The 288,358-nt window shown below is 38.3% G+C and overlaps 10 protein-coding genes across 33 annotated transcripts in view; 5 read left to right on the top strand and 5 right to left on the bottom strand.

Moving 5' to 3' along the window:
- The first annotated feature begins 12,895 nt into the window (after positions 1-12,895).
- On the top strand, positions 12,896-18,951 carry LOC134740990 (transcription factor glial cells missing 2-like). Its single transcript, XM_063673706.1, has 4 exons — positions 12,896-13,311; positions 17,060-17,376; positions 17,570-17,914; positions 18,149-18,951. Exons 1-4 carry the CDS (start codon positions 13,301-13,303, stop codon positions 18,820-18,822), a joined length of 1,347 nt encoding a protein of 448 aa, XP_063529776.1. The 5' UTR covers positions 12,896-13,300; the 3' UTR covers positions 18,823-18,951.
- Positions 18,952-19,016: 65 nt separating this feature from the next.
- On the bottom strand, positions 19,017-55,119 carry LOC134741025 (RB1-inducible coiled-coil protein 1). The gene is made up of 23 exons (XM_063673754.1): positions 54,902-55,119; positions 52,018-52,169; positions 50,874-51,064; positions 50,143-50,387; positions 48,788-48,915; positions 45,730-45,941; positions 43,493-43,704; positions 41,982-42,164; positions 40,775-40,947; positions 39,974-40,160; positions 39,562-39,845; positions 37,543-37,599; positions 37,320-37,449; positions 35,392-35,924; positions 34,780-35,014; positions 34,158-34,328; positions 33,233-33,351; positions 32,301-32,454; positions 31,355-31,492; positions 30,152-30,263; positions 26,982-27,062; positions 23,863-24,070; positions 19,017-23,447 (listed from the first exon to the last, which is right to left on the bottom strand). Exons 2-23 carry the CDS (start codon positions 52,083-52,085, stop codon positions 23,303-23,305), a joined length of 3,966 nt encoding a protein of 1,321 aa, XP_063529824.1. The 5' UTR covers positions 52,086-52,169; positions 54,902-55,119; the 3' UTR covers positions 19,017-23,302.
- An 8,192-nt stretch (positions 55,120-63,311) lies between these two features.
- On the bottom strand, positions 63,312-65,271 carry LOC134740559 (glucose-6-phosphate 1-dehydrogenase). The gene has a single exon (XM_063673076.1). The coding sequence runs from the start codon at positions 65,061-65,063 to the stop codon at positions 63,579-63,581; it is 1,485 nt and encodes a 494-aa protein (XP_063529146.1). The 5' UTR covers positions 65,064-65,271; the 3' UTR covers positions 63,312-63,578.
- A 1,531-nt stretch (positions 65,272-66,802) lies between these two features.
- LOC134740987 (protein ultraspiracle homolog) lies at positions 66,803-126,190 on the top strand. 6 transcript variants are annotated; one of them, XM_063673697.1, is made up of 10 exons: positions 70,760-70,892; positions 77,478-77,775; positions 92,528-92,732; positions 109,728-109,962; positions 114,651-114,789; positions 118,559-118,701; positions 121,993-122,068; positions 122,896-123,045; positions 123,829-123,878; positions 125,120-126,190. In XM_063673697.1, the coding sequence occupies exons 2-10, from the start codon at positions 77,568-77,570 to the stop codon at positions 125,339-125,341; spliced, it is 1,428 nt and encodes a 475-aa protein (XP_063529767.1). In that variant the 5' UTR covers positions 70,760-70,892; positions 77,478-77,567; the 3' UTR covers positions 125,342-126,190. The 6 variants fall into 6 exon arrangements, with proteins under 6 accessions (XP_063529772.1, XP_063529767.1, XP_063529771.1 ...); XM_063673701.1 differs by having other exon boundaries at positions 70,761-70,892; positions 109,728-109,953; XM_063673700.1 differs by having other exon boundaries at positions 70,766-70,892; positions 77,537-77,775.
- A 1,907-nt stretch (positions 126,191-128,097) lies between these two features.
- LOC134740957 (uncharacterized protein C05D11.1-like) lies at positions 128,098-142,725 on the bottom strand. Its single transcript, XM_063673632.1, has 18 exons — positions 142,511-142,725; positions 141,964-142,309; positions 141,002-141,104; positions 139,847-139,969; positions 139,331-139,444; positions 138,438-138,590; positions 137,696-137,965; positions 137,104-137,246; positions 136,479-136,587; positions 135,108-135,281; positions 134,224-134,460; positions 133,666-133,785; positions 133,134-133,420; positions 132,354-132,528; positions 131,468-131,611; positions 130,687-130,844; positions 129,313-129,465; positions 128,098-128,664 (listed from the first exon to the last, which is right to left on the bottom strand). Exons 1-18 carry the CDS (start codon positions 142,647-142,649, stop codon positions 128,607-128,609), a joined length of 3,006 nt encoding a protein of 1,001 aa, XP_063529702.1. The 5' UTR covers positions 142,650-142,725; the 3' UTR covers positions 128,098-128,606.
- A 5,583-nt stretch (positions 142,726-148,308) lies between these two features.
- LOC134740560 (long-chain fatty acid transport protein 4-like) lies at positions 148,309-174,429 on the top strand. The gene is made up of 14 exons (XM_063673077.1): positions 148,309-148,501; positions 160,620-160,783; positions 163,114-163,364; positions 163,655-163,805; positions 164,390-164,627; positions 168,691-168,940; positions 169,408-169,609; positions 169,937-170,047; positions 170,319-170,400; positions 170,529-170,659; positions 170,996-171,146; positions 171,593-171,750; positions 171,847-172,000; positions 173,888-174,429. The coding sequence occupies exons 2-14, from the start codon at positions 160,718-160,720 to the stop codon at positions 174,043-174,045; spliced, it is 2,103 nt and encodes a 700-aa protein (XP_063529147.1). The 5' UTR covers positions 148,309-148,501; positions 160,620-160,717; the 3' UTR covers positions 174,046-174,429.
- Positions 174,430-179,651: 5,222 nt separating this feature from the next.
- LOC134740973 (long-chain fatty acid transport protein 4-like) lies at positions 179,652-206,211 on the top strand. Its single transcript, XM_063673659.1, has 12 exons — positions 179,652-180,396; positions 181,042-181,192; positions 184,122-184,359; positions 184,690-184,942; positions 186,258-186,459; positions 190,739-190,849; positions 191,171-191,252; positions 191,660-191,790; positions 192,520-192,670; positions 194,306-194,463; positions 195,646-195,799; positions 204,668-206,211. Exons 1-12 carry the CDS (start codon positions 180,233-180,235, stop codon positions 204,826-204,828), a joined length of 1,956 nt encoding a protein of 651 aa, XP_063529729.1. The 5' UTR covers positions 179,652-180,232; the 3' UTR covers positions 204,829-206,211.
- A 3,895-nt stretch (positions 206,212-210,106) lies between these two features.
- On the top strand, positions 210,107-251,273 carry LOC134740974 (long-chain fatty acid transport protein 4-like). Its single transcript, XM_063673660.1, has 12 exons — positions 210,107-210,462; positions 232,372-232,525; positions 235,975-236,215; positions 237,056-237,275; positions 238,340-238,541; positions 239,483-239,616; positions 241,419-241,477; positions 242,628-242,771; positions 243,003-243,076; positions 243,324-243,551; positions 246,757-246,910; positions 247,709-251,273. Exons 1-12 carry the CDS (start codon positions 210,287-210,289, stop codon positions 247,858-247,860), a joined length of 1,938 nt encoding a protein of 645 aa, XP_063529730.1. The 5' UTR covers positions 210,107-210,286; the 3' UTR covers positions 247,861-251,273.
- Positions 251,274-252,963: 1,690 nt separating this feature from the next.
- LOC134740976 (golgin subfamily A member 1-like) lies at positions 252,964-271,498 on the bottom strand. 4 transcript variants are annotated; one of them, XR_010127838.1, is made up of 15 exons: positions 271,345-271,498; positions 270,935-271,072; positions 270,533-270,583; positions 269,946-270,117; positions 265,880-266,037; positions 265,373-265,535; positions 264,719-264,870; positions 263,678-263,824; positions 263,104-263,181; positions 258,896-259,119; positions 258,394-258,550; positions 257,833-257,988; positions 257,320-257,432; positions 254,948-255,775; positions 252,964-254,282 (listed from the first exon to the last, which is right to left on the bottom strand). XR_010127838.1 is itself a non-coding variant. In XM_063673665.1 (14 exons), the coding sequence occupies exons 2-14, from the start codon at positions 271,049-271,051 to the stop codon at positions 255,589-255,591; spliced, it is 1,875 nt and encodes a 624-aa protein (XP_063529735.1). In that variant the 5' UTR covers positions 271,052-271,072; positions 271,345-271,498; the 3' UTR covers positions 252,964-255,588. The 4 variants fall into 4 exon arrangements, 3 of the variants coding, with proteins under 3 accessions (XP_063529735.1, XP_063529736.1, XP_063529738.1); XM_063673665.1 differs by having other exon boundaries at positions 252,964-255,775; XM_063673666.1 differs by lacking the exon at positions 263,104-263,181 and having other exon boundaries at positions 252,964-255,775.
- Positions 271,499-278,516: 7,018 nt separating this feature from the next.
- The window catches only part of LOC134740986 (protein muscleblind), a 496,603-nt gene continuing 486,761 nt past the window's right edge, over positions 278,517-288,358 (bottom strand). For 7 of the 16 annotated variants that reach the window (XM_063673685.1, XM_063673684.1, XM_063673687.1 and 4 more), the window contains 3 exons: positions 287,790-287,999; positions 287,178-287,219; positions 285,182-287,067 (listed from right to left, as the gene is read on the bottom strand). In XM_063673685.1, the coding sequence (XP_063529755.1) occupies positions 286,450-287,067; positions 287,178-287,219; positions 287,790-287,999 (870 nt within the window). In that variant the 3' untranslated portion in view covers positions 285,182-286,449. Of the gene's footprint in view, positions 281,247-282,217; positions 282,303-285,181; positions 287,068-287,177; positions 287,220-287,417; positions 287,508-287,789; positions 288,000-288,358 lie in introns of those variants that run through there. The other 9 variants (XR_010127843.1, XR_010127840.1, XM_063673694.1 and 6 more) reach the window with 7 other exon arrangements.

The raw sequence follows: 288,358 nt of genomic DNA on the forward strand, positions 1-288,358 counted from the left end.
TGTTACTACGAGTATAATTTATATACGCATTATCCATAGCTGTTAATTCAAGAGCCATTATTAACATTCGTTAAAAGCGCATTAGAATTTTGTTTATAAATAAATAATCAGTTACAGGGAGGATGAGGACAATACGTGCGCGCACGCGTCCGAGCGGTGACAATGAAGAGGCTAGGTAAATGGACGTTCCCGATTACAATAGGTACCATGTTGGACACCAGCACGACAATAGTCACCGCGTTAACTGACCACGGGAGACATGGATCGATCATTGATCAGGAAGAATACATCGCTAATTTTAAATAAAGTTTGTATTATAAGTAATATGTTTTTTTTTACATTTTATAGTGTTGAGATTGCAACATCAATGGACAGGAACCGTTAATATTACTAAAAATTACTTATGCATGCTTTCATTGTTCGTTTAATACGACTGGCCAAACATGTAAATAGATGCGCGGTTTTAGTTAACTACATTCAAAAAAAAACCGTAATTATTTCTTTCACGATGAGCACAGTATTTTTTTTCAATAAAGTTTTTAGCTGGGTTTTCTAAATTTTTTTTTAATGGCAGTATGGAGAATGCTGTCGATTATGAGTAGAATGAGCCCAAGAATGTCCAGATTTGAAAGAATCAGGTTTTCAATATTTATTTTAGAAAACGCCCAGCTACATTATTACTTTGTAACATAGCTATATGGTTCACTTTTCATTCACACAAAATAAAAGTCTAAAACCGAAGTGAGAGATGATTTGTGAAACATAACCGCTAAAATACGCAATAACCATAACCGTACATCTCTCAAGTACAAATATTGTTCTAATAACAATAAACATAAAGTGAATCCTGCGCAGCTCAACAGCTCAACCCTTTCCCACCGCTCTAATTTTACTAATGCGTTCGGCAAAGGGAGGGTTACGGGAGGGGTCGAATTATTGAGTAAACGCATTAAAATATTTAACCTCTGCTTACAAATTAGGTTAAATAGTATTGACACAGGTAAATATTGTAGCAGCGTTTGTTCACATTTTGTTAACGGTCTCAGCTGTGTTTAGGTATCCTCTTAAAATCTAGTGACTATATAATTTTGATTTAAACTCCACATAATTATTTATTACTTGATACTGCACATAATCGTGAAAGGAATTTGTGTTTTTGTGATTTAGCGAATTAATAAATTTTCAAGACATCTGAGTATTTACACTAAATAGTTACCTATTCAGGCAATAACTTGTGACCTTACAACAACGTGCAACGAAGCTAGGCCGGCTCAAATCCTAATTTAATTCCAAGTCTACTGGTTTTTTTTTTCTCTTACATAAAAATGGTACACATGATACAGATGAGATGAGGACTTACAACCACGTATCTTAAACGCTGAAAAAAGTTCTAACACACGAAATAAAATGCATTTTGTACGGGCCAGCCCGTGGAATGCTTCAACTATCTTTTTACGATACAGCACGCGCGCTGTTCTCATCCATCGCTAAAGATCCTTTCACATGCGCCCACTACAATCGGAGCTAATTGCGCATAATGAGCCACCAACAAACGCAATATGTTTTTTCGCCATTATTTATGTTTCGAACGCCCCGACGTTTGGCCACCCTTCATCGAGGATTCAAATAAAATTTAATGGTCTGCCGGTTCCATTTGAGTCTAGCTTTATTCCATTGCGAATATCCGATTTCCGGATATTGTATGTGAAATGTTAAATCATCAACCGCATTTTTGGATATATCCGATAATGATGTTTACGATTTATCTGCGAATACGCGAGGGACGGTTTAACTGTTTTAAAAGGTTATCGTCAGTGAAATTGTGGCTTGTTGCTGTTTGATACTTTATTAGATGTTCGCTAAAAATATGCTACGTATGATTTTTATATTTCGACTGGCGGTAAAGGTCGACCTCGTGGAGATAAATATAAGTGAAGATAATGGAAATCGTATTAGCTAAAACGAATGCCTTCGCCATTATTTGGTATTATCTAGGTAGGTAGAAGGTCGCCAAGCGGACTCCAAACTCCTTCAAGAGGAAACGGGCGGGGAACATAAAACTAGTTTAGAATTATACTTACCCAATTATGTTTATTGGCTTATTTGTATTTTTAGGTATATAAGTATTTATTTCAACCCACTAATAATGTGATGTGTTCAACATGTATTACTGCCATTAGGAATTAGTAAGTAAAGCTTACTATCTACGACGACCTGTAACATTAATCTGCTAATACAAAAGAATAAAATCATAAAACAGTTTCCCACGCTCTGCGCACTATTAGCGTCAATTAATTAATAGCAACCAATCAAGGTGTTCCCACGTCGTGATACCTCGCAATCACGCAACATCTCCATTCCTTTATTAGATTACTGGGCCCCGGGACTACCCCGTTGTTTCCAGGGGTGCGCGTGAGCGGCTGACCGCTGCTATTAGCCACATGATACATCTGCTTGTGGTAAAAGGCGTTATGAGCACATTAAACAATGTTGGTAGCTAGTGCAAGCTCTATATCGTCACTCAGAAGTAAGTACTTAATTAAGTTTATTCCCATTATAGCGGACCAACACCAGAGCACTAATTAATTTCTCTTCTAAGATGTTGGAAAGGTTTTTTTAAATATTTTTCAGTAAGTTTTAAGATTTGTGATAAAGCAATAACTTACAGTATGTAGAGATAAACTTTACACTTTGCATAAAGCTTACCTACCTCCTATTCATTTTTACTACAAAACAAGCAAACATAATAAAAATATCTACTTGTACCTAATTTGTTTGCATGCATTCCTAAATCAAATAATAAATATAAATTATACGCTATTACAATATTCTTCATAGCGAAGACCAATTTGTATAAAATAACTATAAATCAATGATGCCCAAAGAAATGTAGACACATAAATGCGGAAATGTCGCTCGTGCCTATGTTTATGCAAAATGCGTCTTTTGTGTGAGATTTAAATGAAGCTACAAATTAGAAGGGTGAAAGAGGCACACACAAATAATTCACATGTAAATATGTCCCTATACGAATAGTTAGACTGAGAGTATGAGAAGACTTATAGCGTACAATTGACTAAGATTAGTGCACAACTTTGGTACCTACTTAACTAATCCCAGTACTTATCAATAACTACGCAATACGTGAGTAGCTAACTATAGGGTTTAAAAAGGGAATCAAAAGCGGTACAAATGCTACGATCGAGTGTCAAGCTGCCCCGCCGCGCTTTCGAAAAGACATTCAACTGTTTGCAATAAATTTAATTTTTCAATGTCACTTACCTATAAGGCCTTGGATTACTTCGCCAGTACTAATTATTTTTCTACCCACAAGAAAAGCTTTTAACGCCAAAAAACACCTATTCGAAGCAAAGATATACCAAAACATCAGAAAGCGATTTTTCAAGACCTACGTCTGGATCGAGTATAGCGTTATATGGTAGCGAGACGTGGACATTAAACCCATCGTGATAGAGACAGATTAAGCACTTTTGAAATGTGGACATGGAGAAGAATGGAAGGTATAATCTGAAAGGAGAGGAACGCGAATACAGAAGTATTGGATTTGGTAGGTTGAAACAGAAGGGGAAACATGTTGGGGCACTTAATTGATACGGCACGATACTTGCATAAAGTTACTTAGTTACGTATAATAAATAGAAGGAAGAATAAAATAAAATAAATAAAAGAGAGGCAGAGGAAGACCGAAACGTGCGTTTTTGGACCAAGCCAAAGAGAAAATCAACGTAGTAGCTCAAAACAGTGGCAGAGAGAAGAACGGAATGGCGGTTACTCCACCGACAAGAACCAGGCTGATTATGATGATGAAGAAAAGCTTACCTACAGTAGAGAAGAGGTTTGTACTATTTGACTTCAGGGTTACGTACTTGTAAGGTTTTTATTATACCTAGAACCTGCTGATAAACATACAGTCAGACCGATTGCCACCCATCGGGGACGGCGCTCCTAACATTGCCATGCTAAGGTATTGCCGATTTCTGTAAAGATGAGAGTCCCACTTTTTTAATATGTACTTATGCTATTTGAACCTTACATACAACAAAGATGCATACAAATTGGTAGTGAAAGGGCCAGTACCTAATCTTCAAAATTACTAATTTTCTTCTTAATATAATGTACAAAGTAACTACCAAAAACAGTTGTCAATAGTCACGTGCTGCATTTTAAGTAACGGCGGTAGGCACACGCGCCCGCATGAGATAACGGGCGACGATAAATTAGCCAGCCTTTCACAACTGAGCTATTTCTAATGACAGTTTTCACCTTGCGACTTTATGGAATCGATAATCATCGACGTTTTTTCCCCGTGATACGTTGGAAGAACCTTTGACTCATGTATGTCAACCGTCAGCCTCTACGCACGTGTTTCCGATTTAATGGGGTGCGTTACTCACATCGTGAAATTATATAGTTTTCCCAGAAGTGTTTCGTAGGCATCGTATAAATAAGATTGCAAAATATACTGTTTTTTAGGGTTCCGTACCCAAAGGGTGAAAACGGGACCCTATTACTAAGACTCCACTGTCCGTCTGTCTGTCACCAGGCTGTATCTCATGAACCGTGATAGCTAGACAGTTGAAATTTTCACAGATATTTCTGTTGCTGCTATAACAACAAATACTAAAAAGTACGGAACCCTCAGTGGGCGAGTCCGACTCGCACTTGTCCGGTTTTTATTTTTAATAAAACTTGATTACATAATGCAGGAAAGTACCTACGAGGTATTCTCAACTTGCCAACTATTGAAGGCCCACATACGTACATAATAATATATTAACGCAAACGGAATAACAAAAAACCGGACAAGTGCGAGTTGGACTCGCCCACCGAGGGTTCCGTACTTTTTAGTATTTGTTGTTATAGCGGCAACAGAAATACATCATCTGTGAAAATTTCAACTGTCAAGCTATCACGGTTCATGAGATACAGCCTGGTGACAGACAGACGGGCCGACGGACAGCGGAGTCTCATTAGTAATAGGGTCCCTTTTTACCCTTTGGGTACGGAACCCTAAAAAAGAATAACAGAAATTATTTTGCGAACAAATCTGAATCAGTTAATTTCAGTTTTTTTTTTTTTTACATAATAGTAAATCGAACGTAAACTTCAAAAGCTGTAACGGTTTTGTACAAAAGCACACAAAATTGACTCTACAATCCGTTCACACCTAAATAAGTGATCCAATTTACTCAATACTCAATGACAAATTTATAAACTGCTGACTCCAAAATCAATTAACCAGCCATCTGGGCAAGCTGATCCGTACAATATTCGTTAGGTATTACAATGGTTGCGTATGGCATTAGTCGCGCCCGCGCCGGGTCTCATTGTGAGCTCGTGAGATTTGGGCAGGCTGAGGTCAATCATAGGCGTGTTTGTTGCCGTGACAGTTGGAGATGCGCGGGGGCGTAGTGTTTGCGCACTGCCTAGATTGAGGGCAGTAGCACAATGTCTATGAATATCTACTTTTTGAGATGCTATTACGATATTAGTAAGGACGCATAGAGAGTAAGTTCAAAAAACTAGAAAACTATTAGACTAAGTATTTAGTCTAATAGCACTAAGGTTTCTTGCCAAAGTCGATATTTAAACCTTCTTTTTAGAATCTTTATTATGGTCTTAACTCCGTGTTTGCTGAGTGGTATTTTAATAATCAAGACACATAGCGAGTAAAGGTAAAACTATAGGTAAGTAGGCTGTAGTTCCGCACCTACCTAAGTCGTTGAACGTCAAATAAGTGACGAGAGACATTCAAAACATTCATTCAGCGATCTTTAAGATTAATTCTACCTACCTAAAACCTAATGACCCCAATTACTACTGTTTGCGAATTCCTTCCACACACGATACTACTCAAGAGAGTCAAGAGCCAGCCATCCCACGGGTTTGAGCACTACACAAAGTTGCGCTACTGTTTTAAACACATGTACTACTCCCGTTCGATTCGGGCGGGATAGTTGTTTGATTAGCTCTCTTTCATGTTCGTTGGAACGCGTTTGTGTGCGGATTTGTTTAATTTGATCCTTTGTTTGAGCGGTTGTGTACTCCTAAAGGCTCCCGGGGATGAATGGAGATGGGTATGGAGATTCGGTATCGGACGTGAAGGGTTATCTGCATTGTCAGCGGCAGATAAACCTGTACTATTGTATGTGATTGGACATGATAGCGCTGGATAGCTCTGATAAGAATGCTTCTGTAATTGAGCACGGATTATCCAGTCAATCCAGACAACGAGGAGGTGGGTAAGAATAAATATTAAAAAGTAAAAAGCTCATGCTATCTTAAATATATAAAAAATTAGAGATAATACGAATATATTCGTCCACTATTCGGTATTGGGCCTATCGGCCACTCTCACGGTTCAATATTCGGCCAAATATTGCGTAGGTACTATTCGTCCGAATACCGAATACCTACTTATTTACTTAGTTATGAACTATTTATTATCTTTTATGGTTTGCAAACAATTTTATTTCAAATCATATTTATGTTTGGATAACGACGATCCCTACAATCAGTGGCTAGGCTTCGCCCACGGCCTCGCACTTATGGTGGCCTCGCAAAGCCAACCTTTTTATTGGCTACCTTGGGAAAACACATTGCAGATGTGGTTTTCTTTTTGCCCACGACTAGATTGGTTCACGCTACGCCAATAACTACAATGAAGGTGTCAAATTTATGACTAGTTTTCTAAGATATTTAGAGATATAGATAAATTAGATAAATACATTTATCTTTTACTTAAAAAGAAAGAAAGTAAAAGATAAATGTATACCTAATTTATCTACTTATATTCTTTTATGTTTTAACGTTAGTACGTTAAAACATAAAATAAGATTATCACTTAAAGGAAGTGTAGCCAAAGAGGTGCCACAGTCGGGTGACTGTGGCAGTGAATAACTAGAAACTGGACTGGTGACTTGGCTTTGTGGTTGCTTATCTTTGTCAAGTAACCAAAGTTTAGGAGAGGACATTTTAGCGTTATACCTACTAAATAGTTTGTTTATCTAACTACAGCCAATCCTGGCGCAGGTAATTTTAATTAGGTACACCTTATGACTGAAAACTGATTTAACTTCTTAGTGGTCGCAGATAACACTAAACATGGAATCCGACTATTCGTTTACCGTGGAAAAATACATCTATATATTATCGTTTCTTTATATAAAAAATACCTATACAGGGTGAAATTTTAACCACCAGCCAAAAAAAAGAATGAAAATAAAATAAAAAATTGGCTGTTTCATACATTCCGGTCGATGTGATGCCGCTAATTTCTATGGGACAGCCAAATTTTATTTTCGCGATTTTGGCATTGGTTCCATAATAAAAGTTGTCCAGTATGGTCTATAAAGTCACTACGGAGAGTATGACTGGTGGTTAGAATTTCACCCTGTATAGAAACATATCTAAGCGTTTGTTGGACGGTCTATTATGTCACAATAGGGTATTAATCCGCCGTATTTGCTAATCTGTTATTTGTTTGATTGTGTCAGAAATGTTATTTATCAAATGAGTCAAATAACGAAGACACAAAAGCAGATCATCCAGTTCAGTACACGTGCCTATTTGATATTATCTGTTATATGTTCAGAATATAATCAGAATAGAGTAACCACATCGACAGTCGGGATTAGAGTTAGACCAAGAAAAGTCTGCAACGACTTTGATAGCACACGCAGTGCAAATGTTATTTATACGTCATAATTTCATAGAAGTATGACTTTTAAAATAACACTTGCACTGCGTGTGCTATCAAAATCGTTGCAGACTTTTCTGTGTCTAACTCTATCGAGTATTCAAATATTCATTCTTCATTCAAATAGTAGGAGTAACGTCTTAATTCAAAAACGGGATACTTGTCAATTTGGCGAATTGGCGACTTCCGCGGGGCGGCCTGAGGGTCGCAAATTGGTGGGACTCTGCTTTTATTTGGGCGTCAATTGGTAATAAAGGAGGGGACTTCCACTCTGCGGCCCACTACTCATACTGGGTACTTTAGATAGGTACTTGAGACATCCCTCGCGTAACTATTTTTATAAACTTTGGCGATGATGGTAGTTTATGTTTTATCTGTCTTACAAATAAGTACATAAGTCGAAATGACAGATTAAGACAACCGATTAATAGCTAATAGACCACCACGTTTATGAATAACGCCATTATCCGTTCTTGAATAAATGGGAATAATAAATAGGTATGAAATATATTGAAACTACAGCTCCCTCCAGAAAGTTCAGTGCAGTTCCTTGCAGTGAAAAGAAGTGTCAAAAAATGTTCCAGTTTGTATTTGTTTATTTACCCTGCCGAACGCGGTAAACCTTGTAACCAGCTCATCCAGGCTCAGCGTATAATCCTGTGTGCGAAGATGCCGACTCGCCCTAATCTCTTCACTGCAAAAGTCTACCGACTGAACGAAGCAGGATTATCTAAAACAACACACCAGCTAACAAAGTACAAACGGGTTTAGAAAATGCGAATTCTTCTACTGATTCGATTCGATTCGATTCTTGAACTTCGAATTAAATTCGGAAATATGTTTTTGATAATTAAAAAAAAAGTTTTTAAGATTATATATAGAAGATTATTTTATTATTATTATTTTAAGTTAGTCTAAGATTTTGCATGCCATATTGTGGTAGACCATACATGCATGTAACACTTAATAGCTACACTATGTACCTATAACATCCCAATGACATGTAACCATAACAACTGTGTATGTTCAAGCGAAATAAATAAATTGAATTGAATAGAGGTGTGATTATATTTTTCCTGTAATATTAATGATAATGTTATTATTATGTAAAAAAATTCAAAAAACTTCGCTGGTAAACTTCGGAGATAATGGGGGGGAATGGTATTTTATTCACATTTTCCTTCATAAGTCAAATTTTTTTCACTATGAAATACAAATAAAAAATTGTTTTGTAATGTTCAATTTGAGCTCTTTCAAATGATATCCCACTCAACTTAGTAACTAGACTTTGACTTTTTGCCCCCTCTTTAAATTGGGCATTTTTCATAATTAATAAAAAAAATACACTTCCAATTCGACATTGTGTTACAGGTTAGCGCTGCTCATAACTGTTCCAAATTTCAAATCGATAGCTTCAGTAGTTTTCGAGATATTTAGCAATGTGACAGACAGACAGACGGACAGTCGCCATAAAGGTTCCTTTTGTACCTTTTTGGTAGGGAACCCTAAAAAGAAGAAACTTAAATAGTGATTTGACAGCTTTCGAATTTTGATATTGTAAGGCAACGTTTTTGAAATAAATTAAAATCGACAAAATTTTATCAAAATGGACACTTGGCGCGCATGGTATTTCCCGTTCTTTCTTGCGAAATGTGACAGTGATAGCGGCAAACCCATGGAACGGCCTTAAACGGATTAAAACATAGCTTACGGTAATTAGTTACAACACTGAATCCTAGAACGCAATGACGCTAGCAGTCTCAGTTGTTTACTTTTACATGCTATCCTAATCTAGCTCTACCTACCAAATATTTAGCAAATTTCATACATTTTATTCAGATGCCTTGTTTTCCCTAAATAAAGAACGCTAGCAAATATGTTACTTATGTAATTGCATCAAAATCATTAAATCAGCCCAATCAAGGGATTTTAAATGCTGTACTTTGTACCTACTTGTTAGTTCAAGGCATACAATCTGGCGGCTCTTGTTACGTAACTCATCTCAGCCATAATGTATTTTTTAGTGTCAAGATGTATTTTTATAATAGGTATGTATGCGTTTTAAAGTACCTATTTATTTATGGGCCAGTATTTGCCTAAAATAAAGATTTTCATTAATTCATAAGTGTAACAAACGTACATATACATGTATTCTTATACCGACATACAGTCATACACAGGCTAGGAGGATATAACGGAGCCACCAGTCTGTAGTCTGTAATTTACTGTACAAAAAAGTCTGCGAATTTTTGCGGGGGAGGGGAACGTCAAATGTATACGTAACGTCAAAATGATGATGATGATGACCCTTCCGGCCGAATTCGACCATGGTGACCACTTCGACTCCTAGTAACTAACTAACTAGTAACTGTTACAGTTAGCACGGCGCTCGTGCGCCCGAATATAGCTGACGTAGCCGATCTTCGAGGCGAACCCCCGCGCACATTGAGAGCACGTGAGGACACCAGCCACATAGTGGTAATGAATGGAAGCAGGCTGGCGTGCTTTCAGCTCGTCGCGTTTAGCGTCGAGGTCAACTTTGCGTTGCTCCTCGAAATCGCGGACTTTGTTCTGCACCAGCCTGCGCCACTCAGGACGCTGTACTGCCAAACCTTCCCACTGAGAGGGCTCGATGTTGCATCTTTTCATGTGTCGTTTCTGAACATCTTTGTATCGGAGGAGTTGTCCGCCAGGTTTCCGCTTACCTTCCTCTAGTTCAGAAAAAAAGATGCGCTTCGCCACTCTCTCCTCCGCCATACGTGATACGTGACCGCACCACTGAAGCTGTCGACGCATTAGGTAAGCCTCTATTCCACCGACCTTGGCTCGTCGCAGAACTTCGGTATTTCGCACTCGGTCAGACCATCTGATGTTCATGATCTTACTCCTATATATTACTCTAGATCATTTAATCCGGGAAACGAAGATGCCGCTCCCTCTCCTAAAAGTCTACCGGCCCTAATAGGTACCTACTAAGCTGGATAATCTCACTAATAAACAAACTACGGAATCCTTCGCCTTCAAACAAAGCCCTAAAAATCCCATTAAACAAAACTGATTAAAAATAACCACCGGCGACAAAGACATCATTTTCAAATCGACATTTTTAATCCAAATATTCAAACAAAGCATCGGACTAAATCTGAAACAATGATTTAATCTGCGGCGAAAATGATAAGTAACCAGTCTTTTACTGCTACTGGTACAAATTTTGCAAATACACAATGAAAATGGGTTGCGGATTAAGCAGTTTGGACTAGAATTTACCAGAAATTGTGGGAAATGGGATTATATTTGATTTATGGTTTGTTTCGCCGTCAAAGATCCCGTTCGAAAGAAAAACACCGATGTTTAAGATTAACTCGTAAAGACAGGTTTAGTTTACACAAAAAAGCTCCGATCACAGTAGTTGCAACCATCAAAGACAGTTTGGATTGGTATATCTACCGTTTAACTGAGGCGGTTGGTAAGAATTTATTAAGGTCACTTAAGGACTGGTATAATCAGCTGGACAACCAGTCCGTAAGTTAATAACTTCTTAGCTTGGCTGCATAAAGCCGAGTATAAAAATTAGGTACCTAATATCTAAATTAGCTTTAATTAACTACCTTCTGCTAATATCGCCGCACAACATCTTTACCAAATGCCCTAGCTACCAACGGTACACCTACCTACACATAAATATTTAACATTTATATTATGTAGGTACCGGTTTACCTATGTATCTACCGCAGTGCAGCTTTAGGTACCATTAAGCGGCCTTTCTTGACAATTACAGCGAATAAAATTTAGGATTCCGTACCCAAAGGGTAAAAACGGGACCCTATCTAAAACTCAGCTATCCGTCTGTGTGTCCGTCTGTCTGTCACCAGGCTGTACCTATCTCATGAACCGTGATAGCTAGACAGTTGAAATTTTTACAGATGATGTATTTCTGTTGCTCCTATAACAACAAATACTAAAAACAGAATAAACTAAATATTGAAGTGGGGCTCCCATACAACAAGCGTGATTTTTTTGCCATTTTTTGCGCAATGGAACCCGTCGTGCGCGAGTCCGACTCGCACTTGGCCGGTTTTTTCGATTTTCCCACCGGAAGTGCAGCTGGTGATTGCACATAGCGCTATGTATGAACAGGGGTGCGCAATGCGGGCGAGCGTTAAACCGGCGTGCGCGCATTCTAAACGCTGTTCTCATTCTCCAAGCGCGAGACCTTACAAATGCTCTGCCGAAAAATGGCAGACGGAAAAGCACAGAAACTCTTGATACATAAGTACTTACTTGTCATAATCTACGCGACGCATGACATATCCCTGACACGTTGTGTATACGTGGGCTCAGCTTATCCCTGCCTTAGAGGTAAAACAACAGGTAAATACCTAACTCGGTAAATAATCTAGTAGCTCATGCATGAAAAAAAAATGGTCCATAAGCAGAAGGATCTGTATTATGTAATTCCTAAACGGTTACTCATTTAATATGATAATAATTTCACTGCATCTCGCTCGCTGGTGCTTACCTATGCATAAAATGAAAGTATATTATAGCTAAGGATAATTATAGCCTTATTAAAATGTTAAAGGTTCGAACTTCGAAATAAAATGTTGTAATGTTTATGAGGGACCTATTACAAGACTAATACATTTTTAACTTAACTTGACGGTCATCATATTATTTCTTAAGACGTAAGTAAAATTTAACATAGTTTACCCTTTTGATGGGTAGGATCTACCAAATAAAAAGAAAAATAATAAAATAAATTAAATATATTTTATTATTTTTCTACCTACCTACCTATCTTTTTCAAAATTCCAAGGCCTCTAATACCTAGCTTCTCTTCTTAGGAGCTTGTTTTCCGTGGAAGGGAAAGTACCTACTCATCAATAGAAGAAACGAAAACAAAAACTCCCCAAAGCTTCGGATGCCCCGTAACCAAGAGGTTTTAGGTCTCGTTACATTAAGATGTAGGTAACTAAAATTAATTTCGATCCTTAATAGGTAAAGTCGCTTAATGCAAGATGTAGTAGGAAGAACTGAAAACACCAATTATAAAAATAGGTTACAATAACAAAAATTAAACCTGAAACTACAAATACATCATAAATAACAAATTCAATACTCGTATCCTTAAAATTCATGTTTACTTCAGACACCCAACTAGGTAAGGCTCTCATTCTCGGCCTTCCCCGAATCCAATAAACATTCATTCCACATAACATTGCATGGCTGAAATTTCCCAAACTTTTTTTTCCTGAAAAATAAACACGTTAAAGTCCACACTACGCTATTGGCGACCGCGGAGCGTTGTGATTGGCCAGTAGGCGGCGTTAAATTAATAGGGCTTCGTGATTGGTCGGTTGGCTTGCCAGTCGTCGGTCGGTGGTGGGGTGAAGCAACCCTCTGTTTATTTTTCTGAATCGTGTTTAGTGAGCTGCAAGCTTTCAAGGTGTGTGTAGGTTGATAAACAAATGCGTTCAAAATATTGATAAGCTATACAAACTTCAGTGTTGTGAGTGTACGTGTCAAGATTACGGTTGGAAAAGGACAATTGTGAATAGTGGTTTTGATTGCCCTACGGAGATGGTGATTCTGTAAGTACCTTTTATTATTTTTTATAATATAACTGCACTATTATTAATGAAGTATAGATAAGTTTCGATCAGTCACAATTTGTACCTACATATTTTATACGCCTACCCTAACACCATTTGTTCACACTTACTTAAAAACCATTTAATTTTGTTCAGAATCGATTAGGTTTTTCATGTAGGGTTTAAAAAAAAATAGGAACCATATCTACCTACGAGTATGTACTGCACTAGAGTAGTATCAGAATAATAGCTAACTAGGTAGGTTATTAGGTACTTAATGGCCTATCTCTACAAATTTTACAAAATTTGTGGGGCATAGGTACCTACCATGAGAACTTATTAGAAAATTATCCGATAAGAAATTGTACCACCACCAATAGATTTTTAGGTCTATATTTTGTATAGAATTTTCCTTTTCACATGACCCATTCGAAATAGGGCTTTTTCTTCCCTGCTAGGAGGGATCAAAGTGGCACTTTTCTTCGCTGCTAGGAGGGAATCAATGTGACAGTTTTTTGTTCTAGGACACGATTTTATTTATTTTCTGAAAAAATATTTTTTTAGCTAAAATAATATTTTGGAACATACCTAATATTTTCCTCATAGATGATGTGAAAAGCAGTATGTGTCACGTGGTAGCAAAATTATTTCCACCTAGGGCGTTGACACTTGAATCCTTCAGTACGCTCAGGATCCTATTTTTCGCTACGCTCGAGTTTCAATTGTAGAACCCTTCGCTTTGTTCAGGATTCAAGGTACGGACTTTTTGGAACAGGTCAGATACCTATTCCACCACTACCTATATATAGTGTGGAAAAAAATATGGGCCCTGGAGGGAAAGTGTCTTAAAACCTTAAGTTAGCTCATTTTACTTAAAGGAAACAAAATTTTATTTAAAAAAAAATAAAAAAGTGCATTTAAAGATTTTTTTAATTCGCTTGTCTCGCCCGGGAATCGAAGTGACTAAAAATTCCAAAAAATAAACACTATTTTATTCTACTAGTCGATATAGTTAATGTTAATGATAACATTTCTCCAAGAAACATTAGATCTTACACTGTCGTGAAAAATATCCATGAAATCGAATATTTAGTACAGGAATATTTTTAGACAAGCGAAATTGAAAAAAAAAACTGAATGCAGTTTTGTTTCTTTTTTAAAATAAAAAAATGTTTCCTTTAAGTAAAATGAGCTAACTTAACCCATTACCGCCCACATCCACTTTTTGGAACCCACAATTTTTTTAATGCTGCTAGGTAGAGTTACAGTAGAAAATCTAATCTAACTCTTTAACCCAGGTGTACCCAAGTGGGTACAATGGGCGGTAATGGGTTAAGGTATTAAGGCACTTTCCCTCCATAAGGTTCTTTGGAGCAAAAGGTAGCTTTTATTTTTCTGTTTCTGTACGACCAAAATTTAATTATATGGTTTCTTAGCCAAAAAATCACAAATCTAGAACCTCGCATGAGTCGCATGGTTAGGTACCTTACCGACTTGATGGTATTAAATATAGACACGTCCCAAAAATATGTACACTCTATCTTAATGTATGGGCAAAGACTTCGTGTAACATACATATTCTTGGCACTTTGTCACACATATATAATACCTTAAAAGTTTAGTTACTTATTTGATTCGTTACATTAGGCTAGGTACCCTAATGAAACGAATCAAATAAGTAACTAGACATCGCAGATAGGTACCGAATTTTAAATTTAATTTAATTTAATAATTTTTATACCCAGTTAAAAACTTTCAACCCCGTTTTCGGCCCTTAGGCTGAAGTTTTATGTAGGTACTTAAGTAGTGGAGCTCTACAAATTTGAAGAATACTTATATTATACGTATACCTACAACATCAGCGAAACTACTGGACTACGAACCTACTTGATTATAAAATCGAGTCTGGAAAGGGACAAAATCGGGTCTACGAGTAATAAAAAACGGCATGAACGGCAAAAAAATTTTTGATCACGCAAATGAAAAGGGTTAAGGAGAGTAGGTAATCATTTTACCGTCTTGTAGATATTAATTGGGTTCAAAATGCTGACTAATCAGATAAAGCTGCTATAGCTTTATTTGACGTTCATAAGCGCATTGTAATTTGCCTACTTGAAAAATAAACTAGATATCTTTAAAGTAAAAAACTTGAGTCCTAGAATATAGGTAAAGATAAATAAAAAAATCCTGTGTATTCAAGAAATTAAGGGTTAGAAGCAGCAAAACTTACCTATATTTATCCTATTTATAGTTCTTATTTTTTCACAATTTGTGTGACATTTTTAATTGGTATCTCATTACTTTATCGACTGACATGCTTTTGGTAGCTTGAGTTACCACCCGTCACCCTTATTACCGAGGCAATAGGGTTGAATGTCAAGCAACGACAGTCACAATATTGTGCAGCGTGTGACTGTACTTACCTACAGTTGACCGTAACATGCAGTCACAGTAGGGTGGGTTGTGGAAGGTGCCGGGGCCGTCAATTGGTCCTAATTGAACTTATTGAGACCCGGGAGCACCCACTGTGTTTATTCTGTAATAAACAAGATTTTTTTATAAAATGCTGTAGATCAATTTACAAAGAGAAATTAAGGATGCATTTACATTTAGTTTATAGTACATATTGCATTAAACACCTATAGGTATAACCAGTTCGAGCAGGCAATTAGTTGTTTTTCTTGATTTCACCGAAACGTTTATTCACCATGGTACTAGTGTACTAGTAATACCTAAATAGTATTTAACCTGAAGAAATCCTACACGCACATTCAAAGATGTTATTATAATTTTTGGGCACTCGTTTTTCTAATGTGTTTAACGCTAGCATTTTTATCAAGTCATATTTTTTTATACTCAAATATCTAATTGTAGGTATTGTCATGTTTTCAAATAACAAAATTTGTTTTTTTTAACGCAGGCTTCGTCAAGTGAAACTTGATTTAGATGAGTCAGAATCGTCCAGGCTTTTAATTTAGTATTTTGACGTGGCATTTTTTTTAAATAAGTGCCCTTAAATAATGTAAAAGATAATCAAGCAAAGCGTCTGCGATTTCCCTCCCTAGCCTTTCTTGCGCGTATTAGTGTTGAATCATGTCTATTTACCTTATATCAGACTTGGAATCATACGAAGTTGTTGAGCCAATTAAGGACCCCTTCAGACGACGTTACAGCAATTGCCTCAATAGCATTCGCCGAGGGGAGCTTTCCCTGCGATTTGAACAGAGACTTGAAGGAAATCTAAACAAATAGTCCTGATGCATGTTAAAGGATATTATGTATTTTATAGCAACATGGAGTATTATTCAAAGCAGGGATTATCGGAATATTTTTGTGAGGTGTGAATTATAGAATATACTTAGATAGATAGAAATTAGGTAGGGTTAAGAGCTATTAATACGATTTTAATCTGATTTGGGTCCAGTCCAGTCTAGACTCAAATAAGTATTCTAGGGTCTAAGTATTGAACTAATTTCATGGTTAGGTGTGTGGTAAGAATAGCTATAGTTAGGTACACTTTAAGTGCCTAATAAAACTATCTAAGTAATAAAAACCGGGGACCATATCAGTACTTAGGTAATAATATTTGCCGAGTCGCAAAAACAAAGTTGTTCAGTTATAGGCAATAACCTATGTAGGTACCTAATTAGGTACACCTATTAATTAAAGCGTGTGCAAACTTACTGTAGTAGGTATTTTAATTTAAGGACACTTTGAAAACTTTCCTACAACCGGATGATATTTCCAGCGGCCGATCGGAGATGTCAGACGGAGCAACCACCGAGTGGGACATCAACGACGCTGTCGTGCCCCGCGTGTCCTCGTTTGATGGCTTCAGCGAGTGGTGCGACGGCCACGTGCGCCGCGTCTACCCGCCCGGCTGCGAGGAGGCCCGTCGCCACGCGAGCGGCTGGGCTATGAGGAACACGAATAACCACAACGTGCATATACTGAAGAAAAGCTGTCTCGGTGTTTTGGTTTGCTCGGCGAGGTGTCGACTGCCAGATGGATCGAGGGTGCATCTCAGGCCTGCGATATGTGACAAGGCGCGGAAAAAACAACAAGGTACAATATTTTGTAGTACCTATTCAATATTTCCTTAGTAGCGTATTTACGGATTACAATAATAGTTGCAATAATAGTTAATTATATTAATTAATCGAGAAAACGAAGATCTAATAAAGATTTATCATTTTTAATGCCATCATACATCCAAAGTTTGTTCAAATAATTAATCATATTTTTTCTTTGTCAATAGGTAAACCATGCCCAAACAGACTATGCAACGGCGGCCGACTAGAAGTGCAACCCTGCCGCGGTCACTGCGGCTACCCCGTCACCCACTTCTGGAGGCACACAGAGCACGCCATCTTCTTCCAAGCGAAGGGAGCGCACGACCATCCACGGCCCGAGGCCAAGGGGGCCAGCGAAGTCAGGAGGTCACTAGGAGCAGGCAGGAGAGTGAGAGGACTAGCGTTACTCCTGGCGAGAGAGACGGCAATCTCTGATAAAATACTGACGATGAAGCCTGATAAACAAATGATACAGAAAGTTAGCAATCCTCCTCCGCAACCACCGCCGCTCATTCCTGACAACCAAAGAAGTAAGTATACCTACAGCTTTGGTATAATTTTATTAACTGTCAACATTATTAAACTGACTGATTAAACCGTAATTGAGCTCCATTTTTACAAGAAGCCCCATTCCCATTCTTGTTACAAAATAAAATTCAGCCACTCCCAAAACTACACTCTTTCTCTCACTTTATAAGAAACATGCACTTTTCAGATAAATGTCCTAAGTACAAGAGTTTACTAAAGTTTGCGTTTCTTTACAGCACTAGCATGCACTTGCGGCCCGTTCGAGTGCTCATGCCGGTGGCGGACAGAATCGACACCAGAGATGTACGCCCCCAACGCCTGGTCGCCAGCGGAGCCCCACTACACCAACTACGTGCCTCCCGCGCCGCCCGCGCCCTTTCCGCAGCCCTACGACCCGACAGCCCTACCGGCTGACGACATCTTCCACCCCGAAGAAATCTTCCAGCTAGATCACCCCATCCGAATGGACTTCCCCATGGAAGAAAACACGCTAGGCTCCCCACCAACGTTTGCGGAACTAAACAATGAAAACTCCAGGCCCGAAGACGCCTACTGGCTCGAATGGCAACGAGCGGCCGGTGGTTCAGAATCTAGCGAAACACCCTCGCCGGAACTATTCGGCTACCAACAGACCGATTATTGCGAACAAACATATCCTCCCCAAGCCTACTACCCTGAAGACGCGCAATATTACCCTACAGAAAGCACGAGAACCTCCCCTGTCATGGACATGCAAGACCAGCGGTACTACAGGTATGGGGAGGATTGCACGCAGAACAGCGCGGAGGTGCAGACGTGGAATTACACAGACTGTGCGTTCGCGTCCAACGATCTCTCAGAATGCAAACAATACTTCGACGCACAACATCAGCAAGCTGTCAATGCGTTTAGTGCCCTCTCGTACAATTAATGGTTAAGTTAAGTTTAGTTTTAGGGTATAAATATAGTGTACAAATGTAAATAAAGTTACTTTATGATTGATTTCCTGTTTGAATACTTTTAATGAATTTGAGATACTGAATCAGTACAAATTATTTTTTTAAAGCACTTGATGGCTGTAACAATTTGTTTTGTTTATGATCTATTAAAGTAAATAAAACACAATTTGTACAAAAACTTCTATTTATTGTATATAAAAATTACATTTAAAATTGTCAATTTTACATTTGTATTATTCTCTAACGATAAAATTGGTCACTACAAAATAGTCCATAAAGCGATCACACGATAAGATTTATTATGCAATTGCAGTCGCAAAACGTTCCCGAAAACATTCCACGCGACGATGACGCAACGAAAGAACTGTGACCTGCCATCGCCCGGCCAACCCGTGAACCCTCCCTGTTAATTATTCATTTGTGTCCAGCACAAACAAAACACGATTTGGCTGTTACCAACTCTAACTTAACTCTATTTAAACCGCTCGATTTCGATCCAATAATAATGATACCTCATGAACGACTATGTACAAAAACAATGTGATTAAAATACTTTACCTCCTAATACATGAAACTCGTCAACGTGGGTTTAACAACAATGATCACATGTAACCAACGCCATACGGCAGTTTGGTTCGCAGGGGAGACTTCGGCGCACTCTATGTCTATGTTTCAGTACTCTCACATACAGTGCGCGTTCCAAAGTCCAGTAAAACAAAGTTAACAATCCGAGATTTTTCGTATCTTGCTTTCTGGAGCCGAATATGCGATAAGTTCAACTAATACAAAACGTACTTGCAAGTAGCTTAACATTGCCGATTAAAATGAGATTAACAGCGATTCAGGGACGAATCACGCTGTCCCTTTCTAATGTATGGCACTATCCCTTTCGGCTATTTAGGGTTGTCAAAATTCAAATCATTATCTTATCTGTGGTCGTGCACGCAAAGGGACGTCAAGTTGTGCCAACCCTAATAATGGCTCGGAGCGATGCTGAGCCGAACGGAGCTTTGGAGAATGCCCGAAAGGAGGAGTTGCCCCACTGGCGATATTAGACCTAAAATTATAATACGAAATTTACATTGAATACTCAAGTGAAGTGCTGTATTAGTTGAACAGCGCGAGGGACCGAGGAGAGCACAGCACATACTATCACAGCAGTCGGCTATAGCCGATGGTTGTCTCCGGCCCAGCGACCAGCCCACCAGGCACCCCGGGCCAGAGACACAGGCTGTCATTTCCCTTTCTTACCGAGCATATCGTAGCCAAACCAATATGTGTATATGTGACACAGACTTCAGACTATGAAGCGTCTAAGAAGACTCCTCACACTTGTGGTATTTTAGGAACATTAACCAGGGTGAATAGGAATGACGGGGTGAATAAGGATAAAAACCGTAAATGTATCAACCCCACACAAATTGTATCATGCAAAATCTATTATTTTTAATCGTTTTGTAATTCAGTTTATGCGGGTAGTTTGTAGGAAATTAGCCTCATGCATGAAGTTTATATTTGAACGAAATATGTTTTATTCGGATCTTTGTTACCGTTATATCATGTTACAAATGCATTTCCGTTTTTAAATTACCATTTAATTACTTAAAATTATAAATAAAAAGTACAAAAATTTGCCCGCGAAAAGCTAGTGAGCGAAACGCCCGAAACGCCACGTGACGTCACGCGTTCGACAGATTAGTGTTATTAGTAGCAAACGTCAGTTGGACCGCCCAACGTGTGACGTCATCACGCTCTGTCGAATTCGCGTCAAAAATTATGAGCGTTTCAACCGCTCAAAAATTATCAACATTTTAAATATTTTTTTAATAAAATAATGTTAAGGTTTACAAAAGTATTTTTATCATTTCCGGTGTTCCAACGATATAAATTATGAATCCAAAAATAAAAATAAATTCATGCATGGAGCTAATTATGAGGTAAATGTCATTCCCGGTTGTTATTCCTATATATTCACCCTACCATTCCTATTCACCCTTGTTAACGGTAGTTTTACTACTCAGTTGCTTCCTACACTATTACTTACTCTAAAACATCCCATGTCGCACTCAACTGTATGTAATTTATATGTTAGGTGACTTAGAGTCATTTTACATGGTTCTTCTCATAGGTGATCTACAACTGTATATAATTAGAGACCACATTTATTCTAGAGTACACGCGGCAATACGCTCAATAAAAGGAGGGAACGACAGCCCTGTAGCCCCCAGCGGGCGCCACTTACAATAAGGCCACAAACAAATTTAACACGAAGCATCCTTATTATACGACACGACATCTAAGATCTGCGCTTCGATTCGAACTACCATATTATTATTTAGAACCGCTAAAACAATTGGACGCAAGTGCCTGTGCCTCGTTCAGTATGTCTCGGTAGATACTTCGACAAACATCTAAATCTATTTCAATTAAACTATTACTAGGGTGTCGGAACTTATTTAGTAGTCAAGGAGTTCAAGTTGCAGCGAGATCGAGTGTTCTAAGCTTTTTCATTGCGAAAGCCTAACACTTGTAAGTGGAATTCCTAAAGGTAAGGTAAACCTTCTAAATAATCACTATGACTTAGGTATCAATAGTAATAGCCTTATAAAGAGGAGAATGTTAAGGGTGAATATGGCTAAGACCTTTAGTTTATAACAGTATTTAGACACATATCTAATATTGCATAGTCTAGAGTCTATCAAAGTTAAGATCGAAACGAGATGATACCATGTTTCAATTTTGTGCAATAATACATTGTCACTACAGTATGTTTAGACCAAGAACTGTACCAATCTTGGTCAAATTATGACTGGATTTTCAGATTTGAACCCCTATTTTAAATTCAGAAATAGTTTTCCGTTTTTAGCCCAGCTCTTAGTCTAATGACCATAGAGTTAAAACCTAGTCCAATACAAACATAAGCTAAACACTTAAATTTGTCATCATATAAAACCTATAAATTTAAATGAAACTAAAATATAACACAACATAGATATAAAAATAAACAAATATATTTAAGCGTTACAAATAATAATCGCAGAATAAAATAATTCGTGTAAAGCTATTAAGGTGACTAATTAATAAAATTTGTACTACTGAGATGTAATCCATTTTACAAAGATAGAACAATAATTCGAGCAGAAAGCTGCCAGTCGTAAAATAAAAATTACATTTTAAACCCAACATCGGTCATAATTTGTAGTGTCTAGTTACTACAGTATTTGTATGACGTTAAATACTTTAGTGACACCTAAATGTCCGTATCAGTTGAAGCCTTAAAGCTTTATTGGTATCATATATAAGTATGAACATATGTACGTACCTACGCAACGCTTCGCCTCAGTTAGGTTATCATTAAGCTTTATAATTGAATTTGAAAGAGTTCAAAAAACATTCTCAATGTAATTATACATTTGTTACAACATAAGAGTTAACATTCGGGAAAAATTTAGAAGAGCTTAATGCTCCGTGTGGCCTTGGAAGACATCAAATAGGTGGACATCATCGTAACTTTGCAAATCATCAATCTAAATACCAACCTTGGGACTTAATACTATTTGTGATATGTTCCAACACATTGTGAGAACTTGTTTTTTCATTGAAGGAAGCTATTGTTTTAGAGTTAAAAAGGCAACTTATTAACTAATATTACTAATATAAGTCAATCATATCATCTTATGTAAATAAAACAACACTTGAGGAGATCAGCATTGTGATGTACAAGAAGATTTATTTTAGGTCCCAAAGCTGATTTGGCAATTTTTCTCATCTCTAAACATTGCAGCATTGGTGTGTAATATTTCAAGTGTAAAAACACGTATTATTGCTGCTGACAGTACAATCAATCAAACAATACACTCCATATTAGATTTGTAAGTATAGCTATAATTTAGTTCTCTCTCTTCCTTACATGGTTGGTATAAGAAGACATTTTTATTTTTCCCTCTGACAACATCTTAATTTTAGTTTTTGTCGGGTAATTCTTGCTGCACTAGCTAGTATCGCACTGTACTTGCACCGCCAAACATTACATCAAATTTATAGAGCAACAATAGACGTTTACATTCATTTGGCAGTGCAAGGCACAGGTGGACCTGCACCACAAGAAATAATCAATTAACTTTATGAAATTACATATTTTTTACCACTTTTATCACCGTTTCCAAGCTTTTAATCCCAAAATCCTTCAAGGTTCACTTCCACACACTGCCGCGAGGTTGAATCATCGCAAGAAGGTATCATTTCGGGCCCGACGTCAAACCACTCACTACAGCACTTCACAAGTCACAATGCGACCCGCGGCTACGGTTACCGCCGACAAGCTCGAGCGCATCCGATCCCGACACTCGACCGCTTCACTCGTGACTCACGGGGCCCAGCAGCAGCCAGGGCTCGGTCGCCGCACTAGGGCTGGTGGCGCGCGACAGGCGGGCGGGCTGGTGCGGCGCGGCGTCAGGGCGCGGCCTCCTCGGCCAGCTCCTCGTGCGGCCCGGGCCCGCCGCGCGCCACCACGGACCCCGCGCCCACCGCCAGCTCCAGCGGCTCCGTCCCCCCGCACCCCCCCGCCACGCGCCCCACGCTGCACTCCATGTCCGTGCTGTGCATTGTCAACACACATCGTAAGAACATCACCACAAACTCTAATTTTCGGCTTGTAAATTTTATTGGAATTGTTTTTATTTAGAATTCGGAATGCTTATGTAACTGTCGAGGTAAGAAATTTATTTAAGAAAGTAAGTTATAAAAATATATCGAAGAGATGGACCTGCGTCTTACCGTTAGCGACTGTTTAGTGATAGGCGATAGAAGGAGCCATAAAAATTAGTCCTCATACAGTATAGTCAGTTCAGCAATTTCCTCAAATGAAGGATAGGTAAAAAGTAATTTCAATCAATATGTTGATGCGGGAGAATTAATCAAGAGTTTATCTACAAGTGAATGTAATCATAAGAGTAACATTATCAAATTCTTATACATATTCTAACAACATCTTTTATAACATAAAAACTCACAGAGCGCTAGCAGTTGAAGCCTGCATCCTCGCAGTGTGCCACTGGTCGTTGGCCTCGATGGAGTCCAGCTGGTCCTCGCCGGGCGCCGTGTTCTCGCTGGTGGACACGGGAGACTCCAGGTTGATGAGCGTGGCCGTGGCGACCTCTTTGCTGGCTTCGTCGGTGTTCGAGCTTGTTGATTGGCTCGTGTCGACCGACTTTGACATGTCTGTGGAACGGGACAGTAACGTATACTGCATATCAAATGTTTGGAGTCGCTACGCGTCTTACTAGAGTCAAATAAACTTTAACGTTATTTATAGTATGTCCTATTCTTTCCTTCCATAAAATGTAATTTCTGTATTGGCGGTTCTAATTCTTTTGAATCTAGTAAAATGCGCGCGCTCTGAGGTTTGATGTAATCTTGCATTAGATCTTTTAGTAAATTATTTACAACAGTATTTATGTTTGTCTTAGATTAGTGGATGAGGATGTATTATTTAATTTTATTTATTTAGAAACAAACAGTCTCGTATTGTTACATTACTTACATTAGATACAATTGTAATTACTAATATTGTAGACTTACAGTTTCCTTAATAAATTATGTAAACCTAAACACTAGAGCATTAAAATATGAAAATACACGAATTATCGATATGAATCGTTAGTAACATGAACGGTGTGTTAATAAACAGTGCCAGAAAACTTGCAGTTATGTAAAAACAATATGTAAAAATATTATTAAGGCTGTTGAATACATTTTAAAGATAATCGTTTAAAGTTAAATAGAGTTTTATGGAAAATATCTATATTTAGAAATTTTTCGTCGTAGAGCCTGCACACTCCTAATAAAACAATTTTTTGCATATGAAGTATGACTACGGGGGATATGAAAGAGGGTTTTTTTTCTACAAACTCGCTCACAACGCCGGCGTACTCTAAAAGAAAGCGAGTGTATTAACGAAGCGACATCGATGACGTTATTAATAATTTCAGGATCAAGACATCAATACGTTCGCGACGAGAACTTAACCAAGTAGTATTTTGACAAACTTTCTCTGTAATTTGTCTATTTTATCACTGTGAATTTTGTAAAATGGATTCCAAACGGCGCTAGCAAATTCTAACCTACTACGGACATAACTGTTAAATAAAACTTCATAAGTTGACAATCTACTAAAAGGCTTTCCTACTCGTAATATTAATCCCAATTGCTTAAAAGACTTAGCTAATATGTTATCTATGTGTGGTACGAAGGTAAGTTCTGAGTCCATAATTACGCCGAGGTCACGGATATGGTTAAGACGAGTCGTCTCGCAAAGTGTGTACTTAAAGTTAATAGATGTTCGCTTCCTACTAAAACTGATAATAAAGGATTTATCTGAATTTAAAAATAAGTTATTTGGGGTACACAAAGCCTGAAAATGATTTAGGTCATTCTGCAAGACAGTAGAATCTTCGATATTTTTGATAGCTCTGAATATTTTTGTGTCATCGGCGTATAATAGCATGTCTGAATTTTGTATACAATCTGTGATATTATTGATGTAGAACTCAAATAACAAAGGTCCTAAATGTGATCCCTGCGGTACCCCGGAAGTTATAGGTCTGTAATAAGGTCTGTGTCCCTGCACAGCAACCGCTTGTGAATGATTCTCAACATACGATTTTATCCAGCGGAATAGGTCGCCGTGTATACCGAAATGCCAGAGCTTCAAAAGTAAGCGTTCATGACAAACCTTATCAAATGCCTTTGGCAAAATCAGTATACACTGCGTCCACCTGTTAGTTGTTATCTAACGCGTCCAATATGGTTTCTGTATAAAATAAGAGACTCGAGTCAACACTACGTCCGCTGAGAAAACCATGTTGATTTTGAATGATATGTCGACGCAATGCAGAAGAAAATTGATCAGTGACTATTTCTTTCTCAAGGATCTTACCGAATTAAGACAATTTCGAAATCGGGCGATAGTTTTCTATATTGGCGCTAAGCTCGCTTTATGGTATCGGTGTAATTAGTGCACGTTTCCATTCAGAATATGGTACGCACCCCTCCCTTATGGACTTTTCGAAAAGTAAACTGATAGGTATTGCTAAGCTAGAAGAGCAATTTTTAATTAAAATAGGAGGAATACCATCAGGACCAGAATATTTTATTAATATTAATGCGCTTAAGATACTTGGAGACAATGTTTTGAGATATGAAAATGGTGTCTATGTCGAAAACAGTGTCATTTACAGGAGCAAGATTATTTAGGTCTACAGAACTATCGCTGGGTATTCCAAACACGGAGTGGAAACGTTTATTAAATAGATCACATATCTTTTCACCATTAGAGGCTGTTATTCCCTAATAACGCATAACCTGTGGAAGGCCAGAACTCTTAGCGAGAACTGATTTTATGTATTCCAGAAAAAATTAGGGTGAGTGTTGATTTTAGCTTCAGTATGGCTAAATATAATTTCTGTAACATATACCTATATGCAATGTAGAGATTCTCTTTCTTAACAATTTTTATGTATTATTATATGACATAGAAATATAATAATAAGCAGAAAACTAAACGGGATAACTATAAAATTACAAATCATCTAGCTGGGTAATTTTAGTTGCTACAAATATTTCAAAGTGAAATGTTGTTACGTTCCATATTAAGCAAACAGAATAGGTACGTCACGCCGAAGTCAAATATATGTTTACACTTTTGCACATTATTCCTTAGTAATAAGGCGAAAAATGTAGGCGTCGACTGTCCATTGCAATTTTCGGAGTGGCTACGTAAAGTACCCGACACATTTACAGCTTCTTTAGCTTTGAATTAATTCTGCCTAGGGCCTTGGAGATAAAATGACAGACAATATCAATAAGGAGGTACTATCCACATGGGTACATTTGGAATGAAGTTTAATATATATGTATGTCATAATAAAATTGAAAGTATGTTCTTAGACACCTGTTTAGTACCTCAGGCTCATAGTATAGAAAAGGTATATCAAGGTCATTCATTCTACACATATTTTTGGCAATAATAGCCCATGATTTTATACCTAACCTTATACCTTCCTCCATAACCTAACCTAACCACTATCAAAGACAAACAAAGCCAGGTGAAGGATGAAACAAAAGCAAAGACCTGGTGCATGCATGTAGGTAAACCATTTCTTGAGCGGGCGATTCTCACCAAACACCGGCAGAGCGCTGCGATGCATTACATCTGCAAGGCAATGCGTGTGTGCAGTGTTAGGCGGTCTTCACATTGGAAGCAAATCCACACGCCGCTCCAATGTGCAAGCGGGACATCGCTATTGTATTTACGCGTTACGTGCATAGCGCTGTCTCGCTCACACACAGGAGCGACGTGCGGATCCACAACAGTGTGGTAACCGCGTTAGACAGAGGTCAGTCGCGACAAACATTTTTGTCACTTCTTTGGCAAAAAAAGTTGACAACAACTGGGCCCTATTTCACAAAATTACAATTTTGCAAATCAAAAGTGCCAACACTGTTCACAAGTCATAAGCCTGTCTTCTTTGGTCATGGTCAAGCGTATGTAAATTGCACCAATGTTGCCGGTTTTGTCTTTGTATATTGTAGATTAATAAAATAGGGCCCTGCTAAGCAGGATTTAAGCTATAAAAACAACACAGGGACTAGCACAAGTATGTAAAAGCATATAAATTCTACATAGTAAATAGTGACCTTATGGCACATATATACTTGAGAACTACCAAGTTAACTGTGCAAATGACTATGATAGGCCCGTGTCACTACGTTACGTTACGAGTATGTGCGTTGGAAAACTGAACACATATTAATCTGTAAAAGTAGTCAAATGACGCTGAAAATTCTATATGTACAACTTACTTAAAACTTTTTAATTTTATCTTTCTAAGCTGCTTTGAATAGTCACCACAACATATTATATTTATAAAAAATATGAGCAATTATTTAGATATATTACAGGGTCCTGTATGGGTATTCAGCGTGATCGTAATTTCCATGAGGATGGCGGTGTCGTTATTGGTCTACCGTCGCAGCAGGGCGGCGGCGCGACGCGGGCAGCATGTGGTCTCAATATCCTAACCCTCCCCTAAATGCTCCGTGTTCGTGTTGTCCATTAGGCCATGTGAGTATAATGTCGTACCTGGCTACCTGTGGTTTGTGCCTGTGGGCAGCAGGGCGGAGGCGGTAACGCGCGGCAAGTTGTCTCAATATCCTATTCCTTCCCTAAATGCATGATCGTACTTTTCATGTAGGTCCACGAGTATGGCGGCGTACCTGACTCGTGTTTATGGTAGTTTCCACGTGCTCCGTGGAGTATGGCGGTGTGGCTTGTGCCTGTGGTCGCAGCAGGGCGGCGGCGGCGGCGCGGGCCGCAGCGGCCGCACCCGCACGCGGTAGAAGCGCGACGCGCGCGGCATATAGTCTCGATATCCTCTATTCCTTCCCTAAACTCCCTGGAGTATGGCGGTGTGGTACCTGGCTTGTGCCTGTGGTCGCAGCAGGGCGGCGGCGGCGGCGCGGGCCGCAGCGGCCGCACCCGCACGCGGTAGAAGCGCGACGCGCGCGGCATATAGTCTCGATATCCTCTATTCCTTCCCTAAACTCCCTGGAGTATGGCGGTGTGGTACCTGGCTTGTGCCTGTGGTCGCAGCAGGGCGGCGGCGGCGGCGCGGGCCGCAGCGGCCGCACCCGCACGCGGTAGAAGCGCGACGCGCGCGGCATATAGTCTCGATATCCTCTATTCCTTCCCTAAACTCCCTGGAGTATGGCGGTGTGGTACCTGGCTTGTGCCTGTGGTCGCAGCAGGGCGGCGGCGGCGGCGCGGGCCGCAGCGGCCGCACCCGCACGCGGTAGAAGCGCGACGCGCGCGGCATATAGTCTCGATATCCTCTATTCCTTCCCTAAACTCCCTGGAGTATGGCGGTGTGGTACCTGGCTTGTGCCTGTGGTCGCAGCAGGGCGGCGGCGGCGGCGCGGGCCGCAGCGGCCGCACCCGCACGCGGTAGAAGCGCGACGCGCGCGGCATATAGTCTCGATATCCTCTATTCCTTCCCTAAACTCCCTGGAGTATGGCGGTGTGGTACCTGGCTTGTGCCTGTGGTCGCAGCAGGGCGGCGGCGGCGGCGCGGGCCGCAGCGGCCGCACCCGCACGCGGTAGAAGCGCGACGCGCGCGGCATATAGTCTCGATATCCTCTATTCCTTCCCTAAACTCCCTGGAGTATGGCGGTGTGGTACCTGGCTTGTGCCTGTGGTCGCAGCAGGGCGGCGGCGGCGGCGCGGGCCGCAGCGGCCGCACCCGCACGCGGTAGAAGCGCGACGCGCGCGGCATATAGTCTCGATATCCTCTATTCCTTCCCTAAACTCCCTGGAGTATGGCGGTGTGGTACCTGGCTTGTGCCTGTGGTCGCAGCAGGGCGGCGGCGGCGGCGCGGGCCGCAGCGGCCGCACCCGCACGCGGTAGAAGCGCGACGCGCGCGGCATATAGTCTCGATATCCTCTATTCCTTCCCTAAACTCCCTGGAGTATGGCGGTGTGGTACCTGGCTTGTGCCTGTGGTCGCAGCAGGGCGGCGGCGGCGGCGCGGGCCGCAGCGGCCGCACCCGCACGCGGTAGAAGCGCGACGCGCGCGGCATATAGTCTCGATATCCTCTATTCCTTCCCTAAACTCCCTGGAGTATGGCGGTGTGGTACCTGGCTTGTGCCTGTGGTCGCAGCAGGGCGGCGGCGGCGGCGCGGGCCGCAGCGGCCGCACCCGCACGCGGTAGAAGCGCGACGCGCGCGGCATATAGTCTCGATATCCTCTATTCCTTCCCTAAACTCCCTGGAGTATGGCGGTGTGGTACCTGGCTTGTGCCTGTGGTCGCAGCAGGGCGGCGGCGGCGGCGCGGGCCGCAGCGGCCGCACCCGCACGCGGTAGAAGCGCGACGCGCGCGGCATATAGTCTCGATATCCTCTATTCCTTCCCTAAACTCCCTGGAGTATGGCGGTGTGGTACCTGGCTTGTGCCTGTGGTCGCAGCAGGGCGGCGGCGGCGGCGCGGGCCGCAGCGGCCGCACCCGCACGCGGTAGAAGCGCGACGCGCGCGGCATATAGTCTCGATATCCTCTATTCCTTCCCTAAACTCCCTGGAGTATGGCGGTGTGGTACCTGGCTTGTGCCTGTGGTCGCAGCAGGGCGGCGGCGGCGGCGCGGGCCGCAGCGGCCGCACCCGCACGCGGTAGAAGCGCGACGCGCGCGGCATATAGTCTCGATATCCTCTATTCCTTCCCTAAACTCCCTGGAGTATGGCGGTGTGGTACCTGGCTTGTGCCTGTGGTCGCAGCAGGGCGGCGGCGGCGGCGCGGGCCGCAGCGGCCGCACCCGCACGCGGTAGAAGCGCGACGCGCGCGGCATGTGGTACCGGTTCCCGCTCTGTAACAAATAATTACATTATAATTTAAACTTTATCACTGAGATCAGTGGTCAACAAAATGAATATTACGATTGCGTACAGACCAAATCCATCTTTTTATATTTTCCATATTAATTTACACACAAATTTACAAATGGCAAAAAACGGAACCCTTATGGATTCGTCATTTTCATTTCTTATAATAAATAGCTGTAATATATTTTAGAAGTGTAATAACATTTGATTCCCCACACGCGTATTTGGGTACAATTTGCGTTGTCACAACTAAGCGGGAGCCCTTTTCATGACATCGTTAAGCGGGAGAAATACGCCTGCGTCATTAAGGAGAATTACTGCAATGTAATGCCGCCAGAGAGCAGTACTATCACATATTGCATACAGTAACTTGTACATACTATGCCTTAAACAGTTTTTTGAGAAATTTTCACGATGACCATCGATAAATGCAAGTAAAGAATGAATGGTAACTCCGTACATCAGTTTTCTTACCAAAACGCGAGTTATTTCGTAGTCGACATCTAGCGTTAAGTAGTGGATTTATCAGTACCGCTCCTTGCCACCAGATATCACAAGTGTCGCTATTGACGAAAAATGTACTGCTAAAACAATTTACAACTAATATTACAAGCAGGAGGAGTTGAAAATAGAGTTCCGGTTAATCCGGTTATAATATTAGCTGAAAATTGTTGAGCATTAGACTTTTCGCTCGTCGCGACATCTAGTGTCAACTAGCAGTACTGATAAATTCCACTACTTGATGCAAGATGTCGACTATGAAATAACTTTTGATAAGAAAACTCATGTATGGAGTTACCACACTTCCTTTACTTATATTTCTCTATGCTATGACATTGATGCATCAAGGCGGTTTGTTTACAGTGGCCCACCGCGAAACTCGAAAATCTAAATTTCGTTATCTGCCTCTTTATCGCTCGAATGTGCGAGTGATAGAGAGGCAGAATAACGATATTTCGATTTTCGTGCTTCGCGGTAGGGCCCTCAGTATGTGATAGTGGCGCCCCCTACGCAGAGTTTTACGTAATATCCCCTATTCCATTTGCTAATTTAAGTACTTAATCTATGATATTACCTTTTTAGCGTAGCAATACTCCTTGGACTCGACGACGGCCACGGCGTAGAGACGGCGATCTGACTCGTGCTTCACTTGTATGCTGAGGTCGAGGGCTGGGAGACAGTCGCTGTGCACGAAGTACATTATTGACGCTTCCTGTAATCATCACATATTTTAATAACTTTGCCTATGCTGTAACAGTGTTAATTCTTGTACTAGCCCAGGGCTTTCAAACTTTTTGACCTCGAGTCCACGTCCAGGTCTTCAGCTCCGCCACTTCCTCTTTTCTGGGACGGCTTTTACTCTATTGTATTTTTTCCGTGGGTCCAAATAAAGGGCTCGCAGGCCGTAGTTTGAAGACCCCTATGCCAGACCATCAAATAAGTCAAACTCAATTGGCGTACAGGACCACCTTCTTTTGTTTTGCAGAAGAAATGACAGGGTCACTTACAAAAGCTTACTGCGGCAGTTATTTTTACAGTTAGGTTTTATATTTGTCTCATTTAATTAATTAATCTCCGTTACCCATACTACGCTCCATATCTCGCATAAAAGACCTAATGTGCATCGTCAGATTTTAGGTATAGCAAAAAGGATATAATAGGATAGAGCGGTACTGTCATAGTACATTTTGTAACCACAGTAAATACTGCCATCTATCGACACACGATTAAAACTAAAAATAAAAATATCAAAAAATGTTAAATAACAAGCGAAACCGTCAACGCCACCTATGCGAGAGTAGGCCAAGGTAGTGGCGCCACCTGATCAAGAATCAAATTCTCTTGATTTTCGAGGCACGTTTTTTCCTTAGACTGTATCCTACTATTACGGAGTTATATCTATCTTTGGGTATAGAAATGGCAAACGCAACCTAAACTTTAAATATTATACCTAGTTTAATCTCACATCAGACGCGTTTTGGTTTGACGTGTATGTATGTATGTATGTATGTATGTAGTACCTGCATGACGGTGTAGTTGTAGTGGTCGGGGTCCCACATGACGAGCACGGTGTGTCCGGGCAGGCAGGAGGACAGGCTCAGCGTGCCGGCCGACAGACCGAACGGCGTGTGACAGCGCCCGCGCTTCTTGCCCTCGCGTGCCGGCGACGACGACCTGACAATCATTATCATTATTATAAGTCAAACGCCCAGGAAAATCCAGGTAAGAAAGCCTTTTTTTTTTGACGCAGGGGTAAATGCATTTACGCATCTCACCCCCGAGCTGGGGAAGCCCATTGGGGGGTGGTATGTGGGACTCGCTCCTCCCGTAACTTCCTCTGCTAGCCAGAGGAAGAGGAGGAGAATACCCACTAACATCCCCTGCGGCGTTTCCGTCTATGCTGTTGAGGGAGGTGCAATGGGGTCGCGAGCATGTAAGAAAGCCTACGCCCCGCCCCAACCCTTATTGATCTCCTGGTATCAAATAATTTTTATCTAGTAGCCAATATTACTATCTCATTTGATCACTAGAAAACCGGCCAAGTGCGAGTCGGACACCGGAGGGTTCCGTACTTTTTAGTATTTGTTGTTATAGCAGCAACAGAAATACATTATCTGTGAAAATTTCAACTGTCTACTTACCACGGCTCATGAGATACAGCCTGGTGACAGACAGACAGACGGACAGCGGAGTCTTAGTAATAGGGTCCCGTTTTTACCCTTTGGGTACGGAACCCTAATAAGCAGAAAAAAGCACATCATGTGCATTCTCCTTTTGCCGACGTGTAACTAAATGTGGTCAGTGTCGTTACGTCAAGGTCTTGACGAAATTATTTTTAAGTTTTTGGGATGATAAATAAATTAAACTGTTACATATTCCCGTCGCCTGTCACCCGAAGAGTTCGATTTGTAATTACAAAAGCTTAAACTACAAAATGTAATAGTCGACTTACCTTCCTTCGCTGTCTTCCTCCTTAGCTTTGTCTGCTTCTTCGAATTTCTTTTCGAGTTCCTTTTTCAGATCTTTAACTTGCTGCTGTAGCAGAGCCTTCTCGTTTTCAAGCGTCGCCAACTGAAAATATAAATTAACTTAGTCATATTTATTTTATCTCACTAAGCGCCACTTGCACCATCCCACTAACCCAGGGTTAACCGGTTAAACCGTTAACCTAGTGTCAAATTGTACTGGTAACCATGGTAAGTCCAGGTTTAACCAGTTAACCCCGGGTTAGTGGGATGGTGCAAATAGCCCTAAGCGGGTTAAACATGTAAATCGTGCTCACGTAATGATGGCATAAGCCTCTAGGTACATCTAGATAAGATAAAGATACAGATTCAAGTAGGCATATTACAATGCGCTTATGAACGTCAAATAAAGCTACCCCGGCTCTAACCCTACACATCTGCCTCGAGAAGATTTAAATCACCCCTCAATTGGAGGAGGGTATCCCAATATGGGATCGGCAAGAAACTCGGTGGGACATATCTTTTAAAAACATTACATCTTATTTATAATTAACATACATTACGAGTAAATAAGAAAAAATACAATTTAAATTACTATAGAATTCATGCAATTACATACAGTAGGTACCTACTTTACTTTATAGAAATTTGATTTAAAAATATATATGTACAATCATACAAATAACCTTTTCACAATTTCCAACTGAGCTTAAAATAATAATTACTTATGTGATAAAGAAGAAAATACAATCAAAGCCAAACGAGGGCATATCAAGTAGCGTGTTGGTAAAGTCTCCGTACTCAAAATGTCATTTGATATTTACCAGATGGTCTTTGACAAAGTAAAACATCGTGAAAAATCGGATCGCAACCGGAAAAGCGTTAAAATGTGGAGTAGGGACGGAAACATACTTGTGATCGCAGCAGCGGGTCGCAGTCGTTGGTCTCGGGGTCTGTGAGCTGTCGGATGGTGTCCCGGTACTTGGAGCACTCGCGCGACAGTAGATGTTCCCGCTCGCGTAGTTCGTCGAGCTGGCGATCCTTTTCGGAGAGGAGACGCCGGGTCACGTCGTTTATCGTTATCTGAAAACAGTTGAATCTTTACTAATGTTGGTCGTTATGACTGTACACTCGGTCGTTTAGCCAATAACATTGTATAAAACCATAGATACAAATTGTTTCACGTCATCGGTGTCCCAACAAACGAGTAACATGTATTTTTTATTTACATTTTTTTTTTTATTCATATGGAATAGTCTAATTATCTCATTTGTTTGGAATAAGAAAAACATAATTGTAAATTTTATTCATCCTTCCATTCTTGCTAGCTGCTTTAACCACCACCGTTTCCTAATTTTAATTATAATCTAGTCGTCATTAATAACAAGTGATGTATGAGCCCAATAAAAACAATAAAAATGCAGTATGGATTTCTAGTTAATTTACACATATTAATTAAATCAGTTCAGGTAATGTGGTGTGTCTCTTTTGTTTTTATAAAAATCCCTATCTAAATAAAAATCCTTATTCTAACCTGTTTCTCTGCTTCATACTTCGCCTTGAGCGCATTGATCTCCTCAGTAAACTTCTGTTGTAACTCGGCTGTCACCTTGGCTATCGCCTCTTCCTTCTCCACTTCGGCATTTTCTTTCGTCTGCATAACTATAGCATTGTGACTCGTTATCTCTATCACGTCCGACCGCTCGATCTTTTCGAGGCTGGACTCTGATGGCGACCGGTCCATATTTGTTAGGGCTACGAGACGATATCTGTACAAAAAAAAAACTATTTATACAGGCGCTGATCCGTAAACAATTTAATTGAAACATTTTAAATGATGTAGTTCATCTCGAGGCAAATGATCTGGTAGTCAATGCCCCCCTCAGAGTAAACACTCAGTTACTCAGTACACGTCTACTCTGATATTGGCGATCTGCCTAGCGTGCCACACGAATGCAACGACAACAGTTGAAACGGTCGCAGGAGTGAAAATCGAGGCAAGATTATTAGATACCATTTCGATAAGATTGAAAAAAATTTGATAAATTGGTCGCATACATATCTTAATGACTTTCACAGAGGAGTATTATCAACTAAAGTTTGGATCCTACCATAAATTAAATTATAAATATTGAGTGGTCTTTACCTTGAGCGCAGCGACTCGATCTCCGCTTTATATTCCAAGTGCATTTTCTCCTGCGCCTCTTTCAACTCTTTCTGTTTCTGAACATCAGCCTCTTCTAGCTTCTTCTCAAACAACTTAATCTCCTCTCTAGTTTTTTCTAATAATTCTTTTGTACTGTTGTGCTCTGTTTCTAACCTTTCAATGTCACTTTGGTGAAGTGTTTTTAATTCTTCCTTTTCTTTCTTTAAAGTTTCTATGACGTCATCTTTACCATTGAGGGCTGCCTTCATATCGCTAAGTTCTAACTCATGGTCCACAGTCAGGCGTTGCGTTTGTTCACGGAATTTTAAAGCATTATCTTCACTCTCTTTCTGCCACGCTTCTAAAATTTCTATATATTTTCCTTTTATAAACTTCTTCTGTTCGTCAATTTCTTGTTTAAATCTAGCTAGTTCTTCTCGAATTAAGACAATATTAACTCTACATATGCCATATAATTTCAAGAGGAAGTCTTGGAGCCTTTCCATATTTATTTTGTGAGTATCCATATTATCCTACAATAAAAAGGGACAACATTATTGTATTCTATAACTATAAATAGCCTGTTGAGGAACAAAATAGCATGATCCATGTTGTAGCATTTTTAGATGATAGTAGGTATGATTATAATAGAAGTGACATGGGGATAATTGATCCTATGGGCAGCTTGACACTATGCTATGTACATATAAATTTACCATTAGAACAAAATTAGCAAATCTAACGCTACTACACTTCGTTTTTTAGCATTAGAAAGAAGTCCACAGAAGTAAGCATTTAATTTTTATCAGGCTCTTTAATTGTTAATAATGTTGGAATTATCTAATGTGGCATGGTCTATACTCTTTTAATTTACATCAAAAAATTTACCGCAATAAGTGCCTGGTTTGGAACCTCAAGCTTACTTCTACGAAGTTCTTTCTAATGCTAAAAAACGAAGTATAGAACAGAGTAACGTTTATAATTGCTATTTTACTTTTATTGGCGATTACTTGCTTTATATTTTTAGAGGACCAAGTCTCTCCCAGAATCAATTGTCCCTAGTCTCCCCAACGTGATGAGGTACAAGCAAAATCATAAAAGAGCGCTACGGCATAGCTGGTACGGGGCCGGTGAGACAGGAGCAACAAAAACAACTATATTGTCTCTAGTAAGACCTCTCTACATCATAACCTTGAACTTGCTGAGAACTTTGACCTTTTAGTTTATCGATAATTAATCGGGCATGACTTGCCAATCTTGCTCGCAAAAAGTCTAATTCGGCAAAGCAGATGTGAATATAAAGACTGCAAGACTCCATAGAAAGTTGCGTTCTTCAAAACAAAAATAAAAAACACTCGAGCGAACTCTATGTGGTACTTTTGTGAGATGGGACTCCGCTCCTATTTTAATGCTATCTAGTGAATATCTAGGCGATCTACTAGGTGGCGTTATTTATATAAGTGGCACTCAAAATCCCAGACCCATACACAATTTATGAGACTGAAAAGGAACGCAACTTTGTATAAAGAAAATCTTTATATTTCACTCATCTCTAGCCTTAACTTTAGATGCATGAAGTGTCAATACTCATACTAAAACAGTCAAAGCGACAACCAACTTTATATTCACTTTATATTAAGAATTTATATCGTAATAACTAAGTCCTAATTTTAAGGGAAGTTGGTTGGCACTTGTCTTATTTCAGTATCAATATTGATTCTTCATTCATGTAAAGCTTGCCACGTCCTTATATAAAGAATGCGTAAAAAACCAGAGAGCTCCCACCAGAACGATGTTTACGGGCTTAGATTGACCTGTCGTTCGTCCCGACCCCATTCCAAGCTGGACGGTAGCGACTCCTCGATGTAAAACTCCGAGTTCTCGAACTCGTTTCGCTCGTCCGCCTCGAGTATAACGGGAAGGCGCACCTCAGTGACCGTGGACACGGCCATGGTGTCCGGAACGCATATGGTCGATGTGTCCACTCTCTGTTTCTGTGATGTACTCTGTCGGCTGAGACGCTCAAAGTCGCCTACGTCTGTCTCTGATTCAAAGTCCCTGTGTAGAAGCGGATAGAAGTTTAGTTTAATGACGCACATAAAATGCAATACTTAACTGATTGGAGAATTTATTTCTATAGGCATTACTTACTTCTCAAAATCTACTTGGACATCAATATCTCTTTCCTGGTGATCTGAAGAACTTATCCTGAAAGTTAAAAAAAAAAGTATAAATACATAATAATTGATAAATCCTCCTTCCATTTGCTAGGTGCTCCCATATTCTCCGAGGGTGTCAGCTCGGTACTACAACTTAAAAGGCAGGCACTCTCGGGGGTACGCGAGCATTTGGCCCATCTGGCTGCCCATGTCTCCCTCATTTTGTTGCGGAACTGTTTCGCGTTGCCCCGCATGGTGTACACTTTACGCACGTCCCCCACTTGGCTTTTTGAACAGGATATGCTTTCTCTGGACGACACGCTCAGGGTTGCGTTGGAATCGCTGCTGAATGTGAGTCTGAACGAAACTCAGTGGCGTCAGGCTTCCTTACCGGTTCGATACGGCGGTCTTGGTGTTCGGCGAGTACAGGACATCGGTTTGGTGGCCTTTTTAGCGTCGGCGCATGGTTCGGCGGGTCTCGTTGCTCGCATTCTGGGAGTCCAGGGTAGCGATGTGTGCGTGCCATTCGTTTCCGAGGCTTTGGCGAAATGGGCCACATTATGCCCTACCGGTGAACGTCCTGATAGCGTGGTGGTGCAGAGAGCATGGGATGACATCCTTTGCGAGCTTGCGCGTGCAAGTTTGGAGAGTGGGGCTTCGGGGACCGACTTGGCGCGCCTCAAGGCGGGTACCATGCCTGAGTCGGGAGCGTGGTTGCATGCTTTGCCGTCTCCGCACCTGGGCACACTGTTGGACAACGACTCTCTGAGAATTGCAGTGGCCCTAAGGTTGGGATGCAAAGTGTGCAACGCGCACCGATGCATTTGTGGTATGATGGTTGAGGAGAATGGTCACCACGGGCTGAGTTGCCAGAGGTGCGCCGGTCGTTTCCCGAGACACCACTCTTTAAATGAAATTGTGCGGCGGGCAATGGTGTCGGCCAATATCCCGTGCATATTGGAACCACCAGGCTTGTCACGGTCAGACGGTAAAAGACCCGACGGGCTCACCTTAGTTCCCTGGCGGAGGGGGCGGTGTCTTTTATGGGATGCAACATGTGTTAGCACATTTGCTGCGTCCCATCTAAGACACACGGTAAAAGCGGCAGGTTCAGCGGCAGAAATTGCCGCCATAAATAAGCATGCCAAATACTCCGGGTTACAGGGGGCGTACGATTTTGTGCCCGTTGCTGTCGAAACAGCCGGACCATGGTGCAGCGAGGCGTCCGAATTGTTCAGAGAACTGGGTCGGCGGCTGAGAGAGAGGGGGAGCGATCCCCGATCTGGGTCTTGGCTTGTCCAACAAGTCTCCATTGCCATACAGCGCGGCAACGCTGCGAGTGTGATGGGGACTTTTGGACCAGGCATGCCACGGAACGGGTCTTAGGTTAGTTGATAGTTTTAAATTTGGGTTTATAATAATTATTTATTTAACTTATATGACGAATATAACAAAAAGAAAAAAGTATAACACACATACAACACATCACACATAGTAGAGTAGTGAACATAATAATTAGATTAATTAGACTTATCTCATTTTTTTTACTTTGTTGAATACACTACATCCATAAATATACAGAAAATTTGCTTTGTTTTATGTCATACTGTCTGAAATGAGAATCATGAATGACAATTTAATTGCTTTCAAAGCAAGCAAAATCCGAATAACACAGGACCGAATAACATTTATAACCGAAATACATATTGATATAGATCAGCTATATTTAGTTACGATATTCGAACTTAAACTATCGTGAGACATATTTCAAAATATTTAGATCAGAACGGTTTCACTCACTTGTATATTTAGTCGCTTTTGGCGACATGTTTCGGATTCTTTGGGAATCCTTCCTCAGGCACAAGAATCCGAAACATGTCGCCAAAAGCGACTAAAAATACAAGTGAGTGAAACCGTTCTGATCTAAATATTTAGTTACGATATGATATTTATTTACGATACCTACGTTAACAAACCCAAAAAATTTCTTAAACAGCAGGCGTCTACGTACCTCTGCTGAAAGAACTTAACAGTCGTCTCCATATCGTAATTCGGCACATCTTTAGCCAACTGCGGGAACGCCGTCGCTATAAGCTCCACATCCTCATCCGTGACCTGCGGTAGCCGCGCGTCGAACGCCGGCGGCGACTGCGTGGCGAAGGCCGGCGGTAGCTCCGTCATGCCCGGGAATAAGCTTTTGAGGAAGTGCCCTTCGAACAGGCAGTTGAAGTCTTGCCGCCGTATGATCTCTTCTTCATGGATTTTTATTAGTTTCGCCGCTAAGTCTGTTGCCCACTGAAATGAATAGTCACGTTGCACTGACATGATTACATATTTGCTTTGCTCTTTGATGGAAAATTACTTCGTTAAATTTGTGAGGGTTTGGTATTTCCGGCGTTAGTCTTGTTCTAACAGTAAAGTACCTTCAAATGCGCCTGCGAGAACATCCTCCGCCTCGCGACCTCGTGCACGGCGCGGACGTAGACAACAGGCGCGCGGTGCAGTTGCGCCACGATGTCGAAGTACCGCGCCAGACGGTTGAAGCACTGGAAGCTGAGCATGGCGTGCGCGTCCTGCACCGACATCGAGTTCTCGATCATTAGGACTGCCCTGGAAGAAAAGTAGCATTTAACAAGCGAGTTTCTTTAGGCAGTTAAGCGATTGTAGCTGCTCGACTAGCTATAGTTACCGCAATACTAACTGGCGACTGAGATCATAATGCTATCTGCTTTACCCTTGTTGGTCTTAACAAGGGTAAAGCAGATAGCACCAAGAATGGAAGAGATGGAATTATGACCTCAGTCGCCAGTTGGTATTGCGGCTACTATAGGGTGTTCGCGTATGTTCAAAAACAAAGCGAATGATATGTATTTCACTGACAAAAGACTACAATAGAATGGTCCAAAAACAGTTTTTATTTTTGGTCACTACTTGCCTAATTTGTTCTGTGTTATGGTTTTTAAACTATAGCGCTCTCTCTAGCTAAGGTGGCACTCCATAAGTGTTCCAGGCCAGTTGCACCAACCACAATTTTGACATGTATGGAACGACAGCTTTCGCTGCCATATTTGACGTTGATTGTGCAAAACCTACCCTTTAACTATCGTTCAACTGAATTACATGTGAGTTTCTCATAAAACTATTCCTCCATAATAATCTGTAGAATCAGTATTAGCTGGTTTATCACTCAGGTGACCATAGTAAAAATCATAATATCTACTTACTTTAATCTCGCCTTCAATATATGCGACAGTTCATCTTTTGACTTGGATATTCGTCGTCTAATATCAACTAAAGTCTGGTGTCCCTTGAGCAGTTTTTCGAGTTGGCACCAATGTGACTGCACCAGTGTTGGCAATACTGACGGGTCGCATGCGGCGTTCAATCGCTCTCGGTACTGAAATAAAAACATAGTTATTTAGATTTCACACAGACAAACGATAGTGCAGGTAATGCACATCATAGTTACAAATTGGGGCCTTTTAATACCTACAACTTATTTTGGTTGCCCGAAAAAATTTAAATCTAGCTAGAGGATTAGGGAATGCTCCCGGTACTGAGTTTGTATGGCGAGAACCGGGAATTCCCTGTTCCGGTACTGTATTTGTATAGAACTCCCTATAGTAGACCGATTAGCGTAAGGGAGAAAGTTCAAAAATGAAATCTTTATAAATTGTCCTGAATTTTGGTTGGATTCTATTTCTAACTTTTAATCCCAGAAACGTTTTAGACTAGGCGGGCCACGCGAAAATTTCGTCAGTCATCGTCTCCCGGTTGATACTTCGTCACATGATGCTACTCGTATTATGAATTAAAAAAATAGTCAGCCGGTTTTATCGCGATGGAAAGTCCGTGAGCTGGTCACGTGAACATGTATACATTTTTTTTTCAGTCATCGCCTCCCGATTGTCAGTCAGCCAATTTTATCGCGGTGGAAAGACAGTCAGCCTGTAGCATGAACATGTATAAAATACGCACCTTCCCATTTTGTGTCCGTAAAATATGCGTGGAAACGCAGGCGTTTATTAAAACGCCTGATGAAACGCTACATTTCATGATTTTGATACCACTATCATAACGAGGTACGGTACGTATTTTTTTTAACATGTTTATGCGACCAGCTGACGGTCTTTCCACCGCGATACAACCGGCTGACAAGTTTTTTTGTACCAAATTACATCTAAAAACTCATCTGACAAAGTATCAAACGGGAGGGGATGACAATTTTTTTTATGTGTTTCGATGGCTCCCATTCCTCAACCCTCCAACGGAGCGGCAGGTCCACTATCGACGTAAAACTATTGTCTCTGGTCTCTGCATTTGAATTCGCTTCGCTGAGCAGCTAGTCTAAGCGATACAAAGGGTCCTCTATGCCTTGCAGTTGAAACCTCGACTATCACTATATCAATGAGAGCTATTTTAGCAAGTCACCTGTATTAGCGAAGCTGCCTGGTCGTGCTGGTCGCGCTCGAGTTTCTTCACTTCGCTGAGCAGCTGATCTAGACGGTACAGACGGTCCTCGATGCCTTTGATCTGCTTTAGGCCGTGCACATTGGCGTATTCTAGCACGTTGCATAGCTCCTCTTCCAATTCTTTGAGAGGCTCTGCGTCAATCTAGAAAAATGGCAATTTTTTTTAAAAACAATATGAAACGAAACTGGAAACAGCAATTTGATTGATGAGTTTCGAAACGAACAATGTCAGTAAGATCGATAGTTAATATTCATATAAACGAACCTTTTCTATTATTCAACACTTAAAAATAGGAAAGTAATTATGTCTGACCTTTTCACAGCTGAACTGCTGAAACTAATTTGATGAAATTTGGCAGGTAGAATATATTATTCATATTAGGAATACAATTCCTTGGGGGAAGGGAGGGCAAATAATACAATCTCACACAGTTAAGTATAAGCCCAAATACAAAATTATTAGGCTATGAATTAATTAGGTAGCTCAACAATTCGAGATTTAGGTATTATTTTACCAAATACTACGCAGTTTGTTTACGAATCCATCGTACATATTATCTTCACATAGTTTAATTATTGGTCACTATCAGACCATTTTAACAATCACTCCATTCAATGTCCGAAGTCAGTCTGTAGGTTGGATTAAATAAGAATAGTAACCTATAAACCCACTTTGATAAGTCCTTAATAGCTTTGCTGATAAATGTGGTTCTTAGAGTGACCTGTAGGTACTGCTTAATTTACTCATAGCACTGCTCATGGTAACTGCTTACCATCAGGCGGGCCGTATGCTTGATTGCCACCGACGTGGTATAAAAAAAACATAGATAGAGATAAGCAAAGTATTCTGGCAAATAAAATAATTCTGATTCTGTAGAAGCCCCTGATGGCCGCTATGTTATGTAACTAAAGAACGTGCCATTTAAATTATCTGGGCCTTTTTAATTATTTAAGGTTGTAGAAAACACTTTTTTACTCCCATTAGGATCGAATGAGTTCGTGATTATGTGTAGAGATAACATTAAAAAATCCAAATAAAAAAAATGCTGTGTATAATTTAAATTAAATGGCCAGCTGTCAAATATCTTACCAATGTCAATCCTTTTTGGCCGTAGTTTAAAATGTCTTGTACTCGTATGTAACGAAGCCTTGTTGCCCTGAGCCAATATCCAGTGTAGTAACGTAGGTTCCTCCTTGATTTCATAAGCGTGCGTTTTGAACGTGACTCCTTCGTCGGACACCTCGATCGGCTCGGCAGAACTAAATTAAATGACAAATATCTTACCAGTGCCAATCCTTTTTGGCAGTAATCTAAAATGTCATGTAACGAAGCCTTGTTGCCCTGAGCCAATATCCAGTGTAGTAACGTAGGTTCCTCCTTGATTTCATAAGCGTGCGTTTTGAACGTGACTCCTTCGTCGGACGCCTCGATCGGCTCGGCGGAACTAAATTAAATGACAAATATCTTACCAGTGCCAATCCTTTTTGGCAGTAATCTAAAATGTCATGTAACGAAGCCTTGTTGCCCTGAGCCAATATCCAGTGTAGTAAGGTAGGTTCCTCCTTGTTTTCATAAGAGTGGGCTTTGAACGTGACCCCTTCGTCGGACTCCTCGATGGGCTCGGCGGGCGCTGGCGCATGCTCGGCGCCTTTGCTTGTTGATGCGTCTTTATGGCCGAACACTGGAAATTGATAGTGCTTGGAATCTGCTTTCAAAGTAAATGAAATTGATTCCGGATTTGATCATCGATAAATGCATGTGTCTGTCTGTGGTCTTATAAACTGAAGGAGTTACGTATTAAGGAAAAAGCGACGAAACTCTCTACAGTGACCGATCGGATTCGAACCGGCTTCTTCAGTTTTCGCGTCTAACGCCCTAACCTCTAGGCCACCCTATCCTTTAACTATGGTCTTGATGATTCTTAGTACGCACTGATAGACCAGTCGTAAACTCAAACAATATGAGTAAAGTTTCGTCTCAGTCTTAACTTAACTAAATTTTGACGCTAAAATCTACCTGGCATATAATATTGTCGACATAATTACTAAAAGAACTTCGGCATTTATACAACATCAAATTATAACTTGTAAACTCGCGTCACTCGTGATGGAGTTAACATTATGGAAATAGGTTTGTTTATAAAGTACTCGGGCAATTATCGCAATCGCACTCGAGAGCGTGTGCGGTGAGCATGATCCTCACGGGAAAGCTACACGTTAACGTGTAATAAAATTAAAGTGAACATTTATTGTAATTTGTAATACGTGTAATTCTTGTGTTTAACGACACTAAACTATAATTAGTGTTCACAAGTCCAAGTTTCTCGACTGCCAAGACGAGTCGCAGCGGGAAACATAAATAAACTGTAATTTCTTATCTCAATTTTATTGTGAGTATAATTTTGTCGCCGATTACGTGCAGGTATAAGTACTACAGGTACAAAATTAAATTAATTTCTCGCCTCTCAAGGAAAAGCAATTTGACGGATTTCGATCGCTGGGATAGGTAGTTTTTGCTAACACATGCCTTGTATCACTTTAAGTCAAATACATATATATCACAATTTTGTTTTTGAGGACAGGAAAACGACAAATACCTATAATTGGTCTTGATCAAACATTTAATGTGTTTCAAATACAATTTGCTACTGGTGTCAAACTCTAAGAACAAATTAAATTACTTTCTTATGAAAATATTTTAATTATATATTTTTATTTCGTTTATTTCGTTTGGTGCCAAAATATTTAAATTGATGAAATAAAATAAATAAATGTGATTTTAATATTTATTTATTGGAACGAGCGCGAAAAAGAAATCGGATATAACATGCTACCAAGCGGTGTGAAGTTTAAATCGATCAAATTGATGTGATCATAAGGATATTTATTTATTTGCATATACTAGGGTTTCTGAAGTGGGGTCCACGGACCCCTTAGGGATCCGTAGCATGTTTATCAGGGGTCCGCAGTAGGTCAGTTACCTACTGTAAACATACTTATTAGGAAATCTTGTAGTAAACTTTACGAGACCTAAGTGTAATGAAACTTTACTTTAATTAAAATATAAATAAGGGTTTTTATTATTTGCTTAAAATATTTTATGACCGGGGTCTGTGGAATTGTTAGAATGGTCTGTGCCTGCAAAAAGTTTAAGAAACCCTGGCATACACTGACGTCACCCGTCTCGTCTCCCCAATCTCTCGTGAGATCGGTGCGGTGATCTCACAAATAGGTTTTTGTGTTGAATCATCTCATGTAAATACTCGTAAAAGAGTGTTGACCCGAGTCACATAAACCTCTATGCAAAGTACACAATTATTGTTGTTTCTCTTTATTCATTCGACTTATTACACTAGGGCTTCTATAATATGACTATAACAGTAAACTGCAAAAACAATCCGAAATATAAACACGTCATGAAAATCCTAACCTATGGTGCCGTCAGTAATGGGGCAGGGCCTTGTTCTTATTAAAAGATTATTTGTGAAAATAGAAAATGACTCAAGAACATACATTAACATACCTACTTTTTAATAAGTACATATTATTGGCTATCTGTTACTTAAAGTTTCAAGTAATTGGCACATATACGATACGCCCCATCTGTAAGTACGTCATAAAGAGAATTTTATACATAGTCCATAAACCTATAAAAGTTCCTCGGGTATGGCGAAATAAAATTGTTACTCGTGCGTAAAAATGCTTACCATCTTCCTCTTCCGATAATTTGAACGCCTCTACTCCAAAGTCTTGATTCGTCTTCTCCGACCCATCTAAGGGCTGACTTATCCTATAATATTGACCTTCGAAGTCTGTCTCCTCAAACACGTCGAAGGCCGAGAACCGGTGCGCCTCCGCGTTCAGTTGGAGAGCCGGCAGAATTGGAATCTTGCCTAAAGATTCTAACACTTCGTTGAGACTGAAAGTAAAATGATTGAGCCAATTTGTGACTTACGAAACAATTGCATAATTTTAACGCGGGAGACTATTTGGTGCCATTTGTTTTTGATGTGTTCGTAAATTTCATACTGATCTTAGATATGATAATACGCGGGATTTACAAGGCCAAACTTATTTTTCTACTTTCATTGTTTGTTATTCAATCAACAAAATCTCGTCATTAGAAAAAAATTGATCACAACAAGTCATTTAAACGGTTTAAGATCTTGCAAGAAATATTCGATACATGCTAACTACAGAGTACAATGAATTCAGTCGCTCGATCAAATACCGCAATGTAACGAAAAATGCATGCAATTTCTTAACCATCTAAATGGGTCTTTCTTATTAAAATAGCTACCTAGGCCGCTTTGATATATCTGATGGCGACTACTATGGCTACGCATCAATCGAGATTTAATGAGGTGTCGAACGGAATTAAACACGCAACGTGAACCTCTACCAACAGCTACATGGAAGTAATTGTGATACGCACAAACGGTGCAATTTTCATACTGATTTAAAGTTCAAATGCGTGAATAAAAAAGTTTAATAGATCTGTCCGAGGCACACTTCAGAATTAACAAACAAAGAGACGACGTCGGTCACGTAGGCGATAGCGTTGACGTCAGTTTCTTTAAAAGGCCTTATAAATAATACATAGTGCCTCGGATCGAAATTAAATAGATATTTATTTGTGACGTTCTCAAGCAAAAGGTACGACATTGTCGCTTACCATAAGGATGAATTTGCTCGTATCTTTATACGAATAACCTGTCAGAGCGTCCTTATGGCAAGCGTACAAATGTGGTACCTTTTGCTTGAGAACGTCTCATCTATAGACGTTGGCATACAGACTCCACACGAGATTTATGCGATTTACGGTAATGACTCGGCCATCGGTTTATAGAGCGAAGTACAGCAGCGGCCAAAAGTCATCATTTTCCTAGTTGTTAGTTTCAAATATTTCATTGTAGAGTGTCATTAAACATTGAATTGAACACAATTATTATAAATGTCTAAATTTAAAATGTCTTAGCACCGAACTTTTACCGGCACCAAGCTATGCTTAATTTAAAAAATTAGCTCGTTCTTATAAGATTTTACATTTTTATTATTTTACTACAAAAACACAAGGAAAAAATCCTTGAATAAAAACTAGGCTATATTTTTACCTTAGGAGACCCCCCGGCTTTGTGCTATCGCCCCAAAATCCCTCTATATAAAAAAATGTTTATAATTTAAAAAAAAACAGACTATGTAAGACTTTTTACCGCTACTATAAGCTTGCGTGACGCTGCTACTATTAGACATCACTAAGTCTATTTCATGACAGACATATCGTATTAGCCTCGATTGTGTAGAAACTAAACACTAGAGTTGATAAACATAATTTTCTAAAGCAGACCGAGTGGATTTAAAATGAACGTTTTACTTAGGCTCCATTACTCAAATGAAAGTTAGCGTCATATACCGACACAATTTTAGTACTAGACAATCTAGACGTCGTAGGTAAATGTTGTAACTTTTCATTGAAGCGTTTTACGTTTGAAAGTTAGTATGGAATCGGTATAAAACAGTTTCTAAGGATATGGCTAAATTAAATTGTACTAAATTAGTACTTCATTTTAATTATAGGCAATTTAATTATGGCTGAAATCGGTCGATTCCGTTATCAGAATGATTGCTACCAAGGACAATTGTCCTTGATTGCTACGTTAAATAAATGTGCCATTTTCAACCAAAAGGGTATGTATTGTCGCTTGTCAGTAAGGTGTTATTTCAATCAACCTTATCATCAAGCGACAATGTGGTACCTTTTGGTTGAAAACGTCACAAATGTTATCTCCGCTCATTACAGAAGTTAGCTAGAAAATGCTATGGTAAAGAAACTAATAAAGAATATATTTACAGTAAACATATAGTTCATGTCCAGCTATGGGCGATCATTAAATATGCATCAGTTTTTCTGCAAGTCTACATTATGAGTGTTACTCATCGTTTTTTTGTTCTATTTGCCAAACACAAAGCAGCGTCGAATTAAATATTAATGAGTGGTTTACACGTCCGTGTGGCCGTGGCGGGTTCTCAACAGAAATAGGTCAACTTATTACATTTGTACGAAGAAAATGCACCATAGATAAAAAACTTCGAAACTTATCAAAGGGAAATCCACAAGGTCAGGCGACACGTGATTACAGCTAAGTCTGTACTAGACTAATTACATATTCAATCAATAGAATAACACCAAAAAAGTTTTAGGAAACCAACAGTGATAAGATCCATTTCCGAATTAGATAACGCTTTTTAAAGCTTATCACTTTCGTAATAATGGCCGCTGATTATATCACACTTGTATAAGGTCAATGTCGAAAACTATTCAGCTATTAAATTAAGGCCATCCTATAAGTACTCAGCCATGGTAACGCTAACGACATATAGGCGCGAAACTTCGCAAATTCATATCTCCTTTTTACTTTGTTTTGTAATTTGAACTTTAACTAGAATCCCATAGAGTTGTTTTTTAGTTATACGTTTGGGTAGGGGAAGAGTATATGAGAATGGACGTAGGAAACGATGTGTTAATGGTGCAATTTACTAAGGTGATTCACGTCTTTCTTAAATGGTTACAAACACACTACGTAGACGAAAAGGATAAAGGATTTGCAAACTGTGTTGTTATAGGATTAAAAACCAGAGTTAACCGATTAAGTAGATAAAAATATCATTGACTACAATAATATTCGCACGTGTGATATCTTTGTATGATAATCAGTTCAGTCCGTCCATTGTAGATCTATTAGATAATAGTAATGCTAAACTTACGCAGTCAATTGTTCGTGGTACTCGTCTTTTTTTAAGCGATGTTTTCTGAATGATTCTTTGAAATTTCTAGATCTCTCGCAGAATTCGTTGAATATGTCTTCTAAATTCGCCACAACCGCCGACCAACCCTGTATGAAAAGCAATAATTGTATACCTATATTAGATCCATAAAAAATTATGAAGTGCAAAAAACAGACTTCACAAGTTCACATCCAGGCACCAACTCAAATAATTAATTCTAGTCTGATAAAGATATATAAAGGTGTCACAAAACGAAACCAATCTCGATCAACGTATACAAATACTAATACCTACAGGTACCAATGATATGATATGAGTCATCAATCAACACCTGTACTATTAGTATTGAGACATGTCCGATATAAAAATAAATACCAAAGGCCATATTCGTATAAGGTACAACTATGTATGTACACACTCTGTAAATATTCTCTGTGCTTCAGTCTCTCATAGAACACATTGATCACGGCTCAGCGGTAGTTCACAGGGAAGTACACGATGCATTGTCTACGTATGGTGGCCGCAGAAATCTGCTGCCCCTTACGTCCTGGCCACGAGATTGCGCGACTGGCTTCGGCTAAGGCGACAATCATAGGTTGGAGCGAGACACAGCGATCGGACCTTTCGTTCCCACCCTATGGTTTTCGCCTTAGCCGAAGCCAGTCGCGCAATGTCGTGGCCAGGAGGACGTTATACCATCGTCGACGCAGATAACTGATTATTCGTAAACCTTATTGCAATCATATAAAGTGTACCTTTGATCAGTTAAATGTATTACTGTCAGTAACAATATTTTATACAATTTTGATCCTTGTGTTGAGCAATCAAGGTCGTTATTTAAATGTGTTTGAAATTACGAACAGAAGTAGAATATTGTTAAAATGGCTATTATAACTAAAATTTAAATGTGCAGGAGAGGAAATAAAATTAAAAACACGTGATAACGCAAGGACACCTAAGTCATTTCATAAGTGTTTATTTTTATCATTTAGAGACGAAATACTAAAAACCCGTGATAACAACAACAACTTGACATACACAACGCGTTATAGACTTGGTAGCAAGTGGTTTTGAATTCGCTTCCTTTCCTTTGAAATAGTAGATTAACACACACTAGCACGTGCCACGTGCCACGTCCACGTTGCTAAAATAAAATGAATGAATAAACTGCGCCATAGACGACTTTAGAATAACTACATAAAATCAAAGAGTACTTTGAATTATCTATGGTTTTAAGACACGGACCGGCCTAACTCATTGAGTTTAATGTTTTATTTTTTTTCCCAATCAGATGTGGAAGCTACTAATCATACTCGTATATACAAGTATCTTACCTGATGCTGCAAATGCTGTTCATGCACCAACTGATCGCAGCTCTTGGAAACATCGTGGGCGAGATCACTGAACTGCTGCGCAAGCGTCGCGCACTTTATCACAGTGTTGACGGTCGGCTGAAGTGAACAACACATGTCAACGTTCGCTTTCAGCTCCGCTAGGGATTTCCCCTCCACTCCGCTTCGGGTGTCACTCCGGAACTCGCCTGAACTTAGCTCCACTATTGGACTAAGGTCGCTGTACACTACGAAAGACAATGGCAAAAATATATTGAGTGACCCTTGTAGAAAGACATGATTAGTTTCGAGCCCTTTACAGCGCTCGTGGTCAACGGGAGGCTTGCAAACGAAACGATAGAAACGTCGGGAAGTCGGGATGTATGTTGCATTATACGCGATATAATAGGGTCAATTTAACTATCGCGGTAACGGAAGATAATATCATATGTGGCAAATTATTAACCCATATACATATAACGGGTCTTTTTCGATTATCTGCTTTGAAAATTTGCTTCTACTTTACCATAAGTTACCCGCGTATGTTACTCTTGTGAGTAAAACTTGCCTGTTTAAACCCAGTCCTAACATGAAGAGGTCACGAAGTGACAAAGCTTGTAATTAAAGAAAATATTCATCATAGATAAACAAAACGAAAATTAACCCCACTACCCTATGTAAGCCTTCCTCATGCATTTATTATGCACATAAAGTAAAAAGTTTAAAAGACTTACTGGATTGCTTCAAATGGCTCTCCTTCTCCGATGGTTTGCTAAACATGTATATGGGATTTGTGTCTGTGCCGGCACTGTATGAAGACACCATGTGGTCGGACTGCAGCACCTCCCCCCCACTTACGAGGAGAACAAGGGAGCTTGCCGCTATTTTTGTCTTTCTTTCAATCGCTGCTTTTAAACTTGACACACTGAAAGAAAGTATCATCTTAAAATATAAATACTGTTTATGCTGAGCTGTGAGTTGTAGACCAAGCGAAGCTTAGACCCATCAATATGACTTTTTTTTTAAAACAGAATCAACAAAAAATTCCATATAAGTGATATAAGATCACAAAATGATGTAAATTACAAAATAATCAACTGAGAAATGCAACCTGTAGAGGAGAACAGCCGTCTAGACAGCCAAAGAGACATACAAAATCATTTATGCCTAAGCTGAAACAGGGATGCTTAGCTTGCACATTGCACTTGCTTTGTCAAAAAAAATGTATGTACCTCGCATACCAGTATAATAAATAGCACCAACAAGATGCACAAAAATGGATAAAGGCTCGGCCAAACACAAGCACGACGCAGCGCCGCGGTCGCACGGCGCGACCGCCGCCCATGCTAACAGGTTAGCGACGTCAAACAGACTTTACAGACTGCGTCCCGCCGGCATCGCGCCCCGCTTCTGTCGCGCCCCGCGCCGCGCGGCCCCTTGCGTCCACGCGTTGCGGACGCGCGCGAACGCGGCGCGGACGCGGCGCTGCGTCACGCCTTGTGTTTGGCCGAGCCTAACCTTAAGATGTTAACTATCAATACTATCATATTTTTTCAATTACAATAAGCATCTATAATATAATGCAAAATGAAGAAGAAGAAATAAATATATTGACTTCTTCTTCTTGTTCGTGTAAAGGGATCAAACTTTTTAAAACTAAATTTTTGTCTGCCAATGCTTTGCCACTATTTGCTTTGTCAAATATTTTGACTAGTAAAAACTAAGGATTCTTTTTTATCATAAGAGGGAAACACGCAGACTAATCTCCTGATGGTAACAGATTACCGTCGCTCAAGAACATCCGCAACACCAGCGGGGTTGTAAGTGCGTTGCCGGCCTTCAAGATAGGAGTATCTAATGTAACTAACTACAACTTACCTCTGCAGCGTGAGATTCATGTCATATGTGGTCATCTGACCAGCATCCACATGGAAAACATACAACATTTTGGCAGTTTAATATTGCTTCCAACTAAAATCAGTTCTGTGTAATCACCTCCTTACTGCTTACATTTGCAATGTATCCTCACACTGCAACAAAAAAAAAATTAAACATTACTTGTTGTTGTTCTTATTATTAGGTAAAGTATGCTTTTGTCTCAAGATAAAATATGTGTATGTCTCCTGTCAGTGATTGAAATTAGAAAACACCATAAAAAATATGAAAGGTATTTTTAATTTATTAACTTCACCAACAAATCGCCAAAAATATTTATTTATTTATAGTCTTGCCTCAGGTGCCGCCCCTTAGAGCTCTTGCCCTCTGACGTCCAGTTTTTTGCGGGATACGGTTTTCTGCAGGATTCCGTTTTTGTAGTATACATGCTAATATAGTAACGTTGACACGAGCATTCTGTTTGCGGGATACTGCACTCATACTACAGAAAACTGGATCCTGCAGAAAACCGTACCCGCAAATAACTGGACATCAGTGGGAAAGCGGCCTTACCTAAACTAATATAAATATATATTCGTTTTCCATTATTATTGTACTCCTCAATAAGCTAACAACTAGCATTAACCTCTTGTCTGTGTATGATAAGGATTGTAACCGAATTTTTAGTCATCTTTTTAATTTTTTTAATTTTCGCTCTATCTATGCACAACCGAGATTTGAACCCATGATATTTGACCATGTGTAGTAGTCAATGTTAATGTCAATGTAAGGAAGACTGTCACATTGCACATTAACATATGTTGCTTTTGCTGTACTCCCTTTTTGGCGAAAATTGTATTGCCGAATTTCACTTAGCAACCAACTTTTCGCCAAAGTTTCATTTGACAAACCAATTGTTACCAAATAATTATTTCGCAACCATTTCATTTCCCAACCCCATAGTTGGGAAATGAAAATGACGTACTAGGTTGGGTTAGGTTAGGTTGGATTATGTAAAGTTGCGAAATGAAATTCGGCCAAATGAAACTGGCGAAAAGTTGGTTGCCAAGTGAAATTCTGCAATACAATTTTCGGCGAAAAGTAGGTAAACCGCTGCTTTTACATTGAAGGTACAAGCAAGCAAGGAAATATGGATAGGGACTTTTTAAAGAAAAAGTTGTGTGTGTAAAGTTTTCAATCTGCATGGGAACGATAGCTCAAACCTTCTGATACAATAAGACGAAACCTGTGTCCAGCAGAAGAATCTATGACTGACAGTAGCTATGCGTTGAGCATGGCAAGGCCATAGAAAAAGACCTTTAAATGATTGTGACACTTCCAACCAAAAGGTACCACATCATCGCTTGTCAATAAGGTTGATTTCAAATTGAAGCTATACAAAAATAACAACTGACAATAAGTACCCTTCTGATTGAGAATGGCACAATTGATCCCTATTTCCAATTTAAACTGTTGTGAGACATACTAACATTAAATAATCACGGCCATCGTGAATGTTGCTCGCACTGTTAGTGCTTGAGAAAGGAGACCTAGGCCCTCCGAAACATGTCACACAAGTGACTAAAAAGAAGTGAGTCTAAACCATAAAATTATTTAATGATTTCTATTTATTATCCAAAACCAAACAATAAGAAACTATAGTGTTTTATAGAGTGGCCTAGCACTAGCAGACATCACCATGGGAAAGAAGTAAAAGAAAAAGTTGAATGACTGATAAGATATACTTGTTTTAGTTAAGTATCTATAATTAATTAAATAATCAAAGATTAGGTGAGGCTTATCTTAATTTGGTCCTCATGTTACTTATATTTAGTGTAAAGCAAAATAAAGCTTAAATCTAAAAGTAAACAAACAATTATTTATCATAACAACTAAATCTTTCTTGGTTAGAGCTAACCAATGTGTCTGTATGACTCACTGTTTTTAAAAATATGTGTAAACAAATGTATATGTTTTTATTTCACCTATATCATTCTAATTCCTGTAATATTAAGTTAAAAGGTACTTTAGTACCTATACCAGTGGGGCGGCACTCCTCCTTTCGGGCATTCTCGGCTCCGTTCGGCTCAGCATTGCTCCGAGCAATTATTAGGCTTGACACAACTTGAGGTCCCTTTGACAACCACAGATAAGATAATGACTTGAATTTTGACAACCCTAAATAGCCGAAAGGGATAGTGCCTTACATTAGAAAGGGACAGCATGATTTGTCCCTGAATCACTGACAAACTTGGGGTATTCTTTGCGTATACAAACAGGTTATAAATTCATTTCCTCATATAATTGCGGTATTAATATGTCCATTACACACAAAAATTATGGTTGATCCTGACAGTACATATAGTAAACACATCGGTTTCAAAACAGGTAATAAATTCATGAGAATTAGATATAATAGTTTGTAAATGAACTCACTCCTGTCATGATCTCCTTACCAAAGTACCTATTTTATCTCTAACATGAAATCAATGCGTGCACGATATCTGCGCGCAAATTTACCTTAAATAGTCCTCTTTATCTTATTGACCCCAAACATCAAAATAGTTTAATGCCAGCATAACTATCAACAATAAATACTGCCGCTAAAAGCAGTGGGATGAAAAGTGGAAACAGATTATTTAAACAGACGCGCGCTATTATAATCCGCCTAAATAAAGACCATGTGCAAAATAAATAACACCTATGTTAGTACTCACCTAAAATAAACAACGTCATTAATGTTATGATAATATTAACCATTGATTCCATTTAATACTAATAATTCCAACCAAAAACAAAAGCTAAATACATATATAATAAATCAAAGTGCGATTACTCCACATTGTAATATTTTTTTGCGTTTGAACAACAAAGATTCTGTACTTACACAAACACATAATCGCAATCGACCATCCAGCTTTCAGTAGGCACTGTTAGTGTTACATTGTTTGATTTATGATACATATAGAACCATTTTGCACTGTAATCCAGTAATATTAAGTAAAAGCCAGTCAATTACACTAAAATAAAACGCACTGACTACAGTTGAAGCTCTTGAGGTCAACAGCAAAGCAACCACCATTGCTCGATAATCGCAAATATCGCAATAATCAAAAACTCAGCTGACAGTTTCGGTGCTGCCACACTTAACTTCCAATCACTACCAAAATAATGTCCTGTTACTGTTATAGTTTGTCAAAGGACTGTCTCATTTCAAACATACACAGAGAGATTCATACTATCTTTGTCGTATACTAGTAATAGCACCCAAAAGAAAAGGATGAGTATAGTTTTTTTGTTCTTATTTACTGACAATTTGGTTTCATTTTATTTCATTCATTTTATTTATTCATAAACAATACCATTGTGTTTGAATGTTACCTTATCCCAACCTTCCAACTATATATAGCTTGTCAAAAGACTGTCTCATTACAAACATAGACAGAGAGAATCATACTATCTTTGTCTTACTCTAGTACTAGCACCCAAAAGAAAAGGATGAGTATAATTTTTTTTGTTCTTATTTACTGACAATTTGGTATGACCAACTATAGAGCGAAATAAAATACAAGAAATTAAATTTATTGAAACTAAAAAAATTCCATTGTATGTATGTATGTATGTATGTATGTATGTAAACACTTTATTGTACATAAGACAGATTACAAACACAATAAAAGAACATAAATATATACAATGTACAAAGGCGGACTTATCCCTATAAGGGATCTCTTCCAGTCAACCTTTGAGCAATTGAGAATGAAACAATAAACAGATCAAGATAGACAAACGAACACTATGAACAGAAAGTAAATTATGGTTCAATTATTACAAACGTAAATAATTAAAACCTGTAATCTAGAATATAAAATAAACATATATATACAATACATATCCATATAAACACAAATATATACCCATAAATACATATATATATATATTATCACAACTAAATAAATAATCTTAGAACTCAACTAAGTACAACACAAGTCATCAGAAAGCCACAACTTATGTAATTTTCCCTTGAGTGATGCTACCGACTGGGACTGTCCATTGTTGCCATGTTTAAGCATTTTACGTCAAAAATGTGACAGTTACGTAGGAAGTGACGCCCTCATTTTTTTTCTACAATTTCTTGTCGGACTATACAGTGTGGAAAGAATGAATGGGGCATGGAGGGAAAATGCCTTAAAACCTTTAGTTAGCTCATTTTGCTTTAAGGAAACATTTAAAGACTTAGGAACGTTTTAAAGGGAACTGCATAAGTATGTCTGAAGTCCCATATACAAGATACAAGACATTTATTGGTAAAAGTTAATGTTTTACAGGTCAGTAAAATAGGTAGGTACATAATAGGTACAACATTTCTAGAGTAAGTATTTATGTCACTTAAACTTAATTATTATTAAATAAAACATATTTTAAGCAAAGCAGGTTCGTAAACAGTAGACAATAGGGTCGCATATGGCTTAACAGGTCGTCATTTTAATTTATAAGGTATAAATTTGCTTATACATATTAATTAGGAGATAAATTACTTAGGGTTATTACACGTTTCAACAAATTCGTCGACGCTGTAGCATGCTAAGTCAGTTAACATTGTTTTAAGATTTCGGTCAAACTTTTTATCCGTTTTAGCTAATTTTATTTCCTCAGGTAGCAAGTTATACAATTTTAGGCCTAAGATCCCAAGTGATTTTCGGGCCTTTGCAAGCCTGCACCGCGGGACGATTACTTCTACGGGCCTGGGAATGGGTAGCGTATTGATCCACGTTTGCCCTAACGTACTTACATGCGGTTAATATGTAAACACTCGGAAGAGTGAGAATCTTATGGTGTTTAAATAAACTTTTTGCGGGATGATCATATGGCTTTCCGCTAATGATACGAACAGCACGTTTTTGTAATTTGAAAGGCCTTTCGCGATATTAGTATATGCTATTACAAAGTTACCTTTGCATTTCCAACAAATAGTAGGTAAAGGTCTAAGATGTACGATGTGAGTATAAAGATGTGTATAGTACGAGTATGGTATGGCTATGAATATGGAAAGAATATGAATATGCGGGTATGGTGTGGGATGGGGACTTGGGTATGAGTATTGGATGAATACAAGTATAGCTTGGTATGGCCATGAGTATTGTACAGGGGCCCGTTTCTCAAAAGCTTGTAACTTGTAATACAAGCGGATGTCACTTTTTGACAGCTTTTGTTAGAAAGGGACTTCCACTTGTATTACAAGCTACAAGCTTTTGAGAAACGGGCCCCAGGTATGAGTATGAGTATAGTGTGGGACGGGTATGAGTATAAACTTTCAGAAAAGTGGTAGCTGACGTACAAGAAGTAGTACCCGAAAAGAAGGACTGCCTACAAAAAGAGATGAGATCCCATCAAAAACATTACAGGGGGTAAACTGAAATAAATGTCATATACTAAGAAAAAATTACCAAGGCCTCCAGTGCCCCAGGCTGGAATAAAACCAGCGTCCTCTGCTATCGCGGCAGGGGCCTGTGCCATTCGGCCACTGTATGTTTATATAGTAGTGTTTCTACTTAAAATAAAAACAAATTAAAGTATTTTCTGTAAATAATTTAATTTGTTCTAATACTTCTAACAGTATTACAGGGGGTGTTAAAACAGCATCAATATTAGATATCTTTAATTTTTAATTCAATTCAAATTCAAATATAATTTATTTCGGAAACAATGTCCATAGTTGTTAGTAACAAAAGTTTACTTAGAGCTAGTATTAGTAGGCACCTTAAATTAACCTAGCGAGCAATGCAAAAGGTTCCAGTGCTTCTGGAAGCGCCCCTCACATCGCTCTGCAATGGTGTTCAGTATGCTGTTTGGGCTGCCCCGCAACCTCTTCACTAAGGATGCCACTCTTTTGCGCAAAATAGCTGTGGCAGGGTTATTTAGTCAATAAATAGCTGTCACACAGTCCCTACGTGTGTTTGACTCAGTCCTCCCGGTTTACCGTTATAACAAGCTGCAAACCTGTCCGTGTGTGCATCGGTAAACATCTGCGATGCACTACAAAAACGCGGCAGCCCCAACAGCACCCTGAAACCATTGTTATACTGGACTCTAAGGGCCCTGAGAGCCTTTTGCGTGTAGTTAACCCACAGGCTGCAGGTGTAAAAGGTCTGACAATATGCTTTAAAAAGCATAATTTTAACATTATCAGAACACTTTGCAAACCTGCGAGCTACCATATTGCATCTGACTGCCAGGGCCCTACGCTCCCGTTCTATGTCCGGGTCATCACGCATGGACTCGGAGACCCAGTGTCCGAGGTATTTAAAACGCGTGACTTGCTTTAAAGGATCGCCATTCAGCTTCACCTGTGGAACTGAGTATGTCTTGCTACCTGCCTTGAACAGGAGCAGTTCGCTTTTTGTGACGTTGTACCTCAGACCATGGGCCTCCGCGTACCTCTCACATATGCGCAGAAGTTTGTTGAGGGCGCTGACAGATGGGGCCAGCAGTACCATATCATCTGCGTAGCTGATGTTGTTGACCATTTTTCCGTCAATTGAGCATCCGACCATGGCACTACTGAGCTTAATATGTACATATAATGACTTGGCAATCGCACATAATGCTTTACTCGTACCGTACTGTGATTAGCGCTAGCGTTATGTTCAATTAGAATTATTTTTAATAGTTGACGATGACGTTTTTTTAGCAGTTTTAGACTCCGAAAAAACGTCGAGATTGAAGATCTTGTGGCTGCACCCAACATTATAGGCGAGACAAAAGCTCACCGTCTCCGCTGGTTCGGCCACGTTTTGAGAATGGAGGAGGATCGCGGCGTTAAAAGGGCGTACTTGGGACGCCAGGTGGGGCGGAGGCCGGTCGGACGTCCCAGGTATCGCTGGGGCGATGCTGTTGGAGTAGATTTGAGCGCTCTCCATGCCGATAACTGGCGGGAGATGGCACAGGATCGAGACGACTGGCGTATACTCGTGTCGGAGGCCAAGACTCATTTTGGGTCGCTGCGCCATTAAGTAAGTAAGTAAGTTGACGATGATCCTTATGTCATTATGCAGCCGTGCGATAGCCAAGTCATTATACGTATTAAAAACTTAAAGATATCTAATATTGATGCGATTTTAACACCCCCTGGCACTAACTAAAATAACCGACTTGGTATCATATTACATCTCTAAACTTTTTTGTAGTAGAAGTATTGCGTTGCGAGACGGGCATCTGTTTACATGTAATGTTTTTAATGGGATTAGATAGATAGGTCACCCATATAAAATTTGAATGACAAAGTGGGTTTGCATGAGTATAAAATAGTTCTTTGGTTTTAGTAAATTATTGACACCAAAGGAACTACCATTAGTAGTTTTTTTTCTATTTATGGCAATAATTAAACCACGGAGCGTTTAGTTTTGCATTGTTTTGCATGGTAAAAATAATAATTAAAAATACACTGCTCTGACTGAAATTTAAAATTCTTTACTTTACTTTTTATTTAAAGTAACTGTTTACTAATTAGTTTAAATAGGAAACAACATTTGCCGATGGCCGTTTACTTTTTTGGAGCGTAGATTCCGCTTCCGGATAGAGAAAGCGCCATTTCCAAATGCAAGATGCCCATCATAGACATAGTATAGTATTTATAGACATGAAACCGAGCGACCAGGGGTAAGAGAAAGACATATTCATCTATTGACAGGTTAATGAATGGCAGCATAACCCTTTTTCTCTTTCACTCTTATAAATTTCGGTATTTCGCCATCGCCTCCTACCTATGCTGCCATAACCCGACCATGAAAAAAAACCCGGTCGGTGATAAGGTGCAATATTTTCTCTTTCCTCTTATAGGAATCGCAATAAGACTATCTTTCTCTATCAAAGAGTGTCAGGCCCTTGATCTTGATGCCCATGAATCTAGCTAAGAGATATCGCTTTCTCGCTCTTACTTATGGATACGTCGCACAATGACCTTGGTGCGGTGCGACGGTGTGTGAAGGCCTTAACGGCCTAACTTTTTCTAAAGGGCCCTCCACACTCATGCGCGAATCGCGGCGCGAAGCCGCGAACGCGAGTGTGGAGCCTAGTTCGCTGATTAGCGATTCGCGCACGAGCTTACCGCTCTACCTGGCTCTACCACACTTATTCTGAAAGCTACCACAACTTTCTCCCACCCTGAACTCAACACATTCTCAGTCAAGTTTATAATAAAATTATGAGGATTCTATAGTTTTTCAAAGGACTGTCTCATTTCAATCATAGACAGAGAGAATCAACTATGTGTGTGTAAAGCCTGACCAGTAATACTAATATATGATCACGCGCCATGTTCCGGAATTTCACGAACTATTTTTTTCATACTATACTGAACTGTCACCTGTGTCACCCTATACATGAGAGTTGGCCTGCAGGTTTGCACGTGGTAGTAAAGAAGTAAAGTTAATATTGTTCAAAGCTTTTGTCAAACTTTCTACACGTGCGGTCTGTGGGCTAGCTTTACGCAGAGGGCGTACGGCGCTCTGCGTGTTCAATACAATGATGCATTTAGGATGCTGTTCAGGTTGCCGCGGTATTGTAGTGCCTCAGGGATGTTTGCTGAGGCTCAAACAGACTGTCACTCCTCAATCGCAGGCCGCAGCCGAAACAGCACGAACAGCATCCTAAGTACGCTGGCGCAGCGTTGGGACTCGCCCCTAGTCAAGCGGTACACGCACCTGTTGCTGCTCCGCCACGAAACTTATAAATGTAATGTTCTGTTATGTAATGTTTTTTTCTGTTTGTTTTGTCTAATTAATTGTAATACTAACTCTAGATTAAGTTATTGTATGACCTAACCCTATGGACGTCAAGTTCGAAATAAAGAATTTCAATATACATGAGAATAACAGCGCCCTCTTGACAATGATCATAAATTACTGAGTAGGCTTTACTAGCACCCAAAAGAAAAGGATGAGTATAGTTTTTTTTGTTCTTATTTACTGACAAATGAGGGCTATCGTTTTTAGCTCACCAATTGGCGCCTCTGTTGATGGTGGTCCAAAAAACTAAAGAAAAGCTGTCAGTCATTGAAGTGACAAGTGACATTTCGAACTTTACGAAGACACCCATCTACACTAGTGCCCCTAGCGGCGAATTCATACGCGTTAGCCCTCATTGGAAGCTTAACCTTCTGGACGCCAATGACGTATATATATGGGCACCGCAGGTCCAACGCCAAAGACGGTTTAATCGGTCACAGACCACAGAGCAACATAGACCGTGCATGTGCATAAAGTTCAATTTCAGTTTTGACACTTCGCTGACGTGGCGTCCGAGTGACAGCTTTTGTGTTTGACACGGCGTCGAAAAGGTTAAACTTGACATTTACACTTCGCGCCAATAAACAAGGGGCCTGACTTTCGGTTCGAGCGCCATCTTGATAGTTAGCATCGTGATTAATTATTATTAATAATAATAATAATATATTTATTGCTTTCACATTGGTAAAATTACAGATGTTCTTTATCGATAATGTATCACAACATGACACCCTGTAAGGGTATTGCAATTTTATCTATCTACTCTAAACTTTTTTTTTTGCTTGTTTTTTGCTCATGAATATTGTTTAAAGTGTAATATCGATAGCTTATTATACAGTAAACTAATGTGGTAGTATGCAGTGAATGGAGAATTAATTTTGAAGCGCGTTTAACCACCATCTTGGAGTCAACGGCCGGAAGTCCACGTGCTTCTTGTAAAGTCTAGCTATCGATTTACAAGAGCTAACAAATCACCGTACACTGTCTTGTACAACCGTACAATTTTTGTCGTTTTTAAACCTCTTAATACCTTGATACTGGCGAAATAGTCCCACTGGGCTGAAGCCATAATTTTAAAAGAAGAAGAACAAGGGGCTCCTGTACTGCCCCCTACAAATCCTACAATGAACTTTAGTATGCTCCCCATAAGGTTTTATGTACATACCATTCAATTTCCATTACATTATTTGTAATTAATGTATTTATTTATCAATTAATCTCTTTACATAATAGGGTAAAAAGAAGATACTTAATGTTAACCAGGCTAAGCAATGCAGGCTATAAGACGGAGAAGGTACTAAAAAATACAACAAATTGCTACCATTGCATGATAACATCATATATATCAAAAAGCTAAATAATGTAAATAAAAACAAGACTTTTCTGATAAGTACAGTTTATTACAAAACAGTGTAACCTGTATATTTCTTGTAAAGATTCAAAAAACTTCAGACCTTTCCCACTAGCAGCTATTTTACATAAAATAGGTAGAGCATCATAAATAGATATACAATTGTACAAATTCTTAACATTTTACTGGATTAATAAACTTAATAAATAGTAGTACTAACTACTAACACAATATTTTTTTCCAAAAATACCTATACATAAAAATTATGCGGTTTGTACAGTCACCATCAGATATATCGGAGCGGCCGAGGTGCGCAAACATATCTGAATACGCCTCTATTGTCAAGGCGCTAGAGTGAGTGTTCAGATACTTGTGAGCATGTTGGCTGCCCCGATATATCTGATGGCGACTGTACCTCTAAAATATCTATAATCATAATGAATATGCACATTTAGAGTGAGCATTCAGAGTTATTATTAAAAGTATTTAATTATCTGCAGTAATTTGAATTGATATAAAACCCAAGCATGTTCAAGAGTGATAAAATCGACCAGGTGGAAACGACGAGTTATGAGTATGATAACTGATAACATACTGATAAGATAATCACGTGACGGTCACGAATGAAAGCAGGGGGCCTACACTTTCGTACGAATTTACAAGTGCGACAGGCAACACGTCAAATGTGGTTCGCGGTAGGCCCTCAGATATACAAGGTGAAATGGCATTCGACCTCTTGAATGCATTTTTAAATGTTTCAGTATGCATGTACAAAACAATGTTACTAGGTACAATCACAGTAAAAAAATCTCGTTTGTTGTATGGGAGCCCCACTTAAACATTTATTTTATTCTGTTTTTAGTATTTGTTGTAGAAATCCATAATCTGTGAAAATTTCAACTGTCTAGCTATCACGGTTCATGAGATACAGCCTGGTGACAGACAGAAAGCGGAGTCTTAGTAATAGGGTCCCGTTTTTACCCTTTGAGTACGGAACCCTAAAAACCAAATGGCAACAAATGTTTTATAAACATGTTTACCTACTTATTTTAACTTTTATTCCTGAGTGAGAGCATCACAGTATTCACAGTAAATAAACTACTTCTTTGATAAAACTACTTGACTTGTATAATATCAGTTTGTTAAGGAACTTGATTAGGTTGCAAATAAATTAATGAAAGGCACTTATTTTATTCGTATACAATGAATAATGTTTAAATATATACAAAGGAATGTCAAATTGTGATGTAGTAAAGAATGACAGAAGAAACTTATTTAACCTTAAAATGACCTCTGAGATAAGTATGATTGGAATGTTTAAAATTATTTACTTAGCCAAAATCATTTGGTAATGTGGTTGGATGAAGAAATAATAAGCTTTAAAAATAGTACCACCACCCAAAAGGTATCAACAATTTTTGAGCAATTTAAGAGTGTATTGGTTTTTGCCACTTGTAGGAGCCGGAATACTTGAAGTTGTACTGAGACAGCTTGGCATCTGCTTCAGGAGGTCCCCTGGAGCCATACACATATGGTACAGGCTTCACCCGCTGCTCTTCCAGATGTTTTAAGATAGGCGTAAAAATACGCCAAGCCTCCTTAAGTTCATCATTTCTTACAAAGTGCATTTGAGTCCCTGTGAATACATCCAGGATCAAACGCTCATATGCATCAGGGACATCTGTTTCCCTGTAACGAGCGCTATAAGTCAAATCAAGCTCGGTTTCCACCAATTCAAATTTCATTCCAGGTGATTTTCCCATCATTTTAAGATACAGTGCTTCTCCAGGCTGGACTCTTATGACCAACTCGTTTCTTTTGGTGGCACCATCGAAAATGTCTCCAGGAACATCCTTGAACTGTATCCTCACTTCAGCTTTCCTCTCATTCAGCGCCTTGCCTGAACGTAGTATGAATGGAACACCTTGCCACCGAGCATTGTTGATCCAAAGTCCAATCATTGCATATGTTGGTGTTATAGAATCTTTGGGCACTGTTGGGTCATCCAGGTAGCCCAAAGTTTCCTCTCCCTTTCCATCAGGGTTGCCAACATACTGCCCCACTAAAATATCTTCCATAGTAATGGGTTTAATGTGTCTAAGCACCTTTACTTTTTCATTTCTGATATCATCTGGGTTTATTGTTACAGGTTTCTCCATAGCAACAAGGGAAAGTATCTGAAGAAGATGGTTCTGCATTACATCCCTAACAATGCCAAAGTCATCAAAGTAGCCACCTCTGCCTTCAGTGCCAAAAGGCTCCTTAAATGATATTAAAATGGAAGCAATGTTTTCCCTGTTCCATGAAGGAGTGAATATCTGGTTTGCAAACCTAGTAGTCATCAGGTTCTGGACCATTTCCTTACCCAAGTAGTGGTCAATTCTGTATATCTGCTCTTCTTTAAACAAGCCAGCCACATGTTCACTTAATTTATTAGAAGACACATCATCTCGACCAAATGGTTTCTCAATGATAACCCTGGTGTAGCCTTTGATGGAAATACAAGCATTTCTTATGTTAACAGTAACATCTTCAAATACTGTTGGTGGAACCGCCAGATAAAATATCCTGTTGGCAACTAGTCCCTTTTCATGCTTCGTTATTTGCTGGTTGAGCAATTCATAGTCAACTCGTCTATCGTAGGATCCCGCTAAGTACTCGTTAGCTTCCCAGAACTGTTCGTACTTTTTTTCTTCACCGGCCCGCACTTTCACATACTTCTTACATTTTTCTCTTACCTCGGCAACTGATTGTTTGGTGCGAGCATAACCAACAAACTTTGTATTTTCCGGCAGAAGATTGTCTCGGTAGAGATACCAAATTGTAGGATATATTTTCTTTTTCGCTAAGTCTCCTGAAGCTCCTAGGAGTATGAATGTATGAGGATAGCGAAAATCCGTTTTGTTCTCCATTGTAGACGTCCGTGACCTCCGGCGAAATCGGCAAATTAAAACTAACTGAACAATTTCAACCGTGTACCGTGGCACACTATTATTGACAATGACACTATCACGATGATACGAGTTTTTTCTTTAGAATATCTTTAACACCACACAACAAAACGCTTTAAAATCAGTGCCAAAGTTTGTGCTCGAAACTTTATAAAGTATGTTAAAAATGTTTTCATTTACCAAAAAATTACCTTTACGTAAATGGATTAAGTAGAGATATTTTCATTGGATAAGATCTAAAAATGCATGTCTTGTTTATTTTATTAGCCAATCAAGTATAAGTATCGTGACAGTCGTGACAGAGGGGGAACATAGAACACTGATTGATATGACTGTCAATGACATTTATTTGACATTGAATTTTTTTTTGCTATATTTTTTTCATATAGTTGGTCAAACCAAATTGGCAGTAAATAAGAACAAAAAAAACTATACTAATCCTTTTCTTTTGGGTGCTAATACTAGTATAAGCTCGCTCCAGACTACGCGGCGCGAAGCCGCGAACGCGAGTGTTTAGTCGATTTCGTTGATTAGCGAACTATAGTTTGGCAAAGGGCTGTCTCATTTCAAACAGACAGAGAGAATCTCACTAACTTTGTCTTACACTAGTACTAGCGCCCAAAAGAAAGGGATGAGTAAAATTTTTCTGGTTGTTACTGACTGACAAATTGGTTTGACCAACTATAGACTCCACACTCACGTTCGCGGCTTCGCGCCGCCATTCGCGCACGAGTGTGGAGGCACCTTTTGACACTGATCATGAATCTAGTATAACTGGATCGGTCATGAGGGGTGGGGGAAAATGACCGAACGGGATAGTCTTATGTATCTTTTAGTAAGAGTAGCAGAGAAAGCGCTGTTATTGTTTGTCCTTGTCATAGTTTCACTTTTCCACCGCTGCCACCAGCCACCACCGAGGTTGTGGCAAACAAATAAGTACGTGACATGTCATGTTTGTTCGTTGCTTGTTTAATTATTGTTGTTTTGTATGAAATTGTGCTTTCTCTTATGAAATATAGTGATGGTTAGCGTTTTTAATGCTTGAACTTTGATAAAATAATGGTGAATTGTTCTGTAATCGGCTGTAATAGTCGCTCTGAGCAAAAATATGAGATCATAACCTTTCACACGTAAGTACGGTATTTTACACCTTCCTCTTAACGCAATATGTGAAGGTCCCTCCACACTCATGCGCGAATCACGGCGCGAAGCCGCGAACGCGAATGTGGAGTCGATTTCGCTGAATAGCGAACTAGACTCCACACTCGCGTTCGCGGCTACGCGCCGTGATTCGCGCATGAGTGTGGAGGGCTCTTGAGAATAATATCGTAAAATTATGTTACACTCGAAGCAATATAGAATCAAACTATTTCAATAAAAATATCACAATTTTTTACGCAAATTAGCAAAACATTATTTGTAAAATTATCCGCCCAAATCACGTAGGTAGGTAGGAGTCTGAGGTCAGCTATTATTAAACTTCATATTTTTATATCAAAGAGTGTGCCAGGCCCTTGCTACTCGGTTGCTACCAAAGAGTAGTATAATACTCTGCAAGTCTCGTGTAGTTTTGTCGAGAGTGTGGAGTAAGCTTTAAATATACTTGAATAGAATATAATTTCTGAACGAAACTTTCGTGACGTGACGGACGCTCGTAGGTAGTTTGTTACACTACTTAGTAATCTGTGCCCTTTGGTTTGTTATGTCAATTGTTCTCTTGTGTACGGAAATAATAGAATTTAGTAATGAAATCGTGATGATTTATTATTAATTAGACTAGAATCAACCTCTAAGGTTAAGAATAAGTTTTATGTGTAATACATTTCATCGAATAATCATAGGCGTGAGTGTTACAAGCGAGTATAATTTCTTCTATAGGTATATTTAGTTCAACGACCTTGTTACTGACAGGTTCAGTCAGTTCATCTTTGCGACTGAACCGATACATGAAAGTGGTGATATAGACGATAAATAAATTAGTTCTGTGCATAGGAAGATGGAGCCCTCGAGAGACCCAGGCAAGTACATACTAATACCTAACATACAGCAGTAAACTTCTATTCATAGATATTAAAAACATTGCTTTTTGCTTTGTTAACTCTTCAATGAGCCATTTGTATCAGTTAATGCGCTATCGTTAGGATTTATCTGCTGTACTATTTGTTTACGTCCTAAAAGAGCATCCAATCAGAGTAATGACTACTATGTATTACTGATTCATACAATGTAATCATTCATCCTGTGTTAGAGGAATGTATCCCTGTTAATACTTTTGTGAAACTGTCCCTGTTCCTGATGACATTTTAATTGAAATATCACTTACAATCCCTTATTTTAATCTGTACATATCAGCTGCAAAAGCCAAATACATGATGAGGTATAATACTGTCTTTGGAAATTAGAAATGTTTTCTATAAAACATGAATAGTATTCACTTCAAAAATGGTTGTTCAAGCAAAAGTAGTCCAGCCTAGGTATTGTAGAGTGTAGACAAGTGGCAGACAGGACACAAATAGCTTGCAACATGACCTAGACAACAAGTTTTTCTGTGGAGCAGTTTGTTTACCATGTGTAGGTGTATAGAAACTCTATTGTAGCAACAGTACAAATAGATATAATATTTTGCTTACATATGTGTTATTCTACAGGGTTTAATGTGTTATTTATTCTACAGGGAGAACAGGGAGTTTTCACAATAGTTCTGGATCTGAGTATCCCAATTCATTAGGTTTTTTTTGTATGTATAGTTGTGCATTGGAAAGATGAACTGTTTTATTCCACTGCATAGCTGTGTCCTGTAGACTCACAGAGGTTAAGCTGACATACATGAATTTGTTATATCCCGGGCTTCACATACTTATATAGTCGGTCAAACAACTTTGTCAGTTGAAAAGGCACAACATTCAAATTTTCTATGGGATCTAACCCTTCGCGTCTACATTTTTTCAAATGGCTTGACAGACTATATATAATTTGTTTTTGATTCTTGGTACAGAAAAAAAGTGTATATTCCTAAAGAGGCATAAATTTTGTGTGGGAACAAAAACCATTTTTTTTTTCATGAAGAAAACAGTAGAGTAGGTACTATTAAGTACATACAGCATCAATAGTAGCGGATGAGACTATGCATCATAAGTATCTACCATTCCCTGAAAGCTTTATAAAGGGAGAATTGTTTCTATAGACAAGGAAGACAATTTGAGTGTGGTTGATACTTTTGAATGCAAACTTTAAAGATAATATACCTATTAGAGGTTGGCAGATACTTTTGATGCATTGTTTCATATGTTACTATGGATGCTGACTGTACATGTACACCTGTACCTTGGTGCTGGGACATATATAGACTAGCATTAACACTTTCTGACAGACATTAATAACCTAAACTGCTTAAGAGGATTCACTTGTTAAAATTTAGAAATTATCATTATCATTTACACAACAACATTATTAGTGCTACTTTACATATACTTACACAATGTCTTATTCTTCCATAATTATATTTGTCAATAAGCCCTAAATAAATTAATGGCATAAACTAAATCCAATCAACCTTGTACAATGTACAAAACTTTCAGGTCATGTTTTTTAAATTTGCAAGGTTCCTTTGATTCATGCTGTACGGTGTCAATAGATATTTGCCTCCTAATAAAAAAAACCGGCCAAGTGCGAGTCGGACTCGCGCACGACGGTTTCCGTACCATTACACAAAAAACCGGCCAAGTGCGAGTCGGACTCGCGCACGACGGTTTCCGTACCATTACGCAAAAAACCGGCCAAGTGCAAGTCGGACTCGCGCACGACGGTTTCCGTACCATTACGCAAAAAACCGGCCAAGTGCGAGTCGGACTCACGCACGAAGGTATCCGTACCGTTACGCAAAAAACGGCAAAAAATCACGTTTGTTGTATGGGAGCCCCCCTTAAATATTTGTTTTATTTTTTTGTGACTAAGTGACTCTATCACTTATGGTTTGACTTTAAATTAAATTAAATTTAAACATATCATTCATAGTCGTTTATTTATAAACAAAGCATCATCCACCAATCAATTGAAAGCCATCAGAAATCTCATATTTACTGCCAGTGTGTGGATCCTTTATTTAGGCTTGACTATAGTTGTTTAAGAGTTCATTCCTCATTCCTTACTCCTAAGTTATCAAGTAGCATCATCCATCATGTATTTATACTTATTTCTAATATTGCTCAAAAACAAAATAGATCAATGAACAATATTAATATCATCTAACATTGTACGTCTCTGAGGTGTTTAGTAAACGTATTCAGTAAATTCAAGGCCGCACAGAGTTGTACAACAATGCATGAAAATCAGTTAAGACCATTTCTTCAGATACCCAGCTGAGCTGATTTATCGCCCTTTTACTACCAGTTAAAACCTTGAACATCTCCTAGATGGCGCGCATTAATGCTGTCATGACCAACTAGATGGCGTTAATAGTACCATTTACTCTTGACGCCAAACTGGTTGGTGGATCCACTTTTTAAACCCATTACGCAAACAAAAGGGTGTTAACTGTTTACTCTGTCTGCAAAGTAAATCACAAATAGTTTTGATTCTGAAAAAAGTGAAAGTGGCTTGGTCGAGGGTGTGACTATTCATGTTCATGAAACCTTATCTGTTGCGTTTCAGTATGTATATAAATGAAAGAAAGAAAGAAAATACATTTATTTAACGCCACAACAGATTACATATATGAAAAAAAAAGGAAACATACAGACAAAAAACATTGGATGCTAAAATAAATTAATTTAATTAATTTAAATGGGGGTTGTTACAAGTATTAATGTGTCATTTATGAAAGGAGATTTTTATACATATTTATGATGTTCTTTTAACGGAACAGGAACGTCTGAAACGTCAACAATATAAGACGTGACGAACTATAAAGAGCTACCTACTCTTCTAAAGGGCTAACTCAAAGATTTAACTTGTTCATATTAAAAATAACTCCCAATCCCAAGCTACTTGTCCCAATAAATTGAACTTTTATTAATGAAATTAAGTTGGGATCAGCAAGGCAATAGTCGTTTTCATTTCATGTTAAGGGGTCACATATCACATACCTACATATCATTGTACCTACTACCGTACGACATAGATCAGACCCTGCATAAATGGCTAACGAAAACGATCAACACCAGCTCCTCTTTCTACTCTTGATAGTAGAGTCGTGTATAGACAGATTATTTGCTCCTTGTAGCTCCTGCTGCTAACTGTACCTAAAAAGGTTTAAATATATTATCAATTCATCATTGTACCTTACCTACTAGGCACTAGCACACTAGGTATATTGTAACAGGCATTTTGATTTAGGCTGAGACTCCGTCAAATAGGTACCTTACCTGGACTCGACGTATCTTGCGCTTAGTCTCATCGGTATACCTAGTTATTTTCATATTATGATGAGCCGTGAATGCCGTGATTCCATCAAATGATCAAATCATACCGAAGGATGCAGTCAAAGGACGAGCACGTGTGTTGCGATGCAAGTGGTCGCGCGCGGGCGAGGGGTGCGCAGTCGTGTGCAGTGGACCACTCGACGTCGCACAAGGTCAAGGAGAATGATTAACAACGAAAATACAGCAAAACAAACGGCGGCGGCGCGGGGCTCGAGCGGGGACGCGGTCGGCATCGGCACGACAGTCAGAACAGCGACGCCGCCCGCACCGGCCGCGCGTCCTGCCGCCGCGACCGACGCACTATAAAATCGATGCACGATCCGCAACTGGCATTAAACGCCAACCTAATTCATACCTCGTGAATTTGACGGTAACAACTCGGCCCTCCTGACGTCATTGCGGCCCCTAGCGCTAGCGCTAGCGGTGGATGTAAATCACATCATGTGATGCATCACGGCTGCCGACGGATTGTCTTGGTCCTGTCAGATTAAGAAATTAACGTCCAAGACCATGTCCTTATCAAATCTTGTTTTGATATCCGGTTTAGTCGCATCGCATACCTACTTATTTTTGACAACGCAGCGAACGTAGACCCTAGGGAGCAAAAGTTGTGATGTTGTGATGCTGAGCTAAGTGTACATTTGTTATTAATACTATGCGCATATTGTGTTAATTCTAAATATTAGTAAATATGTACATACGAGCTACATACCTATTTTGAATTCCAAAAGCAATAATAGCGTAGAATCTCGAATAAGTACCTATTTTAAACTTACTTCTAAATTTCATTTAACATTTTGGCTAAAAAACATGGCCTTTGAAGGACAGGCCATCCTTTGTATTTTTATGTCTAGCTTAGGTATTTTTTGTTTAAATCTTATTATTTATGTGACATACTTTTAGCTCTCCATTTCAAAGAACAAACAAAATAGTTCACTTTCATAACATTTAAAAGTAATAGTAAAAAGATTAAACTTACCATAGATTACCACCTGCGATGTGTCAATAAGTTCAACGAGTAATTGACGGCTTTATCAATTAAGACAAGCCCACACAGGGGTTTATTAAACCCCGTTTCATATTACAATATCATATCATATTGATAGCTATGTTTGTTTATAAACGTCATCGTAAAATTAGACCTCATAAAACTGCTACAATATCTACAAAACATTTTCGCTGTAAATTTTATCAGAAACAGCTATATTTTATCTGTCATCAGTCGTAGGGAACACTGCAAGGTTGCAAGCGTGTTGACACTAATGTTTTGACTGCATTTATCTCGGCTCTATCGTTCTAGCCGTTGAATTGCGATTGACTTTGTTCTGAGGATCGTTCGAAGATTTACTCGTTTCGATAGCCTGACGTCAGGATGATGTAATAGACAACCAAAATCGTGCCAAAACAAAGTCTGTCGGGCCCCAAGGTACCATGTCACTCGTGTCACAAACCCAAAATTAAAATATACTGGCTGTCCATACTTACTAATCTAATATTATAAATGCAAAAGTAACTCTTTATCTGTCTGTTAGATTTTTTTCCGAACCTATTTTGAAATTTGACATGTAGAGAAGAGAGGAAAACCTCGAGCCCTAAGTTGTGTCATTTTCCCTCTCTTAGGAGTTGATTTCCATTAGGAAAGTCGAATTCGGGCGGAGCTGAGGCCACAGCTTAATAAATATGTAATGCTAACCGTCTATCACAAATTAAGCATATGTCCATCCCTGGGGCTTAATTTTCAATATCTGTCACCGTTAAAAAGTTCGCAATTTTTTTGTATAGGGAGTACATATAGTTCGACGTTTGACGGACTATTGTCAATTATGGTGGGGGTATCTAGCCCTAGTCGTGAAAAAGCGTTAACAGACAGACAGAGTTTATAATGGTTCATTCCACTGACTTATTTTTTTCTCGATCACCTGCATCTTGGTGTCCGTTCAGTTCAGCATCGCTCACATCCGGAATTTTCACTTTTGAATTCCAATTTCGTAAATTTTTACTAAATCCTGTTTCTTCTTCCTCGTCTCCTCTTTACTATCTAGGTATTATTTTATAATCAAAATATTGTCAAACCTCTAATAAATAATAAAGTCCTAACAAGTTTCTTCAAACTATAAAACGCTCGTAGTTGAAATGGTACAATATTAGTGCTGTTTTATCATGATCGATTTGATTATGCTATCAGCCACCTGTAATTAATATTTTTGCAAGTCGAAGGACCAGTTTTTCACTGTTTATTATTTAGCAGCAATAATTATGTTACTTCCAATGAAGCCCAATAAACAGTTTCAAATTTTAAAAGGTTTTGTTTCTAAAAGATTTGCAACGGGTATAATAAAAATAAATATGCAATTTTCTTGTCAAGTTGATAAATCTGGCCCCGAAACTAAACTTGTTTTAGCTGCAAATAAAAAGAGAATCTTCAAATTAATTGTAATGTTCGCGTTAGCGTCGCTCGGTTTAATTTTTTATAGAGCAATTGTTCAAGACGATTGTCAAGGCCTTCTACTTTATTAGAATTCATTACCGCCCTCATGAGAACTCACTTTTAGAATACTAATATATGTACGTTACTTAATGTCGTGTAACAAGCTAGTCGTTTCCTCTTAATTTGCTTTTTACATGGGCATTTGTTAAACTTACTGGCGATAGCAGTGTGTTGATAAGGCAATCATTATCTTCCTTTAAACTAAAATATTTGAAATGTTATGCTTTTCGTCTTGTCTTGTGTATGCACGATTAGCATGATTTGTATCTCTATTGCGTTGTAGTTTATACTAAGTTGTACTCGGAATCTGGCAATCCGTGAACTTGTTCGTAGTCATAGCGTGAGTCGTCACGCCGCGGTATTGCTTGCCGGCTTGGTCATGGCCAAGGTCTTCCGCCACGCTACGATCGGCATTACATAACTGCCCGGCGAAAAATAGGTTGCATAACAAATTAAAATATCCTCCTTAAGAACCTAAGATACCTGACGGACGCCAGAGATGTCGTTGTGTTTATTGGGACTTGGGGCCCATCGATATTTTGCATTGCTAAGTGGGGTGACTGTTTTGGGAGACGCACCAGCAGATCGAGATGCCGATCTCGTGCAAACAATAAATCGTTGTTTTAATTTGGCGGATCTATAATCGTTATGCAGCATAGTAATTTTCTTAGGTTATACCTGCGTCAGTAAAATTGAAACTTGTTGCGTTCTAGTACATGACCTGTACTTACTGTATTTATCGTATCTCCGCATCGGGATAAAAGTCGTGTTCCCTATAGTTCCGGCTACAAACGCCGCCCCGGTTATCAAGTCATCCAGCAGCCGAGGCTCCGTGATCTCGTACTAACAAAAGTACAAATAAAAAACACCTGTAGTCGTCAGTGAATTGCCAAGGTCGCGGGCCCCTCCGGCCGCGCGCTTCTCAGCGTTCCGTTTACCCATATCTCGCGGCGAGTGCACGGCCCGCCCCCGCGGCTGACTCACCGCACCCGCGCACACCCGCTGCGCCGATCACCGACTATCTATCTCAACAGGTCAAGTCTAGGACGACCGTTCGACTTTGTTGCTGCGTGCTACGCTCACATTCAACGTAACACCTCATTACCCCGTAAAACATGTACCGCAACCTCGAGCATTATAATAAGACCTACCCTTTTTATGCTGAAAAACTTTTAAATTCAGCATATAAAAATATGGGAGGACACTAAAATATGTATGCAATGCAAACAGCTCTTATTATACAAGCATCGAATAAATTCACCATTGAATACCTCAGGATAGTTCATTGAAAGTGAAAAGGAAAGTATACGTGTATAAAATAAAAAGGCAATTGTCAATGTTAATTGTGGCTGGCGCGCGCGTCAAGTCAAGGTCGGCATGGATTGATCGCTGCATGCCGTGCACCGGAGTGGGGCGGCAGGCGTGTCTCTGTCTGCACATGCACGTATGCACTTTGCGCGCACCAACGAAAGTGTAGGAAAGTGGAAACATTCCTCGATCATGCTTCAAATTGCTCTACGCTCGGTGCACGCTTCATATCTAGTTTCAGCGACATCTTTCTATATGCGCAAGATTGTAAATTGGTATCTGTTCTTGTCATCTACTGTCTACTTACTGTTTTTAGGGTTCCGTACCCAAAGGGTAAAAACGGGACCCTATTACTAAGACTCCACTGTCCGTCTGTCTGTCACCAGGTTGTATCTCATGAACCGTGATAGCTAGACAGTTGAAATTTTCACAGATGATGTATTTCTATTGCCGCTATAACAACAAATACTAAAAAGTACGGAACCCTCGGTGGGCGAGTCCCACTCGAACTTGTCCGGTTTTTATTATCGATAATGTTAATCCTTTTTGTATCTATTTCGCATTATTTCTATGGAAGCATTTCTTTGTTAGTAATAGCTCTGGTGGATGCTTGCTTAGTCATTTACCGCGGCGATTTCCTTTGTGTGGCACATCAATACAAGCTGTATCATAATGGGCAACAGCTCAATATTCATTTTGTTTCGTGCGTGTGGAACTGATGGCGTAGCGATTACCTGAAGCGTTTGCCGCATTAAAGGCATGCTTGCTTACTTTTACCGGAGCTATTGATTTGATGGATACATAGGCGTTTAACACACGTGTCCGCCCACATTTTCTCTTAAAGGTATTTTCTCTCACCGAGGCTATCAATGTCATAGGGATCGTCAAGGATACCTAGCTTGATTGACAGGTTGGGTTAATGTATTCCCCTCCCCGCCGCGTATCAATATCACCATGAAAAGGATATGGATTTGCGCTCGGGTGGATCCTATTGAACCAAGTCTGAGTAAGTAATGATCGGAGTAGGCACGATAAATGAGGGTATTTTTCATGATCCATTAACGCTTTTGTCATAACATAACTGGCTGCTACAGATTATGTTGTCTTATTGTCGAATGTGATTGAGAATAATAGGCACATTAAGTATGTTTGTAATATGTATTTTTTTTTTCCTTTAATAGAATAACCAGTCTAATCCACCGAGTCTAATCTATTTATAAAAAAAAACCTTAGCTTATGTTGGAAGACGTTCTGTAACGAGTTTTCGTGACAAAAATTGGCACCTATTTTCGAGTATTTTCTTCTGTAATAATATTTCTTTCCAACACGCTAAAAATATATAAAGTAGTGCGGGTAGAACACACTTAATTTTTTATACATTAGATTGGCTGTTACTTACCTACATATCGTGCGATTTCTCTCTAAGCCCTCGTCGTAGTGGCGTCTTTGAATGTTTGTATTGGGTTCACCCGTAATTATTTGTTATCCTGTTAAACCTCATTCAAGTCAAACATCTCAACTTCGGTTTGAGTACACAATATGGAAAATAATCTTGGACACGGTCTTTACTTATAGAAGTTGACTCTATCAATTACCTTACTCAGATTTTATCGCCATCGTTATGATTTATGATTGTTGTTTTAGAGAAAAAATCTTGCCTATTTTATTCATTTCACGAATCTTCTTCAGCGTAAATAGTTTACGGACCCCCCCTTCCCTCCCTCCCTTCTGAGCATCCCTTTTTTCTTCGCCGGATGCCAGATGGATTATTATACACAACAAGAAAAAAATGTAGTGTAGGCACGTGGATTCGGATATGCGCGTTACCGAAGGACACACATATGTTGAGGCGGACAAAGCCAAACTTTGTAGAACCATGTGGGGAGACTCCCTAAATGTGTAAACGTTGAATGATGCCTTGTGTGATAAAATCGCACGAGATAGATAAAAAAATTACCCTGCTTCGAGAAGACGAAATTTATTGAGGAAAAGAGATCACATAAGAGGCCAATAATATGTAATAATACTTATATCACGTGTTTGCAGTTTTGAGATGCTCTTTCTACAAGTCCCCTATGATGGGATAGCAAATGAATATTCCTAAATCTAAAATATTTTTAAGTCCTTAGTCGTCCTTCTTTAATTGACGAAAAGGTGGTACTCAATATACAGACTAATTCTTAACGTTTTTCATATTTTTTTAGCCTTTAACGTGTCGTTAATATAATTTGGCTGGCACTGTGCAATAATTCCTTGTTCTTTCATACCGACATTGTCGAATAGAATTAGGTATTTGATTTAGTAAAGGCCATTTTTTCAATTAATAGAAGTGACCGGTATAAATCGTGAATCGGATTCTATATGCTGAGTGACATAGCGCAAATTTTGTATGATAGAGGCTAACGCAGGGAGCTCGGTCCATGAGTGACGTAAAACTTAATTACAGAAACACGCAGCCGCGATCACGAAGGCCAACAGCTAACAACTACAATTATTCAGATGATTCCTATTCAAATAAAATATTTAAACCATCTAACTTACTTAATTTGGTATCATTTGCAGGTTAATAGTAAAAAATGCGACTATAGAACTTTAAATCAGTTTTATACACGTATTCGTATGCGGACTTTGCGGACCTTGAGGCGGCGAGACCTTCACGTCGTACGCGCGGAAGTTGACGGGTACATTTTTTAGGGTTCTGTAGGTAAAAACGGGACCCTATTACTAAGACTTCACTGTCCGTCTGTCTGTCACCAGGCTGTATCTCATGAACCGTGATAGTTAGACAGTTAAACTAGACAGTTGAAATCTTCACAGATGATGTATTTCTGTTGCCGCTATAACAACAAATACTAAAAAGTACGGAACCCACGGTGGGCGAGTCCGACTCGCACTTGTCCGGTTTTTTGTCAATTTTGCGCTCGTTGATTACTTGCGCGCATTACTTAGTCACTAGTTAAGCATCGACGCCGCGAGCGCGGAGCACCTATTGTTGACGCTTGCACCGTGATTTTTATCTCTTGCACAATAACAATCGCTATCACAATGTCACACCGACTTTTGCTTTGTCCCCGAGCTCCGTGATGCGCCGTCCCATATCTCTGTTCGCTTTCGCACCGTATTGTGTAGAGTAGAACAAACGTCTCTTTGTCTTTATAGCTCTCGAGAGGCCGTTGCGTCGTGCAAATAAAATTAGCTTGAACGTTGTCTAAGTGCAGTGAAGTGATAGTGATGCGATTATGTTAGTGGATGGTCATGTCAAGTGTTGCGAAGAAAGACAAGCCGACGATGTCGGTTACGGCGCTGATGAACTGGGTGCGGCCGGCGCCGGCGCAGCAGCAGCCGCAGCCGGCGGCGCCCGCGCCCGTCTCCATGCTGCAGCCGCTGCAGATGCCATCGCCGTCGTTGCAGAACACTCACCACATCCCAAACGTGGACTGCTCGCTCGACATGCAATGTAATTTTATTAGTTTTATTTTTATAACTCTTTAGCATTTTACGACTGGACGTCATTTTTGTCACGCACACTTTAGTTTGTTGGGAGAACTAAAGCCTTGCTACTTGGTTTCTACTTGACGCGTCGATTTTTATAGAAGAGATGCTGTTTTTGCTAAAGGAAATTTTCCATATTATGTGACGCTCAACGCAGCGCCTGGCGTCATCGAGCGTCCTAGACCTAGCGCTGAACACAGATCGACCAAATAGACTTAAGTATATATATATACCTACCTAGCTACCTACCTACTTAGATGCGGAAAATACCTAAATGAACACGTCAATGCATTTGATTAATCAATATTCCTGTCCATTACACAAATATGCCCTGATAGGTTGCCTGATTCCAAATACCTAGGACACCTAGGTCATAGGTGGTTTGTAGTTTGTTAGTTCCCGAAAAAAAAGAAGAAAGTTTGGGCCCTATTAGCTGCAGATGTAGCTTAACGGGCAATCCGTTCAGAATACATGACTTTCTATTACAAATCTATTTGGATTTATTCGCTAACTTAATTAAAATTTAGCAAGGATTATGATTTAACTTGTTTGTGCTGAAGGAATGTGGAATGTAACTTTATTACGTCTCATAATTTGTGTTATACAAAAAGTTGGCGCCGCGCCGGTGTGTTTCGAAAATTATCTTAACTACCGTTCGGCTGTTTCTGGCTAAGTGAAACAGATGCACGACCTACAGGGTAGCTACAGTAATATTTTAAGTTACGACTTGAAATCCATTAAAAAAAAGACAATTTTAACCCAAGGCAGGTTAATCCCAGGTTGCAGGGTCTGATGACTGTTCGCATCCGATCAATTTTTGATTGAGCTTTTATTTTAATAACAAGTTTCACTAAATATTGGGATTAGGTCTGCAGCTTGTGCAGTCGACAGTGGACAGTAACATAAAACTTCTAGTAACATAAATATATTGAACTAGCTTTGCTAGTATAATGATGATAATTGACAAAAACTATCCTATGTCCTTCCCCGGGCCTCAAACTATCTCCATACCAAATTTCTCCTAAATCAGTTCAGCGGTTTAAGCGTGAAGAGGTAACAGACAGACTGACACAGTTTCGCATTTATAATATTATAGTATGGATTAGTAGAGATTTAATTGTGTCGGTTATTGTTCGGTAGGTATGCTTACATTATCTTAAAAATTTGAAGGTCCCCAGATGTTAAACAAGATCTTTGGGAACAATTCTAGATGTATATAGTCCTAACTTCTGCTGAAAGCTGGATTATTAATAGGTATCACAATGTAACTATACTGAAACCAGCTCTATTGTTTAGACTATTGGGAACGATCGTATTAATACCTTATAAAATCAATAAGGGTCACGTGATGTGGTTCCAAACTTCACAAACAAGTCAAACGACTCCCATTCATCAACAAAATACTCTACCTATAGTACCTACCTATATACCATAAACTAATTCAGACCAGCGAGCCATACAGAACTATTAGAGATGTTTCGAGATGTTTCTGTAACTGGGTAGCAAACCCCAAATACATAATATTAACAAATATGTAAGTACCTATGAATGCCTGGATCGGCTTTTGTACAAGTATGCTCGAGAATAGTGACATTAATATTATAATATCGGATGTTCATGCAAGCTCATGAGGCCAATTCCAAGTTACATTTTGATATCTAAATGATTTCACTTTGTTATGTGTTTGTGCGTCTCGCTCGCGCCAATATATGTACGGACTACGGACAAGTACGAGCGATCTCCACGCGGTAATGACATCATTTAGACATCAAAATATAAGTTCGAATTGGCCTCATTGTCTTGTTCACCTGTCTCAGTGTCCTCGAAGGTGGTCCTAGAACCTCAGTTATTACTATAAATTATGTTATGTACATACCGCGAGCGCGACCTCTACCCGTACTGACAGTGTCAACACTGACATATACGCCAGCGTAATACGCAATTTACTTTCTATACATCTCGCTCGCACTAATATGTCAGTACGAGATCGAGATTAAATTACCTACTTTATTAACTGTACAAAAGGCGGTAAATAGCTTGTCTCCAACATTTCACTTGTTATAGGAGGTATCACTAGTATCACTACATAGTATAAAACAAAGTCGCTTTCCGCTGTCATGTCCGTCCGTCTGTCCCTATGTATGCTTAGATCTTTAAAACTACGCAACGGATTTTAATGCGTTTTTTTAAATAGATGTGATTCAAGAGGAAGGTTTATATGTATAATTTGTAAAGGTTTTGTGTAAATAAGTTGAACTACCCGGGCGAAGCCGGGACGGGTCGCTAGTTATATTTAACTAACAAACAAACAAACAGAAACAAACTAGAATCGGGGGCGACTGCCATTGCCATATCGTTCAATATCAAGTAACATGCGAGAGTGAAAATTGTTTGCAATTGACACTTGCAAGGGCCTGACACTCTTTGATAGAGAAAGGTAGTCTTATTGCAATTCCTATGAGAGGAAAGAGAAAATAGTGCCATGCTTTGTCCTTATCACCGACCGGGTGGCATCATAGGTAGGAGGCGATGGCGAAATACCGAAATAAGTGAAAGATAAAAAATCCTATGCTGCCCAATTTTTTTTTTTTTATATGAATATTCTTTCTCTTACTCCCGGTCGCTCGGTGGCGCATCTATAACTACTTGTACATACTATGTCTATGGATATTAGAAATTAGAATAGAGGCTAAATCAAATTTCATTGTTTCTCAGAGATGTTCTGAATTGGAATATAATTAAGGTATCGGTTATCGATAACGTAAAGTTAAAATTACGATACAACCACAGATACAGGTTTGTTAATATAGGCCCTGTATTAAATATAGCGAGGTTATGATATCTATGTAGATAAAACTTTTTTTATTTCTTTAGTGTCCATCTAACGTCACGTTTGACCAGTTTTTATTAATTTGTTGTTATGCAGCACTTTTTGCTTTATAGTCCGTTAATAAATATTCCGCTACCGTAAAACCTCCCAAGCCCAACTATAGTAAAATTTCAACTGTCTAGCTATCACGGTTCATGAGATACAGCATGGTGAGATACAGATAGACAGAAGGACAGAGGAGTCTTAGTAATAGCAAAGATAGATATAACTCCGTAATAGATGGATACAGTCTAAGGAAAAAACGTGCCTAGAAAATCAAGAAAATTTGATTCTCGTTCAGAGGGCGCTACTAGTTTTGGCCTACAGTCATATAGATGGCGTTGACGGTTTCGTTTGTTATTTAACAATTTTAAAGCATATCAGTGAAAGAACATGGGTCAAAATCATAAAAATAATTAATGCAAATAAAAAAAATCATTTATCTATATTTAAATACATTCTATCGTATTTTTATAAATCTTCATTTTTAGTTTTAAAGTGTGTCGACAGATGGCAGTAAATTTACTGGGGTTACAAAATTTACTATGACAGTACCGCTCTAGTATAAGTCACTCTATGGTAATAGGGTCCCGTTTTTCCCTTCGGGTACGGAACCCTAAAAACGGGAGATATACTCGTACCTTGTCATTTGTAATTTTGTATACCGAATTATAAATCCAATCCAAGACTATTTTAATATATGGGGGGGGGGGGGGGGGGGGGATGTTTCATGTTTCTCGTTGTGATTTTCTTAATTGAGAGGCGAGGCGCGGGCGAAACATACACCTACCTACCTACCTAATTGTGATTGCGTTTGTTTAAAATCTCTTTGAACTGAAACTCCATTAAGAAGTTAATTTGAGTTGTTTTCGCTTTTGCAAAGATACATCTGTGACAGTTGTTAAATTTGATTTAAATTAGATTATTTCGCTTATCATATTTAAAACGTAAAGATTGTTTCACATTAGTAAGTATTAAAAACCATAACATATTATATCAAGATCATTAAGGGTACCTAGTACCTATTATGACTTATCTAAGTACGATATCCATACCATAATTTCATTATCAGATAGCCATCGGACAATTATCCTATCAAAGACCACGATTATCTTGATAACTTCGAACCCTCGCCAGAAGAGATCGCTGAAAATGTCAGGTTATAATTTAAATAGATACATTTGACATTTTCATAAAAAGGACGATTCTCCTGTTTGCGTTCCTTGATATAGTTTCAAGTGTTTCAACTTCAACTGAAGGTTTCGGCCTTGCTCTCGTGGCCAATCAGGTTTGAGGAATACTAATATGTATGTAGGTAGTTTAGGCATTCATTCCCCACCTATTCCCCCCACAATAATACCACCTTAGGAAAGTTCCTTAATTTATTAGTCTTCCTCGTGTTCCATTTATGTATGTATATTATACTTTGATTTTCTCAGAAATGGTCTTGATTACAAAACATCAACTTGTGTATTGAAATGTTACTATTGCTATAATAAAAAAAATGTTGAATGTCGTGGAACACTCGGTTGGAACGAAGTTAAGAAAGGCTGGTGACGTGTTCAGTTCATGTTCATGCTCCTGCTCATGTTCATGCATAGCATGAGCAGGAGCATGTGTTTTTGTCTTGTCTCGTCTCTTGTCTCTGTGTTCTTGTGTTTCGTTTCGTTCTGTTCTCTAGTATGGCTTGTGACGCCAATATTTATCATTTGCATCTATCGCACTAGTATGGTATGTGACGCCAATATATGGTCAGTAATATGGTCAGTGACGGCAAAATCTTGCACTTTTTTTCGCCTAGCCTCCACACCGCATACCGTCAGATAAGGAACTTCGTCCAAAATGCAGAAAAGAGAAATTCTAATTTCAATAATTGATATCGGATCAATCAATATTTGTACTTGCTCGACGGATAACCTTAGCATACATAGTCGTACTTCCTTACTTATTATTACGACGACAATACGCAAAAATGAAGCGTACCTCGCACAATGGGAATTGATTTGCCGCAAATATATTAAGTTCACTATAAAATGCCTAACGATGGCGCCCAAAACTGTGCGAGACCGGATACGCACGTGTTACCTCAGTATTTCCGTTTTAAATCAATCAATCATATACTTTTAAGCGTTATAATAAAAAATAATTATTTCGTTCTCGAAATTCATACTCGTATTTCATTAAATTTTATTTAATACATTTAAAATCATGCACGATGGAAAGCTATATTTTGGTTTACTTTTACATACTTATTGAATGTTAAGGTGACATTCGCATGGCAACTGCAGCTGCATTACCGTTGCGGTTTTTTTGGTTTTGGTCATTAATTTCCAATAATGTCAACCCAAAACTAATCTGAATCACAATTGAACTGATCACAATTTCCATTTCAAAAGTCGACATAAATATGTGAAGCTAATGAAGCGACGTTTATCTATACATTTAATAAAGCGGAAGAGGATCGAAAGTCTGTACATGGAAAATATTCGAAAAAAATTGGCTGGGGATACGTAGAATCGATAACAGAACACGTTCCAACTGTTTGTCTGTTTATTTGACCGCGCATCACGTGAAAACGGCTGAACTGATTTTGATGAAAACTTTACTAATCTGTCGAAAAAATCCACGGCCAGGTTATAGGCTATAAAAATTTGAGAAATTTTATCCCTAACGGGGTTAAAAAGGTGATGAAAGATTGTATGGGGTTCAAGATTTATTTCTAACTTCGTAAAAAGATATACTATTGAAATGCAAGAAAACTTATTTCAGCGTTTTTGAAAATTCATCCCCTATGGTGGTGAAAAAAAGGTTGAAAGTTTGTATGCAGATCAATTTTGTTTTCGAGTGCGTTACTTGAAACTTAGTATATAGGTATATTATTATAATACAGGAAATCTGATTTCAGCGTTTTTAAAAAGTCATCCCCTAACGGGGTTAAAAGGGGGTTGAAATTTTGAATCCATTACGAATGCTTTGAAACTTCTTAGAAAGGCATAATAGACGATCACAAAAAAAGTAACTTCAACGTTTTTGGAAATTTAACCCCTCAGGGGGTTGAAAAGGGGATGAAAGTTTGTCTTGGGGTGCAAATTTTATTTTAAGCTAGGGACTTGAAACTGCAAGAAGGTATAATATTAAAAAGCAATAAAACTACTTTCAGGGCTTTTGAAAATTCATCCCTTAAGGTGGTAAAAAAAGGGGTTGAAAGATTGTATGGAGGTTAAACATTTTTTGAGTGCGGAACTTGAATCTTTATATAAAGGCACAACGACGACTGGTCACCACGTAAGTACCCAATATCCTCCTCAGAAGCCGAAGCTGCAGAGGAAATACTGGGGCAGAATTTTATCAGAATCGCAGAATAAGTAATAGTATTATCATACAGAACGGCCACGCATCGCCCCGCCCCGACTCGAATTACCTCGCCCCGCGACTGAAATCTGGCGGACTTCTGGCGTGCTCTCAGTACTATTTTTAAGCAACTTACTCACACTATGACGCACGACGCGTGTACGGACGTGCCGTTCACACATAAGAACGCGAGTGATTTTTGATGTATAGCGTGTCCGCCCTATGACAGAATCCGCACAGGTCATGGCAGGTGCAATTATATGCGACACAAATGGGGATGGAAAGAGAGCCCGTTGTGTGACTGCGGCCTTGAAGACCAAACTACCCAGCACATTGTTGAACAATGCCAAAATAGACGTTTCTAAGGCAGCCCGGAGGACCTCTATACCTACCAATCTGACACCTAACCAAAGAATATAATACTCACTAGAAGAACGATAACTCCATTAAAAAAATGTCCCTTTCAAAAGTTATTTTATACGACTAGCGCTCTGGTTGTAAAATAAAATTGACAACCCGTTTAGCCTAGCGGGTATTGGCAGTAATCCAGTTCAGGAAGCTAATGGTCCTGGGTTCGAATCCCAGCGAGGGAATTTCTTTTTGTATTTTTTCTTTTTTGTTTTTGTTAGGTGATGTTTTTAAATTAGCATTTCCTAAATAAATCTATTACATATTATAATAAAACGGAAGAGGGTCGAAAGTCTGTACATGGAAGATATTCGAAAAATGTGGCTGGGGATACTTAGAATCGATAACAGAACACGTTCCAACAGTTTTTAGAATTTTTGTCTGTTTTTCTGTTTACCTATCTGTTTGTCAAATATTTGACCCCGCATCACGCTTAAACCGCTGAACCAATTTAATATTGAATAAGGGCGAAAAAAAAACTGTTGATTTGGGAGTGTAGTTTTATTTAGCGGTACTTACCTCATCATCATAACTCTTAAGAGCCTGGCTCGTGTCGGTGGAGTAATCGCCACTCCGTTCTTCTTTCTGCCACTGTTTTGAGCTCCTGATACGTCACTACGTTGATTTTCTCTTTGGCTTGGTCCAAAAACGCACGTCTCGGTCTTCCTCTGCCTCTCCTTTTTTCTATTCTTCCTTCTATTATAGACTTTATGTAAGTATCGTGCCGTATCAGGTGCCCCAACATAGGTACTTACCTAATTGTAAAATATTTTATCTGGACTACAGTCCTCTAGCGTACTCATCTGTCAACTTTACTTCAAGTTCCGCCTCCAGGGGAGAGGAAGAGAAATTAGGGGTCAATTAGCCGCTTACTGACACAGACCGAATTCCACGCGGGCGGAGCCGCGGGCACAGCTAGTTATATTTGTAAAAAGGAAAAAGGAAGTAACTCGATTTATATTTTTTCGCCAAACAAAGTGCGCACAAGATAAAAATGTTCTTCTTTATTGTAGGTTTTATTATATTATTATCAACATGGGCGTCTTATTTTTTATAACATCGTTTGATATTAGATTTCCCTGAGCCCTCCCGCGAATAAACAAATTATTTTCTCTTGTAGCTCCGGCGTGGGCCGTCATAAGACTCCAGCAATATTTAATTTCAGCTGAACGGAATCATTTAAGGCGCTCTATTAATTTCTAGCTTAGCTTTTATTAACTTTTCTGTAGATGGTATTTATTTAGTTATCTACTTAACTGTCTACTTTCGATGCGGAAAACTGACAACTGAATTTTTGAATATTCTGTGTATTATGTAAAATTTGATTCAATTTATTAAAACGCAGTTTATAGTGATTGACACTTACTATTCATATAAAGTATCATAAAATATAATAACCCTGCCTCTGCGCTGGTGAAAATAAAAAGGAAAGAGCTCGTGATTCTGAGTACAAATAACATAAAATTTTCCAAATTAAATAAAAGTGTAGTGTACGAAATAAAACAATGAAAACGGATTATATCGCGTATATTGAATTTATAATTCATCCCGACGTTTCGAATTCGAACCCTTTACAACATTCGTGGTCAACGGGTGACTGAGGAAAAAATTACAAAGTGCAAAAATACGCCCCCATACAAAAAATAATGAACCATCATAAACTATAAACTTTAAGGCTGGATGCAAAATCGGTTCTAATGAACCGATGAATGGTATGATGGTTGTATAATTACAATACAACTATTTTCAATTAAAGATATATATATATATATATATATATATACGCGATAAAACTACGCCGGTTCCAACCCTACACCTCGGACCCGAGAAGATTTAATTCCCTCCTAAATTGTAGGAGTATCCCATCCCAATATGGGACCGGCAACAAACTCGGCGGGACACATCTTTTCAAAACATATTATACTCAGAATGTCCAACATCATCCAACACTAAGGTCTCAAAGTCTATGTTTTGCTTGCTCCTTTATCAGATGGACTACCGGATCCCAAGCTGGTGGTAGAGAAAAGCTATCTTCCCTATTAAGAGGCCGGTGTCGATTTTGGAGCAAAAATGTAAAATTGATAGATTTAGTCGTTGAAATTATACACGTTTTGTTACGTAATATCTAAATAACAAGTATTGGTTTCTATTAGCACGTCTTCTCATCTTGCCTTTTAATAATGAGGTCGCGAGCGTGCATCGCCGGTATTACGCCCGGTCCGGTAATATATAAAGAGAAGGGGCAGTTTTTAAAAATTCATCAAAAAATAATGGTGGTAAATTATACAAATTGATGTATAAGAATAGTTTCAGCAAATGTTGTAGATTGTTTAAGTATCAAAATTACGTCGAAAATAAGTAGCTTTTCGGAGAAATTGTCACTTGTTTTGAGGTCATTTCTGAAGAAAATTGAATTCGTTTAACTTTCATTTCCTCGAACTCTAAGTCATATAACAAAAATGTAATCTGATAAACGTCAAGTACAGAATATGTGTAATACAAATTTACCATTTTTAGCAGTGCAAACTTTACGAAATTAGAAAAAGAGCGATAAAATCAGTTCTTTACGCGCGTTTACCTAAGCGTCCATCAGAAAAAAAATCATTACTAATTTTGTGTCTGTTTTCAAAAAAATTATCTGATAAAAGGCAAGATAAGAAGACGTGCTCATAGAAACCAGTACTTGTTATTTCAATTAGGTAACAAAAGGTGTACAATTTCACAGCCTAAATCTATCAATTCTAAATTTTTGCGACTAAAATCGACACCGGCCTCTTAAAGTTTGGATGTTTCTTAATCGTTTTCATAGTTTTATTTCATGAGTAACTATCGCGGTAACCGAATACAATATTATGTAGTGTACGACTTTAAAATATTAGGCATGTGAGACTTTAAACTCATGTACGTAAACCCGTACGCAATGCCATACAACTCATACAAGCGTATTTTTCTTTTTGTGAACAAAGGTGCGCGGTAAAAGGCTTCTATTTGTATTATGGTTTCCTTTCTAATGCGCTTCAGAGAGGGTGTGTGTTTATTTCCTTTTTGTGCTCCATTCTGCAGCCCTCAGACATGTGGACCAGTTTTGTCGGTCCTTTTGCCGGCACCGATACATTTTTTTACTTATTTCAAAAACTTATTTGTTTTGCACAAACAAAATGACCTGCCTGCCGCTTGTTCGATGCATATATTTTTTAAACGGGTTATTATTTTAACACGGTTGATGAAGGAGCTTTACACAGATTATGTATTTCGATTGTATGCACGATGTCGATATGTCTATTTATTTAGCACGATCTGAAGCCTAAATCGTAAGATTAGTCTTGATTGTGTAGTGTGATTTGTGGGAACCACAGAATTAAAAAAACCGGCCAAGTGCGAGTCGGACTCGCCCACCGAGGGTTTCGTACAAATTTAACTTTTATATACCTATATATCTTTTTTTACAAATTTATAGTTTTCAGATTTTTCCTTGTACTTGTACTTGTAGTGTAAGACGATATTACTTGCCAAATTTCATAGTTCTACATCAACGGGAAGTACCCAACCCTATTAATTTTGATTCCCTCGAGAGTGTCGAAATATACATTTTGTTGCGGCATAAACGGCCGTATCTTTTTTTACGTTAACTTAGAAGTTTGATTTTTTCACATCTTCAAGGGGCTGTAGACCTGAGTATATGGTTTTAATACTTTTCATTTCAATTCGATACCTCCACGCGTTCCCGAGATAAAAGATAAAAGGAAGGAAGGACGGACAACAAAGTGATCCTATAAGAGTTCCGCTTTTTCCTTTTGAAGTACGGAACCCTAAAAATGTATATTTGAACAGGTTGGATTACGTTTACAATTCATCTCGAAAGTTTTATTTTCTATTTATACTCGTACTCACGCTTGATATTTCAGATATCCATATATGAGTCAGTAAAAAGTTTTCTCATTCATAATTTAATTTTGAAGGAGCGTACGAAATTGCAAATCTACGTCTGCTAATATCATTGCGTCTCACTCTCCCGTTAAGCAAAATGTAAGACAAAATACACATTGGACAAATAAATTGGACAGGTGGAATAGCTACCTTAGCGGAGTTACTTTAGTTAAAGGTCGTAAAGCTCGTCTCAGTAATTTCATTTAGAACATTTCTATGCTAAGTGCTAAACTGAGCTGAGCCTGAAATCTCGCAGTTTATATACCTAAAATCATCGCTGAATGCTAGTAAGCTATATTTTGTTATAATTATCAGATAAGTTTGTTATCAATGCATTTTTACATGGTCGCCACGCCACGCCACGCCACGCCACGCCACGACCGGCCCGTGTTATCTTAATATTCTGAACGATTGTTATCGGTGCCGCTGCTGCCTGATGATGACGTTGGGTATCGGTTAATTTGTACCAGTTTATTTACATTTTATTTGTTATTTTGACATCGTAGAATTAATAGTAAGAGATTTTTAAGATTATCTAACTAAGCCAAGCCTTCATGCCCCTTGAAGATTCATATAGTAATGATTGGTTATATTTTAGGCAGTCCGCAATTGTTTTAAAATATATATATATGTGTATACAACCAGGGCCGTGTTGCATAATAAACTACAACTAATATTACAAGCGGAACTCCTTTTCTAATAAGTGGAAATAGAAAAGCAGTTCCGCTTGTAATATTAGTTGTAGTTTATTATGCAACACGGCCCTGGTTGTATATACATGAAGTATTGCTCCAGGAACTTTATTTTATGTTGTTATTATTATTATTTACGTGTTAACCTATTTTATTGTGTAATCTAGGGCTCCCGGTATCCGTGTTACACGCCGAAACGAATACCCGTGTTCTTAAGCCCGGCGGTACTAAGAACCCGGTTTACACGGAACCGCCGGGATTCGAAAACGTTTCGAAGGAACGTTCCCAAGAAACGTATCTCAGACACGTATCTCCGTTTACACGGGTACTTAAGACCGTTCCGAACGGGTCTGAATACTCCGAACCAGTTTGAGCCAATGTACAATGGTAACAAGGTCCACTTTCCACTATTATTATGTTGACTTCAGATGAATTCGTTTGTCGTACGATTTTTAAAGTAAAACTTTTTCTATCGCCCCAATTTATTAAGTTAACATTAAAACCGCGATTTTAATACCGTAATTCGAATTAATATCCGAAATTTTTTAGTTAAATGCCTACAATCCGAAAAAAGTTTCACTTTCATCGTGGTTTCATAAAACCGCACAATTACTTTTTTTTAAATTGTTTTTAACCGTATTGATAAAACATAGGTACTGAGCCATCTTCCTATGTTTAATAGTAGTTATATATAATTTTTATTTTAAACTATTTATATCATTTAATAAAACCGATTGCTTCTAAGCTAATTACATAAATTTGATATCGATCATAGTTTTTTTTATAATTACATTATGGTATTGTATTTTTTCATTAATAATAGGTGTGCAGACAGAATACAATATTCATTAAAAATAACAGTTTAATTATTTCGTGGTTATTTTTATCTCAGGTGTATTACTGCTTTGCGAAAACAACAAACCTGCCAACGGCGCATAAAAAGTTAGGTACACAAAAGCGGGATTATCGAGTAATCATGCTCAAATGAAAAGCAGAATTTTACCCAAGAACCATAAAAACCCATACTACCTTGGATAACTTGCGATAATATTGCTAATTACAATAAGATAGATCTTTAAATTGGTAATCATTCATAATTCACTTTGGTCACTTTCTCACTAGCGTTCAGGTAATAAACTTAAATGGTCCATCCATCCATTGTTTTCCAATATCCTTTTGTTTGTCATCGTCGAAAACATGTAGGTTCCCAAACTATTATCACAAGTGTCACCGCGAATTATAAGCTTTATGTCGTTGTAATAAGGTCAAAACACCTGCACAAGAAAATGTTTTCCATTGTTTTGTAGCCGCGCCGCACTAAAAAGCGTTTTATTATGGTAAGAGGTACCTAGAGCAAAAACAATTAGAATTTATTGAGAAGGTGCAATTTTATCAAGTTGATTTAAAATGTTTATTAATAACTAGCGACCTTCGCTTGGAGAGTCAAGCATAATAAAATACATTCTGTAACAAGTATTCACATCGGAAGCCCAATAATACTAAGACTTCCATCCACCTGTCTGTCACCACTCACTAGGCTGTATCTCATGAACCGTGATAGCTAGACAGTTAAAATTTTTACACATGTATTTCTGTTGCCGCTATAACAACTAAAATTTAAAATTAAATTTTGTACGGAACCTTCGGTGGGCGAGTCCGACTCGCACTTGTCCGGTTTTTTTAGAAGTTAATAAAGGGTTAATTATTCTTAAAATATAGACAGACAGCCATCGCGCACTTTTTTGTAGACTTTTTTCCACCATACATTGTGTCGTTATATCTCAAATAGATTGGGCAGCGTTTCCGATTAAGCTCCTGGCCAGCGTGATTTTTTCTAACTTCATTAGCAAACATCGTCATATTTCTACCAATTTAAACAAAACCTTAACAAAATATACACATAAACATTCCCAAAGAAAAACTTCATTCATAGGTGAGGTCTGGTTATCGCGAACATACAGACAGACATACGGACGCGGCGGGGGACTTTGTTTTATAAGGTGTACCTACACTACATTATATGACAAGAAATATAATTTCATATCATGTTCTCAAATTAAACTAAAAATAAAGGAGCAAGTTAAAAATTTATTTTTTTATAAATACTTACCTAATGCCAATTTCGAACATTAGTTTGACTTCCTGCCTGCATACTGAACTCGATGGTTCTATTTTTTTTTTAATAGGTACTAGCAGGTTTTTATTTTATTTTATTGCTAACCCGCAACGTAAAAAATAGTAGCTATTTAAAGTGCTATATAAAATACTACTTTGATAAGAAGCGTGAATACTCGTAATACCTATTGCAAGCAAAAACTACCTGCTCAAGAAAGGGTTTTCTAAACCGTTTATTAAATTTCGACTCTACGACCCCACGGAATAAGGTTAAATATAACAGAAACTCGTCATGAATCTTTTGTCTATTCATTTGTAGCTGGCGTTCGTTCCTTCGCTACTATCGTCAAGGACGTGTCCGGAGCCACGGATAAATAAGATACGTATCTTCGAATACCCGTTTATCCGTGTACACGGGTCTTAACTACACGTTTCTTAATTAAACGTGCGGAACGGGCCAGAAAACCGTTTACGTATTATTCGGAGACGGGTATTCGAAACGTGTAAACGAAACACGGATTCGACCGCGAGCCCTAGTGTAATCTTATGAATTACCATTAAGTGTATTATACACTTAATTTGCTTTGAACTCTATAATGTTAGTTATGTTACGATTATGTCATAATCATAACATAACTTGCAATTTATTTATTTATTTGTTCTACGTAAGTATTATTATCCAGATCGGATAAATAAAAGGCGCTTTCTTAGAGCCACTTGCACAATACCACTAACCCGGGGTTAAACGGTTAAACCGTTAACCCAGTGTCAGTTTGTACTGGTAACCATGGTAACTCCAGGTTCAACCGGTTAACCCCGGGTAAGTGGGATGATGCAAGTGGCTCTTACTGTGAGTGTTAAGAATTTACTAGAAATTTAATCCAGCTATTAGTATTGCTGGACACCTACTTGGTTAAGAGCAGGGATAGGTAACCTTTTCTGTGGCTCAGCACAAGAGCGATGCGACAGTATCTTGACCGCATGATAGACTAGCCGTCTTTCTCTAATTAATACAGTTAGAAAAAGACTGCGCTAGCCATATTGAAAAATGAAAATGTGATGTCTAGAAAGTAAATCAACCAGTCCGACTCATTATGTTCCACCACTCCCCTAGCTTGCAAGCCATTTCGTTTGCCACCGCCACGGCTTAGATCATCCCTAGTCCAGTATAGTTAACGGAATGTAATTTGCACCGATTCGCCATACAGGTTATTCTAGAGATCGGTGCAAATCATAGTTCGTCAACCTTTAATCTAATATAGTCTAAATTGTTCGTTTATCGTCAACCAAAACTACTTTTATCAAAGGTATTTTTTCCAACCAGTATTATGCTCATCTTATACATTTTGTTGCAGGGCTTAACCTGGAGAGTGGGTTCATGTCGCCCATGTCTCCCCCGGAGATGAAGCCCGACACGGCCATGCTGGACGGGCTCCGGGACGACGCGACCTCGCCCCCCACCTTCAAGAACTACCCCCCCAACCACCCGCTCAGCGGCTCCAAGCACCTGTGCTCGATATGCGGCGATAGGGCGTCGGGGAAACACTATGGTGTATACAGGTTAGATAACTGAGTCGCAATAGTTCCTGCGTATTTCCTATGGACATTATAGATAACATTTTGGGCACATATTCCCGATGCTTCCAGCATAAATATAGCGTTGAAGAAGTAAAAGGTGTGAACACTGTAAAAAGTGTCGAGCGAGGAATTAAGGTTTAAAGTCCATTTATGTTCTATGGTGTCCATAGGAAAGGCACATAACCGCTAGCTCCGAGGCAGGGATGTTGCGAATATTCGCATCCGCAACCGCGGATTTTCCGCATTATTTTCAACATCCGCATCCGCATAAAATCGATGCGGAGCTTAATGCGGATGCGGATGTGGAACAGGTAGGTGCAGGAACGTCTTAGCGGCAGCGTAGGTGCTAGGTAATTTCGTCATTAGCCAATAGGAATCTCGTTTCGTTTTTGCGATTGGTCGATTGAGCACTTTAGCCTATGATGGACAGCGACAAGAAGTGAAAAGTTTGTTTTATTTGGAATTTAGTATAGTAATGCGATTGTAGGGCACCTATATATATATATTCTTGTTCAAATACTAAGTTTCGTTTTTATAATTAAAAAAAAACTAAAATGTAATTTTTGACGTTTTTTTATGTGCCTAATCTTGACATCCGCATCCGCGGGTGTGAGCCTTTAAATATTCGCATCCGCATCCGCGGATGTCAAAAAATCGGCATCCGCAACATCCCTGCTCCAAGGCATTACGGGCTGGGGAAGCAGGAAGCTGTGCACTGTGCTGTACACGTTGCACCGAACTTTGGAATATTCCAGAGCAAAGATTATCTCTTGTTCATGTTCCAGTTAGATTTACTACTATGTTTTATTACTGTTGCAAAATCTAAGTATATCCATATCAAACTAAACTGCTACATAGCTTTCATTTTATCTCTCGGGAACCGTCCACATTTCTGTGATAAAAATATATCCTATTGTAATCGCCCGACAAGTTACATCCCTTGATTATGCGCATATTTCCAGAATAAACACTACAATAGTGCTCCGTGGCCTATAAAATATACGTATGCAACAAAACTATGTCGAATACCTTATACTTAGTTAATTTCGAACCATGATGTAATGATAAAAATATTGCATAGATATGCAAGAATTAGACAAAATTAAATTATGGAAATACCGAGTCAGACCGGACTTGGTCTTGGTATTTAAATTCTTATCATATAAAATATAGCTTGTAACTGTAAACAATATTATTTTTATTTTATGCGCATAGTTTTTCATTATGGCATCATCGTTACAGACTGGCGCACTTAATTGACCATTTGTAGACCCTATCTCGTTGCTATAAGGTTTATATAAGGTTCAGTCATCTGTGTCGTTGGTATATGTTTGTGGACCGATTGCCAATCATTGCAGAAGTGGCTTTAATATATTGGGATGAGTATAATGGCGCCATGTTTGGTGGAATTCTTCCATTGTGATGAGACATTGCCTGTATCTCTAATACAGTTGCTTCCTATCTTTTTATGACCAAGATATTTGCATTGATTGAGTTTTTAAGAGTGAAAGCCTGAGAAATAAAAATAAGTCAGTAGATAAGTAAGGCATAGAGATAAGACGTGATCTCCTAGCGGGCCTTTGCGGCTCTCGGGAACTACCGACTCAGAACCACTGGTCTAATGCAACTTTCTTCTTAGCTGAATCTTTATTTTACAAATTTAACGTAATTCGTCACTCTTCCGTTGAAGGTTGAAGCCATATACGCTGCCGCCCCGCGTAGAACGTCATATTCTTTAAAACTGTTGTAATTATTGTATCCCCATTTTAAGAAAAAGGCCTAGCAATCAAATTATCGTCTCACAGGACCGGGTCGGAAAACGAAAAGGACAGTCATTAGCAGCTAGACAAAACATTACATATAGCACAATCGGATTAAGTTTCACCTCGAAATCCTTCCAAAGAGATGAAATTTGGTATGTATGTTAATTAAAGGTCTCTTTTTCATGTCCACACTATTTGACATTTGGGGACCTCGAGGAATTATACCTTTTTTGTGTAGAACCTAATAAGCTTTTGTTTCGCTATACACAGTATTCACATTAAACCCAGATATTCAGAGAAAAACAGAAAAACCAAAAAAGACATACTTTTCAAGATGGCGTTTGATCCCCGTGGTCCCCGAAGCTCCAATTTTATGACACGCAAACAGGGATCCCTGAAATTATAGGTGTCAAATTTCATTACTGTCACTATTGTTTAAACCCCATTTAAGACCTAAAATCTTTTTTTTTTTATACTACGTCGGTGGCAAACAAGCATACGGCCCGCCTGATGTTAAGCAGTCTCCGTAGCCTATGAACGCCTGCAACTCCAGAGGAGTTACATGCGCGTTGCCGACCCTAACACTCCTCTCCCTCGTTGAGCTCTGGCAACCTTCTGTTTTTGTAGTCACATTTTTAAGTCCTAAACATTTTTCCTCCATTTATTTTAGTAAATTTGTATTGCATAGCACTCGTGTACCAATTATGGATCTACTGATGTCTATTTAATTGACATCCACTCAATAGTTTAGGCGCTAGAAGTAAAAATATGATTTACTATTCGGCGTCCTCTCAAGGCGGCTGTATTAAGTTTTCTTTAATAAAACAGGTGTAAACAGGTTGTGAAGGGCAAGGGGAATCTACCGATATGTCATTTTTAAAAATCCGTCCAGTATCCTGAGCTACAGGATGTACTGATTTTCAGTATTTAAACCCATAACCCTACTTTCTGTTTAAGTCGCAGTCGAGTAAAATGTTGATATTGGAGTAGAACGAGTACAAATGTATAGACAAAAGTGGAATTCATATTCCTCCAAGTTTCATATTAAGAGAATATCCCCTGAAAGGGTATAAGCGCTAAATCTGGATTCAGCTATTATTTTCTATAACAAGATGTATTTTTTCCGCAAAGTTACCTAGGACTTTTTTGTGTAGAATTTAATAAGCTTTAATGTTGCCTTACACCATATTTTCATAGAGAACGTATAATTTGAGTAAAACGCAAAATTCTCCAGGATGGTACACATTTTCAAGATGGCTGCGATTCCTCGAGGTCCCCAAATGTCAAATAGTGTGGACATGAAAAAGAGACCTCTAATTAACATGCATACCAAATTTCATATCTTTGGAAGGATTTCGAGGTGAGACTTAATCCGATTGTGCTAATAAGGAGTAAACGCCGTCGGATCATTAAAACCCAGTCTAGCGAACGATATAGGTGGGCCGTCTACTGGCCTGGCACATACCTATACATACCTTCACTTCAGATCTTGTCGCTTTCCTACGGAAAACGCTCGTTACGTTCGGCTCGTAAACAAACGCGTTATGCATTTCACTATGTTTTTTCTTTGCCAACATACATAATGTCACTTTTGTTCTTGAAAGATTAATAGAATTAATAAATTCCTAATCCTTGGGATCGCCTTACGAGGAGAGGTACAAAATATTCGCGGAATGAAGTAGAAGGTGGTAAAATGGTACAAAACCTCTTTGCTCTCTAAGAAATTTTTAGAAAAACAATTAATGTCAATTAAAAACCGTCATTTGTTTTAAATATATCGCCCTTAAAAAAAATTTTTTCGGAATAAACGTGCGACTATGGAGCAAACTGATAATATTTCTTTTTTTTTTTTTTAATAACCTGTAGTATCCCACTGCTGGGCAAAGGCCTCTCCCTTAGATTTCCATGACTCCCGTTGTTGAGCTGTTTCCGGCCAGTTATTAGTGAAGGAGTCCAAGTCGTCCCGCCATCTCCGCCTGGGCCTGCCACGTCCGCGCTTCTTTTGCGGCATCCACTTGGTGGCTATACTAGCCCACCTATCCGGATGCATGCGGCAGACGTGACCTGCCCAGTTCCACTTCAGCCTAGCGGTCTTCTCCCCTACGTCAGCTATGCCTGTTCTGGAGCGCAGTGTAGTGTTTCGGATGCGATCCATCCTTGTGACACCTAGTATGCTGCGCTCCATTGCTCTCTGGCAAACCTTCAATTTGGACTTCTGACTCTCGGTGAGCGACCATGTTTGGGCACCGTAGGTTAGGACAGGCAGAATACACATGTCAACGAGTTTACGCTTTAGTGACATTGGAAGGTCCCCCTTCATTAGCTCCTTCATGGACCAGTAGCTCTTCCAGGCGTTTTGAACACGGCGCTCAACTTCCCTGTCTTGCCTGTCGCTGAAAGAGACTAACTGGCCCAAATATATATACTCGTTGACATATTGTATAATCTGCCCGTCAACTTCGACCGTACGTTTCGTGCTATTAGTCATCACCTGAGTCTATTATAATATTTCTATTGAAGCAAAAAAAATAATGAAATGAAAGCCGTCTACGGGGACCAGTGCCCTACTAAAACCATGATTTACAAGTGGCATGGCCTCTTCAAACATGGCAGAGAGTCAATTGAAGACGACCTTCGCCCAGGACGGCCGATTGAAGTCACATCGTCGGATATCGTTCAAAAAGTTGTTTAACTCGTATTAGAAAATGCTCGACTTAAAAAGAAACAATTAGCTGCATTAGCAGCGGCACGCGCACGCACGGCACAGCTTGGCACGACGAAAGTGTGTGCTAGGTGGGTACCGAGAATGCTCAAACCGCAGCAGATGCAACAACGAGTTGAAGCATCGAAGCAGTTTTTGAATCTGTGCGGTGACAACCATACCCACATATTGGAACGAATTGTGACTGGAGATGTGTTCATCATTTTGAACCTGAGTCGAAACGAGAGTCTATGCAGTGGCATAAGAAGGGTGCACCACCTCCGAAGAAGTTCAGGGTATCAGAATCGACCGGAAAGTTGAAGGCTACGATTTTTTGGGATTCAAAAGGAATTCTCACGATCGACTACAGGGACATATTATGCAATGCTATTAGAAAGACTACACTACGTGACACCATTAAAGAAAAAAGGCGGGGAAAACTGTTAAAGGATGTGTTGCTGTTGCAAGACAATGCACCGCCGGTTCACAAGAGCCATGTTGCGACTGCTGCTCTAAACAGTTGCGGCTTTGAATCGCTGGTTCACCCACCCTACAGCGTCGATCTGGCCCCCAGCGATTATTATTTGTTCCCAAATTTAAAAAAAATCGGCCAAGTGCGAGTCGGACTCACGCACTAAGCCTTAGTCGCAAAAAATGGCAAAAAAATCACGTTTGTTGTATGGGAGTTTAAATATATATATTTTATTCTGTTTTTAGTATTTGTTGTTATAGCGGCAACAGAAATACATCATCTGTGAAAATTTCAACTGTCTAGCTATCACGGTTCATGAGACACAGCCTGGTGACAGACGGACAGACAGACAGCGGAGTCTTAGTAATAGGGTGCCGTTTTTACCCTTTGGGTACGGAACCCTAAGAAAGAACTACCTACGAGGAAAAAAAATTGTGCCGATGAAGAAGTGAAGGAGGCTATTTCGGCTCATTTTGAGGGCAAAGATAAAAAATATTTTTTGATGGTCTAGATAAATGTACCTATTAGTCGATCTAAATTAAACTCGAGGGTAAATATATTGAAAAAGAAAAATACTTCTATTGTTTTATTTCATTTGCAAATATGTATTTCATTCCGCGAATATTTGTACCTCCCCTCGTACCAATAAAAAAAATCTGTAACAAATAAAAGACATATAAATAAATAATAAAAAGCTTTATTAATTCCATAATATAGTAAATTATAAACTAAAACAATTTAAGAAATAATTAATATGAGATAAATAATAGAAATTTTAAATGTCGTGCAGTAGTTAATTGAATTTAAGCAATTTTCATGCAATAATTGAATTACTTAACTAATATTCCCATTCTAAATGTTCTTATTCTTCTTAATAGTATTTATTATTCTCAATATTATTTAATACAAAAAAATAGCTATGCAACTTTATATTATATGAACCCCCTTCGGGTAAAAGCCTCCTCCAAAGCCGCATCGCATTTATCCAATGTTGACCCGCAATTGAGACTATTTCATCCTGCCACCTGTTATTTAGCCGACTTTTGCCCCTAGAGCCATGAGGTCCATGAGGAGGTGTGAAATAAAAGAATAGGGGCATGTAAATGTAATATGCCACGGCGGCTGAAGTGGTGGAGTATGTACACCAGAAGACCGGTTACACGCTGAGGGTGTTCCAGCTTCGATCGCGCCACTACGTGCACTTCAATTCTTTTGTGGTGCGCGTGCCGCGACCGCCGCAGGGGACCATCGAGTGCGCCGACTTCTGGCCGAAGGGTGTCGTGTTTCGGAGGTTCCGGGCAAACTGTCGAATCCGACACAAGAGCCGACGATTCAACAGGGCCACGCCGTTTTGTCGCATAAGTAGTGTTTAGTTTTAAGTTTATATGTATGTTAGTCTGTAAGGTATTTGTAAATATGGGCCTTGTTGCATTATTTAAAATTTTAAATATCTAAATAAAATCAATAAATATTGCCTGGCAAAGTTTGACGCAAAAAGGTTGGGAAAACCTGAACTAGATAAATAGGTTTTTTCCATTGCTAATTTCCATTTTCCTTGGATGTGCCTATTTTTAGTTATTCTGGAACCCGCGTAGGTATATCCAAATTTTGTCAAGATCAGTGAGAAGATTAGGATGTCATTGAATTACAAGTACACGTGAAGAATAATTTTAAATATCTGATTTTAGCTTGAATAAGTATTTACAACGCGACTTAGAAAACATGTTTATCTCGGAATGAAGCAATTCCAATTCAAATGTGCATTCTCTATCTATAATAATAGTCACTGAAATTGCCATCGAACCATATTATAGTTGAGGTGTATTGGCCTAAAAGCCTTTTACCCAGAATCAACATTAGATGGTAACTCATAAGGCTTGTGTATATATTCTGCACAACGCTATGTATAGCACCGTCTAGACTAGACACAACAGACAGCTGTGTACATGTAAGTACATTCGTTGTCAAAATACATTTTTCGTCTTATCACAGTGGAATAAGTAAACATATGTTTGAGCTCGACTGTACATAAATAGATAAATGGCAATATTACAAGTGTGGCGTATAAAGTGATAATGGGGTATAGTTATATTGGTTATGTTATGGCTATGGCATGCGCAAAATTAAAGATTTTATACCTTGTTATTATTCTTCTAACGCTTTAAAGATCGGATTGTGAGGGGCTCCGAGCCGATATAATCGCGTATTCAATATGTTTGTTTCCAACTTCTACTTTATAGAATCTGAACTTATACATTATTAAAGCAATTTACAATTCTATCGACCGGCGGCCGCCTGTAATTCCATGCATGAGACATTTTCTTCTCACCTTGAGTTTTTTTATGTCGACATTCATGTTGTAGAAGGGCCGCAGTTAAGTTTTGATGGAAATATATGTATTTTGAATTCGCATTTTAAAAATTTGCTCCATAAAAATCAAACTTTTAAAGTAGGTAATACTTCTCTTTTATCGTAAAAGTGGTCGTAATAAATCTTACAATTCATGCATTAATTGTAGTGCATCCGATTTAATCCATTAAAGTGCTTTGTAACTAAACAAATGTTGTAGGTAATATTAAACTTTTAATTCTCTTGTTCATAAAACTTAAACTCGCTCCTTTTAAAGCAAATGCAAATAAATTTATACCTTTTTGATTTAAAAATAAGGCTATAAATACATTCTTACACCATCAGTGAATAACCAGCAATGCACTGGCAATTAAGGATAGGTAGGTAATATGGGTTTTATCAAACTATATTCAAATGTAAATTTTAAAGTTTTGTATGTTACAGTTTTTTTTAACTTACACATTGTGTCAATAGTGAAATAAATAAATGTGGTTTTATTTTAGAAAACGCTAGTAACGCTAATAAAAATAAAACTTTAGCTCAGTGGTATTGAAATTTGCCCTTTAGAAAACTAAAATTTTCTGAGAGAAAGTAACAATAGAAAATATTCCTTTTACGCCGCTATACCTTTCAATATCCAACAATAAGTACAAACACAACAATAAGTACTAATATTTAGGAAAATTGCCGCCTGAAGGGAATTTACATAATATTTTCCGATAATTTCAGTGGAACCAAAGTTATTTCACCAAATATTTAAAATTATATTCATTACAAATTCATTACATAAAGAGATCAAAAAAAAGTTTGAATGAAAATATTTAAGTAATAATTTAGTTATGTTTGTCAGACAACTGCCTACTACTAGAAGTATCTAAGCGAGCGAACGGTTCCAAAATCTGTACACGCTGATTACTGCTGTTTGCGACACTGATGGAAATTGTACATAATTATAATACAATTTCAAGGCACGTAGTTACATGCGAAGATACGAAAATTGCATACCTACAATTTATTAATACCTAGTCTAGTGGTTTTATTAAGACACTACTTAAACTCTCGACTTTTTCGAGATACATACGTAATAATTGACAGAGAAATGTGTAATATAACACAGTAATATGTGTAGATCGTGGAATAACAGCGTACGACTACTAGTTTCGATTCGTAGTACGCTGTTATACGTACAGTCAGCAGCAGAAGTTGCTAAGCGGGCGAGGTGTTCAAAATTATGTTGACGCGACTTTATTGTTAAGAGAATAAGAGCGTGTCAAGATCATTTTGAACACCTCGCCCGCTTCGCAACTTCTGCTGCTGACTGTACGACTACTCGTTTAGATATCTTATTGGGGAGGTGGTATTCAAGTAGCCGGATACTGGACAGGGCCCCTTCTATTTTCGTACATCTATTTACTACCTTAAATTTTTTATTACCTTTATTTATTTATTACCTTTAATAAATAACGATCGCAATCTACTTCGATATTGTTCCGAATTTACCTACCGCTGTCCCATGGGAGGATGCTCTTACATCGCACTACAACACAGATATGCCACTCACAATAACCCGAACCTTCCATTATAAATAAAATACATTAAATATAATTTATTATCGGGCCTATATAGATACATACTTTACAAATTAAAAACAATAATACAAATCTTAATCTTGTAACAAATTAAATCTCTTTTCATTTTGTATAAGTGGCCAAGTCGCTCAGACGCATAGTTTCCGAGATATAATCGAAAAACCGAAAAATGAAACCTTCAAACCTTTTGATATGTTCATCTCCTAACTAGTCCAAACAAAGCTACGAAGTTAAAAATTGTGTTCCTAGCATTTCCCTCTATACCTTCTTATTGCTTGGCCTAATGTATCTAGTATAAAATACATAATTATGTCTACTCGTAAACTTGTTCAATTGGCAGTGACACACAGAACGCGTGTACGCTATTTTTATCACGAAGCTTTTTTGCGAATAATACTATAATAATGTATTATATATCTATGACCTAATCCCGTATGTAGCTGTTCATATATCTTTACGTACTCGTACAAGTCGTACATAACGTGGGCGTCAGACAAATATTGTATGTTAATATTTACTGGCCGTCTTATTTAATTTCCTCTACTAATATGTTACTAAATAAATAGCTCACACTAGTATATTATTTAAAGAATCAAGAAATTTGAGTACCTATTACGTCTCACATAGAGTAGAGTACAGCACGAAGTCTACGTACTCTATAATTATTTTGTGATCGAATCCAAGTCATGGCATCCAATATCAGGATCTTGGTCCGGAACTACTATTTAATTTAGTAGTGCATAAGTACTCGATTAATTCGTCCGACCAAAAATTTTAACTACTCGTGCCTCTTGATTTATTTTTAAAGATTGGTTAAATTTTTTTTTTTTTACTCGTCGACTGTAATGGTTGAATTAAGATTTTATATACTTACCAAACTATAATGGCGTACTTTTCATGTATGGACTCCCAACTCAACTATAATATTTATTTCGATACGCTGTATTATTAACAGCAAAACGCACTAGGTCTTGAGTAAACGATTTATTTTAACTCGATACACAACAACGCTTGACCGACGCTTCCGAGGATCCGGCGCCAAGCCATCTTGACAGCTCGCGCTCATGACAACCGGCCTGTCAGTTAGGGGCGCGTTCCGATCTCCGCTAACAGTCGGCCATCTGACCAAATAACCTTCGCCCTCGAAGGTGTCTTCCACCCGTGCCGCGCTGAACTTCACCACTCACCACCACACTTCACAGCTCAGCTCAGCAGCGGTGGTTAGCTCACTAGCTCTGTGAACCAATCAAACAATCTGAATGCGTAGCCCGTACAAACCGTTTTTGTTTCAAAAGCCTTTCCACTAACTTTCTACATCAACTATTAAAGTCTCTAATAAGTAATAACCTATAATATTATTTCTCTTATCACGATAAAAACAGACTTCTATAATTTACTTTTACAGTTTACATACTTTTAGAAACTTCCCTTAGTCAACTTCAAGACTTTGAATAATAAACGTCAGGTATTAGGTTCAGGTACTAAATCAAATTTATCATATCATTATTAAATTTAGATCCTTCTAAAATGATGCACGACTTGCGTGATCAACTGATCGCAAAACAGAATAGGTATGCACCACACTGCTTTATTAACGAGAAAAAGGAACGGGCTCACATCTGACGTCAGTGTTGTAGATGATGCGTGCTCCACGCAGGACCAGCACAAGAGACGGTGCTCGCTCGGCTCGCTGGGCCTCGGCCGAACAACAAGCGCACAGCTCCACGTCCACGGCCGCCTCCAATACAGCACATGATAAAAACCTGGCATCACAGCCTCTCCAACTCTGTAATACATATTAATGCTCTAAACGTTCCGTTGTACAACAAGGAACACTATGCCTTCAAAACAAACTGTGTCTTTCGTAGTTCAACCTACAAGGTAAAACATTAGGTATTACAATTTCGACATTTGCACCTTCTAAACAGGCTGCATAACATTTAAACATTTCATATATCATAAAAAGACCACAGTGATCTGATTTCTAATAATATCAATGTTGTATTCATCAAAACCCAAATTAAGTCATTAAGCCTTGCTAATTATTACTCTAACATGATTATGGGTCATCTAACCTTGCTTGTACTTTATATTATATTTTGCCTTACCAGCATCAACTTTGTTACCATTCCTCGATGTTCATCTCAAGCCTAGCCATAGGCGTGAGGGAGTTCGCAGACATCATCACCGCACCATGGCAGCATTCCCTGGTCACTTCGTCAACCAGTGCGGAAAGCACCGTTGTCCACGTCTCTCAAGTCTTGCACGCAGAGTAGACACTGAACATTTCCGCCCGAAAGCGCAGTAGCGTCGTGAGAACAGGCATCACCGCATAAAGCGTCGTGAAAACAGGCATCACCGCATAAAGCGTCGTGAAAACAGGCATCACCGCATAAAGCGTCGTGAAAACAGGCATCACCGCATGTAGCGTCGTGAAAACAAACATCACCGCACACAGGCGTCGTGAAAACAAGCATTATCGCACACAGGCGTCACCGCAAGAGGCGTCGTGACTACAGGCATCACCGCACACAGGCGTCGTGAAAACAAACATCACCGCACACAGGCGTCGTGAAAACAAGCATTATCGCACACAGGCGTCACCGCAAGAGGCGTCGTGACTACAGGCATCACCGCACACAGGCGTCGTGAAAACAAGCATCATCGCACACAGGCGTTATTGAACCAGGTGTCACCGCAAGAAGCGTCGTGACTACAGGCATCACCGCACACAGGCGTCGTGAAAACAAACATCACCGCACACAGGCCTCGTGAAAACAAGCATTATCGCACACAGGCGTCACCGCAAGAGGCGTCGTGACTACAGGCATCACCGCACACAGGCGTCGTGAAAACAAGCATTATCGCACACAGGCGTCACCGCAAGAGGCGTCGTGACTACAGGCATCACCGCACACAGGCGTCGTGAAAACAAACATCACCGCACACAGGCGTCGTGAAAACAGACATCATTGCACATGGGTATCGTGAAAACGAACATTACCGCACATAGGCGTCATTGAACCAGGCGTCACCGCAAGAAGCGTCATGACTACAGGCATCACCGCACACAGGCGTCGTGATAACAAGCATCATCGCACATGGGCGTCATTGAACCAGGCGTCACCGCAAGAAGCGTCGTGACTACAGGCATCACCGCCCAACGGCGTGTGAAAACATACGTCACCGCAAGGAGCGTCGTGACAACAGGCATCACCGCCCAGGGGCGTGTGAAAACAGGCTTACCCAGTTGCGAGTCTGAAGCTGACGGCTTACTGTTCAACTCATCTCATTGCCAACTGCAATCATGTCTTCGAGCTCAGGCCACCGAGTAGCCTCATTTCACATTATGCCGCATCAGCCGTGTCAGCATTTCTCGCTAGCAGCAATATGCCGAACACATGACACTCTTGCATATGTCCCTCTGAAAACATATTAAGGGCAGTAAATTGGTTCATGCAACCACGTAACACCGATGGCTTTATGCAGCTTTATGTTGTTGCATACCACTCAATCATGTTCCATTATATAATTATTACTCATCTTTCCAAATAAACATATTTTAAGAAACTCCCAAAGTACAAAAACATTTATTCATACTTCAATTTAATTATTTTACTGGACTAACATGTCAATCCTAAACTCAGTTACTCTAGCCACATAATCTCAGGGCTAATCGAACACTTAGTAAACACACCCTTATTTTTATATTTTCTGAAGAAATTTACGAATTGCAGATAATTTTTTTTTCATGTTGTTGGTGTATACTACCCATGATGTAAAACATTGCAGTTTTATTACCATCATTCATTACTCCCAAACACTATTAACATTAACCTCCCTTACTCATAATTCAGGTAAAGGTTGTACTTTAGTGAGAGTAATAGACATCACCATGATTTGTAAAATTGTTTGTCAAAATCAGACTAACGAACACTCACCTGATTCAATTGCTCAGGACTTAAAACCCTTAGGTATACATCTCACCATTATTATCTATTAGTCAAACATATTTGACATGTTAACAACTTCTAACAAGTAGTGGTCAACTTTGCCCTTAGTTTATCTTGTGTGAACTTTAAACAATAACCCACCAGCCAACACCATGCTTGTGTTGCGTAAGCCAATACTGTAATAAAACCCTTATGCATATCATCATTTCTCGATGCTAGTAAAAGTCATTTGAGATGTGTTAACAACACCCGACCCGGTAGTGGTCAATTTTGTCCTTTTACTTCCTATCGTGTAAACCAACCAACTATAGGATATATTAGCATCACACTTGTATTAGTTGTGCAGGTCAATATTCCATCACATTTACTATCTGTGAACATAATGTTCAGTTCATCTCCACAATTTTACATACCCCGTTGCAATTATTGTACATGAATAAAATCTTATGAGGTATCTCATTATTCTTTTCAGCTTGTAAATTTCATTTGAAACCTAATCTGTCTTTACTTTTTCTTTGTGAACCAACCAGCTATTACCATCATATTTGTATTAGTTGCACAAGCCAATGTTACATCATAATAAGTATCTGTGAACATACTGTAAACACACACAGACTCACAACTCAAAAACCATATAAAGAGTAAGTATATTTAAGACCACTTAACACACTTTACCATCAGGTGGGTATACTAATCCCGTCATACCAGTCATTTAAATAAATGACAATTTAATAAAATTACTAATTTAGTCACCAAGAAATACCGATCAAGAGATCAATTGAAACTCAGATGAGATCATGACAATATTACAGTTAACCATTCAATCTAGGGTAAAGACACCAGTTGGTACACCAGCAAAATCACTGTGCTACAGAAGCTACCAAACTGCTTAAAAAGTACTTAATAATAAATCATCACTCATTTCTTACCATAAAGAGAATGTACTAAATATCATTTGAAATTAATTTAAATATTATTCCAATACTTTTTCCCATTGATAGGCATTAAGCTGAATGATCTTATATGACCCCGGTGAACATTAGCAATATTACACCTTATATTACCTAAATGGTAACTAAAAATTCACTCAATACAAATGATTGCTTGTCTCAATCATGATTAATATTAAATTCAGCATTTTTTTCAAGACACCAAGTACATTTATTGTACACTACATTTAAGAATTTTAAGTTTGAAGATGCCAAGACGGGTTTCATGACTTGAAATAAAAGTCATGTGTAGAGTTGTGCCGTTCCCGGTAACATTACCCATTTTGTATGGGGAATGTTACCGAGCGAGAAATTTCCCCATACAAAATGGGGAATGTTACCGGGAATGGCACAACTCTAGTCATGTGTCATGTCCCATGGGTCCAAGCATATCATGTCCTATTTTGATTGCTTATATACTTTCTCAATGGCACAAACTAGACTATGTGCATAATCCAATACCACACTTTGAAGGTTCAGGTAACCATCCACTACAACATATTCAAATATACTTACACCTTTCAATTTAAATATCTCACAGTGTTTATTACCTGCTTAGCTATCATAGCAAACCACCTTGTTGTATTGTAACTTTGTTTCATATGGGCCATGTTAGGCCATACAATATACAATCTATAAATTTGTCTTGCCCGACGGTAACTTCAGATTAGTTGTACCATCAAATGCAATTCTCGGAGTTGAAGTGATCATTTCTGCTCTGGAAATTAAACACAAGCACACCACAGCCACACTAAGCCTAGTGTGGTATTACAATAACAATGCATGTTGTGGATACAGTTATCCAATAATAAAGTATAAGTTCCATACAAATAACACACCAAAGCAGTCAATACCATACCAAATGATATATAATGCACATTCATGTTATGTATTTGTTTATAGGACATAATGTCCATACATTAAAGATCAAATTCCAATATCATTTTACGTGTTAGGTTATAAGTGGTATTACGCACTTTTACTCACACAAAACGTTCAGTCGGTTTAGCAATTCGACATACCTGCATTCAGGATTGGGAGAAACCATTTCCAAATAGTTTTTTAAATACTAATAATGTTTCATTTACCACTGGCAATCGTGATCGAGTTGTTGACTCGCCTCGAGCGCATAACTTACCGGCAGGCGGTAATATTACTTACGTACTTTTTCGAAATCGTGTGATTTCTAACATTTTACTTCTTTGTTAAATAGGCATTTGTACAATACATATTTTAAACACTTTGCGACCCAAAACTTAGTGCATTTTACCAAAATACGTACGCGTCCATTTCGTGCGTACTTTGATGCTACTTCCAATATTACGATTTCGTACGCGAATCAATTTATTTGATGGAAATATTTTGTGAGCATGCATGTTTCATATCTCACTTCTGAATTATTAACAGCAAAACGCACTAGGTCTTGAGTAAACGATTTATTTTAACTCGATACACAACAACGCTTGACCGACGCTTCCGAGGATCCGGCGCCAAGCCATCTTGACAGCTCGCGCTCATGACAACCGGCCTGTCAGTTAGGGGCGCGTTCCGATCTCCGCTAACAGTATTCAACTATAAAAGAATTTGACCAATCACGTGCCGCCGTGTTCCCATTGAAAAGACATAATAAACGACTATTTTTGTATACTGAGATACTTACCAATTTTCATTCATTATTTAGGTTTTATACTAAAAAAAAAGTATTATTTTAGATGACTCGGAGAAAAAGTATTGTATACAATAGTGATATAATCAAGCTATTCAATCTCGTACCTTACTTAGGCAACTCAGCAAGCTTCGTTGCCTAAACATGGTACTCGACTGAAAAGCTCTATTATATCACGATTGTATAAAATACTATTTAATTAGGTTGCGTTAATTACATCGCAAAGTGTAGATACTTGTAGAGAGGCTTACTTATTTTTGAGTATACGATAAAATCACGACTGTTCAATTCAGTCCAATCATTTAGTAGGTAAGGTATATATTATTTATTTTATACCAAATAAATAACGGCAACGGCTCTTACGAGGGTGGTTGTATATTTATCTCGCTAGCTCAATATGGTCTAGGTAAGAGTTGTCATTTAAATTCTCAAGTGAAAGTTTTTCTTGATAATCATCAACGTTCTTGCAAAACTCGCGTAATGTCCAAGGCTTTAATGAAATCCATTCCGAGATGGTGGCGTCTGGGCAAATTACGTGTTGCAAAAAAGACCCGCGGTTCGGGCTGAATGCTAACGATGAGTTTTCCTCGTGCTCAATTAATCGAATCAATTACACACGATTCCCCATTATAGCCTCTATTAATATGTGCCATTTTCAACCAAAAGGGTACTTATTGTCGGTTGTCATCAATAAGGCGCTATTTCCATATAGCTGCAATTTGAAATCAACCTTATCGACAAACGAAAATGTGGTACCTTTTGGTTGAAAACGTCACATATACTCAATTAGCAGTACGCACGGCACTATTATAAATTGTTTTTGTTTTGCATTGTTGCCCATTTTGTTGTTTCTCTTCGACTCGTTTAATTTTTTTATCTTAACCAATACCGGATAGGATAGGATGGGTTTTTTCGAAGCGGTCGATGAGATTACGTGACGACTGCAGCGTACGCAATCAGTCCCAACCCTTCTCAAACCGGAGATGATTTGTGGTATTTTCTATAAAAAGGGACCTTATTGTCGATGGCGCTTACGCCATTATTAACGATGCTCCGATATAAATACAATGCCGCGCGGCGCTGTGCGGCGTAAGCGCCATCGACAGTAAGGTCCCTTTTCATAGAAAATGCCCCATTTAATTATTTTAGGGTAGTTAATTTACACAAAAAAAAAAATTACATGACATGAGGCCACACGCGCTGTTGGCACGATGGTCGAAAGGTGTGTTTTGAGGCACGCATCCACTCATCGTATAAAAACAAACTATACATAGCCTTGTGACGGCGGTAATGAATCTTTTAGATATATTGAACATGTGATACTGTTAAGTCGTTGGGGTGGTTAGCTATTCACTGTGCACTTTAGGTCCGCCCACATCCCACATGGCTTATGGATTTGTAGGCATGCAATTTGGACCGCAGTGGCTTCCCTAACTGGACTCGCGTTGCTTTTGATTTTACCGAATTTCCTGATTTGTGTATTCCTTGGTTCCAGTTGCGAAGGATGCAAAGGCTTCTTCAAGCGGACCGTACGCAAAGACCTCTCGTACGCGTGCCGCGAGGAGCGCAACTGCATCATCGACAAGCGGCAGCGGAACCGATGCCAGTACTGTCGCTACCAGAAGTGTCTGGCGTGCGGCATGAAGCGCGAGGCCGTGCAGGAGGAGCGGCAGCGCGCCGCGCGCGGCGCCGAGGATGCGCACCCGAGCAGCTCGGTGCAGGTAAGCGATGTATGTGCCCTCATCTATAACACACACTCATTTCCATAATCATACTTGTTATTTTCTTAGCGACTACTGAGAAGTAAGGCGATCTACACTGACGCCACATCCGGTGGCGGATAACCACCCGAAAATCAAAAGTACCTATATACATGTTATTACAACTGCAATATTTAAGCCTCCCTCAAGGATCTCCACATAACACTGGTTCAGCGTTGCTTTCCTCCAAACAGTACCCTGCGATCTAATTAGACCATCAGACCACTTTATTGGGCGACTTAATATCCTCTCGCAACGTCGCTTCTATTTCATTCTATTCTATTCTATTTTAGTTACCTATAGGTAGTGTTCTTGTTCCAACGAATTATATGTAACACTAAAACTCGTATTCTTTTCTAAAATAAACTTTTAACATTATATACTGCGATCTGATAAACTTCGTTCGGTACGAGTAGCTTGTTTAATGAAGCTAAATTCGAATCGATTTTTTTATTATTTCGTAAAGGGCATTGAGGCGTTATCTGCCTAAGGCGCTTGGCGGGTGCCGGCCCTAACAAAATAAAAATAGTTTCAGTGTTGCTTTTCGCCTAAACCAACGGCTCTTGGTTATTAAAAATTATTGAGATAAGTCATGAGTAACATTAGGTACATATGCATAAAACAAAAAAAACTATGATGATTAAAATATTATGCGAAGTAAAAGTCTTAAGACGTGTAAACGTCTGAGTTTATCCAAAAATCAAATACTCGTAACTTATCCCGAAACGTATTTTATATATCATATTTCTAATTATACTCGCATCGCTTTATTGTCAGCATCAGTAATAGCGGATGAAACAAGGTGCCAAAAGTTTCTGCCACCCTGGAATGCTTTTCCAAGTAGAGATAAATCTCTACAGATCGCGTTCAAAAATATCTATTACAGTTATATTATTCTACATAAAGAAACTTACAGGGTGTTCGGCACATGGTTGGACAAACGAAAACAGCGAAGAGCCCCTGGGGCCATATGCTACTTACTTAGCCATATAAATATGGCCTAGTGAGAAAAAAAAATTGTCTGCTTTGGGTCAACGGAAAATAAAATTGATTTCTTTAATAGGTAATTTAGGGTTCCGACAGAAAAAAATAGCAAATAAATCTAGTCATTGAATAAAAATGTATGCATGTAACATTTCGTTAGAAAGGACATAAACTGGGGATGTGTTCCTGGAATTAGAACTTCTCGATCTCTTTCACTTTTTTTTAATACAATTCAAAGTTGAATATTAGATTATTTTTTTACCTCTTTTACAAACTTTAATGGGTCGTAGTTTTTTTTGTTTACAATAATGTACACCAAATGTTAACTTTAACACAACTAAACAACACTCATGATAAGAACAATAAAACATTTTAATGGTTTTATCCGTATTTTGATATGTTATTTAAGTTTAAGTGATGAATTTTAGCATTATTTTTAAATACACATTTTTATTCCTAAACCATTGGGCCCAAGCCAGTTATATAGGGCTAAGCAAGTAGCATATGATCCCACCTCTTCGCTGTTTTCATTTGTCCAACCAACCATGTGCAAAACACCCTATATATATATTTTTATTAAACTTTCAGAAAGTGTTTGATACTTTTGACGCGTAGTCTGATACGGTACTTTTGATGCTGACATGCGCTACAAAGTTTTTTTATATTATTATTATTATAGGTATGACCTTATGTTTGTTGCCTGCCTGCATAGCTCTTTAATTTTAATCTTCGTTAGTACAATGCGTTAGAGTAATTAATTAGGTGACCTACTAACCGCAACCTGCCGGGCTAGCACATGATTGGCGCGAGAGTATCTCGCCGCGACATAGACTACCCGTCCCTCTTTAATTCATACAGTTAGTAAAAGACGGGTAGTCTATCTCGCGGCGAGATACTTAGCACATGATTGGCGCGAGAGTATCTCGCCGCGACATAGACTACCCGTCCCTCTTTAATTCATACAGTTAGTAAAAGACGGGTAGTCTATCTCGCGGCGAGATACTGTCGCGCCAATCATGTGCTCGGCCGACTAGATCTGTGTTTCCAGTGACCAAATGATTATTTATAAGAAAAAGAAGCAAAAAAAAACTATCCCAGGAGTTTCAAAGAGCATTCTTATCTTACCTATGTCTCAATTTAACTTTTTGTAAAACTGCGCCGTGGTTTGGTGTCCCTGTCAATGTTTTACACTAGTCAAAAAATAGGTAAAATCTGTAAAAAAAAAAGGAACTATTTGAACATTTCTAAGCCCGTTTGGAGCTTACTACCTATTTTTTATTCATATTTTGGTAACTATTTTACAATAAACAAAGTTATAAACACTCGAAATCATTCCCGCACCCAAAAATCCGGTGTATGCACATTACTTTAATTTCATCGCGTACTCATTAGTCGCATCGCATTGACTATCTAGTCCAGACCTTTAAATATTTTTTTATTAGATCTTTGGAAGTTTTTTGTCATAACTTCATCTTTGGCAGCATTTTACAGATACTATATTTAGACTCAAACGGATAATGTATTTAAATATTATATTTTACTGATATTCAACCCGTTGTTGGCGAAATTGACTTTCAATTAATTAGACGACCGGTCTGGCCTAGTGGGTAGTGACCCTGCCTGTGAAGCCGATGGTCCAGGGTTCGAATCCCGGTAAGGGCATTTATTTGTGTGATGAGCACAGATATTTGTTCCTGAGTCTTGGGTGTTTTCTATGTATTTATGTATCTGTATATTATATATATCGTTGTCTAAGTACCCACAACACAAGCCTTCTTGAGCTTACTGTGGGACTTAGTCAATCTGTGTAAGAATGTCCTATAATATTTATTTATTATTTTATTTTATTTAATTAAGTGTTGTATATTTAAATAGTTCTCAAAGCAATTACAGACTCGTAAAGTTGCAAATATATTTCTCGCCTATGTTCAATATAACTTTAACGTTCGCTTTTTTTGAGTTTGTGCACCTTAAAATCCAACAATATGTGCAGATTTTTTATAACTTATGCCAAGGGAATAAAATATTAAATTGCTTTGTCTATTGTTAGACGAGACTGTAGTGACACTCAATTTGCATATGATAAAATAAAATAAAAATAGCAGTATTGGGATATTTTTCAGCGATGACTATGACAGCGGTTTTGGTTCACAGGCATAAATTTGTATCGATAAATATTATAAAATTCAGTGCCCTCGGTGTCAGCGCTTGCGTTTTGCGTATGTTAATAACTTCGGTTACCTACATACAAAGATAGATATAACTCCGTAATAGATGGATACAGTCTAAGGAAAAAACGTGCCTCGAAAATTTGATTCTCGATCAGATGGCGCCACTAGCTTTGGCCTACTCTCGTATAGAGGGCGTTGATGGTTTCGTTTGTTATTTATAATTTTAACGCATATCCGTTAAGAACCTGTGTCAAAATCATATAAAAATAATTAATGCAAATAAAAAAATCATTTATCCATATTTAAATACATTTTAACGTATTTTTATAAATTTTCATTTTTAGTTTTAAAGTATGTCGATAGATGGCAGTGAATTTACAGTGGTTACAAAATTTACTATGACAGTACCGCTCTGTCTTATTATATCCTCTTTGCTACATATTTGTTAAATAATTTCATCAAATTGATGTAGAATCCAACAAACACACTCTCTTCCGTTTCCTTTAGATAACGTGGTACTGACCAAACAAAATACAAATCAGCTAATAAATAAAATATAAACCGCTCTGGACCTTTGCAACCGCCCTTTTTACTCTACTAATTTAATTGACATTTGCCTAATGAAATATCGGGCAAAAAGTTTACTTAATTAGTAGCAATTTAACATTACATTTTATATTATTGTAACTTTGCGCCTAGTAATACTGCTACTTACTCGTAAAATTTAAAGCTTTAGCAAACTATGACCGAACAGGGAGCCTAGCCAAGGTAATAATCGGTGATAGAAAACGCCAATGGAAACGTAACAGTGTTCGGAAATGCCGGAAATAGTCACGTGAGTTTTCGTAGCATATGTCATACCGATAGGTACATTTTATATTTTTGTTTGGTGTATGTGGATGTACGATTGTCAATATTGGCATATAGGCTAGGCCTCCAGATGTCGCATGTTTTAATTTATTCTCCAAATATTAATCCACATACACAGTTTTAACACTGGTTTCTAGTCGGTAATTTCCAATAAGTCGCTTTGATACGTTTGACATCACTACATAGTATAAAACAAAGTCGCTTTTCGCTGTCTGTATGTCTGTCCCTATGTATGTTTAGATCTTTAAAACTACGCAACGGATTTTGATGGCGGTTTTTTTTAAATAGATAGAGTGATTCAAGAGGAAGGTTTATATGTATAATTTGTAAAGGTTTTGTGTAAATGAGTTGAACTACCCGTGCGAAGCCGGGGCGGGTCGCTAGTTGATAATAAATCATAAACATGCATCTAACACTAATTTATAATTGATCAAAAATCGAAATGTAAGAATCCTGATTACTGATGAGAAGTAGGTATTTGTTTTTCGGCATTCTAATTTCATTATTAGCATTCGTTTTTCCTGGTTAAAAAAACATACTGTTAGTATAATAATAATTAACGATAACAATCAAAAACCCCGTATTTCTAGTGTAACGTATTTGCTTCTCATATAATGTATATTGATTGTGCAGGAGCTGTCCATCGAGCGGCTGCTGGAGATGGAGTCTCTGGTGGCGGACCCCAGCGAGGAGTACCAGTTCCTACGCGTTGGCTCCGACACCAACGTGCCGCCGCGGTACCGCGTGCCCGTCTCCAGCCTTTGTCAGATAGGTAACGTGTTTATGATCTGTGAGGTGGAATCTGGTCTCCGCCACTGGAGCGTCCATTCAGTTTGCACCCTAACGTGTCCGTCGTGAATTCACGCTCTGAGCGTACACGTTCGACGGTGATGCCGACAGCCATGGCCGTACATTACGAGCATAGTATCTGTTTATACTATATACTATATGCGTTGTATGAAGATAACATACAAAGTATGTTATCTTCTTCACCACGCGCGACTTGTATGCGTGCGGCATAATATCTATGCGTCGCCGCATGCACACTCAAACAAAATCTCGACCCGTTTCTCAGTGCGCCAGTGGAGATTTTGTTTGAGTGTGCGTGCAGCGACGCATAGACACTTATGGCGCACACATACAAGTCGCGGGCGGTGCGTTTGTATGAAGATAACATACTTTGCCCTGTTGATACTATGTTAGAAGTACGAGTAGTTAAAACAACTCGGAGCGTGCGTTCCGTAAACGTCGGGTTAGTATCCTACTGCAAGGTAAATAAGTAGGCTTTTTTAACCGTCGGTCGGCTGCTGATTTAGGAACAGACAACCAGTTTATATTTGTAATGAATATGTATATAATATCCTCATTGTTATACATAAAAAAAAATTATAAACACTTGCAACACAACACGTTACCCGAAATACGTTTACGTCGACTCCTGTATTATTTAAGTAAATACAATCTTTGTAGCACATGCTTCTTATAAAACAACGTGCACGATGAGACGATTACGATTGGATGCAGAGTTGCAGACAGCTTAGATATAAATGTTTTCCGTTATGATAACTACGACTGCAGAGTGGAAACAAGTGAAACAACCTTATTGGTATTTTATCAGGGCTTCGAAATTTGCAAGGGCTAGCATTCGACAAAACCTTCAGATAAAAGCTAGCTGCTTAGTTTATAATTAATCCTTATACAGAAGCGACTAGAAATCGCCTTATCAAAAATAGACAGCAATACCTTTTTCCCGAGAACAACAAAATTACGTACCTTCTTAAAAAAATTACAATAATGTAAACACATTCCGAAATTTGAAACGTAGTCATTCAATGTTTTAATGAAAATATATGTAGACTTTTGTGTCGTATACAAACATTAATTCTGTTGAAATGAAACATCGTGGAGACATAATAAATTGGTGTAATTAATAGCGTCTAATAATAAAATTTACGAGATGGATCTAATTTGCATTTAGACATCCTAAAGCAAATTAATTAATTATTTGCAATGTATTATAAGAAAATAGCGGCTTATTTGCTTTACGAGTTCCATGACGAATACCACCTTATATCTATTACAATACGATACGTATACGATCAGTTTAATTTGGAATTGTCAAGTGACTATCATTACAGTAATCTGGCAAGCTAATGGAAGGCAATTTAATATCGCTGATTTGTTCGTATATTTTATTATACATCAATTAGTCATCTTCCTCGCGCTGTCCCGGCATTTTGCCACGGCTCCATGGGAGCCTGGGGTTCGCTTGGCAACTAATCCCAAGAATTGGCGTAGGCACTAGTTTTTACGAAAGCGACTGCCATCTGACCGTCCAACCCAGGGGGGAAAACTAGGCCTTGTCGGGATTAGTCCGGTTTCCTCACGATGTTTTCCTTCACCGAAAAGCGACTGGTAAATATCAAATGATATTTCGTACATAAGTTCCGAAAAACTCATCGGTACGAGCCGGGGTTTGAACCCGCGACCGGATTGCAAGTCGCACGCTCTTACCGCTAGGCCACCAGCGCTCTATTATACATCAATTAGTATTTCAATTATTATTATTTCATTGTGCCATTATGTCGTCATGTAGTATGGGCTAAAAGCCTGAAATAAACGATATTTTGTTATTATTTATTTATTATTAGATAACCTGTATTACTTTTGTGAGAAACCTTAGACCCGTGATTAAGTTAGTCGGACTTTTAAATACCTGTAAGTCTTGCTTTCTTAAGAGACATGCAGAATCTGAAACATTCTTGTTATGAATGCATTTAGGGTTCCTACAGAATTTTGAATACTTACCTCTGTAATAAATATCTGCATCAATCCACTTGATTTCATCTATCATATTAATTACGCTTTGACACCAACACGTCGCAGTTTTCAAGTTTTTTTTGTTGTTATGAGCAATTTGGTAATAAAAAAAAACCGGCCAAGTGCGAGTCGGACTCGCGCACGAAGGGTTCCGCACCATTACGCAAAAAACGGCAAAAAAGTCGCGTTTGTTTTATGGGAGCCCCACTTCAATATTTATTTTATTCTGTTTTTAGTATTGGTTGTTATAGTGGCAACAGAAATACATCATCTGTGAAAATTTCAAGTCTAGTTATCACGGTTCATGAGATATAGGCCTGGTGACAGACAGACGGACAGTGAAGTCTTAGTAATAGGGTTCCGTTTTTACCCTTTGGGTACGGAACCCTAAAAACCAAACATCAAATGTTATTGGCTAGCATCACACGAAATAATTGGCCGTTACATATTTGTGACATCATAAATATTTATAAACCGTGTCTGACAACACAACACAACACAACGGAACAATAAAAAGTATGAGTGTTGACAAAAACATTAAATAAGTAGATCAATTCGATGGCCACAAAAAAGTTGCGTTATTTTTAAGGGATTTTTCCTCTTGCTTGCCAAGTCGCGGATAAAAAGTGGAATGTAGGTGTTTGTTATTCTGAATAATATTTTAGTATGCTGAATCCTCTTCGCTTTAGTTTTAGTTACCGATGGACAGATAGCATTCGCGACCTGTTAGGGAAAATGACTGTTTTGTTTAACTTAATCTTTGTACCTAAATAAGTACGTACCTATGCGTGCCTCCCATATCTGTTGTTATTTTTGCGATAATAACACTGGCAAGTATTTTAACGAGTCGATGCTTCTGTTAAACTAATTATAATTATTATGGGTACTTGAGCACGGCGCAAATAAACCACACCGCCTGTATTGTATACCTTTTAGTAATCATTACTTACACTCATTCTAAAACAGGTCAAAAGTTGGTAAGAAATTAATGCCAAGGGTAATTCGGTAGCTACATGACTGATTGAAATTCAAGACGTTTTGTGCATATTTATAGTTTACTTTTTAAAGACTTATTGGAATTATTGGAAAGCCAGTTTTAACTTATTTACATCCTTTCCTTATATGATATTCCTTTGTAAGCATGCTTAAGCCACGAACAATAATAATTGCATCAATAAATTGCTCTGTTAATCAGATGATTTTTGAATACTTAATATTTTGACTTTGACACGGTCGCAGTTGAACGACTCCTTTGTGAACGAAGTCGCGGATAGGGGTGCCCCTTAATACGCCTCACATTTGCTATTTTTATTATACAATTATGCAAAGTAACGTTATGCTTATTAAATTTATACCAAGTCATCGTTATGACAATTTACGTTATGCGCATTAACATTATTCGTACTCAGTTATGCGGAATAATGTTATGCGCTTTAAAAGTTATGCGTAATATACGTTATTGCCAATTTGAATTAGGAGTATTACGTTATGCGAATTAATATATACCCCGCGGACAGACGCTAAAAGAGTACAAACTTTCTAGCCTTAGCTGTCAGCTGCAGAGAAAAGTGACCCCCCCCCTGCATAGAAGTTTGTATGCAAAGGTGCTAAGCAAATAGTATTGCTGACTGTACATCTGAAAGTTGATACTTTAGTGTAAACTAATTTCAAGTAAATAGTAACCTTGAACTTGTAACAATATAGTACAAATTGCATTGCAGGCAACAAGCAGATAGCGGCGCTGGTGGTGTGGGCGCGCGACATCCCGCACTTCGGGCAGCTGGTGCTGGAGGACCAGGTGGCTCTGATCAAGGCCTCATGGAACGAGCTGCTGCTCTTCTCCATCGCGTGGCGTTCCATGGAGGTATGGCACAACCACACTCTTTATTGCGTTTACGTGAATCTTGCAATGAAATAAGGTCTAGTATTGGACAGTTCTACTATAATCTATTTCTTTAGGTATTTAAGAAAATGTAAACAAACCACAATAAGGTATTTTTCTCAAAAATGGACGGCAAAGTCGACGTTGCCGGTTAAAAAGTAGTTCGCGAAGTGCGTAGTTTATGGTCAGTCAAAAAATTAAAAAGTTAAAAACATTGCAGTCTCGATTTCAGGACTGCAATGTTGCAAACAAATTCCATTATTTGTCGAGTTCCAAACTTTTTAAAAGTTGAAGTGGCCATATCAAATGAAGGCATAGGTCCATTAAACAGCCAAACAGATGATCAGTACTTATTATTATTATTATAATGTAAAAAACGTGCCTCGAAAATCACGAAAATTTGATTCTCGATCAGATGGCGCCACTAGTTTTGACTGACGGTTTCGTTTGTTATTTATAATTTTAACGCATATCAGTGAAAGAACATGGGTCAAAATCAAATAAAAATAATTAATGCAAATAAAAAAATCATTTATCCATGTTTAAATACATTTTATCGTATGTTTATAATACTTCATTTTTAGTTTTAAAGTATGTTGATAGGTGGCAGTGAATTTAGTGGTTACAAAATTTACTATGACAGTACCGCTCTATCTTATTATATCCTCTTTGCTCAACGTAACAATGAAGCTGCTATAATCGTTATATTTTGCTAACAGGAATATCTTGGGATGATTTGATTAATCAATAGTAGTTTAGTTTTGTAATATTTGCCCTTCGCCCTAGTAAAGAACCTAAAACGAACGGCATGTTTAGCCATTTGAGATTAGATGAAAACATTACACTATTAAATGAAATAGATTAAAGCCAGAACGATGAGGGACAGATCCAGACAGTTTTCTGTTTAGTTGGTTAACTGATAAATGTAACTGTAAACTGTAACTAAGTATAAATGTCACTAAGTTTTTAGCACTCAAAAACACACAAAGCTTCTTTTTAAATGGAATAGGAATGAATTAGAATAAGTTTTTGAGTGTTAAAAACTTAGTCTTATTTTTACCCGTGTCTTATAAATATAAGACACGGGTAAAAATAACCTGAAGGAGTATTTAACATTTACATAATATGAAATATAATAATTGCAAATAAAACAGGTTTTCTCTTCGGTCGTAAAACTATTTTAATTTGGAACACACCGTGCACCGTTTAGCTCATAAAGCATCGTAACACCTATTACTCGTAAAATCGAATGAAACCGCACTTATCGCAGCCAAATTGCGGACGCCACTAGCATTAAACAATAATCAAAAACAGATGGTGCGCGTAGATTCATTTGTTCAATGCGCCGGGATAGGCTGAAATATCGTCGTGGGCCCCAAATGACATCTGCGAATGTGTTATTATAATTATTATTAATAAAATGTTTGCAATAAAAGTAATACTTCTAAAATTATGTAGTGCACAATAACCATAAAACTCGTAACTTGTTAATAAGCACATGGCTCATAAAATGTGCCTTGCCTAGGTACGCATTGCCATACAGATTGATAATAAAATTTATCTAGGCATAAAAATAGTAGATTGTGTCACAAGGGAGCAAAATGACATATTTACGGCGAGGGTGTACAATTGAATCCTAAACGAAGCGAAGGATTCAAGTGTTAACGCCCAAGGTGAAAATAATTTTGCTACCATGTGACACATACTGCTTTTCACATCACCTATGAGGAAATTGCATACATATATTAGGTTTCAAAACATTACTATTTTAAGCAAATATCGATACGGACAAAGTGCCAAAAATATGTATACACGACCTTAGTATAGGTACATACTTCTGGCACTTTGTCCGTATCGATATTTTCAGACGTGACTGTACTGACAAATTAAAAGTACCTACAGCTCATAATTATGTACCTAATATTTTTTCAGACAGCAGCAAACACCTAAAATGATACAATGAAAATCAAGTACATTATTTTTGTAGATTTTTCTGGTAACAAATTAGCTCTTACCCCTTTGAACCAAATCTTCGAAAGAACACTATGAAGACTGATATCACTTATATTTATTAGTATAAAGTTGTTGATTTAAACTAAGTATTTACAAATTTATACACAATACAGAACCGCATAATTATGCTTTGTGAAATATTTGTACAAAACTTTTTAAATATAAAATTTTTTAATTGCATAGACAAGTATGGCTGCGTTTAAGGAGACCTAAAATGTCAAAATAAAAATTAAATTATTAAACTAATGTTTTTTGTATATACTACGCTAATTAATTAATTTACTTAATTTAAATATGCTATTAATTAATTTAAAATACGCTAATTACATTTATTGTTTACAATTACAACAAAATATTATTTAAGTTAGAAAAATTGTATGCACGTAATCGATTATAAAGAAATTGTAATCGATTATATGCATACTAATTTCATGTCTTTGTGTCAATATTTCATACTGGCAACAAAATGTCCTTGAACAGAAAAGTGCCACTTTGATCCCTCCTAGCAGGGAAGAAAAGTTCCCTTTTCGAATAGGTGATGTGAAAAAATACTTATTATAGCGGAATATGTTTACACAACAATGAATATTTACTTATGTTGGGTTAGTCTTGTCATTTCATAACAACATTTTAACTAGTTATCTTTTAATCTGCACAAAATTATTATACGTGGATTATTTGATAAATTTAGCACCTTTATATTTAATTAAGGAAACTGTAGGTCTAACTTTAAAATGCAATGTATAATTATCACGCACTTTGTAAATGACCATTTGTTTCTTGTTTCTTAATAAAAAATAAAAACCTTCGAATAAATGTCTTTGTATTCGTTACTCATGCCTATAAAATTGAACAGGTGTAGTTGTTAGTCCCTGATTATGATATCGTAAGTAGGCATGTTATTATTACTTGTAAGTATAGTGGTTAATTTACTTCAAATGTGATAAAGTACTGGACTGTGATTCGACTATGAGTACGTGTAAGGCTAACCGCAGACGCACGGAATTTTCGTTCGGTTTCCGTACACATGCATGCTGTCTCGTTTGCACTGTGGCCAGCCTAAAATGGCCTAGCTTTTTAGCCTCTGGTGCACTGCGTTAAAAAACGCCTTTGTCTCAAGGGCAAAGTATAGCCCAGTATTATAGCGGCGGCGAAATTCGCCGCGAAAAATAAACAACGCATGTTTATCTTTTGAGGCTTTTAGAGTTATTTTTGTGTGAAGTTTGAGACGTTACGAATGTTTTAATTTGAATGTTTTAGTACCTGGAGGACGAGCGCGAGAACGGGGACGGCACGCGGAGCACCACGCAGCCGCAGCTCATGTGCCTCATGCCGGGTAAGTGAAACAACATATTTAGGGGGGTCAAATTTCAAATGAACATTTTTTGCTGTCACAAGGTAATTGAAATACATTAATACAACAACAACATACTAATAATTATTTATTTATTTGAGTATGTATCGTTTGTGATAAAATCTAATTTCAAATATGTGTTTAAAACGCGAGAGTTGAAAGTGTTATATTACTAATATCATTTTACATATTTTTGTAAAACATCCCTATCGCATTTAGGCATGAAAAATTTTTGAAAGGATAATTCTGCAAAGGGACTTTTAAACAAGAGACATTACAAGAGTACATTTTGAGTCAGGGACAGGAACATTTTGTGACGGTCATTAAGCCATCGACGACTGTGATATCATTATTATTCACAACGACGGGACTTAATCGCGTAAAAGAAGCCTAGAAAATGTTGATGTCAACTTTATCCATTCTTCTCCGAGACCACGGGGACAACGCCGTCCTCGAAACGTCGGAGGTAAATTTAAAACTTATTTTACGCGATTAAGTCCTGTCGTTGTGAATAATAATGAGTAAAAATCGTAAAGGTTTAAATCAGTGCCAGTGATATCCTTTTTGGTAGCAATATATTCTTAGGGATGAGTTCGCCTTTGTTCTACTTTTATCTGATGTAACCTTGATTCCTTTCTTTTTAGTACAATAAAGTGTTTACTTACTTACTTTATATCTTACAAGATAAATAATTATACACCCTCTTTTATTTTATTTTCGTAGAGCTCTATCAGACGCAAGCGAGGAGCTCACGATTTTTTTTAAATTAGCCAAGACAAGGGATATTGACCCCGTTGTCGTGGTTGCAGGCATGACGCTGCACCGCAACTCTGCGCAGCAGGCGGGCGTGGGGCCGATCTTCGACCGCGTGCTGTCGGAGCTGAGCCTGAAGATGCGCTCGCTGCGGATGGACCAGGCCGAGTACGTCGCGCTGAAGGCCATCGTGCTGCTCAACCCAGGTCACTGCACCATATTTCAACACTCCATTTTTTCAAGCTTTTATTTACCTTGCAATGTTTGTATGTATGTTTGGGTCACATCTTGCAGGCTAAATTACACCCACTTGCCATTATTCGATTGAGCTGAAAATTCACATACATGCGAAAGTTACCATCGCTGGTCTGATGATGGACACAAGAGGTATAGGAACTACGTGATAAAACGACGCAAACTAATTGTGTTAGAGTCTGTTAGAATCGTCTCGATAGGTAATAGTTGCCTCATGTTGAAAGAAAAGTACAGTCAGCGATAAATGCTTGTTTCAAAGAATTCTATCAATATATCAGTGTTTTGTCCCTTAATGTCTTAGCCCATATTTACGACTAAGTGTCTCAATATTTTGATAATGTTTTTGGTTGTCTGGTAGACGTCTCTGGCTACAACTTTACAACTTATAGGCTTACACTTTTTCAAAAATGTGTCCAAGGGAATTAGACATTCGATTTGTTTCGTAAGCCTTTAAAGATTCTTTACTTTACAGTCCTTGCATTATGCAATAATTTTAACTTAACTGAAATAAATGTCATATACGAAGGAAAAAATGATCAAAGCCGATATATATATATCCAGTACTTGAAAAAACACAAATTAAAATATTTTCATAGAAAATAATATAATTTGTTCTTATAATTTTAACTTCGTTCCTAAATATTTTAAATATCAAAGTTACATACAGTCAGCTGTAATAGTACTGGATAAAATAATGCGAAATTTAATATATATTTTTGATTTCTTCATTACAGATGTAAAAGGGTTGAAAAACCGACAGGATGTTGACAATTTACGAGAAAAAGTAAGTAACATTCCTTTATAATTGAAGAGTAGACAGGGGGGCCAAGTGTGAATATGGACGCAAAGATTTTAAATAAAAATTTTATAACGGAGTCCGACAAAGAAGACGAATCCACGAATTCCTATAATACTTTTTTCCAAACATGCGAGGAAATAAGGTAAAATAATCATCACATTCATCGCTCAAATCTAACCTTTACATCAAAAACGTCAAAAACAATCACGTTCCTAACATTTTTCTTTTTAAGTTGACAATGTTTTTCAAAATGCTAATTTTATTAAAAAATCGTATTCATTAGTAAAACCAAAGAGGATATATTAGGATAGAGCGGTACTGTCATAGTAAATTTTGTAACCAAAGTAAATTCACTGCCATCTATCGACACAATTTAAAACTAAAAATTAAGATTTATAAAAATACGATAAAATGTATTAAAATATGGATAAATATTTTTTTTTGTTTGCATTAATTATTTTTATGATTTTGACCCATGTTCTTTCACTGATATGCGTTAAAATTGTTAAATAACAAACGAAACCGTCAATGCCCCCTATACGAGAGTAGGCCAAAGGAAGTGGCGCCATCTGATCGAGAATAAAATTTTCGTGATTTTCGAGGCACGTTTCTTCCTTAGACTGTATTCATCTATCACGGAGTTATATCTATCGTTGGTAAAACTTTAATGAAAATACCAAACGTACAAATAATTCTTCAATAATTTTCCACACTCGCGTTCAAGGCTTCCCGCCCCCATTCGCGCACGAGTATGGAGGGGCCTTTAAACTTTTGACCGGTACTGTAGTTTCGCGCCATTTATTTTTAAGTTGGTGAGTAATATCATAGAGTAACTTATACTAGAGCGGTACTGTCATAGTAAATTTTGTAACCCCAGTAAATTCACTGCCATCTGTCGACACACTTTGAAACTAAAAATAAATATTTATAAAAATACGATAAAATGTATTTAAATATGGATAAATGATTTTTTTATTTGCATTAATTATTTTTATATGATTTTGACCCATGTTCTTTCACTGGTATGCGTTAAAATTATAAATAACAAACGAAACAGTCAACGCCCTCTATACGAGTGTAGGCCAAAACTAGTGGCGCCATCTGATCGAGAATCAAATTTTCGTGATTTTCGAGGCACGTTTTTTCCTTAGACTGTATCCATCTATTACGGAGTTATATCTATCTTTGGTAATATCGTATGTACATGTGTGTGGTTCCTCCCTTAGATGTTCTCGTGCCTGGACGAGTACTGCCGCCGGGCGCGGGGCGGGGAGGAGGGGCGGTTCGCGGCGCTGCTGCTGCGGCTGCCGGCGCTGCGCTCCATCTCGCTCAAGAGCTTCGAGCACCTCTACTTCTTCCACCTCGTGGCCGACGCCAGCATCGCCGGCTACATCCGCGAGGCGCTGCGCCACCACGCGCCGCCCATCGACGCCAACTCCATCATGTAACGTGCCCAGTGTACCTGTACCCTGTACCCTCACAGCCCGGAGCTGACCATTGATCCGGCCGAGACGGATCCCGTACTGGCGTACTCGAAACGTGCGCCGATCGCGTCACATTCTATAACTCGCCGAAGGCTATGAACCTCATAGTGACCATGTTCTTTTTACGTTCACCGCCTCTTTATAATTTTATCTGAAGGGTATTTGAGATCGACTATGATAACTCTGCTGTCGTTTTATTACCCTAAAATATTATATTTACACATGAATTTAAATCGCTGGCTGGTCCAGGCAACATTTTAAGTTACATTATGTATCTTAACGACATAATTATGTTATGCCAAATGTATTCGAAAACGCAGCGGTAGTAGAGTTATCTATTAAGAGGAAAGGGGACGACCGCTTCTCCATACAAACGTTGTCCCCAATGTCCTCTCTGGATATTGACATTGTAAAAATTATTTTTACATAATTTGATGTATATTAACCATAGCTATGCCCCTACGTTGACTTTTTTCGATTTTTTGATTATTGTAAAAATTAGGAGCAAAAAACAGATTTCATAGAAATTTTTAAATGCTCTTAACTTATAATAATTCAAAACCCCGAAAAAAAAAATCAAACGTAGGGGCATAGCTTGTTGATATGCATCTAACCGTATTAATATATTTTCTATATAATTAATATCCAGAGGAAAAGTGAGGATTACGTTTGTATGAAAAGGTGATTTCGGGTCCTCCACTTTCGTCTTAAATACGACCAAACAACTCGCCTTGTACGTCGAATAAGATAACTAATCTTTGTAACCACGATTACACAGTAAATATTTACAAACTGTGCAATGAAATGAACAAATTGAAAGGCGGCACTAACTGTGTCTACCTTTGATATATTGCTTAGTTGTTCACTAGTGTAATCGAAGCTATAATCGTTACGATATACGACCGTTGTCATTGTTGTAACTAACTTTCGATGTAAATGTTGGCACATAATATCTTTTTAATAACTGGTGCCGCCCTACGTGACTGCGTGTCGAATGTCGTAATGATATAAGCGAGGCTGATTAATATTAGACTAGGAGTCATTGCTTCAATAATTCCTTTTGCGTATAAGCGATCCAAAAAACTATGTAAGGCGGTTTGTTAAGAGCATTCCGCTACAGAGAGCCCCAACCGTGACTAAGGAGCGAGGACTACACTGTGTTCTAAAGGCGGAATTCCACCAGTGTACGGCACAAGCATTTTTGTATAGAATATGCTTGTGCCGCACACTGGTGGTATCCCGCCTTAGCACGAACAACATGGTGGTAGAGTTCTGTGTACACCGAGTTAGTTGAACTGCTACGATTGATTATTATCTGATACGCGGAGAGTTGAAAGTAGGTGACTTACATTACAGTTCAGTTCACATCACAAATTGCAAGTTTACCTGACACGTTTAACTAAATAAATGCAGTACTGTAAGTCATCTATCTTACTGCGATCGACGCTGTGTCAGACAAGGCAGCGGAAAAGTGTACAAAAAGTACATAGTTATATGGGACATTCGTCAGATAAGTGTAACAGTTGTTAGGTAAAGAAAATGGGGCCGCCTCTTTATTATTACGTAGTCGTATATTATTAACGTATTTAGTTAAGGTGTTCAGCTAATTAGGATAATTATATTCGTCGAGTATCTAGATGTCCATAGTGAATTAATATAATATTTTAGACTGTTACGCGTAGGTAATTATGACGTTTACCAAATCTCTCTTCAAAGCAAGAACGTTGAGCACTTCAGTACTAATAAATACCGTAGCGTTTTCCAATTCTGAAGATTTGAATCGCCTTGTTACTATGTTATAGATTACCTTACACGTATATCATTATTTTACATATGACGCGTATGTATCAATGCTAAAAGTATTTTCGTACATATGTTGGTGCTTTAATATGCATTTGAATATGCAGATAAAAATTAGTAATCTTGAATTATTTTAGAAAATATTTTATTTCCTTATTAAAATTTATGCCTAATTGTAAATATGAAATTGTATGTCTTGTAATTGTAACTAGTACTCACTCGAGTAATTCGTATAAATAATATAGATATTTCACCTTGTACGGTTGGGATATGTTTAGCGTGGCCTATGAGTGGTTATAAATGTTATAATAATAGTTTATGACATCCTTAAAGGACCAGTATATTTTGGTACCTCATTCATACTATAAGCTCATTTCAGGCGATGGTTGATCAACTAACCAGTATTAAAATTGAAAGACTTTGTCCAAATAAAAACAAATGTAAATAAGAGTTAAATGGCGCATAATGCATAGTAGATGGTAATAAATAAATGTGATGTTTTCTGTAAACGTGTAAATGTATTTAGTCTCGTTATTAAGAACAAGACAACAAGCTCACAGATACAGACATACAAAGCACGAGAAAGGTTTATAATTATGAATTGTATACATATTTGGAGAAAATGATATCTTTCCTTATACGCTATCATTTGTTTTGAATACAATGTATTTCTGTTAAATATGATGGAATTATGAAATAACTGCATTAATGTTGAAGTTGATATTATTCTATGGTTGGGTATGAATTCTATGTTGGAGGTGTTGCAGCGGTTGTGAGATGATTTATAATGATGTTCACTAAATATCTGACTAAATGTAAGTTATATTTTTTTGTATAGACATAGCTTTAAGATGAAGGTGATTAAACTTTATCATTATCACAAAAACATAAGCTTTTATTTTGAAATGACAACTTCATCGTTAAAATGCAAGATATATTTTATTCGCTCAACGTTATTATAATGGCACAACCAATAATTGAAAACATTGTCCATTTCTGAAAAATATGCAACTAGTTATCACATTACACGACAAGAGTTTCAATAGAATGGAACAGTGGCGACGAGGGACTAGTGACAAACTTTCCAAAAATACTAGTAAAAGGAACAAATTATTAGATTACTACAAATGTTACACTTATAATTAGTGGGTATTTAGCGTTAATTATTATATTATTAAAATTGCGCTCTGGTGTAATGCAAATGCAGGAAAGAAAATTATTGCAAGATTGGACGGCAGAAATACTGAATAAATGTCCAATATTTTGTTCTGGATTAGTTTGATAATAAAAAAAAAAATACAAAATAATCCTGTATAAAATATTGTCTTCGGTAACCGCGATAGTTACTCATGATAAAGTTCGCCGATAACTTGACTTTGATATTGTTATAGCGGCAGTTCGCAGTAGTTACCAGTCCGTATTTAGCTTCTCATTTGTTGAAATGCGAGACCTCCATTGATTCAAATGCATCGAGTTTCACATTGATCCTGAAATAAAATATGCTGTTGAAAACACATGCAATTTAAATGTACATGCAAACGGAATAATTTGGGTGTTATCGCTAGTTAGTGCTTAAAGGCGACATTATGATTTTTTGACCATTCAATGCAGAAAATATTGTGTAATTGTCATCTTTTAGCCACACAAAAATGTCACACACACGCCAACATTATTAAACATCAAGCTACAAAACATATGTATTATCTTTAATAACATAGCTTCCGATTCACGAATTATGACACTTCGCTCGATACAATTAATTCCCAAAGTAACTTCTAACTGACTTTTAATCACTTTACTCGGTTATTTATTATGTGATACTATAAACAAAAAAATAAGAAAAAACAATCTTAACTTAAATAGTAATTTCATAGCTTTCGAATTTTGATATTGTAAAGTAACGTTTTTAAAATAAATAAAAATCGACAAAATTCGATCAAAATGTGATAGTGACTGCGGTAAACCGATAGAACGGCCTTTAAGGTGCATCCACACCGTAGGAAGTCAACTTTTGTGCAGCAACTCTGTGCAACAGTAAGTTACCTAATGATACCGTGTTGCAACACAAAAGTTAACTGCGATGGATTGACATATAGGGTGCCTGTTTAGTGTGTGTGTGTACAAATAAGAGTTACTTCTCGAAAGCGGCTTGCAGCTCCTTGACCTTGCTGGGATGGCACACGATAGAGGTGTTGGTCTGCTCCGCGTGGAACAAGCTCGGCAGCCAGCGCGCCGCCGCCGCGCGCGCCGTCGCTGGCGTCACCGCCGCGATGGCACACACGAGGTCCCTGGAAGACGAATAACGAACATGGTAAAAAACACAAATGGTAAAAAAAAAATCGCTGTATTCATTTCGGCGCTGTTTGGTAATACGTGGTACTTTAAGATACTTTTCATTTCTCATGCTCTGAAAGAGGGTCATTGTTGTCCTAAAAAGTGTACAGAAAATGATACGTTTCTGCACTAGAGCATTTTACGCTACAAGCTTACGCTTACGATAAGCAATTTAAATTTGGGGTTAGATGGATTTGTTATACAATTTCCATTCTGATAATTAACTCCCCATTCCATAAATAACGATACTTTTGCCTAAATTGTTAATAGGGGATATTACCGCAATGTTCTGCCACCAGAGTGCAGTACTAGCCTTTTTGGTAAACTATAGAGTAACTTATACATACTGTACTGTTTTTGGCAAGTTTTCAGAGATAATAAAATATGACATTGATGCATCAAGGCGGTTTGTTTAGAGGACCTACCGGGAAAAGCGAATCCGAAATTTCGCTATCTGCCTCTTTATCGCTCGAATATGAGATGTTAGATAACGAAATTTCTTGTTTCGCGATAGACCCTCAGATTGTGGTAGTGGCGCCCCCTTCGCAGTTTCGCGTAATATTCCCTATTGAAGGAAATACTATAAAAATTATACTTCATGTTTAAAAAAACACATGCATTTTATATTCCTTATATTCGAAGTGGAAAGTAGTGTTTAACTCGGGTGAAAGGCATCATTTCAGCCTCGGGACTATTGACGCTCTCACTGCGTTCGAGCGCCAAACTACCTCGGCGGCAATGAGTGCCTTTCATCCCTTGGTTAACAATCAACTATTCCGGTGGCTTGTTGAACAATTAATTTAGATTCAGATCTAGTGGATTCGTCGCGAATGTGCTTGTGTGCGAAACGGTCGCCTACTGCCCGAGTGCATTACTTAGTATGTGCGCGAGGGATTCGCATTCGAAGCATACGGAACGTATCTGGACGCGCTCTTTAATGCATACGAGTATATCTTTTAGGCCGAGATGTAACTAAGCAATCCTCTCAAATAGCGACTTGACTATCAACGCTAGAAGACTCAATTTACAATAACAGCTAGAAATCCGCCAACTTGAACAATTTCATCCAACTCTTTGACCGTCAAATACGTCAACTGACGCGCGCGGCTACAGCCGACAAGGTCCACGATGTCTTTATTTGGTTTTATATAAGTGAGGTTAGTGGTTAGACCAACCTGTTGTAGTTTTCAGAGACTTGTTTAAAGTAGTTAAGCAGCGACTGCGACACGACGTCGGCGGTGCATTTTTCGTTCTCCACCACGTCGAACAGCGCCGTGCTCTTGGCGGACTCGAATAAGTCTTCGTCGAATTTACCCGTCGCCAAATATTCTTCCTGTAATATATAGGACAAGTTTAACATATAATTCGTTTTTTTTTATCGTCGTAAGGCCCACCATACAGTTTCACAATTTTTATTTAATTTGAACCTTTTTGTATGGTAGATTAGGGTGACTTTCGTTTGTTTTAGAAAACAATGAAATAGAAGAAATGCTACTTTATGTAGGTAGTTTTTGAAAGGTTCGAATTGAATGTGTTGTAATTTTAATTTTTAATGTTATTTGTACTAGTTGTACATTGTAATGCACATTGGGCCTTACGAGGTTAAAGCAAAGAATCTTTGTTTTTAATTAAGCTTCGTCTTGCGGTTGAGCATTTAGCTTGCGCCACGGTGAAAGCGTATCGTAACAAGATCAATCGCCGGACGGGCTCGTCGTCATGACAAGATGATACTAATGTGGACAGCAACAAGTTTGCGACATCCCGAAACCACATAAAGGTTAGTATTTTACGACTCGGCCATTCTGACATGGGCCCCGCCGCCGGGTGTCCCGCAGAACGGGCTCACCGTCATCGTCATAAGATCGTCTTCGCAGTGTTATCGTACTTGACATTACTACTATCTAGTGCAAAAACGTCCTAAAATAGCGTTACTACAATGGACAAAAATAGCGTTACCACAATGGACTTGGCCTTGGTGTAGGCCTGCACGGCGTTGGTGGCGCGGTAGAGCGAGAACACGATGCGCGCCTCGCCGAAGGCCGGCCGCACGCCGTAGCCGTACGACAGCCCGCAGCCGCGGATCAGGCGCCACATCGGGCCCTGAACAAGCGAATACACCGATACGCTGTTTACTAAACATTATAAATAAATACCGTCAACTGGGGTGAATACGGACAATACTTAAAATGTGATTTACCTGACAATTTGCCAAAATACACCCACAAAAATTGTAACAAAATCTACTATTATTTTCAATCGAATTCAATCAGTTTGTGTGGGCATTTTATAAGAAATTGCCAGGTAATTTTAAGTTTTGTCGCTATTCACCCCAGTTGACGGTATATATTTTCTTTAAACAGCCATCCGTAGTCGTGAGAGATGCAGGCGGATGATTCTATCAAACCCGAATTCAATGAGGTTGCGTTAATTGCATTACCTAGTCCCTAAGGCCACCTTTGGGGAACATAAAAGGTAGCAAGAAAAGTTAATGTTCGAGAGGTGGGGAGTAAATATTTTCATTGAAGGCGAGTGTTTTCTGTAGAATCTTAAGCAATTAAACTTATAACTTTATAGGTTATAAGAATCTAGTCATAGTTATAGGTAATACTTATTATTTATATGCCTATTCAGGCAGGATGTGCTGATTACATCTTTATTGTACCGCATTCAAGAAATGAATAAATGATTATGATTATAATTATTATGATTATAACAATATGCGCATTTTTTTACACAGGAGCTCCTATACCAATAGTATCTAATATCTCTTGCGGGAAGAAATGGTCATCGGTTTCAGTGCTTTCCTACGTCTGTCTCTATCGGAACATAATAGCGGTCGCACCTCGAGCTGCGTGAAGTAGTTGAGCGCGACCAGCAGGGGCGCCGCGTGGTCGAGCTGCGGGCCCTCGGGGCCGGGGCTGAGCGCCGCCAGGAACGAGGACTCCACGCCGCCCACCCCCACCACGAACCCGCCCCCCCGCCCGCTCAGCAGCTCCGCGTCCCAGTACAGCGCCGGCCTGCAAGTTGCAACAAGCGATACATATCTTACTAAACTGTCGAACCGAGTTAGCTCTGCCCGCACTTTGTAATGACAAATTGTGGAGATGTCACCATAAACGTCCAATTTCTACGAAAATGTGATGTCGATGGTGTAAAGGGAACAAAACTGGTTTTCGTTCTCTTGTTTTTCTGCTAATTCTATGAGGAGTAAAATGTAGTAGGTCGTTGAAGAGAGCACTTTAATTCCTCCCTACGATCTGAATTCGACGCGTCTCCTCGACGTACTATATTTTAGTCCCTTGCATTACAATCCACTGTTACAATAGTACGTTACGATAAGAGTGCGAAAAATAGGAAATTGGCAACGAGTGGCCATAAATTAAAAACACGACCGAAGGGAGACATGTATCGTAACGACGTTTTACAGTAGATATGGCCATTTAAATTTTCGACATAGTCACGCAATGTGCTAATTATCGCACTAGTGCAGTAAAGTAGCACCATATGTACTGTAAGTAATATATGCGAATGTATGAATATAGCGCAATACAAGATTAAACAGCACAACTCTTTATCAACCTATATCATCCGTTTAATATTAGAATATCTAAACGTTACTCACGGAGCTTTCCCAACTTCAGGGAACCTCTTCCATGGCTCAATGCTCAGCGGGTACCGCTCGAAGTCCGTCGCCAAATGTAGCCACACATTCTCCGTCATTTTCTTAAACGAGTCTCTAGCTTCCTTTAGAACGGTCTCCGCTCGGTCGCCGCCCGCATTGAGGTTTTCTATGAGGTCCTTGAGGAACTGCTGTTGCCGGAGTACGGAGCACCAGTGGATGTTGCTGTCTGAGCTGTATACGGAGTCCCGGAGGAGATCGTAGACCATCTTGTGGCCGCTCCTGCGAACCTGTATTAGCGAATCTGATTCAACATTCTAATTTACAAAAACATTCTCTTGCTTAGAACTCTTGCCATCACACACATCGCCTAAAGTTAAACAAAAAGTTATGCTGAAAATACACTTTAACGGCTGGATTAGAGGCGTGTTCAGACATTTGTAGAGAATTAAAGCCGCCGATGCGATATATCTGATGGCAACTTTACTAAGACAGCCAAGCGACTCATTACTTTGAAACATAATATGGAATGTACCTGTGCGACGTCGTTAATAAGTCTCTGCGCGAACACCAAAAGCCTCTCCTTGGTTATTTCAGCAGCATACAATACTTCGTATAAATGGTCCACCACTTTCTCGTAATCTCCCGGTTCACACTAAAAAAAACAAAAACAAAAATTCAAAATCATTTCAATTTTTATTTTATTGGCAAAAATAGGGACGGCATACAGCTATAGAAGAAATGGGTTAACAAATTTGAATACATGGGACATATTAACATCAACACACACATCGGTCACGTCGTAGTATGTGGTGGCGTTCTCAACGATATCTATCTCTTGTTGTTTTGAGCTATGTCCTTCGTCCGTTATGATTATGATTGGTTCTGTTTTATCTTACATAGTACTTGATAGTAAGTACATCATATTCTTTATTGTGCACCATAAAGTTAAAAATAGGTAGAAAACGAAATACAAGTTTATGGCTAGGTAACAACAGGCGTTCTTATTGCTAAAAAGCGATCTCTTCCAGGCAAGGCGAGGTATGTATGAGGGCTACAAACGCACAGAGCATATTTTAACATTTGTACTCACCCTGACTTCAATATGTATGAAATTCCCAAACTGCCCCACAGAGAAGTTGCCCGGCCTGCCAAATCCCATGTCATGAGTGAACATGACGGTGAGCTGCTCCGTGGTGGATATGACCTCTTCGTGAGGCACGAGGGCGTCTCCGCGCCGCACGGGGCACTCGGCCAGCCCGTTCAGTTGGAGTGGCAGCCATTTGCGTGTGTTCTGATCAACTTTTGTCGTGTCGAGGATTAGGTTTATCTGGAATTAAATTTAGTCAATTTTAATTAAATTTCATTGTGTTATATGGAATGAATCCACTCCTTGATGTAAATATACGTCCAGCATTGTATCTTTTGATGTCATCGCTTTAGGTGCTAATTGTCACTAAATTCGTTATTTACCATAGTTAAAAAAAAACCGGCCATGTGCGAGTCGGACTCGCGCAATGAGGGTTCCGTACTTTTTTAGTATTTGTTGTTATACCGGCAACAGAAATACATCATCTGTGAAAATTTCAACTGTCTAGCTGGCATGGTTCATGAGATATAGCCAGAGATATAGCATGAGTGACAGACAGACGGCAGCGGAGTCTTAGTAATAGGGTCCCGTTTATACCCTTTGGGTACGGAACCCTAAAAAGCACGTTAAAAAACCAACATAGGCAATGAAATTTGATGATAGATAATATGGTCGCATCATGAAACAAGTTCCCGCGAAATTCCTTTTTAATTTGACAGTCGTCATTCCTCCAAAAAAATCCCGTCAGCTAGTTTTCGGTGCCCCAATTTCATGCCATTTAACATTTTAAATTTAGCTACCACGCCAAAGACGGGGACCGACCGAAACGGTCGAGCGATGCGTTAAGAGATGCGTAGACAAACCTATTAGTTCGGTTCGGTACTGACATAAACAAAGTTGGTCTTCAAGCTGTGCACTCTCGCGTACATGGGCAGCCGCTGCAGGTCCATGTGCGGGCAGGGCTCGGCGCGGTCGGCGCTCCACGTGGCGAGCGCGTGGCGGCGCAGCGCGTCGCAGCGCGGGACCGGCACGGCGGCCAGCGTGCCGGCGGGCGGCGGACGCTAAGGGCAGACAGCGGTTACTCTCATTTCATACTTTTGTCACAGGGCGGACAAGCTATACATCAAAAATCACTTGCGTTTCTATTTGTGACTGTGTCATAGTGTGAGTAAGTTGCTTAAAAATAGTACCGAGCGGCCGGCAAACGGCCGTCAATCCGCTGTCGCGGGGCGAGGTAATTCGAATCGGGGCGGGGCGGTGCGTGGCCGTTCTGTATGATAATACTATTACTTATTCTGTGCTTTTGCTGAGCGCTGCGCGGTCACGATAAATAAAGACTACTTCTTTTTTGTTTCGAAATTCCATGAACCGTGGATGCCTAGAAAGCGGCAATGTTGTTCTACAATAAGGAGACTTAAGAAAGTATACATCGAAATGTTTACATATTTATAGGGATGTTAACTGCATTTAAAATGCATGCATGAAATAAAGCACCAGAACATTGATAGAACGTATACCGAAGTAATTTTTAGACACAATTTCTAACTATAGGTAACTTAACCGTGACGCCATTTGCTAGTGTTTCATATAAATTTCTTCTTCTTCTTTTAAAATTATGGCTTCAGCCCAGTGGGACTATTTCGCCAGTATCAAGGTATTAAGAGGTTTAAAAACGACAAAAATTGTACGGGTGTACAAGACAGTGTACGGTGATTTGTTAGCTCTTGTAAATCGATAGCTAGACTTTACAAGAAGCACGTGGACTACCGGCCGTTGACTCTAAGATGGTGGTTAAACGCGCTTCAAAATTAATTCTCCATTCACTGCACACTACCACATTAGTTTACTGTATAATAAGCTATCGATATTACACTTTAAACAATATTAATGAGCAAAAAACAAAGTAATTAATCACGATGCTAACTATCAAGATGGCGCTCGAACCGGAAGTCCATATAAATTTCATAGTGGTAAAACTTTTTGACAGTTCAAAAAAGAAACTGATTTGACTAGTAGTCAAATACCCTATTGTTGTAGTGTAATGTGATTCCGATGACTTAGTGCCAGTTGCACCATCCACACTTGACAGACTGATCAACGTCACCCGGTGCGCCGCCGTGGTTTTATATGAAACTTTCCATTTTCCATACAATAAAATTTAGCGAACTCTTTAACGATGACAAACAATTTGGTGCAACCGACCCTTAATCTCTCTATCCGTTTATTTTTTATCAATCATTACTAATAGCATGGTGTACCTCATTAAATTCAATCGCCTGCTCTAAAATCTTTCCTTTCGTTGCGAGTCCACTTGCTCCAAGTCGCTTTCTTTGAGCTTCTATTCTATTCTTTTCTTCTTCTGCCATCCTAAAAAAAAATGATTTGTAATTTAACAACTACATTATTGCTAAGTAATGGGGTTGGCCGGTCGAAATAACTAGCAGATGGCGCCAGCATAGCTTGCCCTGTCAGTCCCTAGAATTGTGTCAAATTTTTGTTTTTTTTTAATGCCCTGGATGCCAGCCTTTTAAGCCAAATCTCATAGAAAAAGGGGCAAGCTATGATGGCGCCATCTCTGCAAACCTTTGACAGTTGCCAACCTCATTGATACAACAACCCACATTTAACTGCAATCAGACTTTCTTCTAAAAACGAATAAGGTAAATTAAATTATTTGTCAATACAAAAATTCAAAATACAAAAATTCAAAATTATTTATTTGGTATCTAGTTGATTTTATACAATATTTGTAGTGGATACCTCCTGGTAAGTATAGAAATACGTAAACTTTATTATCTTCATAATTGGGATTAGGTTTGGTCTTGCCATTTGATTTGTGTATAGGTAGGCATCTTTGCAGTGGAAAACTGTAATGAAACTTACTGGTCTTGCAGCTTGATGCTGGGCGAGCCCACGATGGTGACCAGTTCGTCGGTGAAATATTTCTGCATAATGCCTCGCCAGTACTCCTCGCCTTCGTTTAGGAGCTCTTGTAGCGCTTCTTGAGGATTCAGTCGCGATATGAACTGAAACGGGTAGGGTTAATTTAACATTATCGCTTAGGACGGTAGCAAACATGATTTTATACTTAGCTTTCTATTTTACATGTCAAAATGAACCTTATGCGGTTGTCATAAGGTTCCCATTGATATGGAAAGTACATATAATGTTTGCTGCCCTCATCTAACTAATCTAGGGGTGTAGGGGTCTTATCCAGATCTTTGTTCCATGTTGTTGGGGGTCTTCTTTGGCTGCGTCTTCCAGTTCGCGGTTGCCATTTAAGAGCCTTGTTACCTAGAGTTAGACCAAGCTAAATTAGCAGCGATTTTGATAGCCCAAACCCGATTTTGATAACATTTACACCGTCTAGGCTATCAAAATCGCTGCCAACTTAGCTTGGTCTAACTTTACCTAGAATCTTACAGATCTTTCTTTAGTTACTTTTATAAACAAAAATACCCAAATAACTACTTACGTCTTGCTCATTCTGCGAGTAAAGCGCGTCCCCAATACATCTAAACGCAATTGCATGATGCGGATCGGATTCCAGCCCCGCAAAGCATTCCCTGAGCTGTTTCTTCAACAGTCTGGTCATGCGCTCCATGTTGAATGGTTCACGCCCATCCCGGACACACTGCAGGCACTTGGTCGCTTCGTCCCGGGCTAATTCCAGCTTGTCAATGGGGACATTGTCGAGTTGTATTTTGATCAAAGAGGCTATGTTTTCTGTTAGGTTGTAGGATACCTGTGAAAATATTTAGAATTGATTTAGTGGGTAAACAATTTAGCATTTGGGTTTAGATCAGATTTAAAAACTGAATATTTATCGGGTTTCGAATGTGACGATTCTGCAATGTACATGAGCTGCAAAAGTTCATGGACACTTTATGAATAAATTCATTCATAAGATCCAGTAAATGTAATGTAAATAGCCTTTACTATTGAAGTTTTGCAGTACATAGCATATATTAATTTGGTTAAACATCTTTAACTTCAACTCGTCTTTTGACGTAGGCCTTCTCCATAGCTTTCCATTTATTTATTTCCTTTGCCGTTTCTTCTTCTGTCTTGCTTCTTAAATCATTCGACCATCTAAACTTTTGTGGACCAGTCTTTCCTTTATTATATGTAAGGCACCACTGTACAAGGTCCTTTGTCCACTTATCATGTGGTTTCTCTCATCATGTGGCACTATACAGACAGTAGAGGATACTCACGTCGCCGGCCCTCGCGTGCTCGCGCTCGACGAGGCAGCGCTGCAGCGGCGCGGCGGCCGTGTCGCACAGGTAGCGCAGCGCCACCGCACAAGCTGTCAGCTCCGTCGTGGCGGACGGCGCTGTTAGCGTAGGCCCGCGCCACCCGAATAACACCTACAAATATTAAAAGAACGGTTAAGTAGGCGATTGCGTTAACAACATTTTAGTGGAGCATGTTAAACTTACCTAACGGTTTCTTTGATGCTTGACGTTGTCCGCATGGTATTATGACAAACGATTCACGTGTATCCGTGTATGCTACCGTACGTTATGTTGGCAAGCAATCGTTTATTCGTCCTTATCGCAATATACATCACATTCTATCAATTGTGTGTATTTCCATTTGTTCCCGCCGGGCACAGAAGGGAATAGGCATTTCATATAAATCATTGCCCTTTGTCTCCGCCTCATGTAGGGTAGCGGTAAACTTGTGGCGGGGACAAATAGGAATACACCGTAAGAGATATACAGCAATAAATGTAACAATAAAAAAGCAAACATCATAAGTATCATAACAATTAAAATCTAAAGTCATGATTTGTAACCATGACGACCATAGAACCAAAGTTAATATTTGTACTAGGAAGATATAACCAAACGGAGCCGCCACGTCTGTAATTTGCTTTACAAATAAGTCTGCCAATTATGCGGGGAAGGGGAACGTCAAATGTATACGTAACGTCAAAATAGCCATGTCAGATAAACGTCAGTCCATACATTGTGTATGACCATAGGCCGACTATTTTCGACAGAGGGGAATGACTGTTCATGGCTACTCCGTCTGTTTATATCCTCCTAGTATTTGTACAGTATTTCTTGAACAGGTTCCTCTCAAGTTATATCAATCATCAAACCTGTCCACAATCTTCAGTGTCTGCAGGCCACTGCTCTTTGTACTCGCCATAGTTGGGCAGCGGGGGGATGGTCTGCCACGGCTTCACCCACGGTTCCAAGTCTTCCTTCTCGCGCTGTACAAATAACATTGTTTTATATTGATTACGCAAACTAATTCATAATATTTTATTACAATATTTGACAGTAAGAGTAGTGAGTTAATAATGACTTTTAACATCAGAAATTGACATAATTTTGTCGCAAAAAGCTATAAGGTACGAGCACACGAAAAAGCTTGGCATCAAACCAGGGTCGTCCTAACTCATTTGCTCGGCGTCAACTAGTCGTCAATCATATGTAAGCACGTAACGGAAGCGAGGAGGTATTTGATTTCTGTGCCAGTTTGTAGCTTGTGACAGTGACAAAATTATGAGACCCCTGTCAGCTTTTAAATTGTTTGTCAGATGACTTTTGATGAATTTTCTTAACAGTTCGTAGACAAAATAAATTTGTGAGTGAGACCAATTGCAACTGACCTTGGCAATGATGTCACCCTCCACAGTTGCCAGTGCATTGAATACATCTTCCGCCTTAATTTGCCCCGTTAGGATGATTGTCAAATTCTCTGGCCTGTAGAATTTCTTGTGGAAGTCTCTTACCTAAAATTAATGGAAAGGTTTGAATATTTCATTAATTAAGCATATTGACACCAGGTTCTAACTAACATATGTGAAAAAATTGTATGAACAGTATAAAAAAAAATTTAATTATATAAAAAAACCGGCCAAGTGCGAGTCGGACTCGCGCACCAAAGGTTCCTTTTTAGGGGTACTTTTTAGTATTTGTTGTTATGGCGGCAACAGAAATACATCATCTGTGAAAATTTCAACTGTCTGGCTGTAACGGTTCATGAGATACAGCCGGTGACAGACAGACAGACGGACAGCGGAGTCTTAGTAATAGGGTCCCATTGTTACCCTTTGGGTACGGAACTCTAAACAATATGGATACTTAGGGCCACTTGCACCATTCACTAACCCGGGGTTAACCGGATAAACCTGGAGTTACCATGGTTAACAGTATAATTTGAAACTGGGTTAATGGTTTAATGGGTTAGTGGGATGGTGGAAGTGGGCCTTATTGGTTAAAGCCTGTCAAACAACTTTGTCAGTAGAAAAAGGCGTGAAATTAAATTTTTTTATGGGACGATAACTCTACGCGTCAACATTTTTTTAAATTTGCTGCTTTTTACTACTGTACTGACGTAAATGGCTTGACAGACTATAGTTTTTATTTTTCATAAATGTCACGTTTTTGTTGTCACCATACAGCAGGATTTACAGGTAAATGAATGGTCGTCAACAACCATGATAAACTAAAAGTATCATACAATTTTATTATACATTTAGTTCTGCTCTCTTAATAATAACAATAAAATTCTGACTTTGCATAGAGATCCACAATAAATTATAAAAGCAATAAAATAACTATTTTCAGTTATCACAATAAAATTTCAAGTTTGTAGCCATTGCTGCTATAATAGTTCTCTGATTGAACTAACAAGATTAATTTAAAAAAGAATTAACCTATTCGTATTCATATTCGTTATTCAACCTAATTAGACATTTGACCCAATTGACATCAAATTGACCCAATGCAGTAAATGTTATACAAATAAAAGGTTTTCTTACTTTAGTGTTGTTAGTAGATTCTCTGAGATTCTTAGTGATGCCGCCTGTTTCAGCCGAGTACCCACTATTGGGATAAGATGCTCTCAACAGCTTCAACTCACACCTAAAAAATGATATATCCAAGTAACTACAAATGTTTAAGGAACTAAACTATTGGTAAATTTACCCTTACCAGTCTACTAAATAAAGAACATTAACTACATCAGGCATACAATGTCACTAAAATCATCAATGTTGTAGAGATTACATATTTTACATGTAAAATGTATTGTTATTGGAGCAATAAAGAATATTTACTTACTTATCATGCCTAGAATGCTTTTATTATGATTTAATTGTACACTTGTGCATAATGATAGCAGTCAGAAAAGTTGGTTTAAATTTAGGAATCACAAATAGCAGTAGGTGACAGATTTTATATACATTACAGCTGGAATACCCACGCTTTTTAGATAACTGTTTTGTTAATAGTTATTTCATTGAAGAGGTTTCATAGAATATTATTTCAAAAGAAAGCTTGTTCAAAGGCACTATTCATCGAAATATCAACATGATTTACCAGAAAAGTGGGTTAGTTTAGGTTACTTTTGTGATAGCAGCTTAGATCTGCAAGGGACGCAATTCTAACCCAACCTAAACCATTGTTGATATTTTGATGAATGGTGCCTTCGATTAATCAAGCGTTTACCTAAAAGTAAATTAAATGAAACGTCTTTGAATAAACAACTATCAACAAAACATCTTTTGAAATTTGAAACACATAATAACAATACACAAAAAACATCACACAAATTTGGAAACATCTTTTGATTTTTGAAATGTCGTAGGTATTCCTTAGAGCTTCACTGGAAAAATAATAAAAAGGCACACAAGGAAAGGAATGCAATATTGTATGTAGGGTCTCCATTTTGAATATTTACTAGTCGTTGCCTTTACTGAAATATTTATAGTTTGCGACATACCTGCTGTCTGCCGTGTTTTCTCGACCCTGCATCTCACAATAGACAACACCTGCATCATCACCTTCTCCATCCACATGATGTACTTCAGTTAGGAAACCTTGATCTGATAGTGTAGGATTCAAAATGTGGTCCAAGTATATTGGTAACAATGTCAACATCCCACAGTCCCCCGCTGTGTAAATAGTGTAGCAGGTGTGGTCGGTGTCAGTCCAAGCATTAGTGCCTTGAGCCATACACCGATTAGCTAGCAAATCTAGAATACCCTTATACGGATAACGGTTTGAACCTAGGAAAATAAGATGTTCCAATGTATGCGGCAATCCATCGTCGTCATGGGCTTCGGTCGCTGCAAAGTAACAAAGAGTTAATTAGTTTACTGTTAGAAGTATTAGAACAAATTAAGTTCATAACAGAAAATACTTTAATTTGTTTCTATTTTAAGTAGAAAGTCTACTATAAGAATATAAATTGAGATAAATAAATTAGTTTATCTTAGCAAATACCCCTAGAGATACCCAGATTTAAGAAAATGGAAACAAATATATACCGAGACAGAAAAATCCGTTCACCACCGGCCCCTCAACATCAGCTATAATTACAGTTAGCCCTGTTTTTTCCGACTTGTATTTGTTCACGGGAATCACGTCAGACGCTTTTGTTGATGATATTAGTTTGAAATGAGACATATTATTGAATAATATATTAGCGATACTTGGTTCAAAAATCTCTGCAATAAAACACAATAAAATGTCACTTTGGATGACACCGATACCGGTGGTACGTGACAGGACAATACAAAAGACGCAGTGCATGTTCCAAAACGAGTGAGAGTGATGGGCTCTACAGACGGTTGCGATTTAGGCGCATGGCACACTGGATCGATTCGCATGTCGCTATAATACGCGCATAGCGTTGTCTCGCTCGAACATCGGAGCGACGTGCGAATCCATGAGGGCTCTCCACACTCGTGCGCGAAGCCGCGAACGCGAGTCTGGAGTCTAGTTCGCTAATCAGCGAAATCGACTCCACACTCGCGTTCGCGGCTTCGCGACGCGTAGTATGGAGCGGGCTATAGACCTAGTGCGAATCGGACGCAGTATGCCATGCGTCTTAACTTCTTAAGCCCCTCCACACTCGTGCGCGAATCGCAGAGCGAAGTCGTGGAGTCGATTTCGTAGATCTGCGACGCTCACTCCACACCCAACGTTCGCGGCTTCGCGCCGCGATTCGCACACGAGTGTGTAGCGAGCTTTATGAACACAATAGAATAAAAAAGTTATCAAACGAGTTGCCGCCGATAAATAGTATCCTGGCTTGTCCAGCCTCAGCAGAAGAAGCTGGGCTTATTTATAATATGATCAAGGACATCATTCAACTTGTTCAACTTAGAAGTAGTGAAAGATAGTCTGTTGTAGTTTTTTAGAGAGCCACTATGAGGCTGAGGCCCCATATCTCTTTCTCGCCCTGAAGGTGGCATTTGTTTAAAACCCTCTTTAGATAAAGAATTGAAAAATTTGTCTCATTTTAAATGTAGCAAATGTTTGTAGAGGCCTTCGGAAAGAGAAGAGTCGTGGATTCTCTTTCCGCACAGACTCTATACTAAAAGGTGCGAAAATAAACATTATTATGTACTGGTTGCGAAATCAAAATCATATCTTACACGTCGTCCTATTTGCTGAAATATTTGTGTTGTATCTCTTTAGCTTAGTCTATTTATTTGTTGCAAATTAAGGCACAGCTATATTTGCACAAAAGCCACGGCAAAATGTGGTGCGGTTAGATCACTTCTGTGTAGTCACTAAAGTCACATCAATCACATCATAAAGGCTGAATAAAATGACATACAATCACAACGCTATAAGGTGACATCGTCTGCATCGCGACTCAACTTTACTCTTTGATCGCGACCACCAATAAACCGTAATCGTTCTTACGAACCCGATCTTGCACACCATTATACCATAATAGCATTGGCAAACGCTCAAACGATAAAATGAAACGACTTATCGAGAGTCCTGCTATAGGTCTACTCTTACCACTGAATCCGGCGAATCGGGAACTAACGGCGATTGGTAAAGAAGTCGCGCGGTGATTTTGTAGTAAAAGGTAGCCGAGTTTTGTGATTAAATCTAGTTTACTTATACATTAAATTATTACTTATTTGCCATCATACAAATCAGTTCCATCCTCCAACCAAGCCAGAGCGTAACGAGTAGATAACGACCATAACAACTATTCTTACCAACGGCCTTAATTAAGCGGTAGCCTTATAACATATTATTATATTACTTACTTTACTGTATTCACTGTATTCAGTCAGTATTCATTTATTTCTTGCTTCCATGGTACATTTTTGGGTAGTATTTACATATTTCTTATGTCACATGGACCCTGAATAGGGTGTAGCAAATACAGATAATTTAATTTCAGTTACTTAACATAATATATCTAGTGGCTTTTACAAACTTATAACTAAGTATATAAACTTTGTATATAACACAAAATTATTACTAGTAACAACAATAATTATAATATATATGTATTACGAGCAATTTATAACGATCAACAGGTTAATTATTGTGGGACGACCTTTTTACTCTGCCTATAACAGTAACAGGCCATAACGCCATGCATAGATTTAGGAACTTTATATGTAGTTTTCCTTTTTTATTTTTTATTAGCTAACTAATTTGTGCGACCTTTGTATGTTGGTTTTTCAAGGATACTTAATTCTTTATCATGTGAACCGATGTCAACAATTTTTGTTTTATTTGAAAGAACGTATTTTTAGTGTAATTTCATAGACATTTCAAGTATAACAAACACCCGCAAATGGGCTTAAATGGCAAATTAAATTAGAAAATGCTTTTTGATAATAAAAAAAAGTTTTTAAGATAGAGGTGTTGTTATATTTTTCCTGTAATATTTATGATAATGTTATTATTATGCAAAAAATTCAAAAAGTTTCGTTGGTAAACTTCGGTGATAAAGGGGGGGGGGGGGGGGGGGGCGCGGGGTGTATTTTTTCACATTTTCCTTCATAAGTAATTTTTTTTCACTATGAAAAACAAATAAAAAATTGTTTTGTAATGCTCAATTCGAGCTCTTTCAAATGATACCCCACTCGACCTAGTAACTAGATTTTGACTTTTTGCCCCCTCTTTATATTGGGCATTTTCCATAATTAATCAAAATTTCAAATCGATAGCTTCAGTAGTTCTCGAGATATTTAGCAATGTGACAGACAGACGGACAAGAGTCGCACCACAAGGGTTCCTTTTGTACCTTTTTGGTACGGAACCCTAAAAATTGCCTCGCAAAACTGTCGTGTGCACATCTGTTAACCATTACCTTTTGAAATAATTCGCTTAAAATTAGCTTTATCTCTTTTCCTTAGGTAAACAATTAAGCAGGAATTAAATAGATATGCTTCCTCGAAAATCCGATTGTCACAATAACTATTTATCCTGGGAATAGATATGACGATCATGTCATAAATATCAATAAATAAAATGGACCCGCGCCTCAGAAATGCTTCCTGGAGGTCACTAAGGTACCGGAGTTACCGTCCATTCAGTTGATAAAGATGGACTGACAAGGACAGTCGTTAGACCAAACATGACTTGCTGTTCCTTCCACTGTTATTTGTCACGTGTGAGTGTGGCACAGGCCATGCAGGCATGCGTGCTCTCTAATGGGCGAGCGCGAGTAATTCTTGGGCGAACCGTGACTGCGAGATCCTTGGAAACTATTTATAATTAGAGAGTATATTCTTATAGGACTACACGTCAAAATATCTAATATGTAATAGCTTTACAAAAAGATAATTGTCTAGTTGTACCCATAGTTATTTGTTTTACAAGGGGGAAAAGTAGTTGTTTAACCTCTCGTGCTATATTGAGCGGAATCTTGAGCGTTGCGAGGGTTTCAAGGCACGAGGGTTAAATTAAATTTGCCACCGAGTGAAACACGTTTTTCACCACACCAACGCAAGGAAATGCTAATTGTAAAATATCAAACAAAATCAAACCACATCAATTCAAAATTAATGTTGTTAAATATTTATCATTCAAAATCATCATATAAAAGTCAGTTCTACCAGCCAACTCAAAATTTGTATTTGATTGCTTTGCCACACATTTGGATAAAATGCAACTTTCTCATCAGCTTTTGAACAATCAAGAGGGCCTTTACCAGCTGAAGTGGTGAAAATAATTAGCGTGGCAGGTATTAGGTACTTTGGAATGCGAACTGTAGAGACATACCTATACCGATCATGAAAGGTACATTTATGACGCGTTTTTCTAACGGCTAGGTATCATTGATGTTGGCTGTGCTTACTGATTCGTGCGATCAACATTGTAAAGTTCGCTTATAATGACAACCCATGGGAGGTAAGGTATGAGGTAAGTCAGATAAGTGTTTTGATTATTAAACATAATCTTCGATTATTAAGCAAATCAAATTGATCCGAGCATTTGCTCGGATCAATTTGATTTGCTTGTCACTTAGCTTCTTAATGCCGTTATCAAATGATAATTTGTAGATAATACTAATGCAAATATTTTGTTTGTTTCATAATAACGAATTATTCACATTATTCATGTTTCGCTGTTATTGGCATCCAGTTTACGAATGTTTTTTTACCACTGTTGTCTTGAATAACGTTGAACAATTAGCTAGGTCCCTTTAACCATCCAGCACCTGTACGTGATGTTTAAGAGAAATAAGAATGACATTGCAACAATTATAACTAAATGATTAAACTATTAATTTGTCAACTAGATAGATGAATCTATCACATCATCAGATGCTGTTATTTCTTGCCGCGCATCGCGGCAGAGAGAGAGTTTCATAAAGGTAGGTACTTAATATCACATCCATCAGCGACGTTTCTTTAGCGGCTTTCTAGTCGCAGAATGCTTTTGCCTTTTTCTCGACTGCGACGGCACACTTCGCGTCAACGAAGAGAACCACCTGTGGCTTTGTCCTACGGGGCGCAACAGACAGATTAAAACAATTAAAGTACTTACCTAGAACAAATGTGTTTAGATCATCATATTATTATCTTATTCGTTGATAGGAGTCTCCTACAAAAACTAGCGTAGGTAGGTGAGCATACATAGATGACGCACCTGCCATTTATTTATATTGTTATCGGTTTCTTACTTACTTACCTGCTCCTCTGGCGCAGCGACCCGAAGCCCAAAGTGTGTCTTGGACTCCAATACGACTGCTCGCCAGCTCGCCACTGATCCCAGTCCTGTGCAGTTTCTCGCCAGTCAAGTGTCAAGTATGAAGCTTTCATATGTGCCTGGTGTACTGGTGATAAAAAAATCTTGAGTTCAATCCTCGGCTGCGCTAGCTGTTAAAGTAGAAAAAAAAGAGTCCTCGAAAAATATAATTGAGGAAAACAGTTTTTGCCGTTAAAAATATACCTACTTATCTACTTATTTGTAGATAGATAAGTCTGAGATGTTTAAGAGTTGGTAACAGACTCATTTCAAAACATAAGTAGTTAAGCAAGTAGGTAGGTAAAAGAGTACAATGCGCATTTCTGTGTAACTTAAGTATCGTGTTAAGATCATGATTTATGATCCTGAAGATCTGCAGTGTAGCTACGTACCTAACGATATTACGAGCACGTATAGTTTGTCAAAGGACTGTCTTATTTCAAACATAGACAGAGAGAATCATACTATCTTTGTCTACACTAGTACTAGCACCCAAAAGAAAAGGATGTGTAGTTTTTTTTTGTTGTCAAATTTACTGACAATTTGGTTTGACCAACTATAACTATGTTGCTGATTGTTGAATGCTACGTTTCATTCATTTGTCATTGCATATACATAACATCCAATTCGTATTAAACATGTGATAACAAAGGATTGTTATGTTTTGGAATTCTGCAAATGTCCAAAGTTATTGTATACGAGTGTTGAGTATAGAATGCGTTAGTAGGTACGTTTGTTCACAAAACCCCATAGTTTAGTAAGTAGTTTAACGTCAGTACCTAAAACCATCTAAAACTATTAAATAGTACCCATTATAATTATAAGTTGTATCCAATCATAATTAGGTAGGTTAAGGACGTCCCATGAAACAGTCCAACTTTGCCCTGGAGGGTAGGTGTACATTTTTTAATGTGCATAACCCTAATTATATCCTCCAGGGAAAAAATGGCCAGTTTCATGGTATTGTTTTTATTTAATGTAAGGATGCGCTGGGTAAGCTATTATGTACAGATTTGATCTACTCTACACAAGTAGCGTTACTGTCAACAATCTGTACAACAGTATTTCACGGGCATTTTATCGCAATCAGCACCCCACCGGGCCCGATTTCCGCCGCGCTTCACAAGCACGAGGGCCGCTCGAACCACCGGCTGCGTACACCGTACAACGCGCGATCCGCAATCGTGCCGTTCCGACGGATGTTACGCGATAGTTAACCCGACTGTGGACTTTGATTGCCCTTTGAAAATCCATATCGATTTCTAAACGTGATTTGGAAGATTTACCGCATATTGGAAAAATTGGTAAGTTTATAACCTTATAAAATTAAATTTTGCATAGGTAGATAGGTAAACATTCAAAACACTCAAACTACCAACAGGTAGGTAACTACTGTATATTTTTATACATAATGTAATTATATATATATATATATATATATATATATATAATATTGTAGCACGATAAGCGACTATCGAAGTAAGGTTTACTTATACACATTAAGAAATTTTAAAATGCACTCCAGTTAGAAATAAATAACGAATTTTTTATTAACCTTAATACCTTAAGTTTTCAAGAACTGGTCAAAATTATTGAAATAACATCGTTATCATGATTTTTTATTTCATTTTTTAAAAAAAAATTTTCTTACGGTTTGATTTTCGTTACAATAATAGGTATCTAAAGAGTCTAGGTAATGAGTTACTACGTTACTACTTAATATATAATTTTTTAATGTACTTTTACGCCCCAAAATTTGGTAGGTAGGTACCTATGTATCGAACTCGTCAAAACAAATCAAATACCTACCTTCCCTCTCATACTGGTACCTATAGCTACCAAATTATTCTACTATCTACCTTCTACTGGCTAAATCATTAGATCAGCTCGATTGAATGTCATCTGAACTACATTTGATTAAAATTATTACTTATTTTATTAGAAGTTGGTTAAAACTTGCAAGTTTTTATCTTATTATCAGTTTGTTATTTACTTACCGTTAAGTTAATTAAGAAAAAGTGTTAAAAAAACCGGTCAAGTGCGAGTTCGTTTAACTCGCGCACCGAGGGTTCCGTACAAATTCAATTTTCTCATGTAAATAGAATCACGAAAGAGTTGACCAGAAGTATACTAAGCGTATATTGTGTACAGCGCCATCTATCGGTAATTTGCGCGACCTGTATGTATGTTGGTTTTTCAAGGATACTTAATTCTTTATCATGTGAACCGATTTCAACAATTTTGGTTTTATTTGAAAGAATGTATTTTTAGTGTAATATCATAGACATATCAAATATAGCAAATGGGCTTAAATTGCAAATTAAATTAGAAAATATTTTTTTAATAATTAAAAAAAAAGTTTTTAAGATAGAGGTGTGATTATATTTTTCCTGTAATATTTATGATAATGTTATTATGTAAAAAAATCAAAAAAATTCGTTGGTAAACTACGGAGATAAAGGATACGGAGGAAAGGAGGAAGGGGGGGGGGATGGAATATTTTCACATTTTCCTTCATAAGTAATTTTTTTTTCACTATGAAAAACAAATAAAAAATTGTTTTGTAATGCTCAATTCGAGCTCTTTCAAATGATACCCCACTGGACCTAGTAACTAGACTTTGACTTTTTGCCCCCTCTTTATATTGGGCATTTTCCATAATTAATCAAAATTTCAAATCGATAGCTTCAGTAGTTCTCGAGATATTTAGCAATGTGACAGACAGACAGACGGACCGAGTCGCACCATAAGAGTTCCTTTTGTACCTTTTTGGTACGGAACCCTGAAAATAGCTAAAACGCATATTTTTCTGAATTTGTTGACTGTTATTAAATGGTTATTAAGAAAAATTTGGTTTAAAATTGGAAGGTTTAAGTTTATGCCCAACATACGATGTTATAGTACATTTCGATGCTAGTGCGGAAAGTATGTCATTACTTGAAGTGAAGAATGACATTTCCGCACGTGTATCGAACGACGTTTTTTAATACAGTTGCGAAAAAATAAGAAAAGCAACAAGTAAGGAATGGAATTCGAAACTTTTATATTATTAATTCTGTGACATCATTGACATTGACATTATGAAGAGGTGTTTTTCTAGCTTTTATTCGACTAGAATGGATTTTGTTATTGTTATTGAACCCACTTCAATGAGTTTTTTTTTTCAAATGCATGTTCTATAAGACAGAAACAATTGTAAATATTAAAACATTGTACTATTATTAAATATCGTTATTCACGATTATTTGTGTATCGTATATTTATAAAAACAATATCGAATGTTGCCTTTGGAAACTTAAAACATTCTTGCAGTAAGAAAATACGCCTCTTCTTTGACAGGCGTTCCGTTCCATTCAGACAACTTATTAAGAACGGTTTTTCAACATTAAAAAATAAACGTGTTATAATACTTATAATGATGAAGAGGTAAGTAATAAAATATGAAATATATTTAAATATATATTTTTCGTATTCTTACATTAACAGTAGGTTTTTATGTTGATTACGACGTTTAAAGGAAACTAATATTAACACTCATCAATAAGTAAAAATTTAAAAAAATTGGAAAAGTAAAAAGCACTAGTTCGCGAAAACCAACTTTCCGCACGCTAAACAGCCACGAAAAGTAGCACCACAGTAGCACTTTTTGAGCAACTGTATTAAAAAAATTGTTAAGTACCTATATTCATCAAAGCAACCTAAAATACAAGAAACTGTGCAAGTGTGCAGTCAAACTAATGGTGTTCTAATGGTGTGACGAGTCTAACTGAGCCGTCTCGACATCATATTTTATGTCAGTGGGTTGCTTTGCTTAAGCAAGGTTACCCAATCATCGAGTTGCATCAACATTTGCTTGGGGCTCTTTATTTGCCGAGAGTAGGCCTCTAAATAGTGTATAAGAGATATTTTGTAAGTATATAGTGCCTACCTTAAAACATCCAAGCCACTAAAAAGCGTATCAAATAGCACTAAACAATGCGTGTCCGTCTTCGGGTCACGAACTAAAATATGTGTACCAAATTTCAACTTAATTGGAGAAAATAAGCTGTGACAGACGGACAGACAGACAGACAGACGCACTAAAAAGACAATGAGTAAGTAGCTGTGTGCAACCTCAGGTACTCCATAAGATTACATAAGATCATCATCATCATCTTCCTCGCGTTATCCCGGCATTTTGCCACGGCTCATGGTAGCCTGGGGTCCGCTTGACAACTAATCCTAAGAATTGACGTAGGCACTAGTTTTTACGAAAGCGACTGCCATCTGACCTTCCATCCCAGAGGGGGAACAAGGCCTTGTTACATAAGATATAATTATTAATTAGTTATAAGTGCCTATCTATATACGTGCGATAATCTTAGTCCGTCATAAAGTCGGTAGAAGGGTCGTTACTATTTTGCATTGGCAGGTAAGATAAATACAATCATCAGACAATAATCATATGCATAATAGTTATGATAAGTAAATATACTAGTGGCTCTGTGAGCTGTAGACCTCGCGATTCATAAGCTTACAAAATGTAAAAACAAAAAACACTCAATTTTAAATACAGTCAAATACCCTATAGTATAGAATCTATACTATCTACCAAAGAGGATATAATAAGATAGAGCGGTACTCTCATAATAAATTTTGTAACCACCGTAAATTCACTGCCAAACAACAACAAACAAACAAACAACACGACAAACTTTAAAACTAAAAATGAAGATTTATAAAAATACGTTAAAATGTATTTAAATATGGATAAATGATATTTTTATTTGCATTAATTATTTTTATATGATTTTTTTGACCCATGTTCTTTAACTGATATGCGTTAAAATTATAAATAACAAACGAAACCGTCAACGCCCTCTATACGAGAGTAGGCCAAAGCTAGTGGCGCCATCTGATCGAGAATCAAATTTTCTTGATTTTCGAGTACGTTTTTTCCTTAGACTGTATCCATCTATTACAGGGTTATATCTATCTTTGCTATCTACCTACCTCAATATCAAAACAATATGAACAACAAGTAGGTATTACATAGGTAATTCGTACTACTTTGCAAATAATCAGGTACCCTCTCAGAAGTCTCAGCGTTAAGCGAACTATTTTTCATTTCTTAAATTTTTTTTCGTAGCAAATGTTTCAATAGTCAAAAACACAGAGACACATGCAGCATAATCACCTCATACTTACCCATGCAAAAAAAATGTTTCAATGAATACGTAGGTAGGTACCAAACTGTATGCCTAGAATCAATCACGAATGAGAGATGATTGATGACTGATGAGAATAGGTATATTATGCACTTTAGTAGTCGTACCTCGTAAGTACCTACCTAATTACCTATGTATGTAAAAGAACAATCTCATACACTTACAATATCTTCGCAAGTTTACGTTCGCATTGAATTTATCAATAGATAGGTGATTATCATAGCAATCTTATCATTAACTTATATACTCCTGAAAAATATATCTAATTAACCTCTCATAATCATAAAATGTGTAGTAAAGGTTACGTTGTTATGGTAGAATTGTAGGTGAGGCTTTTCATCGAAATCGTTAGTGCCGTTCCCGAGAACCCTGAAATATATATACACACACACACAAGAATTGCTCGTTTAAAGGCAAAGAGGATATAATAAGATAGAGCGGTACTGTCATAGTAAATTTTGTAACCACCGTAAATTCACTGCCATCTGTCGACATACTTTAAAACTAAAAATGAAGATTTATAAAAATACGTTAAAATGTATTTAAATATGGTATAAATGATTTTTTTATTTGCATTAATTATTTTTATATGACTTTGACCCATGTTCTTTAACTGATATGCGTTAAAATTATAAATAACAAACGAAACCGTCAACGCCCTCTATACGAGAGTAGGCCAAAGCTAGTGGCGCCATCTGATCGAGAATCAAATTTTCGTGATTTTCGAGGCACGTTTTTTCCTTAGACTGTATCCATCTATTACGGAGTTATATCTATCTTTGTTTAAAGGTATAAGCTGGTATAAGATAACAGTGTCATATTTTATTTTATATTTATATACGTATTATTTAATGTTTCTGATCGTAACCACTTAAGTGTACCTAGATAAAGCGTCATAATTCGATAGAAACTGATATCCTCATTTGAATAAAAAAATTCCATCTTGTTCGAATACTGGAATCAATTAGTACCTTTTTCCTTGAGTGGCAGAATTAGTAACACAAAAGTCCCCAAACCGAAAACATATTACTGACAGGGCCAAAGAATGGTGAATGAATTCTTCGAATGGTAATAATAAGTTTTTTTTTATCACTTGGGCAATAAAGTTATAGGACTGTGTTGGGGGATGGTAGTCTGATGAAAATCCAAGACCTTCCGCATCACACTTGATGAGTAAACAGGTTGAATATGAGCGGAGTAGGGGTACGGCAGATGGGGCAAGAAGTTGGCTGTTGGCGGATTGCGGCTTACGAGACGCCGGAAGCATTAATTATTATTAGATTATTACCTACCTAAACAGTAAAACGTTTTGTAGGTATGCCTTGGTAAACGTCAGCTAACTTAATTATACCTTTATGTACTGGAGTAAAAGCAGCTACACAAAATGTACATTATCCACTCAAGTGCAGTTTGGGTCAACATAGTTACAAAAAGTTTGTACCCGCGCGGAAAAGTGCATCTGGATAGGATATCGTAAAACTGCTGACATGTGATAGACTCTACGAACGGCATTCCCAATGGTATGTGGAGCGTGCTTTATATTATAATCTTCTAAATCCAAACCAAGCGTAGCCAGAATCTCTCAACATGCAGTGAGTCTAAATTACAAAAAATTGTCTCGGCTGTAAACTTAAGTGTGGTCATAACTTGACGTTGCGATCCGAAACAACTGTACGTAATCAAATATTATTTATACTGGGTTTAGAGTTCCTCTCAAGCGCTGCCCTTAGTAGAGTAACAGCGACACCCAAGTTTTACTACTGACCTCGAGAACGGCTTCTCCAAGTAATGACTCGTATTCAAATTATCATGCACCCACTTCGCAAATTGCGGTGTACTCGTAGTGCGTGCGTGCACCGGTGGTGCACCGCGACGGACGTAACTTCAGTTTACAGTTTACAAAACACTACACGTACCTATTTCCATTCGCTGATTATTGACTGCAACTGTTACCTATGGGTATCGAAGAAGACGAAAAATATGATTTGGTCTTTAATGAATTTCAGAAATAGGTATTATGATGTCATAAACAAATCGTTTTTAGGGTTCCGTACCCAAAGGGTAAAAACTGGAACCTATTACTAAGACTTCGCTGTCTGTCTGTCCGTCCGTCTGTCCGTCTGTCACCAGGCTGTATCTCATGAACCGTGATAGCTAGACAGTTGAAATTTTCACAGTTGATGTATTATTTCTGTTGCCGCTATAACAACAAATACTAAAAACAGAATAAAATAAATATTTAAGGGGGGCTCCCATACAACAAACGTGATTTTTTTGCCGTTGCGCAATGGTACGGAACCCTTCGTGCGCGAGTCCGACTTGCACTTTACCGGGTTTTTTTGCTAAACCAACATAGCTAACAATTTGTCAAGTCTATTGTATTAAGTATACCTACATACTGTACTACGGACTTGAACTATCTGATCTTTTGTGTTAAATTTAGAAGTCAAGTTAGAAATTACCATTAAGCATGTTTACAATATCTATTATTTACCAACAATTAAGCAAAATAATGGAATAAATAATACGTACTTTTGGACAACTTTTAATATTGATCGTATTTTTATTTGAACGTATGACATGACATGACAATAGAGTTGGAAATCGTACCAAATGTTAAGGAAAACACACAGACTGCAGGTTGAAAATCGTGAATACCAACTTCTTATATTCTAAATGTATATACCTATAGCCAATAACTTTTTGTTTTTAAATACACAAAGGCGCTAACCACTAACGAGATGCCTTTAACCTTAGGGTTGAGTTGCATACTAATGGCCTATCATGCCGAATGTGACTAACACTTATTTTACAATGTCCAGCAATGGGCATGCCAAGGGTCAACAATAGTAATCCTTTCATCAGATGATCAGCCGGTAACTTATACTTCATCAAAATATAATACATACTTATACCTTCTTACAGTGGGTATGACAAAAGCGGAATTGGATAAAAAGAGTGATGATAGAGTTGTCTAAAAAATACTTTGCAATAAAACTAAAGTGTACACTAATATTTTTGTGGAACGGCCACATTTTGCGAAAACTAACAAGTTATGTGAGTAACAAGTCTGGCTGTTCGCCTGGGTCCACTAGAAGGAAATGCTCAAGAAGTTGTTCGGTTGGCTGGACGTTGATTGCGAGATTTGCGAGCCTCCTAGGGAAGACATGCGTGCACCGCGCAGCCAAAGGACACACAAAGAGGATGTGAAGTGGAGGAGGAAAAGTCAGAAAGCGGAACTGGCTAAGCAGTAGCAATGGGTGCGACCGGGATAAACACTAAGATGAGAGAGACAGATTAAAAAATATACTATACGATACCTACTTATTTATTTAGTAATAAAAATTTCAACACACTTGTTCGTAACGTGTAACTTATTTAACCGTTTTTAGGCTTATAATCCTAGCTATTAAACACGCGTGCTTTTTCATTATATAATAGCACGTGTGTAATGAACGATAATCCGACTGACTTAAGAAGGTAACTGATTGCTAATAATATGTAGATATGTATTATCTACTTATGGAAACGGAGCCTTCTTAAATTGGTCAAGTAGATTTTAACACGCGGCAGGGTCGAGGCGCGGCAGGCAGTAAGTATGACAGATTTTAGACTTTTACGTGCTTTTACTGTTTTGTCAATTAAAATTTGATTAATATGAAAGTTTATTTTTTCCCTCGCAAGTGTGTTGAAAAACGTCATATGAAACTAACAACAACTGCATTTGTCATTCATTACACATTACACACATCGGCTTTCTTATTGCGCGCTCGCTTACAGCTCGCGCGCACAATATCGCCTCGTGTGTAATGACCAACGTAGCACACTTGTATTACAATATACTATTACAGTACATGTGGTGCTACTTTACCGTACTAGTGCGATAATTAGCAGATTACGTAACTATGTCGAAAATTTAAAAGTATGTATGTACTGTAAAACGTATCGTAAAGTACTATTCCCGAACTTCCAGTTAGACTTACCTTACCCTTATTCATAAAACTTAGCAAATCTTTGTTAAATTTTGTTTCTTTGTAACACACACAAATTTAATGGCGAAATGACAGATAGGGACAAACGCTTATCAACGTCTTGTTAGAATTGACAAATGTTTATGAATAACGCCATTAGACATCTTTATTGCTCCAAATGTTAGTGATAATTATCTATCATAAGTTACCTATATTATAAGTTATAACATAAAAGCCAAAATATCATTATTATGACAACTTATGCAATAATATGAATGTTTCATTATATTCACCTACTTACTGGCGGACAATGAATGTCAGTGAATGACTAGACTTTCGTGTCGGACGGATTGAAACTATTGAAAGCCACTTGGTACTGAGAAGTTGGAAGATATAAAGTTCGAGTAGCATCAGAGAAAGTAACAGTTTCTAAGATCTTTCCTTGATTACGTGATCATATCGCCGTCACGGTAGAATTAAATAATCAATATGTCGACTCAGTCGACTGCATTCAGTTAAGTCGAAATAAATGTTTAGTTGTAATACGACGACCGGTCTGGCCTAGTGGGTAGTGACCCTGCCTGTGAAGACGATGGTCCTGGGTTCGAATTCCAGTAAGGTCATTGATTTGTGCGTTGAGCACAGATATTTGTTCCTGAGTCATGGATATTTTCTATGTATTTAAGTATTTTTATATTATATATATCGTTGTCTGAGTACCCACATCACAAGCCTTAAGGGGCCTACTGACTATCAGTTCGCCGGACGATATCGGCCTGTCAGTTAGAACAAAAATTTGACAGTTCCGAACAACTGACAGGCCTATATCGTCCGGCGGACTGATAGTCAGTGGGCCCCTTTATTGTGTTTACCGTGGGATTCAGACAATTTGTGCAAGGTAATTATAAATCGTCATGAAAACAATCGAAGCTCGGCACACAACATAAACCAAATAGAATTCCTTAGCGTGCTAGTACTGATACAGTGTTGTCCTTTAGTAACTCAATATTTGCTTACCCGAAAGTTGTTCTTCAAATTAAGGTAAACTCCCTGCGTCCAAACAACGATTTAGCTAATTTACATTTGTGTACAAGTAAGATGCAAAAATTCCAAAGGATACAGTCAACAGCAAAAATATCCACACAAATACTATTACGGCCACTCTAAAGTTATGACACAGACAAGTCGATGTGGACTTCAAGATAGTAGTTGTTAATCATCTTAAGGTTCTCTAGTGTTAATAATGTCACTATTTGCGACAAGTGTGGAAGCAACATCTGCCTCTGTACAAAACACATTGTTAATCAACATGATAGAGTAAAGAACTACCTTAATGTGTTAAGTATTTATGTACACTTCGCACAGTACTTTAATTGAGTACTTAGGTATTGTAAACATTACAGCATGTTTTAATTATACATAATAATAGCCAAACAAGTTGCAAGAGCAGGTACGCAAAGTAGGTACCTATTGGTACTGAGTAGCACTGTTACTACCTATTCTAGAGTACGAGTATAAGAAGTAAGTAGACTACGAGTGTACTCTAGCCAAGAATACTCAGAATAGAGAATTTATGGTGAGTAGGTACATAATTATCCTTTGTATTTAACTACTAGCTTTTGCCCGCGACTTCGTCTGCGTGGAGTTAGTAATTTGGGTTTTTTTATTTTTTATCCAATCTGCTTTTTATCGATTCCCCATAAAAACTTCCACCCCCCTTTTCACCACCTTAAAAGATGACTTCTGGGATAAAAACTACCCTGTGTCCTTCCCCGGGACTCAAACTATCTCTTTACCATATTTCAAGTAAATCGGTTCAGCGGTTTAAGCGTGAAGAGGTACAGACAGACAGACATACAGACACACTTTCGCATTTATAATATTAATATACAATATATATATATATATATATATATATATTATGTATGTGTGTATAGTATGGATTCCCATAAACAAATTTTCAGTTTGTCATTTTCAACATACCTACAATGTAACGACAATATACGGTACCTACTAATTGTGGATTTTCTGCAAGGCTGAGAATAAACTATGCAAATAATTGATTCATTTGTTGGTACTTAACTATTTTTGTATAAATTTGCTTTTCGGTTTGCTTTTATGTCGCGAAAGAAACGGAACAAATATTTAAAAAGACAACATCCAGAGCAAGACAAATATTGTTTTTTTTTTCTAAAAGTTGGTCTTAATGAAATTAACATAATTTTAAACAAAATACACTGTACAAAGTGTACACGTATACCTCCGTAATAGATATTGTGAAACGACTGGAATAAATATTTTTATTATTTACACTTGTACCATCCCACTAACCCGGGGTTAAGCGGTTAAACCGTTAACCCATTGTCAAATTGTACTGGTAACCATGTTAACTCCAGGTTTAATCGGTTAACCCCGAGTTAGTGGGATGATGCAAGGGGGCCCTAACAGATTATAACGGTTTACGAATGAAAAAATGGGTAGGTACTTAACAACCAATTGAAAACGAATTAAGTAAATACGAGTACCTTATTTATATTTGCTTATGGCCTAGTTAAGTTACTCTAGTTCAACACGCACTTGAGTAATTTTAGGCACGAATCTTGTGAGGCTACCTGAAAATGAAAATAAAGTTAACGGGCTCAATGACTTTAGCACTGTTCTTATAATAATGTATATGTTTTAAATACCTATGTCGCGATAGTCGCCAAAATTTTGCAGCGTAGGATAGGGGCGCGTAAAATAATACCTAATATGAGTGGACAAGAGTGGCAGAGAAAGCCTAATTTTGAGTTTAATTATATACATTATTGCTCCATATACATTACTTACTGTGCTTACTACTGATTTAAGAACAATGATTACCGGACCCGTATTACAAGACTTGTGTTTGGGTTGTACTTCATAATATATACCTAACAGTTAATCACAGTATTCGTCGGTGGGATAATTCTGATGTGTCTATGCAGTTTTGCAGCTGGCAGTACACACTAACCTTGGCTTATGCTGTCGGTACTTGTGTGTGTAACTGAATTGTAGTTATATTTGATTTTTGTATATTTATTTTTTATAAGTGAGAACCTGTAATTGGCTCTGTAATTCTATTGTAGCTTTAGAAATGTTTATAGATGTTGGTTTTCCATGTATGGAATAAAAAAAATAAAAAAAACCGGTTATATAGATATATAACTGTAACAGTGAGCTACAGGATTTTTTTTTTAAATATTATGTATTAGGTATAATATTCCGCCAAAGCCAGACACAGATTTATGAGAAAGTCGCCATTTCTTTTGCTAGCGTTTGACGGTGAAATGTTATGGTGGATAGGTTGTCGACCCGCGGACCCCGCGGTCCTCTCACTGGTGCCTCCACGGTGCCTCTAATGTTATTGTACTCGCACGTCATCGCGGTCCCGCTTGATATGTGACCTTCGGATTATTAAGGCCGTCACCTTGAATGCAGGTTACCTACTAAATAAATTCCATATAATACAATAAATAAAACCAGCTTCATACGATCACGTAAATACGATTTCCTGCGGAACACGTCATTGTTCAACTTGTTTTTATTCATACGTTACGCTTTCCCGCTTAAAATGCGCTCTTGGCCCTTCAGAATCTTCTTATGTAATGCTGCTTTTACTGGATATGTAGAACATAGTAAGAAGTGAAACCATAAGTTAACTTAGTCATTCAATTTCAAGATTTTGAATAAGCACAAGATACTTAAATGCAAAAAGGCAAATCCCACTAACAACAGCGAGAAAATGAGACGTAGAGTTCAGAGACTGAGATATGGTAGAGCTCTAAAGCCCCCTCCACACTCGTGCGCGAATCGCGGATTCGCGGCTTCGAGACGCTACTCACGCTACAGTATCGAAGAGGTCAATACTCGATTTGAGGATAAACAAGATTAATTTATGCACTAAGTATATGTACGTACAAGATAGGTAAAATACCTATTGAAACTATTTTTTTGTGTGTCATATCGAACACTTAATGTGTTGTTGTTGTTATATTATGTAAGTAGGTATTAGGTACCTATAAGGTACGATTAGCGAGAGGGAATGCTCGTCAGACTGAGATTGTATGGCGAGTACCGGGAATTCCCGGTTTCGAGACAAATTTCGTATAGAAAATCAGTACCGGGAGCACACCCTATTTATAAGTAAAATACTTAGGCACTAATTATATAGAATTGTTACAATAGTAGGTACTTTCTTGACCAATTTAATCCTTTTGTTTCAGAACTTACCGGGATCGGGATCCAATCAATGAGTTGTTCCAATGCTTAATATTTAGAATTATCATATCCTGTAAAGTGCGAAGAGCCGTGACTGGCAACCATGTCGATCACGGAGGCGATTGTCGACGACAATATGAACATGACTAATGGAATTAATCTGAAAGAGGTAAGTGCAAGTTGAGGTGCCCAAGGCCCTACCACAAAAAACGAAAATAGACATTTCTTTATCTGCCTCTATCGCTCGAATATGCAAAAGCGTGGCAAAAGCTATGGGAGTTCGTAGTGATGTAATGATCGATTCTGACTAAAAATTCTAAAAGAAAAGAAAAATAGGTACCTATACCATGTTAGTTCCTGTTAAGGGACCTTTTTTATAGTTTTTCGTAAATAACTCTTAAACGGAGGCCCAAACCAAACAACAGTCTTATACGTAAATAATCTATATAAAATTTCCTACAAAACAGATATACAGGCTGTCAGAAACACACTGACTGGAGGTAGGTAGGAGACCCTAAACTAAGCGTTAAGATAGTCTAAAATTAGGTGCCTAGTCGATAGATTAAAATATATTTACCTACGTTCATTTAACAACAGATAGATGTAGGACCATTGAACCTACAATTCATATAACAACTTATAGATTTGAAAGGATTTTAGGCTTTACATGCGATAGAATGTCATTTATAGACGTCGTTGGAATGGAAAAGTCTTCAAAATAAGATATGGTATATTTTTTGTTGTCACGTATATAATTTATTTACCATAGGGGTAGGTTAGGTTAACACGGCGTTAATTTTTCCCGTATGTATACCGTATACGGCATTTTATCAAATACCGTAGTGACAGCAAAATTTGTATGGCAACGTTCAAATGTGTTCAGAATCGTTCACACGGCGTCTATGCGGGAAAGCCGTAAGCTACATAATTTTGGAATCTGACGATAGAAATGCTTTGTGATTCAACAAGAAATATTGTAGTCCCAGAGCTACGCGATTAAACGTTAATGGTCGCTTTTATACTTGTCGTGCCGTCCACAGTAACGACACGATTTTATCGTGACGACACAACAGGGGACTAAATGTATGAGTGTGTATGAGTTTTGAATGATTCACGGTTAGTTTCACTAGACTTATATTGACCGGGATATAGACCGAATATCGGGAGCTCACAAATAATACAAAAGGTAATCACGGTCTATATCCCGGTCAATATAAGTCTAATGAGTGTGTATGGTATGGAATAGGCAGCTTCTATACTATCGTCCACGATTTACCATTACCGTTCGCGGTAGTAGGTATAAATAGGTACGACTGCATACCTACATTTGGTCCCCACGTAATGATAAATCATGTTGTTACCATGGACGACCCTGATAAAGTATACAACCCAATAAATGAATTATGGAATAATATTAACATCAATCAATTGCTCTGATAATTAAGCTTAAGATAATATACATGTACATATTATTCACTATTCATAAATGCTTGTTAATTGCTAGCCTAGGCCTACATGAATAAAGTATATTTGAACTTTGATCCCTATTTAATAGCGCAGCATTAGGGTAAAAGAAACCGGACAAGTGCGAGCCGGACTCGCCCACCGAGGGTTCCGTACTTTTTAGTATTTGTTGTTATAGCGGCAACAGAAATACATCATCTGTGAAAATTTCAGCTGTCTAGCTATCACGGTTGATGAGATGCAGCCTGGAGACAGACAGACAGACGGACAGAGGAGTCTTATATAGTAAAACTGAATAAACTGTATGCAAATCAAAACATTTCGTAGATATATACTCTACCTACTGATGCGCCTAGTGTACCTAGTGTGCTTATTGTCCCCTAGATTCGTAAGTTCTTCGTAACATATACACTGTAGAGTCACGCTCCGTGATTGTTACGCCATTTAGGGTTCTAGCTATATTGGACATTCCATAGCGTAAGCATGGAACACAAACATACATACATACATTACATGGAACTAATATACAGCTATATAATATACTCTTAATGGTACATAGGTATGCGTAAGAGAGAGTGATATAGGTACAATTGGATCGCTCCGAAAGTTCCTTACATATTTTTTAAAGATAATGCTTTTAGTTTGACCAATAGAAAAAGAAAATAAATTTAGTACTGAAATGATTACAAAAAACAGGATACAGATATACTAGATAAGTCTGCAACGATTTTGATAGCATACACAGTGCAAGTGTTATTTACACGTATAATTTCATAGAAATTTGAAGTTTAAAATAACACTTGCATCTTGCACTGCGTGTGCTATCAAAATCGTTGCAGACATGTTGCAGACGTATCTTGGTCTAACTCTAGTTTTATTTTTCCGGTAATATTTATGGTAAGAAATCATTTTGTTTTTTTTTTACATATTCCTTCGTTAATCAAAATTGATTAACTATTAAAAAGCCTTTTTGATATGGAACCCTAATTTACGTCTTGATTATTTTTTAATTGTAATAATATTTATTCATTTCAGGTCAAACTAAATGGCAACGATTTAGAGACCGGAAAAAATCATCTGATATCCGACGAACCCACGCCATGGGGTCGGATAATAGCCACAGTGCTCGCGTTAGGCGTCGTCGTGACGGCCTGCACGGTCACGTGGGTCTTCCAGGACTGGCAGACGAGCCTCATAGTCCTCGCCATACTTGTCGTGGTCTACGTAATACTCTTCCATTGGAGATGGATCTACATCGCCCTGAGGACGGCGAAGAGAGATTTCTCGTACGTGTTTTGTAATTTAGCTAGTACTTAATCGTAAATTACCAGCTTAGTAAAGAGACGAATAAAAACAATTAAATGTCTGCTTTTTACTGTTTTTTGTGTTAACCACTGTAGTGCTCTCATGGTACATAAAATAAAATAAATGCTCTACCACACTAATGTTTGCAAAATATGTAATATAAAAAAGTATACTTATTGCCGTCTTTAGAATCATCTACAAGCACAGCACTATTTGTTGTAAGAACTGTTGTTAAAGAGTAAACCAATAACTAAATCTTTTTATATTTCAGAGCCTTGTTTTGCTACATTAAAATCTTGCGGCTGTATAAAAGGTTCACCAAGAGGAATTGGGTGATGCCGGACATCTTCCATCAGCTCGTCAAGAAACATCCAAACAAAGCCTGCTTCCTCTTCGAAGATGAAACGTGGACCTTTCAACAGGTACGTGTTGTACAATTAACGACTAAGTGACAACTAAGTAACAATAAGACCCAGCCTTGACATGAACAGAAGTGTTAATTACTTCAAAGTGCAAATTGTGCCTTTGAAATTGTGCAGAATTGCACGAAAAACGGCTTACAGAACACAGAACATTCTCAATATTCTGATATTAACTCAGCCGAAGCCCCACTGCTGAGCAAAGGAAATGGGGGCAATTTTAACATACATAATATATGTTTTCCCAGCCGTTCCTATGCAGGCCCATGTTATAGAATACAACACCTTATCTCTGTAGGTACTTACACTTTATCGGATATAAGAGAATAAGACTATATAATCTGTTAGACTTCAGAAGTACATCACACATCAGCATCACGCAGTTTTATAATAGTGGAACCCATGAAATATTTCTAAAAATGAATTTATTAACTCTGATTCGATGAATCCATAGACCTTATAAGCTACGGCAGCAGCGGCAGACAAACACTTAGGAAAGTTCAATGTCAACCGCGACATAAGAACTTGTTCCTTAATTATCATAGAGTATACTCGTAATTGTTATTGTATAACGAGCTTTTTTCTAGGTCGAGGAGTTCAGCTTGCGCGTATCAGCGGTCCTTAAGGCGCAGGGCGTGAAGTCGCAGGACGTGGTGGGTGTTATGATGAACAACTGTCCTGACATGCCGAGCACTTGGTTGGGAGTTGCCCGGCTGGGTGCCGTATCCCCTCTTATCAACACGAATCAGACCGGCACTGCGTTGATACACTCTATCAAAATCGCTGACTGCAACATCGTCATTTACGGGAGCGAGTTTGAGTCAGGTGAGTAGAATAGGTTTTTCGGTCGAAGACTTAATTCAGCTTGTCCATTAATTCTCAGCGCTCAGGGCGTTATAATTAGCTAGGAAGCTGCTGATCAGGTGCCCTCTGACTCTTTATTAATCTCGTCATCATCATCATTTACGTAAGCAAGTCTGAGTCATATTAGCAGAAAAACAATTGCATCTTTTGTAATCAATATTTTATTGTCTATGAAATATTCATTTTTATTTCATTTACATTTATTTTTATTTTGTTTGGTTTGTTAAGTAGAGCCCGTAGTCGATTTGAAAACGCGCGAAGATACGACTTTTACACAGTAACCGAACGCCGGCCGCTGCTTGAAATAACGCGACCGCCTAAACAATATTGATACTTTCGCAACATTATGCGTCACTTTATAACTTTAATTAGGTTAAAATAAAACTTTCGGTAAATTTGATATAATCGTTTATTACTCTTAACAATTTACCTATGTATTCATATAATACATACAAATTATATAGCATGATGATAATGATTTGCACTAAGGCAATATCTTATATATATATAATAATCTTACTCGCGTTATCCCAGCCTTTTTGCCACGGCTCATGGAAGTCTGCTGGGGTCCGCTTGGCAACTAATCCCAAGAATTGGCGTAGGCACTAGTTTTTACGAAAGCGACTGCCATCTGACTTTCCAACGTTCCAACCCAGAGGGGAAACTAGCCTTTTGTTGAAATTTGGTATACAGATAGTTTGAATCCCGGGGAAGGACATAGAATACTTTTTATTCAAGAACTCACCCTTTAAGGGGGTGGAAATTTGTATGGGGAATCAATAAACGCTGAACCGATTAAGATGAAAAGTCATCCTCTTCTCTTCTCCACTCTTCTAACACTCGCTCAACGTGTTGTTGGTTGTACGATGAATACTGCACAAGACCTGGAACACCTGGAGTGCTTCTGGGTGCAAAGGGTCAGGGGTAACACTCGCTCAACGTGCCGCTGGTAGAGTATGATGGGGAAAACTCAAGACCTGGAACACCTGAAGTGCTGCTGGGTGCAAAGGGTCAGGGGTAACACTCGCTCAACATGCCGCTGGTAGTGTGTAGTGTACGATGGATACAGCTCAAGACCTGGAACACCTGGAATGCTTCTGGGTGCAAAGAGTCAGGGGTAACACTCGCTCAACGTGCTGCTGGTAGTGTATGATAGGGAAAGCTCCAGACCTGGAACACCTGGAGTGCTGCTGGGTACAAAGGGTCAGGGGTAACGGGTAACACTCGCTCAACGTGCCGCTGGTAGTGTATGATGGGGAAAGCTCCAGATCTGAAACACCTGGAGTGCTGCTGAGTGCAAAGGGTCAAGGGCAAAGGGTGGGTAACACTCGCTCAACGTGTTGTGGGTAGTGTATGACGGAGACAGCTCAAAACCTGGAACACCTGGAGTGCTGCTGGACGCATCGGATAAGGGGTAAAACTCTTTTAATCTGAAGTTGGTAGAGTATGCTGTAGGCAGGTTAAGTTCTTCAAGACCGGGAACACCTGGAGGGATGCCAGATGAAGCAGGCACCTGACCAGAGCTACCACACGTTTAACATGCAGTAGGTACTGGGGGTTAAAAGGGGGTGGAAGTTCTGATAACAATAAATGAACCTGAGTTCCTTATTGTTATCAGACCAAAACAGCGTGTGCCTATGTTGCACCAAACCTGCGTTCCACTAGGTACAGCCAGGGTTCAGCACCAGCTCCATCTTGGGTACTGCTCTCCTAATTGCTCATCAAGACGTGTCGGAAGACCAAAACAGCGTGTGCCTATGTTGCACGAAACCTGAGTTCCACTAGGTACAGCCAGGGTTCAGCATCAGCTCCATCTTGGGTACTGCTCTCCTAATTGCTCATCAAGACGTGTCGGAAGACCAAAACAGCGTGTGCCTATGTTGCACCAAACCTGCGTTCCACTAGGTACAGCCAGGGTTCAGCATCAGCTCCATCTTGGGTACTGCTCTCCTAATTGCTCATCAAGACGTGTCGAATAACCAAAACAGCGTGTGCCTATGTTGCACGAAACCTGAGTTCCACTAAGTACAGCCAGGGTTCATCATCAGCTCTATCTTGGATACTGCTCTCCCATTTGCTCATCAAGACTTGTCAGAAGACCAAAACAGCGTGTGCCTATATTGCACCAAACCTGAGTTTCACTAGGTACATCCAGGGTTCAGCATCAGCTCTATCTTGGGTACTGCTCTCCCAAGTGTTCATCAAGACGTGTCGGAGTACCAAAACAGCGTGTGCCTATGTTGCACGAAACCTGAGTTCCACTAGGTACAGCCAGGGTTCAGCATCAGCTCCATCTTGGGTACTGCTCTCCTAATTGCTCATCAAGACGTGTCGAATAACCAAAACAGCGTGTGCCTATGTTGCACGAAACCTGATTTCCACTAGGTACAGCCAGGGTTCAGCATCAGCTCCATCTTGGGTACTGCTCTCCTAATTGCTCATCAAGACGTGTCGGAAGACCAAAACAGCGTGTGCCTATGTTGCACCAAACCTGCGTTCCACTAGGTACAGCCAGGGTTCAGCATCAGCTCCATCTTGGGTACTGCTCTCCTAATTGCTCATCAAGACGTGTCGAATAACCAAAACAGCGTGTGCCTATGTTGCACGAAACCTGATTTCCACTAGGTACAGACAGGGTTCAGCATCAGCTCCATCTTGGGTACTGCTCTCCTAATTGCTCATCAAGACATGTCGGAAGACCAAAACAGCGTGTGCCTATGTTGCACCAAACCTGCGTTCCAGTAGGTACAGCCAGGGTTCAGCATCAGCTCTATCTTGGGTACTGCTCTCCCAAGTGCTCATCAAGACGTGTCGGAAGACCAAAACAGCGTGTGCCTATGTTGCACGAAACCTGATTTCCACTAGGTACAGCCAGGGTTCAGCATCAGCTCCATCTTGGGTACTGCTCTCCTAATTGCTCATCAAGACAGACCAAAACAGCGTGTGCCTATGTTGCACTAAACCTGCGTTCCACTAGGTACAGCCAGGGTTCAGCATCAGCTCAGCTCTATGTATACTAAAACCTTCTCCAGAATGTAACAAACACTTTTCTAAAAACCGCATCAAAATCGGTTCAGCCAAATGCGAGATAATCGCGAACAAACATACATACATACATACATACATATACATACAAACATACGGATCAAACTGAGAACCTCCTTTTTTTTGAAGGCGGTTAATAAACAAGTACTTACAACCCAAGGATTAAAGTTTCTGGTCGCAGTTTACACGCACACAGTACAGCCAAACACGCAAACAAATATAACTTTTTACACGGCGAGCGACGCACACAATGATAAATAACTTCGTCGTCGTCGATGCAACGTGCGGAGCCGATCGACAAACGTCCTGCCTCTACCAGCTCCCGCGCGGGACTGAGGCCGCGAGCGCGTGTCACCGATAAAAGGGGAAGTTTTTAAAAAATCGTCAGAAAATAAAAGTTGCAATTTAAATAAAATGAAGTACAGCAACAGTTTAAGTAAACATTGCAGATTATTTGAGTATGCAATCTACGTCGAAAATAAGTAGATTTTCGGAGAAATTGTCACTTGTTTTGAGGTCATTTCTGGAGAAAATTGAATTCGTTTAACTTTCATTTCCTCGAACTCTAAGTCATATAACAACAATGTAATCTGATAAACCTAGAGTACAGAATATGTGTAATACAAATTTAGCATTTTTAGCAGTCCAAACTTTACGAAATTTACAAATAAGAGCATCAAAATCAGTGCTTTACACGCGTTTACCTAAACGTCCATCAGAAAAAAATTCATTACTAATTTAGTAAGCCTTTTTTCAAAAAATTGATCTGATAAACCTAGAGATAAGAAGTCGTGCTAATAGAAACCAGTACTTGTTATTTCAATTAGGTAACAAAAGGTGTACAATTTCACAGAAGAAATCTATCAACTTTACATTTTTGCGACTAAAATCGTAACCGGGCTCTTAACCATGCTTCATAACTACATCTAACACATTCCTGTTACTCAAGCTAAAATCTAACGTAAAATTTTATTTCCAGCCATCAACGATATTGCCAATCAGCTTGATCCATCTATAAAACTGTTGAAGTACACCCGTCGTCCGCTGAATACGTCTGGCGACGGCGTGAGGGTGGCTGAGTCCAACAACGACTTCACAGCAATGCTGGAGTCAACCCCTCCGGCACCCTGGACGTTCTCCGAGGGAGATGGATTCAACGGCAAGATGTTGTATATCTATACATCAGGAACTACCGGCTTGCCGAAAGCTGCTGTTATTTCTTCGTCAAGGTAATTAATCTGGACACCCATTTTTAAATTATCAACCTTTTAATTGATACATTAGGGTATATAAAATTGACACTTTTGTTGCCTTATGAATGTTATTGAATAAGGATATGTAGAATTATTTTAGTTTCTGAAAAATAATCCCTCTCAATACTTACGGGGTATAGTTAGGTATAAATTATAATAATATAAATGTATTTAAAAACTAATACTTATTCAAGCTAAAGTAACGAGTACGAGTAAACTCAAATAATTTTTCTTTTTCTTTATTTCACAACAGGTACCTACTTAGTGGTATTCGGGACAGTGACGAACACTCGGATGTCAACTTTAGTTTGAGTGACATGTTAAAAATACAAGTACCTAGTTATACGTCAACGTCAACGTCACCACTGTCACCGTCATTTTAGAATATTATTTAATATCCATTGTTTAACAATGTAGGTAGTTAAATGTTTTTTTCTTTTCAGAATGACGTTCATGGCATCCGGCATTCATTATCTTGGTGGATTGAGCAGTAACGACATCATCTACTGCCCAATGCCGCTGTACCACTCTGCTGGAGGCTGCATAACCATGGGCCAAGCCTTGATCTTCGGATGCACCATAGTTTTGAGGACTAAGTTTTCCGCTTCTGCCTACTTCCCGGATTGCATCAAATATAATGCCACCGTAAGCATTAAGTTTTAATCGCTGAAGTTATTTAGAGCTTTATTAGAGTCTGTTCTAGACCGCCGATGTACTTTCCCAACCATTATCACTATCACGATGTATCTTTTAATATTTGTCGGTCCACATTTCGACTTCCAAATCCAACTCACTAAGACATATTTTGGCTCCATATGCCATTCCATTATTTCACTTGCTCAACGTACTTTACGTAAGTTTCACATAAACCGTACTTATATTTAATTCATACCTAACTTATTTATGGCCACCTGTTCTCTCGCCTTCTCCTAAAAATGTTAATATTTAAAAAAAAAAATGTAAAAATTTCAGGCAGCACATTACATTGGTGAAATGTGTCGGTACATCCTGTCCACTCCACCAGCGCCTACTGACAAGCAGCATAAAGTCCGTCGGGTATATGGCAATGGAATGAGACCCGCTGTAAGTAAATGTGCCATTTCCACTATTTCCAGGCAAAAGCTTCCACTCGATTGACAATTAGGACATTCTAAATTTAATTGCTTATAAATTAGCGGCAAAATACTGACAGATTTTTACATCCTACAGATTGTTACAGACACAAAAAATTACTCTTCAAAAGAATCGCCAAAGTGAGATTTGTTGCTTGAGACAAAAATAAATTCTACAAATTATGAATACAAAAACGTCTGAGGGCTTGAGTTAGGTATTAAAAAAATCTTGCCTTTTGCAGATATGGACGGAATTTGTAACTCGGTTTAACATAAAGAGGGTTGTCGAGTTCTATGGTGCCACTGAAGGAAATGCCAATATAGGTAAGTACCTAAGTACCATGGTATCCAGTTTCCTCTTACTTCGATAGTTTACATACCCATGATTATTTTCCCAAAATGGATTCTTTCATTGAAAACTCAGTGAAAACTGTATTATGTCTTACTTTCAGTGAATATAAACAACAAAACAGGAGCGATTGGATTTGTATCCAGGATCATACCTGCAGTGTATCCAATTGCTATTCTGAAAGTTGACCAAGAAACTGGGGAACCTATCAGGAACTCGCGAGGTTTATGCCAGGTGAGGAAACGTCTTAAATATATCAAAAGTAAAAAAAATGTAGGCTAGGCAAAAGGGACCATATTTTGCACATCAAAACTTATTGAGATTATGTAGGCGGTTCTAGTTAGCCTCGAAAACTCAATAAACTCGGTGGTGTAATGTTTCATGTAAATGTATTTGCATGCATTGTACTTTGTTTTTATATGCAAATAAACGATTGCTTGATTGATTGAAACGATACCTAATATGGAAGAGAGTAAAGTTTGATGGCTTATCGGTTTTGTCACATTTCAGCTTCTTCATTCATTCAAATTTCTTGTAATAACAATATTTTGTTCTGAATCCTCAATATAGTTGGCAAAACCGAACGAGCCTGGCGTGTTCATCGGTAAGATCCAGCCCAACAACCCCTCGAGAGCATTCCTCGGTTACGCTGATAAAGCAGCTTCGGATAAGAAGATAGTCAGAGACGTGTTCACTCATGGAGACTCCGCTTTCATATCAGGTGGGAATTACTTGGATTAACTGATCAGCGTGATCTGTTAGGTTACTTTGGTTATCTGAAGGGAAGCGGCAGTATTTTACATTAAAGAAAGCGGCAAGGCACTTACTTTTGATGGAGCCTACGGAACTTTCAACACAAGAAAATTGAAAAATTATGGGATTTGGTTAATTGGCTATTATCAAGTCAGAAAGTTATCTTAACAGTTAGAAGTTCTCAAGCCGTCCGAAGGTCTATGACTCGGCTAGGCGACTGCTGCTAATTCACAATAATTAAGATAAACTATTAAACTGTTTAACGTGTCTTTCATAAAAATCCCTCAATAATTAGTCTCATAATTGGGTTGGGACTTGGCTTTAGTAGAGGGGATGCCGCTAACGCATAGGTATTCTTACTGTAGTTAGGCCTGGTTTTATAAGCTTCTCCATTGACCTACTATGTCATTACAGGCGACATCCTAGTGGCAGACGAGTTGGGTTACTTGTATTTCCGAGATCGAACCGGGGACACATTCCGCTGGCGCGGCGAGAACGTCAGCACCACGGAGGTGGAGGCCGCCGTGTCGCGCGTTGCTGATCAGAGAGACGCTGTTGTTTATGGAGTCGAGGTAAGGTTTGCCATTAGTATTGAATTCAGATTAAGAACCGACCAAGGCGATATTTTTCACACGGAGTGTTTTACCATCTGTCCATTAATATTCCAGGTCCCTAAAATCGAAGGACGAGCGGGCATGTGTGGCATCGTGGACACGGAGGGAACTCTAGACCTAGATCAGCTGGCTAAGCGGATCGCGAAGGACCTGCCGCCGTACGCGCGCCCTGTCTTTATGCGGGTCATGACCAGCGTCGATATGACGGGTGAGCTAAATTCATAATCCTAACACAACCGGTCTCGCGTAGTGGATAGTGACCCTGCCTATGAAGCCGATAGTCCTGGGTTCGAATCCCAGTAAGGGTATTTATTTGTCTGTTGGACATTTGTTCCTGAGTCATGGGCGGCTCTAACGATTTCGATGAAATTTGCTATATGGGGATTTTCGGGGGTGAAAAATCGATCTAGTCTTATCTCTGGGAAAACGCGCATTTTTAAGTTTTTATAATACGTTTTCCGAGCAAAGCAGATATTATTTATTTATAATACCTACAAGTTTGTGCAAGCGCTTGGTGGCCTAGCGGTTAAGAGCGTGCGATTCAATCCGGAGGTCGCGGGTTCAAACCCCGGCTCCTTACCAATGAGTTTTTCGGAACTTATGTACGAAATATCTTTTGATATTTACCAGTTGCTTTTCGGTGAAGGAAAAACATCGTGAGGAAACCGGACTAATCCCAACAAGGCCTAGTTTCCCCTCTGGGTTGAAAAGTCAGATGGCAGTCGCTTTCGTAAAAACTAGTGCCTACGTCAATTCTTGAGATTAGTTGTCAAGCGGACCCCATGCTCCCATGAGCCATGGCAAAATGCCGGGATAACGCGAGGAAGAAGAATACCTACAAGTTTGTGTTGTGTGGTACGGTCGGTGCCCCAATTTAAGTACCCAAGTTGCTATACTAATTGTACCTATAGAAAAGTGGATACTTATGTTAGGGACCCGACATCAAATGATATTCCGAAAGGGGAAAAATAGATGTTATTATATTAGGGCTATTTGTTTATTTATAAACGTACTATTTGTTTACTAGTTTCCGCACCTTACCCTGTAGGTTCAGATTCATCTCTCACCCTCACTGAGCGTGAGCGAGATGGCTTTGCGTGCCTGGGATCGCGGATATCAAGTTTTTGTATTTTCGGTCAAACATATAGGCTCATTTTTAGAAGCAATTTTCATATTTTTAGTTTATGTGCACCAATTGTATTGTAACAAACTAGTAAGGTGCGTTTGAAACCTGTGTTCGTGATTTTTTTAGGGTTCCGTACCTCAAAAGGAAAAAACGGAACCCTTATAGGATCACTCGTGCGTCTGTCTGTCTGTCCGTCTGTCACAGCCTATTTTCTCCGAAACTACTGGACCAATTAAGTTAAATATATATTAAATATATGTAAATTTGTGACCAAAGAATGGACATGTAACGTAAACAAATAAAATTTGAACATGGGGACCACATTTGGGGGGTAACTGAGTAAATTAAAAAATAAAGTTTTTCAAACTATATCGTGTTACATATCAAATAAAAGAGCTCATTGTGAGAAACTCAAATATATTTTTTTTTATAATTTTAGGATAAAAAGTTTAGAAGTTATTCAAGAAAATATACAAAAAATGAACATTTCCCCCCTTTATCTCCGAAACTACTGGGTCTAAAATTTTGAAAAAAATACACAAAATAGTTCTTTACCTATAGATCACAGGAAAACCTATTAGAAATGTGTAGTCAAGCGTGAGTTGGACTTAATTATTTAGTTTTTGATCCGACCCCTAAGGGTTTTTTAAAGACATCTCACTTACATTTCACATAAAAAATACATTGTTTAAATTGTGTAATGTACGGAACCCTTGGAACGCGAGTCCGACTCGCACTTGGCCGGTTTTTTTTCTATCGAGCGAAAGTAAAACAATCAGGATTCGAATCTATGAAGTTACTAGAAAAAACCCTCAGCATTGGTAACAAAATATGACAACCGTATTGCGATCTATAAAAGCGCTACGATTTTTAAAAACTGCTCTCTGAACCTACGGCACCTTGGCAAAAAATATGTAAATTTTACTTTGAAACGTAACCTATAATATAATAAAATCATTTTTTTTCCAGGCACGTTCAAGATGAAAAAGGTGGATTTACAAAAGGAAGGATTCAACCCATCAGTAATAAAAGACAAACTATACTATTTAGATTTAAAACTAGACAAGTACCTTCCATTAGGACCAGAAGAATACGAGAAGATCGGAAAGGGACAAATAAGACTGTGATTAAATATAAGATTATCCTAATATGGGTAGAATGATTAAATGCATGCCAGGGCTATAACCGCGAAAATCGAAGTTCGTAAATTGCGAGAATTTTTCTCTGTCACTCTTATAAAGTTCCCCGCAATTTGCGAATTTCGGTTTTTGCGGTAGCCCCTCAGACGCTAACTGGAGCTGGTTCAAAAGGTTGATTCTGGTTTGTAGTAAAGGGGCTAAAAGGACGATATGTAGATAGTAAAATGTAGATTCTTATTTATCTGAGAAAGAACATGACAATGACATAGGTAGCAAATTATAGTATCCATAAGACAGAGTATTCCAATGATAGCTATAATTAGTTATAAATTACTGAGGGCCTACCGCGAACCACGTTTGACGTGTTGCCTCCCTGTCACACTTACATACGAATTTACAAGTGCGACAGAGAGGCAACACGTCGAACGTGCTTCGCGGTAGGCCCTTTGATTATAGAAACGTCTTTTCGGAAACCAGACAGTGGTTTTGTGCATGTCCTATGTACTTAAGCATCCTAATGTCTACTGTAAATAGCATATACATAATAACATTATACTTGTATGTGGGCTCGTAAAGAAACAGACAATGTGATATCGTAAAATTTAATGTAAGTGAAAGTAATTAAATGTTTTCTCAATCATGATAAGTATTTTATTTTGAACTTTATGGCCATCTACAAGTAACATCACTATGAATAATTCGGGACCACTAAATATTTTTATCGTTTACTTACTGGAGGCGTATTACCTAAGATCGGTTGGTATAGCTCATTTTGCTCACGATTTAGGCGGATAAGTAGGTATTTTAATAATTATATCATAGTAGATATAGGTACCTAGGGCTTGAATCTTGGCTGGTACCGCTCAATGAGTTTTACGGAATTTATGTATGAAACATTATTTGATCAGTCGATTTTCGCTGAAGGGAAACAGCATCAGGGAGGAGCGCCGACTAATCCTCGTGATGAGGTCTAGTTTCCCTCTGGGTTGGAAGGTTAAATGACAATCGTTATCGTGAAAACTCTGAAGGTTGCCGAGTGGGCCTCATGAAAAACCCTATGCGAGTCATGGCAAAATGCAGGTATAATACCTACTAAGAAAATCAAAGGGTTCAAAGGCTCTTGCAAAAGACTAGCGTAGAGCAAAAATGCATTCGATAATCCATTCGCAAAACCATGTCCGCTCAACATTCGCGAATGTGTTGCGGACATGTTACATTGCTTGCCTTGTCATTGTAGGCGTCTTTAGAAGAAATACTTCCCGGCATGCTCTCGGAAAAGGATGGAAAGCCTGGCAAATGCAGGTACTACGCCATCTACGTCTACGGTCTACACCAAATAGTGGAATATACCTACAATGTGTTTGGACAGCAGACGAGCTTTGATGGAGCCGTTACCACGTACTGCGCCCGTAACTTTAAGGAGGACAAGGGAGTGCAACAAAAACGGTTGAGATAAAAGAATAGGTATGGGTTGGTTTATCGATAAAAGTCATGGTAATTATACCTATGTGTATATCGGCTCCACTATAGCTGCGCTAGCTGGCGCGGTTGCACGGAGTGGGTGAGCGGGTTTACGAAAAATAGTATGTTTCATGAGCAACGCCGCTATAAAATAAACTGGCGCGGACGCATGCGACGGATTTTAAATTGCCAAACCCATTGTAGATATAAACTCAACGGCAACATCCAATATGAATTTTTATTGTAATGTAAACGAATTACCGTTGTCTTGTCTGTCCGTCTTCGTCTTCATCCCACTCAGGAACTGTTTCAAGAAATAACAACACTAACACACAGGCACTAAAAAAATAAGAGGGACATGAACGGAAAATGATAAGTTTGATAAGGAAAGGTTGGGGAAAGATTAGTAGTTTTCATAAAATGAAATGCGGTCTATGGTTAGGTCAAGTACCTATATACTATTATAAAGCGGCTATAGTTTATGGTTTAACAACAAAACAAAATGTAAAACTAGCTACAGCCCGTATGATGTCGAGATAAATGACAGTTAAACTCTATCAGCTGATGCTTTTCCGCCATCTTGGCACGAACCAAACTGCGAAATCGCCGTGAAGTTTGCAAGTGTGGTCTTAAGGTACCTTCACACTCATGCGCGAATCACGGCGCGAAGCCACGAACGCGAGTGTGGAGTCTAGTTCGCTAATCAGCGAAATCGACTCCACACTCGCGTCTAATCGCGCCGCGTAGTCTGGAGCGACTTTAAATCAACGTAGTACTATTATATTATATAGTACTATTGTACTATTAGTTATTCTGTGGTCGCGATATGTCATGATCTTTTTCTCTTCGCGATTCTGGCGGGAGCTTTAAAGATTGTAAGTTTTACTTACGTAAGTAGCGACCAAGCTATTTGCTAGAATGAGATAACGATATTCATATCTCATTCTGTAGTATAGCTGTGTCCCTACTTACGTAAGTAAAACTTACAAGTGTAATCCTGGCCTTACGTGAAACGAAAAACGACTCTTGCTCAGAGGGCCTACCGCGAACCATGTTCGATATGTTGCCACTCTGTCGCACTTGTAAATTCGTACGTAGGTGACAGGGAGGCAACACGTTGAACGTGGTTCTGGTTCGCGGTAGGTGCCCAGACCCGAAGTTAAGGCCGGTCCATCGGTTTGCCGCTGTCACTGTCACATTTCGCAAGAAAGAACGGTATAGTATCACATAATAAATAACCGAGTAAAGTTTGATTAAAAGTCCGAGTTAGAGGTTACTTTGGGAATTAATTGTATCGAGCGAAGTGTCATAATTCGTGTATCGGAAGCAAGGGCCTGACACTCTTTGATAGATCCTGATTAGCGAACTAGGCTCCAGACTCGCGTTCGCGACTTCGCGCATGAGCGCAAGAGGAAAGAGAAAATAGTGCCATGCTTTGTCCTTATCAGCGACCGGATGGCATCATAGGTAGGAGGCGATGGCGAAATAACGAAATTTATAAGAGTGAAAGAGAAAAAATCCTATGTTGCCCAAATTTTACATGAATATTGTTTCTCTTAACCCCGGTCGCTCGGTGGCGCGTCTATAACTACTTGTATAAACTATATCTATGAGATAAAACGTTATAAAATCTATCAGAAATTTGGAACGTATTCATAAATGATCAAAAAAATAAAAAATTGGAACGTATTCTCCATGGAGACTATATAAAGGAGCCAAATCTCTATGTATGAAAAGAGTATTATATTCTTTGATGAAAAGTGTCCATCAAAAAACAGTAATGAGGGCTAACGCGTATGAATTCGCCGCTAGGGGCGCTAGTGTAGATGGTGGTCTTTTCCATAGTTCGAAATGTCAAATGTCACTTGTCACTTCAATGACTGACAGCTGTTCTTTAGTCTTTTGGACCACCATCAACAGAGGCGCCAACTGGTGAGCAAAAAAACGATAGCCCTCATTAGGCGGCGCCACCATACACCGAAATACTACCAAAAACAACTTACGTAATTTGGTCGGGTTATTTGTTGGTTCATGTTATACTCATGTCCCAGACCCTAACTAGCGCCACCGGAGAGATTAGGAACTATTATTTAAAGCTGAAAGCCATGGAGACTATATAAAGGAGCCAAATCTCTATGTATGAAAAGTGTCCATCAAAAAACAGTAATTAGGCGGCGCCACCATACACCGAAATACTACCAAAAACAACCTACGTAATTTGGTCGGGTTATTTGTTGGTTCATGTTATACTCATGTCCCAGCCCCTAACTAGCGCCACCGGAGAGATTAGGAACTATTATTTAAAGCTGAAAGCGGTCACTTTTGCAACAATAGGCTATTTGACTAATTTTTGAAAATGGTTTTAATTGATTGTTTATGACTTAATAATTACACTACATTGATATTTCCGTGAAATTTCCTGTATTAAATATAAAAAATCAATGTTAAAGTTTATTTATTTTGAACGCGCCTTAAACGCTGTTTTTGCAAAGGGGCTAATCACGTGACACGTGTGACGTCACACGCGAGTAAAATCAGTCAATGACCTTAGTAAATCTTATGGTTTATGTGCATTGAATTGATTATTTCACTGTAAAATGGTATATAAATGGTGTATAGTGCCGCAATGTTCAAGTACGACTATAAAAAATCCAGATAACAATTTATCCGTTCCAACGAATCCCAAAAAAAGAAAAATGTGGTTAAAACTAGCGCGAAGAGACCCAAAGAGCATTTTAGCGCATACAAATGTTTTTATGTGTGAAGACCACTTCGATGTAAGTAATATTTAACTGTAAATAAATATGGTAGTTAAAGCAGCGGATTTTGTTGTATTTAACGAAACAAGATCTAGGTATTTCATGTATTACTACATAACCTCATAACATAGCTCTTTCAGCATTAGTAGGTAGTTAGTAGCATACTTTTTCTTTCATACTAAAGTGCAGTATGGAGATACTATTCTTGTCATCGTATTCTATATATATATATATCGTCGTCGTATTCGTATCATTCGTATATCGAAATTTCTACGTATACTCACACAGCTGTTTTTACATTTCTAAGTTCCGCAGCATAGTAATCCGGATTATCTTTAAAGAAAAGTGCAACCAGTGATGCGTCTATGTCTGGTAGGTTGCCGCTATCAGCTTTCACATATTTCGGCTCCATTTTGAGATTCTTATGAATATTGTGCTACTAGATATACGGATAAATCGGAATATATCAGAAAACTGTGGAACAATAACTAAAATTAACTAAATACAAATAAAACAGTTAAAACACTCAAGGCAATCAAGAATGTTTACGCGCGTGTGACGTCATCCGAGCGTTGACCAATCACAGAGCGTTCACGTCCCTGATGAAATTTCAAAAAATATTAAATTTTCTTTCGTTTATATTCCAAAAACTAAACATAATTTACATTCAAATATAGTGAAATATACTTTATTAGTTTATTATCTTTCAGGATGACAGCAATTCGTTATATATTTTTAATGTTGTCAAATACCCTATTCTGCCATAAGAGATTGGCATCCTTTTCTATACCATCCATACTGAAAGCGGTCACTTTTGCAATCTTCTTCTTCTTTTAAAATTATGGCTTCAGCCCAGTGGGACTATTTCGCCAGTATCAAGGTATTGAGAGGTTTACAAACGACAAAAATTGTACGGTTGTACAAGACAGTGTACGGTGATTTGTTAGCTCTTGTAAATCGATAGCTAGTCTTTACAAGAAGCACGTGGACTACCGGCCGTTGACTCCAAGATGGTGGTTAAACGCGCTTCAAAATTAATTCTCCATTCACTGCACACTACCACATTAGTTTACTGTATAATAAGCTATCGATATTACACTTTAAACAATATTAATAAGCAAAAAACAAAGTAATTAATCACGATGCTAACTATCAAGATGGCGCTCGAACCGGAAGTCCCACTTTTGCAATGCTTTTGCAACAATTCTGCCATAAGAGATTGTCAAAGTCAAATGCCATAATGAAACGTCAGCTGTCAGCTGTCAGTCAACCATCTCTCAATTAACTTCAAAATTCGGCTTCCGGTTCGAGCGCCATCTTGATAGTTAGCATCGTGATTAATTACTTTGTTTTTTGCTTATTAATATTGTTTAAAGTGTAATATCGATAGCTTATTATACAGTAAACTAATGTGGTAGTGTGCAGTGAATGGAGAATTAATTTTGAAGCGCGTTTAACCACCATCTTGGAGTCAACGGCCGGTAGTCCACGTGCTTCTTGTAAAGACTAGCTATCGATTTACAAGAGCTAACAAATCACCGTACACTGTCTTGTACAACCGTACAATTTTTGTCGTTTGTAAACCTCTCAATACCTTGATACTGGCGAAATAGTCCCACTGGGCTGAAGCCATAATTTTAAAAGAAGAAGAAGAAGAAGAAGAAGAACTTCAAAATTCAGCTGTATTTTAACTAATAACGCGACAATTATAGAAGTTGTTGCTGCAATACCTGTTTCTCTCTGTTTTCACCTTATATACGCAGTATTAATGAGAACTTGCTGGAGTCATTATAATCAAGTAGTACCTTGGGTTAAACGCCCATCACTTTAATGGTACTGAAGAGCGTCCACGAATTCTGCGCTACGATCTACTTATCGGCCACTAAAGACAAGGTCCCGCTACAACCGTGGGTCGCCGCTCAGTAAGCCGCTACTCGTGGCGTAAGCAAGTCGCGATGTTACTCGTCGTGGCCGCTGTAATCGCGGCATGTGCCGTTTGCCTCTTTTATGGCTTTCTCTCCACTTTAACATTATCTGTTAGTTTAGTGTTAGTGTATGTTGCTTTGTTCTACTGGAGATGGTGCTACGTCGCCCTAAGGACTGCCCCGAGGGATATTGCGTGAGTTTCCCAATTATGCACGTCATCAATGCTTTATTAAAGTCGGCTGTAATTACCCAATAGGAATTAAAATTCAAGTGGTAAATTAAAGGTAACTGTAATAGACCAAATTAACATTGTACCATCAAATTGACCTTTGTATTCATGGGCCTGTTTTATCACAAACACGAGATCATGAGGAACAAACATATCAAAAATATTATTGTGAGAAGGTCTTAATTTATGAGCAGCAAAATGTTGTTTATTCTTGTGTATTTTACTTACAATTTGATGTACACAGATATTTAATTTGGAAGGTAATATCTACAACTTATAATTGCTAAAATAAATGACCTACATGCTATTTAGTGGAATGTGACAAAAATATGTCTGTACTTCATGACTAACAATAACTTGATTCTTAGGTATTGTATGCTTTGACTTACAATTGAATATGCACAAATATTAAAAATGTAAGTGAATATAGGTATACATGTTAATTAACAAAATAGCGGACATTTTTTCTCAGTTTCTTTTATAATTTTATTTTCTATATATTCTGCCTGATTCATTTCCAAATTTTTGCATTTGTGTATTCTTTAGGAGTCATAGATCTGCTAAAGCTATAATTGATTGATTATACTCATGTTATGTTATTGGTTTTAGAGCCCTAATATGCTACGTAAAATTGCTATGGCTGACGAGGCAGTTAGCAAAGAAAAACTGGACAATTCCAGATGCATTCCATGAAACTGTGGGACATCATCCAAACAAACCATGCTTTCTACATCAAGACGAAGTGTGGACTTTTAAGGAGGTACTGTAGTTCTGTTTGAGTTTTGCTGTTATTTTCTGGTAAATTTTTATAAACAGGTGGAGCCTTATGAAGTTGAACAATACTAACTATAATGTAATTAATGTAGGATTAAATTGAAATAGATGTCATGTACTAATAAAAGGGCTCCAATGACTAAGGCCAGATTTGAACCAGCATCATTAAATTTAGGCTTATTATTAACCGGGCAACTAAAATATTAAACAGGAACTTTCATTAGGCATATAATAATATAATTTGGCCATGCATTAATATTTTAGAGCCTAAAAGTTTATATTGGCTCCAAATATAAGCATCATATTATTAAAAAAACTGGCATCAAATAACCACTCTACCTCGACTCGACTCTGGAACTCGACTCTACCTAATAGCTACGTATCTCACGCGCTTGGAACTGTCTTGGCGCACTAGTAGTAGCCTACTAAAATTATAAAAGTGATGTTTGTACGTGGTTTGTACATAGTTTAACATTCCGTTATTATTCCATAAACATTCAATGTTTAGACCACAAGGTTCAATGTTTAGACCACAATCACTTTTTTAGGATCTTTTTTAGGGTTCCGTACCTCAAAAAGAAAAAAACTGAACCCTTATAGGATCACTCGTGCGTCTGTCTGTCTGTCTGTCTGCATGTCTGTCTGTCTGTCCGTCAGTCGCAGCCTATTTTCTCTGAAACTACTGGACCAATTAAGTTGAAATTTGGTACACATATGTAAGTTTGTGACCCAAAGATGGACATGTAACGTAAACATATTAATTTTAAACACGGGGGCCACTTTTGGGGGGTAAATGAGAAAATTAAAAAATAAAGTTTGTCAATCTATATCGTGTTACATATCAAATGAAAGAGCTCATTGTGAGAATCTCAAATATATTTTTTTTATAATTTTAAGATAAATAGTTTAGAAGTTATTTAAGAAAATAGGCAAAAAATTACCATTCCCCCCTTTATCTCCAAAACTACTGGGTCAAAAATTTCTATAGATCACCGGAAAACCTATTAGAAATGTGCAGTCAAGCGTGAGTCGGACTTAATTACTTAGTTTTTGATCCGATCCCTACGGGTTTTAAAAACATTTCACATAAAAAATACATTGTTTAAATTGTGTAATGTACGGAACCCTTGGAACGCGAGTCCGACTCGTACTTGGCCGGTTTTTTATATTAAAATGACAGCTCAAGTAATGATGGTCGAAATATTAATTTTAAGTGTGCATTTACCTTAATTTGCTATCTAAATATTTTAAAAGAACTTCATTTTTAAATTAATAGATAATCGTTTTCTTGTTAAAATGTGTTTCACAAATTGTCTCCAATATACTAATTCAGTTGCCAAATAAATAATTGGTACTTGCCTTTAAATAAACAAAAGCTGTAATGGCATTAAAATACTACTCATATTGGAACAATTTGATGCTCCGCTTTAGTTGCCAAAGTATTAATTTTATTACCTATTTCTATTTCTTTAAGCTACCGAAATCTGATTAATTAGTTGACCGGTTAAATACGTGCCTTAAATTTATGCGGCAAGAACTGAAGCGCAAATCAAAATTTGTTCTGTGTTTTCGTTTTTTGTAAAATAGTTAAAATGGTGGAAATTGGCATAAAGGACTTAAGTGCCAGTAACGTCTATGGTACTTAAGACCATTGTGAGTTTACTGCGGGTTTACTGTGATAATGACTACATATTTTTTATTTTTGAATTTTTTAAGCTTATGAAGATTACCGCGAGTTCTACAGGTCACAGAGCCACTAGTAATATATGGTTTTAGTTTTATACTTTTTATGGGCCTTTTTTCTCAGTTCAAAGTAAAGCACCTCAGAAATATTACTTTAAAATGAAACTAAGATTGCACTGAATGTGAGTGCAAACATACAGGATGGGCCAATGAAAAATGCGTTTAATTTTTTTTAAATAAATATTTTTTTTTTATGTTTTTTAAATAAAAATTATAATTAGAATTTGGGATCAAGAAATAAATTTTACGTTTTAAAAATTAAATCATCAAGATGTCGTAAAGTTGTTCTGGATAACCCCAAAGCCGTAGCTCGTTTACGCGTTGAGTTCCTTGCATCCGCTCTCACAGACGCTCTCAACCGTTCGATGTTTTCATTAGTAGGTACGCGCAGACCGTGCACGTCCTTGGCGTCGAGATTATAGTGTCGATCCAGTAGCCTCAAATCTGACTATCCATTGTTTGATTAAATTTGTGCTTGGACACTGACGGATATTGCGTAATCCAAACTTAAGTCGAAAACGCCGACGAACAGTCACATAAGAACGATTGTTTAAAAAAAAAGGCTTCAATACAAAACGCTCGCTGCTCCCCCGGGTAAGGCACCATTTTGAATAAAAAATTGGTTTTTTTTTCTATTAAATGACATTTTTCTCAATTGCCTATATTTCATAAATAACGAAAGAGGTCGAGATGAAAAGTTAATTTATCACTGGCCCACCCTGTACATTTTATAATCATAATCATTATAATCATTTTTAACCCCCGACGCAAAAAGAGAGGGGTGTTATAAGTTTATCGTGTCTGTCTGTGTATCTGTCTGTGGTATCGTAGCTCCCAAACGGATGAACCGATTTTCGTTTAGTTTTTATTGTGTCATAGATAATTTTTTACAGTTATGGATAACACCAAAAACGAGAAAAGAAATCCCTTTTTTGTATTTATATTAATGCAATCAAACAAACTGTGTGACCCATCATTAAACGTTTTCACATTAGTGCAATAATAATTTTACTTTTTAAATCAATCCTATGCCAATGACACAGTAGATTTGAATTACCACTTTTATCAGCTGTAAAATTCGTATGATGTAAAATAATACCACACAGTCACATTCAAGTAAAATATTGTTTACACGAGTGTGACTGTGGTTATAGCATAAATATATTTTTAAGGTGGAAGACTTCAGCTTGCGCGTGACAGCCGTGCTGAGAGCGCAAGGCGTAAAGAAGGGCGGCGTAGTTGGTGTCCTGATGAGTAACTGCCCCCAACTGCCCAGCATCTGGCTGGGGGCGGTCCGGCTCGGCGCCGTCTGCCCGCTCATCAACACTAATCAGCGTGGCAACGCGTTAATACACTCCGTCAATGTCGCTAATTGCGATGTAGTGATATTCTCGGAGGAATATCAAACCGGTAATTATTGCGTAATTGACGCGACTATTGTTATGAAGTTGTGGCTGATTGTAATCGCTGGCGTTTTGTTTATATAATATTATTAGTCACTACATTCATGCGTAAAGCAAACACTGTTGCTCGTCCTTGGAGATGGCTCTTCCCTAATTTTTAGCAGAACTATAAACCAAAAGCTGACATGATTGTTTTTGTATTAGTCTATTGTTTAAATCAATTCTATAAGTTGGTTAACTTAACTTTCTCGTAAATGTAATTATTTTGCATACAATGGATTTTTGAAAGAAAAGTAGTAGGGAAAAAAAGAGGCTAATAAAAATTAATGTGTTTCAGCAATTCAAGAGGTAGCAGGTAAATTGAGTCCTTCACTGAAATTATTCAAGTTTGTTCACCGGCCCCTCAATACCGCCAACCCAGAGGCCAAATCGAGCGGCGACCAGATACCTGACTTGACGTCTTTACTGGAGACCACGCCGCCTGCTCCGTGGTCCTTGGCTGATGCTGATGGCTTCCATGGAAAACTTCTATACATCTACACATCTGGAACCACTGGATTGCCTAAGGCTGCCGTTATTTCAAGCTCCAGGTTTGTCTAAAATTATAATCCTATTTACTTCGAGGGTTTGAATGTTTGTATATGTACAGTAAAGATTTGGCATACATACAGCATACAACCTGGGTACTTGTTTGTTTTTTATCCCAGGAGTCATCCTCTAAGGTACACTGCCTTATGGGGCATGAAGTTTGTACCGTAATACAACGATAGAGGAGGGGGATATAGTCTTAGGATTTTTACGCGGATGTAGTAGCGGGCAGGGAATATGTTCATTCATATATAATTTTAGTCTGATATGTAAAGCGCGACTTTCACTTCTGGTCTCAATTACAGCCAGATGCTTTCACCTAGCCTACCGAACATGCAATGTTTAAGCTCGTTAAATATATAATATGGCTATAAAATATACCTAGATTCTAGAGCCTTTAGATAGTTACATTAACAAAAAAATATTCAGCTGAATATATGGGTAATATTTATTCTAGGCCTAAATGTTAACTTAAAATGTGTTTCGATTTGGCAGATGAACGGATCTTTAAAAAAACATAGTGTTAATTGTGTACCTGATAATAAACTTGTTTTTGGTGTCTGTACCTATACATTAACATTTACCTAACAGTTACCTGTGTGTGTACCTACTGTACACCTATTAAATACTTGAGTTCAAGGACTTGTTACGTAAAATAAGAGAAATATGCAGCCAACCTGTATAAGTATACGGTAAAAAAATGTTGGGTGGCTGCATATTTCTCTTATTTTAGGTAACAAGTCCTACTCAAGTAAGTATTTAATAGATGGTACACACACAGTATACTTACCAATGTATACAGGGTGGCTGCATATTTCTCTTATTTTGCGTAACAAGTCCTTTGCAATGCAATGCAATTAATCATGTTGACCTTATGGTGGCCTCTGGGCGGCTAGAAGTTAAAACAAACTCATTGAAAAGAAGTAGTTTGATTGTGGTGTCACTGTTCAAGCTTGGAGTCTTGAGTATTGAATAAAAATCGCAGATACTTAAAAAGCTTCTAATTCTGGTTCCACAAAGGTACTTAAAGTTAATTGTATGTATGAGACAAAATAAATATATTGCGTGTATGACGCGCACACGAGCGTGTATCTCAGAGTCTAGTGGCTCGCTAGGCGTCTATAGGCGGCGGGAGGAGCGGTAGATGGGCCAACTGGTTTAGCGGTGTATGGTCCCCACTTCCCCTCCATTGGTAGGAGCCGCAACAGTCACCTTCTTCGTTTCTTAAAGCATTTTTTTAAAGCATCATGAATCTGATTTCACTGATTAGTATTATCTATTACCATTATTTAAATAGACTATTCTATTTCCCTCCAGATTCGTATTCATGGCAGCGGGTCTCCATTACCTGGGCGGTATAACCCCGGACGACACAGTGTACTGCCCTCTGCCCCTGTACCACACCGCGGGAGGCGTCATCAGCGTCGGCCAAGCGCTACTCTTCGGCTGCACGGTGGCTGTGAAGGCCAAGTTCTCTGCCTCGCAGTACTTCCCGGACTGCATTAAATATAAAGCTACGGTAAGCCAGACTTAAGTATTCACGTCGCCATCCTAGCTGTATAAAACGTAGATACTTATGCTAGAGAACTGACTGTACAAATTTGCGACTCGTACAGCTTAGTTGAGCTTAATTTAAGTCCTGTGTGTGCGGAAAATAGTCAAGTTTTATAGACTAAAATGGTGTGTCATATAGAGTTAGACCAAGCTAACTTGGCAGCGATTTTGATAGCACAGACTGTGCAAGTGTTATTTTAACCGTCATAATTTCATAAGTTGACGTTTAAAATTACACTTGCACAGTCTGTGCTGTCAATATCGCTGCCAACTTAGCTTGGTCTAACAGTAGTAATCAATGGTACCTACTGCTTGTGAAGAAGTAAATAAAAAATGTAAACGAAGTGTTATTTATTTATTTATTTATTATTAGTAGCAGCCTTGAATCTCTTATTACCATTAACTATGTCCGTTCACCTTGAACATCTAGGGAGCTCCTATTGATTGTCATCTCCAGTAGTTAGTCTCGTCATGGTCTCGTCAAAAGGTTTGTATAAATATATACTAGCCTTTTGACGAGACTAACCACTGGAGAGAACAATCAATAGGAGCTCCCAATGCAATAGCGTTTTATGGGATAGGTAGGTCTAATTTTACGGTTTAAACTCACGTGTTTTTAGTCACTCGTAGTGTTTTTAGTAAAAACACGTGAAATTAAAACGTAAAATTAGTTTAATGTTAGTAGTATTACTTATTTTTTATGATTTTTTTAAAAAGTGTCTAAAATAACACTTTTCTCGTAACTCGATTTCTGTGAAGGATCTTACATAAGTATACGAAATCTACATATTGTGGTTGGTCTTTGACGTCTCAAAAAACTGCTCAGAGATTTTAATTTTAAACTACTTAGTTAACACAAAAGTTGTGACCAGAAAACCAGTTTTTTGGCCTAAAATTGTACAACTTTGATGCAAAATATCTCGAAGACTTGAATAAACTTTGAAGTAAATATATACTATATTGCTTAAAGTCATTGCTGTTAAAATGATAAGTTACAAAAAACATGAGTAAACTAAGGTCATTCTAAGGTCATTGGCGCCAGGGAGCCCCTTAATCTAACGTCGTAAGCCTTTCAAGATGAACTATACCCACGGACTCATGTGCATATAGTCGACATAATATGTATACGGTGTTCAAACTTCAAGAAATCTGCCCTTACGTGGCGGAAATAAACAAGTAGTTGTATGAAATTCCGTGTTTTCTCTGACAGCACGATGTGATAAGAAGTCTGGTGAACGGCCGATTATGAGTACGCATGAGATGTACGGTTGTCAGATGTGTAAACTCGGTGGAGGTCAATGTTGCATTCATGCGATGCTGCGTATGTAAACAAATGTATACATAGTTCCATTTTTTAAGATGTCCGAGTGGGGTTGGCTGGTCGAAATATTTAGCAGATGGCGCCAGCATAGCTTGCCCTGTCAATCCCTAGAATTGTGTAAAATTTTTGTTTTTTTAAAGTAATTTAATGCCCTGGATGTCAGCCCTTTAAGCCGAACCCCGTAGAAAAAGGGGCAAGCTATGATGGCGCTATCTATGCAAACCTTTGACAGTTGCCAACCCCATTGTAGAAAGAGACACATTTCTCACTATTTTTTTCGTGAAGTTTTTTAATGCATTGCCAGTGTGAAGTGGTAATGCTCATGTGTGTGTGTGTGTATATGGATAACGCCGCTTTTCTGATTGTACAGCAGCAATAGTTGCTAAGCAGGCGAGGTGTTCAAAATGATCTTGACGCGACTTTATTGCTAAAAGAATAAGAGCGCGTCAAGGTAATTTTGAACACCTCGCCCGCTAAGCAACTATTGCTGCTGACTGTACACACAGCTGCAAAAATGCATACCCACTATGAATGGAATCATAAGTGGGTATGCACTTTTGCAGCTCTCTGTATAATTGTATGAAGGCGCGCACAACCACGCTATGCATGATTTTTAATCGACTGACGATGCAAGAAGGGACCTAAATTTTCCATGTATTGTATAAATATTTCCATGAAACGTTTCCAGATACATCCTTGATAGTAAATAGGAAATAGGCAACTTCGATCGTAGCTTGCAATAAAACACGTGTATGGTACCGGTTTGATGAGAGGCGTTTGTAAACACTAACGCCAGTCTAGCAGTAGACGCAGAGTGAAGGACTTGACGACGGAAATACGTAGAATAAGGTTATGTTCACACACGGCGTAAATTTTTCTCGTATACCGTATACGGTATTTTATCGAATACCGTAGTGCAGCGGTCGGCAACAAGGACCCGCGAGCCTTCCTGGCTATTTTGTATGTCATATTGACAAATATTATTGTTTATATTTTGTTATAATATTAACAAAGTGCGGCCCGCGTCAACTTCGTTAACTACTATACCTTAGCTGCTGAAAGGTTGCCGTAGTGACAGCAAAATTTGTATGGCAACGACAAAATCGTTTACACGGCGTCTACGCGGGAAAGCCATCTAGCCGTGTGAACGATTTTGAACGTTGCCATACAAATTTTGCTGCCACTGCGGTATTCGAAAAAATACGGTATACGAGAAAAATTAACGCCGTGTGACCCCAGCCTTAGAATATCTTTATAAGATTAATTCAACAAATTCATTAATAATGAATTTATCGTAATGTTTATCAAGTACAAGTTGTCAAGATAAATAGCAGACAAGGCCACAAGGTCGATGGTCGATGGATATCTGATAACGGAAGCAAGGGACCAAGGTGAATGACGTACTTAAATAAATAAAAAATATAATAAACTGATAATGAATGAGGACTCATTAGTTAGATAGAAAGAAATAGCAGCTTGTACCTAAAATTATGTGCGAATTTTTTAGCAACATTTACCCTTGTACAAGTATGCACTTGAAAAGAAAAAAATCCTATGATTTTGCTATGCAATGCAATATGCAGCACAAACGGAAATATACCCTTCAAAATTCAAGTTCAATACAATGACAAACGGGCTATTAATTTGACTTGGATGTTTATACGTGCCAAAACGAAATAAAACTAAGGGTGCTATTCCATCTGTCCAATGTGCAATGTGTGTACGCGGAGCCGTGACGTATGTGTGTGACGTCATGTGTCGTCAACTGGTCTTCGCTGGTACTTATGTTGCGCTAACATTCATTAATAGGGGATATTACTGCAATGTTCTGCCACCAGAGTGCAGCACTAGCCTTTTTAGTAAACCATAGAGTATCTTATACATACTGTACCTTTAACAGGTTTTTGACAAGTTTTCAGAGATAATAAAATATGACATTGATGCATCAAGGCGGTTTGTTTACAGAGGACCTACCGGGAATCGCGAATCCGAAATTTCGCTATCTGCCTCTTTATCGCTCGAATATGCAAGTGACAGACATGTTAGATAACGAAATTTCGATTTTCTTGTTACGCGATTGTGGCAGTGGCGCCCCCTAATACGCAGAGTTTCGCGTAATATTCCCTATTAATCGTTATTTATTTCAGTTCAGTCAGTCGCTTTCGTAAAAACTAGTGCCTACGTCAATTCTTGGGATTAGTTGTCAAGCGGACCCCAGGCTCCCATGAGCCGTGGCAAAAATGCCGTGATAACGCGAGGAAGATGATGATTTATTTCGCAAAGGCAAAAGGCTAATGCAGTTATTCGTAAACGCGCTCCAAGCCTATGAGCTATTAATTGTTTGCCTTAATCTGTCATTATTTGCAAGAAAAGGATAACACATAAATTATCTAATATATATCTCTGTAAGGTATGAAGTCAGCACATTTATTTTAAAATGTAATAGCATTAGAATAAAGTCGAAATTTGTGAATATTTTCAATCCTCAACTACCTACTCTATTCGTCCTGTAGGACGAGCATTGAAACGAGTCGAAACCTGCTAAACATTTTAAATCACCAACTTTACCATATTGCCTACATTGAAGAGCTGTGCCTAAGTCGTTCGATTTAAAAGTTTGCAGCATTGCAATAGAGTCGAAAATAGCAAATCATTTTAAATCACCGACATCACCAGGCTCTTTAAGTACCTATGCTATGATGATCATACCGCGGGGTTTTTGCTGCGGGAATGTTTTACACTTGCCAAAAAATAGGTAAACACTGTAAAAACCGATACAATTTTTACAATTGTAAGGACATTTGAGCTTACCTGTTTTTAATTCATAGTTTGGTAATTATCTTACAATAAACAAAAACACACGAAACCATTCCCGCACCAAAAACCCCGATGTATGATGATGACTCCACTATATTGTCGACAGGTGGCGCACTACATTGGTGAGATGTGCCGCTACGTGCTGGCGACGCCGCCCGCGCCGGCCGACAAACAGCACTCCGTTCGTACGATTTTCGGCAACGGCATGCGCCCTCAGGTAAGGAATAAAGATAAAGTACATATTACTTATTTTTTTGGACAGAATTACGTTAAGCGTACATATATTATGCAGAACACATTCCTTCTCAAGAGCCAAAGTAATGCGAGCTAATTTTCTTTTATATACAAATTCACAGGTAATGCATAGCTTATGATAGATAGCTATGATATTCACGTGATTATGTTTACAAATTCCTTCACGTGCTTGTATCCTCAAATATATCATATTCCATAAAAAGTAACATGAGCAGATGTGAAAAAATGTATGTAAAATGAAAAAATTAAAATGATTTTAAAAGAAATTTCGCATACGTTACAGATATGGAATGACTTCGTGACAAGGTTCAATATCAAACACGTTGCTGAGTTTTATGGAGCCACCGAAGGAAACGCCAATATTGGTAGGTAACATTGCCACCAATTCACTTTAGTGCCAACTGATGGGAATTGTTTTTCTCAAAAGTAACTGCTAGTAATTCCCACTAGCCAGTAGTTATCAACAAAATATTCGCAATGTTCAATATTATTACCTTTTTTCTCAGTTGTTGCCAATGGTAAAAAAAGATGACAAGGAAAAAATAGCCAGCTGTTATGCCAGTGGTAACAGTTTGGAGTAGCATCTGGGAATGACCCTATAAAGAGGTAGCTAGTATTATTATTATGAAATCCCTCAACTTTCGTAGACCGTTATTAAGAATAGGAAAATGTCAGTTTTAAATTCAACCACATCATATCGTATCGAGATAAATTTCAAAATCGCTGCATTATATTTAGTACCTTTAATTACCAAAAATATTTTATATTCCAGTAAATATCGACAGCAAACCCGGGGCGATTGGCTTCGTGTCCAGGATTATTCCGAAGGTGTACCCGATCGCGATCATAAAGGTCGACCAGGAGACCGGCGAGCCCATCCGGGACGCTAATGGACTTTGTCAGGTACATTTACCTTGTTATCTATACCCAACGCAAGTTTGTAATTTTAGAATGAGCGTGCGTAAACTGTAGACTTCAACTTGTGTTCTGTTTTGTTGTAATATCAAGCTTAACTTTCTGATTAAGGCCACAAGATGGCAACCCTCCAACGCACAAGCGAATTGTAAAGGGCATCACCTGCTTATTGGCGTGAAGTGTCAATGTCAAGTTTACGATTCAAACCACAAGGTGGCAGACCCTCTAACATTCACGGTCCCTATAATATAGTTAAAGTACTATTTGTTAATACAAATAGTACATGATAATTCCTACCCTTAAAACTTACCTTACTTTAATTATAAAATCTCAGATATAGAATAGCAATTACGAAATTATTATCAAACAGATGAAGTCATTGTGCGTTAAATAAATGGAGACAATCAATTGATTAGTAAGATAACGCCTAATTCATGTATCATTATATCATTAACCACACGCAAACATTAATCACACTATAAATTTTGTTTTATAAAATTGAAGGTTACCATTGAATACGATCTAATAGCAACCAATCGAGACAGCGCCATCTAAAGTTTGCGTTCCAACATAACAAGTGCATAAAGCGATCCATCTCTATCCGAGGGAATTTATTGGCCCGAGCGTAGCGAGGACCAATATAGTCGAGGATAAAAATGAAGAGGGGGCAATTACCCGGTTTTACGCCCCGTCTTAAGTGTTAATAATGTTTTACAGTTAGCGCAGCCAGAGGAGCCGGGTGTGTTCATCGGCAAGATATCGCCCAACAACCCCACGCGTGCCTTCCTGGGCTATGTCGACAAGTCCGCCTCCGACAAGAAGATCGTCAGAGACGTGTTCGCCAAGGGAGACTCTGCGTTCATCTCCGGTAACTAGCCAGTGTAATTACATGATCTCACCCAACAACTCCGCGCGTGCCTTCCTGAGCTACGTTGACAAGTCCGCCTCCGACAAGAAGATCGTCAGAGACGTGTTCGCCAAGGGAGACTCTGCGTTCATCTCCGGTAACTAGCCAGTGTAATTACATGATCTCACCCAACAACTCCGCGCGTGCCTTCCTGAGCTACGTTGACAAGTCCGCCTCCGACAAGAAGATCGTCAGAGACGTGTTCGCCAAGGGAGACTCTGCGTTCATCTCCGGTAACTAGCCAGTGTAATTACATGATCTCACCCAACAACTCCGCGCGTGCCTTCCTGAGCTACGTTGACAAGTCCGCCTCCGACAAGAAGATCGTCAGAGACGTGTTCGCCAAGGGAGACTCTGCGTTCATCTCCGGTAACTAGCCAGTGTAATTACATGATCTCACCCAACAACTCCGCGCGTGCCTTCCTGAGCTACGTTGACAAGTCCGCCTCCGACAAGAAGATCGTCAGAGACGTGTTCGCCAAGGGAGACTCTGCGTTCATCTCCGGTAACTAGCCAGTGTAATTACATGATCTCACCCAACAACTCCGCGCGTGCCTTCCTGAGCTACGTTGACAAGTCCGCCTCCGACAAGAAGATCGTCAGAGACGTGTTCGCCAAGGGAGACTCTGCGTTCATCTCCGGTAACTAGCCAGTGTAATTACATGATCTCACCCAACAACTCCGCGCGTGCCTTCCTGAGCTACGTTGACAAGTCCGCCTCCGACAAGAAGATCGTCAGAGACGTGTTCGCCAAGGGAGACTCTGCGTTCATCTCCGGTAACTAGCCAGTGTAATTACATGATCTCACCCAACAACTCCGCGCGTGCCTTCCTGAGCTACGTTGACAAGTCCGCCTCCGACAAGAAGATCGTCAGAGACGTCTTTGCCAAGGGAGACTTGGCGTTCATCTCCGGTATCTAGCCAGTGTAATAACGTAATCTCGCTCGACAATCCCCCGCGCGCCCTGTGGAACGCGCCTTTAGGTTGGACATGAGAATTTTCTGTTTTTCGGTGATAACTTTTTATTTTGTTGGAAAATAATCGTAGCAAAATTTGGGAATAGTTTTAAAAGAACCAAGATCCTTACTAATTTCATAGATTTTTGTTTGGATAATAATAAGTTATCGTCGAAAAACAGAAAATTCTCATGTCCAACCACATGTATGGCGTCGTTCCACAGTGGCGCGAAGTGATCAAGTTCGCGTCCAACGAGAACTTCTAGTGAGACGTGTTCTATTTATGCGAAATTGTAGAATAGTTTATGTTGTTATTATCCTACAATAACTAGTTACATCGTCGTCAACGCCTGTAAAATGTATAGTTCAAATTAAGCAGCAGTATCCTCGGCACTCTAAATTGAACCGTAATGCTATATTATTAAAAGTCTCAGTTTGATGTAAATGGAAGTGTCACAACCGCGGAGCGTCATTACCACTTTTAACAAACCGTTAACCATGGTACGATCCAATCTAGGGTGCAGCAAAACTTGTGGCTGCCTTCATTCATGATAAGTTTCCTCCTCACAAAGGTGGATGTATAAATTGAAATGTGGCAACGCAGAACATTATAAACCCCTGGGTGCTGGGTGTGTTACAGGTGACATCCTCGTGGCGGACGAGCTGGGCTACCTGTACTTCCGGGACCGCACGGGCGACACGTTCCGCTGGCGCGGCGAGAACGTCAGCACCACCGAGGTGGAGTCGGCCGTGTCGCGCGTCGCGGATCAGAGGGACGCTGTGGTCTACGGAGTCGAGGTAACGATAACGAGACACGCCCTAATGCTGGGGCCACACTAACTGGAAACGCCGGGAAACGCGTTAATTGGACGTCTTTCATACAGCCACACTGGGATTATCGCGATAATCAACGGCGTTTCCCGCCGTTTCCCGCCGTTTCCCGTTAGTGTGGCTCCGACATAACAATCACAAGAATCTAGCCGCTATACAAATGAAGTTACGCTCTCATTTTAAAACGATATGCTTAAATAATATAAAACGTGGCATGAACATTATAGCAAAATATATATTTACAGTACATATGGTGCTACTTTACCGCACTAGTGCGATAATTAGCACATTACGCAACTATGTATGTCAAAAATTTAAAGGACAATATGTACTGTAAAACATTGTACGATACATGTGCGGATAGGTAATTCGCAACTCGTGTCGATTTACAACACTCCCTTCGGTCGTGTTTTAATTTATCGCCACTCATATTAAATTATTTTAAAACTGGTCACTCACGTATTATTAAGTCGAATAGCTCGACATGTTTCGATCCAATTTACGAGGATCGTCTTCACGGAGCAACGACACGTCTTCACTGGTCGAGGGCGCGCCGTGTACTCAACGCAGTACGCAGTTTGAGTCTCACGGGAGTTTTATAGTTATCGCCACTCGTTGCGAATTTCCTATTTTTCGCACTTGTATCGTAACGTACTATTATGTCTGGTAGTGGTAATCGAAAAATCAAAACCATTTATTGTCAGGCAACGAAGGAGTAAACCTATACTATTAGAAGTATCTAATTTGTTTATAATAGTATAGTAACCTATACTATTATAAACAAATTAAATTATTCCAGCACTGGGGGCCTTGGTCACTTTTTCTTAGTATATGACATTTATTTCAGTTTGTAAGTAAACCTACACAAAAATTCCGATCCAATTCTGAGAGACATGTAACTCCTACTAGAATGCGACTAGTTATCGACTACTTATTCGCTCCATAATCGTGCGTGGAACTAGATGTGGATATCGTAAGAATAAAAGAGATCATTGATTTTGATTGACCTAGCCGGCGAGAACTTTCTAAAAACTGCTAAAGATAAAAAGACGACTATCTTAAATTTAAAACCAAGAGGTCATTTTTTGGCAGGCAAATTTAAGTCCCTGAGACACAAGGAGTTAATGATAAACAATTGAAATTGCACAGGTTCCGAACACGGAGGGGCGCGCGGGGATGTGCGGCGTCGTCGACGGCGACGGGACCCTGGACCTGGCGCAGCTGGCCGCGGACCTCGCCAAGGACCTGCCCGTCTACGCCCGCCCCGTCTTCGTGCGGGTCATGCCCAGCATGGACATGACAGGTAGGTTTACTAGATAGTGCCAAATTCTTAGGCCTAAACAGGAAGTCTCATATTGAAAAATTAAATTAAAGAATATCCAGCCAGTGTTATGCTCTTTCCGTTTTATCTAGTACTTGCTCAGAAGACATAGTACAAAAAGCCTATTATGGAAATGTTTACCCTCTTTTAAATTATGGTGTTATATACTGGGGAAATTCTGTCAATTGGGGAACATTGGGACAATGTACATATGGGATCCAGAGGCTTAGTTTATAAGTTATTAAAAGTTAGTATAGGTTTAACTGACATAGGCTTAAGGGAATGTACACTAACACTATGGACATTAGTCTGAAATAAAATATATTGATTGATTGATTGAATAATAGGGATAAGCTTGCCTTTGTACCTAAATTTATATGAATTTCATGTTATCAATTTTTGTTTTGTACAATAAAGTGATTTACTACTACTACTACTGAATGTCAAAACAACTTTTAAGCTACAGAAGAAATGTATACGCATTATATACCGCCTCTATAACAGGGAATCCCTCTGAAATATTTTCAAGGATAATAAATTCCTTACCTTAACTGGCCTATACATCCTTGAGCTCGTTTGTGATCGTTTGTGTCGTTCAATAAACATTATTTTAACTTCTGGTCATGGTCCGAGAGCTGGTGGAAATTTGGAGTAGGTCCTTGAGGCAAGCTGAAAATTTACTTGATGCTTCTCCTATCTTACCCTACCTCAGCACTACAAGTCTGGCTGCAGGGTAGCGGGTCTAAACCAACCTATAAATTTTTAAAGAATTTTTTTTTTGGTGCCCAAAAAAGGTTCTTGAGGCAATCTGTAATTTCTAAGTGAAAATTGAATATCTAAATAGTCATAAAAAAATTATGCCAGACGATTTGGCCGGGTCTTTAACCTTGCCAAACGCGTGCAAAATATTTTTTTTTTTAATTCAAAAAAGGTTCTTGAGGCAATCTGTAATTTTTACAGGTTAAAGTTAAGTATCTAAATAGTCATAAAAAAAATAAGCCAGACGATTTGGTCGGGGCCTTCTACCTGCCAGACGATCTAGAAAGTTACGTATGGCACTTACTCGCACGCAAAATTAAGTTTGTTATCCTGTATAAATGTATGCTAATACAAAGTTATTTTTGTAGTGCAGTAAATTAAAGGTAAAAGGTACAAATTAGGATGTACGATGTGATTGTGATTATGAATATTTGTATATTTATGATAATTATGTACACTGAGTATTAGTAGGGATATAGTAAATGTAATATGACCGAATTTATAAGAATGTATTGTAATTTTAATAAATACATGTACAATTTAAATACAGAATAGTAATGTGTTGTAATTATTATAATGTGTGAATTTGTTATTTTATTATTAATGCTTGAATAATACAAATAATAATACAAATATGATGATGATGGTGATTGTTTCATGTACTCATAGGTTATTTAGTGTGTGGGGTAAAAGGGGGCGAGAATTTTATTATTTTTGCGCTACTACGCACGGTTTAGAAGCTAGAGCCATATATATATATTTATTTTTCGTTGTTTTTAAATTTCATAATTTTTGCGCTACGACGCACGGTTTAGCAGTTACAGCCCTATAACTTTTTTTTTTTTTTTTATCATTGTGTTTTTTATATCACTTATGGGTTCCTGGAAAGGGAACGAAAATTTGATTGTTTTTGTGCTACGACGCACGGTTTTGGAGATACAGCCCTATAAAGTTGTTTTTTTTTCTTTTTGGTAATTTTTTATATTAACTCCTAAAGCTTTCCTAAAGGGGAGGAAAATTTTGATTATTTTTGCGCTACGACGCACGGTTTAGCAGATACAGCCCTATAACGTTTTTTTGTTGTTTTTTATTATTATTGTGTTTTTTATTTATCACATGGGTTTTTTAAAGGGGAACGAAAATTTTATTTATTTTACGCTACGACGCACGGCTTAGGAGATACAGCCCTATAAAGATATTTCTTTTGTTTTTTTTTTTTTTTTTTCAAATATAAATTAAGGATCATATCTAGAGGGGAACGAAAATTTTATTATTTTTGGCGACGCATGGTTTAGGAGATACAGCCCTATGAAGATTTTTTTTTGTTTTTTTTTTAAATATAAATTAAGGGTTACCTAGAGGGAAACGAAAATTTTATTATTTTTCGCTACGACGCATGGTTTAGGAGATACAGCCCTATAAATTTATTTTTCTTTTTTTTTCTTTTTTGATTTTCATTGTGTTCTTTATTATATTTCTTTGGGGTTTTTTAAAGGGGAACGAAAATTTGATTTATTTTACGCTACGACGCACGGCTTAGGAGATACAGCCCTATAAAGATATTTCTTTTGTTTTTTTTTTTTTTTTCAAATATAAATTAAGGATCATATCTAGAGGGGAACGAAAATTTTATTATTTTTGGCGACGCATGGTTTAGAAGATACAGCCCTATGAAGTTTTTTTTTTTTTTTTTTTAAATATAAATTAAGGGTTACCTAGAGGGAAACGAAAATTTTATTATTTTTCGCTACGACGCATGGTTTAGGAGATACAGCCCTATAAATTTATTTTTCTTTTTTTTTGTTTTTTGATTTTCATTGTGTTCTTTATTATATTTCTTTGGGGTTTTTTAAAGGGGAACGAAAATTTGATTTATTTTACGCTACGACGCACGGCTTAGGAGATACAGCCCTATAAAGATATTTCTTTTGTTTTTTTTTTTTTCAAATATAAATTAAGGATCATATCTAGAGGGGAACGAAAATTTTATTATTTTTGGCGACGCATGGTTTAGAAGATACAGCCCTATGAAGATTTTTTTTTTGTTTTTTTTTTTAAATATAAATTAAGGGTTACCTAGAGGGAAACGAAAATTTTATTATTTTTCGCTACGACGCATGGTTTAGGAGATACAGCCCTATATTTTTTTTTTCTTTTTTTTTTCTTTTTTGATTTTCATTGTGTTCTTTATTATATTACTTTGGGGTTTCATAAAGGGGAACGAAAATTTTATTATTTTTGCGCTACGACGCATGGTTTAGTAGATACAGCCCTATAAAGATTTTTTTGTCTTTTTGGTTTTTTTTTTTCAAATATAAATTAAGGGTTACCTAGAGGGGAACGAAAATTTTATTATTTTTGCGCTACGACGCATGCTATAAAGATTTTGTTTTTTTTTGCGTTTATTTTAAATATAAATTAAGGGTTGCTTACGCGGGAAAGAAAATTTGATTATTTTTGCGCTCCGACTAAAACAAATTTCAGCTGTTTAGCCCGTTCGCATGAACACAGATGCCATGTTTACATTAAAATAAAAAAAATACTCAATTTCGTATGAAATTCCTTTAAGCGAGGTTTAGACTAGCAATAACTTGCATGCAATTTTCATTACATTGCGGTATCTGATAAACATTTTGAATGCAGTTTACCTTAGTAGTCGGTAATGTAACGTAAATTGCATGAAAGTTCTTGCTAGTCTAAACCTCGCTTTACAGTTCTCTCGAGTTGCTCCGCCCGAAACGTGATACTTTGAAGGCTGTTTTGACGCACATGAGTTCGATATTTCATTGCATGTCAAGAAAATTAAACGATTAAAAACGATTATCGTTCCAAAAACTTGTTATTTAACTGTACAGCGAAGAAAATAATTTAAATAACTTATAGTGACGTCACAAAGTTTGTGACTCCCTCACAACATGTCACATTTTCTTGACCCCCTCCCCCCCTAAACGTGTGATGTAATTAATTTTATTTCATTTATTCATTTATTTCAATCAACTTAGGGTCATAATACATTACATTATAACATTACATAAAATTATTATATTACAGTTAAGATTAAAATTAAAATTAAATTAGACTAAAATTATATTAAACCCCTAAAATAATTAATTAATTATTTAATAAATTATTTATTATTTAATTATATTATATGTTATATGAAAGATGAAAAAAAAAATCATGAACACAGCCATGCACGCCATGTTTACATTAAAATAAAATAAAAATATTTCCCGGCCTAGGCCTTCGTCATAACTAATGAACTACCCATGTATCTACAATAGAGATACAGCTGGACATATTGTCGCTAATTTCATATGTACTATGCCCACACCCTATTCATACCCATAATTATCATAAATATATACTCACAATCACATCGTACATCCAAATTTGTACTTTTCTATCTTTAATTTTCTGCACTACAAAATTAACTTTGTATTAGCATACATTTATACAGGATAACAAACTTAATTTTGCGTGCGAGTAAGTGCCATACGTAACTTTCTAGATCGTCTGGCAGGTAGAAGGCCCCGACCAAATCGTCTGGCTTATTTTTTTTATGACTATTTAGATACTTAACTTTAACCTGTAAAAATTACAGATTGCCTCAAGAACCTTTTTTGAATTTTTTGAAAAAATATTTTGCACGCGTCTGGCAAGGTTAAAGACCCGGCCAAATCGTCTGGCATAATTTTTTTATGACTATTTAGATATTCAATTTTCACTTGTAGAAATTACAGATTGCCTCAAGAACCTTTTTTGGGCACCAAAAAAAAAATTCTTTAAAAATTTATAGGTTGGTTTAGACCCGCTACCCTGCAGCCAGACTTGTAGTGCTGAGGTAGGGTAAGATAGGAGAAGCATCAGGCAAATTTTCAGCTTGCCTCAAGGACCTACTCCAAATTTCCACCAGCTCTCCGTCTATCAGCACGGCGTGATAATTTACGCCCTCAATATTAGTACAATATATTGCTCCCGAGGGTTAATAACACAACATATTGCAATAGTACATTTATCTCGGCCATCAAAGTTTTCAACCGTTTACGAAAAAGCGGACAGTCATTTAAACGACAGCTAAAGCAGTGGCTAATAGATCATGTTTTTTATGATTTGAATGAGTATTTTTGATTTAAAACTGTATAATTTTAGATGTACTTATTATAAATTTAAATGATCTGATGTATTTAATATTGTAATTATGTAAAATATTGTACACTCGAAAAGGGTAGCTGTTGGTACTATGCATAATTTTTACATCTTGTTTGACACGGTAAACAATAAACATATTCTCTTATTCTACAAATCTAACCGAGGGCCAAGCCAAGTAAGATGCTAAGATTTAATCCATTAATTACGTCACACGAATTTCGAGGTTTTTTGACCCCTCCCCCCTCCTTGTCACACTTGGTCACATTTGGCAAACCCCTCCCCCCCTGGTGTGACGTCACATTTTTTCAATGAAATCGGCAAATCGAATTAAGTATTATTAATATTTTATCAAAATATTGAAAGAAATATTAGTAATTTTATAACCCAAAACCGATTAAAAAGATTATAGTTCCAAAAATTTGTTATTTAACTGTACAGCGAATAAAATAATTTAAATAAGTTAAAGTGACGTCACAAAGTTTGTGACTCCCCCTCCCCCTTGTCACAACATGTCACATTTATTTGTGTCAAACGTGTGATGTAATTAATGGATGGCCCCTAAATGTCGATAGACTATCGCTCAAAGAGTGAACTTTAACTTTGGACTGGTAGTGTATGTCAAACTTGACTTGAACATGGGGAAGAATCTGCTGTACTATATCCGCTCGGTCTTCATGCGGTTTCATACTCGGTTTACTAGGAACAATAGGGATCATAGCACTAGAAACAGGACCTGTTCAAGGACCTGCCGATCTACGCCCGCCCGGTGTTCATGCGGCATATATTAAAGACGTTATATTAAAGACGAACTTTCAAGACTTTTGTGTGCCGAAGACTAGCACATATTAAAGGATTTGCCACACTGGATGCGGTCAGCGGTCAGGTCAAACCCGCATTATGTATAAACAACATTGACAGCCACCTTTGAAGTTGAAGTTTGACCTGACCGCTGCCCGCAGAACGCATCCAGTGTGGCAAATCCTTAAGGGCATGTAAGGGTGTACCGAAAAAAAAAACTGTAAACTTCAAATAAATAAATCACACATTTTTTTTCTTTCTGAGCGATTATCTCTAAATGTCTCTAGATATCAAAAAATGCGTGATTTATGTATCCATGCCAAATTGCAGTTTTCTAGCACTAACGATCACAGAGTAAAGCCTCGGACAGACAGACAGACAGACATGGCGAAACTATAAGGGTTTCTAGTGACTACGAAACCCTAAAAAGAGCCACTTCCCGGCCTAGGCCTGCAACTTTGTATGAAATTTCATTCAAAACCTCTCGTCTAGCCGCGCCTAATATGAATAACATAATATCATGTTTGAGAAAAAATGTCTAGCCCGCGGCAGACAATTTCATTCAAAACCTTTCGTCTAGCCGCGCCTAATATGAATAACATAATATCATGTTTGAGAAAAAATGTCTAGCCCGCGGCAGACAATTATAAAGACTGTAATGCCAGTTCATAAAGCAGCAACAATAGAAAAGTGTTTTGTAAATTCTGTGTTTTGACGTGAAAATGGAATGTTATTTCAGAAACGCGGAGAATGTAAAAGCAAAAAACTTGCCTGTGTTTACAAATAGACAGCCAAATACAACACATCATACCAACTTATGTTTTTGCAATAAGGTTTACCAATTGTAAGTTAACCCTTCAGACGAAAGGAGTGCCTGGCGTCCGTTGGCTCGTTGGGTAGACGACATTCGGAAGACTGCGGGTCACTTCTGGATGAGATTGGCTCAGGACCGAGATAAGTGGCGTACTCGAAGAGAGGCCTATGCTCAGCAGTGGGCGATAAAAGGCTGATGTGATGATGACATGATGAAGTTCATGTGTGGCGCGTCATCGTGAACCTTGTCGCAATGCAGCACGAATGTTGATATTGGGCTGTAGCCGCGCGCGTTAGTTTTCGTCTTTGGCGGTCAAAGCGTTTGGACACAACATGGAGTTTTGAAGCGTAGTTAAACTAATTAATGTATCTGATCGGGACAATGATTTCCCTTTCAATTGAGAGGTGCAAAACTTTCATTAAACTTAATTAGAATTCAATACCTTTTGCATGGATCCATGTTCCGGCAAACGAGAGATTAAATCCAAATAAATACGTTATCAACATTAAAGACATTGTCACAACCTGTTCGTTCCGCTAGTACGCCATTGTTGCCTTATAATCTTGCATAAATGAGAACTCGTCACACGGCCTTCGGATTGGATTGAGGTCCGCGGTGACAAACTGTTTTAGGTATATGTAGAGTAGTTTGTTTTCAATTTAAGTAAGCCTCTAGATCTCTAGAAGCTTGATTGGACGCTGTGACTGTGAGACAGAATGAAGCTTAACATGCATCATCTTCCTCGCGTTATCCCGGCATTTTGCCACGGCTCATGAGAGCCTGGGGTCCGCTTGCCAACTAATTCTAAGAATTGACGTAGGCACTACTTTTTACGAAAGCGACTGCCATCTGACCTTCCAACCCAGAGGGGAAGCTAGGCCTTATTGGAATTAATCCGGTTTCCTCACGATGTTTTCCTTCACCGAAAAGCGACTGGTAAAAAATATCAAATGATATTTCGATTATTTCGTACATTGGTACGAGCCGGGGTTTGAACCCGCGACCTCTGGATTGAAAGTCGCACGCTCTTACCGCTAGGCCACCAGCGCTCTCTTGCTGAAGAAGCTCTCTTGCTCGCAATGAAGCTTAACATGCTATTTAGTAAAAAACCGGCCAAGTGCGAGTCGGACTCGCGCACGAAGGGTTCCGTACCATTACGCAAAAAACGGCGAAAACATCACGTTTGTTGTATTCTGTTTTTAGTATTTGCTGTTATAGCGGCAACAGAAATACATCATCTGTGAAAATTTCAACTGTCTAGCTATCACGGTTCATGAGACAGACAGACGGACAGCGGAGTCTTAGTAATAGGGTCCCGTTTTTACACTTTGGGTACGGAACCCTAAAAATAAAGACTGCGTTTACCTTCGGTACACTTGTGTAGTGTGTACCGACACAAAATAAACAGATTCAAAACACAATTATTTAATACTAGCTTTTGCCCGCGACTTCGTCTGCGTGGAATTAGTAATTTGGGTACCTTAATTCTTAAACAGATCTGCTTTTTAAACCACCCTTTTTTCACTCCCAAATTGGTCCACACTATACATTTCCACCCCATTTTTTACACCCTTAAGGGATGATTTTAGGGATAAAAGTTGTTCTATATCCTTTCCCACAGCTCAAACTATCCCCATACCAAGTTTCATCTAAATCGGTTCAGCGGTTATTGATTCCCCATACAAATTTCCACCCCCATTTTCACCCCCTAGAGGGGTGAGTTCTGGGATAACAGGTATCCTATGTCCTTCCCCGGGACTCAAACTATCTGTATACCAAATTTCAACTAAATCGGTGCAGCGGTTTAAGCGTGAAGAGGTAACACACAGACAGACAGACAGACTTTCGCATTTATAATATTAGTATGGATAATAATAAGATTTTGGCGATGAGTTAAAATAATACGTAAAAGTGGTTTTTCTTACTTTTCTTAGGTTTTTAGACAGACAAGTTTTCAATTATGATTGAAATTTGACGAACACAAACAAGAAAATAGAAGACACGACCGTTACCCGTGTTTATTTACATTGTTGGTAAACTACATTAATTGATAAATTAATAACACGAGCTTATGAACTTGTTCGAAGTCCGACTTAGTCACGGATCATCCGTTTACTGTTTGTTCAATATATTTACCCACCTAAAAATGCGCTTATCTTTTGTTTTGACGAGTGTCTTATTTTTTTGTTTAAATCTGTTTTTACTATTGCCTTTTGTAACCTCGCAAACTTACTAACAAGTTAATTGAACTATCAAATATTTTAGAGATTTTCAAAGTTAATCACCTTTTCTATAAAACACGAATTAAAGCATGTTTTTTTTTTCAGGTACATTTAAAATGAAGAAAACTGACTTGCAAAAAGAAGGTTTCGATCCTGCCCTAGTGAAGAAAGACAAACTTTACTACCTCGACTCGAAGTTGGGTCGATACCTACCGCTAGGCTCGGAAGAGTATGAAAAAATTGTGAAAGGACAAATAAGAATATGATAATTTTGTAGTAAAAGATGGTTTTACGTGTCGTCTGGTTTAGACGTGAAGGTTCTTCGATAGTTTTTATAGCCTTTTTAGTGAGTGGCGTCCTTACTTTATTTATAGAAAAAGTTTACTGAATGTTGATTCTGAGCAATTAACCGCACTGAGCTTAAAACTTAACCATAGTAAATATATGACTGGCTGTATCTCAGTAATATACCTATCCAAATGCCACTTACCTTACCTGTCTTTAATTATTATTTTATAATCATATAAATAAATCTTAGACACGCTTATTACCATAATACCTTTATAATCAGGCTACTTGCAAATGTTTGTCTTTACTCTGTGCATTGCCCGTTTTATTAAAGCATTTAAAAATAATCATCATCATGTCAGCCGATAGACGTCCACTGCTGGACATAGGCCTCCCCCAAGGCTCGCCACTCCGAGCGATCCTGTGCTGCTCGCATCCACCGGATTCCCGCGACCTTCACCAGGTCGTCGCTCCATCTCGTAAAATAATATTACTATGTAATAATATTTTTGCTATCACATGCTTTTGAATGTACTTTCTAGATCTGTCTCGATTAAGATAGATACCCGTTGTGATATCAGGACGAATTACTCAAATATCTCAAATCAGTTTTTGTTTCTGGTTCTCGATAGATAAGAGTTGAGGCGAAAATTGCTAATATCGTAGGTTCGTGAATATCAACTACCTTAATTATTCTAAGGAAGTAAAAATCAAATAGGTACACGTCCTATTCTTCATTGTACGAGAAAACGCGTGTACACGACAGCAATTTTTACATCAACTTCTTAGTAGGTAGGTACTTAAGTAGATCAAGTTAGTTTTAATTGGTGTTTGGGATGAATTTTATTATTTTTTCCCTTTGGTTTTGGTCAAGAATTGGGAACTAGATGCATAGTAGGAACGGTACTTACGCGTCTTTAAAAATTTTAAAATTTTCGTACAATATCATGCTATTTGTATAAATTAGTTAATTTATTATTTGCTTGTTACAAGTAATAGTTCACCATAATGAACATTGTTATTTGTTTATCATTACCGTAATTGTGTCAATTCAAAACTGTAATTTTGTATGTATTGTGATATTTATTATGCTTAAAGCGGTACTAATTAAGAATATGAAAACTACATGAACTTATTGTATCTACTTGTTTTTTTTCTTTAAAATCTACTTTAAAAAAAAAAGGTACAAACAAAATAAAAATGCGTTATTCCAATAACTTTGTAAGACTGACCGCATATTTTGTAAGAATTTATTTTTAGCATTATTTTTCTTTTCAAAAACCTTATATTTATAAATATGTATTGTACAGATGTTTAAGAATTTGTAAGTCTTGTGGTCGGAATACAGTTAATATATTTTCTGAGTTTTGTTTTATATTAAATTAAGAGATTTTCCCTTTAGGTATAATGTCCAGTAGGGACATACATACATCTCACAAAAACACCACCACAAACGATAGTTATTAAGTAAATTAGCACATTTTAACAGACCAGATTTGAAAACTAATCGCATAAAGATTAAAATCCTAAATCCAGGCTGAGGCCTGCAATGAGTTGCTAAGTCATAGTTCATTCAACACTCTTATAAGAAAAAAATATACAGTGAAGGCATTTAATTTATGAAGGTATGTTCGGTATTTAAAGCATTTTTAGTTTAAAATTAAAAAAAAATCGGGCAAGTGCGAGTCGTACTCGCCCACCGAAGGTTCCGTACTTTTTAGTATTTGTTGTTATATCGGCAACAGAAATACATCATCTGTGAAAATTTCAACTGTCTAGCGACCACGGTTCATGAGATACAGCCTGGTGACAGACAGATGGACAGTTTAGTCTTAGTAATGGGGTCCCGTTCTTACCCTTTGGGTACGGAACCCTAGAAACATTGAGTAACCACTTTGAAATCATTATTAACTCGAAATAAGAATCAGAAAAAGATGCCCGCGTTGTTGTATAAATCTTATACCTACATTTCTAGGGTTCCGTAGTCTACTAGGAATCCTTATAGGTAGTTTCGCCATGTCCGTCTGTCTGTCCGTCCGCGGCTTTGCTCCGTGATCGTGATAATCGTCGCGATAAGCCGTTTTTGAGTTATCGCAAAAAATAGTTCCCTCTTACTAAAAAAACACGCAAAGCGCTGTGAAGGTAGGTAGCCCTCGTTCAAGACAGCCTATTGAGACAGAAGGGTAACTACGGAACCCTACACTCACCATGGCCCGACATGCTCTTGGTCGGTTTTATATTATGACTTACTTAGTCAAGTTAGTCATTAATATAAAACCGGCATGATGTAAGTTAGGTATAGTTACTTTTATTTACGTGGTTCCATGCCTTCTCAATTATTTTTTGCATAATAGGTACCTACATAACTATGCATGTATCAAAAATAATTTCAAACTGCTGTCAGTTTATTTTTCCTTATTCTAGTTGTCAATTGTAGGTCAGGTAGTATCTTATCTCATCCATTAACTGGACTTGATTGATAGTAAGGCGGGATTCCACCAGTGTGCGGCACAAACATTTTTGTATACCTAATACTAAATTTACTTGTGCCGCAGTACCGCACAGTGCCGCACACTGGTGGAATCCCGCCTGTAGGTTCGCAATAACGATTTGTAAATATGTAAGTCGATAAACAGGCTGAAATTGCTCTCTGACCAAGCTCTGAGGGGTGAATGTGTAGGTCATACTTAACACAGCGTGCAGCTAACCACTAAAAACTAATATTTCGTGTTTAAGTAAAAAATTTTTTGTTAATTTAATTTAGTAGTTAAGTTTTGTTCTGACTGCAATGTACCTACTTATACTTTACACTAAAATTGTGTGTTTTGCAGCATCCAAATAAACGTTTTATCTATCTATCTATCTATCTAACAACTTTTACTATGGGGCTAACCCCGAAATCGCTGATATATATTTGAAATTCTATGGTCTCATCGAAAGATCAGCGCTGGAAGTCGCCAGCAGCATGCTGAGATGGGGCCATTTCGTGACACTTTATTTTCACTACTTCTTTTAATGTATGTCTATTGTCTGTGTGTTTACGAATAAAAACTATTTAATTCAATTCAAAATTCAAGTATATCAGTTTTAACTTTTACGTAGTAGATAATTCGTCGAAAAATATATGTTTTTAGGGTTCCGTACCCAAAGGATAAAAACGGGACCCTATTACTAAGACTCCTCTGTCCGTCTGTCTGTCACCAGGCTGTATCTCATGAACCGTGATAGCTAGACAGTTAAAATTTTCACAGATGATGTATTTCTGTTGCCGCTATAACAACAAATACTAAAAACAGAATAAAATTAATATTTAAGTGGGGCTCTCTTACAACAAACGTGATTTTTTTGGCCGTTTTTTGCGCAATGGTACGGAACCCTTCGAGCGCGAGTACGACTCGCACTTGGCCGGTTTTTTTCCAGCCCACAGCACAAGTAGAAAACATTGCACTATTTATGCGTCAACATCTAGTTTTTATGCAACTTTTGTTCCACATTCGCGCACGAACGACTATAGGTTATATTAAGGAAACACGTGTATGAGTATTTAATGTTGATTGTTAATTGAACTATTTTTGCCATTTTCAACCAAAAGGGTACTTATTGTCGGTTGTCAATAAGGCGGTTATTTTCATATAGCTTCAATTCGAAATCAACCTTATCGACAAGCGACAATGTGGTACCTTTTGGTTGAAAACGTCACATTTGTGGAAAACGTGTAGAGGAAAATTGTTCCTAATCCATACTAATATTATAAATGCGAAAGTCTGTCTGTGTGTTACTTCTTCACGCTTAAACCGCTGAATCGATGCAAAAGTACTAGCTTTTGCCCGCGACTTCGTCTGCGTGGAGTTAGTAATGTTTTTTATCTAATCTGCATTTTATCGATTCCCCATACAAACTTCCACCCCTTTAAAGGATATTTCTGGGATAAAAACTACCCTATGTTCTTCCCGGGGACTCAAACTATCTCTATGCCATATTTTAACTAAATCGGTTTAGCGGTTTAAGCGTTAAGAAGTAACAGACAGACAGACTTTCGCATTTATAATATTAGTATGGATGTGGGTTGTTTCACCATCACCATTGTATCTGCCCTAAAAAGTAAACCATTTTTAACCCGCGACGTAAAAAGAGGGGTGTTATGGCGCCATTCATTTATTACGTAAGACGATTCAGGGGTGAGGGGGCTCGAACATGTCTTGTTTTTTCTTACAAGGAATGGATGAGAAACTTTTTTAATTTCTATGAAATAATGACGTTTAAAATAATACTCCCACACACTATGCTATTAAACACGTTGTAGATTCTTACGTAATATAGGGGGGAGAGGTTCGGCCCATTTTTATTTTTTCTTACATAGGGGTGGGAGGAAGTCAAAACTGGCAATAATAAATGCATGGCGCCCATCTTGTTAAGCCCAAGATCTCAAATAGTAGAGTACCAAGGGTTGAAAGGCTCCCATTTCTGTCGAGGTAGTCCGTTAGATATATATTTACTGATAATATATATTTTACTCATTACTGTGCCTTTTATATTCGGCTCAAGCACGCCACGGTCATTAAACCGCAGGTAGTTCCGATCCGATGAGTAAGCAAAAAAATGCATCTTTGTCTCGTCTGAGATAATTGGCTTGATGCATTACAAATCGCGATCAAAGCAGGACGCGGCTGTTTTTAGAATAACGGTTAAGTTATGGTCAATTTGTAAAACCTAAAACTTGCCGTAGGTACCTAAATAATTATAAATAAATAAACATACACTGCAGAGCAAGAAATAATAAACACCGATCAAGCGTCAGTTTATGAAGAAAAAAAAACCATTGCAATTAATTTGTGATGGTAGGTACGGAACCCTCGAAGCGCGAACTCCGATTCCAATAAGTACCCTCCATCGTCATATTATGACGTGGCGTGGTGTACCTAATATAATGGGGAGGTTCAGGTTGCATTGTGCTCTAATAGGTGGCGCTATAAACCCTCCCTTTTCAAACATCCAGCCTCACGCTACTGACCTGTTTGGTAAATGAAAAAAAAAATGTAATGTTAAAAAAATATTATCCTAATTCCAACCACATTCCAACACTCAAAAATTAGAAGTGAAATATGTCATGTAATGTCGGTTTCCAGGTAGAAGCAATATCAATAATAAGTGTTTTAGTTTGAATAACGCCGGTATTTATCTTAGGCTGCGGCAAGGATCAGCTGTTGTCGGCGGCGCATGTGCGAGGGGAGCTTCGGCCCCGGCTCGGCTCGCCACGCCATTGACGCGCGACCGCCCGAGGCGCTCACACAGTGGTCTCGGCGCGCATAACGCGCATTACACTAACGGCGAAACTTGTGTCGATGGACGCGCATCAAACGGTGTGATCGGTCGCTCCGGCAGTGCAATACTAGTGTATAATCATTAGTCGCGTGGCCTATTGGGATCGTCGCCAGCATGGACGCGGTGCTGGCAGCGCTCGTAGCGCTCATGGCACTGGCAGCCGCGATGGCCGCCGTGCTGAGCACGCTCTCCAAAGCCGCGATTTTCGCTCTCCTGGCGATCGCGCCCTGTGTATACCGCTACAGGAAACGCATTTACGTAATCGTCAAGACTCTACCCCGAGATCTCAAGTAAGGACCTTTTTATTATCCATTCAGAAAACTTATTGTTTTGCGCTGGACCTATTGATTGCAAAATTAAAACGCAGAAGATTCACAAATAGAGAATAGTTGAATAGGTATGTAGATGCTGGTAAGTAAGACAAAATACCTACTTAAACCTGTGTCCCTATGACTTGGTTTTTGGATAATAAATACTACGTATTTACCCTACCTACCGCTTCCTACTGCTGCAAGCATTAACGAAGAAAATATTTTTTCACCACACCAGCTGGTAACGGCTCTCTTGATTGTTCAAAAACTGATGAAAAAGTTGCATTTTATCCACGTGGGGCAAAGTAATCAAATGTAAATTTTGAGTTGTTTCCAGTGGCTGGTAGAATTGACTTTTAAATAATGATTTTGAATGATAAATACTTATTTAATAACATTCATTTTGAATTGATTTGCTTTGATTTTGTTTAATATTTTACAGTTAGTATTTTCCTTGCGTTGATGTGGAGAAAATTTTCGTGTTTCACTCGGTGGCAAAATTTGTTTAACCCTCGTGCCTTGAAACCCTCGCAACGCTCAAGATTCCATTTTCGCTCGCTACGCTCGTGGTTCAATTTTGGAATCTTTCGCTTGGTCGGGTATCAATATAAGCACAAGAGGTTAAACAATAACTTTGCCCCCTTGTAAAACAAATAACTATTAAAATCCAATTATTTGGTGTACAGTACAGTCACCTGCAATAATACTCTTGGAAGGCAAATACAATACTCTTGGAAGGCCTTAGTTGTGTAGGTAACATATTATTGCAGGTGACTGTACGACGCACATTTAAAAAACCGGACAATTGCGAGTCCACCGAGGGTTCCGTACTCTGTCACGCCGATGTATGTATAGTGCTTTTCTCAAACATGCAATGAAATAAATAAAGAAATCTCCACAAAATCAGTTTTATTTCTAAAGAAACTAAAAGTAAACTAGATACAAAATATAACTACCACCTAGCTATAACTATCTTTATCACACGTGTCGTATAATTTTACACATGTAGTTTGTCAATTTATTACACTTCAAGATATATTCATCTCTTTGATTTTTTTCGTCTTGCATCTGTCGTTTTAGCCACATAACGTATGCGGAGTGAAATCTGGACAAAGTTTTGAACATGTAAAAAGTAAACAAAAAATTAAACTGAAATTTTGTCCAACTGCCAATTTAAAGTCTGTATATCTGTCAATTAATCCGGTAAGTTTCATGGGCATTAGATTCTTTCTCTTGAAATTGTGGTCAATCTAGAAGAACACCATCGCGAAACTGTATGTAATTTCTCCAGTACTATTTCCCTATGGCCGAAAGCGATAATAGTGGAACATTTTGTGGAAGCGAGTTAGAGGTGACGATATGTTTATACTATTTTTACATCCTTTTTCTTTAAAAAATACTACGGGTATAAAGTCTGATTTAGGTAAACCTTCCAGCATTAGCCAGTTTCCTGTGAGAGATCGATTAAAGAAAATGACGGCCGGCCGAGTCACAAAATCTTACAGAGAGGTCATGAGATTATTCAAATGTGGCAGTAAAACTATTTAAAAATATCTTGAAGATATGGGCATCGGCACACATCTAAGAAAAGTTAAGGTCACCGTATCTGAAAATAATAATAAATAACTTTGAAAATGTGGGAACGTCGTACCAACCAAAATGTGTAAAAAACAGCTGTTTTTGCGTAATGGGATTTACGGGGGACTAATCATATGTCACTTAAAATGGAAATTTATGGCAAGGTAATTATTATTTTGAGAACACCAATGGTCCAACGGACGAGAATGTGAAATATGTCGAGCATACGAAGTTTTCTAAAAAACGTTTCCTAAGGAAGATAAAATTTACAAAAATGCCAACATGCGTGTTTTCGACACCGATGGCTTTAAAGTATCACAACTTCCGTTAAAAATCTCGCATTGGAGTAAACTTTATCTTGCTTTTAACGTTGTTAAATACATTATTAAGATACATAAGAATTTATAAAAATAACCATGTCGTTTTTATTTAATACGACATTGAATTTTGTCCAGATTTCAGTCCGCATACGTTAACTAAGTTTACGTAGTTTTTTATGTTGATATTATGCTTCACATACATCGTTGCCTTAAGCATGGAGTATAATTCCCAGTGTTGACGATTTTATAGTTACATTCAGTTCTTTAAAACATGTCACAAAAACTTTCTGATAAACTGTGAGCATTTTCCTTCGTTTTTCAATTTATCCAGCGCCTTTGATTTAGACGGCAGCAAGTTATTTTAAGTCAATTCTCCTTCCGCTCTTAATTTTGTAGGAGTAAATTAATATTCATTTCATATTTTCGTCGGAAATCATATTAAATAACACAGTCAACAACGCACAATAAATCCAATAAAAACTTACAGAATATAAAATGTTCAACTTTGCCTCCTAAACGATAAAAAAAATACCTACGCCTGTTTGAGTAGGTAGACAACTTTACCGCTAATATTTAAATGAAATATTTTAAATGTGTATTTCTGTAGTTTAATTTGCAATTTACATTTAGTGGAATTTGTTAATAATGTGTTTTTTGTGTGTTATTTATTATGTTCATGTCAATTTTATATAAATAAAACTCCAAAATATAGCATAGCAAACATCGTTTATTGATTTTTTTTAATAGACAAATATTGCTTACAGTTTTTTTTTATGACTGAATATCATGATGCAGGGTCACAAATATATGTGAAATGGAAATTAAAAAAGAGCTACTTCCCGGCCTAGGCCTGCAACCTCGTCTGGCCGCGCCTAATGTGAAGAACATAATATCAATATTTCATTGCATGTTTGAGAAAAATTGTTTTATCCCTTTCTTACAAATGCATAGGTAAGTCAAAATGACAAATAAAAAACGATTCATAGCTAATTCAGGCCAGTAACGCGTTTACAAATAACGCCATTAGTAATAGTGCTCACTCCATACATTGGTTTTGTTACTAGATACATACCTACATTGTTTTGACCATTATTTTCGTAGTCTACATGTAGCGATGAGTATGTATATAGTTAATATAGTTGCCATACAATCTTTTTTTGGATAAAATGTAAGGAATCGAATGCACGAATGGTACTCTTACTTTTTTCCTTTTTGGAAGTTAAAAAATTACTTAAATTTTGGAACTTTCGAGTCCTGTATTTTTGTATTATTTCCATATATTATTTTAGGGGTCCCTTTGTTTGACATAATTATTGAAAGTCATAATGTAATGATTGTCATATTATCATTAGTCATAATTCTGAAACCATTAATTTTCAGGATTTTCCTCAGGTTATCCTATAGATAGGTTAGGTTAGGTTTGTTTTATGGCAATCATGAAAAGTTATGCGTTTCTAAGAAAAACCAAATTATGAGTAACGAAATTGTGGACAAACAATACATTATGACTTTAAACTAAACAACAACAAACAAACAATACAACAATATAATATGGGCAACAATAGAGACCCAATTTTTTAATATCTACATTATTGTGATAAGTAGGTGTTACTATTGACTTAATGTTTAAATTAATATAATAATGCATGCTGTGATTGCCTGTAAGTGGGGGATCAATAAAAAATGTGCCCTTTTTGTAAGTTAATACTAGTATGTAAATTTGTTTGTTTATTTATTTATTTATATCAATCAGACAGCACTAACAGATAAACCTTACGTGCTATTTGGCATTATATTACTTATTATCTAACATGCATTAATTACTTTAAAATAGAAGGAAAAAAATACAATATTTGGCAAGACAAATAGGGCCGTTAATTACCGTAAATAAAATAAATTTAAATTAAATTAGATTGAATCAATAAATTATACATAACCGAATACAGAATTGTATCTTCTGTTGTTGATTCTAATAAACAAATTTCTCATTTGCTATCATATATACATTTTACTAGATTTTGTTATAAAATTCAACATGTGTCATCATCCCTATTCTCTTTGGTAATAGGGTCCCGTTTACCCTTTGGGTACGGAACCCTAAAAATGGTTGTCATTGTTAGGATATTTTACAACGTCACAATTGTTTAACGGAAATATTAATTTTCATTCGGAAACCGAGCCGGTAGTTATCCTCCAAATGTGGATAGAGTAATTATTTTAAAGTTCTACCCATGAGTCTCATGACGTGTCCAGAATAACATAAACTCGGATCCTATGTATTCGCCAGGATAACACCGGTTCCCAGTGTTTTGGTCACACGGACGTGGTTGGGGTGCCTTGTGTGCTTATCAACACTTCTTTTGCATACATAATCTTCCCGTGCAAACCAGGGATGTCACGAATGTCGCATTCTTCACATTTGCGAATGCGAATACGAATGTTAGGGAATAAATGTCGTTGTTATTATCAATCCTAATTAGAAAAAAAACAGTAAGTTCATAAAACACCTTTTACCTTAGAACGGGATATTATAAAGTGTACAAAAATGCTGACTACTGGTCAAAATGAATTACTTGAAAACAGTTTGCGGCGTTTGCGTATAACGCACATTCGCATTCGCAAAACATTCATTTGACGCGAATGCGAATGTCGATGCAAATGTTTAAAATAATGCGAATATTCGTATATACGAATCCGAATATTCGTGACATCCCTAGTGCAAATACCTACATAGACTTGGGTGTATAACCCGTCAACTGTCAATCATGGAGAGGAATAAGCGTATATTATAATGTAGTTGTAGCAAAGAGAATTAAGAAGACATAGAGTGCTCACTCCATCGGTTTTGATACCAAAAAGTTATTTTTAATACAGTTGCTCAAAAAGTGCTACTTTACGTAGCTGTTTAGCGTGCGGAAAGTCGGTATTCGCGAACTAGTGCCTTTTACTTTTCCAATTTTTTTAAATTTATACTTGTTCCAATTCATGACTACTTATTGATGAGTGTTAATATTAGTTTCCTTTAAACGTCGTAATCAACATAAAAACCTACTGTTAATGTAAGAATACGAAAAATATGCATATTTCATATTTTATTACTTACCTCTTCATCATTATAACACGTTTATTTATTAATATTGAAGATTGAAAAACCGTTCTTAATAAGTTGTCTGAATGGAACGGAATAGCTATGGAAGGTAGAGGTAGGAATAGCTGCCGAAACGCCTGCCAAAGAAGAGGCGTTTTTTCTTACTGCAAGCTAAATTTCCTAAGGCAACATTCGATATTGTTTTTAATCCTTACTTGTTGTTTTTCTTATTTTTAGGGTTCCGTACCTCAAAAGGAAAAAACGGAACCCTTATAGGATCACTCGTGCGTCTGTCTGTCCGTCTGTCACAGCCTATTTTCTCCGAAACTACTGGACCAAGTAAGTTGAAATTTGGTACACATGTGTAAGTTTGTGACCCAAAGATGGACATGTAACATAAACAAATTAATTTTAAACACGGGGGCCACTTTTGGGGGGTAAATGAGAAAATTAAAAAATAAAGTTTGTCAAACTATATCATGTTACATATCAAATGAAAGAGAGCTCATTGTGAGAATCTCAAATATATTTTTTTATAATTTTAAGATAAATAGTTTAGAAGTTATTCAAGAAAATAGGCAAAAAATGACCACCCCCCCCTTTATCTCCGAAACTACTGGGTCAAAAATTTTGAAAAAAAATACACAAAACAGATCTTTACCTATAGATCACCGGAAAACCTATTAGAAATGTGCAGTCAAGCGTGAGTCGGACTTAATTACTTAATTTTGGATCCGACCCCTACGGGTTTTTTAAAGACATTTCACTTAAAAAATACATTGTTTAAATTGTGTAATGTACTTGAATGTACGGAACTCTTGGAACGCGAGTCCGACTTGCACTTGTTTGTTTCGCAACTGTATTAAAAAACGTCGTTCGATACACGCGCGGAAATGTCATTCTTCACTCGTCCCGAGTCTCGGTACTCGTGAAGTAATGGCATACTTTCCGCACTAGCATCGAAATGTACTATTTCCCCTCACTAGCTCGGAAAGTTGTCTTTTATCCTTCAAAACAAGCGGGGAAAAACGCGTTTTATCCGCTAGTGGGGAGAGTAATTTGACCTTGGATGGAGCGTGTTTAAGTAGCTTGACAGATAACAAAACGTAAAAAAAACGGTTCGTTCGATATTAAGTATCATTATTCGATATTAAATAAATGTTTTGAGAATCTAATAAAAAATACCAAATTTAGCTTTATTTAATGATTTTAAGTCTTATGACTTAAGAAAGATTTATAAGAAAGGTTTTTTTTTATAATTTCCGACGAGTAGAATTTTATTCACGAGCGAGCAAAGCGAGCGGGTGTATAAAGGAATACGAGTCGGAAATCATCTTTACGCACATGTATCATACAATGTTTTACTATGCATTGTGCGACTAAATAAAAAAACATATCATGGCAAATAAGTTTAATTATTAAAAAATTGAAAACAAAAAGCACTAGTGCAGAAAAGTGCTCTTTTCCGCACTAGTGCGAGAAAGTAGCACCATAATGTACTGTAAAAAAAAATTGAAAACAAAAAGTACTAGTGCGGAAAAGTAGTACTTTCCGCATGATATGGCTCCGTAAAAAACGCACTTTTCGAGCACATACATTGTAAATATAATTCTGAACGCACAAGTAGAGTCGATGCAATTTTAAAACGCATCGTTGACATTTCATACGTCAGAAATGTTAACATTGTCACAGTATTACAATTATTCTTTGACATTGTCAACAAAATTTGTTACTTAAAAACTTTTCTCACCGACTCGCGTAAAAATACACAACTTCCAAAGCTTTCTGTTATAATATCGTAAAAAATGAGTAAAATACAACTTTGCACTCTTGTATAACAAAAAACTATTTCTTATTTATTTATTTAATTAGGTTAGGTTATTAACCTTTGGTATGCTTAGGAGCAGATCTACACTCTATATATAGGTATAATCAACTTAAACATGAAGTTGACTAGATTGCTATTTAATAGCAATTTTTTGACAGGAGAAGGTTAATTATTGTATGGTGGAACATTTTTATTTTGTAATTTTTGATTGTAAACTATTTATACTGTACTTTGCAAATAAACTTTATTGATTTTAGGCATAGGACATAGCTCTTATCACTTGTATAAGCAGGGACCTCCATAGTCTATAGATGCGCTCTAGTTCCTCCCACGTGCCTTTAACGGAATCAAATCGCACATTTTTTTGCAAAATGTCATCGGAATGTCACTTTAAAATTAATAGACAAAAAAGCCTTGTCGCGTAAGTATATAATATCTGTTTACCACATTTACTTTTGTCTGACAGTAAACAACAGTTGCTAGGTTACAACTGCCATGCCATTCACAGTACAATAGAATCTAAGCACCGAATGTTCATTCACATTTGGAATATCGAATATTCTAGATAAACATAAAGAATAATGACAACAAACAATGAACTCTAACTACTAAAATTGAAGTAGAATTTTACTAACGTACATAGAGTTAGACTAAGAAAAGTCTGCAGCGATTTTGATAGCTCACGCAGTGCAAGTGTTATTTATACGTCATAATTTACAGACGTTTGACGTTTAAATTAACATGCACTGCGTATGCTATCAAAATCGCTGCAGACTTTTCTTGGTCTAACTCTACCCATTATTCTTCATGTATTTTGACCATAGAGGTATACATATGTATATGTCGCAGTACGATAAATAAAGCCATTGTATAGTTATAACCCTAGGGATATAATTATATGTCGTAACATAGTTATACGAAAGCGATTCATTACTATCTTACTAGGAATATTACTATAATACGTCTTTAGTTTAGTGATATAGTTATATTACTGGATTAAGTTTAGTGAAATACTTGTAGGTAGGAGTGCGGCGGTGCGGCGGAGGTATAGTTATATCTTGACCCTATTACTAAGACTCCGCTGTCCGTCTGTCCATCTGGCCGTCTGTCTATCACCAGGCTGTATCTCATGAACCGTGATAGCTAGGCAGCAGAAATTTTCACAGATGATGTATTTCTGTTGCCGGCTATAACAACAAATACTAAAAAGTACGGAACCCTCGGTGCGCGAGTCCGACTTGCACTTAACCGGTTTTTTTTAATTTTACTTTTTGGTATTTTGTTCTTTAATAACTTTAACTTACTACGAACAATTACCTGCTGATCTAAAAAATGAGCCGTGTGACGAAGCACTTAAACGCAAATTGAGAAACCTTTCGTTGGATAACCCTCTGTACTCTCTACATGAGTGCATGGAATTGAATTTGTAATGGTAATATATGTACCTATAATTAATTTATAATTCAAATGATTTATTGTATTTTAAAAATGACATTTACTTCTTTTGCGATATTTTTGTTTGACATTCTAATGATTAGTAATGATGATTCTAAATTGCTTAGATTGACATAAATTATTGACATATTTTTGTTACAGTTGAATTATTTCTGTTGCCGTTATAACAACAAATACTAAAAACAGATTAAAATAAATATTTAAGTGGGGCTCCCATACAACAAACGTGATTTTTTGCCGTTTTTAGGGTTCCGTACCCAAAGTGTAAAAACGGGACTCTATTACTAAGACTCCGCTGTCCGTCTGTCTGTCACCAGGCTGTATCTGATGAACCGTGATAGCTAGACGGTTGAAACTTTCACAGATGATGTATTTCTGTTGCCGCTATAACAACAAATACTAAAAAGTACGGAACCCTCGGTGGGCGAGTCCGACTCGCACTTGTCTGTTTTTTTGCGTAATGGTACGGAACCCTTCGTGCGCGAGTCCGACTCGCACTTGGCCGGTTTTTTAGTATTTAATGTTGGACGATCATGATAAGAAGATAAGCATAATTTTGACATTGATGTATATTTATATTGTAATTTTTATCCTGAAATAAATAAATCTAATCTAATCGCGATTAGATCAAAATTGTTACTAGAGTCAAAGAAAGGATTCTATGACTATTTTTATACAATTTTAATATCGCCCGTGTTACATACGTTATTACGTATTTTCCGTCACAGTTGAAAATAAATATTATAAGTTATTTGAATAAAACAACGGAAAGTGTATTAATTTAAGATCAAAATAATTATACAGGAGCAAATAGATTTTATTTAATTATGCATAAAATTATATGATTTTTGTGAAATTATACATCACTATGTGTGTAGTCGGTGTCGTGCTATCGGTTTTTCAAAACTAATGAGAGTTTTCAGAAACTATTTTTTGGTTGGAGTAAATCGGAAATAATCGCTCTGAAAAAAAAAACCGGCCAAGTGCGAGTCGGATCGCGCACGGCAAAAAATCACGTTGGTTGTATGGGAGCCCCACTTAAATATTTATATTATTCTGTTTTTAGTAATTGTTGTTATAGCGGTAACAGAAATATATCTGTGAAAATTTCAACTGTCTAGCTATCACGGTTCATGAGATACAGCCTGGTAACAGATGGACAGACAGACAGACGCAGCGGAGTCTTAGTAATAGGGTCCTGTTTTTACCATTTGGGTACGGAACCCTAAAAATACGCGCCCCCTCTAACTTTTGTACCATGGATCATAAAATTTAAAAAAAAATCGTGAAAACAAAGCTTAATAAATACTAAATTAATAAAAACTTTAGCGAACATGATCGGTTAAGCCGTTTTTGAGATATCGCCAAAAGTCTTCCCTTCTTAGCATAAGCGCTGCGAAGCGAAGTATTTACTCCTTTTTGCTTGTAATGTACAGTAATACTTGATAATAGCCCCCGTTCAGGCTATTGTGACAGAACTACGGAACCCTACACTGAGCTGCATGACCCGACATACTCTTGGCTGGTTTTTTTAGCTATTTCAGTAACTGAAACTGGTCAGATTAATGAAAATGATAAGTAAAAGCTTCATAGGTGCCTTATCATTCGTACCATTCGTATCACACTTTACTTACCATCAGATGAGTGTGTACCTACCCGTTTTTAATTCCACCAAAGATTCGATACCTATTTAGGCCTACAGTAGCGGCAAAAAATCTATCATATATGGCGGCACTCCCGCCAAGTCGAGCAAAACAAAGAGGCACGGCCGTACCATCCTTTTCTCGAAGCCACTCAGGCCATTTTCAACGTTCTGTAATTTTGTGATAGCTAAAGCTAAGTAAAGCATTGTGTACGATTGCCAAGTCATTATAAGCATAGAGTAACTTATACTAGAGCGGTACTGTCATAGTAAATTTTGTAACCCCAGTAAATTCACTGCCATCTGTCGACACACTTTAAAACTAAAAATAAATATTTATAAAAATACGATAAAATGTATTTAAATATGGATAAATGATTTTTTTATTTGCATTAATTATTTTTATATGATTTTGACCCATGTTCTTTCACTGGTATGCGTTAAAATTATAAATAACAAACGAAACAGTCAACGCCCTCTATACGAGTGTAGGCCAAAACTAGTGGCGCCATCTGATCGAGAATCAAATTTTCGTGATTTTCGAGGCACGTTTTTTTCTTAGACTGTATCCATCTATTACGGAGTTATATCTATCTTTGTTATAAGCATTAAAAAAATAAAGGTATTATATCTAATATTGTTACGGTTTTATCACCCCCTGGCACTGACTAAAATAACCGACTTAGCTTCACATTACCTATACATTTCAAAACCTTTTTGTAGTAGAAGAACTGCGTTGCGCGACTGGCATCTTTTTACATGTAATGTTTTTGATGGGATTCCTTTTTTCTTGCGGGCATTCAACAATGATTGTATCATCATCATCATCATAATAATAATTCATTCGTGGCCACGTTAGCACAATGCGGATTGGGGACTTCACACACACCAATTAATGTATGTTATAAATATTGAATTTCTTATTTGAAAACACTGAAAAGCGAATCTTACCAGCAATTAAACCTAGCTGGATCGCTTTTTTACCTTCGTTAGCCTCTGGTTTGAAAATTAAATCGAATCATTACTTTAAAATTTAATACCCACCGGGCTACCGCGAAAACTCGGGCAAACTGCGTATATATAAAATCTGTGGGCAAACTAATTATTTTAAAAATGTATTTGATCGAATTGTCCTTTTCATACGCCCCTGTATTGTAAATTTCATCGAAATCGCTAGAGCCGTTTTTTTTTTTTTTTTTTTTTCACAACAAACATTTACAATACAAATTTCATAATACAGATATTAAAAACCTAAAGTTGCATGGGGCATCGTCCCCAGGACGCTTGCTGCGTTTCCCCGCTGGATTGCCAGACTTAGCCGCTGAGCGAAATATTCGCCCGCTCGAAAATCGCCAGACACCCAGACAAGTTTATTTGAAATTTCTTTCACAACTTGTCTGGTGTCTGATGACCATGGCCCAAAGGTTTCGACTGCAAGCGCCGCAAATATGTAATTCTCTTTTAAAAATGCATATTTGCGGCGCTTGTTAAATTGGGCGTCTTCTGCAGCCGTCCCCGGTTTCCGGGCCGAGCGCTGGACGTGGGACGGAGCCAAAGTATCCACACAGGTCACATCCCACGCCAAGGATCGCCCCAAAAACCAAGGCACAAGCGAGCATCCGTCGGGTCTTTTCCCATCCGCCGCTGACAAGCCAGCTGGTTCGAGGGTTGCCGTTTTTGAGAAATTACTAAAATTAATATGCAAATGTACCTGAAAAAATATGATAAATTTATATTCGCTACTGTACCTATGCTTGAAACATAATATACCTGCTCTAAAAACAAATTAAATTACTTTCTATGAAAATATTTTAATTTGTGTTTTTTAAGACACACTACTATTTAAACTACTACTATTACTATTATTAGTATTTTTGAATTTTTTTAAATTATCAATTTGAATAATCATTGAACAAGACACATACCCATTAAAAGTTGTTAAACTCTGTTTTTTTTATAACAAAACATTTGAATTTTATCCTCAACAATCTATTAGACATCTATTAGTTGGGTAGTAATAAATACATACAATTATATATACATACAATTGTATAAACTGGGTAAAAACCTCTTTTAGGAACAAGTTTTTGCCAACTTGTCTTGTGTGTGTTGTTTTTGTCTTGATGATGAGACGTTTTTCGTTTCCCTGAAGCGCCATCAAACGTGTCGGTATTTTGGACTCCGTTATCGTAACGGACTGCAGTCTTCGAGCTGGAGCATTCCATCGTTACGTAGGGGAAGGGACATTTTTTCGACTTTCCTAGCCTGGTTCTGTTTTGCTTGCCTTTTTATAGAATAATATTGGTATCATCTTAAAACTGCTTGTTTTCTTATAAACTGTTTAATTTACTTTTACTATAATACGCAAGTCGACAAAGTAATTTAATTCGAAATTAAAGCAAATATTTCGTAAGCGATTCGCATGCAAAATACGCCAATACTTTGTCATACACGTAGACATTGCATAAATAAAGAATTTTGTTTAAAAAACTAGATGAATAACTTACCGTTTCCATGGAATGCTCCAGCACTTTGATGCTCACGACGCGGCCCTACGTCCGGCAAGACCGATTATTATGTTCTATTGTACTTATTATAAAACACTAGTCCCTGTCTAGTCTTAGAATGAAACTTAAACCTAAATTGTTTTAATAATTCAAGTATTGAATATAAATATAAATAACTAAATGTATAAATGTAACTTTCCGGTTGTCCTAGGTTTGGTCATGTTTTTTTTGATCTTCTTTTTATCTCTGCTGTTAGTATGTATGTTAACATGATGTACTTAATTATGAACCCCCAGGTCTGTTTCTTAAGTATGTTAAGTACATTTGTATTTCAAATCCATTTGTATATGTGACTGTTTGTGTTCTAAAAAAACAATAAAAAACACTAGCGACCTGCCCCGGCTTCGCACGGGTAGTTCAACTAATTTCCACAAAACCTTTACAAATTATACATATTTACCAATACCTTTCTCTTGAATCACTCTATCTTTTAAAAAAAACCGCATCAAAATCCGTTGCGTAGTTTTAAAGATCTAAGCATACATAGGGACAGACATACAGACAGCGGAAAGCGACTTTGTTTTATAATATGTAGTGATAATGGGATGGGGATGTGACACAATGCGATTATTATAGGGTAATAGAGCTGACTTCTCATACTGAAAATCTGGGAGCGAATACTCAACCGTCGTATTCCAAAACACGTCAATCACGCCCAACCAATTTGGATTCACTCCTTCTAGGTCGACAACTGATGCAATTCAAGCAGTTAGAATTCGCACAGAAAAACGTCGCCATAATAAAGAAGATTTGCACTTTATTTTCATCGACCTGGAGAAGGCATTTGACCGGGTGCCACGAAAACTAGTATGGCAGGCGTTAAGAGCACAAAACCTGCCTGAATGCTACGTGCAGTTGGTTCAGGACAACAGGATATGTATCATAATGTACGCACCAAAGTTAAATCGGCAGCAGGTCTCAGCCAGGAATTCAGAGTAGGTGTGGGAGTTCATCAAGGGTCGGCACTGAGCTCTCTGATATTTAACTTAGTCATGGACTATATCACTAAATGTACCTTGGAATCTCTTATACGCAGACGACATCGTCCTTATCGCAAAAACTACTCAAGAACTCCAAAATGCTCTTGTCAGTGGGTAAATGCCCTAGAAGATGCGGGCCTCAGGGTTAGCAGGACAAAAACGGAACACCTCGAATGCATCTTCAGCACCAATTTAAAAAACGATACAGTGATTTGCTATCCTGATAAAACACCGGTACTTAAAGGTATTTTAATAACAAATTCATTTAAACCCAGATTTCAATTGGTTATCGTAACAAAATATAAAAAATCGTACTTGGAAGTTAAAATGCTCTAATGCAGAGACGTACCATTTTCTGCACCCTCTTTCAGAGCATGAGAAATGAAAATGTTATTTTATAACTAACTTATACCTATTGTAATTAATCAATGTTCAAACTTTTAGCTTACAATTTTCAGTAGTTCAGGATCTACATGTCATAATATCAACATCTGGTTTTATTCGCTGTAATTTTACAAAACGCGTATCTCGAAAAAGCAATATTAAGTAGAAACAATCAAATGAATTAGATTATTTACATTTAAATACATCATGAAGTCATGTATTTATGACATGAACAGACAAGGAAAGCAAGATTAAATGTATTCTTGCTCTTTCTTCTTTCAATGGAACGCTTTTACAGTTTCTGTTCCTCAAAGGAGGCCAGTCCAGTGGTTAATACAAAACTAAAAGTGCTATCTTAAAAAACATGACGGGTCACTGACCTTTCCCAGTAAAGTGAGGTAGTGTGCGTCAAGTGCGCTTGTGTGTTAGTGAAATGGGGTAAATTGACAGAATCTAAAAATTTACCAATAGCTACCGTCGCCTTAAATAATGATTACATGTATGTAGACTAAAAAGCAAACGGTAAAAAACATGCAGACAAATATTGAAATGGTCCATTAAACTATCAACCATGAATGTTGATGAATTACAAAACCATTGTGAATATTGAGATTTTAGTAGAATTAACTTAATGGCTAACCTAACCTTAACATACGGCTTGGGATGCTATTAAAACTAAATTAGACAATGAGATGAGGTCATATAGTCATATTGTATGTATTTATAATTATAGGTACCTTCGTACGTTTTTACAACATGTGTAATATTATGAAATAAGACTATGAAAACGGATAACGAATGATATCGTGTATATTGAATTTATAGTACATCCCGACGTTTCGAACCCTTTACAGCGTTCGTGGTCAACGGATGACTGAAGAAAGGCTGCAATGTGCAAAAATACCCACATACAAAAATAATGAACCATAATAAAATAAACTATAAACTTAAGGCTGGGCTGGTTGTACATGCAAAATCGGTTCATAAGGCTAGTTATACAATACAACTATTTTCAAAAATAAGACTATGAAAACGGATAACGAATTATATCGCGTATATTGAATTTATAATACATCCCGACGTTTCGAACCCTTTACAGCGTTTGTGGTCAACGGATGACTGAAGAAACGCTGCAATGTGCAAAAATACCCACATACAAAAATAATGAACCATAATAAATTAAACTATAAACTGGTACTGGTACATGCAAAATCGGTTCATAAGGCTATGTTTATACAATACAACTATTTTCAAGTAAAGATATACGCAAGATATATGTAAGGGTTCGAAACGTCGGGATGTATTATAAATTCAATATACGCGATATAATCCGTTTTCATAGTTTTATTTCATAAGTAACTATCGCGGTAACCGAAAACAATATAATGTAATATTGTTTTCACCACATCTAGCCGCTCGGAAAGGCACTATTTACTCTTCGAAATTAGTGTGCGAAGTTGCACTTTATCCCCTAGAGTAGGTACAATGTATTTTGAGTTGTTTTTTCACGTTAGTAAAGTATGTTCAAATGTTGTGCCTTGAAACCTCGCAGTGCTCATTATTCCACATTTTGAATTCAATTTTGGAAACATCTTGCTCGGATTTATTATATAAGCTCGAGAAGTAATTAAACGATAAGTTTACTCTCTTGTAAAATAAAATAACTACAGGTATTTTAATTGCTTTTTTGTTATACGTTATACCTACATAAATCAGTGTTCTTGTTCCCTGCTATTTTATCTTAAAATTTAAGGATATAATTAATTACATGTTATAGGGTCATTACGCTAGTTTTCGTCCACTTGGCGAAGTTTGAATACAAACCTACATTGCTGCACAAATTTGAACTTATTGCAATCCTTAATCTCTAAACAATATATCTATCTACATACAAATTATATTTCGCAAGTAGCAAATTATAAATTTAATATTTTATTCCCTAATCCGTCAAGTGGACGAAAACTAGTGCATGGACGGAAACTAGCGTAATGACCCTACCTACTCGTCTTCTGGGAAGGCATAATCCAAATTCTGAAATGTAGATCGATTATAATTAACCCACCTACCTATACCTACCTGTACCTATATGTATAACCTAAACATTTTAGATGCGCACTTGCGCACATAACCATTATCCATATCCTAACCTTACCCAATCCATAGTATTTGTATTTTGTACCTATGTATATGTAAAGTAGTTGAACTGCCTTATAGAAGTTATAGGTTATACAATGTAGTATCTTTAAAAGTTCAATGCTCTTTCGGTCGATGCAACGGAGAAACAAAGTGTGTGCTAAAACAAGGACCATTATCTCTCATTTTCCGGTGTCCTGCGATTTGAAGGTCGGCCCTGAATGATTTGTCCTATACCTATTTATACGTGGGTTGGGGCGATCGATCGCCGCCACCTACATTCGCCACCTCGTGTCGGGGGCGCGCTGCGACGATGTTTGCAACTGTTTACATGTATTTAATACTTAGTTATAAAATTCGTTCTAAATTACGTCAAAAATATTAATGAGGCCTCCTTGCATTTTAATTGATTACTAATAATGGTATCCACAATACAAATTAAACTCAAGCAGGGATAGGTACAGGTCCATTACTAATGAAAGATTTTGACTTGCCCCGGTTTCGACAAACCATTTGTAGAAAAAATAAGTAATTGACTTTTCTAAAATTATTCATGTCCCTAATCGTTTCAAAACGTATAGTTTCACTATATGTATTTAATATTTGTTTCTTACTCAAATTTAATGTCGAGCAAACAATACGTCACGTACCTACCTAACGTTAACGAGTTGTCTGCGGCGGGCCGTCCTCCTCCCGAAAGCCCGCGAAACCCGTCGAAAGCCGCCTATTTTAATTCGTTCCTGACTCACTGCCCTTGGCATACTCGTTTACCTTATTGCATATTGCCATGGAGACATTTAGACCAGCTGTCCCTTTGAGTAGTTAGTTAATGCAGCCCAACTTTTGCAAGAATTCATTATTTTAAAAGGACGCAGCAACAATATTTATAAAAATATTTATTCAAGAAGGTTATCATTTTACATAATGGAATGGTTTCTCGATTTCCTAAAATGATTTTCATTCAATTTGAAGTTTACCTAAAGGTTACAAGACGCAGCAGTATTATTAAAATATTTATTCAAGAAGGTTAATCCATTTGAATGTATTTTAAACAAATAATGTCATTTAATTTGAATTTTTTCTAAGTACCAAAAGTGACTCATCTCATGTCAGGATCAAGAAAGCGTCATGTCATGTCCCTGACGATGATCCCTCACATCGACATCCATGTAACTGTTGATCAGGAATGGAACTCCCGATAGCTTGATTGCATTGATTAATCTGCTAAGCCAGTGTTTATCGAGGTTGTTTGACCTATCGAATGTTTACGCGGAGCTATTTTGGATGCAGCAGCCGCGTGCGTTGAATAGCTACGATACTCTACTCGGCCGTTACTACAACCACTTACCGAGAAAACCAATATAAGTGTGGCCTTGAGATACGTAATAACTATGCGTTAGGTAGGTAACTAGTCGGATCTCAAACGTATATACTGGTTAGCCGGAGACGATGCGCTTGCTATCTATGCGACAACGATTAGGAAATAAAATCTGTATCAACATTGTAACAAACAATTTGGCATTAAGACATACGTCTCTCACATATGCTCTCACATACGTCATTAATATGACACACTTAAGGATAATAAATACATTATTGCACTAGTTCCCCCCCCCCCCGGATTGGAGGATGGTCACATGGCGGTCTACGAACATGTTATAGCAGCCGACGAACTGAACCACCGGGAAAACATAAAAATAACCGTTGTCAAGTAGGTACCTACACCGTGGCTAAAAAATAAGTGCATTCCCGTTGCCAGGGAGGTTTTGGTTTTATACCTACTGAGCAACTTTTAATATGGGACCAACCCCGAAAGCGCGAAAAAAAATTTGGCTGTTTCATACATTTTGGATGGTCCATTTTCTATGGGAGGGTAATTTTTTTTCGCGATTTCGTGGTTGGTCCCATAGTAAAAGTTGCTCAGTATAATCCCAAAACCTCCCTGGCAACGCGAATGCACTTATTTTTTAACCACCCTGTATATGCATTATTAAATAATGCATCATGCATCTTTTAGTAGGTATATATTTGATTTAGTTAAAATTTCTGCAGTGCAATATTATGATGTCAATAAGCTGGTTAGATGATGGAGTTGAGCACAACTTCAAACCGATCGATATCTTCTCGTTACGGCAAAATCTCTCTCGTTTCTGACTGTTAAATAATACTAGACCCGTCGTTGTGGCGTCAAAACGCCGCTAGAGTATTAAATAATATACTCGGCAAAAGAGGTATTCTGTAAATATCCCAAGTTAAAATTTTGACAGTTGTTGTTTCTCCGATCCCCAAAGTGCAAGGTCAGTTGTCTTCATTGAATTATGGGCACATTATGGGATTACAGCGGCGCCGCTTGCGTCAAACTGCGCCACCGGGATCGCGCGGCCACGCCGCAGTGCATTCGAATGGCTTCTACATGTCCATGCTAATATTGCACGCTATACATTAGCGTGCACCAACGGGTCGCAATTCAGAAAACTTGCAAGCTAATGCCGACTTACAATATTTTTAGATATGCAAAGTTGTTACGAGTGAAGTTTCAAGTTAAGGAACTAAGGAGAAGCATATAAGTTTCTAATTATTTTTGGAATGTGGAATGTTGAATGGATGGTTATGATTATGATGGGAGTTTTGAATGATTCACGGTTAGTTTCACTATACTTATATTGACCGGGATATAGACCGTGATTACCGACCGATGGTAACGATGAAAGCGAACACAACCGACGAGCAGGAATGAGGGTAGACCGAGCGCGGTCTACACAACTTTGACACCCACCCGCTATCTTCAGTCACCCGTGAACAAGATGCATGCAAGATGCGTCGAAATATCGGGAGCTCAAAAACAATACAAAAGATGTGTTACGGTCTATATCCCGGTCAATATAAGTCTAGAAATCATTTTTCTTAATTGTTCCGTTAATCTTTAAATGTGTGATTTTCTTGAGTTTCATTAATAATACGAAAATAATAATCGAAAATAAGTAAGTTAAACAGAAAAAAACTGTAATAGATGTCATATATTAAAGAAAAAGTGACGAAGTTAAACAGGTTTACTCAATCAATCAATCAATCATTCAGCTGTTGGTTTCCTGTTCTACCAAGGTACTGCAATATGACATTTGGATTTTACTAACCCATAGGTACATAAAATATGGCTCGGCGAATGACTGACGTCTGCAACTCTAGTAATGCACTGTCTGCTGTATCATAGAATAAACTCATCATGAGTGGTAAAACAACATTCCATATGAGTTTGTTGAAGTACTTATAAATGATATAAGTATTATAATACCTATCTAAATGAGTTGATTCTGTCGGTAGGCCTTGACATAACAGCATACGAGTAAGTAGGTACCTAATAATAGGGTTGTTGAAACATGTTGAATTTTATAACTAAGTCTAGTGAAATAGATAGAAAATGAGCAATTTATCACAATAAATTGGAAACTTAAAAAATATATGGGAATAATAAAAAAATACAAGACCTCAGTTTCAAAATTTAATTTTTTTTACTTCCAAATAGGAAAAAAATAATGGTAGGTACCATTCGATTCCTTACATTTTATTTAAAAAAATTGTATGGCAACAATATACATAAACGCATTGATCATTGTTTTCTCGTAAGTACGTAGGTAGTACATTTCTTTTACCAAGCGTACAATTTCGTACATTTCTTTGATGTGAGTTTCAATTCCGTACGATATCATGTCACCGCTAGAAAGACACTATTATTCACAACGTAATAACACGTATAACGGTCTTTAACATTTCGATTATCGATATAAGGTGTCCTGTTTTCATTACTGCACTCAAGTGTAGTTTAAATTGTCTATCCTCTATATTCTATATACTGGATTCCTTTTTTTTCTATTTTACGTGTTTCGAATGAAACATTCCGAAATCGATACACATCACCTAGACTTGGTCGCAAGGTTAATCTTTAACGCAGAACGCAGCACGTGTTTATAAGGTGCTTGTGTCGATGGGAACTCGGTGAACTTTAGCAGGTGACGCTTTGACACTGCGTAACGCTCGTCAAAGCCTGCTTTGTAGCCGACTATAGTTGTAGCATGTAAAGTAGTTATGAATGACTAGCTGTTGCCCGCGACTTCGTACGCGTGGATTTGTATGTTGGTGGTTATATATTTTACATGAGCATATGCAGCAAAAGATATCAGTAGGGACGGTTAATCATTTGTTAATAATTATACAACGCATGAAATTTGTCTTTCACAAACTACGAAGTTTCAAGCCCCTAACTGAAAAAAATTGTTCTCGTTATAATCCCTCTCAACACTTAGATTTTCAAGTCCACTATTTAAAAAAATGTTCGCTCCCGATGCAAACTTTATCAATCAGTTTTCGTCTATTTTAATATAATGCCCTTTTACCAAGTTTTATGTTCCTAGCTTAAACGAAAACTTGAATCGCATATAAACTTATATCCCCTTCTTAAACCTCTTTGAATTTGGGTTGAATTATTAAGAACGTTGAAATAACTTTTTTTGTAATATTATACAATGCCTTTCTAAGAAGTTTCAAAGCATTTGTAATGGATTTATACTTTCAACCCCTTTTTAACCCCTTTAGGGGATGGATATTTAAAAACGCTTAAATTACTTTTCTTGTACTATTCTAATAATATGCCTTTATACAAAGACTGAAGTCCTGTACTCAAAAAAAGGTTTGATCTCCATAAAAAGTTTCAAGCTCTTATTTACCACCTTGGGGGATGAATTTTGAAAAATGCTGAAATGAGTTTTCTTCCCTTTTAATTAAATATTTTTCTACGAAGTTTCAAAATTTCAAATTCAGGACCCCTACAAATTTTCAACCCCTTTTTAACCCCCTTAGGGGTTGAATTTCTCAAAATCGCTTCTTATCTCTTGTACACATTATAAATGTAACCTAGTGTGCAAATTTCAACTTTCTAGCTTTTGTAGTTTCGCCTCTGCGTTGATGAGTCAGTCAGTCAGTCAGGACACGTGCATTTATATATATATAGATAGATTGAATAACGAAGTATTGATAGCACGTCCTAAATTTCTAAACCACTGAGAACACTTCAATCGTACCAGTTCAATCTACTTCTGAGATATATGTGAGCATAAGAAGAAAAACACGCACGCCACTGTGTCGACAAGACATGCATTAATGACTTTTTGCCTTCCTATAGGAAGTCAATATATGTCATTATATTGTGTCAATATATTGACAGCATAGTAGATGCTAAAAACTATATAAAATATGATATACTATGTATTACATATGTTTTATGTGTTTTATTGTATATATATATACTATACATAACGTTTATATGTACTTGCACTATATCCTTCCAAGGCTCAGCTAATATTTAGTACTTATTCAGTTCGACGAAATTTAAATCAGTTTCATTTGGGTCAGAATTGCATTAAATTTTTTTTGTTTAGTTCAATTTTCAAACACTTAAAAAACAAAATCAACTCTACAATATAGGTTTAAATTTCACTAGCAAATTTTGAATTTTTTATTTGTATTGCTGGGCCTTAGGAGGATGTACTTAGCTTTATAAAAAAAACTATTTTACGTCCTAGTCTAGCAGTCCAAGATCCTTGTGTTCACAATTAACATTTCTGTGATTTAAAGCCTGAAACGACTAATCTATTACATATATATAGGTATATATATTATATAGGTAGGTACTTACTTACTCGTATTTACCATACATAATAAAATGTCTGAAATAAAGGACTACCTATGCTTCTTATTTACACGTCCTGTAATATGTTCAGATGCAACATACCATACCAAGAATAGTCAGTTACATTCTCAGGTATTGTCATGTATCATTCCGTTCTCGAATCTCTTCAGATCAATAGCATATTCGTCATTACTCACATCACTGTGTTCATTTGCTTGTTTTGTCGCCAGATTCTTGTGCCGCTACGTGAAAGGCATCGTCCGACAGAAGATATGGGGGCTACAGGATGCCACGGTCGCGGGGCTGTTTACAAAACGCGCGGCGCTCATGCCCGACGCGCCTTGCTTCATTGTCGTCGGGGACCGCACCTGGACCTACAAGGAGGTGAGTGGTTTAGTTTGCTGTCGCACTCAATGCCATGATTCATCGGAAAATCTGGGGGCTGCAAGATGCCACGGTGTCAGCTATCTCCTAACCGAGCAGCGCTTACGCCAGGCGCGGTTTGCTCTGAGCTCTGAGTGAATTTACGCGGCGCACGGCATGAGATGTGAGGAGTGCAGGATGCAATGCCATAGACGTTCGGCGACGCGGCGCTCACGTTCTGCGCTGCTTAATATTGTTCATTGTCGTTGGCGATCGCACCTGGACTTGAATATAAAATTCCGTGGTATGAGTCCTTCTTACTAAGTCCGTTTTTATTATATGATCTATTACCACACACACAGTCACATGCTTATTCTTACTAAAAACCAATGCCGTGTGTGAATTGTGATCTCTAATTTATAATATTAGTAATTTAAGATTTAAGACCGGCGTGTGCGCAAATCTTGTGATCAGATCTAGACGATACTGTAAATACGGGACCTTTTTAAAATGCGGACTGGACTGCTTTGAAATTTAAATATCCTCAGGAAACACCTAAACTGAAGGGACACTTTATTTTATTTGTATCATTTTAAATACATCAGATGCACATTGGATAACACGGGCCCTAATAGTCTAATTTATATGGATATCCGGTTCCTAAAAGGAACAAGGTCCTACCTAGAAGTATTTAATTACTTAGATACCGACAGTCCCTGAAAGTCTTTATTCTACTGATAATGTGAGAACGTAGTTACCTATCTACCTTGTCGTTCTAAAGCCTCGCCTGATTACAGCGTAGATCCAAGGTCGTGAGACCTACCACATTTCTTACTACTTATTAAATGCGTTCATAATAGTAGGGTGTACAATTGCCACTAATGTTACTTGCCTACGTGACTCATAGGTATATATTACTACGGTTTTTCCGCGATACTGCCGTATCAGGATGAACCAATTGTAGAATATATAGAACTAGCTGTTGCCCGCGACTTCGTACGCGTGGATTTGTATGTTGGTGGTTATATATTATACATGAGCATAATATAGAACAGATATACCTTGGGGGATGAATTTTGAAAAACACTAAAATGAGTTTTCTTGTTTTTTGTTATAATTAATAAACATTTATATTATAAAATTTGAACCCCAAGACAAACTTTCATCCCCTTTTTAACCCCCTTAGGGGTTGAATTTCCAAAAACGTCAATTTTACTTTTTTTTGTAATCGGCTATTATGCCTTTCTAGGAAGTTTCAAAGTATTTGTAATGGATTCAAACTTTCAACCCTTTTTAGCCCATATAGGGGATGAATTTTTAAAAACGCTGAAATCACTTTTCTTGTATTTTAATAATATGCCTTTATACGAAGTTTCAAGTCCCGCACTAAAAAAAAAATATGGTCTCCATACAAACTTTCAACCCCTTTTTCACCACCTTAGGGGATGAATTTTGAAAAACTCTTTCTTAGTGGACACTAACGTCATAAAAGCTACCTATTGTGAAAAATTCAGCTCTCTAGGTCCAACGGTTTGGGCTGGGCTTTGATTTAAGTGAGTAAGTCAGTCAGTCAGGACTTTTACGTTTATATATATAGATATGGCCAAGTCATTATACGTATTAAAAATTTAAGATATATATATAATATTGATACGGTTTTATTTTAACACCCTCTGGCACTGACTATAATCGACTTGGACATTACATCTCAAAACTTTTTTTTAGTAGAAGAATTGCGTTGCGAGACTTGCATCTTTTTACAAGTAATGTTTTTTGATGGGATTTTATTTTTACAGTTAGAAAGGTATATGCGCCTATATTACTAATAAACCTTATTTACTGACAGGGTTGGGCAGATTAAGTGTCCTAGTTTTGTAATGCTATTTAACTTTTTTATTAATCGAGAATGTATGAGTCTTTATGATTTCGTGATTCGTGAGCATGATATATATTGTTTTGAACATGGACGCGAAACGCCAGCTCGTTGTAAATGTATACAAGCAAAAATAAATTCCGATCGTGCGAGATATTTAAGAAGCTAAAACATTTAGATATTAATGTAAGGTACATATCGGACCATTAAGCGATTTAAAAAAACATTATATTCAAGAATCAGGCCCAAACCTGGTTGAAAACCATCTGTTCGTGTCAAAAATATAATTAAAAGCGTTCGTGGGCGTATTCGGCGAAAACTAGCCCAAGGTGTAAGTAAACTCGCTAAAGATATGAAAATATCCCGACAATCAATGAGTCGTATATTACGACAAGATCTTGGATTGAAGGCCTACAAAAAACAAAAAAAAATCAAGGATGAACAGATGCCCAGAAAAAATCTAGAGTGAAAAAATGCATCGAACACGAACAACGAACGAGCTTGGCTGAGGGCGATGAATTTATTTTTTCCGAAGATGTTTCAATTGCAAGATAGCCACAATCAACAAAATGACCGTGTTTAATACGGTCCTTCATTGGGGAATATTCCAGTAGACAAATTAACCGTACAGCGGTTTCAAGGTGCGTCGTGCGTCGGCCGTCATGATATGGGTTGCCATATCACCTAGACCTAGGGGCAAACTACCACTGCTGTTCATGGATCGGGGAGTAAAAATTAACCAAGACTGTTATATTCAGAACATGTTGTATGGGGATGACTATTATTGCTTTCAACAAGACAGTCCCCCGTACCCGTGCCCCGGGCCCCGTCTCAAAAAGCTAAACGTACACCCTGATGACTGACGACTGATGGTGTAATTTGTCAGATTTTATACCGTGGCAAGAATGACCTGCATCTTCACCAGACTTGAATCCGTTGAACTTTTCTACATGGGGATACATGCTCAGCAGGATTTAAGTAACATTTAAGTATCTTGGACAATATGTCTCCGACGACAAGACCAATTAGATATAGAAAGGGAGCGCAGGCGCAGAGGGCACTGGCAGTCCGATGCAACATATATGCTAATAAGGAGGTTTGCACGGTGTAGCCAACAGGTAAAAATAACTTTCTTTAAAGCCTATTGTCAGGTTTTCTACACGTGCAGCCTCTGGACTAGTTATACGCAGAAGACCATCAGTTCCTTGCGCGTCCAATATAATAATGGTTTTAGGATGTTGTCGGGGCTGTCCCGTTTCTGCCTGCAGCGCATCGGGCATGTTTGCACAAGCTCATACGGATGTCTACTATGCCATAATACGCAAGAGAATTGCCTCGTTGCTTTGCAGAGTGCGGGCCAACTCCAACGCCATCCTGGCTACTAAAGCGGGCCGATACTACTCACCGATACCTAATGCGGCATTTTGAGTGTGTCATAACCGCTAGTTATTGTTATTGCTGTCTGTTTTTGTTTGTCGCTTTCTGTTTTTGTTCCACTAACGCTTAGATTTTAATTTTAATTGTTACTACCCATTATGGGCCATTGTTGTCTTAAAAAAAAAATTTAAAAGATACTAAACCCATGAATCCTTGACAGATGGCTGCCAAGTCTAACCAAGTGTCACGCGTGATGCAAGAGCACGTCAACCTGAAGCGCGGCGACGTAGTGTGCGTGTTCATGCCCAACTGCGGCGAGTACGCGTGGACGTGGCTTGGCATGGCTAAGCTCGGCGCCGTGTCCGCACTCATCAACAGCAACCTGCGCCACAAGCCGCTGCTGCACTGCATCCAGGTCGCCAAGGCCAAGGCCATCGTGTTCTCCGACCAGATGGCGGACGGTATGATCCTCGCACTAGTACTCTGCTCTGGCTTCTAACTGGACGTGGCTCGGCATGGCTAAGCTCGGCGCCGTGGCCGCACTGATCAACAGCAACCTGCGCCACAAGCTGATGCTGCACTGCATCCAGGTCGCCCAGACCAAGACTTGTTCTCCGACCAGATGGCGGACGGTATGATCCTCGCAGTACATTGTTAGCATGACCAGTCAGCGTATGGACGAGCCACCACCTCGTTGTGTGTGTTAATGTAACGTATTAACAAATTAAATATATGAATTATAAACTGAAATATGATCATATACTAAAGAAAAAGTAACCAAGTCCACCGGTGGCCGAGGCGGGAATTTTTTCTTTAGTGTAGGATATCTATTTCAGTTTATGATTTATATATACCTATATATATATTATATAGTATAGTATAGTATATAGTATAGTATAGTATATAGTAGAGTGCTGACTACTTAAAAACACAGATCAAAATATTTTCATAAAATAATTTGATTTGTTCCCTAGTTACATTAAATATGATACTGATAAACGGCCTGATAAACTTCATTTCATTATGTGTCTTGTGTACGAGATCAAAAATATCCTTCTAGAATGCCTTCCTCTTATTTTAGAGGAAGAACTAGGCATTTTCCTATTTTTAATCGCTTACATTTAAGTAATGCACGTCACTTGTTCAGTCAAGTGTAAAAATATGTGTGCACTCATCATACTCAAAAATATGTCCCATAGCAGCGAATTAAGAACTATGGCACATATTTTTGAGTAAGGTATATGCACCCATATTTTTACACGACTGTATGTACCTATCTATAAAGTAACTTGTTTCGACAGCCGTGGCCGAGGTCCGCACCCAGCTGCCGGCTGACATGAAGCTGTTCCAGTTGTACGGCACGCCGGCTCCCGGCGTCCTGGACTTCGGCGCGGAGATGGAGCGCCACCCGCCCGACTACCCGCTGGTCACCGACCCGCCGCACTACAAGGACACGCTGCTCTACATCTACACTTCAGGCACGACCGGAATGCCAAAGGCTGCCGTGCTGCCTAATTCCAAGTATGTTGTATCTTTTCCTGGTCTTAATAGTTATGGTACAAATTATCCTATGACCAGTCGTGGTAGTAACTAATTTGTAGTTATCTAAAACGACGAGTAGGTATATCAAACTTTGCTGTTTACGTTTAGTGTTCACCTAGCTACATACTATTAATCTGTGGTGTTCACTTGAGAAATTTTATCTATGGTGCCGTGTATGGTGTACTAAGAATACCTACTAACACTTACCTCATTATATTTTTTTGAAATTTGCAGTTTCGTCAAATTACACAGCTCTTTCTTTCTGCAAGCTAAAGACCGCCATGTAAAACCGTTAAATCTCCGCTAAAATAACTACCTTTTCTTACCTATTTCTAGCTTAAAAATATTTCACTCCGGACCACACATGATGTGTATTAAATTAAAATCTTCACTAAACTACCGCAACCAATAAAATAAATAGAAAATTCAAAAATAGCTTAGTTTATATCTAATAGACAAGTATTTTTACAGGGTCTCTATTGTTTCCTATAAAGTTTTAAGTCATAATGTATTGTTTGTCCGCATTTTCGTTAGTCATAATTTGTTTTTTCTCAGAAACGCGTAACTTTTCAGGATTGCCATAAAACAAACCTAACCTAACCTATCTATAGGATAACCTTACGAAAATCCTGAAGTTAACGGTTTCAGAATTATGACTAATGATAATCTGACAATCATTATATTATGACTTTCAATAACACACACACCTACAATGTGCCTCTGGTACTTATCAATGGCGATCTCAAACACAATCGTGCCTCGTAATAATCACTATCATTTACCTCCATTTATACTTCTTGAAATCTTTTGATGAAAGAACCCACTTTTTCCGTCGTTGACAGCGAAAATGACTTATGCTCGTGAATTATAGAAACACACTGTCAGCGAAAGCTTTTTCTAAAAGCAAACACACGTTCGCAAATAAGAAACTTGCTCAGCGCTATTTGATTCCGCTGGTGGAACAACAAAGTGGTCTGACGTCACGGCCTTCCTCTTCTCCTCTCGAACCTCGGCTTAAAATAGCACCTATCTCTCTTCACCAGGTACCTTCTAATCGTGCTGGCAACAGTGCACATGCTGGGGCTGAAGTCGTGGGACCGCATGTACATCCCGCTGCCGATGTACCACACGGCGGGCGGCGTGGTGGGCACGGGCGCGGCGCTGGTGGAGGGCATCCCGTCCGTCGTCCGCCCCCGGTTCTCCGCATCCAACTTCTGGACTGACTGTATCAACTATCAGTGCACGGTATGCAAACGTATAAAGCACCTAAATAATGTTTTCAACACGTTGTTGCTGAACGTGAATACTACCGCTACCAGCGAATCGAATACCTTTTTAACTTTAGAGGCAAATCAGTCACCTGCAATATATGAAGAGTACTTCGAAGGCCGCAAACATACATGACAAGCTCTTATGGCTCTACAAATAAGATCATGGCAGATATTTTTGCGGCCTTCGTTGTGTAACATATTATTGCAGGTGACTGTACGCGACCGCTGAAAGTGAAAAAGCAATCACATTTATCATCTTATCACTATTTCAGTTATTCCTTTAAGTTTTTGTTATATTTATCTACTAGCGACCCGCCCCGGCTTCGCACAGGTTACACAAAACCTTTACAAATTACACTAAAACCCTCCTCAAGAATTACTCTATTGATAGGTGAAAAAAAATCATCAAAATTCGTTGCGTAGTTTTAAAGATACATACATAGGAACAGACAGACAGTGGAAAGCGACTTTGTTTTATACTATGTACTGATGATACCCAAAAATACACCCTAGTAATTTATATACCCTATTACTGTCACAGACCTAGATAACATAAAGGAGTTACCAAACCTAAGATCATTTTACGACCACGATAACCACGATACCAACCTTCTCTAATTTTGAAACTTATGTAATAAAGATAAATATGAATATGCAATATTACAATAGAGCGGGCATCATAGACTTCTAAATTCTGTGTATATGTGTGCTGATTCTGTGTACAGTCACGCTCCTTGATTGTTATGCCATTTAGGGTTCTAGTTAAATTGGATATTCCATAGCGCAAGTATTGATCAACCAATTTATCTAGGACCCTACAATGTGGACGACGGCACCTAAGAAACTCATTAGGCTGCTGCTCGCTCAAGTATTTCCATCTACTGAAAACACTTATCAGCGTGTCGTTGTCTCCAGGTAGCGCAGTACATCGGCGAAATGTGCCGCTACCTGCTGGCGCAGCCGCCGCGGCCGACCGACGCGCAGCACCGCGTGCGCATCATGGTGGGCAACGGCATGCGCCCGGCCATCTGGCAGAACATCGTTGACAGGTCACTTGTTATAGTAATATTGCATGTCCATGTGTGACAAGGAAGCTTGGATTACTTGATTTAAATTGTAACATCATATGTGTACCTATATATGTTACCTGTACAAGTGTATGTACACAGCTAGCACATTGTTGCGGATCCGCACGCCGTTTCGATCTGTGAGTCTGTGAGCTATACATATAACGGAGCAGTGTGCGCAAATCTTGTTCTTTTAGTCGGGCTGTTTTCGAATTGATCAAGTTCCAAATCAGTTAATTTATTTTTATTAATTTACAATACGATACAGTACAGTACAATAAAATAACAATAATAAAAATACCATCATTAAGTTCCAAATTAGAACATTTTTATAGGACAGGGGGTGACGGGGCCTAGCCAAGATGACAATAGTTTAGCGTATCGGCGAACGAAATAGTATCTTGTTTATCTATCACACTAATATAGAGTGACAGATAGCGTTTCGTTCGCTACGGCGCAAACGATTGACATCTCAGCTAGGCCCCCCTGTTATATCTACATACAAGTAAAAATTCTTACCTCAATGTCTCTGATTTGACTGAATAATCCTGTTACTTTGTCGCCTTTTGTAAGGGGGTTCGTTTGCGTCAAATCCGGTAGTTCAAATTTTTTGCAGACTTGTTTATGATGCTTGGCTCAATGAATAGTCTAAGTTTGTGACCTCGAGCGCCGAACGCAACTTTGTCAAAAAACCGGGCAAATTTCGTTTTTTTTAGATTTGGGCGATTATAACCCTTTGATAGTACCTTCTCAGGGCGTTTTTAAAGTAGACTACATTTGCTACAATACTAGGCTAGAATTGTCTCTGTAGATCTAATAGTTTCCGAGATAAAGCCTTTCAAAATTTATAATTTTAATTTATTTGGAGTATCGAGACAAACCATTCTGGTTTAACTATGCTTTTTATCAAATATCATGTAAAATTTGTGATTTATCTGTAATAAATAAATTAAATAAATAAATTTTTCTTTCGAAGTTGAATTCGTTGGCTAAGTAAGTGCAGTGAGTATGCACATTTGACTCAGGTGATGCGGCTTGGCACGATTGTTCCTAAGGTCAAACAAAGCCGATGTGGCCCGGTAGCCACGAGATCGTACCGGGCTTCATTTTATAAATATGTAGATTATCTATATTATTTATAAGTGCCTATTATAATTAGATGAAATTAAATTTAGTCCAAACAGAACAATTTTTAGGGTTCCGTACCCAAAGGGTAAAAACGGGACCCTATTACTAAGACTCCGCTGTCCGTCCGTCACCAGGCTGTATCTCATTAACCGTGATAGCTAGACAGTTGAAATTTTCACAGATAATGTATTTCTGTTGCCGCTATAACAGCAAATACTAAAAAACAGAATAAAATTAAATATTTAATTGGGGCTCCCATACAACAAACTTGATTTTTTTGCCGTTTTTTGCGTAATGGTATGGAACCCTTCGTGCGCGAGTCCGACTCGCACTTGGCTGGTTTTTTAGAACTAAACATTGCTTGTTTTATATTGCCGAGTTGCCGAGTATAGTATATTGCATAATTATATGGATGTGCAGTGACTAATCATTCAATTATCCTAGATAGAAACATTTGCCGCTGAACTTTTGAAGTAGGTCTATAGGGTCCTGAACTCATTTACATAATGCGCTGCATTTTAAATATGTAGTAATTTATCGTTATTTGAATATAAGAAATAAGTTGGGTCGGAGCGGTCACATAATCAGCCGAAGGTATTGTTGTCTTAATGAATGCACGTATAAGCTAATGTTGTTTGTTGTGACATCGTTTACAGGTTCAAAGTGCCCCAGATAAATGAAATTTACGGCGCGACAGAGGGCAACGCCAACATAAGTGAGTTTATATTTTATCACTTTGACATAACTTGTAAACAATTATTTGTTTAAGTATAGTCAGGACGAATTTCGTTGAAGTTTAAAATTAATGAAATATGGTCTTTTATAGATTTTTAATATACATCATAAGATAGAGTTAAGGATGCTTATAAAGATCGTGATATTATTGCGATATATATAGCTATAAAACGTTATTATGAGAATCTAATCTACGCTCGGATTCTATGTGTACGTAAGAATTTTGACAGTTCAGTACGAATTTCGCGGCAGCTCTTCTAAATCAACCTATAAATACCTACAGTTTAAAGTCAACCTAGACAAAGATTTTATAACACCAAATCAATTGTACTTAGTCTCCAGACGAAATTGCAATCAGTTAATTATAGTTAACTTCTTACCTAAAGTCACGATCATCAAAAAATATCAGCTGATAACACAGGTGTTGCAAACACCATAATCCTATTAACCTTTTCGACGCCGTGTCAAAATAAAAGCTGTCACTAGGACGCCACGACACCGAAGTGTCAAAACTGAAATTGAACTTTATGCATATGCACGTAGGTCTATGTTGCTCTGTGGTCTGTGACGGATTAATCCGCGATTCCTATAAGAGGAAAGAGAAAATAGTGCTAGCTTTGTCCTTATCACCGACCGGGTGGCATCATAGGTAGGAGGCGATGGCGAAATACCGAAATTTATAAGAGTGAAAGAGAAAAAATCCTATGCTGCCCAAATTTTATATGAATATTCTTTCTCTTACCCCCGGTCGCTCGGTGGCGCGTCTATAACTACTTGTATATACTATATCTATGGTCTATGGCGTTGGACTTACGGTTCGGATATATCCATCGTTGGCGTCGAAAAGGTTAACAAAGGACCTTAGATCCTTGAAATAGCTTAAGAATGCCCTTCAACGCATCATCACTCAAGACTGCTAGTGAATTTGTCATGTTGAGAGACTATTCCGCTCATTTGTCACCACAACCTGCTTTGCCTATTCACATTGTCATCTATTTAGCATAGTGCTAACCTGTCACTGTGTCACATGATCGGGAGTTATGGAGATCCAGGGGAGAGCATAGGGTTCAGTGGGAGACAAATAGGTACACTCAAATAGGCTAGTAAAAAAATGTACATTTGTGTTTTAGTAAACGTGGACAACACAGTGGGCGCGGTGGGCTTCCTGCCGAGGATCCTGCCGGCCAGCGCGCTGCCCATCGCCGTGGTGCGCGTGGACGAGCAGGGCGCGCTCGTGCGCGGCCCTGATGGCTTCTGCATCCGCTGCGACCCGGGTAACATTTCTAATACATAGCACATTATATTACCACATTTTTTGTTGTATTCAGTTTACACAGTCTACTGTTAACTTTGCTGATAGAGATTCCTTTATGTTCGCCTGTGAAATTGTTTTATTTCTTGTTTTTTTTTTTACAATAACGATTTTATTTATCATGTTTTAAATCATAATCTTCATATATCGTATTCGTTGTTACAGTTGGTATGTTTTTTTTTCTTAATTTCAGGCGAACCGGGCATGTTCATCGGTCTCATTGCCCAGGGGAATGCTTCGAGGGAATATTACGGTTACGCCGACGAGGTAGGTTAATCATTCCAGCATTTTGTGAGCAAAACTAATATTTTGAAACTAACTATGGAGTCATAGCCGATGCTTACTGACAAGTGTTTCATCATAATAACTTAGTCACGCGAGTTTGTTACAGCTTTTTTTCAGAATCCATAACTCCCGCGGGAACAATATAGGCATTTTTGTCCTTCAGTACACCTGCATGAAATAAGATCTTTTTCGAGCAAGTGTGATGAAAATGTTTTTCATTTTATTCCAGACCGACAGCAACAAGAAGCTAGAACGCGATGTGTTCCGAAAGGGCGACGCGGCGTTCGTCAGCGGCGACCTCCTGGTCGGCGACGAGCTGGGCTACCTGTACTTCCGCGACCGCACCGGCGACACGTACCGCTGGAAGGGCGAGAACGTGTCCACGGGCGAGGTGGAGAACGCGCTCAGTGCCAGCCCCGCGCTCGGCAACAGGGAGGCCGTGGTGTACGGCGTGTCGGTGAGTGAGACGTGTACCCGCGACCACCGGCGACACGTACCCCTGGAAGGGCGAGAACGTGTCCACGGGCGAGGTGGAGATCGCGCTCAGCGCCAGCCCCGCGCTAGGCCGTAGTGTACGGCGTTGGTGAGTCACAGCTGGCTCCGACGATCTAGACATAAGTATATTGACACTACCTTTTTAACCGACTTCAATTTCATAGAAGCAGGAGGTTCTGTATTCGGTTGTGGCTATTTTTTTTTTTTTTTATGTATGTTCACCGATTATTCCGAGACCCGTGGTCCGATTTGAGTAATTATTTTTTTGTTCGTAAGGAGCTACTTCCAAGTTGGTCCCATATTCATCTGGTTCTGATCTGATGATGGGATCCCTGAGGAATTGAGGGAACTCCTCAATTTTTAAAGGCACATGTATGGTGATTTGGGTGTTTTCATAAGCAACTTGAGCATTTTCTCTCGAAAACGTCCAATTTGGTGAAGTGGACCTGATGATGATGATTGTTTTGAAGATAGTGATGATGATTTTTTTAATGTAGGATGTTCAGCGATTACTCCGAGACCCGTGGTCCGAATTGAACAATTCTTTTTTTGTTTGAAAGGAACTACCACCAAGGTGGTTCCACATTAATCTGGTGCTGTTCTGATGATGGGATCCATGAGGAATTGAGGGAACTCCTCAATTTTTAAAGGCACATCTATGGTGATTTGGTCGTTTTCTTAAGCAACTTGATCATTTTTTCTAGAAAACCACCAATTTGATGAAGTGGAGCTGATGATGATGATTGTTTTGATGATAATGATTTCAGCGATTACTCCGGCACCCATGATCCGATTTGAGTTATTCTTTTTCTGTTTGAAAGAAGTTACCCCTCCAAGGTGTTTTCGTAATATTTTTGGTTTTGATCTGATGATGGAATCCGTGAGGAATTGAGGGAACTCCTCAATTTTTAAAGGCACGTGTATGGTAATTTCGGTGTTTTCTAAAGTAACTCAAGCATTTCCTCACCAATACCACCAATTTGATGTAGTGCAACTGTAGCCTAACCACGAGTTTGGCACTAAATATTCTTCGTAACTTACTTTGTACACTAATACGCCAGTACGAGCGAGATGCATAAACAGTAAGTTACGCACACGATAGCGAATATATCAATGTCAAACTCGTGGTAAGGCTACTGATAACTTCCCTCGTATGTGTATTATGATATTTGATGTAGGTAGTGTTGGAAACAACCAAAGAGACTGAGAGGTGAAGGTAGAGGGTATTAGTGTTTGGGGGGTTTGAGGTTGGGGGTTGAGGGGAGGTGAGTTGATGGGTCGGAGACTGAGGGGTTGGGAGTTAAGGGATTGGGGGTTAGGGTTAGGAGTTAAGGGGTCTGGGGTTAGGGGTCGGGGAATGGCGGTTGAAGGGTTGGTGGTTTAGGGTCGAGGGGTTCAGTGATCAGGGGTTGATGTGCTGTGAGGTTGAGTGATCGGGGGGTTTGAGGGATTGGGTCAGTGGCGGGGCGGAGAATGGATTTACTGACAGGAATGATTTCCCAGACGGACTCGAGGAAAATTCTGATTATTTAATAAAGTTTACGAATTTACAGATAAACATGATTATGTTTTTCATTCATGCGTCAAGCTCTTAACAATGTCTTAAAACTAAAAATGGAAAAATAAAAACTTTTATAAAAAAAAGATAAACCGACTTCAAAAAGGATGAAATAAAATATTATCCTTTTTAGGGTTCCGTGTTTAAGTATATGCGTTACCAACTGATATGTTTGAAGTCGGTGCCAAGCCCAGTACTCCAAGTAGTAACAATACCAGTCAAAATAATCAGCTTTATGTCTATAAATCCCATTACAACTGTACAAATGTTATAAACGTGAAAGCAATTATGTCTGCCTCTTTGCTACCTTTTCATGGCTAAACAACTGAACCGCTTTAGCTGAAATTTTGCATGAAGGTTCCTTGAATTGTTTTATATTTTGAAATGTAGTCCTCTGGATAAGCGACAGAAAATAACTCAGTCCCAATCCCACACTTGCGGTGCTATGACTGTTTAAGAATTAGTAAGAAATGCTCTTTAAAAAAATACGACGACAAAACGTATTAGATTTACACTAACGTGCCGACAAGCATGGTACGAACTGCGCCAAGAAGGTTCAACCGTGTGTTCTGTTCTGAGGTGTACAGGAAGTTCGTTTATTGTCGTCGTGTAACGCTGCGTCTTACATAGGCGAACACTCGCGAACACGAAGCGAAGCGACGCGGCACGGCGCGGCCGGCCCAATTCGTTCGCGTTCGCAACGAGATCGCCCACGTAGGACACTTCTATATAGGTATCAAAGGATTAATTAAGGCGCCGTGCCGCTTCGTATTCGCGTGTTGTTCGCCTACGTAGTACGCTGCATTAGGTAATCCAACGTACATACTTATATAGCCGCATCTTTATCGAATTGCACCAAAATCCCTATGAATATATGGTTTAAAATTTGGCTTGGCACCGACTTCAAACATATCAGTTGGTAACGCATATACTTAAACACGGAACCCTAAAAAGGATAATATTTTATTTCATCCTTTTTGAAGTCGGTTTTTTTTTATTATAAAAGTTTTTATTTAATAAGAAATGAATGTTAATTAAGCGCATCGTGATTGATTATTGATATGATTGTCTCTGATAGTTTACGCAATAGCAACGTAAAACGCAATAGTCTGCTTTATAATAGTACCGTATTACGTATATACAAAGATGATAGCTTTGATAACTATAGGCTAAAAGTTTTGAGTGCTAATAATCCAGCCTGCAAAAAGGGAGCGCATTGCTATTGCGTTGCGTTGTTTTGTAGCATAGCTAACTACTTTAGATTAATCTAATAAGATAATGGAGCAGAACTTGTTCTTCTTCTCTTCAATACACTTGTTGTGCCTAAGCTTCAACCGGAGACTATTTTAGTTGGAGCTTACTCTGCGCATATTATAGAGGCCGCATGTACGTAGTTGGGAAGACATAATTTATTCCGACACGAAAGCGTTACATAAAATTACGACAACGACCCTAGTATTTCAGTATTTATTTCTTGCAAGCCATGGTACATATTTAGTCCTGACACCCATGTCCCCCGACCCCGAATCCCCGACCATGGACCCCGATGGAATGTCGATTATCGAGTAGATAAGTTATATTCCATATTCCATAATTGATTGCATTCCAGATCCCCCACAACGAGGGGCGAGCGGGCATGGCGGCCATCGCGGACCGCGCGCGCACGCTGGAGCTGGCGCGGCTGGCGCGCGACGTGGACGACGCGCTGCCGGGCTACGCGCGCCCGCTCTTCCTGCGCATCGTCGACGACATCGACATGACCAGTACGTGACGGTGACGGTGGTGTCGGCTCCTCTCCTCCCGCCGGATGCCGGCCGGACCCCGGACCCCGGACCCGACTATCATCATTATATTTGTCAAACTATACCTAGCTGTCTGCCTGTTACTTCTTCACGCGTACACCGCTGAACCAATTTAGATAAAATTTAGTATGGAGATAGTTTGAGACCCGAGGAAGGATATAGGATAGTCTTTATCGATCATCATCAATATCATCACCGTTCTACGAAGACGAAGTCGCGGGCGGAAGCTATCAGTACAACAAGCACCTATATAAAAAAGCCAATCGAAACTTAGGATGAAAATGATTACGTGATTTTTCGCTCGCATCTGAGGGCCTCCCGCGAACCACACGTTCGAGGTGTTGCCTCCCTGTCACACTTACGTACGAATTTACAAGAGCGAAAGAGAGGCAACACGTCGAACGTAGTTCGGGGTAGGCCCTCTGTCATCCTGATCCATTTACTTTTCGATTGGCGTTTTTCGATTGGCGGATAAACGATTGTCTTGGCCCTTATTGCATCGTCTTATTTTTAACCTATAGGTATTCGTATCTCGCTCCTGAACATCGGATAAAACCCCCCTCTCCCAGTTGTTAGCTAGTCGTATCCATCTTTTCAATTTCGTCGATACCATACCACATTGGCACCACCGATTACCGATATACTATATACCTATATACACAGACTAGTAATCTGTAGGTAATTGACTACTGAGGCTACCTGAATTTAAAACTGTGTACAAGTATCGATATAAGAAAAACTTTTCTTCGTTTCCCCCAGGCACATTCAAAATAAAGAAGCTGCAGTACCAGAAGGAGGGCTTCGACCCGGACGTGATCCGCGACCCGCTGTACTTCCGCGCCGGCGCGCACTTCGTGCCCGTCACCTCCGACCTCTGCAGGGACATCTGCAGCGGCCGCGTCAAGCTCTAGACTAACACCCATGCACGCCCCACGCCCCACGCCCCACGCCCCACGCCCCACGCGAGGGAAACGTGCGGTTACAGCGGGTCTCTATTGTTTCCCATAAACTTTTAAGTCATAATGTATTGTTTGTCCGCATTTTTCATTAGTCATAATTTAGTTTTTCTTAGAAACGCGTAACTTTAGAATTGCCATAAAACAAACCTAACCTATCTATAGGATAAAACCTTAGGAAAATCCTGAAAAAATAACGGTTTCAGAATTAAAACTAATGATAATCTGACAATCGTTACATTATGACTCAATAATTATGCCAAACAACGGGATCCCGTTTACAGCACGAGTGTGATTGACGCGGACACATTGGGCTATGAGCGCGTATGAAAGCGACAATGTTACAGTTTGTTAGTGTATATGTACGGATATTGGTTGCGTTTTTATCAGTTATGATGTCATGCGTTACTAGAGTGTCGAACGATGATATACGATAAAAGGGCAATCATCTTAGGCAAGCCGGCTCATATTATATTAGCCGTAATTTGCTTACATTTCTGGTTCGATAGTTATATTTACATAAAGACCCAGAAATCTACCTATTCGGCCAGTTACTCGTTACATACATTAGAGAACTAAGTGTACCTAACGTTGTTATTTTATAACTGCGCTTAAAACCCAATGTTAAGAAGCGAGACGCATGAGCTTCATAAAGGATATCGTTTTTGTTACAAGTAATATTTTCGTGTTGTTTTCTGTATGTATACCTATCTACAATCTCATGCGCCTCTGGACTTTACTCGATGCGTCAGTACTATTCTTGCACCTCACGTCGCACTTATTTACCCTTTAAACGCTTTACGTTATAAACAAAAGCTAGCTAATGTAAACCTTACTTGAAAGTGTGAAGGTTACTTTGACAGCGTACGTCATAACAACTATAGTTGTCCATGGCGCTGTGGGCACGACTAGTGTTAGACAAGGTTAAAGGGAAAGGTGTCGAGGTCTGCATAAAAGTAAAAGATTTTGCTCCATTAATGAACATATAGTAATTACCTATTGTTATAAGCCGGTACTTAGCTTTCTCTAGCACGTTTTTTTGTGATTTGGTACAGGGTCGGAGCTAGTAGCGAAACTGGTGTTTCACTTAGGCCGTGTTGAAAACGCTGGCCTGAGACCAGAGTGAAGGCGGATAATTGATTTATACGATTAATTGATGCTGTACTATAATTAGACTACCCTACATATATTATGATGATTGTAATGTTTAGGTTATGTTTTTACGTTGTTAACTTATTTAGTGGAAGTGTTTTCTTTGCACTTCTTTGTGAAATTCACTATAATATTCTGATGCGGTTATCGGTGTTTTACGTGCTAGTAAAATGGTGGTAGAACTATTTCCGTAATTAGTATGTTACTGTTGGTTTGTGAATGTTTCAAATCTGCGAGTGTTGTGGTGGTGCAGGCGAGTAGTCAATTAGATGCGTAGGGCATGTTCAATAAACACCAGTTTATATCTATTAATTATGTTTTATAAGGAACCAGAGATTTTAGCAGTATATTCTTGATCATAATAATATCACGTAAAGTTTTATGGAATTAGCCTAGTTTCAGTTAAAACCAGTTAAAAAAATCTTTTTATTGTTACTTTGTGAAAAACGCCTTTTTGCCATCAATGCGACGCGATGTTGCCATTATGGGACCTAGTCCAAATATCCTTATTGATAGATGTTAAAAAGTGACAAGTAACACTGCAAAAACTAGGTTTTACAAAAAAAAATGCTTTTTGAGTGACAGTTTTACAAATAGCATTTACTTTATGTACAAATAATGATTTGTACATAAAGAAAATCCGATTAAAAAATATTTTGCTTTGCGCAATTTACCTAAACTCAAATAACATTTTTTCCTTCTTTTGGCCTCAGAAATACATGGCTAAATTCTCTCGAGTTCCTCGTGTTGTGTACGACAAACAACAATAAGTACTTGTGTACGATGCATTTTTTGTATATAAATATTCTTTGAAATAAACATGGCAGTTCGTCGTTGCGCTTGTAAATTCCGCTATGTGATCTGCCAAATTTACAGGATAGAAAACCTTTTGAAAACTACGTTCAGGTTTTAGTTTCAGTTTTCACATGTCTGAATTTACTAGTACAACGACGAGTTGGTAGTATTTTGGTAACCCGAAATATTTTTTTCCCCTTACTAGCTCGGAAAGCCGTCTTTTATCCTTTAAAACAAGCGGGGAAAAACGTATTTTATCCACTAGTGGGGAAAGTAATTTGACCTTGGATGGAGCGTGTTTAAGTAGCTTTTGACAGATAACAAAACGGAAAACGCTCATAATAATGGTTCGTTCGATATTAATTATCATAAATAAATGGTTTGAGAATTTAATAAAAAATACCAAATTTAGCTTTAATTAATGATTTTAAGTCATATACTTACCTTAAATTTCATAAGAAACATTTGTTTTTTAAATGATGTTGAATGTAATTCTGAACGCACAAGTTGAGTCGATGCAATTTCAAAACGCATCGTCAGAAATGTCAAAATTGTCAACAAAAATTTTCTTACCAACTCCGACACGTAAAATACACAACTTCCAGAGTTTTCTGTTATAATATCGTATTATCGTAAAAAATGTGTGATTCCAGTGATGAAGATAATCTAACGCCTGTGGATGTTGCACTTTCCTCGCTATAGTGAGGGGAAAAGTTTTGTGTTACACACGGGTGCAAATGTATTTTACTTCTCGTGTGTTGAAACACTCGCGGGTAAAATACAACTTTGCACCCTTGTATAACAAATAACTATTGTATCTTTATTTAAATTCATTACCTATATGTACTACACTGCTAAAAATGCCTATAATTAGTAAGTCATCTGTAAGCGGAATTAAAGATATTTTTAAATATTTCAATTATTCAATAATTTTACAGCCTTCCTAATGTTTAACTAATCAATTTGAAGCAATAAATATTATCTAAACCATTTACCTACAATAATAATGACACTAAGAATGTGAGAACAAATATTTAGTCTAATACAAATATATGTAGATAAACTATATTGTAGATAACATTCCACCATCTAGTCTCATAAGCAGTTTTATTTGGAGTAAAAGTGCACCCAGCATTCTTTATGATTCCTGTTCCTGTTTGAAACATGTTTTTTTATTTTTATTTTAAGACAGTTATTTCAATGGAACGTCTATTATATTGTTTGAAAATTATTGTAAATATGTGTTGCGTGCAGCTGAAAAAAATTAAACTTGGAAAAACAAAGCGTAACAGTACAAACTTTGTATGGACATTCCATTCAGATATCTGTGCCTTGCAACAAATTGCACTTAGAACACGTACCTAGTGCGCCGTCGAACTGCGCTCCGAATTTGTTGTTGTAAATAAATACCTAAATTATAAGCTCTTGTTTTAATTGTGTGAAAGGGATGAATCTCAATAGTTTTGTCACACTGCCATATATCATAGCATGTATGCTGTAGCGACTAAACTTATGTAGAAGAGGTACTTGCTGAGAGGGTAGAGAAAACCTTTAACAATCCCCGGCAAGCTCGGCCGAATTTCACCTTCCCATACAAACGAAGTTTCGTTTTCATTTTAAAACTACGTGTTGGATTCTACTGAAAATGGAACTTTGCACATACAATGACATGAGGTATAATCTAGGTCTGTAATCAGTCAGTATATAGCTCCAGTTTATAAAACAAACGAAATATAAACACGTTATCGCCTTAAGCCGGTAACAAAGGAATCTATGCCTACCCACTCGCCACATGTTTTAGAATCGCACACTTGGGAATATAAAAACACCACAAGAAGATATTATCTGTTAATTAGCTTATGTCAGTTTTTATTGTTTTGCTCATTTTGTTATTACTGTCTCTCTAAAAAACATAATATGTATTTTGCATTACTGTTAACGCTCAGTAGCCAACATAATTTTGCATGTATTGACCTATCTCATTAAGTGAAATGTAATATTTCTTTTGAGACAAATAAAATATCTTTAACCCGAAATAGAGCAAAAACAAGTTTTGTATGAAAAACTTAAATTCGCTGTATTTTATTAACTATGGTATCTGAAGCTACATAAACTAATTACCGACATAATAGATATAACTTATTCTATTGTAAGTAGTGTAAGTACAAAGTTTCAGAGCTAACTAGCTACTAGTTTTAAAATGAGAGCGGAACTACGTTTGTATGAAGAACCGAGCTTGCCTTGGCACTGATCAGTGCATCTGTATATTTAACTTAGGTAATTAACATGATCACTATTTAAACGGCTAATTTTTGACAGCAGCATACGAAAGGCTAAGTGACCGATAAACGTTGCAATAAGGTTTACTTACCTACTATTGCCAGTTATAAGTTATATAAAGTTATAACATTGTGGACGTCAGTTCTGTACACATAGTAGCAAAGAATACAATACTACAAAGTCAAACAGAAAAATAATAGGAGGCGTAGTATTGGTAATGTAGCTTTGGTATTGGTAATTGGTATTGGTATTGGTATCGAGGAGCAGTTTTGACAGCTGGGGCTGTTTTGTGGCATCGAGATTGCAATTATGATTAGATACTGTTTTCTACATGCTAGATAGAATTAATGTCAAAACATAAAACAGTTGAAGAGTAAAAATCCACACTTTACCTCGTTAGGCCCACCATAGATTTTTTCCCATTTTTAATATGTACCTTGTTGTGTAGTAAAAATAGGCATGTCTCGCTCGTTTGAGAAAAAAATTAAACAAAAGAAATGCTACTTTATTTGGCTCAGGGAATGTTCTAATTAGATTGAAACAAAGTGTAGGTACAGTCAACTGTAAAAATATGGGTGCACTCATCATACTCAAAAAAACCTTACTTATGCCAGCGAATTAAGAACTATGGGACATATTTTTGAGTAAGTTTTATGCACCCATATTTTTACACTTGACTGTACCTGCATTGTAATATTGTAATGCACATTGGGCCTTATCCTACAAGAGTTCCTACAACTCCGTGTTTGAGTAAATGTTTTCTGCCTAACTCAATTATTTTATTGAGTTATTGTACTTACTAAGCTAAACTGCAGGATTAATCAAACGATGTTACACATTCGCTATCTCGTATTTATTCTATACAAGCTCAAATAACAATTAATGATCGTAATAAATGCTAAAACATATTTTAATGACGTCACATATGACTGCACCAACTGTGTAAATAAAATAATAGAACATTATAGTTACAATGTTTTTGATCTTGCCCAAATCAAGAACAATAGTAGTCACGCGCCCGCAATTCTAACTTCGTAAGGCCAGAATTGAATCGTGTTTTAACGGACATGTTAATACATATTGTTCTTGATCTGGACATACAAGTTACTTACCACGAAGAATACTGAGTAAAACAAATGCTCTGCAAAAGCAAATAAATATAATCTGAATTCTTATATGATTAATATAGACTCTTCTAACGCAGTTAACTGTCGAACAAGCTAATACTAGACCCAATATGATAGTGCTACTGCATTTTCTACTGTATATGACATATACCTAGCAGTATTTAACGTATTTGCCTACTATTTTAACTTGTCGGGTTCAACTTTAGTTACCTATCTAATATTTACCGTCGTATTGTTATAAGCAAGCAATAACATTTTTTTTTATTCAGCAGCACTCATATTTTACACAAAAAAAACTGAACGTAAATTGTACAAAGTACTAAAGGGCAGTGATAGGCAATTTACAGATTGGTCACATTAATTATTTTTAACCCTAAGTAGATCTATATGTAACAATCTGACGCCTGTGATACTTGCTTCATTTTCAACTTTTTTTAAACTCAAGGAAAGTCACGTCACTGATGTGAAGGGTATATGGTTATTATTAGGTACCTTAAACAAATTAATACAAAAATAAATGATCAACAACAAGTAATTACATATTCATATCAAATGATATTTAATTTTTTAAATATTTATTTGTTCACGAAAATAATTAAGATGATTTCAATCAATGACTAGCTATTAAGGCGATTCTATTTCGTCATTCATAAAAAACATTTACTCCATAAATTAGTCCTAAAAACAAAAATATTCGAGACTGCTACTCATATTAAATGGTTAAATAATTTAAGAAAATAATGATTAAGTATAAGTACATAACAATTCTACGGTTAGCGTATTGCTTATATAAATGTATATACATATAAAATAATACTATGAAATCAGTACCGAGCAGCTCAACAATGCACCCGCCTTGTCTGTTTATTAAATTAGCAGCACGTTATTTCTCTTTCTATTTCTATGATTCCACTTCTAAACTAATTACAAAATCTACAATTATGTTGAAGGTATTTGTGATGCGGATAATAATACACGTGCTAGGCACTCTCAATAAACACAAGCGTGACAATAATTTGTGTCCTGTTCGGTAAAGTTATGTTCTAATCTTCTAATGTATGGGGGAGACAAACAAATTATAGCCAGCATGAAATGAATGTACCTATAGTATGATACCTTTGGGTATGGTGCTTTACGGCCTTTACGCACACTAGCCTCCCATCCCCTCCTCCCTGACGCAACCCCCCCTTTTAGAATGAAATATGTCCCGGTTTAAGGTAAGAAATAATCCTTAATTAATTTTAAACAAAAAAGGTTATTTGCAACTTTTGGTAAAACTCACCATATTCATGTATTAACTTAAGTTCAATTTATTTATTATAACAGTACTGACAGAAATCGTATGGGGAGAACCAGCTTGCTCAACGGCTAAATTTTGTTAAAGTTCATCTAGCTATAACATGAATTTATTTATAAAAAAATGAATATAACCTTTTTTGTTAAGAATTTAATAAGGATTACTTCTTTGATTGACATTTTTTTCCTATAATGTATACTTTCCCCAAAAAATAAAAATAAACCGTCAACGGGGACATTTCATGGTAAAAGGGGGAGGTGGCGTCAGGGGGAGGGGATAGGACGCTAGTGTGCGTAAAGTACCATACCCAAAGGTATCATACTACATTCATTTCAAGCTGGCTATAATTTGTTTTTCATAAAACACAATATGACCGAATCATTCGTAACACTAACTAAAAGTTTTGACTATCATATCAATACATACGTATTCGAAGGATAACAATATGGAATGTAATTCAATATCATTTACTGAGGCAGCATATTACATGTAGGAAATATGCAAAACATCATGAATTATCAAAACATTCATGCGACACATTCTTATCGCTTGACCAGTTTAAATTGTTTTAGTTGGTCCAAATATGTTCCTTCATCCGCGTTAATTTGCAATTTAATTCCATTATCCAAACAAAGCTTGTGTACATTTCACATATAGACTTGCAGTTTTAATCAGAAAGAAGTGCTAAAGCATACAAATCCGCATCATTTCCTAGCTAGTAGGGACGCCGCGGCGTCAACGTTAGAGGTTCTAATTTTTCTGCAAGGTGCATTCAACTATTTTCGAATAAGCAAACCTTTCGCTATAATATGATTCCCTTTCACGGAGGCACATTTCACCGTCCTAACAAACTTTCGTCCGTATGCAGTGCACACACTGAACGTCGGATAAAGCCTCCGACGGGCCATATCGGTGTCGGGCGACGGGAATCTTACGCAGGCACGTTTTACCGTTCTAAGAACTTTCTTTTATTCCGCCCCTCTCCTAGTGAATACACGTGGAACATCGGATAGAGCGGGTCTATTATCACTATCAGGTGTTGAGGTTGGGGAACCAGGCGGCGAGGCCGGAGCGCTGCGTGTGCGCACACGGCAGCGCGTCGCGCAGCAGCGCCTCCTCGTGCGCGGAGAGGCGCAGCAGCGCGGCCAGCGCGCGCGTCAGCTGCCGCGCCTCCAGCTCGCGCGCCGTCAGGAACCGCAGCACCACGTGCTTCAGGTATCTGGATATATCTCGTGGTGAATACGGGACGAGGGTACGTGACGATATCGTTTCAATGTGTACATTTTGATGAAGGTGTATTTGGCAGGATAACGTTTCAATACTTAACTTTAAATACGGCGGTGTATCCTATAATATTTTACAATTTTTTTAAATAGCTGTTATACGCGTCACTTTGCCGTAAAAACATGATCTTTTACTATTTTTTAAATATACCGAGGAGATACGAAAGTTTGGTATTAGTTATTTGTTTTACAAGGGGGAAAAGTTGTTGCTTAACCTCTTTTGATAATACCCGAGCAAACGAAAAACTCAAAAATAAAACCACGAGCGTAGCTAGTGGTTCGAAAAGTGGAAGTGGCGTTGCGAGGGTTTCGAGGCACGACGGGTTTGATTTTGCCACCGAGTGAAACACAAAATATTTCACCACACCAACGCAAAGAAAATACTAACTGTATAATATCAAACAAAATCCAACCAAATTAATTCAAAATGAATATTATTAAATATTTATATAAATAGCCAACATAATAGCTGGGGAGCCGGCGATGCTAGATGTTTAGTTACTCGAGCATCGTAGACCTATTGGAAACGAATAATTAGATAATAAGAAAAAATAAGGTTATATAAAGTTTTCTTTTCAGCAGCAGGAAAGCGTCTACAGTTTTTTTTTAAATTTCGGTGGGGTTTGTGGAGGGTAAAAAAAAAATCGTTAATTGTGGATTTGGTCGTTTTGGTCCAAGTTAATGCTATAATTTTTAGGGTTCCGTATCCAAATGGTAAAAACGGGACCCTATTATTAAGACTCCGCTGTCCGTCTGTCTGTCACCAGGCTGTATCTCATGAACCGTGATAGCTAGACCGTTGAAATTTACCCAGACGATGTATTTCTGTTGCCGCTATAACAACAAATACTAAAAAATACGGAACCCTCGGTGGACGAGTCCGACTCGCACTTGTCCGGTTTTTTCTATAACAATGTGACACTTATTTGTACGCATTTCCTTAATCTGACGATCGACGCCCGATGTTCACATTGTAACCGTCAGATTAAGGAAATACGTACAAATAATTGTCAGATGTAGTAATAGCACAACTGTAGCATTAATTTGGACTAAAATGACCAAATCCACAATCTGCTTAACGATTTGTTGAACCCCCACCAACCAAAAAGGCTCAACATAGACGGCTAAAAGTGGTAAAGGTAGACTCCAAAGGGTAGCAAGATATCACTCATATCTTAATCTAACGCGCTCGAGTAACTACAAAAATCCCCTCTTGGGCTCCCCAACCATAAGGAAACAACTCAAAATTTGCATTTAATAGTGAACAATCAAGAGGGCCTAAAAATGTTGTCTTAAGTAGAGTGCTCACAGTGCTGTTGTTATTGAATGCTTCGATGCCATCGTTAACTTGCTTACGATTATCTTAAAAAAATTAGTGAGTTCAGGATACATTTATTTCTGCTTGGAAGGGTATATATTCTATCAAAAAGTTATTCAATTGATTAGTAAATTAGATGTGTCTGAAGGCTCAAAAACTTACCGCCTGCTAATGTCTTGTTCTTCTGCCGCCAGTAGATCAGGTTTACTACTTTGGAGTTCTCGCTGTAGTGTTTTCTTCATATCAGATATCCGATTGTCTAAAGTCTTAATTTTCTGTCAATAAAATAATATAAATAACATTAAACCACCCTATAAAAGTAGGTCACCTTAAATTAAAATTAGATGCAAAACAAGATTTAGCGTGTTTTTTTATATATTCTGCTTTATTAATAAGTTGTAGGATCTATAAAGGTCATTTGTGTTAATTAAAATTCTACGATATGGGAAATACGACGTTAATAGGATCATTGTTTTAGGGTTCCATACTCCACTGTCCGTCTGTCTGTCACCAGGCTCTATCTTATGAACCGTGATAGCTAGACATTTTAAATTTTCACAGATGATGTATATCTGTGGCCGCTCTAACAACAAATACTAAAAAGTACGGAACCCTCGATGAGTCCGACAATCACGATTTGTTTAAATGGAATAAGGTAGTAAAATGCTATCATACCTTATTTTTATCACAGATTTCAGTTTCTAAGTCTTGTATAATCTTTTTGAGTGAGTTTTCGCTTTCCGCCATTTCGTCGATCTTCCTTTTTAGCTGCTCGATCTCTGCCTTCCGCAATTCGTCGTTTTCTTTTATTAACATACATGCTGCTTGATTCTGGAAACGATATAAATAAAATTACATTTAACAGTACATCTGGTGCTACATTACGACACCAGGTGCACATTACGTAACTACGTCGAAAATTTAAAGGGCCATATGTACTGTAAAACGTTGCACGATACACGTGCGAATAGGTAATTCGCAACTCGTGTCGATTGAAAACACTCACTACGGTCGTGTTTTTAAAATTCGCCACTCGTTGCAAATTTCCTGTTTTGCGCACTTGTATCGTAAATAACTAAAAACCTAGAAACCTTTATATGAGTGTTTACCTCAACCAATTATATTTATTATATCTTTTAACTCCTGAGGAATAACATAGCTGATTGCGGACTGACTTTTTTTAAATTTGGGATTTTTCTGGGTTTTTAATGTTATCTACTCATCTATGTCCCTTACCTCTTTATGCTGCGCTATGAGCGCCTCCAGTTCAGCTATCTTGGCCTTGAGCTCGGCTATCTCGTCCTCCTGGTACCGCACGTCGCACTGGCTCATCTCGATCGTTTGAGACATGTGCGCGTTGCGTAGTAGCGCCTCGTCTTTTTCGCGTTTTTCTCTGAAAATTATAATACGTTATACATATATTAGTTAAAAGAACACTGTGTTGGAAGTACAGATGCGTCAAACTATAGTCGAACTCGCTATCATAAAAAAACAACTTCTTAGATTACTAGGTTTTCTCTTTGATGTGTTGAAGTTTTATTTTATAACAACTGAAAGCCAAAATAAAAGGACAATGTTCTGGGACTATCTTGATATCTCCAACTAAACATTAAAATATTTAAGACTGAATGCACTAAGTATGTACATCTGAACAAACAGTTACATATTTGCGCTTACGCTTATAAAAAACACCAAGCGAATAAATCTCCTAAGCCCGACCGCTTGTTCGAGTACTTACTTGTCATACTTCCTCTGCATATCTACATAATCGTGTTGCATATCCGTCACCACCGAATTAAGATGGTTGACTTCGACTTTCGTCTCGTCATAAAGTCGGTTCGACTTGTCAATCTTCTCCCGAAGGATCTTCACGAGTGTCCGTTCATTTTCGAGCGCTTCCGACAGTTCACGGTTTTGTTCAGTCAGTTCTTCAATACGGCTCTCGAGGTCCATTGTTTTTTCCTGAAATTAGCGGTTTTATGATTGATGATATTGCACACTCCACAAGAGGACTCAAATGCTATTTATTAAAACGAGTTTTATGGGTTGCTGTAACATATATAAATATCGCTAATAAAAATGTATACAGGTCTTAAGAACATGTTGAACGTCGGTGGCGTGGCGACCACAAAACAAGGGTTATAGCAAAAACTATCTTAAATTCGGTAATTACCTAAAGCTGCTGTTTATTGGGCATTTATAGAGTTTAAGCTTCGTAATTCCATAAAACGCCTCGCCACTTACACCTCAGCATATGTCTACCGCCCAATCACCAATGCAAAAAAACTAAACAAACGCATTCTTATAACCCAATATGTTCAAAACCAAGAAGCCATTTTTTGTGGAAAATAACGGTAAGTACCCAATTTTATATAAACAAGTTATGTTTACCTCAATATCTCGTTTATTATGCAACAATAGCTAATGGATGTAAAAGTGTAGAATAATTAGGTAGAAAACAACCAACAATGTATAGAAAAAAAACTATTTCAAGTCATTATACAAATATGTTAAAGCACTTCGAGACCCATTTAACATCACAAAACAACACACACGTTTAAGCGGTAGCGCAATCACGCGGAGAGTGGCGACAACATTCACCATTCACCGGGCCGGGCCGGTCGCGCGGTCCGGCGGCTCACGTAATACCTACCGATGCAACACACTGTACATACTATATACCACACGGCTACCGAATCTATCACAATGCATTTCTTCTTATACAATACAATGTTATAAGAGCACAATAGTATTTTATTAAAGCACTGCTATAAATTTTATACGCGTATACGTTTTGATAATATTTTCTGGCTAATCTATCTAAATCGCTGGTGATCGCATTGTAATCTTAATTTTACCGCCAAAATAATCTTCGTAACGCCTGTGCTAATTATAATGTTTACTTAATTTTTATTAAATGTATGTAAAATATAGCATTTGTGTTTTACTGTACATATTTACTTGTAACCTTTATGTATTTTTCTCAAGCAAATGTTTAAGGAATGTTTTAAACAACAAACATATTGTACCTAATGCCTAATCTATGGGTACTAAAATGAATTTTTCGTATGTCACTCTTGTATACTTACTAAATATTATAGGGACATCCTTACACAAATTGACTAAGTCCCACGGTAAGCGCGGTAAAATTTAACAGCTTAAATTATTATAAAGTAAAAGCGGGATGTTAGTCAGTCAATCATGCAATTAATAACAGAAAAACAGCCCATTGCCTCATGCAGGTGAAATTAAAAAGATGCTTTATTGAATAAAATATTTTATTAAGTGAAAAAAAAAAGTGTATAGGTACAAGTAAAGTCATTTTAAAATCGAAATAATTGCAACATGAACTAAAAGTATCATAAAATCAAATCATAAATAAAATAACATAATATGTAACAACATTAACCTTATGTAAAATTAAACTTATTCTGAACGTGAATAAGTATCCCGCGACACAGTGTATATAGTAAGTATATATTGTAGTAAGATTGGCGCACAAAGGAGTGGCCGTTGACACCTGTGTCATCGGAATGATGACGACATGTCTGCGTGCTACCGATACATTATCGTTATCACTTGATAGTGTGCATACAGGAACTTATCTCTGTAGTAGGCTAGCGAGTAAAAATAACACCATCTTTAACTTTACAACAACACTGAACCTTGCTTACAAGAAGAAAAAATATTACTCAATACTGAATATCAAAATATATCTCGTAACAGCATAAAATATATGCGCTTGCACCTTATAATTCAAAGCGACAAATGTTTATTGTCAGTTTTAATTTTCGGTTGACGTTTGTTTTATGACTTTTTTAAAGCATGCCAGGCTCATACGTAAAGGAATATTTTAATATTATAATTATAATAATATGTCTTTAATATTAGGACGGACGTATTTTCACGATAAATACAAATACCTAATAATAATAATTGATAACATTAAGATGTTTTACATGCAGGCAAAACATAAGTCTGCAACGATTTTGATAGCACACGCAGTGCAAGTGTTATTTTAAACGTCAAACTTCTATAAAATTATGACGTATAAGTAAATAACACCTGCACTGCGTGTGCTATCAAAATCGTTGCAGACTTGTCTTGGTCTAACTCTACCTTATTATTTAAATAAAAATGCGCATGTTGATAGTTGCCATCAAAACACACATAAAGTTTAAATTGGAATAATTATTTTTTAAACCAACATGCGTGCAATAATATTCAAACATCTAGTAAAGTCATAAGCACAAAATATACCAGTAAGTTATATTTACTATTTACTCAGCTACTAGGGCCATGGCTATTTAAATAGGTAAAGTATAAATTATAACTTATAACAGATTTGTTATGATGGAACTTGATAAAAATGAAGGTAAAGGAAATTATTTATAAAATAATCACTGCGAATATTTGGTTTATTATGCTTATCGAATCGAGAAATAAATTTCATTTCACATATTTATTTCATACAGGCAAAATACATAACGTATGCGTAGGCATAACGTATTACAGTCAAATTTTCATTGTATTTATACAGCAATATATTTGCAAGTTTGCATACAACGCTGTTATAAATTAACATTTAAACAGGCCTCTAGAAAGGTACTCTTTCTAACTAATCATCAACTACAGTCTAAGTACTAGTTGTTAGTACGAATAAATTCTAAATTAATATTGTCATTCTTAAATCCTTGTATATTTCTAGACAACAACGTTACAACAATCGGGAATTTTCAAAGCACAATTTAATATTTTGACAAATATGTAGATACCTAAGGTATACCTAAAGTTAATAAAATAAGTGATCAGTGAACTATGAATATGAATAGTGAATGTAGTCGAGCAGTGTCAGCGATTTGGATAATAGCCACAAGCAATCCCTTTATCATTATTTAAAATCAATTAATTCCCGTGCTATTAACCAATGTCAAAAATATCAGAAAATAACAAAAGGCAAATTAAAGGAACCCGATTACAGATGTTATTCAAAGGCCCAGGTTCAACCTTTCAAAAAAAAAAAGATAATAAAAATGCCGAAGTTAGGTTAATGTCTATTTAACTTTTTAACTTTATGCTCTCCTATTTTTGCAAATATTTATTTCTAATGTGATCAACTGATAATAATGTGCCATATTAGTAAAAAAAATCCAACCATTTAGTATTCCGAGATAATAGCAAGGACAATAAACATTTCATTCCATTAAAACCTGCTCAAGCACGCATATTTGTTATATTCCTTGAATAAAAAAATACTAACCTAAAAATTGCACGTAGTAAAAATATATATTATATTATTCATCTGCAAATCAAGGCATATAAAACAAAACGCAAAATACCAGATTCACGGCCTAAACTGGACATGCTAAAAACTCTGCGACGGGACTAACTAGTGACTTGAATATTAATTATTATGTACTATCGAGTATCGACGAAATCATATTGCTGGTACTGTGCATGTATAATATAGGCAAAGGACACTTGTAGGCGTGATCACATTATTAAAATAAATACACCATTTAAAGCGTTTCTGAAGGAATAGCAAATTAGCTCAATCTCATGATACTTTACAAGTTATGACAATTATGTAAGTTTACTGGGATGGACAAGCCTGCTGAATTATCACTTGTAAAATTCATTTGATAGAACCCTAGTTACATAATTTTTTTCTAAAATGCACAAAACGCGCGCATTTACTAGCTAGTTGTGCTGGCGCTACTATACTCGTATCCAGAATAGATAGCGTAAACTAACAGTTACGGGTGTGTATTTCGCGAGATTACCGCATTATCTGTTTATAAACAAGCCTGAATTAAAAAATAAAACATAGAACTAATGTCAGTTTACTCTTCTAACTGGATATCAGTATAGACCTAACATAATTCTACCCGCGTCACTACCAAATCTATGCAGTACACTCTAAATGCTGTAGAGGCTGGCACTCACGCCCTCGTGGTTGGCGGCGATCCGCAGGCCCTTCACCTCCATCGCCAGCGAGTGCACCTCGCCGTTCAGCCGCGCCACCTGGCCAATCGAGCGAATCAGCTACGACCCAAACTATCTTGGGCCCTAATAACCTATATATGTTACCTGTTCTATATCTTCGAGTACAATTTAGATTTACTTAAAATGGCAAACTATTGCGCATTTAATTTTAAAATTTGTATTCGTATGAAATTTAATTACCGTCCATATTAAGCGCAGCAGGTGCTTTCAACCACTATAACAAATTAAGACAATACAGACAACCCACGTAAAGGGCATATGGCATAGTGATTTCGTAATGTTGAAATTTAGTAATAGCATATGGACATGGCTAGCACATAATGTACCTACAGGTCATGCAAGAAAACAAGCGAAGGAATGTAGACATTGCGTATTAAAAATCATTAGGTTAAGATTCATTAATGATGTTTGTTCAATGTTCAACTTCAACAATTAGGGCACATTACTTAGAAACAAGTTTTGATAAAATAGATAGGAGACTTTAAATATACGAAGAAAATATGGATAATCTTACCTTCGCTTCGCTATTGATAAGATTCTGCTTGGCCTTCTCCAATTCGGCCGCCGTTTTGAGAAGTTTCTCGTGCATCTCTTGCTTCTCGGTCTCAACTCTTCTCCGTTCCACGCCCTCTTCGCCGGCTTGGCGCGACAGTCGCGCCACCTAGCGGTACAATCTCATATACATGCACCAAAATGGCTATGCAATATTTTTGATAAAATACGCAACATTATTTAGACTTTTTAGCGGAATGTAACCCAGTATCGTTATGCCGAACGATGAAAGAAGTTTTGGTTGTTTAGAGTATAACACTAACCTATCCTAAATTATACTTCCTATCAAATCAATTGCTTAGTTGCTTCGTAGACTTTTCAATTTAAGTATGATACCTGAATGACATTTCATATTAGGTACTGTTAACAACCAAATGGGTAGATTAGCTAGTGATCAAAAAATTCGTGCAAATAACTGCCTGGCGAATATATGACGACGCAGAACGAATGGATTATTTACAAACAATAAAAATAAAACCTTATCACAGTCATATTATTATGTTGACATACCTACAGGGTATAAAACTGATTTGTGGAAATTATGCAATAATGTCACATTTACCAACTGTATTTTATTATTATTAGTTAGTGTTTAGAAATTACTTTTTACCAACTGTACGTTGTAAAACACCTTGCACCAAAACAAATAAATCCTTCACTTCATGCAAATAAATCCATGCAAACCAACAGAAAACTACAAAATGTACATAATTAAAATGCAAATCAGTTTATTTACACTGACTTCTGGGTTGCATTATGTTAATACTAAAAAGAGTATATTACAGAGATGAGTAAACAAGTTGAGAAATGTTTTTTGATAGGTATTTTATATTCAAAACCGCATAATAGGATATTCAGAGTTAGGGGAAATTGACGTTTGTGGGCGTTTATTTAATGAAATTACTGCTTTATAGTACAGATCTTGCCTTCTCAGTCTCACTTATAACTACTGTCAGTTCACTGTATCTAATTCTGAAATATGAAATATTAAAAAAGTGTGAACCTGCGTTTCGAGCGAGGCGATCTGGCCGCTCCAGGAGGTCTTGACATCCGCTAGCGCCATCTTGGCCTCTTGCAGCTGTCGCGCCAACACGGCTCGCTCGCGACTCACGCGGTCGTACTCTTCGCACCCGGTCGGGGTTACTTCGCGTTTGTCTGAAATATTTACTATATTTAGTCAAAAGCACTACAAGTCTCGATTATTATGGTGGAAATTCGTAATAACATGATTGTCTGATGACCCTAATTTTCATAAAAAGCAATTAAATGCTGCGTATAGCGATGGTGTAACATGGGCATTTTATTTAACTCAACTAAACAATTGAAAACTATGACATATCAATGTCAGTTCGAACATCGATCGTTCGAGATAGTACTTGCGTTTAGTAGCAAATGTATGAACTCACATAAAAAACACTCATCAATATGTAAACAGGCCCTAAGGCAACCAGATGCTCGTAGGGGCTTTATCAGATGAAAATAAATTACTGATCATCTCCAAAATTTTGTTAATTAGAATACCAGTGTCTTTGTGAACGTAACTTAATTTAAGCTCAGGAATGCACCTTTGAAATTAACGGAGTTTATAAAAAATGAGGGTTTAAAAGCCTAGAGGTGGTGTGGTGTGGTGTGGTGTGGTGTGGTGGCGGTGCAGTACCGTCGTCGTGCATGTGGTGGTGGTGGGAGGCGGGCGAGGCGGCGGCGCGCACGACGGCCAGCTCGTCGGCCAGGTCGCGCGCGCGCGCCTCCGCCTCGTCGCGCCGCGCCCCCTCCGCGCTGCGTGAGCGCGCCCACTCCCGCCGCAACACCTCCATCTCCTCCTGAACACAAAACTTACATTACGTGTATGTACGTATATTATAGGTTTGGTCGGTTGCATCAAACCGTCTGTCACCGTTAAAATGTTCGCAATATTTTATAGTATGAAAAGTTTCATAAATTTCTGGTGAGTAACGTTGACCATCCGTCAATAATTGTGGTTGGTGCAACTAACCCATACTCTCATGTTGTATACAATCCTGCAAAAAACTAATTTTACTTTAGCCTGAATTTTAGAGAATGCTTTAAGACTTTAAGACGTTTAAGTTAGTATAGCGCCGCCAGGCGCGTCTGGCACTCCACCAGTTGCTTCGGCCTGCGCCCGCTGCCAATATAACAAACTCACAGTAAGCGTGTCGAGGCGATCCTGAGCGCGTTCGGCCGCCGCCAGGCGCGTCCGGTACTCCGCCAATTGCTTCTGAGCCGCATCGCGCTCCGCAGCTGCTTTTGCCGCTTCGGCCTGCGCTGCCCGCGCCACCGACTGGGCTGCCAATGCTTCTTCCCCTGTAAACATATTGTTATATTGGGTCAATCCATGGTGACTCGCGTTACAACTCCTTTCGTTCAACCTTTAAAAACTTGACTTAATCATGAAAGAAAATTTGTGGTATTTTCTATAAAAAGGGACCTTATTGTCAATGGCGCCATTATAAACGATGCTCCGATATAAACACAATGCCGCGCAACGCTGTACGGCGTAAGCGCCATCGACAATAAGGTCCCTTTTAAAGCATGCAGTAAAGGGTTAAGTAGGTAAGTTTAGGTTTAAGATAAAGTTAAGTTACATATCAACAGCTAACACAAACGCAAAGGAGCCTCGTCTGCCAACAAACCACTGTGTGGTTTGGAAAATATGTATTTAGTTGTAAGTAAGATTTTATTTTTATTTTATTTATTTATTTAATAAGCAGGCAGGCAGTTATGGCAACTGATATGGCCTGTATCCAGTAATCATAAAGATATATATCATGAACGAGTATTAGATGTAGTGTTATGCTTGTCTAATTTATTTTTAAACTGGTTCACATTTTGTGCTGAAACTACGTCTTCCGGGAGTTTGTTCCAAGCCCTTACTACTCGGTTGCTCAGAAAGTGTTTGTAAGGGTTACTGTGAGACCTATGCCTTTCTAGCTTTAAGTGATGACCTCTCAGACGATCGCTGTTGTTGCGCTTGAACATCTCTTGAAAATCCTTGAGGTCATAGTGCCCAGATAGTATTTTGTAACTCTCTATTAGGTCTCCGCGTTCTCTGCGGTGCTTTAGGGTAGTAAGTTTCAGTTCCTTTAGTCTCTCCTCATATGGCTTGTTTTTAAGTTGCCTTGGCAGTTTCGTGAAACTCCGTTGGACCTTCTCCAGCATCTCAATGTCCTTGGCAAAGTAAGGACTCCAGACTTGAAACGCATACTCCAGTATGGGTCTGACATATGTCTTGTATATTTTTAGCATCATATCCGGTGTTAAGGTCTTGAAAGCTTTCCTAATGAGGTAAATCATGCTTCTGGCTTTCTTAACCATTGTAGATATGTGCTCTTCCCACTTTAGATCTTCCGAGATCTTAACACCTAGGTCAGTTTGTGTTTTTACAGCCGTTAGTGGAGCGCCTTCCAAGTTGTAAGTCAGACGGGGGTTCCGATTTCCTATGTGAAGTATTGTACATTTGGCAGTATTCAGATTTATTAACCATTCTTTTGACCAGCTTGCTATTGCATCTAGATCATCTTGTAGTTGGCTGTAATCTACGAGTGGGTTAGCAAATAACTTGGTATCATCCGCAAAAGTACTAATACTGCATTTGAGGCGGCATGGAAGGTCAACCGTGTACAGTATGTAGAGCACCGGGCCCAAAACTGAACCCTGTGGTACTCCACTCTGTATCTCTCTTTGCTGTGACTTGGTCTCACCAACTCTAACTTTAAAGGTTCTATGTTGTAGGAAGGCCCTTATCCATATTAATAGTTTCCCACGGATTCCCAAGTGTTCCAGTTTATGAAGTAGCCTCTCTGTGGGAACTTTGTCGAAGGCCTTTTCATAGTCAAGATAAATAACATCTGTAGGGTCCCTCTTGTTAAAACTTTTAGTCCAGGAAGAGAGGCAAGACAGCAAGTTGGACACTGTAGAGCGATGCGGACAAAACCCATGCTGCTGGTCACCTATCACACTGTGCAGGGCAAGAAAACCTCTTATATGTTTAACCAGAATTTTCTCCATGGCCTTGCATGCTACACTAGTGAGACTTATCGGTCTATAGTTAGACGGTTCAAGCTTGTTTCCCTTCTTGAATATTGGGGTCACGGTTGCTGTTTTCCATTGCTCAGGTAAAATGCCTGTGTCATATGATGTCTGCATTATTCTGGCTAACGGGCCAACCAAGGTGTCACACTTTTGCAGCAGTGTAACAGGAATGTCATCTGGTCCAGGTGCAGAATCTGTTTTCATTTCTTTAATGACCTGTTTAACTTTATCTATTGAAAAGGTAATATCTGTAATACATTCCTCAACTCTAAGGGATGGATCTAGCAGTGGCAGCTGTCCCTGAGGTTCTACCTGAAAGACATCCTCGAACTGGTCCGCAAAGGCTTCAGCGATGTCAGGAGCACACGTTACAGTATGCCCTTGTTTAGTGCATACAACGTTAGGTGTGCTGACCTTTGATGTTAGTTGCTGCCGAATGTAGGAGTAGAACCGCTTTGGGCCAGTTTTTAATAAGTTTGTTTCATATTTTATGCGGCATGCTCTTATGCGGTTCGTTAGCTTGTTATTTAGCTTTCGGTAGTCCTTGTGAAATTCATCCAAGCCAGTTAGCACATATTTGTCCCATAGTTCTGTTTTCTGCTTTATCATATCTCGAATCTCTTTATTGATCCACGGCTTATCAGGTGCAACAGCATTAGTTTTAGCTCGAGGTACATATAGGGCAACAGCATCCTTCACTTCAGTAAGAAATATATTGTACTGTTCTATGACGTTATCCACTGATTCTATTTTTTGTGGTAACTTGAGTGAAATTGTCTCACTTATTTTGTCGTAATCCGCTCTGTTGTAATTATATCGCAATTGTCTAGTGGCGTTAGGTGTCCTCGTTTGTAACTGGATGGTAGCTTGCAGGCAGGTGTGATCACTTTTGCCAATAGGAGCTTGGTGGTCAACATTTGCTATTAGTATATCATCGTTTGTTAGAATAAGATCTAGGCAGGATGGTTGGTTGCCTTGGCGAAATCTAGTATCTTTATTTACCAGTTGATGGAAGTTCGTATTGTTGTACCACTGTACAAAGTTATCTTCTCTTGGTGTCAGGTATCCTGAGTTTTCTAATGGCCATTTGACTCCACCGTAGTTAAAATCCCCCATAGCGATAAGTAGATTAGACTCCGAAGCCACGCTCAACCTATCTAGAAGAATATTGTCCTGATCAATTGTTGAGTCGTGCCCCCTGTATACGCCGCATAAGATGAATTTGCAGTTACCAATTTCCACGTCCAAAAATAGGCATTCAGAGGTTGTAAGTTTTGTGTTGTACTTAGTGTTCAGTTTAGTTTTTATTTGAATATCCAGTCCGTTTGCTGCATATATTGCTACTCCACCACTACGTTTTTCAGTCCGGTCATCTCTATATAAGTCATAGCCTGGTAATTTTATCATTGAGTCGGGAATATTTGGTTTAAGCCATGTTTCTGTAATAACGATCAGGGTGGGTTTCAGGTTATTTACTCTAGCAATAAGTAGATCGAGTTTGGAAGTCACAGATTGAATATTAGTGTAAAAAAATAGTGATTGTAATAATAGGAGGTAAAGGTACTCCAACTGCGATAGCTTTATTGTTGGTGTCCGCAGTCGAATCATTATGGCTATTTCTGGTGTGAGTTATTGGTTTTTTGCCGGTCTAGCTGCCGGCTGGTCGGTCTCTACGATTGTTGGATGGCCCCGGATATACTTGATTGTGATCCCTGTTTCACCTTCGCTTGTACGCTTGTTCAGCTCTTCTCTCAGATACTGAAGGTATTCTCTTTGCATGGGAGTAAGGTCAGCTTTCACAGACGTTGGCTTCGCTAGCTTTTTTTTGTTGCTGAGCACTTGAAGCGCATCACTCTTGCTGCGTAAGATGACCTTCAGTGGGCGCGGCGACGTGCGACTGCTGGACTTAGAACCCAGGCGAAACACTTTGATTCCAACACAGCTCACGTTCTTCGTAACGCTGGTTATCAAATTCGTTGTTTCACGCACATCATGCTCTTTCCTCTCTTCGGCCGCCTCACTCGTAGATTCTGGAATATCTGGAAGATCTTTGAATAAACGTTTTTTTTTTTTTTTTTTTTTCATAGAAAATGCCCCATTTATCCTCAATTTTACTAGGGCTGGGCATATGAGGGTTTGACAGTTTTTGTTTACCCTGGATAAAATTTGTATCACAATACCTTGAACAGATGCCAAAGATAGTCTCAACTCCTCTATTTTCTGTTCCCAATATGAATCTCTCTCTTTCAGCTTTGCTTCCAGTTGTGACGAGTACTGCTCCTGCAGAGCCGCTTGGTCCACTCTCCCGCCAGTGCGGTCTGATAGGTAGGACTCCAATTGTGGGGATATAGACTAAAAAAAGAAGTATGTCATTTAAACAATAATATAAAAATAACAGTAAATGTTGTGGCGAAAAATAGTAGTACATTTTATATGCAACCTTTCATTAAACAATAAATTAAATTAATTTTATTAAATTGAAGACCTTAAATTATGAATATATATTTTTTTAATATATCCAACTCATTAATTAATCATTAGTATCAAAACCTATTAGTTAAACCAAATTATTCAGTGCTATAAAACTATTTGGCATAAAGTGTGTCGTTTTCAAGCAAAAGGTACCACATTGTCGCTTGCCATAAGGACGCTCTGACAGGTTTCTCGTATAAAGATACAAGCAATTTTCGTCATGTTAAGTGACAATGTGGTACCTTGTGATTGAAAACGTCACATGTATTTATTAATACCAAAAGAATAGACTTACATCTGATGTTGTGTCTCCCTGTCCCCCAGAGCTGGAGGGGCTGGCGGTAGACTGTTAAGTTTTATGTATTAGTAACAGATGTGAAAGACAAAACTAAAGCATAAACTAGTGGCATGGTTGCTTACTAGAAGATTTATACTTATAATTTTTCAAATGGCTATATCACACTGTCATTTTTATTTTAGAAATAATTAAGCTAATATTTATAATTTGAAATGCCTTACATTTATCAAACACTTTGATAATGACACATGCAGGAATTATCTAAAACATTTATTGGTTCATGTTGGGCAATAAAGTATTTATGTTACCTTCAACATTCAATAATAATCAACTTTCTTGTAAAACTAGTGTAAATTGCTTAAAGCTGAAGAGGTCAAGGTAAATAATGAAAACACTCACCGAGTCATCTCTCAATGTAATGCGGCCCAAAAAGGCACCAGTGCGCCAACTGCTTGTCAATTTGCTTATGTCACTGCCTGTCTCCTCTTTTATTTTGCTTTTTAAACTGGCGAACATTGTACCTACCTATAGGCGACGCTGCAAGTGCATATAGACAGTTGACAAAAACCAATGTTAATAACATTTTAACATGTTTAACATGTTGGTGTAAAATTTTATGTTTCTAGAAAAACATATCAGGAGCAGTTGTTACGCAGTGGTAGCCTCACCTCACCTCTTCACAAAATATATTCATACTGATAAAATAATTTACCCTAGTTTGCAAACTACTCTGATAACATCCAATTTTGTTAACCATAATAATTAAGAGACGTAATGTATCCAGTACTTTTATTTGAGGATCTACTTACCATATTATGACATCTATAAAAGCAATTGTGTCAAAATGCAACAATATACATGGATCTTGTAACTAATAAAATACAATACAATACAACAATCAATTCTTTCCAGAACTGACACTGACAATGACAACTATGACAAGTCAACTATGACAACTATGACAAGAAAAAAAGGTGACTCAACCTATGAATATGAATTGACACTTGATATTGACAATTAAGCGCTACGCTCCGCTGACACCTGCGGTCCCTCAGAATAATGACTAAAGCGGACTTCCGGTTCGAGCGCCATCTTGATAGTTAGCATCGTGATTAATTACTTTGTTTTTTGCTTATTAATATTGTTTAAAGTGTAATATCGATAGCTTATTATACAGTAAACTAATGTGGTAGTGTGCAGTGAATGGAGAATTAATTTTGAAGCGCGTTTAACCACCATCTTGGAGTCAACGGCCGGTAGTCCACGTGCTTCTTGTAAAGTCTAGCTATCGATTTACAAGAGCTAACAAATCACCGTACACTGTCTTGTACAACCGTACAATTTTTGTCGTTTGTAAACCTCTCAATACCTTGATACTGGCGAAATAGTCCCACTGGGCTGAAGCCATAATTTTAAAAGAAGAAGAAGAAGAATGACTAAAGCAAAGAAGCCGGGCAAAAATAAAAGCTTGGTAAAAGATATCGTATTCACAACACGTTATTACTTTTTGTCTATGAGTGAGTGAGACAACAATCCGCAAGTTCTTTCGTTTTTTTTCAGTATTGTCATAAGATAAACTGAGGGAAATGTCAAATGGTCCTATGTGGTTCTATAATATAATCCAGCCAAATAAAATATATGTTCGTTATTTCACAGGTAGGTGTCAACTGTAACAACTTGACATAGTCGTATTATTTTAGTTGAAATATTTCGGGATGTTTCAGCGGTCATCTTGGTTTATTTTAATTATATTTTTGCTATTCCTGAAAGATTGTTGGAAAACGTGCTGAGTTTTTATTTGTAATGGTTTGAAGTTCCCTTTGTGATAATGTATTGTGTGATCGAGGGCTGTAAATCGCATACAGGAAGAAAAGAAAATACGCACGAACCGATAACCTTTAATCGGTGAGTTTTGTTCAATTTTGAAGAAATTTATTTATAGGACCTGACCCTAAACATAGAAATCGATATGTTGTTTATGTAATTATTACTTGCATTCAAGTCTATATAGATTTTTGCATATATTTTCGAACTTTTCTGCTAAGTATGAAAGGCTATATTTTTGGCATAGTGATGTATCGACCTCAGATCAATAACCTATCGACATTTACAGCTTTCTTATAGTTTGGCCCAGGACTGTCTCATTTTAATTGATGAGTACAGTCAAGGGCATAAATATATATACATTCCCAAAGTCTCAAAAATATGTGTACGCTCAGACAATAAAATCGTGTTCACATATTTTTAAGCCATTTGTCTGGATCGATATTTTTGCCTTCGACTGTACCTATAGTTTTCTTTGTTCTTACTTACTGACAGATTGTGTTTGCCAGACTATAGTTTAATACTAAAAACCGGTCAAGTGCGGGTCGGACGCGCGCACCAAGGGGACCGTACTTTTTAGTATTTGTTGTTATAGCGGCAACAGAAATACATCATCTGTGAAAATTTCAACTGTCTAGCTATCACGGTTCATGAGATACAGCCTGGTGACAGACAGACGGACAGCGAAGTATTAGTAATAGGGTCCCGTTTTTACCCTTTGGGTACGGAACCCTAATAAAAAAGACATTAATGATCATTGATGAATGTTCCTTTTATTAATATTGTTGGTCACAAAACTCAACTTTTTATTTCAGATTTCCAAAGGACGAGGAATAGGGGATATTACTGCAATGTTCTGCCACCAGAGTGCAGCACTAGCTTTTTTAGTGCACCGTAGAGTAACTTATTCATACTGTACCTTTAACAGGTTTTTGACAAGTTTTCAGGGGACCTACCGGAAAACTCGAATCCGAAATTTCGTTATCTAGCTGCCTCTTTATCGCTCGAATACGCAAGAGTGACAGAGATGTTAGATAACGAAAGTTCGATTTTCTTGTTTCGCGATAGACCCTCAGATAGTGGCGCCACCTACGCCGAGTTTCGCGTAATATTCCCTATTATTAAAAAAAATATTACACGAACGTTTTTTTTATTATTTCCTATTTGGTACAGTCAGCTGCAGAGAAAAGGTACCCCACGTCCATACTAATTTACAGAACTTTGTATGCAGGGGGGTGCCTTTTCTCTGCAGCTGACTGTACATGACTAGAAACTATACTTAGTCTTTTAGCATTAGAAAAAACGGTAAACTATTTCCACGTGTCTTTTTATTGACAAGTTTTTTTATAAATATAACAATATTTTACTTATGAAAGCAAAAGTATGTAAATGATCGTATGTTATATTTGTTGTGACTTATTTTCAAAGTGTTTTTCGATAAAACGACACGTTAAGATCGCTCGCCTTCTTTCTAATGATAAAAAAACGAGAGGTATAGTTAGACGGTTCTGAGTGGTAGACTGCAAATGAGATAAAAGCTATATTAGTTACATGCATTAATCCTCATATCAGGCGGCTCTTTGATTCCAAGGATTGCATAATTTTTATACTTTTTAATGATTTTTAGAATATGAAAATTATAAAATGTGTAAAAGTTATGCAATCCTTGTATTCCACGCATTTCATTTCATTTCAACTAGCCGCCTGCTACAGATTTCTTGAAATTGCCGCGTTTTTTCAGGTTCAACTTTCATTAGCCAGACTATTATCAATTTGCCAATTTCGTGATTATTATTTTACACGGCACATAAACTTATGCATAATTTATCGATATAAAAAGTCGACACAGTTACATCCCTAGCAAATTATCAAACTTATGACACCGTACGTAAATGAGAAATAACAAGCATATATGCATCTCTTTTCGGCACATTATCTAATTCGTAAGGAAGTAAAGTACGGGTATACATATTTGCGAAGCATTTTTGCCCGACTTCTATGCTTTAGTCATTATTCTGAGTGCGGTCCAAACATTCCAAAACCATTGTTTACCACTAATTTTAACCAGTATATTCGCACACGGCGCATGTATAGTTGGTCAAGCAAATCTTGTCAGTAAATAAGAACAAAAAAACTATACTCATCCTTTTCTTTTGAGAACTAGTACAGTCTGGCAAAAAAGAGTAGAAATTAAAAAGCGGCAGCACTGTAGTGTCGTCCCGGTTTTCTTAGATTGATTTGAAAGGGACGACACTACAGTGTTGCCACTTTTTAATTTCTACTCCCTTTTGCCTGAATGTACCAGTGTAAAGGTCCCTCCAGACTATGCGGAGAGAACATGTCGCGACGTTGACGTAAGACTCCACACTCGCAAACTTCACGGCGATTTCGCAGTTTGGTTCGCGCTAAGATGGCGGAAAAGCATCAGCTGATCGAGTTTAACAGCTAGTTATCTATGGCATCATAAGTGATTTAGCTATTTTTCCATTTTGTTTTGTTGTAAAACCGTAAAATATAGCCGCTTTATATAGTATAATTGTTATTTATCTTGCCACATATGAGTCAAAATAGTGTGTAATGTGGAGCTTGCCAGTTCGCGCTTCGCGCCTCCTTTGACGCGGGCTAATAAACCGACAAAAAACGGGGAACTAGGCGCGAAGGCGTGAACAATCTGCGAAATCGACGCCATACCTACGTTCGCGGCTTCGCGCCGTGATTCGCGCATGAGTGTGGAGGGCCCTTAGGACAAAGATAGTATCTCTCTGTCTATGTTTGAAATGAGACAGTCCTTTGACAAACTATAGTTTGAGTTGAGAAGTGGGCCCAAAGAATACAATAGTCACTATTCTAGGAAAAGAACGATAACTCCATACAAAAAAATTTAAATATATGTAGACAGTCGTGTTTTTTGTTTGTTTTAATAATTTAATAATAAAATAACTTTGGGAACAAATCAAATTATTTTATTAAATATTTTTGATTTATGTTTTAGTCACACTACTATATGTATATAAATTATAAACTGAAATAGATGGCGGGACGACTTGGACGCATTTTATCCGGACTGGCGGGAAACTACAAACGACAAGGTCGGTGGGAGGAAACGAGGGGAGGCCTTTGCCCAGCAGTGGGACACTAAAGTAGACTAATAAAAAAATAATAAAAAAAACCGGCCAAGTGCGAGTCGGACTCGCGTTCTAAGGGATCCGTACATTACACAATTTAAACAATGTATTTTTTATGTGAAACGTGAGTGAAATGTCTTTAAAAAACACTTAGGGGTCGGATCAAAAACTAAGTAATTAAGTCCGGCTCACGCTTGACTGCACATTTCTAATAGGTTTTCCTGTAATCTATAGGTTAAGATCTATTTTGTGTATTTTTTTTTCAACATTTTAGACACAGTAGTTTCGGAGATAAAGGGGAAATGGTCATTAGGGTTCCGTACCCAAAGGGTAAAAACGGGACCCTATTACTAAGACTTCGCTGTCCGTCTGTCTGTCACCAGGCTATATCTCATGAACCGTGATAGCTAGGCAGTTGAAATTTTCACAGGTGATGTATTTCTGTTGCCGCTATAACAACAAATACTAAAAAGTACGGAACCCTCGGTGCGCGAATTTGTCAGAAATTCAGCATCGGAATCTGTAAAGCATAGGGATAAATTCAGATATTCCGTGACAGTAGAGGTTATCCATACCATGGAGACTATATAAAAGAGCCAAATCTCTATGTATGAAAAGTGTCCATCAAAAAACAGTAATTAGGCGGCGCCACCATACACCGAAATACTACCAAAAACAACCTACGTAATTTGGTCGGGTTATTTGTTGCCTTATATGGTTCATGTTATACTCATGTCCCAGAGCCTAACTAGCGCCACCGGAGAGATTAGGAACTATTATTTAAAGCTGAAAGCGGTCACTTTTGCAACAATTCTGCCATAAGAGATTGGCATCCTTTTTATACCATCCATAATCCATACCAAAAAATAGGTCCATAGATATGATATGGGTCTGAATTTATTTCGTTGCCACAGAGATTCCGATACTGAATTTATGAATAAAATGTGGTAAGCCTAATAAGATCCATACTAATAAGCACATAATAAGTAATAGTACTACCGTACAGAAAATAAACTTCCTACAAAACCGATGTTTGACAGCGATTCAGGGACGAATCATGCTGTCCCTTTCTTATGTATGGTACTATCCCTTTCGGCTATTTAGGGTTGTCAAAATTCAAGTCATTATCTTTTCTGTGGTCGTACATGCAAAGGGACGTCAAGTTGTGCCAACCCTAATAATTCCTCGGAGTTGCTCGGAGCAATGATGAGCCGAACGGAGTCGAGAATTACTGAAAGGAGGAGTTTCGTAGCCCTGCATGGCCTAAGCACTATTTTTATACCCCACCCCATATACTAAAATGAGTTAGGTTGGCCAATTTAGGTACTATAGTCTGGCAAACCAATTTATCAGTAGAAACAGGTGGCAAATACGAAAAATATAGGCGTGAATAGTTGATATGCCCTATAAATACTATAGTAATTCTAAATTTCGCACATTTTTTTATTGACGACTTTTGCCAGATCATCCTAAATGTCCTGCTTTCTAGTAAGAACTATAAAGACAGCAGATCGGCTAGATAAATAGGGCAAGGAATTGTCATATAAAAGTATTTTTTTTTTGGATTTTATAGCCTGGTTACGAGACCTTTAAGCCAGGTCTTTGTTTTTATTACACTGATCAAAGTGATCTATACCGGGTGTGGCCTGTAACACGAGCAAAAAATTAAACTGTAGGATGTACCTACTCTTCAAATTTACCAACATTTGTTCACAGAAATTTTATTATGTTTAAAGCGTAACAAGCAACGTCAATTACACTGATGACAGCGTACATTGAAGACAATATTTACTTTGCATAAAAAATAGGAAGTCTAGTTTTCATAATTTAAAAGTAGCTGAACAAATGTTGATCAGTTTTAGGAGTACAGCCTACAGTTAATTTTTTTGCTCGTGTTACAAGCTACACCCGGTATACTCGTATGTACTAGACTAGAATTAAATTATTCATTAAATTAGATTAAGGTACTAACATTGAAAATGAGTGCACCATTTCGCCGTTAAACGCAAGTTTGGCGAAACTTGTATAAGTTTAAAATGTGTTATACTTTTTTGAAAAAATAAATTAAAATTAAAAAAAAAAAAGAATAAAATTAAACTTTTAATAACGAGTGTTTTTGTCAGCTATCGTATATGTATAGTATGAACTATGAATTTTCTCAAATGATTTTTACGCCTAAGACCCTAATCTATTAAACAAAACCCATTGTTTCTTTTATGCGAGCGGTCAGCTTCCGTTTTGAGCGCGTGTCAAAGCAACAATGTCGTTTAAAAAACTGTTATATCGTATTGGTTTTAACCCTTAAATGCATAATGATGTATATATGCATCGTATATTTGATGGTCCGTGGCTCAATATGCAGCTATCCAAAATCACATTTATTACTTTTATACAGCATGACACATCTATTTCAATTTATTAAAAAGTTATACAAAAAATCATGCATTTAAGGGTTAAGGTTCAAATCTATGTAATAATATGAACGCTCGCCTCCATCGAGGTGATCGATCGTCCTACATTACCAAAACGTTAGACGTACATAGACTTGAACCTTAAATTAAAACCACCACGATACAGTTGCTTTATAAAGGACATTGCTGCCTTGACGCGTGGCCACAGAAAACCGCCTGGGGGTGGTCTGTGCGCGTGGCTTATACGGGAGCTAACCGCTCACACAAAAGAAACAATGGCTTTTGTTTAACAGATTAGGGTCTTAGGCGTAAAAATCATTGAGAAAATTCATACTATACACGACAGTTGACAAAACACCCGTTTAAAGTTTAATCTTATTGTCTGTACATATTCATAGTGCTTCGTTTTTAGTTTGGCCCGATCCACTTTTAACGGCCCGGCCACGACGGCGGCGGTAACCATAGGCGGGAACGAAAGGTCCGATCGCTGCCTCGCTCTAACCTATGGTTGCCGCCGCCGCCGCCGCCGCCGCCACCGGTCGCGCAATGTCGTGGCCGGGCCGAATGTGTTAATTTTATCAGCAGTATTTGTAAAAGAAAGGTATAAATAAAATGTACAAATCACATATTCAGTTGTTTATTATCTATACTGTACTCAAAATTGATCCGAAGATCACATCACATAGTAATTTCATAAATAATATTACAATGTCATGTACTTTCTGTGATTGCTCGTGAATAAAAAATGTTCACAATATTATCAATATTTTGTTCACTGGACCGGTTTACCTTTAAGTAGACTGTACTACATAATTAGATACCATTAGGAAGGTACTCAAAGAACTTACAGTGTATTTGACGAGAGATATAATAATCAATTATTGTTGCAGTTCATTTTTTTGTCAATATATTTACAGTTTTACATTTTTTTTTGATTTACAAATAAATTCTTGAATATTTTATTAGGTCATCATTATTCCACTTGGATTTATAATAACAGTACTTTATAGTTAAAAATATCACAAAAATGAAATATATTATGTGAAATATATTATAACACGCAACATTAAAAATACAACAAAAAGAAAAAAATATAGAATCCACTAGAAACCTTGGGCCAGAAGAGTCCCTTCTAAACAGGAAGGATACTTTCGATGTTCAATCTTTCATAACGGCAATTTGATACCATAGTAATTTTATCACACTAATTAATTATAAAAGTAATCGATTGTCTTACAATAAATGCGTCAGATCATAAAATTTTGTTTATAAAAATTATAGGCAACAAATAATCCATGAAACGATAAATTTCAACAAAAAATAAAATGACAACTTATACATTTAAGAGTCTGCGTGCCGTATTGATAAAAGTGAACAGTTCACCCTAGCCACTAGCACGGACCGATAATAACAACCAACATAAACACAAACGCAACGAGTTCTAATGAGTTTGACTCCGCTTCCGATATATTCACCTTTTATCGATATGGCATTCCACTTACGATACGACAATAAATATATCATAACACGCTTACACATTAATCACTTCTTTAATTCCGACGCTAGGAATTATTTCATAATATATACCTAAAAATATAATCACGGCACAAGTATCCCTCCGACTAAATTACTAACGTAGTGTCACTTTATGAGGATTTAGAATCAAATATGTATTATGTATCTTAAATATTTTTTATTATTAATATATCATTATCAAAATATCCACTAAATGGGAGGAATAAATCAAATTATTAATATTTATTCTAATATTAATCGCATGACTGATCAACAAAAAGGATATGGACTAGGAATAATATTAGGCATTAGGCTTCCATGCCTCCGGGGTGCGCGCGCCCGGACTCGGCGGCGGCGTCGAGGCCGAGTGGCTTGTGCCGTGCGGCGTGTGCCGTGCGGCATGCCACGCTCTGTGGCTCGCATCGCCACCGGGGCCGCGCTAGCGCGCACGCCCGCCTCTCTCTATCCGCATATCACCCCTACATACATACGACGAGATAAATTTGATCAAAACGTTAATACTGTTTGTGTCGAAAACGATAGCTATTTCGTGTACTTCCCCGAGAGGTAATCGGACTCGATCGCCGGTCACTATTTTGTGCTTCGATAAACGAGGATCGATATCAATAAAATAATGATTATCTAGCAAAATCTATCTGGAATAAAGCCGACGTTCTATCCTAGAATTTAAATAGCTTGGAAGTATGCCTTCTTCATTTTAATATTGTCCGATAACGTTCATTGTATTTCGAATGTCTGTCCTCTATCACTCTACGAGTGTCGTGATCTATGCTAAGTGTGAACCGGGCGGCGCGCGCGGCGTCGCCCGACGGGACGTGAATTGTGCTCCGGCGTCAAAAGTTTTAGTGCCGAAGGAGAGAAGCGGCTACTCTATTGGTGTTTCATTACTGGTTCACTTAATCTAAACTACTGTAAACTTGTCACCTATTAAAACAAAATTTTATAATTCATAAAAAATTAACATAATTCTCACAAAAATGCTCACATTAGGAGTGTGGTGAGGCAACTTTTGACACCGGCCTGGGCCGTCTCGCCAGAAGCTGCGGCCGGCGCGGCGGCGCTCAGGCCGCGAGCGTGACTCACGCCGCCGCGCCGCCCATCTCAACATTATATCGCTTATATACAACAAGTTTGTGCGACGCCAAACGGCAGACGCACCGATCTTTACAGGAACTCATATCGTATCTTAAAAAAAATATACAATAGTAATAAAACATTTGAAACCTCACTAACTACTATTTGACGATCTCGGTACGACCTCGATAAAATTACTCAAACGGCTCCGGCGCCTCGAAATCTATTCATATCACAATCGCATGACCGTGCCTGAGAATCATATCCCGCTACAATATGTACACACTCTTTCCCGAAGACTTACTCGTAAGGAACGTTCCCGGCGGAAGCGAGTCGCGGGCCGCGCCGGCGGCGTAGGGCGCGACTCGTTTCGGCCGCTCTACAGTCTACACTAACCGATATTTACTAAGATATCACCACCTCAGCAGCGGGAGCGACAGTGCGATCCGGCCGAACCTGCCGAACCCGAGTGTGCCAGAGGCGCGATCGATATGGAATACCGCGGCGATGCGGGCCGGTACCTGGGACCGGACTCGGATGGGTGAAGAACTAGGTGAGGGCGAGAGGGGGGCAGAGGGGGGGGTGAGGGTGAAGGGGGAGGACGGGGCGGTTAGGGGGGTCGCAGGGCCGGCGGCAACTGCACGGGGATGTGGTAGTAGCGGCAGGCGGCGCGGCGGCACGAGCCCGAGGCGGCGTCGCGGCACACCACCACGCGGCACCCCATCACCTGCAGCCCGCACCCTGGAACGCCACAACCGCCATGTTAAAAACTTACTAAACTATACAACGACCCCACATCGACACAGGTTTAGGTAAAATTACATTACACAAAATTAAATACACGATAGGTAACATTATTTGCCAAAATTTAAGGTAATGTACAGTTTGACCCATTATTCCAGTAGATTCCGACCTGACTGTTATCAATGGATCGAGAAATTAAAATGATTGCATGCAACTACTGGGGCAGTGTCGAGCAATACGACATTTTATCTTATGAAAATGACGTACAGTTTTGTCAAGTAATTGAATTTGATACGTTGTTTAATCTTTATTACTCAGGCAAGATATTATATATATATAAATATATATATGAATAATGTATAAGTATTATTGAAAATATAAAAAATGACACCGTTTTAATAAATAACTATAAGACTAGATAAAAGGTAGGCTAAATAATTTAATACATATCTAACACTACCTACATTTCTATTACGAACGTATATAAAATATTAAGGAGTTAAGTTAGGTCCGTCTATATGGAAACGAACGTACTAATAAATATTTACTATGTTCTAATATTCTAAATAATTACGGACTACAAACCACTTTAAATCAGTTGCTACTTATTGACTATTAACATTAGTCATACTCATACACAGTGATCAATCATGCATAGAATACGAGGGAAAGGAGAGGTAGTACCTATAAATAGTAAAGTGAAATATGTAAGTATTTTAAAATAGGGTTGTAATTAAGTCGTTCTAATTAAAATTACTGTCAAAACACTAGGACTAAAGGACTCACGACAAGATTTGATCAAAATTAGTTTAATTAGTGCTTTAAGATGTTGGCCTTTTTAAATAAATAAATGTTGTGACAGTAACCAGACTGAATGATTAATATTTTAATTGAGAAAGTTACACGACTTATTTGCAGTGATTTAAAAACTAATCATTATTGGTATAATAAAAAGCAATTAAACCCACCTTCACGAATATGAACAAATCTGCAGGTAGGTCTTGTACATCCTTGTCGATTAAAATCTTGGCACACCGGGAGGGTGTCCAGTAACTGAAAATATAATAATTTCTTATTAAGGTACGTTATATTATCCTTCAACATGTTCGCAAGCGACCATACAGTACTTCCAACGACCCCTAGGTCTAGGAACCAGTGACCAAAGTTACATATTCCGTGGTTATGTTAGAATTTTCACTCGGAACAATATTGTATAAAACGATCTCTTAGTACGCTTGTATTAAATATTGCGGACGATTTCAGTAATAAATGAGTACCGCTTACGTTACGTTGCAATGAATTACTTAATTATTGTCAATCGACTTGGTCTTTTTTTGTAGTATCAAGTGTCCTGATCATTGTGGAAGCTCTGTATGGTGACTGCTATATATAGGTAGTAGATATTACTACATCATGAACAGTTAAGACTTGAGTTTAAATATTTGTTGGTAAAATATAATTATCTTTCTCAATACAAGATAACGGTTCATGAACAATTTTGTTATTGTGTTAATACTAAATCTAGTTGATAACTTTTTTGAACATTCATACATCTGACATTGAACAGTATCCTTATTGTACAGCCGTCTGAAAAATAACGCTGAAATAGTTTTTGTAATATCAAAGAGCAGGGCAAGTCGAGGAACCGTAGTATTAGATAGTACGAGACGTGTCACATGAGCAAATAGAGCATTCGATTGGCAATTTCTAACAGATTACCGTTAAAGAGAAGTAGACACTAAAACACTAATCAGAAAATAGAACAATGCGTGTGTAGTTTCTCATTCGCTACATAAATAAACAATAAACGGGACACACGGAAGGCGAGAAACGAAATTGTTCGCTGCTTTAATATTACAATAACTTTACAAGATTCGTTGCACAATATGATTGGACCTTCCAAGCATTCTTTCACTGACTAGCCCGCCGGGTAAGTGTGTGTCACCTTTATATTGTAAAATCTGTTGATAAATACATTTACACAGCATTTAATACGAGCCGAAAGAGTGGAACTCGTTCGCGTTTCCGTTACCGTCAGAGAGTGGTGTTAAGATACGCTGCATTATGCACATAATAGGTATGAATATATAATATCTAAATGGCATGCAGAACGCTTGAAGTATAATCATTATTGCGCAGCCAATCTCATTTAAGCGTGACTATATTTTACAAAAAAGCTAAAGCATGATGCTAGACAACTTTTACCAGGGCAAGGGCGTACTAGAGGTTTGTAGCTTCCAAAGTGTACCCAATAAATATGTACCAACTGTTGCTATAACAAAGCTTAAGAGGCTGTGTGGGGAAGTTACGGTATGTGGCTGCATCGCCGTGATGATTAGACACCGCCCGTTCTCGGTGAGACACGGGCCGGTCATGCTTCGGTCGTAGGCATGGTTACAATGTAAATAGACAAATAAATTTAAGTATACCTTTAGCTTACATGACAGTTCTGGACGTGACATGTTAGTGGTAGTACAAACTGCAACATAATGACCATTAGAGAGTGCGGTTACTGTACGACAAACAAAAGAAAACCAAGTATTTATTATTACATCTACGTGAACACTTGAGTAAGCACCAGATAGGCCTCAACGTAAGCGAGGATTGAAGCCGCAACTGCGAAGCACTTAAGCATTGACGGAGAAAACTCGAAGTGACGTGTCTGTTGAGATGCTAATGATGTTGTCGTGATTGGACCTTAAAAGCTTGAAAGCAAGTGTGGCTTCGAGTCACTTCGAATGTCTCCTTTCACCACTTTCATTTCAACTACCAACTACGCACAGTTAAAAATAAAATTAAATGTAAAAGCATTAAGGTTGGAAAAAATCTATATTATTATAAATATATCCCCCTTATTAGCGGTTGATAGTTGACACTGGTAAGCGGTGAATTTCAATGTGCTAAAAAGTTGACGAATAAAGTAGAGGTGTAGTTTTAAAGTGCAATATCAGCAGTGTTTCAGGGGTTTTCTTCCGAATAATGTCAATCAGTCAACTTTTTAACAGTTGAGAAAATTTGGCTTCATTATTTTAATTAACTTAACCACCTAAACTGAAGCCGCCAGTGAGTGAGTGTGTCATTATTGGTAAATTAATAAGAAGCATTTTGTAGGCTCATTAGTCAAGTCATGCTCGAGAAACGGTTCAGTTTAGGCGACAAACAGGAAATCACTTATACTGAGGATATTAAAGTAAGCTGATTGTATCTTACCGGGTGTAAGCAAGGCAATACTGTAGAGTGACTTCTTCCACATTTGAAAGCAAGTATGTCGCACTATACAAAACTAAAAATCATCAACATATAAGTTGTAGCATCAACTGTTCATTACAATATAATCAAATACAGGTACAGCACAAAGACTAAATGGCTGATGTGGATGATGACATTGATACACATGAGACGCCTGAGACGCATAAGCGATGCCATCAGTTCGCGACCGTGCGTTGCGGTCAGTCAGTCACAGCATATCCGAATCATATGTGTCATCATTGTACAAGTAGGTAGGTACTTTGTTAGATTCTAAATTGATCGGAAAACACGACACCTGGAAACCTGCATAGGCATAAAAGGAAGATATAATATCATAATGTCTAACTGATCCGCGTTTATCTTCCTTTTGTGCGTGAATGGCTTGTCGATTAAAAAGCTCACTTCACCAAAGCGTACCTTTACCCGCTGGGCGCTGGTGTGAATAGCCGCTAGGAGTGATCGTGTGCTCGGGCTGTTGGTGGCACTATTAACAAGCGCTTATTCTACATAAGCACTCTTTTAAGCATGAAGAACCAAACTAAAATGTCTCTACTGAAGCATAGTAAACGAAGCAAGCTCAATTTTTAGTATGTATATGGATATTTGCGCTCATATTGTATTGAATTATTGATAAAATTAAATAGTAAAAATCATAGCTGTGACTGAGTTTAAATAAAAAACAGTTTTAGGCCTTTGAAACAGTTTTCTATTCTATATTTTAATAATTATTTCTCTTATAATAGAAACATAATTTCCATCATTTATGATTATGACATCGTCAATTTAGTCTTAAAGTTAAAATTCTTAAATATAAATGTAATAAATTCCGATAAACCAATCGATTCGAGCGTCACAATAAAATAAAAGGGCATACAAAATGTGGATGCTAGCAGAGATGCATTCGCCGGCAGGGTGAAGGGTTAGCGTGCCGCGGAGCGGGTTAGAACAGAGCTCGAGAGGCTACGAGGGAGTGCGCGGCGTCTACGCAGGTGGCAGGTGGCCTAATTGCCAGCGTTAATAAGCGACATGCGTCGAGACGCAAGGTTACAGAGTCAACCGGGAGAAGTTAGGTGCAAGCGTGCGGGCAATGGCGGTGGTGGTCACTGCACGCGGCACTCGTTACCTGTCCGCGCTCGTCGGTGTAAACCACAAAGGGCGCGTTGGTCGGGGCACAGCCTGACCGTCCCAACACAAAAAGCGACAAAAGATTGCAACGACAGCCGAAGCGGTCATTCGGAAGGCATGTAACAGAAAGCGTTCAAAATAAATAGAAAGAACGTGCGACCGAAAATAAAAAAGCGGTGGCGGCGCTCGCCGCAACTGTTGCGCTAGTGGTGAGCACGCCGGCACACTGAGCACACACGAGGAGCCTCTAGAATAATGAGAACAATACCTGATGAGCCAAACGTATAGGGTGGTGGGTTCTATTCCATGCGAAAATTAGAAGGCGGCGGTGTTAGGTGCGGGCCTGCAGCTGCAAGCCGGAAACCACTAAGTTCGGGATCGACACATCGGCCAAAGCGCACCCGTGCGGACCTCCTCCGAGAACAAGCGTGTACGTAGCGGGATCGACGGACTAAGCGCTCAACTCTCAGTACGACGATACTCACGATAAACGACGATCGACAAGAGGTAATAAAAAAACGTACAGTCATGCATTCAAGCGTTATTATTACCGGGATCGTAGATACGAGAAATATACACGCATAAGATAATAACGGTAAGTGAGTAGAATACACAATAGAATAGATATAGCGTTACACTACGGAGACTTCGGCGAGGGCGAATCCTCTCGCCTCGTCCTTACAATAATACAATACAAATGTGACAACACGCCTAGCGCTAACCGCCCCGACAGGCCGGGGCTCACACTCGGCCACACAGTACGAGTCTCTACGCGGAGACCCCGCGCCCCGCGCCCCTCCGCCCGCGGGAGCCTGCCGAGCCCCGCTTATGTCGTTTTCATCTTTTTGTAGGGGTTGACCGCGGCCGCGGCGGCGGCGGCGGCTGCGGCTGCCGCCGCCGGCGGCGTGGGAGGAGGCATCGCGTACATGTACGGCTGCTGGTAGTAGGCGGGCATGGGCATGGGCGGCGCGGGCCAGCCGCGCGGCATCATGAAGGGCGCGCGCATGAGGCCCGCCGGCATGCCCGCGCGCGCCTTGAAGGCCTGCTGCGTGTACGCGGCCGCCGCGTGCGCCATGGCTGACTGCTGCGCGGCCAGCGCGAGCGCCGCCGCGTAGTTCTTATGGGCCACCTCCTTCGCCACCTGCGCCGGGTCGTGCTGTGGGTCGGCGGCGGCGGGCGCGGGCGAGGCGGGCTGTGCCGGCTGCGGCGGAGCGGGCTGCGGCGGCGGCGCCGGCGTGGGCGTCGGCGTGGGCGCCAGCGAGGCGGTGGCGGGCGTTCCCGCGGTCGGGGGGGCGGACGAGACGGGCGCGGGGTACTCACATGACACGGGCACGAACGGCTGCTGCAGCTGCATCAGTTGCTGGTAGGTCGTCGCCGGCTGGTACACGGGGACGCCCGCTTTGTCGGCGGCGGGTCGTTTGTACGGCATCACACCGGGAAAGGCCTGAAAGATGAAAACGATCGATGAGTATCATAGAGCGGAGGCCTGCCGTCCGGTCGATCCGGACGATAGCATAGAGATTGTATCGATCCCGACCGTGTCGAGATACTTACGAAATTATCATAATAGAAGGATCCGACGCTCTTCATGTCCATCTGAAACGAGAAACAATACGGTTGAACGGAGGTTCTCGGGTCGCGAGGGTGGAGGGTGTCGTAGTGGTGCGCCGGGGCGCGAGGCGAGCGAGGGGGGCTCCCGGTCGCCTTGCGTGCCGGTGCGCTACGGAGGGAGAGGCGCGCGGAGGGAGAAGGAGCGAGGAGCGGAGGTGAAGCGTGCAAAGCTGGCGGCTGTACCGGTGGCGGCTCGAGCTCGGCGGGCGCCGGCCGTTTCTTGCCCGGCTCCGAAGTCGCGCTCGCTGCCGGCTGCTGCGCTGCTGCGGCCGTCTACGTGAAGCGAAGCGTCGCGGGACGGGACAGAAACAATAACGATGTAGTAGATGCACAGAATACACCTAAAGCTTGGCAAAAGGTGATATTATGCGATAGATAAAACTAAAAATAAAGTGAAGCGTGAGTGCGACGGAAGCGTGGCGCGAGCCGGCGCTGCGGCGAACTGAACATAATAAGCTTTGCGAACAGAAGCGGCGTCGCGGCGAGCGAAACCAAGCGGAAGAAGAGAAGCGAGCGCGAGCGAGCGAGGCAAGAGCGTGCAGCCTGGTGGCGTACCGCGCCGCGCGCCTGCGCCTTAAGGTGCGCCTGCAGGTGCAGGGGAGGGTGGAAATAGCGGCAGGGGTCGCGGACGCAGCGGCCCTTGACGGCGTCCATGCACACCGTGACACAGCCGTCGTCGTGCGCGGCCACGGGCGGCGGCGGGTGCGCGAAGCGACACTCGGACTCGGCGCGCTTGCATGCGCCGCGCTGGAACTCCCGGCACACCTGCACCACCACACACCAGCATGTCCGCCGCTCGCGCACCTCGCTACGCTCTACTCGCCCACTACCCACTAGCCCGCTAACCCGACACCCTATCGGCCGTGGCTCCGGCCTCAAACCCTACACTCGCTGCTGACTCGGCCTCATGCCCCTAATAACGACCTCATCGATTCCACTTCTAAATGTACATAGCTCGACGCAGGCATCAGATTTTACGTTTTATATAGTTATTCGCATCGTCGAGCAAAATTTCTGGGAAACATCATTTATGAAAATTTAATTTCGATATTCGGTACTGGGCCCTAAATTTTAGTAATATATGTATTGACCTCGACCGGACGCCGCTTTTGTTTATTTCAATC

Source organism: Cydia strobilella, chromosome 4 (assembly GCF_947568885.1).
Source record: "Cydia strobilella chromosome 4, ilCydStro3.1, whole genome shotgun sequence".
Classification (NCBI taxonomy): Eukaryota; Metazoa; Arthropoda; class Insecta; order Lepidoptera; family Tortricidae; genus Cydia; species Cydia strobilella.

What these genes read in the sequence shown, in the direction of transcription:
- LOC134740990 (XM_063673706.1), top strand. An exon ending in GGCGCGGAAAAAACAACAAG is followed by an intron (nt 17,377 to 17,569) that starts GTACAATATTTT and finishes CTTTGTCAATAG; the next exon opens with GTAAACCATGCCCAAACAGA. An exon ending in CATTCCTGACAACCAAAGAA is followed by an intron (nt 17,915 to 18,148) that starts GTAAGTATACCT and finishes GTTTCTTTACAG; the next exon opens with CACTAGCATGCACTTGCGGC.
- LOC134741025 (XM_063673754.1), bottom strand. Translation starts at nt 52,085, where the DNA reads ATGTTGTATGTTTTCCATGTGGATGCTGGTCAGATGACCACATATGAC. An exon ending in ATATTGAAGGCGAGATTAAA is followed by an intron (nt 40,161 to 40,774) that starts GTAAGTAGATAT and finishes CTTTTCTTCCAG; the next exon opens with GGCAGTCCTAATGATCGAGA. An exon ending in GTTAAGTTCTTTCAGCAGAG is followed by an intron (nt 37,600 to 39,561) that starts GTACGTAGACGC and finishes TTTAACTTTCAG; the next exon opens with GATAAGTTCTTCAGATCACC.
- LOC134740559 (XM_063673076.1), bottom strand. Translation starts at nt 65,063, where the DNA reads ATGGAGAACAAAACGGATTTTCGCTATCCTCATACATTCATACTCCTA.
- LOC134740987 (XM_063673697.1), top strand. Translation starts at nt 77,568, where the DNA reads ATGGTCATGTCAAGTGTTGCGAAGAAAGACAAGCCGACGATGTCGGTT. An exon ending in AAACACTATGGTGTATACAG is followed by an intron (nt 92,733 to 109,727) that starts GTTAGATAACTG and finishes CCTTGGTTCCAG; the next exon opens with TTGCGAAGGATGCAAAGGCT. An exon ending in TCGCGTGGCGTTCCATGGAG is followed by an intron (nt 118,702 to 121,992) that starts GTATGGCACAAC and finishes TGAATGTTTTAG; the next exon opens with TACCTGGAGGACGAGCGCGA.
- LOC134740957 (XM_063673632.1), bottom strand. Translation starts at nt 142,649, where the DNA reads ATGTCTCATTTCAAACTAATATCATCAACAAAAGCGTCTGACGTGATT. An exon ending in GAACGGATTTTTCTGTCTCG is followed by an intron (nt 142,310 to 142,510) that starts GTATATATTTGT and finishes GTTACTTTGCAG; the next exon opens with CGACCGAAGCCCATGACGAC. An exon ending in GAAAACACGGCAGACAGCAG is followed by an intron (nt 141,105 to 141,963) that starts GTATGTCGCAAA and finishes ATCATTTTTTAG; the next exon opens with GTGTGAGTTGAAGCTGTTGA.
- LOC134740560 (XM_063673077.1), top strand. Translation starts at nt 160,718, where the DNA reads ATGTCGATCACGGAGGCGATTGTCGACGACAATATGAACATGACTAAT. An exon ending in AAACGTGGACCTTTCAACAG is followed by an intron (nt 163,806 to 164,389) that starts GTACGTGTTGTA and finishes GCTTTTTTCTAG; the next exon opens with GTCGAGGAGTTCAGCTTGCG. An exon ending in TGAAGGAAATGCCAATATAG is followed by an intron (nt 170,401 to 170,528) that starts GTAAGTACCTAA and finishes TCTTACTTTCAG; the next exon opens with TGAATATAAACAACAAAACA.
- LOC134740973 (XM_063673659.1), top strand. Translation starts at nt 180,233, where the DNA reads ATGTTACTCGTCGTGGCCGCTGTAATCGCGGCATGTGCCGTTTGCCTC. An exon ending in CTCGGAGGAATATCAAACCG is followed by an intron (nt 184,360 to 184,689) that starts GTAATTATTGCG and finishes AATGTGTTTCAG; the next exon opens with CAATTCAAGAGGTAGCAGGT. An exon ending in GCCCAGCATGGACATGACAG is followed by an intron (nt 195,800 to 204,667) that starts GTAGGTTTACTA and finishes TTTTTTTTTCAG; the next exon opens with GTACATTTAAAATGAAGAAA.
- LOC134740974 (XM_063673660.1), top strand. Translation starts at nt 210,287, where the DNA reads ATGGACGCGGTGCTGGCAGCGCTCGTAGCGCTCATGGCACTGGCAGCC. An exon ending in GCCGTGCTGCCTAATTCCAA is followed by an intron (nt 237,276 to 238,339) that starts GTATGTTGTATC and finishes TCTCTTCACCAG; the next exon opens with GTACCTTCTAATCGTGCTGG. An exon ending in CTGCATCCGCTGCGACCCGG is followed by an intron (nt 242,772 to 243,002) that starts GTAACATTTCTA and finishes TCTTAATTTCAG; the next exon opens with GCGAACCGGGCATGTTCATC.
- LOC134740976 (XM_063673665.1), bottom strand. Translation starts at nt 271,051, where the DNA reads ATGTTCGCCAGTTTAAAAAGCAAAATAAAAGAGGAGACAGGCAGTGAC. An exon ending in ATCGCCTCGACACGCTTACT is followed by an intron (nt 265,536 to 265,879) that starts GTGAGTTTGTTA and finishes TTTTGTGTTCAG; the next exon opens with GAGGAGATGGAGGTGTTGCG. An exon ending in TTATCAATAGCGAAGCGAAG is followed by an intron (nt 263,182 to 263,677) that starts GTAAGATTATCC and finishes TCGATTGGCCAG; the next exon opens with GTGGCGCGGCTGAACGGCGA.